This window comes from Ranitomeya variabilis, chromosome 2 (assembly GCF_051348905.1).
Source record: "Ranitomeya variabilis isolate aRanVar5 chromosome 2, aRanVar5.hap1, whole genome shotgun sequence".
Classification (NCBI taxonomy): domain Eukaryota; kingdom Metazoa; phylum Chordata; class Amphibia; order Anura; family Dendrobatidae; genus Ranitomeya; species Ranitomeya variabilis.
This window is the reverse complement of record NC_135233.1, coordinates 424,350,646-424,612,950: the sequence shown is the minus strand read 5'-3', so window position 1 is coordinate 424,612,950 and position 262,305 is coordinate 424,350,646. Positions and strand designations below refer to the sequence as shown.

Here is a 262,305-nt window from a genome sequence, read left to right as displayed (position 1 = left end):
TTTTTGACCACGTGAACTGTGAAAGGTCAAGTCACAGATCACGGCTCAAGGATAAAAGCTGCCAGTGCTGAAGATAGACTATCGGGTAAGTTCTGCTCCAACACTATGGACAGCGATGGTGCCCTTCATGGATAAAGACGGCCATGTTCTCCGGTCCTGTGCATGCAGAAATAATGCTGCAGACTGACGGGTGAGGCCGCAAGGGGCAAATGTGCTGCAAAATCAGCAAGTTATGCGAGAAATCTGCAGAAAACCACATGCAGCAAACATGGATTATGCACAGATTTCTCTTTGGAAAGTCTGCAGAAAATACCCCTTGTGTAGGCAAAAGAGGTCGGCATGAATGTCCGGTAGGTCCCATCTCTTCCCCTCCTGGAGTCTGACCAGAATTGAAGGGAGAAGTGGCTGCGCTCGTTCCTCCATTGATTGCATGTGACCTCGCCTGCGTTGCTTCTGGAGTAACCCTTTAAGGGCATCTCATTCACTCTGCCAAATACTCAAAAATGCAATAACCAAAGCAGATTGCTAGAGTGTGTTTTGGTGTGGACACCTCCATTTTTGCATTTTTGACCATGGCCTAACGGGTTGATGTCGTCTTGCAGCCGTGTTACCCAACCTGCGACCTGCCAGTTGTGGCATGATGAGAGTTGTAGTTTTGCAACAAGTCCCAGGTTGGAGAACACAGACTTGCAGGGGGGGGTAATTTCCTCAGCTGTGACGCATCCACCGATTTTTTTCTTTTGTTCTGATAGATCACTTGTATAATTTTTATTTTCCCGTGGAGCGTTGCCAACAAGGCTTCATACTCGGCCAGAGACCCCCGAAGCTTCACGTACAGAACAGAAATTACTTCGACAACTTCGTGACACAAATGGTGAGGATAATAATCATTTTCTTAATCATGGTCCTAAAAAGGTCATGAGGCAAAACCGGGGTCTCCGATTATCCCCCCCCCCCACTGCTTAGAATAGATATTCGGTCACTCGTTAAATGTCCGATCAAGGATGTGCACAGACATAAAGTGGACCATGGCGGGCGCGGTACTGAGGTTAATGGCCGGAGACCCCTCTCTGCCCCCTCGGATGTGGGTACAATGATGCGAGCCAGATTATATCACTTCGTAAAGCTCTCAGGCCATATGGCAGAAATGGGCACGACTGCTAAATCCTCTCTCTTCCTCGCAGATTTGCTGAATGGATGAAAATCTGTCACAGCAAATGTGTCGCTGGGAAACCGAGGTGATCTGTTACCCCGAGTCCGCTGTTCTCAGACGTGTGGGGTGTTAAATGCAGGCCCTGCAAAACGCAGTTACATACATGTTTCCACACTTTACTTCAAACTTGATCATCAATTCAGTTTTTATTTGATAAATCAACAGTGCACATGAAAATAAGAAACTTTGTAATGTTATTAGAGAAATCTGCTTCCCCTGGACAGAGGTTTCATTCTCAATATTCAGTGAAGAAAACCTTCCTATTACTGAGATAGTCGATGTCAGCTGCTCCTCATGGTCGAGGGGCGAGGGAGGAGTTACCGGCAGAGCTCCTCCCTCTCCATAGACTATGAGGAGCAGCTGACAGTCTATCTCAGTAATAGGAAGGTTTTCTTTACCGAATTCATATTTTACACAAGAACTGAACATTCTGAGAATGAAACCTTCATCCAGGTGAAAAAAAACCATTTATTACAAAGTCTCTTGATTTTGTGTTCAGCCGCAATCTCCAAAACGGGAGTCTCTGGACCCTGGTGCCATCAGTGCATCCGGGCGGAGGAAGGAAGGTAAGGTAAGTGCTCGTATCAGTCATGGACACCAGCTCATCCTCATGTTCTTTGCCCAATGATGTAACTTGGGGCTCGTTGGCCCCCAATACAAAATCCCTAATAGGGCCCTGAATAATTACAGGCAGATCTTTAATGGTGTTGGTCTTCTCAAAATGGTTCCAGAGGGTCTACAGGCCCTCCCCCACTATAGTTACACTCCTAGCCTCTGTCCTCTTGTCTCCAATGACCAGCATGTACCAGGTTGGATGGGGGACCCCAATTCTGGAGATCGGTGATGGCGCCAGGGTTAGGATCCGCATTTGTTAGTTATCTATTGTTTGTCTTCTGGCTATGACCTAAATGTCTAAGAAGGGAGTACACCATTAACTTGTGACTTGCACCAACTAAACCACAAAAAACTAAATTTCTTCTTCATGTCCCTTTAATGGGGGGTGTTCTCATCCTTCACCACTCCCAGGCTTGGGAGGCGATGCTCCTGAATGATTGACAGTTCGGACCTCCGGCATTGTTGCACTGCTTTCCTGGATGTTCCTCTGCGATGCTGTTATTATGAGGCTTCTGTATCATGTGAGGAGGGCAAGGGAAGCAAAGCTTTCCAGAGCAGCGCTCTCAAACTGCTCCTTGCCTAGGTAACCGGCCACTCTGACTGCAGCGGTAGCTGGTAACCTAGATACCGACCTGTAAACTGAGGAATTATAAATTGCAATGTTTCTTATTTTCTCCAGCTCCTTGAAGTGTTGCCTATTGAAGAGGAAATTTCAGCCTTGAAACCTAATTTTGGTCGTGGTTTTCATGCTCCTAAAGTTTGTTTTTTAACCCTTTATCGTATGAAAAGTTTTGGTTATTGAGGGGTCGATTTGTTAATAGAAAAGGACAGATTTTTAATTCTTTTGAGATTTTGTTATTTGGTAATAGTGTGTCAGAGAATGCAAAATGTGAAGAAAAAAACATTCTAGAAATTTTTTTTTTTTTTTTTTTTACTGATTTTCAAAGTTTGGAAAAAGGGCGAATTTTGGTGTTGCCTGCCTTTACATTTCTCCTCGTAACTCAGGCTAGAAAAAAGATAGAGAAACAAAATAAACAATCGCAATCCGCTAGCGCTTAGCGCTAAACAAATTGCCCTAACGCAATGTGACCTTAGACTAATTCAGATCTGTTCAGCCTGTGGTGTAACAATGTGGGGTCCCTATTCCATATTTACCAAATAATCCATGATTGTTACATATTACTTTATTATTTTATGTTACAGAGTATTAGAAGCAGGAGAGCACAGAGGAGAAAGCTTTGTTAGGGCTCAATCTGAGAATGAGCAGGGGTAGACAGTGAATGCAGAGCAGATGACAGGCCGGCAGCTCGGGCCTCCAGAGGCCACATTCACACCAAATGTTAGCACCCATGCAACTGTTCAAATGGGGGGAGAAAAATCTTAACATCCAGTTCATGTATTGTACGAACCAGGACTATGAAGAGGAGGAGAGTTTGTGAAAACATCAGATACAGGAAGCAGAACCCATCACCCCTGTGATGGGTTCACTCAGCAATACCACACTGTCATTCCATGTAGGGAAACAGAAATAAAAACAAGGATTTCTTCATTCAGCAGAGACAGTGAAGTCCATGAAGTGGTAGAAGGCAGCACAAGATTGGCAATGCATGGCATAACTGGTTATGTGACTAGTGAATATGATTGGCGTGGGTGGGGGCTACTGTACTCTCCAAAGATTGTGAAAATGAAGACGTAGAAGTGACTTTTTATAATACAAATGTGATAGGTCCCAAGTTGAATCCTTGCACAAATATAATCAAGAACACAAGTAACACACATGCATGTTTTCACAATTTTAAAACATATGTTTATTTCACAATTGCGGATCAAAATTTTGAATTTGATTTCTTCAAAACAAAATATAAAGAAACATAGTCTTGTGACATATCAAATGAAAGCCGGTAACGTTCTGAGAAAAATGATGCCTCTCCCGCCTCTTTATCTTAATTCTAGCCTGAGATATGATAAAAAATGTAAAGCCATACCAGGCCAAAATTTGCACTTTTTCAAAACTTTAGAAATCTGTAAAAAATTAACTGATGAAGAAAAAAATTCAAAACTTTTAATTTGTAATTAACTAAAGTTGTACTTCATAAAAACAAAAAATAAAAAAAATCTAAAGACGTCAAGTAAAAAAAATATTCATATTTGGATCACTTGATATGGAATGACCCACTCTTGGTGTTCCCCTGCTCTGTACGGGCACCACCACTGTGTTCTGTACTCTTGGTGTTCCCCTGCTCTTTACGGGCACCACCACTGTGTTCTGTACTCTTGGTGTTCCCTTGGTCTGTACGGGCACCACCACTGTGTTCCGTACTCTTGGTGTTCCCCTGCTCTGTACGGTCACCACCACTATGTTCTGTACTGTTGGTGTTTCCGTGCTCTGTACGGGCACCACCACTGTGTTTTGTACTCTTGGTGTTCCCTTGGTCTGTATGGGCACCACCACTATGTTCTGTACTCTTGGTGTTCCCCTGGACTGTACGGGCACCACCACTGTGTTCCGTACTCTTGGTGTTCCCCTGCTCTGTACGGGCACCACCACTATGTTCTGTACTGTTGGTGTTCCCCTGGTCTGTACGGGCACCAACACTGTGTTCCGTACTCTTGGTGTTCCCCTGCTCTGTACGGGCACCACCACTGTGTTCTGTACTCTTAGTTTTCCCTTGGTCTGTATGGGCACCACCACTATGTTCTGTACTCTTAGTGGTGGTGACCGTACAGACCAAGGGAACACCAAGAATACAGAACATAGTGGTGGTGCCCGTACAGAGCAGGGGACACCAAGAGTACAGAACATAGTGGTGGTGCCCGTACAGAGCAGGGGAACACCAAGAGTACGGAACACAGTGGTGGTGCCCGTACAGTCCAGGGGAACACCATGTTCTGTACTCTTGGTGTTCCCCTGGACTGTACGGGCACCACCACTGTGTTCCGTACTCTTGGTGTTCCCCTGCTCTGTACGGGCACCACCACTATGTTCTGTACTCTTGGTGTCCCCTGCTCTGTACGGGCACCACCACTATTTTCTGTATTCTTGGTGTTCCCTTGGTCTGTATGGGCACCACCACTATGTTCTGTACTCTTGGTGTTCCTGTGCTCTGTGCGGACAGCACCACTGTGTTCTGTACTCTTGGCGTTCCCTTGGTCTGTACGGGCACCACCACTATGCTCTGTGCTCTTCGTGTTCCCTTGGTCTGTACGGGCACCACCACTATGTTCTGTACTCTTGGTGTCCCCTGCTCTTTACGGGCACCACCACTATGTTCTGTACTCTTGGTGTCCCCTGCTCTGTACGGGCACCACCACTATGTTCTGTATTCTTGGTGTTCCCTTGGTCTGTATGGGCACCACCACTGTGTTCCGTACTCTTGGTGTTCCCCTGCTCTGTACGGGCACCACCACTGTGTTCCGTACTCTTGGTGTTCCCTTGGTGTGTACGGGCACCACCACTGTGTTCTGTACTCTTGGTGTTCCCTTGGTCTGTATGGGCACCACCACTATGGTCTGTACTCTTGGTGTTCCCTTGGTCTGTAGGGGCACCACCACCACTATGTTCTGTGCTCTTCGTGTTCCCTTGGTCTGCACGGGCACCACCACTATGTTCTGTACTCTTGGTGTTCCTGTGCTCTGTGCGGACAGCACCACTGTGTTCTGTACTCTTGGCGTTCCCTTGGTCTGTACGGGCACCACCACTATGGTCTGTACTCTTGGTGTTCCCTTGGTCTGTAGGGGCACCACCACTTTGTTCTGTACTCTTGGTGTTCCCCTGCTCTGTACGGGCACCACCACTACGTTCTGTACTCTTGGTGTTTCTGTGCTCTGTACGGGCACCACCACTGTGTTTTGTACTCTTGGTGTTCCCTTGGTCTGTATGGGCACCACCACTATGTTCTGTACGCTTGGTGTTCCCTTGGTCTGTACGGTCACCACCACTATGTTCTGTACTCTTGGTGTTCCCCTGGACTGTACGGGCACCACCACTGTGTTCCGTACTCTTGGTGTTCCCCTGCTCTGTATGGGCACCACCACTATGTTCTGTACTCTTGGTGTTCCCCTGGACTGTACGGGCACCACCACTGTGTTCCGTACTCTTGGTGTTCCCCTGGTCTGTACGGGCACCACCACTGTGTTCTGTACTCTTGGTTTTCCCTTGGTCTGTATGGGCACCACCACTATGTTCTGTACTCTTATTGGTGGTGCCCGTACAGAGCAGGGGACACCAAGAGTACAGAACATAGTGGTGGTGCCCGTACAGAGCAGGGGAACACCAAGAGTACGGAACACAGTGGTGGTGCCCGTACAGTCCAGGGGAACACCAAGAGTACAGAACATAGTGGTGGTGACCGTACAGACCAAGGGAACACCATGTTCTGTACTCTTGGTGTTCCCCTGGACTGTACAGGCACCACCACTGTGTTCTGTACTCTTGGCGTTCCCTTGGTCTGTACGGGCACCACCACTATGGTCTGTACTCTTGGTGTCCCCTGCTCTGTACGGGCACCACCACTATGTTCTGTACTCTTGGTGTCCCCTGCTCTTTACGGGCACCACTACTATGTTCTGTACTCTTGGTGTTCCCTTGGTCTGTATGGGCACCACCACTATGTTCTGTACTCTTGGTGTTCCTGTGCTCTGTGCGGACAGCACCACTGTGTTCTGTACTCTTGGCGTTCCCTTGGTCTGTATGGGCACCACCACTATGTTCTGTACTCTTGGTGTCCCCTGCTCTGTACGGGCACCACCACTGTGTTCCGTACTCTTGGTGTTCCCTTGGTGTGTACGGGCACCACCACTGTGTTCTGTACTCTTGGTGTCCCCTGCTCTGTACGGGCACCACCACTTTGTTCTGTACTCTTGGTGTTCCCTTGGTCTGTACGGGCACCACCACTGTGTTCCGTACTCTTGGTGTTCCCTTGGACGGTACGGGCACAGCGGACGTCGCCGTATCTTTATCCTCCTTCTTTCATGTAAATATTTCATTTGGAAAGAGAAACCTATAGCGTTTCACATCTGACCCGCATTTAACTAAAGACGAAACCTATCAAACTTTAATGGCGGGGATCAGCACTTAAGCTGCAATGGTCATAAAATCCAGGGCTGTCCTTAAAGTGGGGGCTAGAAACGTGAAGGTGATGAAACGCTCTGACTGATATTGTACCAGATGGCGCCTGGCTGTAGAGAAGTCCCCCCGCGGCATCTTATAATCTGACAATAAGATGGAGATGAGACGCTCGTCTATGGTGGTGCTGGGATCCCTGGTGATCTCTCTGGGGGAGTAGGAGATTAAAGGGGGTATTCTTATCCTAGACTTTTCTGGCACATCCATGTGATAGACCATTGATGGCTGCAGGTCCCAGTAGTGGGACCGCAGTCACCCTAGAGAATAGGCGTCTCTCTTCTGGAGCGATGGCCGTGCGTACCCCACTTCCTTCATTGGCTAATTTTTGGATCTTGCTTAGAAATTAATGGAGAGAACTATTAGAGACCCCCATATTTATATGTGTGGGTCACACTTCCTGCAGCAAGCACGAGGATTTCTGCAAGGCCCATTTGTATAAGACCTTTGCGGTACCATACACCATAACTCCGTACTATTGCGGACCCTTAGGCCTTATTTAGAGGGGTCTACCGCACTAGTCATCTCTGAGGGACGCTGAATGAATGAGCCCCACAGATGACTTCCCCGGCACCCAGAATATGACAGAACGAGCCATCAGCGCCTGTCTTGAATACCGGGCCCACTCCCCGCCCTCGCACTGTGCACAGGGCCGGCCGGCACTGAAAAGCCCATTGTTCATCTTTTCTCTGATGAAATGTGAGTTATTTCCCAGATGCTGCTGGATGTTCTTTATGAACGCTATAAGGCCGGCGTCACACTCAGCGTATGAAAATACGGTCCGTTTTTTACGGCCGTAATACGCAGAAATGTTCCCAAAATAGTGGTCCGTATGTCATCCGTAGGCAGGGTGTGGCAGCGTATTTTGCGCATGGCATCCTCCGTATGTAATCCGTATGGCATCCGTAATGCAATATTTTCTCGCAGGCTTGCAAAACCGACATCTAATGGATTTTTCGGCTCAAATGTTCGTTAAAACATATATATATATATATATATATATATATATATATATATATATATATATATATATATATATATATATATATATATATATTCATACTGTATTTATATTTAATTCAGCGCTAGATATCATAAAAGTCGGTAATTCAATTGCCGTCTTTTCATTTCTCCTTCACAAACCCGACAGGATATGAGACATGGTTTACATACAGTAAACCATCTCATATCCTTTTTTTTTTTTTTTTTTTTTTGCATATTCCGCACTACTAATGTTAGTAGTGTGTGTGTGCAAAATTTGGGTGCTGTAGCTTGTAAAATAAAGGGTTAAATCGCGGAAAAAATTGGCTTGGGCTCCCGCGCAATTTTCTCCGCCAGAGTGGTAAAGCCAGTGACTGAGGGCAGATATTAATAGCCTAGAGAGGGACCATGGTTATTGCCCCCCCCTGGCTAAAAACATCTGCCCCCAGCCACCCCAGAAAAGGCACATCTGGAAGATGCGCCTACTCTGGCACTTGGCCACTCTCTTCCCATTCCCGTGTAGCGGTGGGATATGGGGTAATGAAGGGTCAATGTCACCTTGCTATTGTAAGGTGACATTAAGCCAGGTTAATAATGGAGAAGTGTCAATTATGACACCTATCCATTATTAATCCAATAGTACGAAATGGTTAATAAAACACACATTATTTAAAAGTATTTTAATGAAATAAAGACACAGGGTGTTTTAATATTTTATTATACTGGTAATCCACCTGAAGACCCTTGTCACCTGAAACAAAGTTAAACAAAACAAACAACAATATTCCATACCTTCCGTCGTTCTGGTCACGTCCCACGATGTAAATCCATCTGAAGAGGTTAAATCATTTTACAGCCAGGAGCTTTGCTAATGCATGTGTGCTCCTGTCTGTAAAATGTTGTGAATGAATGGAGTGCAGGGGAATGTCCTGTAGTTACCTTGATTCCACCCCTGCTGGATGTCCTCATATGAACTCGAGCGTGGGAAAAATTCCCAGGCTCGAGTTCATATGAGGACATCCAGCAGAGGGCGCATCACCGTGACTCAAGGTAACTACAGGACATTCCCCTGCACTCCATTCATTCACAACATTTTACAGACAGGAGCGACTGCATTAGCTTAGCACAGCTCCTGGCTGTAAAATGATTTAACCCCTTCAGATGGATTTATATCGTGGGACTGACTGCACGACGGAAGGTATGGAATATTGTTTGTTTTGTTTAACTTTGTTTCAGGTGACAAGGGTCTTCAGGTGGATTACCAGTATAATAAAATATTAAAACATCCTGTGTCTTTATTTCATTAAAGTACTTTGTAATAATGTGGGTGTGTTTTATTAACTATTTTGTACTATTGTATTAATAATGGATAGGTGTCATAATTGACGCCTCTCCATTATTAACCTGGCTTAATGTCACCTTACAATAGCAAGGTGACATTAACCCTTCATTACCCCATATCCCACCGCTACAGGGGAGTGGGAAGAGAGTGTCCAAGTGCCAGAATAGGCGCATCTTCCAGATGTGCCTTTTCTGGGGTGGCTGGGGGCAGATGTTTTTAGCCAGGGGGGGCCAATAACCATGGACCCTCTCTAGGCTATTAATATCTGCCCTCAGTCACTGGCTTTACCACTCTGGCGGAGAAAATTGTGCGGGAGCCCACGACAATTTTTTCCGCGATTTAACCCTTTATTTTACACGCTACAGCGCCCAAATTTTGCACATACACACTACTAACATTAGCAGTGTGGAATATGCAAAAAAAAAAAAGGATATGAGATGGTTTACTGTATGTAAACCATGTCTCATATCATGTCGGGTTTGTGAAGGAGAAAGAAAAAGGCGGCAATTAAATTGCCGGCTTTTCTATAGAACACCGCTGCGTATTTCTCGCAAGTCACACTGCTGGTCCGTGTGTAATCCGTATTTTTCTCGCCCCCATAGACTTTCATTGGCGATTTTTTTATTTTGCGCAATACGGTGACAAACGCAGCATGCTGCGATTTTCTACGGCCGTATAATACGGATCAGTAAAATACGGCAGATAGGAGCTGGGCCATAGAGAATCATTGTACCGTATGCAATCCGTATTTTCTGCACCTCTCATACGTCCGTAAAACTCGCTAGTGTGACGCCGGCCTAAATGTTGCAGCGGCTGCCTAAGCCACGGGAAAGTGTGGCATATTGAGACTTACAGGGTTTTCCTGCCCACGATACCCACCCTGCTCCGTGCGCCCCACTCCTGCTGGGGAGGGAACTGCAGCTGTGTCCCCTTCATTTTCCATCTCAGTGGGGGTCCTCGAGGTCGGAAACCCACCACTGGAGAAGATGAGCCATCGGATGGGTTCTTGAGGACATGGGCGGCCTTCAAGGTTTGTCACCGATGTGACAGAAGGTACATCGGCCGTCCCGGCACAGTGGTGCCGGTCAGCACCCATGACGTGTGACTTCTAGTCCTCATACTAATTGTATGGAGCTGTGATTGCTTTGCAGGATGTTTGGCCCCTGGATATTATCTGGGCCCTGGACACGCTTAGGATGTTATGGGGACACACAAGAAGAAGGGACAACCTAGGAGCCGAGAAGACAGGAGCGGGGTCAGAGCAGAGTTACTACTCTACTCCTCTGCGGTTCTTTGGGCAGAGATGGTCGCCTAGATCACTGTGCACACTGAGGAAGATGGCCAGGAGGGGATTCCGCACAGACCCGAGGACGGTGGTCTGGTCCTCTGAGGTCCGGCAGAGAAAACAGAACAGGCAAGGCCAAACAGCTGAGGAGGAGCAGCTGGTGCACCGAGCGCCACACATCTGGAAGGTCGGACCGACTGGTCCCAGTAGAAGACATTGCGGCCAATTCTATAAAGTGTTTCCCGATTCGACTCCTGGCACATTTATTGTTTATGGTTAATGTCACCCGAGTCTCCATTACATCTGTCTGCACTATGATTGCTCTGCGTATCATTACAGGCAGCTGGATGACGGTGCCGACCCCGGCCTGTTATTTGTGGATCGTAATGAATGAGATATAGCACGGCACTCAGACCCTGTATGCGGTGGGGGCCACATGACCAGGGCCCAGATTTGGTAATAGGCCCTTTGTCCCCTTATAAATAGCGCCACTCCTGTCCTCAGGCTGTTACCTGTATTACAGCTCTGTCTGATATCGCATCCTTAACAATACGGAAACGATGTGGGGAAATTTATTTTTTCTCTAGTCACCTTCCACGACAGCCACTTCGGAGGTTATCTTCCCCACCCTAATAGGGGACAGGAACACAAAGAGGTTAAATACCCCCCCCTTCATGCAACCACCAGTGTTTTCCTGTCCCCTATGGGGCATGAAGAGGATCTGAAGGGGCTGCCGTGGCCGGCGATCGGAGCTCCACACATACCTAAATAAGCCGGGCAGCTGAGGTCGGGCTCCCCTCCTCTAAACGCTGCTCCCGTCTCCCCCTTCGGCGGGACTCGGGACCTTCACCGCTCCTCCTGCGCCTCCTTTAGGGGTAAAGCGGGGCGGTGATGTGCATGCCGGGGGCCTCCTGTAGCTTCCCGGCTTCCTCCTCCTCCTGCGTCCCGGGCGGTCCGCGCTGGGGCTCTCTGGGTGGTGCGCGTCGCTCCTCGCGCGTGTCACTTCCAGTTCATCCCCTGTGCGTTCCACGATGGAGCGCGCGCCGTTCAGTTGTTTAGACCTAACGCCCGGGGCAGTATTTCGGGGTGTGTTTGGTGGATCTCCCCCCAATTGGGCCACGAGGAGGAGGAGGAGGAGGAGCACAAGAAAACGCTGACCCACGATCCTATAAAGATCCGGACGGGGGACCACCAGGTAAGGCCTGTCTGACGTGACGGACGGACATGTACTGTGACAAACCCCCTTGTTCTGCATCTGCAGAACCCAGCGTACCCCTCCTACTGTAAGTAGCAGGGTAGCCCTTGCTATCCATAATACGTATACATTTTCTAGCGGCTTAAAGCCCTTTTTCTCTCTTTTTAGGGAGAAAAGGTCTCTGATCCTAAAAAGGCCAGCCGCAAATGCAAAGTTTGTGCAACCAGACTCCCATCTACTTATGGGAAAAGGCTCTGCCAGTCCTGTACAGATGAGGTTCTAGAGGTCCAGTCTTCCATGGCCAGCCTCTCCCAGACTCCGGTTCCTCTTCCACCTCCTCCCAAAAAGAGGAAGAAGGCCCCAGTAGAGTCTAATTCAGGAGAAATTCAATCCTCGGGTTCGGAGGACGTTTGGGAGACTGAGGGTTCCACTTCCATCCCCACTCTTAAATCAGAAAGAAAAAAGTATTACTTCAATTCTGAGGATATGGGTGATCTGATTAGTTATAGTAAGAGGCACCATGGGGGTGGAGGATGAAGAAATTAAGCTTACTGTACAGGACGAAATGTTCGAAGGGTTAAAGCCCAAAGATCAAAAGGGGTTCCCTGTACATAAGAATATTCAGGATTTAATCCTTCATGAATGGGGTCTCCCTGAGAAAGTTCTTAACATCCCCTCAGAGCTAAAAAAATAATTGTTTCCACTTGGACGGAGATAACTCCTTATGGGAAACCCCAAAAGTTGATGTGCAGGTGTCCAGGGTAACACAAAAAACGGCCCTTCCATTTGAGGACTCTTCGCAGCTCAAAGATCCAATGATCGGAAGATAGAGAGTCTGCTAAGAAAGTCCTGGGACACCTCCGCAAATCTGTTAAAAACCAACATAGCCTCCACGTGCGTAGCTAGATCTTTGATTGTTTGGTTACGCAAGCTCGAAATAGAAAGAGGTGGAGGGCACCAACCACAATACTTAAAGCAATAAAGGGGAATCAACCCAAGGTATGTCAAATGTAAACGAATGAAAATGAGAAAAAAGACATAACCAACTGGGGAACACTCTAGACAATAATGTCACGTATCAATAAATTGATAGAAAAATGATTAATTTATTTATTAGAGTCCAAAACACACAAAGAACCAATAAAAACATTTAAAAACAGTGAAATAACAAACCCCATAACGAGGTAGACCCCCTTGGACCCACACATACAAAGCCAGTGGTAATACTATATCAAAAAATAGCATAAACAATCCATGCTAGAGAGCAGACCTTATAATATGAGCCTATATCGGCCAAGTTTTATGGGCATGATATATATATATATATATATATATATATATATATATATATATATATATATATATATATATATATATATATATATATAGCCAGTCACTATTAGTCTTCCAAGACAATAAATATATCCGAGTGCAATACTGGATAGTGGGAAGACCAGCCGGATTTCCCTCCTGATAATGACCAAGCAATAACATACTCCAAAAGGTAGAGTCAAAAGCTAACATTTACCATCCCCATGGAGAAGGTGCCCATGATGGGGAAAAACACCAATAGAGCCTGCCTCACAGCAATGTATGTGAACCGGGAAAAGGGACCATGGGGGGTCAAAGACCCGACGCGTGTCGCCATGGCAGTGGCTTCATCAGGGGTGATAGTGAAGGACTCTAAAGCACTTTATCTACATGCTTCCAAAGTGGCATAAATACAAAACAGCTGGAGAGGCACGTGAAGTACATATCATTAGAAGACGCCATACCTTTGAAGTGCATGTAAGCAGAACGCCGGGTACACCAAAATGGACGGCTCGGGCAGAAATGCGCACGCGCGAGCCACAACAACCCGGAAGAGAACAAGGTACAACCGGGTAATATGCAACAAAGACTTTGGAATGTACCACGCATGCGCAGAGGTATGCTGACGGCCGCTAACAAATAAAGATCGTAGAACACAATGGACTCTTTATAATGCACACGCGCTTAAGCGGCAGTAAAGGTGATAAGCCGATAAAAGGCAGACTTCATTGCACTTGCGCAGGAGGATGGTGGTATCCCCTGCAGCAAGAGGAACTGCACTTAATGCAAATGCCAAAGAACAAATAGAGTGCGTTCACACACTGGCGGTCTACACATATTATAATACACACCTGCGGCGCACAGAAAAGATGGATATATAACGCATACGCAGAAAAAGGCTGGCGGCCGCTAATAAATAAGGACCATACAACCAAAAGACGCAATGGACCTTTTATATATAATGCGCACTCACTCAAGCGGCAGTAGAGGTAATGAGCAAATATAGGCAGACTTCATTGCACTTGCGCAGGACGAAAATAATATCCCCTGCAGCAAAAGGAGCTGCACGTAAAGCAAATGTCAAAGAACAGATAAAGTGCGTTCACATACTAACAGTCTACAAATATTACACATTATAATACACATCTACGGGGCACAAATAAAGCCCATGAAGAATAAAAAGAACTACTTAACAATTGCGCAGTAAATAATTGAAATTAATATAAAAAGGTATACTGGACATTACCAGTGAATGGGAGCCACAATTGTTAAGGGCACAGACACTTTAGAGTGCGAACGCACAAAGATGACATCAAAGATAATAAGCAAGACCCCTAAGCAATGAGACCTGCACTTAACACAAACACAGCAAACCAAAGAAGTGTGTTTTACATGATATCAGTACGTGAGTGGAGAGACATTCTCCCACAAGTGTACATTTGTGCAAAAAGAAAATGATAGCCATCAAGAAATTTGAAAACGTACACATGCCTCAGGCTAAAGTCTTGTATAGTGTATAGACAATATCATATCCTGGAGATAATGAATGCGTCAAAAAAAGAACACTAAGGCGTACTCCCCACCCACTTATCACATGAGTACCGCCAAAAAGCGACGACAGGGAAAAATACCAAGTCTTCCAATGTTGGATAAAAATGTAGTATGAGTGATTATTTATATATATATATATATATATATATATATATATATATATATATATATGTATATATAAACATATCGGCCAGACATAGCAGTAATCATGGGAACAATGTGAAGAAGAAAAAAATTATGTGGAATGCCCAATTCCTATATATAAATTATATTCCATGATACATAATAATAAAGACAAGCACAAAAGTGCTACAGAGTAGAGGGCTTTCCATGATGGCTTTCCAAGCAAGCTCGAGGATCATTTGGTACAGGGCACCCCAAGAGAGGAGACTCCCTCCCTCTGCTGCAAAAAGCAACAGGATTCCTAGCTGATGCTTCAGCTGAGTCCGTCCGCGTGGCCGCAAAAGGTGCTGTCCTCTCAAACTCTTCTAGGAGAGCACTTTGGTTAAAATCCTGGGGTGGTGACTTCATATCTAAGTCTAAGTTATGCAGCATTCCCTTCCAGGGCCATCATGTTTTTGGTCCTATCCTGGATGATATCCTGGATAAGGCAGCAGATAAAAAGAAATCGCTCCCTGAACGCAGAAATCCCAGGAAACGCTTTTTTCGCCCCCCCCCGTGACACATCCTCCCACAAGGATTATAGGGGAAGGGGCAAAACAGGGAGATGGAGTAAAGGTACCTTCACACTGAACAACTTTCCAACGAGAACGATCCGTGACGTTGCAGCGTCCTGGATAGCGATATCGTTGTGTTTGACACGCAGCAGCGATCTGGATCCCGCTGTGATATCGTTGGTCGGAGCTAGAAGGCCAGCACCTTATTTCGTCGCTGCTCACCCGCTGTCATCGCTGGATCGGTGTGTGTGACACCGATGACACCGATCCAGCGATGTGTTCACTTGTAACCAGGGTAAACATCGGGTTACTAAGCGCAGGGCCGTGCTTAGTAACCCGATATTTACCCTGGTTACCATTGTAAAATTTAAAAAAAACCACTACATACTCACCTTCTGATGTCTGTCACGTCCCCCGCCGGCGGCTAACCTGCACTGAATGTGTCAGCGCCGGCCGGCCGTAAAGCAGAGCACAGCGATGACGTCACCGCTGTTACTGCCGGCGCCGCTGACACATTCAGTGCAGGGAAAGCTCTCTGCAGCAGCGCGTGGACGCCGGGGGATGTGACAGACATCACAAGGTGAGTATGTAGTGTTTTTTTTGTACTTTTACAATGGTAACCAGGGTAAATATCGGGTTACTAAGCGCGGCCCTGCACTTAGTAACCCGATGTTTTCCCTGGTTACCCGGGTGCTGCAGGGGGACTTCGGCATCGTTGAAGACAGTTTCAACGATGCCGAAGTCTTTCCCCTGATCGTTGGTCGCTGGAGAGAGCTGTCTGTGTGACAGCTCCCCAGCGACCACACAACGACTTACCAATGATCACGATCGCTGGTCGTGATCGTTGGTAAGTCGCTTAGTGTAACGGTACCTTTACCCCAAGGGAGGCAAGGGCAGGAACATCCTTGTTCCCCAGACTCAACAGACACCAGATAAGCAATGACACTGCTCCGGTCGGGGGTCGTCTCTCACTCTTCTTCACCCAGTGGCAGTCCATCTCCACAAATCAATGGGTCCTCCGTACTATACGAGAGGGACTAAAAATAGAATTCGAGAGACCTCCCCCACAATATTTAAAAATAACCTCCCTACAAACTCCACATCTTCAAAACTCCCCTACTAAGAGATCTACAAAACCTGCTCCAGTCAAATGTGATCTCTCAGGTACCAAAGCTGGAGGGGGGACGTGGCCACTATTCACGTCTTTTACTGCTAACAAAACCGTCGGGGAAAAACAGGATTATTATAAACCTAAAACCGTTGAAAGAATCTGTCCGCTACAGAAGATTCAAGATGGAATCAATCAAATCATTGATTCCCCTCATAGGACAGAATTGGGTAATGGCGACGGTGGATCTGAGGGAAGCGTACTACCATGTACCAATCCACCCAGAACACAGGAAATTCCTCAGATTCGCGGTCTCACAGGGGCAGCAAATCAAACACTTCCAGTTCAACGTCCTACCCTTCGGCATCTCTTCAGCTCCGCGGGTTTTTACAAAAATCATGGCAGAAGCCATGGTCTTCATACGTCACCAGGGAATATGTATAGTCCCATACTTAGACGACTTCCTCATCATGGCACCATCTACTCCCCGTCTGGAGGCGGATGTGACAAAGGCCCTGGAAATATTAAGATCCCTGGGCTGGATCCCGAATCTGGAGAAATCAGAAATTTGTCCCTCTACGAGAAGAAAATTTCTGGGGGTTATTCTGGACTCAAAAGAAAGAACATCATTTCTACCCAGAGATCGTCAGATCGACCTTGTCCAGAAAATAACCAAATTCAGGAACTAGCGAGCACCAACCCTCAGGGAGTCTATGTCTGCTCTAGGTTCCCTAACCGCATGCATCCAAGCGGTTTCCTGGGCCCAGGCTCACACACGAACTCTACAGACCTACGTGCTCCTACATTCCAGGAAGCGACAGGTCCCCTTGACCCAGAAGATCTTGCTCCCCGGCCACGTATAATCGGCCCTAAACTGGTGGTTGGATTACAAAAATCTTCAAAAGGGGGTGAGCTGGGACCAGCTTCCCCTGAAGACACTCCGCTCAGATGCCAGCAAACAGGGCTGGGGCGCAGTGGTGGACAGTTATCACTTCCAGGGACGATGGCCAGCAAACATCAGCAGCAGTGCCTCAAACCTGCGGGAACTGAAAGCCGTGGAACAAGCTTTAAAAGCGTCATCTATGTTAATCCAAAATCACCACGTTCGAATTTATTTGGACAACATGACCACAGTGGGCCTACCTACGACACCAGGGAAGAACAAGGTATGCCGGTCTAAAAGAGATAGCCGCAAGAATCTTTTCCTGGGCGGAGAAGAACCTTCTGTCAGTCTCGGCAGTACATCTCAGAGGAGTAGACAATACTCAGGCGGACTATCTCAGCCGGAAAGACATACATCCAGGGGAGTGGTGCCTGGACCAAGCCGTGTTTCTGTCCCTAACCTCAAGGTGGGGAACCCCAGAAGTGGACCTGTTTGCCAATGGACAAAATACAAAGATGAAGGCATTCTTCTCCCTTTATCACGCGGACAGACCGCAAGGCATAGATGCATTTTCACAGCAGTGGAGGTTCAACCTCGCATATGCCTTTCCACCTATTCCCATGTTGGCGAAGACACTTCAGAAGATCAGGACAGACCGAGTTACCACAATTCTAATCGCACCACTATGGCCGAGCAGGAGCTGGTATGGTGCCCCACTGGATATGGCCCTAGAAGGTCCCTGGCTCCTACCTCAGAAAGTCGACCTTCTTTACCAGGGTCCCCTACTACATCCGGATCTTCATAAACTGAGCCTGGCGGCATGGTTACTGAGGCCAAAATCTTAAAAGCCAGAGGTCTCTCGGATAAAGTAATCCAGACTCTCCAAAAAAGCAGAAAGCCAGTGACCAATGCCATCTACGCCAAAGTCTGGAAAAGATTTACATCCTGGTGCCTCCCAGAATCCCCAGACCCCTTCCATCCTAATATTGCACGGGTCTTAGATTTCTTACAGAAGGGATTAGAGATGGGCCTTACTCCTAGCACGCTCAAGGTGCAAGTGTCAGCCCTTGGTAGCTTTTTTGATAGGGACTTAGCCGGCCACCGCTGGATTAAACGTTTTATGGTTTCAGCATCCAGGATGCGTCCCAGACTCCGTAGCAAAGTCCCACCCTGGGATCTCAATATTGTACTCAAGGGTCTAACTCAAAATCCATTTGAACCCCTGGATTCAATGACTATAAAAAACCTAACCCTTAAGACAGTCTTTTTAGTCGCAATAACTACGGCTAGACGTATAGGGGAATTGCAGGCTCTGTCGATACAGGAACCTTATCTCACACTCACTACGGATAGCATTATACTGAGACTAGATCAGTCTTTTCTTCCTAAAGTGGTCTCAAGTTTCCACAGGGACCAGGATATTGTGCTACCCTCATTCTGTCCAAACCCCTCCAACCCTAAGGCTAGGGTCACATTGCGTTAGGGCAATCCGTTAAGCGCATAGCGCTAGCGGATTGCGCTAACGCAATGCTTCTCTAGGGTCCGCGTTCGGCGTCCCCGCTAGCGCAGATCCCCGATCTGCACTAGCGAGGAACGGACCTCGGGCGCGCCGCGGACACTGCAAGCAGCATCCGAGGTCCGTCACTCAAATGACGGCACATCGCTAGCGCTCGCCCAATCTGGGCGGGCGCTAGCGACGCGTTCACCATTACAGGCTATGGCGGCGTTAACGGACTACGTTAACACCGCGTTATGCCGCGGTGTAACGTAGTCCGTTAAACGCGGTCACATAACGCAATGTGACCCTAGCCTTAGGAAGAGACCTTTCACACCCTTGATGTCCGCAGAATGGTCCTGCATTACTTACAACAGACTGAAGCCTGGAGAATCGATCAAAATTTATTCATACAGTTTTCAGGCCGAAACAAAGGCAAGAAAGCGGAAAAAAACACGATCGCAAATTGGATCAAGCAGTCTATTTGCCTGGCTTATTCATCACAGAAACTTGATCCACCAGGCACATTCTACCCGGGCGATGGCAACATCATGGGCAGAGAGGGGGAATGCTTCATCGGAGCAGATTTGCAGAGCCGCCACCTGGTCGTCCATCCACACGTTCACCAGACATTACAGGCTAAATTTCAATAGGGATTTAACATTTGGCAGACGAGTTCTGCAGGCTGTGGACTAGAGAAAATAGAATTAGTCTTACCGGTAATTCGGTTTCTAGGAACCTTCCACAACAGCACTAATTTCCCTCCCTATCTGATATTTTTTCGTATTGGATGATTCCTGCATTTTCGTGGTAATTATACATGCTGGTGTCCAGGAAAACACTGGTGGTTGCAGGAAGGAGAAGGGTATTTAACCTCTTTGTGTTCCTGTCCCCTATTAGGGCGGGGAAGACAACCTCCGAAGTGGCTGTCGTGGAAGGTTCCTAGAAACCGAATTACCGGTAAGGCCAGGATCACACATACGCGAGATACGGCCGAGTCTCGCAGGTGAAATCCCTCCTCTGGCGCCGGCACTCCGGAGCGGAGCATGAAGCTCCATGTATTGCTATGTGGCCGCACGCTCCGCTCCGGAGTGCCGGCGCCAGAGCAGGGTTTTCACCTGCGAGACTCGGCCGTATCTCGCGTATGAGTGATCCCGGCCTAAGACTAATTCTATTTTTTTACCCCAGAGGCCGGCATACTTTTTTAGCTGAAAATGGTCTAATGTTTTCCTTTTTTTTTTTTTCCTTTTCTCTGCTTCAATCCTTCATTCCACAATGGTGCGTGTGGTTAATGATTCCAAAAAACAACAACTTGGATTTCCCGCAAATATCTGCACAGGATTTCTGATATTTCACAGACATCCTCTGCAAAAGTTTTCCATGGGGGTGTGAACAATGTTGTTGAAAACATGCCGCCATCTAGTGGTGACTGATCCTCCATCACCTGGATGTGACGTGCCGCCATCTAGTGGTGACTGATCTTTCAACAACTGAATGTGACGTGCCGCCATCTAGTGGTGACTGATCCTCCATCACCTGATTGTGACGTGCCGCCATCTAGTGGTGACTGATCCTCCATCCCCTGGATCTGACGTGCCGCCATCTAGTGGTGACTGATCCTGCATCAACTGGATGTGATGTGCCGCCATCTAGTGGTGACTGATCCTGCATCAACTGAATGTGACTTTGCCGTCATCTAGTGGTGACTGATCCTCCGTCACCTGAATGTGACTTTGCCGCCATCTATTGGCGACTGATCCTCCATCACCTGGATGTGACGTGCCGCCATCTAGTGGCGACTGGTCCTCCATCACCTGGATGTGACGTGCCGCCATCTAGTGGCGACTGGTCCTCCATCACCTGGATGTGACGTGCCGCCATCTAGTGGCGATTTATCCTCCATCACCTGAATGTGACTTTGCTGCCATCTAGTGGCGACTGATCTTCCATCACCTTGATGTGACTTTGCCGCCATCTAGTGGTGACTGATCCTCCATCACCTGGATGTGATGTGCCGCCATCTAGTGGTGACTGATCCTCCATCACCTGGATGTGACGTGCCGCCATCTAGTGGCGACTGATCCTCCATCACCTGGATGTGACGTGCCGCCATCTAGTGGCGACTGGTCCTCCATCACCTGGATGTGACGTGCCGCCATCTAGTGGCGATTTATCCTCCATCACCTGAATGTGACTTTGCTGCCATCTAGTGGCGACTGATCTTCCATCACCTTGATGTGACTTTGCCGCCATCTAGTGGTGACTGATCCTCCATCACCTGGATGTGATGTGCCGCCATCTAGTGGTGACTGATCCTCCATCACCTGGATGTGACATGCCGCCATCTAGTGGTGACTGATCCTCCATCACCTGAATGTGATGTGCCGCCATCTAGTGGCAACTGATCCTCCATCTCCTGGATGTGACGTGCTGCCATCTAGTGGCGACTGATCCTCCATCACCTGAATGTGACGTGCCGCCATCTAGTGGTGACTGATCCTCCATCACCTGGATGTGACGTGCCGCCATCTAGTGGCGACTGATCCTCCATCACCTGAATGTGACTTTGCCGCCATGTAGTGGCGACTGATCCTCCATCACCTGAATGTGACTTTGCCGCCATCTAGTAGTGACTGATCCTCCATCACCTGAATGTGACGTGCCGCCATCTAGTGGCGACTGATCCTCCATCACCTGGATGTGACGTCCCGCCATCTAGTGGTGACTGATCCTCCATCTCTCAATGTGACGTGCAGCCATCTAGTGGCGACTTATCCTCCATCTCCTGGATGTGACGTGCCGCCATCTAGTGGTGACTGATCCTCCATCACCTGGATGTGACGTGCTGCCATCTAGTGGTGACTGATCCTCCATCACCTGGATGTGACGTGCCGCCATCTAGTGGCGACTGATCCTCCATCTCTGAATGTGATGTGCCCCTATCTAGTGGCGACTGATCCTCCATCTCCTGGATGTGACGTGCCGCCATCTAGTGGTGACTGATCCTGCATCACATGAATGTGACGTGCCGCCATCTAGTGGCGACTGATCCTCCATCACCTGAATGTGACATGCCGCCATCTAGTGGCGACTTATCCTCCATCTCCTGGATGTGACGTGCCGCCATCTAGTGGCGACTGATCCTCCATCACCTGAATGTGACTTTGCCGCCATGTAGTGGCGACTGATCCTCCATCACCTGAATGTGACTTTGCCGCCATCTAGTGGCGACTGATCTTCCATCACCTGCATGTGACGTGCTACCATCTAGTGGTGACTGATCCTCCATCACCTGGATGTGACGTGCTGCTATCTAGTGGTGATTGATCCTCCATCACCTGGATGTGACGTGCCGCCATCTAGTGGTGACTGATCCTCCATCACCTGGATGTGACGTGCCGCCATCTAGTGGTGACTGATCCTCCATCACCTGGATGTGACGTGCCGCCATCTAGTGGTGACTGATCCTCCATCACCTGGATGTGACGTGCCGCCATCTAGTGGCGACTGATCCTCCATCACCTGGATGTGACGTGCCGCCATCTAGTGGCAACTGATCTTCCATCACCTGCATGTGACGTGCTACCATCTAGTGGTGACTGATCCTCCATCACCTGGATGTGACGTGCCGCCATCTAGTGGTGACTGATCCTCCATCATCTGGATGTGACGTGCTGCTATCTAGTGGTGATTGATCCTCCATCACCTGGATGTGACGTGCCGCCATCTAGTGGTGACTGATCCTCCATCACCTGGATGTGACGTGCTGCTATCTAGTGGTAACTGATCCTCCATCTCCTGGATGTGATGTGCCACCATCTAGTGGCGACTGATCCTCCATCACCTGGATGTGACGTGCTGCCATCTAGTGGTGAATGATCCTCCATCACCTGGATGTGACGTGCCTCCATCTAGTGGCGACTGATCCTCCATCACCTGGATGTGACGTCCCGCCATCTAGTGGTGACTGATCCTCCATCACATGGATGTGACGTTCCGTCATCTAGTGGTGACTGATCCTCCATCTCTGAATGTGATGTGCCCCTATCTAGTGGCAACTGATCCTCCATCTCCTGGATGTGACGTGCCGCCATCTACTGGCGACTGATCCTCCATCACCTGAATGTGACGTGCCGCCATCTAGTGGTGACTGATCCTCCATCACCTGGATGTGACGTGCCGCCATCTAGTGGCGACTGATCCTTCATCACCTGAATGTGACGTGCCGCCATCTAGTGGTGACTGATCCTCCATCACATGGATGTGACGTTCCGTCATCTAGTGGTGACTGATCCTCCATCTCTGAATGTGATGTGCCCCTATCTAGTGGCGACTGATCCTCCATCTCCTGGATGTGACGTGCCGCCATCTAGTGGCGACTGATCCTCCATCACCTGAATGTGACGTGCAGCCATCTAGTGGCGACTTATCCTCCATCTCCTGGATGTGACGTGCCGCCATCTAGTGGCGACTGATCCTCCATCACCTTGATGTGACTTTGCCGCCATGTATTGGCGACTGATCCTCCATCACCTGAATGTGACTTTGCCGCCATCTAGTGGTGACTGATCCTCCATCACCTGAATGTGACTTTGCCGCCATCTAGTGGTGACTGATCCTCCATCACCTGAATGTGACGTGCCGCCATCTAGTGGCGACTGATCCTCCAGCACCTGGATGTGACGTCCCGCCATCTAGTGGTGACTGATCCCCCATCACATGGATGTGACGTGCCGCCATCTAGTGGTGACTGATCCTCCATCACCTGGATGTGACGTTCCGTCATCTAGTGGTGAGGGTGACTGATCCTCCAGCACCTGGATGTGACGTGCTGCCATCTAGTGGTGACTGATCCTCCATCACCTGGATGTGACGTGCCGCCATCTAGTGGCGACTGATCCTCCATCTCTGAATGTGATGTGCCCCTATCTAGTGGCGACTGATCCTCCATCTCCTGGATGTGACGTGCCGCCATCTAGTGGCGACTGATCCTCCATCACCTGAATGTGACGTGCCGCCATCTAGTGGCGACTGATCCTCCATCACCTGAATGTGACGTGCCGCCATCTAGTGGCGACTTATCCTCCATCTCCTGGATGTGACTTTGCCGCCATGTAGTGGCGACTGATCCTCCATCACCTGAATGTGACTTTGCCGCCATCTAGTGGCGACTGATCCTCCATCACCTGCATGTGACGTACTGCCATCTAGTGGTGACTGATCCTCCATCACCTGGATGTGACGTGCTGCTATCTAGTGGTGATTGATCCTCCATCACCTGGATGTGACGTGCCGCCATCTAGTGGTGACTGATCCTCCATCACCTGGATGTGACGTGCCGCCATCTAGTGGCGACTGATCCTCCATCACCTGCATGTGACGTGCTGCCATCTAGTGGTGACTGATCCCCCATCACATGGATGTGACGTGCCGCCATCTAGTGGTGACTGATCCTCCATCACCTGGATGTGACGTTCCGTCATCTAGTGGTGAGGGTGACTGATCCTCCATCACCTGGATGTGACGTGCCGCCATCTAGTGGCGACTGATCCTCCATCACCTGGATGTGACGTGCCGCCATCTAGTGGCGACTGGTCCTCCATCACCTGGATGTGACGTGCCGCCATCTAGTGGCGATTTATCCTCCATCACCTGAATGTGACTTTGCTGCCATCTAGTGGCGACTGATCTTCCATCACCTTGATGTGACTTTGCCGCCATCTAGTGGTGACTGATCCTCCATCACCTGGATGTGATGTGCCGCCATCTAGTGGTGACTGATCCTCCATCACCTGGATGTGACATGCCGCCATCTAGTGGTGACTGATCCTCCATCACCTGAATGTGATGTGCCGCCATCTAGTGGCAACTGATCCTCCATCTCCTGGATGTGACGTGCTGCCATCTAGTGGCGACTGATCCTCCATCACCTGAATGTGACGTGCCGCCATCTAGTGGTGACTGATCCTCCATCACCTGGATGTGACGTGCCGCCATCTAGTGGCGACTGATCCTCCATCACCTGAATGTGACTTTGCCGCCATGTAGTGGCGACTGATCCTCCATCACCTGAATGTGACTTTGCCGCCATCTAGTAGTGACTGATCCTCCATCACCTGAATGTGACGTGCCGCCATCTAGTGGCGACTGATCCTCCATCACCTGGATGTGACGTCCCGCCATCTAGTGGTGACTGATCCTCCATCTCTCAATGTGACGTGCAGCCATCTAGTGGCGACTTATCCTCCATCTCCTGGATGTGACGTGCCGCCATCTAGTGGTGACTGATCCTCCATCACCTGGATGTGACGTGCTGCCATCTAGTGGTGACTGATCCTCCATCACCTGGATGTGACGTGCCGCCATCTAGTGGCGACTGATCCTCCATCTCTGAATGTGATGTGCCCCTATCTAGTGGCGACTGATCCTCCATCTCCTGGATGTGACGTGCCGCCATCTAGTGGTGACTGATCCTGCATCACATGAATGTGACGTGCCGCCATCTAGTGGCGACTGATCCTCCATCACCTGAATGTGACATGCCGCCATCTAGTGGCGACTTATCCTCCATCTCCTGGATGTGACGTGCCGCCATCTAGTGGCGACTGATCCTCCATCACCTGAATGTGACTTTGCCGCCATGTAGTGGCGACTGATCCTCCATCACCTGAATGTGACTTTGCCGCCATCTAGTGGCGACTGATCTTCCATCACCTGCATGTGACGTGCTACCATCTAGTGGTGACTGATCCTCCATCACCTGGATGTGACGTGCTGCTATCTAGTGGTGATTGATCCTCCATCACCTGGATGTGACGTGCCGCCATCTAGTGGTGACTGATCCTCCATCACCTGGATGTGACGTGCCGCCATCTAGTGGCGACTGATCCTCCATCACCTGCATGTGACGTGCTGCCATCTAGTGGTGACTGATCCCCCATCACATGGATGTGACGTGCCGCCATCTAGTGGTGACTGATCCTCCATCACCTGGATGTGACGTTCCGTCATCTAGTGGTGAGGGTGACTGATCCTCCATCACCTGGATGTGACGTGCCGCCATCTAGTGGCGACTGATCCTCCATCACCTGGATGTGACGTGCCGCCATCTAGTGGCGACTGGTCCTCCATCACCTGGATGTGACGTGCCGCCATCTAGTGGCGATTTATCCTCCATCACCTGAATGTGACTTTGCTGCCATCTAGTGGCGACTGATCTTCCATCACCTTGATGTGACTTTGCCGCCATCTAGTGGTGACTGATCCTCCATCACCTGGATGTGATGTGCCGCCATCTAGTGGTGACTGATCCTCCATCACCTGGATGTGACATGCCGCCATCTAGTGGTGACTGATCCTCCATCACCTGAATGTGATGTGCCGCCATCTAGTGGCAACTGATCCTCCATCTCCTGGATGTGACGTGCTGCCATCTAGTGGCGACTGATCCTCCATCACCTGAATGTGACGTGCCGCCATCTAGTGGTGACTGATCCTCCATCACCTGGATGTGACGTGCCGCCATCTAGTGGCGACTGATCCTCCATCACCTGAATGTGACTTTGCCGCCATGTAGTGGCGACTGATCCTCCATCACCTGAATGTGACTTTGCCGCCATCTAGTAGTGACTGATCCTCCATCACCTGAATGTGACGTGCCGCCATCTAGTGGCGACTGATCCTCCATCACCTGGATGTGACGTCCCGCCATCTAGTGGTGACTGATCCTCCATCTCTCAATGTGACGTGCAGCCATCTAGTGGCGACTTATCCTCCATCTCCTGGATGTGACGTGCCGCCATCTAGTGGTGACTGATCCTCCATCACCTGGATGTGACGTGCTGCCATCTAGTGGTGACTGATCCTCCATCACCTGGATGTGACGTGCCGCCATCTAGTGGCGACTGATCCTCCATCTCTGAATGTGATGTGCCCCTATCTAGTGGCGACTGATCCTCCATCTCCTGGATGTGACGTGCCGCCATCTAGTGGTGACTGATCCTGCATCACATGAATGTGACGTGCCGCCATCTAGTGGCGACTGATCCTCCATCACCTGAATGTGACATGCCGCCATCTAGTGGCGACTTATCCTCCATCTCCTGGATGTGACGTGCCGCCATCTAGTGGCGACTGATCCTCCATCACCTGAATGTGACTTTGCCGCCATGTAGTGGCGACTGATCCTCCATCACCTGAATGTGACTTTGCCGCCATCTAGTGGCGACTGATCTTCCATCACCTGCATGTGACGTGCTACCATCTAGTGGTGACTGATCCTCCATCACCTGGATGTGACGTGCCGCCATCTAGTGGTGACTGATCCTCCATCACCTGGATGTGACGTGCCGCCATCTAGTGGCGACTGATCCTCCATCACCTGCATGTGACGTGCTGCCATCTAGTGGTGACTGATCCCCCATCACATGGATGTGACGTGCCGCCATCTAGTGGTGACTGATCCTCCATCACCTGGATGTGACGTTCCGTCATCTAGTGGTGAGGGTGACTGATCCTCCATCACCTGGATGTGACGTGCCGCCATCTAGTGGCGACTGATCCTCCATCACCTGGATGTGACGTGCCGCCATCTAGTGGCGACTGGTCCTCCATCACCTGGATGTGACGTGCCGCCATCTAGTGGCGATTTATCCTCCATCACCTGAATGTGACTTTGCTGCCATCTAGTGGCGACTGATCTTCCATCACCTTGATGTGACTTTGCCGCCATCTAGTGGTGACTGATCCTCCATCACCTGGATGTGATGTGCCGCCATCTAGTGGTGACTGATCCTCCATCACCTGGATGTGACATGCCGCCATCTAGTGGTGACTGATCCTCCATCACCTGAATGTGATGTGCCGCCATCTAGTGGCAACTGATCCTCCATCTCCTGGATGTGACGTGCTGCCATCTAGTGGCGACTGATCCTCCATCACCTGAATGTGACGTGCCGCCATCTAGTGGTGACTGATCCTCCATCACCTGGATGTGACGTGCCGCCATCTAGTGGCGACTGATCCTCCATCACCTGAATGTGACTTTGCCGCCATGTAGTGGCGACTGATCCTCCATCACCTGAATGTGACTTTGCCGCCATCTAGTAGTGACTGATCCTCCATCACCTGAATGTGACGTGCCGCCATCTAGTGGCGACTGATCCTCCATCACCTGGATGTGACGTCCCGCCATCTAGTGGTGACTGATCCTCCATCTCTCAATGTGACGTGCAGCCATCTAGTGGCGACTTATCCTCCATCTCCTGGATGTGACGTGCCGCCATCTAGTGGTGACTGATCCTCCATCACCTGGATGTGACGTGCTGCCATCTAGTGGTGACTGATCCTCCATCACCTGGATGTGACGTGCCGCCATCTAGTGGCGACTGATCCTCCATCTCTGAATGTGATGTGCCCCTATCTAGTGGCGACTGATCCTCCATCTCCTGGATGTGACGTGCCGCCATCTAGTGGTGACTGATCCTGCATCACATGAATGTGACGTGCCGCCATCTAGTGGCGACTGATCCTCCATCACCTGAATGTGACATGCCGCCATCTAGTGGCGACTTATCCTCCATCTCCTGGATGTGACGTGCCGCCATCTAGTGGCGACTGATCCTCCATCACCTGAATGTGACTTTGCCGCCATGTAGTGGCGACTGATCCTCCATCACCTGAATGTGACTTTGCCGCCATCTAGTGGCGACTGATCTTCCATCACCTGCATGTGACGTGCTACCATCTAGTGGTGACTGATCCTCCATCACCTGGATGTGACGTGCTGCTATCTAGTGGTGATTGATCCTCCATCACCTGGATGTGACGTGCCGCCATCTAGTGGTGACTGATCCTCCATCACCTGGATGTGACGTGCCGCCATCTAGTGGTGACTGATCCTCCATCACCTGGATGTGACGTGCCGCCATCTAGTGGTGACTGATCCTCCATCACCTGGATGTGACGTGCCGCCATCTAGTGGCGACTGATCCTCCATCACCTGGATGTGACGTGCCGCCATCTAGTGGCAACTGATCTTCCATCACCTGCATGTGACGTGCTACCATCTAGTGGTGACTGATCCTCCATCACCTGGATGTGACGTGCCGCCATCTAGTGGTGACTGATCCTCCATCATCTGGATGTGACGTGCTGCTATCTAGTGGTGATTGATCCTCCATCACCTGGATGTGACGTGCCGCCATCTAGTGGTGACTGATCCTCCATCACCTGGATGTGACGTGCTGCTATCTAGTGGTAACTGATCCTCCATCTCCTGGATGTGATGTGCCACCATCTAGTGGCGACTGATCCTCCATCACCTGGATGTGACGTGCTGCCATCTAGTGGTGAATGATCCTCCATCACCTGGATGTGACGTGCCTCCATCTAGTGGCGACTGATCCTCCATCACCTGGATGTGACGTCCCGCCATCTAGTGGTGACTGATCCTCCATCACATGGATGTGACGTTCCGTCATCTAGTGGTGACTGATCCTCCATCTCTGAATGTGATGTGCCCCTATCTAGTGGCAACTGATCCTCCATCTCCTGGATGTGACGTGCCGCCATCTACTGGCGACTGATCCTCCATCACCTGAATGTGACGTGCCGCCATCTAGTGGTGACTGATCCTCCATCACCTGGATGTGACGTGCCGCCATCTAGTGGCGACTGATCCTTCATCACCTGAATGTGACGTGCCGCCATCTAGTGGTGACTGATCCTCCATCACATGGATGTGACGTTCCGTCATCTAGTGGTGACTGATCCTCCATCTCTGAATGTGATGTGCCCCTATCTAGTGGCGACTGATCCTCCATCTCCTGGATGTGACGTGCCGCCATCTAGTGGCGACTGATCCTCCATCACCTGAATGTGACGTGCAGCCATCTAGTGGCGACTTATCCTCCATCTCCTGGATGTGACGTGCCGCCATCTAGTGGCGACTGATCCTCCATCTCTGAATGTGATGTGCCCCTATCTAGTGGCGACTGATCCTCCATCTCCTGGATGTGACGTGCCGCCATCTAGTGGCGACTGATCCTCCATCACCTGAATGTGACGTGCAGCCATCTAGTGGCGACTTATCCTCCATCTCCTGGATGTGACGTGCCGCCATCTAGTGGCGACTGATCCTCCATCACCTTGATGTGACTTTGCCGCCATGTATTGGCGACTGATCCTCCATCACCTGAATGTGACTTTGCCGCCATCTAGTGGTGACTGATCCTCCATCACCTGAATGTGACTTTGCCGCCATCTAGTGGTGACTGATCCTCCATCACCTGAATGTGACGTGCCGCCATCTAGTGGCGACTGATCCTCCAGCACCTGGATGTGACGTCCCGCCATCTAGTGGTGACTGATCCCCCATCACATGGATGTGACGTGCCGCCATCTAGTGGTGACTGATCCTCCATCACCTGGATGTGACGTTCCGTCATCTAGTGGTGAGGGTGACTGATCCTCCAGCACCTGGATGTGACGTGCTGCCATCTAGTGGTGACTGATCCTCCATCACCTGGATGTGACGTGCCGCCATCTAGTGGCGACTGATCCTCCATCTCTGAATGTGATGTGCCCCTATCTAGTGGCGACTGATCCTCCATCTCCTGGATGTGACGTGCCGCCATCTAGTGGCGACTGATCCTCCATCACCTGAATGTGACGTGCCGCCATCTAGTGGCGACTGATCCTCCATCACCTGAATGTGACGTGCCGCCATCTAGTGGCGACTTATCCTCCATCTCCTGGATGTGACTTTGCCGCCATGTAGTGGCGACTGATCCTCCATCACCTGAATGTGACTTTGCCGCCATCTAGTGGCGACTGATCCTCCATCACCTGCATGTGACGTACTGCCATCTAGTGGTGACTGATCCTCCATCACCTGGATGTGACGTGCTGCTATCTAGTGGTGATTGATCCTCCATCACCTGGATGTGACGTGCCGCCATCTAGTGGTGACTGATCCTCCATCACCTGGATGTGACGTGCCGCCATCTAGTGGCGACTGATCCTCCATCACCTGCATGTGACGTGCTGCCATCTAGTGGTGACTGATCCTCCATCACCTGGATGTGACGTGCTGCTATCTAGTGGTGATTGATCCTCCATCACCTGGATGTGACGTGCCGCCATCTAGTGGTGACTGATCCTCCATCACCTGGATGTGACGTGCCGCCATCTAGTGGTGACTGATCCTCCATCACCTGGATGTGACGTGCCGCCATCTAGTGGTGACTGATCCTCCATCACCTGGATGTGATGTGCCGCCATCTAGTGGTGACTGATCCTCCATCACCTGGATGTGACGTGCTGCCATCTAGTGGTGACTGATCCTCCATCACCTGGATGTGACGTGCCGCCATCTAGTGGTGACTGATCCTCCATCACCTGGATGTGACGTGCCGCCATCTAGTGGTGACTGATCCTCCATCACCTGGATGTGACGTGCCGCCATCTAGTGGTGACTGATCCTCCATCACCTGGATGTGATGTGCCGCCATCTAGTGGTAACTGATCCTCCATCACCTGGATGTGACGTGCCGCCATCTAGTGGTAACTGATCCTCCATCACCTGGATGTGATGTGCCGCCATCTAGTGGTAACTGATCCTCCATCACCTGGATGTGACGTGCCGCCATATCTTTCAGGCTGTGCTGCGTCCTCCTGCATCATGAGAGGAGCTGTTGGTGGAAATCTATAGAAAATATGATGAAGGGAGACGGATTCTGGATGACGTCTTTAACCCCCCACCCAATAAAGCATGTGTTCTAAGAAGCGCGGAACTCTGGGGGGCGGAGGGTACATCAGGAATTCTGTAATGTTATCTGGCTTCACAAGGAGGAAGGCTGGGGGGGGCACACTGCTGATCGCTGAGGGTCCGACGCCCAATAATTCTGATATCGGGGCTCTGGGACCCTGAGAACGAGACCCTGCGTCCGTGTCCTGAGTGGAGCAGCCGTGCACATCGCAGCCTCCGCTCTCTCGTCATGGTCTTTGGGACTGGCAAGTGTGGCCGTCGGCACAGCACCTGGGGGTCTGCACTGAGGACCACCACATAATTCATTACAGTACGGAGAGAAGAGCAGTCCTAGAAAATAAAATCCATGATGCATAATGGAAGCATAAAACCGTAACGTGCCCAATCCCACGAATAAAGTAATTGCCCCCCTCCCGCCACAGGTTCCATTGGTGCATGGCGTAGGAGTCAGTGACGTGGAGCGTAATGGCTGCGCGGGGCGATGAGTTCCCCCATGATGGAGGTTCTGCTCGCACGGCTCATTCAATAGCTGATGATCTTCCAGGCGCGGCCATGCCTGACATTAAATTACCTATGACATTATTATAGCTTTTACCAAAGGTGACCCTACAACATAACGCCCAGCGACATCACTAAGGGAGTGTCCATCCCTGCCCGTCACGCCATGTGCCAAGGAGAGGGGACCCAAATCAGGGTGCTGGGTCTGGTTCCCAAACAGTGTTTTCCCCCATAAGGTCCTTTCTTGGGGCTTTGGCCATTTGTGCACTCGGGGTCTTTGGTAGCTGTGGAGGTTCGGGGGAGAGGGTCGAGTCCTGTACCGTAGGGGTTGGGGGCCACGAGGCCGGTCTGCATGGTGTGACGTCGTTACTCCTCTGGTCATTGCTGCTTTTGATAACACAATTTTATTTGAGTTTCCATTTAGGAAATGTGGAATAGTAAAAACAAAATATGGGTGAAAGCACCTCTGGGATTTGGCGGTCTTGGACAGTTTTGGTCACTGGGAGATATTTATCAATTATGCCGAAATGTGTGACGTTCCCCTTACTTATGCCCCTTTTTATGACGCCCATGACCATTATCCGTTTTTTTTGGAGAAAAGTTACACACCCCATAACCACTTAGCAGGGGGTCAGTGGCTGCAGCAGCACCTCCTACGTCTTACGATCACATTACGGGGTGGTCCGTAACTCGCCCATAACTGTCCCAGCAGATGGAGGGTAGGGTCAATTAATCTTCCCTGGCCACTAATTAGCAGCAGGAGCGCTCATATGACTTACATTTCATGTAACGTGGCCCCCTTTATCTTTGCTTAGAGGGTTTATCTAGTGGTTGCCACCTTGTGGTAGACCGCCAGTCCAAGCAGCCACGAGGGGAGTCTTATCTTCAGTCTGAGTATTATCAATGCAAAAAAATGCCACAAAACTGGTAACCTGACCAGTCCGGTTAGGCAGGTGGTGGTGACTCAGGAGTGGCTGCATTCACACACTCCCTTTAAGGCAGGCCACCTTATAGGAGTTTAACTCTAGTGGGTGCAGGGGTTAGTCACACCCGGGCCCTGGAACTTTGGGGGTCCATAAGGTCCCTTTTGTTCATATGAGACCAATTCTAAGACAGACTTGTGATAGTCAGGGGCCCTGTTGGAGATTTTGCATAGCGGGCCATGAGCTTACAGTAAGCGTGTTCTACACTATGCCGCGCTATGTGTTACGGTGGGGCAGTGCGCTGGTGATACGACTTCTTCTTAGGGCTGGTTTTATTGTAGTGGCCACAAAATATTACCGTAATATTGCTTAATTCATTGCCTTGCTGCAGGCTTGTAAGGGACCAGAATGCAGATGTGACCCTATGCTTGGCTCCCAGCTTGAGGATGGCGCTGTGACGGACACTGAAGGGTTAACTTGAACTTGATTTACCATACTGAAGTAAATTCTACTAGTTACAACACCCAATTTTGGTGGTTACATGACAATATTGAGGCAGTTACACAATTAAAGGAACAGTCCCTTTGTGATTACACGATTTTACAGTGCAACACAACTTGGTGGTTACACTACTTCATAGTGGCATAGAACTTGGCAGTTACACGTCCTTTATAGGGGTTCATCACATGGTGGTCATGGATGGTGCTTAACAGGAACACAGAGCTTGGCTATACTACTCTATAATGGGATAGCTTGGATACATACCCTATATAGAGGCATAGAACTTGGCAGTTACACGTCCTTTGTAGGGGCACGTAACATGGTCACGGTGCTTTACTGGAGCACAGAACTTGGCTGTACTACCCTATAATGGGATAGCTTGGATACATACCCTGTACAGAGGCATGGAGCTTGTTGGTGACACACCCTTTACAGGGGGCACTTAACTTGATGGATCCAGTTCTGTACAGTACCATGGTTCCATGGTTTTCGGTGGTTACATCTATTTTACAGAAATGTTTTCTTTAACATAAACAGGTATAATTCCAGAAAGTGACAGCACGTTCCTGCATTGATCCATAATGTGCACTCACGGGTGCAGGACAAAATTATACTTAGAAGCACAAACACACGATCTCTGCAGTTCTTCCAACATCGCTTCCCATCTTCCACGCTGCTATCTAAGGCCATGACGGAGCGTGTCCTCGCAGCCCTTTCCACAGGTTCTGGCGAGGGCTCCACGTTACACACAGGCCACAGTCTGTATTGCCGTCTTAGGCCGTGCTATGTCCCCACATGAGGTCTCGGGGTCGGACAGTCAGTAGCTGCAGATCACTTTAGTTTTCTCTCCTCAGGGTCAATAAAGTTGGTCAGGGTCTTCTTACACTTCCAAGTCACCAACAGTTTCTGGGGAAAGGTCGGTAACAAAGTGGCTCTGTCTTTGCAATCTGTCATCTCCAACAGATGTTACTGCCATAACTAGCCGACAGACTTCTTCCAAATGTCCACCACATAGACCACCAGGCACCTTACCGCCTTTGTGTTCTGCACAGATGACTTCAGCAGTCTGCGCACTGGGTAGAGCTCTGTGATAGCACCGGCCTATTTCCACCCATTATACAGGTCCTTCTCAAAAAATTAGCATATAGTGTTAAATTTCATTATTTACCATAATGTAATGATTACAATTAAACTTTCATATATTATAGATTCATTATCCACCAACTGAAATTTGTCAGGTCTTTTATTGTTTTAATACTGATGATTTTGGCATACAACTCCTGATAACCCAAAAAACCTGTCTCAATAAATTAGCATATTTCACCCGACCAATCAAATAAAAGTGTTTTTTAATACCAAACAAAAAAACCATCAAATAATAATGTTCAGTTATGCACTCAATACTTGGTCGGGAATCCTTTGGCAGAAATGACTGCTTCAATGCGGCGTGGCATGGAGGCAATCAGCCTGTGACACTGCTGAGATGTTATGGAGGCCCAGGATGCTTCAATAGCGGCCTTAAGCTCATCCAGAGTGTTGGGTCTTGCGTCTCTCAACTTTCTCTTCACAATATCCCACAGATTCTCTATGGGGTTCAGGTCAGGAGAGTTGGCAGGCCAATTGAGCACAGTAATACCATGGTCAGTAAACCATTTACCAGTGGTTTTGGCACTGTGAGCAGGTGCCAGGTCGTGCTGGAAAATGAAATCTTCATCTCCATAAAGCATTTCAGCCGATGGAAGCATGAAGTGCTCCAAAATCTCCTGATAGCTAGCTGCATTGACCCTGCCCTTGATGAAACACAGTGGACCAACACCAGCAGCTGACATGGCACCCCACACCATCACTGACTGTGGGTACTTGACACTGGACTTCAGGCATTTTGGCATTTCCTTCTCCCCAGTCTTCCTCCAGACTCTGGCACCTTGATTTCCGAATGACATGCAAAATTTGCTTTCATCAGAAAAAAGTACTTGGGACCACTTAGCAACAGTCCAGTGCTGCTTCTCTGTAGCCCAGGTCAGGCGCTTCTGCCGCTGTTTATGGTTCAAAAGTGGCTTTACCTGGGGAATGCGGCACCTGTAGCCCATTTCCTGCACACGCCTGTGCACGGTGGCTCTGGATGTTTCCACACCAGACTCAGTCCACTGCTTCCTCAGGTTCCTGTCATGATCTCTGCAGGCAGAGATCATAGCAAGCCTATAGAGGGACAAGCTCTCGGAAGATGGAACTATACTGACCATGAACTAAGCCTGCCGCGCAACTAGAAATAGCCAGGTAGCATTTCCTATTTATCGCTAGATGCCCAGCTCTGGCCTAAGACCTAAATAGCTAGCAGAGGGAAATATAAGACCTGGCTCACCTCTAGAGAAATATTCCAAAGAAGACAGTAGCCCCCCACATATAATGACGGTGAGTTCAGATGAAACAACAAACGCAGCAGGAAAATAGTCTTAGCAAATTTGAGGTCCGCTTACTAGATAGCAGAAGACAGATAGTATACTTTCATGGTCAGCAGAAAAACACTAACAAAACACCATCCAGAGATTACCTTAAACTCTGGCATTAACTCATAACGCCAGAGTAGCAATCCCTGATCAACGAGAGCTTTCCAGACACAGTAACAAAACTTCAGCTGTGAACTGGAACAAATAGGCAAAACAAAACATGGACAAAAGTCCAACTTATCTAGTAGTAGTCTAGAAGCAGGAACAAGCACTGAGAGGCATCAGATAACATTGTTGACCGGCAAGAAACCACCAGAGAAATGAGCTTAAATAGCGACACCCACTACTGATGGAACCAGGTGAAACAGGAAAGAGGATGACAAGTCCAATTCCACAAGCGGCCACCGGGGGAGCCCAGAATCCAAATTCACAACAGTACCCCCCCCTCAAGGAGGGGGCACCGAACCCTCACCAGATCCACCAGGGCGACCAGGATGAGCCCTATGGAAGGCACGAACAAGATCAGAAGCATGAACATCAGATGCATTGACCCAAGAATTATCCTCCTGGCCGTAACCCTTCCAGTTGACCAGATACTGGAGTCTCCGTCTGGAAACACGAGAGTCCAAAATTTTCTCCACAACGTACTCCAACTCACCCTCAACCAACACCGGAGCAGGAGGCTCAACTGAAGGTACCACAGGTACCTCATACCTGCGCAATAACGACCGATGAAAAACGTTATGAATGGAAAAGGACGCAGGGAGGTCCAAACGGAAAGAAACAGGATTAAGAATCTCCAATATTCTATAAGGGCCGATGAACCGAGGTTTAAACTTAGGAGAAGAGACCCTCATAGGGACAAAACGAGAAGACAACCACACCAAATCTCCAACACAAAGCCGAGAACCAACACGACGATGACGGTTGGCAAAACGCTGAGTCTTCTCCTGGGACAACTTCAAATTGTCCATAACCTGCCCCCAGATGTGATGCAATCTCTCCACCACCGCATCCACTCCAGGACAATCCGAGGATTCCACCTGACCGGAGGAAAATCGAGGGTGAAACCCCGAATTACAGAAAAACGGGGACACCAAGGTGGAAGAGCTGGCCCGATTATTGAGGGCGAACTCTGCCAATGGCAAAAAAGCAACCCAATCATCCTGGTCAGCAGAGACAAAACACCTCAGATATGTCTCCAGGGTCTGATTAGTCCGCTCGGTCTGGCCATTAGTCTGAGGGTGAAAAGCAGATGAAAAAGACAAATCTATGCCCATCCTAGCACAGAATGCCCGCCAAAATCTAGACACAAATTGGGTACCTCTGTCAGAAACAATATTCTCAGGAATACCGTGCAATCGGACAACATTCTGAAAAAACAGAGGAACCAACTCAGAAGAAGAAGGCAACTTGGGCAGAGGAACCAAATGGACCATTTTAGAGAAACGGTCACAGACCACCCAGATGACAGACATCTTCTGGGACACAGGCAGATCTGAAATAAAATCCATCGAGATGTGTGTCCAAGGCCTCTTAGGAATAGGCAAGGGCAACAGCAGTCCGCTAGCCCGAGAACTACAAGACTTGGCCCGAGCACAAACGTCACATGACTGCACAAAGACTCGCACATCTCGTGACAGGGAAGGCCACCAGAAGGATCTTGCCACCAAATCCCTGGTACCAAAAATTCCGGGATGACCTGCCAATGCAGAAGAATGTACCTCAGAGATGACTCTGCTGGTCCAATCATCCGGAACAAACAGTCTATCAGGCGGACAACGATCCGGTCTATCCGCCTGAAACTCTTGCAAGGACCGCCGCAGATCAGGAGAAACGGCCGACAAAATTACTCCCTCCCTAAGGATACCTGTGGGTTCAGAATTACCAGGAGAGTCCGGGTCAAAACTCCTAGAAAGGGCATCTGCCTTAACATTCTTAGAACCCGGTAGGTATGACACCACAAAATTAAAGCGAGAAAAAAAATAAAGACCAGCGCGCCTGTCTAGGATTCAGGCGTCTGGCAGTCTCAAGATAAATCAAATTTTTGTGGTCAGTCAATACCACCACCTGATGCCTAGCCCCCTCGAGCCAATGGCGCCACTCCTCAAACGCCCACTTCATGGCCAAAAGCTCCCGATTCCCAACATCATAATTCCGCTCTGCGGGCGAAAATTTGCGAGAAAAGAAGGCACAAGGCCTAATGACGGAGCAGTCGGAACCTTTCTGCGACAACACTGCCCCAGCTCCGATCTCCGAAGCGTCAACCTCAACCTGAAAAGGCAGATTCACATCAGGCTGACGCAACACAGGGGCAGAGGCAAAACGGCGCTTAAGCTCCTGAAAGGCCTCTACAGCATGAGGGGACCAATTAGCAACATCAGCGCCTTGTCTGGTCAAATCAGTCAATGGTTTAACGACATCCGAAAAACCAGCAATAAATCGGCGGTAAAAGTTGGCAAAGCCCAAAAATCTCTGAAGACCCTTAAGAGAGGAGGGCTGAGTCCAGTCACAAATAGCTTGCACCTTGACGGGATCCATCTCAATGGAAGAGGGAGAAAAAATATACCCCAAAAAGGAAATTTTCTGGACCCCAAAAACGCACTTAGACCCCTTCACACATAAAGAATTAGACCGCAGAACCTGAAAAACTCTCCTGACCTGCTGGACATGAGAGTCCCAGTCATCAGAAAAAATCAGAATATCATCCAGATATATTATCATAAATTTATCCAGAAAATCGCGGAAAATATCATGCATAAAAGACTGGAAAACTGAAGGGGCATTAGAAAGACCAAAAGGCATGACCAAATACTCAAAGTGGCCCTCGGGCGTATTAAATGCGGTCTTCCACTCATCCCCCTGCCTGATCCGCACCAAATTATACGCCCCACGAAGATCAATTTTAGAGAACCACTTAGCACCCTCTATACGAGCAAACAAATCAGTAAGCAATGGCAATGGGTATTGATACTTAACAGTGATCTTATTCAGAAGCCGATAATCAATACATGGTCTCAAAGAGCCGTCTTTTTTTGAGACAAAGAAAAACCCAGCTCCCAAGGGAGAAGAAGATGGACGAATATGTCCCTTTTCCAAAGACTCCTTTATATATTCCCGCATAGCAGCATGTTCCGGCACAGACAGATTAAACAAACGACCCTTGGGATATTTACAACCCGGTATCAAATCTATGGCACAATCGCACTCACGGTGCGGAGGTAACGACCCAAGCTTGGGTTCGTCAAAGACATCTTGATAATCAGAGAGGAACTCAGGGACTTCAGAGGGAATGGACGACGAAATAGAAACCAAAGGTAAGTCCCCATGAATACCCTTACATCCCCAGCTCAACACAGACATTGCTCTCCAGTCCAAGACTGGGTTGTGAGACTGCAACCATGGCAATCCCAGTACCAAATCGTCATGTAAATTATACAGCACCAGGAAACGAATAATCTCCTGGTGATCCGGATTGATACGCATGGTTACTTGTGTCCAGTATTGTGGTTTATTATTAGCCAATGGGGTGGAGTCAATCCCCTTCAGAGGAATAAGAGTCTCCAAAGGCTCTAAATCAAAACCACAACGATTGGCAAAGGACCAATCCATAAGACTCAGAGCGGCGCCAGAGTCAACATAGGCGTCCGTGGCAATGGATGACAAAGAGCAAATCAGGGTTACAGACAAAATAAACTTAGACTGAATGGTGCCAATGGAAACAGACTTATCAAGCTTCTTTGTACGCCTAGAGCATGCTGATATAACATGAGTAGAATCCCCACAATAGAAACACAATCCCTTCTTCCGTCTAAAATTCTGTCGCTCGCTCCTGGACAGAATTCTATCACACTGCATACTTTCTGGCGTCTTTTCCATAGACACCGCCAGATGGTGCACCGGTTTGCGCTCCCGCAGACGCCTATCAATCTGAATAGCCATTGTCATGGACTCATTCAGACCTGCAGGCACAGGGAACCCCACCATAACATCCTTAACGGCATCAGAGAGACCTTCTCTGAAAGTTGCCGCCAAGGCGCACTCATTCCACTGAGTAAGCACAGACCATTTACGGAATTTTTGGCAGAAAACTTCAGCTTCGTCTTGCCCCTGAGATAGTGCCATCAAAGTTTTTTCTGCCTGAAGTTCCAAATGAGGTTCCTCATAAAGCAAGCCCAAGGCCAGAAAAAACGCATCCACATCGCGTAACGCAGGATCCCCTGCTGGCAATGAGAAGGCCCAATCTTGAGGGTCACCCCTGAGCAAGGAAATCACAATCCTAACCTGCTGAGCAGGGTCTCCAGCTGAACGAGACTTCAGGGACAAATAAAGCTTACAATTATTTCGGAAATTCTGGAAGCTAGCTCTATTCCCTGTGAAGAACTCCGGCAAAGGAATTCTCGGCTCAGATACCGGAGCATGTACCACAAAATCTTGTAAATTTTGTACTTTCGTGATGAGATTATTCAAACCCGCAGTTACACTCTGGAGATCCATTATTGTCAGGTGCACACAGAGCCATACAGAGATTAGGAGGAGAGAGAGAAAAAAAGACTGCAGCAAGGCAGACTGGAGGAAAAAAAAAAAAAAAAAAAAATTCCAGCAGACTTCTTATAACTCTCCTTTCACAACCTGGGTCTTTAACACTTTATTGGCCGGTCAAACTGTCATGATCTCTGCAGGCAGAGATCATAGCAAGCCTATAGAGGGACAAGCTCTCGGAAGATGGAACTATATTGACCATGAACTAAGCCTGCCGCGCAACTAGAAATAGCCAGGTAGCATTTCCTATTTATCGCTAGATGCCCAGCTCTGGCCTAAGACCTAAATAGCTAGCAGAGGGAAATATAAGACCTGGCTCACCTCTAGAGAAATATTCCAAAGAAGACAGTAGCCCCCCACATATAATGACGGTGAGTTCAGATGAAACAACAAACGCAGCAGGAAAATAGTCTTAGCAAATTTGAGGTCCGCTTACTAGATAGCAGAAGACAGATAGTATACTTTCATGGTCAGCAGAAAAACACTAACAAAACACCATCCAGAGATTACCTTAAACTCTGGCATTAACTCATAACGCCAGAGTAGCAATCCCTGATCAACGAGAGCTTTCCAGACACAGTAACAAAACTTCAGCTGTGAACTGGAACAAATAGGCAAAACAAAACATGGACAAAAGTCCAACTTATCTAGTAGTAGTCTAGAAGCAGGAACAAGCACTGAGAGGCATCAGATAACATTGTTGACCGGCAAGAAACCACCAGAGAAATGAGCTTAAATAGCGACACCCACTACTGATGGAACCAGGTGAAACAGGAAAGAGGATGACAAGTCCAATTCCACAAGCGGCCACCGGGGGAGCCCAGAATCCAAATTCACAACAGGTTCCCCAAGGTCTGGAATCGGTCCTTCTCCACAATCTTCCTCAGGGTTCGGTCACCTCTTCTCGTTGTACAGCGTTTTCTGCCACATTGTTTCCTTCCAACAGACTTACCATTGAGATGCCTTGATACAGCACTCTGGGAACAGCCTATTTGTTGAGAAATTTCTTTCTGGGTCTTACCCTCTTGCTTGAGGGTGTCAATGATGGCCTTCTTGACATCTGTCAGGTCGCTAGTCTTACCCATGATGGGGGTTTTGAGTAATGAACCAGGCAGGGAGTTTTTAAAAGCCTCAGGTATCTTTTGCATGTGTTTAGAGTTAATTAGTTGATTCAGAAGATTAGGGTAATAGGTCATTTAGAGAACGTTTTCTTGATATGCTAATTTATTGACACAGGTTTTTTGGGTTATCAGGAGTTGTATGCCAAAATCATCAGTATTAAAACAATAAAAGACCTGACAAATTTCAGTTGGTGGATAATGAATCTATAGTATATGAAAGTTTAATTGTAATCATTACATTATGGTAAATAATGAAATTTAACACTATATGCTAATTTTTTTAGAAGGACCTGTATATGTTTTTTTTTCGCCCTCCACATGTACAACGGCTGCACTTCATGGACGGTGCCAGCGAGAACAAAAACTCCACATGGTACTTCGTGCCTCGGGCGGGCTGCAAATTTCACGTATCCAATACAACACAGTTTAGGGGCTGTGTCTTTTGTAAGTGACCGGTGGAGCGTCTTGGGACGGTCCTTATACTTGGGTGGGCTGTCCAGACTATCATATGTGACCACTACATGCCGTAATACACACCAGACGTACGTTTTCTTGTGAAAGTCTTCGGGAACATCCATCATGGTCCCCAGAATGAGAATGACCGTTTCCGGGATCTCTTATCTTTCTCGGCTTTGTTTTCTGCCCTCCCACCTCTTTCGTTCCCTCACTTTATATTCCTTTCCACTTACGCTTGATCACATTTCCCAGGTTAAGGTAATTGCTGGAATAAAGTAAAGTTCCGCACCAGGCACAGGACACAATGGTTGGCTACACCTGGCAATGCAGGATGTGCCGTGAAAAGTCAATAATCAACCAGGCTGCTCCTCAATCAGTGCCAGCTCTCTCACGGAGGACCAGAGCCGCCTATAAAACTGCTACCAGCCGCACGTCGGAGATTTCCATGGGAGAACATGGCGGACACATCTCTTTCTTATGCTGTTATCTTGCTGACAGTGATGAGCCACACAGAGCGAGGAGAAACTAGCAACTATGGCAGACGTAAGTGCGGTTCCAGACGGAGTGTTCCCGGACTTCGCTTTTATGACTCTTACTATATTATTACTTTATTTCTGTATCGGAGGTTCTTGTAGGAACGTTATTATTTCACGGTCACATGGACACCGCCATAGATGCTTGGTTCCCCCTACTGTAGGAAATCTTCTGTTGTGTGTGTATATTGGACCAGTAATGTCACCCAAGGGGGGCATAGAGCGCAGTCCCTTCTGGAGGCTGAAGGCTTCCCTCTGCTGAATTTGAGGAGTCGAGAATATGAAGTGAGGCGTAATAGTTCATGGGCCATGTTACAGATTTTGCATTGGAGTGTTATGCCTCTGTATAGAGCTCCTATGTTGTGCCAGGAGGTGTCATGTGCATGGTGTGTATATATGGCACCACTTTCTCTACCATAAGCAATAATTCTACCCTTGGCAAAATACTGACCGCCTGAAGCCGCCAAGCTCAGCGCCTCAGTATTAATGTGCAACCTACAAGCTCAGCGTCTCAGTATTAATATGAAGCCGCCAAGCTGAGCGCCTCAGTATTAATATGAAGCCACCAAGCTGAGCGCCTCAGCATTAATGTGAATCCGCCAAGTTCAGCGCCTTCAGTATTAATGTGAAGCTGCCAAGCTCAGCGCCAGTACTCTTGTGTAACTTACAAGCTCAGCGACAGTATTCTTGTGTAACTTACAAGCTCAGCGCCAGTATTCTCGTGTAACTTACAAGCTGAGCGCCAGTATTCTTGTGTAACTTACAAGCTCAGTGCCAGTATTCTTGTGTAACTTACAAGCTCAGTGCCAGTATTCTTGTGTAACTTACAAGCTCAGTGCCAGTATTCTTGTGTAACTTACAAGCTCAGCGCCAGTATTCTTGTGTAACTTACAAGCTCAGTGCCAGTATTCTTGTGTAACTTACAAGCTCAGTGCCAGTATTCTTGTGTAACTTACAAGCTCAGCGCCAGTATTCTTGTGTAACTTACAAGCTCAGCGCCAGTATTCTTGTGTAACTTACAAGCTCAGTGCCAGTATTCTTTTGTAATTTACAAGCTCAGTGCCAGTATTCTTGTGTAACTTACATGCTCAGCGCCAGTATTCTTGTGTAACTTACATGCTCAGCGCCAGTATTCTTGTGTAACTTACAAGCTCAGTGCCAGTATTCTTGTGTAACTTACAAGCTGAGTGCCAGTATTCTTTTGTAACTTACAAGCTCAGTGCCAGTATTCTTGTGTAACTTACAAGCTGAGTGCCAGTATTCTTTTGTAACGTACAAGCTCAGTGCCAGTATTCTTGTGTAACTTACAAGCTCAGTGTCAGTATTCTTGTGTAGCCTACAAGCTCAGTGCCAGTATTCTTGTGTGATTGACAGCGAGCTGTTTATGTACACATATAGAAAATAATGTTGTGGGACCGCCCCCTGGACTCCTAGGTCCTAAAAAAGCAGACACTAAAATAAGTATTTTACAAGTTTTATTAAATCCTTAGACATGATGAATGTATAAGTTCCATTTATATGTATAAATTGCAGCTGCCAATGTATCCTATCCTACAGTTAGGTCTAGAAATATTTGGATAGAGACACAACTTTTGGCATCTTAGTTGTTTACCAAAACATATTCAAGATCCAGTTCTATAATCAATATGGGGTTAAAGTGTCGACTCTCAGCTGTAATTTTGATGGGTTTTCGCATCCTAATTGAAGGAAGGGTTTAATATGGAGTCGCCACTTTTTAAAGGGATCTAAAGTAATTGGACAGTTATATCAGAAGCTCTTTAATGGGCTATTGCATCATCGGTTAAGGCTTCTTTCACACTAGCGTCGGGCTCGGCCCGTCGCCGTGCGTCGCATGCGCGGTCGGAAAAAGCGGACCGTCGGGAGCAAAAAACGTTACATGTAACGTTTTTTGCTCCCGACGGTCCGCCACAGCACGGCGCAACCGTCGCACGACGGTTGCGACGAGTGTCATTGCGTCGCTAATGTTAGTCAATGCCGAAAAACCGCATCCTGCAAGCACTTTTGCAGGATGCGTTTTTTCGGCAAAAGGACGCATTTGCAACGTAATGCAGTTAACGCTAGTGTGAAAGTAGCCTAAGCAAGTAAAAGGTATGAAGCTGATTCCAGGTATGGCATTCGCATTTGGAAGCTGTTGCTGTGAACCCACAACATGCAGTCAAAGGAGTTCTCAATGGAAGAGAAACAGACAATCATTAGGCTGAAAAAAAAGAAGAAATCCACCAGAGAGAGCGAGGAACAGCCAAATCAGCATTTTGTTAATTCTAGAAAAAAAAAAAGAGCACCCTGGTGAGCTTAGGAACTCAAAAAGACTTGGACGTCCCCAGAAGACTACAGTGATGAATGATCACAGAATCCTTCCCATGGTGAAGAAAAAGTCTTTCACAACAAGTCTACCATAAAGAGAAGATTTCATGAGGGCAATGTAAAGTTTCTCTTACTGAGAGTGTTGGGGGACACTCACTTGGCCGCGATATTCAAGCACACGGGCACGGGTTTATAAAACAAAGCAGTCCATGCGGTTTATTAAACTTCATAAACCGGGGTACGCACAGTTCATAACATGAAACACAACAGGCACCAACTGGTGATATTTACTTGCAGCTTCTAACACTTCAGTGTACGGCTTTGCCTCCCGGCCACTAACACGCTGGTCCTCCCTTAACCAGTTCCCAAGGGAGACCACATAGTTCATAGAACTTCACAAGCACTACCGGCCTGTACGATACCTGACGGGAGCTCCGGCTCCACCTGCTAGCTCCTTGCCAGTCCACACCTCCGGGTAAGCTGCCTTACAGGGATCACCAACTTGCCTGGCCGGCACACACTAGTTAGTCCAGACCTCACCGAAGGACTCCAGCTTCCCCACACTCCGTTAACACTCTTCTGGGTAAGCTGCCTAACAGGGATCCCCAACTTGCCTGTCCGGCATACAGTAGTCAGTCCAGACCTCACCGAAGGACTCCAGCTTCCCCACACTCCGTTAACACTCTTCTGGGTAAGCTGCCTAACAGGGATCCCCAACTTGCCTGTCCGGCATACAGTAGTCAGTCCAGACCTCACCGAAGGACTCCAGCTTCCCCAGTTCCACTGTGCACTGCTCCGGGATCCGGTCCTCCTACTAGGACCTCCCACGCCAGCAGGTGCTTTCCAGGAAGCCTCCTCTCAGGCTTCCAACACAGGAACACACCGAGCCCTCAGGAACTCCCTCAGGGATTTTGCACTTGGACCCTTCAGGTCCAAACACTGGAACCACACAGGAACATGTGACCCACACTCTGGTCACGTTATGTACCTGTAACCACACCCACAGTAATGGATCACATGGACTGGTCACGTGATCCTGACATCACTGCAGGTCAATTCTCACGGCCTCAATACAACTCCGTGCAGATCCCGGGGAGACCATGCAGCGCCCCCTACCTGTTACAGGGGTTACTGCATCACATATATCACAGCAAATACTGAGGGGTCACCACAAGGGGCAAATCATTAATCGGCCTGAAAATAGAAAGGTCAGATTATTTTGCCAAAAACATCTAAAGAAGCCGCTCCGTTCTGGATAAGCAAAACAAAGATTAACCTATACCAGAATGATGGGAAGAAGAAAGTCTGGAGGACTTCAAGCCGTCATTCCTATAAAGCCTCACACAGGAGGAAACCAGTGATGGCGACATCCATGGCCTCCAGACTTCAGGCTTTCATTGCTGCAAAGCCTCACACAGGAGGAGACCAGTGATGGTGACATCCATGGCCTCCAGACTTCAGGGGCTCATTCCTGTAAAGCCTCACACAGGAGGAGACCAGTGATGATGTCCATGGCCTCCAGTCTTCAGGCCAGGGCCGGCCCGAGAGATTACGGCGCCCTAGGCGAAACTATTTTGTTGCTCCCCTACTATTTTTAACATACCTCCCAACTTTTAAAAATGGGAAAGAGAAACAAAGTTTGCGCGGCAAAATTTAGGCCACGCCTCTGGCCACACCCATTCATAACTAGCCACACCCATATCCACGTCCCAACCACACCCATTTAGCACTGCTGATCACACTGTTTCATATAGAATTATAAACAAAAAATATGGCCACACAGTGCTCCATACTGTATAATGGCCACACATGATGCTCCATACTGTATAATGGCCACACATGATGCTCCATACTGTATAATCGCCACACATGATGCTCCATACTGTATAATGGCCACACATGATGCTCCATACTGTATAATGGCCACACATGATGCTCCATACTGTATAATGACCACACATGATGCTCCATACTGTATAATGACCGCACATGATGCTCCATACTGTATAATGGCCACACATGATGCTCCATACTGTATAATGACCACACATTACACACAACAGTCATTGGACGTGGTATAAGTCATTGGACGTGGTATATCTCGATTTTTCCAAAGCGTTTGATACCGTGCCGCACAAGAGGTTGGTACACAAAATGAGAATGCTTGGTCTGGGGGAAAATGTGTGTAAATGGGTTAGTAACTGGCTTAGTGATAGAAAGCAGAGGGTGGTTATAAATGGTATAGTCTCTAACTGGGTCGCTGTGACCAGTGGGGTACCGCAGGGGTCGGTATTGGGACCTGTTCTCTTCAACATATTCATTAATGATCTGGTAGAAGGTTTACACAGTAAAATATTGATATTTGCAGATGATACAAAACTATGTAAAGCAGTTAATACAAGAGAAGATAGTATTCTGCTACAGATGGATCTGGATAAGTTGGAAACTTGGGCTGAAAGGTGGCAGATGAGGTTTAACAATGATAAATGTAAGGTTATACACATGGGAAGAAGGAATCAATATCACCATTACACACTGAACGGGAAACCACTGGGTAAATCTGACAGGGAGAAGGACTTGGGGATCCTAGTTAATGATAAACTTACCTGGAGCAGCCAGTGCCAGGCAGCAGCTGCCAAGGCAAACAGGATCATGGGGTGCATTAAAAGAGGTCTGGATACACATGATGAGAGCATTATACTGCCTCTGTACAAATCCCTAGTTAGACCGCACATGGAGTACTGTGTCCAGTTTTGGGCACCGGTGCTCAGGAAGGATATAATGGAACTAGAGAGAGTACAAAGGAGGGCAACAAAGTTAATAAAGGGGATGGGAGAACTACAATACCCAGATAGATTAGCGAAATTAGGATTATTTAGTCTAGAAAAAAGACGACTGAGGGGCGATCTAATAACCATGTATAAGTATATAAGGGGACAATACAAATATCTCGCTGAGGATCTGTTTATACCAAGGAAGGTGACGGGCACAAGGGGGCATTCTTTGCGTCTGGAGGAGAGAAGGTTTTTCCACCAACATAGAAGAGGATTCTTTACTGTTAGGGCAGTGAGAATCTGGAATTGCTTGCCTGAGGAGGTGGTGATTGCGAACTCAGTCGAGGGGTTCAAGAGAGGCCTGGATGTCTTCCTGGAGCAGAACAATATTGTATCATACAATTATTAGGTTCTGTAGAAGGATGTAGATCTGGGGATTTATTATGATGGAATATAGGAATATAGGCTGAACTGGATGGACAAATGTCTTTTTTCGGCCTTACTAACTATGTTACTATGTTACTATGTTACATGATGCTCCATACTGTATATTGGCCACACATGATACTTTCTACCGTATAATGGCCACACATAGCTACTCCTATACACGCAGCTGCGCTCCGTACACACGTGCTCCGCTCCATACACCTCGTACACACGCGGCTCCGCTCCGTACACCTCGTACACATTTAGCTCCGCTCCGTACACCTCATACACACAGCTCCGCTCCGTACACCTCATACACACATGGCTCCGATCCATACACCTCATACACATTCAGCTCCGCTCCATACACCTTTTGCCTTTTGAAAAGATTTTTTTATAATTTTTTCTATTTTTTCTCTGGCGCCCCCCCTTAGGGTTGGCGCCCTAGGCGGCCGCCTAGTTCGCCTATACGTTCGGGCTGGCCCTGCTTCAGGCTTTTATTGCTGCAAAGCCTCACACAGGAGGAGACCAGCGAAGGCGACATCCATGGCCCCCAGACTTCAGGCTTTCATAGCTGCAAAGCCTAACACAGGATGAACCAGCGATGGTGACAGCCATGGCCTTTAGACTTCAGGCCATCATTGCTGCAAAGAAAACACACCCACAGAAACAACACGGATCCCACACACGAAGTGTGCAGGTGTAAACAGATAGTTACCTTTACCCATGTATGTATAAGAGGACAATAACGTATACTCCGGAGAATTAATACCAAGCAAAAAAAGGAGTTCTATACGAAATTTAAAATGATTATTTTATTACCATAACTTGTAAAAAAGACATAAATAGTCCAAAGTTTTTTTACAAAAATTACAATCAAGGAAGAAAAGGAGACCCTAGTACAAAAAACATCCGAGTCACAGGGGGTATTCGGAGTCCCAGGCAACAACTATTTTTACCATGGGTAAGGAACTTTGTAATGCATTTGCGTTATAGCTGCACTATAACTGGCGCTTTTTATGTATGTGGTGGATGCATGTCCACTTGGACACCGGTACAGTTAAATTAATTACCTAGACCACATCTCTATGTGCTAGTATGGGTGCTCACTTATGTTTATATTCATACCATGGTATTCTTTACTTCCATTGCCTATGACTCGGATGTTTTTTGTACTAGGGTCTCCTTTTCTTCCTTGATTGTAATTTTTGTAAAAAAAACTTTGGACTATTTATGTCTTTTTTTACAAGTTATGGTAATAAAATAATCATTTTAAATTTCGTATAGAACTCCTTTTTTTGCTTGGCATCATTGCTGCAAAGCCTCACACGGGAGGGAACCAGCGATGGCGACATCCATGGCCCCAGACTTCAGGCTTTCATTGCTGCAAAGCCTCACACAGGAGGGAACCAGCGATGGCGACATCCATGGCCCCAGACTTCAGGCTTTCATTGCTGCAAAGCCTCACACAGGAGGGAACCAGCGATGGCGACATCCATGGCCCCAGACTTCAGGCTTTCATTGCTGCAAAGCCTCACACAGGAGGGAACCAGCGATGGCGACATCCATGGCCCCAGACTTCAGGCTTTCATTGCTGCAAAGCCTCACACAGGAGGGAAGCAGCGATGGTGACGTCCATGGCCTTCAGGCCATCATTGCTGCAAAGCCTCACACGGGAGGGAACCAGCGATGGTGACATCCATGGCCCCAGACTTCAGGCGTTCATTGCTGCAAAGCCTCACACAGGAGGGAAGCAGCGATGGCGACATCCATGGCCCCAGACTTCAGGCTTTCATTGCTGCAAAGCCTCACACAGGAGGGAAGCAGCGATGGTGACGTCCATGGCCTTCAGGCCATCATTGCTGCAAAGCCTCACACGGGAGGGAACCAGCGATGGCGACATCCATGGCCCCAGACTTCAGGCTTTCATTGCTGCAAAGCCTCACACAGGAGGGAAGCAGCGATGGTGACGTCCATGGCCTTCAGGCCATCATTGCTGCAAAGCCTCACACGGGAGGGAACCAGTGATGGTGACATCCATGGCCCCAGACTTCAGGCGTTCATTGCTGCAAAGCCTCACACAGGAGGGAAGCAGCGATGGCGACATCCATGGCCCCAGACTTCAGGCTTTCATTGCTGCAAAGCCTCACACAGGAGGGAACCAGCGATGGCGACATCCATGGCCCCAGACTTCAGGCGTTCATTGCTGCAAAGCCTCACACAGGAGGGAACCAGCGATGGCGACATCCATGGCCCCAGACTTCAGGCTTTCATTGCTGCAAAGCCTCACACAGGAGGGAAGGTGCGATGGTGACGTCCATGGCCTTCAGACCAGGCTATCATTGCTGCAAAGCCTCACACAGGAGGGAACCAGCGATGGTGACGTCCATGGCCTTCAGGCCATCATTGCTGCAAAGCCTCACACAGGAGGGAACCAGCGATGGTGACGTCCATGGCCTCCAGACTTCAGACCGTCATTGCGGCAAAAGCCTCACACAGGAGGAGACCGGCGATGGTGACGTCCATAGTTTCCAGACTTCAGGCCATCATTGTGTTAAACGATTCTCTACAAAGGATTAAATATCAATATTTTATCTATGGGAAAGTGAATTTGTCCAATTACTTCTGAGCCCCTGAAATGAGGAGGAGTTGTAGGAAAATGGCTGCAATTCCTAAACGTTTCACCTTAGATTTCTGTTCAACACTTTTAATTATACCTGAAAGTCTCCACTTCAGTTGTCTCAGTTGTTTCATTTTCAATAAAAAATAGCAAAATAGTGAACTGCAGAGCTGAAATCACAAAGATTTGTCACTGGACAACAATTTCTGGGGACCTAACTGTATACACAGAAAATATACGTAACCCCTATTGCCTTAGTTTCTAGGTGTGGACAGCGTCCGGCTGCCAGTGAATCAATCAACTACAGTCTGCTCTCACGTATTGTCGGAGGAACAGCTGCAAAGAAAGAGGAATGTCCGTGGATAGTAAGCGACAATCATATGCAATATCTCTCTCCCCCTCTCTCTTCTCAGTTTTGGAGATTGTAGCAAGGAGAGGGTTGTACAGAGCAGATCAGAATGTTGAGAGGTCAGAAAGCATCTACATTCTCTGGGAGGGCAGAGCTAAAAGGGTGTACTGTAGATGAGGGAGAAAGCACATGAAGAGGAAATCACTAGAGGGTTGAAGCTTTGCTTATACATAGGAGCTAGTGCAGGCCGAAGCATCATGGACACACAGCCTTCACATCCAGCATATGTTACTAGGGGGGACACAATCACAAGAGAAAAGTCTCAAATCAGGGGAAAGAGAATTAAGGAATGGAGATTGCAAGATGAAACATAGGCTACATTCACTCTGTGCCCAGCTTTGCTTTTATGGTCTCGGAATCATTGAAAAATGTGATTCCGACGTTTTGCCCTGTGGACAGAGCCATTCAGTACAATGAGAAAAACAAATGGACTCACTCTGTGCTCCTCTGCAGTGGTATCCATATTTTTAGATGGGCACCAGGACATAGTAGACTATTGTCTTGTGCCCATCTGAAAAGACTGACTTCACCGCAAAAGAGCACAAACGGGGTCCATTACAATTCCATTAGTCTCGTTGGACTTTATGGCTCTATCTCGGGCACATCTGAGTCTCGTTTTTCAGGGAGCCTCAGACAGACACCATAAAGCACAGATGAGTGCTGCATAAAGGACAGGTGAGAGCCGCGTAAAGCACAGATGAGCGCTGCGTAAAGCACAGATGAGCGCTGCATAAAGCACAGATGAGCGCTGCATAAAGCACAGATGAGCGCTGCGTAAAGCACAGATGCACGCTGCGTAAAGCACAGATGAGCGCTGCGTAAAGCACAGCTGAGTGCTGCGTAAAGCACAGATGAGCGCTGCGTAAAGCACAGATGAGTGCTGTGTAAGTCAAGCCAAAGTGCAGCTTTTTAACTCAAGATATAGACATTAATGCAAGTAAAAAATACCAAGCCCTAGTTGTCCATAGCCTTCCGAGCTGTGTGCAGTTCGGCCATCCAGCACTACTAGTTCTGTATGCTCATCTTGTATGAAACTACCACGATTAAAAAATATTTTTATTTTTTTAGGCTTCATTGAAAAAAGATGGGAAACACTTCTGTGGAGCAACAATTATTAGTGATAACCGTGTAGTAACAGCTGCTCACTGCTTAATGGACAAGTAAGGGACTGCTTTCTGTATTTCAGAAATTGAAGGACATCTGATGATGTGATAGACGAGCTGAAAATCATGTTATATATTTCTCTTACCTCTTAAAAAAGTGTGCCGACCACTAGCTGCCCACTGCCTGTTGTCAATTGTAATCCATCTCTAATAGCCATGACAAGTACAGGAAGCAGGAGCCAGCATACAGGAAGTGGGGGTGGGTCTGTCTACAGGAGATGGGGGTGGGTCTGTCTACAGGAGATGGGGGTGGGTCTGTCTACAGGAGATGGGGGTGGGTCTGCCTACAGGAAGTAGGTGCAGGTCTGTCTACAGGAAGTGGGTGCTGGTCTGTCTACAGGAAGTGGGGGCTGGTCTGTCTACAGGAGATGGAGGCGGGTCTGTCTACAGGAAGTGAGGCAGCTCTGCCTACAGGAAGTGGTTGTGGGTCTGTATCTATGGGATGGGCTGGTGGGTCTGCCTGCGGGATGAGGGGAAGGGTTTGCTTACAGGAAGAAGGGGCGAGTATGTCGCTACAAGAAGAGGGGAGGAAGGTCTGTCTCTACAAGAAGTGGGGGGCGGATCTGTCTATACAAGAAGTGGGGGGGGCGGGTCTGTCTCTACAAGAAGTGGGGAGGAAGGTCTGTCTCTACAAGAAGTGGGGGGCGGATCTGTCTATACAAGAAGTGGGGGGGGCGGGTCTGTCTCTACAAGAAGTGGGGGGCCGGTCTGTCTCTACAAGAAGTGGGGGGTGGGTCTGTCTCTACAAGAAGTGGGGGCGGATCTGTTTCTACAAGAAGTGGGGGGGCGGGTCTGTCTCTACAAGAAGTGGGGAGGAAGGTCTGTCTTTACACGAAGTGGGGAGGAAGGTCTGTCTCTACAAGAAGTGGGGGGCCGGTCTGTCTCTACAAGAAGTTGGGGGTGGGCCTGTCTCTACAAGAAGTGGGGGGCCGGTCTGTCTCTACAAGAACTGGGGAGGAAGGTCTGTCTCTACAAGAAGTGGGGGGCCGGTCTGTCTCTACAAGAAGTGAGGGGTGGGTCTGTCTCTACAAAAAGTGGGGGGCCGGGTCTGTCTCTACAAGAAGTGGGGGGCCGGTCTGTCTCTACAAGAAGTGGGGGAGCGGGTCTGTCTCTACAAGAAGTGGGGTGCCGGTCTGTCTCTACAAGAAGTGGGGGAGCGGGTCTGTCTCTACAAGAAGTGGGGGGCGGATCTGTCTATACAAGAAGTGGGGGGGCAGGTCTGTCTCTACAAGAAGTGGGGGGGCCGGTCTGTCTCTAAAAGAAGTGGGGGGCAGGTCTGTCTCTACAAGAAGTGGGGGATGGGTCTGTCTCTCTATAACAAGTAGTGGGCTTGTCTGTCTCTACAAGAAGTGGGGAGGAAGGTCTGTCTCTACAAGAAGTGGGGGAGTGGGTCTGTCTCTACAAGAAGTGGAGGTGTGGGCCTGTGTCTACAAGAAGTGGTGGATAGGTCTGCCCAGGGCCGGACCGGCCATCTGGCAATTCTGGCAAATGCCAGAAGGGCCAGTCTGGTCGTGGGCTGCCTTGTCTGCTACGTTGTTAACAGAATCGGTGTTCTCAAGACACCCATACTGTTAAGAGTTGTGATGGGGGTATCTTTAGAAATATTGGTCTTGTAGTAAATCTTCCTTTCCTCCATCCAGGATAATGTTAGTAATATATCCCATCTGGTTCATGGGGACAGCATGGGCATGTGTGATTTCAAATGCCAGGGCTGAATTTCAGCCCCAGTCCGTACCTGGGTCTGCCTCTCTATAAGAAGTGGGGGGCTGGTCTGTCTCTACAAGAACTGAGGGGGTCTGTCTCTCTACAGGAAGTGGGGGACTGGGCTGTCTCCCTGCAGGAAGTGGGTGTGGGTTTGTCCCTCTACAGGAAAAAGGGGGAGCTGATCGTTCTCCACTGGAAGTAGGGATGGGTCTGCCTCTCTACAGGAAGAGGGGACGGGTCTATCTTTCTACTGGAGGTGGGGGCAGGTCTGTCTCTCTAAGAGAAGAGGTGGGCAAGTTGGTCTGTCTACGGGAAGTGGCGGCGGTTCTCCTCTTCTGGTCTACTTTTTGGTAAATTGTACACAGACATACAGGGACAGACTTTCTGTTCAGAGCAGGCATGCTTTCGGACAATATTGAGAGAAATGTATGCTGGGATGTTAGGTAGTTCCAGCTCCAGAATACTGATGTAAAGGAGGCGCCCACCCAAAAAGTGTGGATGACAAGTTACAAGGTATGAGAATCGGGACCCTTCCTAGACACCTTAATCTGGTATGTGCCCCAAAAGCGGGCCTAAACTGATGTGGGGGCAGCAAGACCATGCTTTCCTGCAGGTGTTGAGTGAAATAACCAATTTACAGAGGACCTTTAGAACATTTTACATGCTAAACTGGGCAAGTGGCTGAAGATCTGAATAAAATGTAGCTTATCTTCTTATTTATACGATAACCAAGGTGGCATTATCATAGATCCCTCTCTGGGAGCGGTTACCTTTACCTCTGTATGACGTCCAATTATAAGCATGAGAAGAAAAAAAAAAAAGAACAATACCAGTTTTCTCTATGATATGTTAAGAAACATGTCTAACTGCGTGGACGTAGGAGAGCAGAGCTGTGCATCATTAGACATTGTTCTGCATCTTTCCCAGGTGTCAGGCAATGATGCCGAGCTGTATGTGACCCGTGCTGATCGCACACTGCAGCTCTCATCTCACAGCACCGTCATACAGGTGAAAAAGTGACCATTCCCAGAGACAAAGATATGTATCGGAATCTTCCTTTGTTTTTTGTCTCTGTCTTCACAGAAACATTGAATTTTCCATGAGAGTTTTTGTTGGAGACTATGATTTTGACATGAAGGAATCCACAGAGCAGAGTTTCCATGTACAAGCTGTTCACAAGCACCCCGACTTCAACAGCAAACAGCCGTACAACAACGACGTTGCCGTGGTGGAGCTGGTGGGACGCATAATATTTGGTAACTAATAATCTTAGATCTGCCCAGGGATGGAGTGGACGGCGCAGCGCACCGCTGGTGAGGTGGCCCAGACTTGTAGTGGAGCACTCATGCTCATGGAAGCTCCATCATACTTAGTCTTGCCTATGCACCTGGCCAGGGAATACTATTCGGGTCTGTGTGTGCATGTACTTCACTATTAATGCATCTTTCTGCATCCTGACCTTTCAGGCAGAGATATCCAGCCGGCATGCCTGCCAAGCCCGGACGAGGAATTTCCCAATGGATATATGTGCGATACTTTGGGATGGGGGCGGCTAGAGGAAAGTAAGAAGCCTCGGCCATAACACGCAAGGAGAACTTCATAAATCTGGCAGTAACTACTCTTCACTCCAAATTTGGTATTTCAGATGGCAAGTTACCCAACAAATTGCAGCAAGTGTCTTTGCCGATCATTGAGAACAAAAGGTGCATGAGCATCATGAAAACCGTGGATCAGCGTTTAAACTTTAATACGGTGGTATGCGCAGGATATCCGGAAGGAGGGAAAGACGCCTGCCAGGTGCATGGTGTTAGAGATGACCTGAGGGATTGGGAGGTCCTCCAGAGTGGTGGCATCAATGGAAGAAAGGGGGCCTGATAGATCACATCAAACATCACCCCCAGGACGGATGGGTCCGGGACAGACGGGCTAAGGACAGGCCAATTTCTCCACCCTTTGCCGCTTCTTTTGAAAGTCCTGAATAGGTTCTTGTCATCTAATGGCATCCATGATAGGACCACCCTGGACCGGTCCCAATGTCGGCGCTTCTACGGTTCTCATTACCTGGTTTAGCACATATATGTAAACGATGGATAGTCAACATGTTATGGTCACTTGTGTCATCACCCAAAGTCTTGTATTTTGGGCATTAAAGGGATCATCCAGCGACTAAATGTTGAAAATTAATTCTATGAATTAATAAAATTTGTCATGCTCACCCTAACGACGACCACCAGGCCCGTTTCAATGTTGACTAGGTCCCCCAGCCAGTCTCTGCACTTCCTGTATGGTCGGGATTGATATCTGACCAGTGCAGCCACTGCTGCCAGTCATTGGTTGCAGTGGCCACTTTTGGGCATCTGTCAGCAGTAAGTTGTTTTATGATGTCAGTATCTTTATTACTCTTTTTAGGGGGACTCTGGAGGTCCTTTCCTCTGTCAGAGGAGCCACGGGAGATGGGTTTTGGTTGGTGTAACCTCCTGGGGACTGGGATGTGCTCGGAAATGGATTGACAATTTCCTGCGCCCACCGGACAAGCGGGGCTCACCGGGTATTTTCACGGATATTCAGAGGCTTCATGGCTGGATCATTACAAAACTGAATCAAGGTAACTACTCTCACGACGTCACAGAACCTCACTTTACACACAGCATGGATGCTAACCTAGTGATCGCTGGGGGCCGAGCACCGGGACCATCACTGATCCACAGAATGGGGCTCTGGAGGGCTCTACTTAAATGGAGTGATGGTACCACATGCGCTCCGCCACTCTGCTGTCGCTGGGGATCATTGGGGGTCCCAGTGGGTGGTTCCCAGCGATCATCAGGTTATCACCTATTCTGAGAATTTAGTGTTCACTCTTCTTAAGATATTTGTGAGTTGGATCAGTGCGGGTCCATTAACAGGGTCCCCCACTGACCATGAGGATGGGGGTCCCTTACTCCCCATTTCTACCCGTTGCATAACCACAGCCCGGAGATCGAGACGGGGCATCAGCATTGTCCTGCTGTTCCATTCAGTGATTGGACTCAGTTGGGGTACCAACGATCAGACCCTCACCAGTCCAGTGGTGGAATACCCCTCCAGTACTGCACTCCATTCCTTCCACGGACGGCTGGATTTATGGCTATCCATGGTTACATAGTAGCCGAATTTAGAGGGACTGTCCTGAAATTTTGGAAACAATCTCAATAAATTCTGCATTATGATGAAGGGGATTATGTGAACCCCCGGTGCTTCTGCCCCATTTGGGGCTAATCAGGGGCACTCACCACCATACTGTCAGGATATGTGCTGTGACGTCTGACCAGCCTTTCCAGAATCCTGCACATGATTATCCACTGCCAAACACCTCGATAAAAACCTGACAACTGACAACATTTATCTTTTGTATCATTTTTGTGTTTTCCCTAGAGGACCCACATTTGCCTGCGACTCAAGGTAATTACTATCTGCTTGCGCTCCTCGCTGATTGACATGACCGGCGTATGGTTACGAGAGATTTGTCATATGGCGCAGTACGGTGCAGCACGACCGATGGGCTCCTGAGGGGAACGGCCGGGGAAATCACACACCCGAGAGGCAGCAGGAGATATTACTCCAATAACGAGTGAGTGTTCTGTAAGGTGGTCTGTGCCTGCGTCTGTGCATTTATTTATTAACCCCGTAACTGTCAGTGACATACATGTCACCAGCCGGCATGTGCTGGTGCCTGCAGCGATCGAAGCTCGGTCCTGTCGCTGCAGACGAGCTGTTTATATTCCACCTTCGATCACTCACAGCCTCGAGGACAGAAACATTTAAAAAAGTAACAGGTCTAAGGAAATAGCAACCACCCCCCATTTTCCCCTTTTTTAATATTTTTAATATAGGTTTCTGAATTTTTTTCCCCACTAAAGCAATAAAAATCTGTCCAGAGTTGGTATCACCGTTATCATACTGACCTGGAGAATCACATTGTCGGGTCAGTTTTGCCACAAAATAAAAGCTGGAAAAATACAGCCCAAAAACCAGTAGCAGAATTACATTTTTGTTTTTTTTTTGTCTTTCAATTTCCTCTCACTTAGAATTTTTTCCCACTTTCCCTTATGTTATATGTACAAAATTTTATTTTATAGTAACAGGCATAAAAACATAGCAGATGGGAAAATCCCCTCCATCAAACCCAGCACATACCAAAGGGACAGGTCAGGGTGCATGTGACTATCACTAGATAATTGTACAACGATCCATATTAGGCATGTAACTACCTCATGCAGATTTATCACAATATTAGACTAATGTCATGGATCTTATGTAGCCAAATTATAGATAAAGACATAGTCCGTGTACATACCACAGTGGGAGGTCACAGTACACATGCACGCCGTTCCCGTCCACCCCGACGCGCGTTTCGGCGACTACCTTCCTCAGGGGGTATGTACACGGACTATGTCTTTATCTATAATTTGGCTACATAAGATCCATGACATTAGTCTAATATTGTGATAAATCTGCATGAGGTAGTTACATGCCTAATATGGATCTTTGTACAATTATCTAGTGATAGTCACATGCACCCTGACCTGTCCCTTTGGTATGTGCTGGGTTTGATGGAGGGGATTTTCCCATCTGCTATGTTTTTATGCCTGTTACTATAAAATAAAGTTTTGTACATTTGTATATTTTTGGACTCTTTGACTGCCCTCTTTTTTCGAATATATTCTATATGAATTTGCAGTTGTTCAAACATGGTCCTATTCTGTCTTAATAAATATTATGGTTATACAAATGTGATGAAGCAATAGTTAATTTGAGACAGATTATGTATTCCATTGGCTACTTATGTTATATGGTAAAATACACAGTGCCCTTCAAAAACTGCAACCGATCCTGCAAAATAAACAAGCTAGCCTTCAAACCGCGGTTGCCAAAATAATACAGAAGTTCTGGCTCTTGGAGCAAATGAAGGGAAAAAATAAAGCACAAAAAAACAAAAAAATTCCCAACTCCATAATGGGATAAAATTATCTGATACCAAGGCTAGAAAACGTATCAGAGCTCAGCATTTATTTACACTGATCTGGGAAAAAGGATACTGAGCTCTGGTTACCTTGGTAGAAAGAATGCTGAGCTCTCGTTGTCATGGTAAAAAGAATGCTGAGCTCTGGTTGCCATGGTAGAAAGAATGCTGAGCTCTCGTTATGGTAAAAATAATGCTCAGCTCTGGTTGCCATGGTAGAAAGAATGCTGAGCTCTGGTTGTTATGGTAAAAATAATGTTGAGCTCTGGTTGTTATGGTAAAAAGAATGCTGAGCTCTGGTTGTTATGGTAAAAAGAATGCTGAGCTCTGGTTGCCATGGTAGAAAGAATGCTGAGCTTTGGTCGTTATGGTAAAAATAATGCTGAGCTCTGGCTGCCATGGTAAAAATAATGCTGAGCTCTGGTTGTTATGGTAAAAAGAATGCTGAGCTCTGGTTGTTATGGTAAAAAGAATGCTGAGCTCTGGTTGCCATGGTAGAAAGAATGCTGAGCTCTGGTTGTTATGGTAAAAAGAATGCTGAGCTCTGGTTGCCATGGTGGAAAGAATGTTGAGCTCTGGTTGTTATGGCAAAAATAATGCTGAGCTCTGGTTGTTATGGTAAAAAGAATACTGAACTCTGGTTGCCATAGTAGAAAGAATGCTGAGCTCTGGTTGCCATGGTAGAAGGAATGCTGAGCTCTGGTTGACATGGTAGAAGGAATGCTGAGAACTGGTTGCCATGGTAAAAAGAAAAAAGCTGAGGTTGCATGGTAAAATTATTGCTGAGCTCTGGTTGTTATGGTAAAAATAATGCTGAGCTCTGGTTGTTATGGTAAAAAGAATGCTGAGCTCTGGTTGTTATGGTAGAAAAATACTGAGCTCTGGTTGCCATGGTAGAAAGAATGCTGAGCTCTGGTTACCATGGTAAAAAGAATGCTGAGCTCTGGTTGTTATGGCAAAAAAATGCTGAGCTCTGGTTGTTATGGTAAAAAGAATACTGAGCTCTGGTTGTTATGGTAAAAAAAATACTGAGCTCTGGTTGTTATGGTAAAAAAAATACTGAGCTCTGGTTGTTATGGTAAAAAAAATACTGAGCTCTGGTTGTTATGGTAAAAAATTACTGAGCTCTGGTTGTTATGGTAAAAAAATACTGAGCTCTGGATGTTATGGTAAAAAGAATGCTGAGCTCTGGTTGTTATGGTAGAAAGAATGCTGAGCTCTGGTTACCTTGGTAGAAGGAATACTGGGCTCTGGTTGACATAGTAGAAGGAATGCTGAGCACTGGTTGCCATGGTAAAAAAAAGCTGAGGTTGCATGGTCAAATGATTGCTGAGCTCTGGTTGCCATGGTAAAGAGATGCTGAGCTCTGGTTGCCATAGTAAAAAGAATGTTGAGCTCTGGGGATATTCATTGTGTGGAATAATAATAATAATAATAATTTTATTTATATAGCACCAACATATTCCGCAGCACTTTACATTATAGAAGGGACTTGTAAAGACAATAGACATTACAGCATAACAGAAATCACAGTTCAAAACCGATACCAAGAGGAGTGAGGGCCCTGCTGCTCACAATCTATAGGAAAAGGGAGACACGAGAGGTGGAGGGTAACAATTGCTTTCGTTGTTCAGACCAGCCATAAGGCTCGGGTGTTCATGTAAAGCTGCATGAACCAGTTCACAGCCTAAGTATGTAACAGTCCAGACACAGAGTGCTATTAACTGCATGAAGTGTGTGAGAACATGATACGAGGAACCTGATTATGGTTTACGTTTTTTGAATGGGCCACACAGGGATCGTTAGGTTAATGCGTTGTGGCGGTAGGCCAGTCTGAACAAATGCGTTTTTAGGGCACGTTTAAAACTGTCGGGATTGGGGATTAATCGTAATAACCTGGGTAGTGCATTCCAAAGAATTGGCGCAGCACGTGTAAAGTCTTGGAGATGGGAGTGGGAGGTTCTGATTATTGAGGATGTTAACGTGAGGTCATTAGCAGAACGGAGGGCATGGGTAGGGTGGTAGACTGAGACCAGAGAGGAGATGTAGGGTGGTGCTGAGCCATGGAGTGCTTTGTGGATGAGGGTAATAGTTTTGTAGTGGATTCTGGAGTGGATGGGTAATCAGTGTAATGACTGGCACAAGGTAGAGGCATCGGTGTAACGGTTGGTGAGGAATATGGTCCTGGCAGCAGCATTCAGGAGTTTGGTAAGAGGGAGGCCGATTAGTAGAGAATTACAATAGTCCAGACAAGAATGAATGAGTGAGACAGTAAGAGTTTCTGCAGAGTCGAAAGTAAGAAAACGGTGAATTCTAGAAATGTTTTTGAGATGCAGATAAGAAGAGCGAGCCAGTGATCGGATGTGGGGGGTGAAGGAAAGCTCGGAATCAAGTATGACCGCAAGGCAGCGGGCATGTTGCTGGAGAGAACACGAGTTCAGTTTTTGACAGGTTCAGTTTCAGATAGAGGGAGGACATGATGTTAGAGACAGCGGTAAGACAATCACTGGTGTTTTCTAAAAAGGTCGGCATGATATCAGGAGAAGAAGTGTATAATTGGGTGTCGTCAGCATAGAGATGGTACTGGAAACCAAATCTACTGATTGGTGGTATAGTTTATACTGTTGCTTTTTTTTCTTTGTACCTTTCCTACTTTTGTACAATAAAATTATTTTTTTTTTTAGAAAAAAGTGATTAGTTTTTGTGTATCTTCTTCCCAGCGCTATAACTCATAACTCTGTTGATGGGTCTGTGTCAGGGCTTGTTTTCTCGTGTTATGAGTCAATGCTTTAATTGGTAGAATTTTGCTCTTTACTCCATTTGTAGGGAGATAGATGGAAAGCAAAAACATTTCCAGTGTTTTGTCATTATTGATTGTAGCATCTAAGTGGTTTATATGTAGGGAATGGTGGTGGTCTCGCCAATCTCCGTGGTGTCACCCTGAGCCCATCATGGGTGCCAGTCCTAGTGCCATCAGAGCTACCAACCTTAGTGCCCCCATCATGGGTGCCATCCATAGTGCCCATAGAGGTACCATCTCTAGTGCCCCCATCATGGGTGCCATCCATAGTGCCCATAGAGGTACCATCTCTAGTGCCCCCATCATGGGTGCCATCCATAGTGCCCATAAAGGTACCATCTCTAGTGCCCCCATCATGGGTGTCCGCTCTAGTGCCCTCAGAGGTGCCAACCCTAGAGCCCCCATCATTTGGGTCCGCTCCAGCACCTGTATGGTTGCCAACCTCCAACCACATATTGATAAGGCCTATATAAGTGTCTGATCAGTGATTGTCTGACCCCCAGAAAATGGGTGGTGATTTTTTAATTTTGCCCTACATTTTTTAAATTAATTTTTATATTTATGTTTGTTTTTTTTCCTCTCTAGAAATTGTGTCTGGAGAATTCTCGTCCCTGAAGGAAATCACATCCTCCTGAGGTTCCATCGCTTCAGTGTGGAGTGGGATTATTCCTGTGATCTGGATTATCTGGGGGTGTACTCTTCATCGGGGCATCTCATTGGTGAGTCTAATACTGTACGGAGGGAGAGCAGTATAACAGGGGCTTGTGTGTTACATAGGTGTGCATTGTAATATGTGACTGCAGACCAGCCCTGCCTGACTGCTGAAGTATGAAAGTGCTGCTCCTATGGGGGGCTCTTACCCACTCAGCCATCAGAGTGCAGCAGTGGCGAGCGCTGGGCAGCCCGGCGTCACTCACAGACCTTGTAACTTCTCCCCAGTTTGTAGTGCACCCACCCAGGTGTGGACTGGGTGACCATGCTGGGAGAGCCGGCGGGGGCACCATCGTACAGGACGGCCTGATCGTGTCCAAAGAAACGTTACGGGGTTGTAGATAAATTTGCTTTTTATCAAAGTGACTGACATTTCCTCCTTATTCCAGGGAAATTCTGTGGCGACATCCGGCCGCGGCCATTGCTGATCCCTGCCAGCAACGTCACTTTGAAGTTCTTCTCTGACTTTCAGGAGTTCCGCTCTGGATTCTCCCTCTCTTACGAGGCGGTGGAGCCGAACCTTTATCCAGGTGACTCCGTCGCCCTTTGTAAACTTGTTACTGATTTCGGGGTAAAGTTTGCTCAGCCGCGGACGGCGGTGGGTGCTGTGTAAAGGTGCGGAGTTTTCGGATACCTCGGATTTGACATCTACCGCTATGTGGGTGAATGTGTGGAAACATTTCTGCAAACTTTTAACTTAATATGCATTGCTTACTGCCTGCAGTGTGGACATAGCAACCATGTGTATGTGACCGCTGCAGCCAGTCGACTTCAGAAGGAATGGTAGCACATGAGAACCTTAGATTTCCAATATGATCGCTGTGCTGGCAGCCATCTCGTCCATATCTCCCATACAGTGGGCAGTGGAGACATATCAGTGGCGCAACCTGTGTGCCGCACAGGGGCCCAAGAGATCAAGGGGCCACTATCCCCTCCATAGCAGCTGGAATTGTGCACTATGATGAGTGATTGTACTGCACAGGGGCCGATTTTCTTCTTGCAAAGGGGCCCTGTTCTGTCTGTGTCCGCCAGTGCCCAGGAGCGCTCCCTGCGCCGAGCTCCTCTCTGAGAGGCGATGACTGACAGCTCTGGTGTTGGCTCTTCTCTCAGATTGGATCGGTGTTTCGACAATGATTTGCACAGACCCCTCATCGGATCGGAGGTCCGACAATTATCTGCATGGGGCCCTCATCAGATCGTCGGTCCGAAAATTATCTGCATGGGGCCCTCAATGGATAGGTGGTCTGACAATCAAATGCACGGTGTCCCCATTGGATAGGTGGTCTGAGAGTCATCTGCACGGGGTCCCCATCGGATAGCTGGTCTGACAATCATCTGCACGGGGTCCCCATCGGATAGGTCGTCTGACAATCATCTGCACGGGGCCCCATCGGATAGGTGGTCTGACAATCATCTGCACGGGGTCCCCATCAGATAGGTGGTCTGACAATCATCTGCACGGGGTCCCCATCGGATAGGTGGTCTGACAATCATCTGCACGGGGTCCCCATCGGATAGGTGGTCTGACAATCATCTGCACGGGGTCCCCATCGGATAGGTGGTCTGACAATCATCTGCACGGGGTCCCCATCGGATAGGTGGTCTGACAATCATCTGCACGGGGTTCCCATGGGATAGGCGGTCTGACGATCATCTGCACAGGGTCCCCATGGGATAGGCGGTCTGACGATCATCTGCATGGGGTCCCCATGGGATAGGCGGTCTGACGATCATCTGCACGGGGTCCCCATGGGATAGGCGGTCTGACAATCATCTGCACGGGGTCCCCATGGGATAGGCGGTCTGATAATCCTCTGCACGGGGTCCCCCATTGGATCGGCGGTCTGATAATCCTCTGCACAGGGTCCCCATCGGATAGGTGGTCTGACAATCATCTGCACGGGGTCCCCATTGGATCGGCGGTTTGATAATCATCTGCTAGGGGCTCCATACACATTACACTGTTGGCTGCACCTGTCGATATTGGCGGGTTCGTCCGACGTTTTTCCAATGTGTATGGGGTGATGGGGTTAGTCTAGATTGATTCTTGATGTTACTGAAAAAACCCTTTAATTACGGGGTCACAATCTCCCTCTGGTTCTTGTCTTTATTTTTACCCTTATTACAGATTCTGAATGTGGATCTGTCCCTGTTATCTTTGAGGAAGGAGAAATCCAGTCAATGAATTACCCCGAGCCATACAGCAGTAACGCCATTTGTCAGTGGGTGGTCCACTGTCCACCATCCCACCTCATCGAGGTACTTGCTGCTTGCAATTAAAGGGATATTACCTGGAAATGCGGGGTTAAATGAACCCCAATCTATATAATCTACCACCTTTTGTGGGGTCCAATATCCGTTTTTTCCATGTAATGATGTTGGGGTCCTTGCGTCCGGCAATGTCCTCTCACCGTCTCGTCTTTCTTTTTTCCAGTTAACCTTTTTAACCTTCGAGCTTGAGTCCCATGAAGAATGCATCTTTGATTACGTGGTCGTTCATCATGACCTGCAAGGAAACATGGTTGCAGGTCAGACATTGTGGTTGTGAGGAGCGCTGCAGACAATCACACAGAGCTGGGGTTATAAGCTGAAAGTCCCATTTAACCGATTCTTTACTAAAATGGAAATTTGGCGTTTTCTTGGATTTTCTAGGCCTTCAGTGTGATTATGGGGGTCCTGGGCCCCTCACTAATCAGCAGGAGCAAAGAAGCTAAATGGGATGAGCTGCAGTACCAGACACGGCCATATACGCGTGGGTGTTGCTGCGTCAGACAACGTAGTGAAGGGATGACTCGCTGATTGATGGGATTGGGGTGGGACCTCCATCAGTGATGCATGGTTGGTAGACAGGATGAAAACGATTTGTAGGACCCTGGCGCAGCCGCTACATCTGAGTTCTGCGAATCTCTTCCTCCCTGCTGCCATCCCTGGTGCCACTTATGATCAGTAGGCTTGGTGAGACGCCATGCATGCCTCGTACTGCAGGGTGGGCCGGACCGACTAATCCGAAGAGACCCCGGGGATGCCGACAGATCGCAGGAGGTTCATAGGGTTCTGGTCAACGGCCACGGACTACAGACATGGCCACCAGCCCAGGGTCCTGCCAATCTTCATGATCATCCCTAACGATTGGCCACGGGTGTACGATCTCAGACACTGCACGGATGGCCCACTCCCAATCCTTCTGACGCACGGAGACGGAGGTGCACCCTTCTGCCGCCACGTGACGTTCTTGATTCATTTTTTTCTTTCTTTCTCTAGGAAAGTTCTGCGGATTTTCCATTCCTGACCCAATCGTCAGCGTCTCCAATGTCCTGCAGATCACGTTCATCTCCGACTACGCTGCCAATTACATTGGGTTTTGTGCTGTCATTTCCTTCGTGCTTTCGAAGTCTCGTAAGAAACTTCTTTTTTGAACGCACATAATAGTTATAGGTCGTGTAAAGGCGGGAAACATCGATCCTCGTAAATCAGGGCTGTGTCGGGATTTCCATTCTCAATTTTCCAAATGTTAAAGGAGGCATTCAACTTTAAAAAATATATATAAGATGGCCACAAATGGTAGAATTGGTAGCACTGATGCCCCGGCGGTCGTCCCAGCAGCATATGATCGCTACGGCACATGCTCCCGGCTTAGTGCTGCCATATGGTGCCACTAATTCGTCACTTACAGCCACCGTCTCATAGGACAGGGTCGCTGGACGTAAGGTCTGCAGCAGAAGAAGAGAGTACAGGTTTTTTAATAATCTTTACTGCTGTTTTTACTTTAAGACTTAGATGACCCCTTTAATATTTGCTTATGACAAAACAAAGCTCATAATTAGGTGTATATAGATTTTCTGAAATTCTGTTTGCTAAAGACGAGGCGTCAATAATTGAAGAGTTGGTCCTGAACCGTTATTTTTTTTAATGTAACTATTCCTAATAATAACAATCTTTATATGTCTCTAACATATTCCATGGATACATGTACGAACAAAATCAGACATTCCAGCACAATCAACCATTCATAAGCTAGGGGTGCGGGCCTGGTCACAAGGGCTTACAATCTATAAGGAGATGAGCACAGAAGGTCAGAAGCGCTAGTATAGGAAGGTGCAGACATCTTATATGAGGGTACTCCATGTACAGCTGCGGGAGTCGTCGCCGGCCACTCTGATTGTGGTAGTTCATTCCGGAGAACTGATGCAGCACGAAGAAAGCAAAGCCTGGATACGGTGATACAGGGGGGAAGGATGGAATGTCGGGGTGTAATGTATGGAGAGGATGGGATATAGGGGTGCAATGTATGGAGAAGACAGGTGAGGGACAGGAGGGTATATAGGGGTGTAATGTATGGAGAGGACAGGTGAGGGACAGGAGGGGATATAGGGGTGTAATGTATGGAGAGGACAGGTGAGGGACAGGAGGGGATATAGGGGTGTAATGTATGGAGAGGACAGGTGAGGGAGAGGAGGGGATATAGGGGTGTAATGTATGGAGAGGACGGGTGAGGGAGAGGAGGGGATATAGGGGTGTAATGTATGGAGAGGACAGGTGAGGGAGAGGAGGGCATATAGGAATGTAATGTATGGAGAGGACAGGTGAGGGAGAGGAGGGGATATAGGGGTGTAATGTATGGAGAGGACAGGTGAGGGAGAGGATATAGGGGTGTAATGTATGGAGAGGACGGGTGAGGGAGAGGAGAGGACAGGTGAGGCAGATGAGGGGATATAGGGCTGTAATGTATGGAGAGGACAGATGAGGGAGAGAAGGGGATATAGGGGTGTAATGTATGGAGAGGACGGGTGAGGGAGAGGAGAGGATATAGGGGTGTAATGTATGGAGAGGACAGGTGAGGGAGAGGAAGGGACATAGGAGTGTGATGTATGGAGAGGACAGGTGAGGGAGAGGAGGGGATATAGGGGTGTAATGTATGGAGAGGACAGGTGAGGGAGAGGAGGGGATATAGGGGTGTAATGTATGGAGAGGACGAGTGAGGGAGAGGAGGGGATATAGGGGTGTAATGTATGGAGAGGACAGGTGAGGGAGAGGAGGGGATATAGGGGTGTAATGTATGGAGAGGACGGGAGGGAGAGGAGGGGATATAGGGGTGTAATGTATGGAGAGGACAGGTGAGGGAGAGGAGGGGATATGGGGGTGTAATGTATGGAGAGGACAGGTGAGGGAGAGGAGGGGATATGGGGGTGTAATGTATGGAGAGGACAGGTGAGGGTGAGGAGGGGATATAGGGGTGTAATGTATGGAGAGGACAGGTGAGGGTGAGGAGGGGGATATAGGGGTGTAATGTATGGAGAGGACAGGGGAGCATTGCTGGGGAGAGTGATCATAGAGAATCTGGAGATGAAAACAGAGGTATCACTCATGCGCTGCTGATGGCAAATTATTGGTGAAATACAATTTTTTTTATTTAAACAGGTTTAGGAGTCAGCTCTTTTTGAGGTCACCTTATGACCAGGTTTTGTCCTTTGTTACCTTGAAAAGCTCTGACTTTTAAATCTGTTTAAATAAAAAAAATTGTATTTGACCGATAATTCGCCATGAGCAGCGCATGAGTGATACTTCGGTCTTCTCACTACATCCATGGTCGTTTTCTTGGCCGGTATCTGTGCAGCAGCCGGTATATGCCCATTATGTGTTGCCATTCAGCATAATAACAGGGTGAGTTTATCTCCCCTTTTCCTGACACCCCATTGTCACCGGTTAAGTCCCTATTGCTTTTTTTTCTTTCGCAGTTTCTTCCTTCCATAAAGAATTTGCTCCTCTAGACAAAGAGCCGATCATCTCTGTTCCTTTCTCTTTTATTGCAGGTAATATTAATCCTGAGACACAAGACAAGAATCAGCCACGGAAAAGTCCGGACGTAGAGGAAGATGTCAGTAAGTGATTTATTGTACTGGTCACGATTTACATGGACATCGGATCGCAGATATTAAGGCGTGATTATAGATGGCTCAGGAGTGACGATCTACTGACAGATTCCCCTTAGGATCTGCTTGTGTCCGTTCATCTAGTTTACTTCTCGTACATTACAGGTCATGTCAGTCCTGAGATCCAGCGGACTAGTCAGCAAGCAGCGGAGGACTTCAGTAAGTCATTTGTTGTACTGTTTTCTTACAGATTCCCTTGTGGCTCAAAACCGACTTATTGACTCACATTTATCAAAAATGACTCCAAATCCTGTGCAAATCATTGCTGTGCTCAGAATAACCAAAGCGTCAGATATCACAAGCCTCACTGAATGTTTATGCACATTATATTCATGTTACCGCCATGTTTTTTGTTCTGCGTCGTCTTAAGACCATTATGACCTGTCCAGAACAGACGCATTTCGGTGATTTTTTTTGGGCATTCATATATATGTCACACGTAGCGGATGGAGGAGATGAACGTGACGTATTTCTTCATGGGGCGGAGGAGCAGCACCTTCCAGCGCTCTCTGCGATCCATGTTCCTGGCCTGGTAAACTACACCACAGACTTTCTCAGGAAAGAAGCTCTATATCCGGAAGAGTCGTCTGTCCTTCCAGAGATCTTCATCCAGATCCGACTTCACTGGGCACCACTGACGAGGATGATGAGGATGATGAAGATGACGTGGACCTTCTCCCGTCCCACTTTAATCACGCATCACCAGGTCCCGAGAACCAAGGGCTTCAGTAGTAGAAGCTCCAGTCCCTCCATGGACAGTTCTCTCTGCTCTATCTCTTGCTCATCTGCCGCAGGGCATCATCATCTAGTGAAAGTAGAGGGCATTACGGTGGGCCTCCTTGCCCCAGACTGCCAAGGTTTACCACCGTAACTGGAGATCCTGTCCACCATTGTGTGAACAGCAGGACTTCATCCCATGGGTTCTCCTTTTCTAGGATTCTTTCTGTTCTTCAGTCCATCTTGGAGCGCGGCCTCATCCTCGCCACCCTGGAGGGGCAGGGTTCTGCGTCTACATTCACTATCCGTGTATGCAGGGAATGGCTCTTTGTGCCTCTCCTTACAGACACCCCCATGTCTGTGTTGGGGGACACAGCTCCCACCCTATCTTGGCTCTGCTGCCTGTGGATCAGCTTTCGATGCCCATGGCCATTGTGGTGGTCTTCCCTGGGCCAAGGTCATATTGGTTCCTGCTTATTCTGAGTTGTAGAATTTTTTCCTGGTTTTCGGGTTAGTCTACTACTGCCCACCCGGCGGTGCCTACACTTTTTTCACCTAGTGTTGAGCCTCCTCATGTCCAGACAAACAATATCCATCATAGAGCAAACACATAGCGTGTGAATGGCCCCGAGAGCCGGCCATGGTCTTCCCTATCTGACCCCTCACAGGAGATGCCAGAGTTTGGAGAATGTCACCATCATTTCTCATGTCTGCTGTTTTCTCCTAGATGTGGTCTGCGGAGCCCCCATAAAACCTCCCCAGTTCAACTCTCGCAGCATAACCATAGCGGAGGAAGCGATGCCCAACTCCTGGCCCTGGCACGTCAGCGTGAGTGCTGGTAACAAGCACATGTGTAACGGAGCGATAGTCTCTGAATACACCGTCCTGACCTCTGCGTTCTGTGTGGCAGAATGGTAGGTGCAGGCCGTCTGTCGTGGTCTACAATGCGCCTTCTTGGCAAGGATTTCTCCGAAATTCTGGATTATTTGATGTTGTGGATATTTTTGACCTTTTCCACATTGTTTTAGGAAGTCATTGTATGATGTCTGCATGATTGTGGCCGGACTGCACGATCTGGAAGTCTCTCAGCACGCTCAGGTTTGGTTATTAGTCACGTTTGGTAGAGTCTTTGGCCTCTGGATTCCTTCATAGACTTCATGGTCCGGATGTCCAGACCTTATACTGCAGCTAGCCGAGGGTTATGCCCCGGGGTACGGTACTGCTGGGCTCCTTCATGATATTAAAGGGGGTGTCTGATCTATAAAATCACCTTTTACATTCTCTGGGCTGGTAACTCCTAGTTAATAGTGGAGGTCCTGCTATTCAAGACCCTCTTTGTGGAGGATGGTCCATTCTCTTCAATGCTCGTGGGAGACCTAGAGAACTCCATATGATAACATTAGGTTTACAAATGTAGAATTACAACACTTTTGGGGTGTATGTTACCCCAGAGATGCCTCATGTATCACCCGTGTCATGGCTTGGAGATTGCGGTACTGTACGCAGTAAGCGTTGGGTGCTCTGACCTCGTTGTTCGGAGTTTCTGGTAACGTACGGCTAGGACTTGTGGATTAGCTCTAGTTTACTCTTCCTTTTTCAGAAGCGGCGGGTGAAGCAAGTTAGTTTACATCCTGAAAAGAACTATGATGTGGCCCTGATCCACGTGGATGAGCCCTTCCAGTCCGGCCCCTACGTGCAGCCCGTGTGTCTCCCGGACCCTCAGAGCACCCTGGAACCATCGGACCTCGGCGTCGTGACCGGATGGAACCTCAATAGTGAGTGCAATGTGAGGCTCCAGTGACACAATGTGGCCACTCTACATCACACGCCATGTAATATTTGTGTTATTGAAGGGGCTCTCGTACAGACTGACAATGGATCAGGGGGTGATCACATCCGCCGCGTGCTGTCGGCCTGGATCCACTGACTGCACAGTCTGTACTCAGGTCTCACCACCTGTACACATTTCATTTGTAGAGAAATTATTTTATAAACTGCAGCAGCAGGAAGTCCCGATCCTCCTGGACGACATCTGCAAGAAATACTACAGAGGCCTGACGGACACTATGTTTTGTGCTGGGCTCGTGGCAGAAAAAAACTTGGTAAGTGACCAGAACAAACATGGCTTCTAGTGCTTCTTCCTTGGAGATTACTTTTTTTTTTGTACTGAAAATCCAATTCCGTTCCCTTTTCTTATGTGACGGATGAACCTTTCTGGGGCCGGTGCCAAACTTCTGTTCATCGAGAGGGCCGTCGCTGTGTCATGGTGGACTCCATCTCTGAGACGCGATGACCTGGCTCCGGTCCATGCACTTCTTAGTCTTTTGTGCCGTTTATTCCCATGTGAATGAATCTTCAGGTGTAAAGTAAAACTTGTGTTCAGAGCAGCAGTGACATCTCGCCAGTTACTCTACAAATCCCAATGATCCGGCACAGAGCTGCAAAATAATTGTCCGACAAGTCCCATGTCCTGCTCGGTCCTGTAACTGCCCTGACCCAAGGGAAGGAGCCGATCGGTGTGGTCCCTGCCACCATCCGAGTCACACTTTTGTCAGCCCCTCTAGCTGCTGTCGGCCCCCACATGAACTTCCCTCATGGTAGCGTAGCGGGTTTTTACTTTTCCTGCAATCTTTAGAAAGGATTTTGTTTCTGTTTCCACGGCGGCTGCCACCTTGGCACTTTTCTCACATGTGTCAGTTTCAGGATGGCTGATAACTTGCTGATTGCTGGGTGCACTTCCGCTGGGACCGGCACCAACCCTGAGAATGGCCATGCTCGGAGTGATGACTGCATGTGCGCTGCTACTGCTCCAACAGCAGACATCTTAGCTCCTCTTTCTCAGAACTGCAGGGGCGTCACCACCGCTGGGACCACCATCAACCCTGAGAATGGCCGTGCTCAGAGTGATGACCGCATGTGCGCTGCTACTGCTCCGACAGCAGACATCTTAGCTTCTCTTTCTCAGAACCGCAGGAGGGCGTCACCACCGCTGGGACCGCCACCTACCCTGAGAATGGCCATGCTCGGAGTGATGACTGCATGTGCGCTGCTACTGCTCCGACAGCAGACATCTTTGCTCCTCTTTCTCAGAACCGCAGGGGGCGTCACCACCGCTGCGACCGCCACCAACCCTGAGAAAGGCCGTGCTCAGAGTGATGACTGCATGTGCGCTGCTACGGCTCCGACTGCAGACATCTTAGCTCCTCTTTCTCAGAACCGCAGGGGGCGTCACCACTGCTGGGACCACCACCAACCCTGAGAATGGCTGTGCTCAGAGTGATGACTGCATGTGCGCTGCTACTGCTCCGACTGCAGACATCTTCGCTCCTCTTTCTCAGGACCGCAGGGGGCGTCACCTCCGCTGGGACTGCCACCAACCTTGAGAATAACCGTGGTCGGAGTGATGACCGCATGGGCACTGCTACTGCTCCGACAGCGGACATCTTAGTGCTCCTTTCTCAGGACCACAGGGACCAGCACCACCACTTCTTCCCAACATGGCTCTGAAGTGCCTCATTGGAGCGGAGCTGTTGCTGCACACGCGCTTCTCTGCTCCATTCATTGGCTAAGAGACTGATGGAGATGAGCGTTTCTGCCACCGCTTTGATTCAGAGCTGAGTTCTCCAGTTTGGTGCAGGTCTCGGCGGTGACACGGGGATCAGCGCCCCTTCAGGCCCAGGCCGGTGGAACATGGAGAGCACAGAGTCCGCATCTATACGTTTGCACAACTAGTGAAGACTCCGTAATATCACATATATTATCTGTCCGCAATTACAGTGGGAAGAGCAGCTCTAGGGCACAAGCTTCTGCTGTAACAGGCGAATCTGTGTTATTATTTCCTATGAGATAATGGCTGACTAACAAGGTGTTTGTGCATCATAGGCGCAGTCTGGAGCCCCGCTGGTCTATATGTCTAATACGGGCAACTTCATTATTTATGGTGTTGATATCGGGGGCATTGGATTCAATAAAAAACCCAAGCCGGGCGTGTACATCAGGGTCCCCATGTTTACTCAGTGGATACGGGAAAGGATTCTCTCCAGTAAGTGCACCTTTAGCTTGCAGTAACTTTCTAGCTTTTGTCTTGACTTTGGAGTCTTATTCCTCACTTTTTGTCACTATCACTTTTGGTTGTGCCGTCGCCTGCGTGGTGTCACACACAAGGGTAGCCGTGCATGATGGGTGGTCGTGTATGGGGGGGGGGGGGGGGGTCGTGTACAGTTGTAGTCAAAAGTTTTCATACCCCAGCAGAATTTTTGCTTTCTTGGCCTTTTTCAGAAAATATGAATGATAACACCAAACCTTTTCTCCACTCATGGTTAGTGGTTGGGTGAAGCCATTTATTGTCAGACTACTGTGTTTTCTCTTTTTAAATCATAATGACAGCCCAAAAATCCAAATGACCCTGATCAAAAGTTCACATACCCCATTTCTTAATACCGTGTATTGCCCCCTCTAGCATCAGTGACAGCTTGAAGTCTTTTGTGGTAGTTGTGGATGAGGTTCTTTATTTTCTCAGATGGTAAAGCTGCCCACTCTTCTTGGCAAAAAGCCTCTAGTTCCTGTAAATTCCTGTGCTGTCTAGCATAATCTGCGCACTTGAGATCTCCCCAGAGTGGCTCAATGATGCTGAGGTCAGGAGACTGAGGTGGACACTCCAGAACCTTCACTTTGTTCTGCTGTAGACAATGACAGGTTGACTTGGCCTTGTGTTTGGAGTCGTTGTCATGTTGGAACGTCCAAGTACGTCCCATGCACAGCTTCTGGGCTGATGAGTGCAAATTTGCCTCCAGTATTTGCTGAACATGTGCTGCATTCATCTTTCCTTCAACCTTGACCAAGTTTCCTGTGCCTTTGTAGCTTACACATCCCCAAAACATCAGCGATCCACCTCCATGCTTTACAGTAGGAATGGTGTTCCATTCATCATAGGCCTTGTTGACCTCTCTCCAAATGAAACGTTTATGGTTATGGCACAAAAGTTCAATTTTGGTCTCATCACTCCAAATTACCTTGTTCCAGAACTTTTGAGGCTTGTCTCTGTAATGTTTTGTGTATTGTAGGTGAGATACTTTGTGGTATTTGCGCAGTAATGGCTTTCTTCTGGCGACTCGACCATGCAGCCCATTTTGCATCCTTATTGTGCATCTTGAAACATCCACACTGATAGTTTTCAGAGAGTCCTGTATTTCAGCTGATGGGATTTGTGGGTTTTTCTTTGCATCCCGAACAATTTTCCTGGCAGTTGCGGACGACATTTTTGGTCTACCTGACTGTGGTTTTGTTTTTACAGAGCCCCTGTGTCATGTCGGACGCTGTTCATACCAGGGCGTTCGACAGACAGCGGTAATTCCGCTTTTGTCCACTATGTGCTCAGTGGCGTCGGCTAGATTTTATCTAGCTGGTCCGGGGTTAATATAGCTGGTGCTCGGATTGGAAGCTGGTCCACACCCACTGCCTTTAAATAGTTCTTCTGAACATTGGGCGTCGCCGATTATAGCTTCTGTCTCGTGCATTGTTATCTCGGTCTGGAGTGGTGAGCTGGTAGTTGGAGTATCGTTGCTGGTGGTGTATTTCCCTTTGTCTTATTTTCTCCTTCCCATATTTGTATTTGTTTTGCCCTTTGCACTTATAGTGTATTCCTGAGTGACTGCGGCGTGGTGTATATTTTCCGTTATCCTTGTCTGTGCTAACTGTGGGTGCTGGTTAGAGGTCTCTTCACTGGTGGGGGGGTGGTGGTTTCAGCCTAGGGTTGAAACAGGAGATAGGGCGAGGGTGGAGCCCCAGACATGAACACCATCAGTGTAAACTCTGGGTAGAGGGTCAGTCAGGGTTTCCCTAGTTTTCAGGGAAATCGCAGGGGCCCGGGTTATTTGCTCTTTCACACCTAGGTCTCCCGTGACACCCTGATTTTCCATTTGTTATTCACAGTGTGAACACTGCTGACAGGCATTATAAATTCCTTGGATGTCTTTTTATATCCCTTTCCTGTTTTATACAGTTCAACTACCTTTTCCCGTAGATCCGTTGACAGTTCTTTTGCTTTCCCTATGACTCACAATCCAGAAACGTCAGTGGCTGGATGAAAGATGCAAGAGTCTTATAACATGAACAAAAAAGAAGAAGCAAGCGACCCGCACCACTGGTCCGTCACACTGTGAGCGTCTGAATTAATACACTTCGCTGGTCGGCTGAATTCTGGGTGCTTTAGCCGAAGAGACACATTCTAGTGTATATGAGAAATGAAGATGACGGCAGCACTCACCATTCTTCTGTGTAGGTCACTTTATTATTCCATAATCTTCACGGCACAAGGGTGTGTATACAGGTTAGTGTGGCAGCTGAACGACCGCCGTTTCGCACCTGTCAGGTGCTTCAACGGGTTCATCAGGTGGGCGGACGTGACGCCTTATGAAGAGCACACATACCGTGTACCTCCCTGCAACCGCCAATCCACCCCCTAATGTAGTACAAAAACACATTAAAAACCATTAAAAAGCAACTTTAAAAACAACAATATTCACATTAAGGCACGAACATGCAAGAATCTGTCTGGATCTCAGAAACTCACTCAGCTTTTATGCACACACACTGATTACAAGCAAACAGGTCACAGGTGAGGATGTTACCTTTAGTAGTCATTCACACCCATTTGTGTCAACTTCTGTGCATGTTATCAGGCCAAAGTCACCAGCGTATTTGAACTTTTGATCAGGGTCGTTTGGATGTTTTGGGTTGTCATTAAAATTTATAAAGAGAAAACACAGTAGTTTGACAATAAATGGCTTCACCCAACCACTAACCATGAGTGGAGAAGAAGTTTTGGTATTATCATTCATATTCTCTGAACAAAGGTAAAGAAAGCAAAAATTCTGATGGGGTATGTAAACTTTTGAGCACAACTGTATGTGGCTGTTCGTGTATGTAGGCATGTATGGGGGGTAGTCATATATGTGGGCATATATGGGGGGTGGTCGTGTATGTGGGCATGTATGGGGGTGGTCATGTATGTGGGCATGTATGGGGGTGGTCGTGTATGTGGGCATGTATGGGGGGTGGTCGTGTATGTGGGTATGTATGGGGGTGGTCATGTATGTGGGCATGTATGGGGGTGGTCGTGTATGTGGGCATGTATGGGGGGTGGTCGTGTATGTGGGTATGTATGGGGGTGGTTATATATGTGGGCATGTATGGGGGGTGGTCGTGTATGTGGGCATGTATGGGGGGGTGGTCGTGTATGTGGGCATGTATGGGGGTGGTCATGTATGTGGGCATGTATGGGGGTGGTCGTGTATGTGGGCATGTATGGGGGGTGGTCGTGTATGTGGGCATGTATGGGGGCGGTCGTGTATGTGGGCATGTATGGGGGCGGTCGTGTATGTGGGCATGTATGGGGGCGGTCGTGTATGTGGGCATGTATGGGGGCGGTCGTGTATGTGGGCATGTATGGGGGCGGTCGTGTATGTGGGCATGTATGGGGAGTGGTTGTGTATGTGGGCATGTATGGGGGTGGTCGTGTATATGGGCATATATGGGGGTGGTCGTGTATGTGGTCATGTATGGAGGCCGTGTGTGGGGGCCATGTATGACGGCAGTGTTTAGGGAAGGGGTCCATGTGCGGGGATGAGGCCGTACAGGAGGAGGACGTGTATGGATCCATGTATTGGGGAGGGGGCCATGCACGGAGGCCATAAGTGTGGGGGGCATGTAGTGCACACCACTAGGCAGGTGGTCTTCACGGGTTGTCTGATGTGTGAAGTCGTCAGCCATTGTGTAGTACATTTTAACCCTTTCTGTTTGGTTGCATGAGCAGGCGACTCTGGTCTTCAGCCCCAGGATCCTCTTCTCCCTCCGGATCAGCTTTATGACCTCTCCCAGCAGTCAGGTACTGACGTCCATCACTTCTCTGTACGTTACATCACAAGACTAAGCAAGATGTGGAGATGCAGAAATAACCTCACAACAAGCGGAGCACAAACGGTTAATGTGTTATTCGGGAGAAAAAAGAAGCAAAACGGCAGAAAATACTAAAACACAGCAAAATAATTACAACCCATTCATCGTGTGCAGTGCAGAGGTCCGACGTGCAGGCACAAGACCGCTGCAGACAATCAGTGGGTTTATTGGTCACTGATTGGCTGCAGCGGTCATATGCCAGACCCGCCAGAGCACAAATGAACATGATCGAAACAAATCCGCCATTATTGATCGTGTGTCTCTTGCAGAGCGTCCTGCAGACAATGGCTCCGGCTCTGTGCAGGACATCTATGTGCCCTGTAAAGACGACGTGTCCCTACAATCACCGGGAAACATCAAGCTGGTGGCCGGTGGTCAGGACAGACCGGACTGTGACAGGTAAATGTAAGAAATAGTGGTCAGACCAGGTGGAACGCACCATATTGTGGCCTTGTATCTCATAATGACAACCCAAAAAAAAGGCCAAGAAAGCAAAAGTTCTGCCGGGATATGTAAACTTTTGAGCACAACTGTATATACAAAGATAAAGCAATGTATGGCTACGTTCACATTTGCGGTCAGCGCCGCAGCGTCGGGCGCCGCAGCGGCGCCGCATGCGTCATGCGCCCCTATATTTAACATGGGGGCGCATGGACATGCGTTGTGCTGCGTTTTGCGCCGCATGGCCGCAAGCGTTGGACGCAAGAAACGCATCAAGTTGCATTTTTTTTGCGTCCAACTTTCGGCCAAAAACGACGCATGCGGCGCAAAACGCAGCGTTTTAGCGTGCGTTTTGCCGCGTTTTTGTTTGCGTTGTGCGCTGCGGCGCCGACGCTGCGGCGCACAACGCAAATGTGAACGTAGCCTAACGGAGTCCAACAGGACGCAGTCTGCTGGTCCATGTATTACGCCCAAAGAACGCGGCTGTGGAGTCTCGTTTGTCACTAGGGGGCGACAGAGGCTGCGTGACCCAGGAGGGGGCGACACACAGATCTATGTCGTGTTCATCTGGTCGAGTTTTACCAAGGTGAAAGCCATCATGGTGCTGATCAGTCAGCGGCCGGCACTGCTGGTACCTGTAGTGAATGGACTGCGGGGGTCAGTGCACGTCCGTCCGTACAGATTTACTGTAACGCATTTTCCGGCTTATTCTGCAAATTTTCAGAATTCAGACTCGACTCTAAAACTGTCTCTAAAGGACAAAACGTTTCCATTGGAGCAAAACGAGGCCGACACATTAATACCCCGAGCATGGAAACCGCAGATGTGAGACCACCACGGCCTTAGTTGTGGCCCATGGGTGTCACCAAGGGGCCGTGTGATTACATATTAGTAGATCCCCGAGTCCTTCCTGTCTGGACACATCGTTACTTCTTACTATAAGTCATGCTCGTTACTTCATGGTCTCGATCCTTCCTTATTTCTCATATTCCCAGGTGCCAGGTCGTATTTCGGGCTCCGCACAATCACAATATTGTGCTGAATCTCATGCAGTTGAGCAGCGCGTCCTGCGATCATTGCTCCCTGATGGTTTACGATGGGGAATCCCACAATAAAACCTTTAAAGGTAAGAATAAGTGAGGAGCCATGTGCAGATGTAGCAGAGCCGAGCGCATCATTGTGTACAACGCATCCCTATATCACAGTATATAGCGCACGGCACGTAATGCAGAGTATATAGTGTACAATATATAGCATACGGCACATAGTGCACAGTATATAGTATACGACACATAGTGCACAGTATATAGTGTACAGCACATAGTGCACAGTATATAGCATACGGCACATAGTGCACAGTATATAGTGTACAGCGCATAGTGCACAGTATATAGTATACGGCACATAGTGCACAGTATATAGTGTACAGCACATAGTGCACAGTATATAGCATATGGCACATAGTGCACAGTATATAGTGTACAGCGCATAGTGCACAGTATATAGCATACGGCACCTAGTGCACAGTATATAGTATACGACACAGTACACAGTATATAGTGTACAGCACATAGTACACAGTATATAGTGTACGGCAAGTACTGTACAGTATATAGCGTACGGCACGTAATGTACAGTGTATAGTGTACATCACCATATCACAGTGTATAGCGCACGGCACGTAGTGCAGAGTATATAGTGCACAGTATATAGTATACGGCACATAGTGCACAGTATATAGTGTACGGCACGTAGTGCACAGTATATAGTGTACGGCACATAGTGCACAGTATATAGTGTACGGCACATAGTGCACAGTATATAGTGTACGGCATATAGTGCACAGTATATAGTGTACGGCACATAGTGCACAGTATATAGTGTACGGCACATAGTGCACAGTATATAGTGTACGGCACGTGGTGCACAGTATATAGTGTACGGCACATAGTGCACAGTATATAGTGTACGGCACGTAGTGCACAGTATATAGTGTACGGCAAGTAGTGTACAGTATATAGTGTACGGCAAGTAGTGTACAGTATATAGTGTACGGCAAGTAGTGTACAGTGTATAGTGTACGGCACGTAGTGCACAGTATATAGTGTACGGCAAGTAGTGTACAGTGTATAGTGTACGGCACGTAGTGCACAGTATATAGTGTACGGCAAGTAGTGTACAGTATATAGTGTACGGCACGTAGTGCACAGTGTATAGTGTACGGCACGTAGTGCACAGTATATAGCGTACGGCACGTAGTGCACAGTATATAGCATACGGCAAGTAGTGTACAGTATATAGCGTACGGCACGTAGTGCACAGTATATAGCGTACGGCACATAGTGCACAGTATATAGCGTACGGCACGTAGTGCACAGTGTATAGCGTACGGCACGTAGTGCACAGTGTATAGTGTACGGCACGTAGTGCACAGTATATAGTGTACGGCAAGTAGTGTACAGTATATAGTGTACGGCACGTAGTGCACAGTATATAGTGTACGGCAAGTAGTGTACAGTATATAGTGTACGGCAAGTAGTGTACAGTATATAGTGTACGGCAAGTAGTGTACAGTATATAGTGAACAGCACGTAGTGCACAGTGTATAGCGTACGGAACGTAGTGCACAGTATATAGTGTATGGCAAGTAGTGTACAGTATATAGCGTACGGCACATAGTGCACAGTATATAGCGTACGGCACATAGTGCACAGTATATAGTGTACGGCAAGTAGTGTACAGTATATAGTGTACGGCACGTAGTGCACAGTGTATAGTGTACGGCACGTAGTGCACAGTATATAGTGTACGGCACGTAGTGCACAGTATATAGTGTACGGCAAGTAGTGTACAGTATATAGTGTACGGCACGTAGTGCACAGTGTATAGTGTACGGCACGTAGTGCACAGTATATAGTGTACGGCACATAGTGCACAGTGTACGACACGTAGTACACCGTATATACAGCGCAGTGCAGCTGTCGCCTCTACGTGTCTCCCAGGTGTGGACTCTGTGCATGGTCTCTGCCCCCGGACTCTGCCCTGTAGATAAACCTCGGGATTTACCTTTGTTCTGCGTTTCCTGGCTGACATAGTCAGTAGGCGCGGTGCTGGGGACCTGATACCTTGTAACAGTTCTCTGCAACATCGGCTGTAACTGTCTAAATAGTAATTATATCCATTCTCTGCGACTCTTGACAAAGACCCGGACGAGGCGAAACGTCCTGCACGAAGCGTCGCTTCGACTTTGTGGCATTGCTGCGATTGCTGCATGTCTGTGTATACAGCACTGAGTAGCATCTCCCTCTGGGTGCCATATCTTGTCTGACATATAACCTCTCTCTGCAGCTCGGCTGACTAAGGAGAAGATCCCCATCACCATGAAGTCCAGCGGCTCGGCCATCACCATCGCAGTCAGCGGCTCGGCCCATGGCTCCGAGCTTCAGCTGTGGCTATACTACTCCTTCCATGAGCAGAACTGAAGCCCAAGAGCAAACCTGCGCCCGCCCCGGCACACACAATAAACTATCAGTAACTGTAGAGCCTTACCTAAAATGTCAGTGAGAATCCTTTAATCCGGCATCTGATAATCCAGAAAGTAATACTGATAATCCGGCTCCTGCACTCAACTTCAATGTAAAGTGGAATCTGACCAAAATTGAAGCAGAAAAACACAAGACAATCACCGAGGATTCCCAGATAATTCCTGTATTACCAGCGAGTCTCATATTCTTTTCTATGACTGCCCGATAATCCAGAATATTTGCTAACCCGAAATCTGATCCTGGAAAAGAGGAATTTGGGGCCAGAAATGAGTGTTGGACTTTTAAAAATTCTGGATTGTCGGGATGTTACTGTGCTCGCTTCATTACAATGTCAGCTCTGAGGTTCAGGTTTCCCCGCGGGGACGTCATATGCCTTTCCCACAGGCGGCGGTGCGGTCACTATATCACCGGTGGTCCGAATCCTGGTGACAGCCCCCCTGTGCCGATACAGCGCATAATGATTCCCCCCAGTCCATAAGAACCTACAGAAAACCGGAGAGGGGACGGTTGTACGTGGGCCGTCTCATGGGCTGCCTAGTGAGCCGTCTCATGTCCGCCTTGTGGGCCGTCTCGTAACCGCCTAGTGAATCGTCTCGTGGGCCGTCTCGTGGCCGCCTAGTGAACCGCCTAGCCAACCGCCTCGTGGGCCGGCCTGTGGTTGCCTCCCTTGTGCCTGTTCCTTGTCTATTAGGCTCTATCAGTGTAGAAGGCGCTTTTTGTCGCCGGAAGTTCAGCTCTGCAGCACACACTGCAGCTCGGACAGGTTCAGCGCTGTGCAGACTAACATTTGTTGCATCTTTTCTGATTTGCGTATTTTGTATTTCCTGTCTCCTGTAATAAATGTAATCAGCGCAAGTCATTTATTACACGGGATTGTCACATGTTGGTATCGGATATGCCGACGTCCACAAGCCCCCCACCCCCGAGAGCTGCCCTACTGAAGCTCCCCATTATCAGTGACGCCATAAATCCTGCGCTATAAATGCCGCCTGCCTCGGTGTGAACAGTGCACGATCGCACCCCACCCTGTAGCATCCCACCCTCCCAGGGGAGCGGTGCACCCATAAAGACAGGCAGGCCAGGCCAACCCTTTCATGGAGTTTCTTGTAGATTTTGACTTTCAGATTGAGCTCCATGCATGAAGTTCGTACTTGACATTGCACATACAGGCCCTAGTACCCTGGGGCGCAGCCTTACGCCCCTCGCTATATGAGACTGTAAGATCCTATGTAATGCCCCAGGGCGGCTCCGGGGCCCCAGCCAAACATTAACGCCAGATTACGTGGCACTACAGGTTCCAGGATGCACTGACAAAGGATCAAATCGTCTCTGCCTAATCCTGAAAAAAGAAACTGCGGCGCTCATTCATCAGTCGCATTGTCATTATTCTGTCTTCTCTTTTGCGCATTGTTAGTGTAAAATGTTGCACGATCCTTTTGTTGTCGCCGGTTTACACTATTGGATGGATTTTATCCTCTGCTTTGAATCAGGAGCAAAACTAAGATAAGAAGATTATGCGATATTCCAAAAAAGTCACAAATGATAAAGTGGCCGATAACAATGAGAAATCACAAGCGAGAAGACGAGCCAGATTAAAAAAATGACGAGGATTAGAAAAAAAAATGCAAAAAACTGCAAAAGTCAGATGAATTTGGTGCAAACATATAAATTCTTCACTTCCAAACTTTTACTAAAAAAGGGGAACTACAAGACCCAATGTTTACAGGTAAAACAATAATCAGCACTTCCTCCCCTATCATGTACACACTCACAAGTCCTAACTTGGACCTCAAATACATCACTAAGTGTCAGCAGAGTGAGCATTGGTCTATTTCAAATCTGTACCTGTGGCACCACAAGTTCCAGCATGCATCATCACACCTGCAGCCTCCTCTCCCCTCCCCCCCCTGGCATTGGCCCCTGAGCAGGAGGAGGATCCTGGCCTGGAGGGAGGAGGCACCTCTGATATCAGGAGCTGTCTGCTGCCCTCCACTGCAGCAAGCAGAGCTCCCATCATGGTAAGTGCAGGGCTCCTCTGCTGCTGGGGCAGGTTGCATAATTATTCACACCTTTGCGAGACATGGACTTACATTGTCTGGATGCACAGGACTCTGAGCTGCGGCCATCAGAGGGTTAATAGAAGCAGAGTATCGACACAATGTAACAAAGGTGTAAATATTGATACAAAGTGTCTATTAGTGATACAGCTGAAATAGCCAAACAGCACCGACATGTTCTGTATCTATTAATTATCTATCTATTTATTATCTATCTATTATCTATTTGTTATCTATTATCTATTTATTCCATCCATCCTAGCTATGCTTGTTTGCTTTTCTGGGTGTAGCAGGTCATAGTGTGAATACGGTTATGACTCCGATATCGCAGTGACCAGAGCGATCCCATTGCCCGGACGCCTCCTCCTTGTCTGACACTACATCCCATGACCGGCTCGGCCCTGCTACATCTGTGTAGTATCTCCATTCATATGTTCCCGGGCTGATGTATAGAGAGGGAGGGCTGAGCGTCCATGAGCCCCATGCAGTGGATGAGGTGGTGTCAGGCCATGGGAGGGTCGGTGGCTGCGGATTCTGGGATAGCCCATTATAAAGCCTGGGGCGCGGGGCAGGTGCATGATTTCACTGTTTGCACATATAAGGGGGATTAACATGTTGGCATTAGCGAATTATTGAATATTGGGATCATGTTACAGAAAAATCCTCCAGCAAAGAACGTAAGTCACTGGAAAATGCTTGTCCTTGGATAGATTTGAACCAATAACCCGAGCGATGGAAACCTACAATGCCGACCTGTGGGAATAATGTTATTATTGCATATATTCCAGCTACTATGTCCTACTGTTTATTGGTGCACGAGTTCCTGTCTCCAACAATACTGTTATATTGTCAATATTACAGGACGCTCTCGCTCACTGTTCACACTGTGTGTAGCTGGAGCACATTCTGCTTTCACTTTACAAGCCGGCAGACGAGATGCTAAGATCCCGAGCTGTAAGAAATACCAGTTGTAAGCTGCGTTATCTTTTTTTTTTTTTTTAAACTTTTTATTGAAAGATTCTACAAAATAATATAACAAGCATGTGACATTGCAGTGTAAAATCAGAGTAATTCATCTAATCATCATCTACAATATCGGTTATAGAATCATACTTTCAATGACAAAACAAGTGAAAAAGAACATTAAACATAATGTATTCTCAGCAGCATTGCACCATCAACTAGGAGGTTCTTTATCAGGGTTCTGAGTTTGAAACAATTCAGGTTAGGCTACTTTCACACTGGCGTTTTTTTACCTCCGTCGCAATGCGTCGTTTTGGAGAAAAAACGCATCCTGCAAAAGTGCTTGCAGGATGCGTTTTTTCTCCATTGACTTGCATTAGCGATGCACTGCGACGGATTGCCACACGTCGCAACCGTCATGCGACGGATGCGTTGTGTTGTGGCGGACCGTCGGCACAAAAAAGCTACATGTAACTTTTTTTGTGCGACGTGTCCGCCATTTCCGACCGCGCATGCGCGGCCGGAACTCCGCCCCCGCCTCCCCGCACCTCACAATGGGGCAGCAGATGCGTTGAAAAACAGCATCCGCTGCCCCCGTTGTGCGGCGCTTCCACAGCTAGCGTCGGTGCGCTGCAACGTCGCATAGCGACATGCAGTGCACGATGCTAGTGTGAAAGTAGCCTTATAATAAGCAAATATTCCTGAGTCCACATAAAGCAAGCTGCGTTATCTTTGTTCATGAATAAATCTACCTTCCCTGATGAACAGCTGGACTGTACACAGATTAATCCACTGCCAACATAACCACCCAGCCACCGTGCTGTCCAGGAGCTGTTTACTCGCCAAGTCATGAAAATGACTCCATCATCTATGCAATGGGAACTGGTTTCTCTTCCCAGCCACTCACTTCAGTTTTTAAAGTGTGCCTGAGAGGTGGAATCTCGGCATGCTCTGTCCGAGTTGAACCCATAACTTCAACAACATTACTAACCACTGAGCCACCATGCTGCCCAGGAGATTATTTATAGGTAAGTTATCAATATGACTACCAGCAGCACTGGCAAGATCATGAAAGAGTTAGCTACATGCCCAAGGCATCAAATCAGTTAATTGATTTTAATTTCTGAAGTGTACCTGAGAGGCGGAATCTTATTATTGTTAATCAGAGTTGAACCAATCACTCCAGTGCTAACCACTGAGCCACTGTACTAGCTGGCAACAGCCATTGTAATATTCGGCAACTGCCACTCTGCTACACTATAAGCATCACCAAGCCACCATCATGCATCACTGGAGGAATCAATAAGCTCCCACTATGCTTCACTGTAGACATGCCCAAGCCCCCCGTCATGCTTCACTGTAGGCAGGGTGTTCCTTTCAGTTTATGCTTCATTTTCCCTCCTCCAAACAGTACATAATGACACTTGGGTTACAGCATATTGACACTAACATTTTGAGTCCAGGGTAATGACACCGATACCTTGAATAGGGAGTAATGATGCTGACAATTACTGGACAGAATAATTACACATTGATTCTTGGGATATACGATAATGACACTAAAACTTGGGGTTCTCCTCTCTCTGGCTGGATGTTCATCTAGTTCTCATCATCCATTAGTGACAATAACCCTGAGTGAAGAATGAAGCTACATTGTATCTCGTTGTTTGTACCTCCCCATACTGGTTTATGGTGAATCTTCTGATTTTTCTTCTCTGTAGTTTATGCTCCTCCTGGAGTCGGTCATGCAGATGATGTGATCTTCTCCTCTTTGCACAATGATAACAACTATCAACAATCTAAATGTAGACAATTTATTTTTTGAGATGTGAAATTTATACGAGGTCGAGATCTATACTGTCCTACAGTCCAGAAAATTATCTGGTATAACAATATGTAGTATATAACCGCACCTCACATGCAAAACCTGCACTGGAAAATAAAGATATGTAACTGGCCGGACACGGTGGTGAACCGTCCACTGACCCAGTGCGAGGGTAAGGCGGTGTCACCATCCATTTTTGGATTTGTGGCAGCTCTGGTTCCACTTTGATTTAAATGGAGCCTTTATCCTTTCAGGGCCAGCGGGGGTTAATGTCAGTTTCCGTTGCTGGAACCCTGCTGCAACTGCAGAGGGGCTTGGTCAGCTGATGTGGGTGGTGACCACTCCCACCATGCTTTATATAGTCACCTGATGCATCAGCTGACTGTCGGTGATAGAGCATTCTATATTGACCAAGCCTGGAGGAAGGAGCTCTCCGGCTGCTGCGGTGTTTCTGCTGGTTTCCCTATCAGTAGGGCCTTCCTCTTCCCATTTCCATCCCATTGTGTGTGTGTCGTGCCATCCGTTGAGCTACCCCCTGTGGGGTCGCTACATATCGTGACAGGCGATACAAAAATAGGGCACTTAACCGGTAGCAATATAGAAAATAGCTTTATTGATAACAAAAGAATCTTCCCCTGACGAAGCTACAGTTGATAGCGATACACGTAGGGATGGTGGGGATCATTCATGCTGCCTTACATTGCTTTGAAGATTTGGTGAGTTTATATTATCTTTTATTTTATTTTTCTAATTATATCACCATAACCTCTGGGTGACACTTGTTATATTGGCATTGCATGTAATGATCAGGATTCAGAGTCCATAATTATTTTGTAAGTAGCCTATGACCCTGCTGATTTACTCTATATTTAGTCTATGCTTTACTCCTATATAATATTCATAACTATATAATAACGGCTTATGGGTGGTTTAATTATGGGATAGTATACCTTCATCCGCTATTTAATTATAAAGCATTATCAGGTAGCATCTCTATCTTAATAGACTGTATTTTGGCTGCCATTTGCTACTTTGAATCCTTGTATTTGTTTTAAGTGTTTTTAAATATTCTTATTATGTATGTTATGTGCACTTTCTTTTGTTATCAATAAAGCTATTTTCTATATTGCTTGCTTGTTGAGTGCACTATTTTTGTACCTTTTTTTTTCTTCTTTTTATATTTACTTCTTTTGGTTACAACTGTAGTGCAGCGCCCCCACTGCCGCAGGGCCGAGGGGTACCCGGTACCGGGCCTCTGAGTCTCTGCTCTGGGGTTGTCACGGTGGCTAGACCTGGTCCGTGACCCTGCTGAGGGGCGCACAATGAAAGGTGGTGGAATGGTGCTGATGTTATGGTGCGGTGTAGTGCCGGTCGCAGTCAATAACGAGGACACCAGGTTGCAGTGTCTTTACCTCTTTACTGAAGGCTTCTGAGTCCTCAATCTGGAATACGGTTAAGGGCTGTCCCACACGTCCAGATAATTCCGGTACCGGAATAAATCGGTACCGGAGTTATCCGTGTCCGTGTGCCTGGGAACTCACGGAGGCCATACGTGCGGCACACGTGTGCCGCCCGTATGGCGAGTGGGTACCACACGGAGCGTGTGGTACCCACTCTGCATGGTGCTGAAGCTGCGATTCATATCCTCTCTGCAGTAGCGTTTGCTGCAGAGAAAATATGAAGAATAGTGTTAAAAATAATGATTTAGGTGTCCGCCGCCCCCCCACCCCCTGTGCGCCCCCCCGCTGGTCAGAAAATACTTACTCGCTCCTTCCTGGTCTGGCCGCGGCTTCTCCTGCATGCGGTCACGTGGGCCCGATCATTTACAGTCATGAATATGTGGCTCCACCTCCCATAGGGGCGGAGCCGACTATTCATGATTGTAAATGATCGGCCCCACGTGACCGCATACAGTAAGCCGCGGCCAGACCAGGAGGGAGCGAGGGAGCGGGTAAGAATTTTCTGACCAGCGGGGGGGGGGGGCGCACAGGGGGTGGGGGGGTGGGGCGGCGGACACATGGATCTTTATTTTTAACACTATTCTTCATATTTTCTCTATAGCAAACGCTGCTGGAGAGAAGATATGAATACCGGCTTCAGCACCATGTGGGGGGGACAGCGCTTACTGTAGCGCTGTCTCCTGCACGCACACGGACCCCAGACGGAGAATGTCCGTGTGAGGTCCGTGTTTTACGCGGACCCATTGACTCTATTGGGTCCGTGTAAAACGTGCGCTCCCACGAACACTGACAAGTCTCCGTGTTTGGCACACGGAGACACGGTCCGCAAAAAATCAATGACATCTGAACAGATGCATTGATTTTTATGGGTCTACGTGTGTCAGTGTCTCCGGTACGTGAGGAAACTGTCACCTCACGTACCGGAGCCACTGACGTGTGAAACCGGCCTAACAGGGCTGCGCAAGTCCGGCCGGTCCGATGGCACCTCCAGAGTTCCCTTTGCAGGTGGAAATCTGTGCCTACCTTCCTGCGCTTGTGTTGTGGTCCTCCCCTGCTGTGCTTACGGGATAGTACCCCACAACTGTTGTCTGTTTCTCGCGTTCCCTCACAACTCGTTCCTGATGTTCTCCCTCTACATCCCCCTGATCTTACGGTTAGGACGCACCCGTATGACGGGGAGGCTCGGAGCTCTTCCGGGACTCCAGCGTCGCCCCACTCCTGTTGTTACCCCCCCCTGTGTCTTCCTGGGTCTGGGTGAGACATCCCGCCTGTAACTGACTGTCCTGCCGTAGGTTTGAAGTTTGGCTTGGAGCTCTATACTTCCTCGGCGTTCCGGCCACCGGTTATGCGCCTCAATAGGATGTTGCCTCGTCTTACAGCACGACTCCTACTGGTATTCTCCTTGTTGCATTGATCTCGTTTCTTACTCAGCACAATAAACCTCGCTTCTTGTCCTTTCTTGGGATACCGCCGCTATATTGTGCAGGCGCGGTCCCGTAACGTTCTCTCTGGTTGCTAGGCCTCTGTCAGGATCCCACCCCTGACAGGGACCTCTCTGAATCTTCCCCCACAACACCCTCTGCCACAAGGTGTTGCCTGGTTCCAACCCAGTCAGCTTTCTCCCTAACTTCCTGCCTAACCCCCAGTTTTAACAGATTGTGAGCAGTGGCCTACTAAATAGAACCCTTAGCTCCCCCTGGAGGCCAGACTGTGAAATGTATTGGTGTCTGTGATACCTGGTCAGATGAACTCCTTCAGTGCCATCAGACGTACCACAGCCCCCCTTAGTGGCGGAGCCACAGTACTGCAACGACCAGGACTCTGGGGCGCTGCACTCCCCCCCGGTTAAATCCAGTACTCCTGGACTGGGAAGAAAACAACAATACATGTCAGCAAAAAGACATACAATTTTGAAAATGCAAGTACAAGTAAACTTTTTAACAGAGCTTCCCTTTATGGGAGGTGAGGACACTTGAACATTACAAACATGGTTAAATACTTTAAATAACATCCTATAAATAACTTTTTACCCAACCGGGTATTCTATTAAGTGCAAAATTTGTGAACAATAATTTAACATTGCCTTTAAGGACGTACTCGCTAAATCCACTAAAGACCTTCTTATAAGACATTATAAGGCTACTCAACTTTTCTACATTCTCCTACTTTACGTCTGCAGGACCGCCTGTCCTAACTGCTCCAGACCTACTGCCTCTCCTTTTTGTACAGGACCGCCCCTTTCCGCCCGGGCCTACTGTCCTTCCACTACTATACACAGTATAGAACATATCATTTTTCTTTCAGTTCAAGATCACTGAGCCATCTCTGTATGGCTCCTAGGAGGACTCACTAACTAACCCCGTACGGGTTCACTTCCTGTCCTCGTTCTTCTATCAACATCATTAAACATTTCTTACAATCAACTAGTTAGCTACATTTAACTTTCATATATCAGCATTATTACTTTTCCTTTTAGAGCATCATCATTCTCTAAGTACTATCAATTAACATCCCCTTTAAGAGGGGACCAAGTCTCTATGAGGTAGTGCAACTTCTCAAGCTGCAAGTCTGTTCGCAATAAGGACTCCGGTAATGTTTTCAAAAACAGTATCTTCACAAAGTGTCCTTTCTTTATGTAAAACCAGTAGAGAGCACCTTTAAGAAGGTGCAAACTATTTACAACATCAGTTTGTGAATCATTCACCGTCCATGATTCGGCAGTCTTTTGATAACTGAGCAAAAGTAGAAAACAAACAAAAACAATAGGGATCCCGGGTCAACAAAGGGATCCCTTTAAGAGTTAACCCTGAACGGGTTTTAGCAAAGCAGCAGAAAAACAATGAACTATTTACAATCAATAAAGCATTTTTGCTTACTCAGATTGTGGCTTTGCAGGATAGTTACTTGAACCACTCAGGAGGCAGCACCGGCGGAGGCAACCCCCTAGGGTATTGCGCACCGCCTGGTACTGCGTAAGGGGAAGTGTTGTCCCATCTGGGGGTCTGCGTACCCACGGTCTTCAGTTCTGGAGCAGCAAGAGCACCACCCACCTGAAGAGGTGCCTCCTTGGCCACGAGGGTGGTCGAGGTGACGATGCTGCATGTCGTGGTCTTGACCATAGTGCACGTTGGGGTGACCTCGGTGGTCCTGGTGACGATCATGGGCTGACCACAAGGGGGCACCTTTGCTACAGGGGTCAGCTTCACTGGCACCTTAATCGGGGGTGTCACAGGGTTCTGCCTCTTGTGGACATTCAGGGCAAACCACCCCTTTTCCCCAAAGTGCCTGGTGTAACTAACTTTGTCCCCCGGGTAAAGATCCCGGTCTGGGTGGCCCTCTCTGAGATGGGACTCCACATCCCTTCGGTTGACAAACACCTCCGCATACAGACCCGGCTCTTTAATGAAGCCCCAGCCTCCGCGGAGCTTGAAAGTGGTGATGGTGCCCTGCCTGCGCGGGGCCTGGTGAGCGGCGGGGTCCTTGCAGGCCCGGTCCTTGACCGCCAGGTCTTTTTGATGATGGGCCTCCAGCCCGGCCCGGTACGCCTCTTCCTTTTCCTCCCACTGCTGTTCCAGCTGGGTCTGGTATTCCTCCCAGCTCAGGGCCTGCACCATCTCCCCTTCCCGGGTCTTCACCCCGGGGAACCCCATGAGGTTGGATCCTGGGTTCACCCAGCGGCATACCGTGCGCTCTGCATGGGCTTCACACAGCAGGGTAGTTAGCAGAATTGGGGCTTTCAGGAGGTGCTCCATACCCGTTGTCTCCTCCCATGGTAACAGGCGCTGGCGTCTATGGGTCCCAGGGAGAGGGGGTGCCGCAACGGGGCCTACTAACAAGCCCTCTGCCAGCGGGACGGGGTCGGCGGACTCACCAGCCGATGCAGGCTCCTCCTCCGCGGCGGGTTCCGCTGGCTGTGTCGGCGAGGGTCTCAGCAGCGACTCCTGTAGCGGTACGGGATCCGATGCCAGAGGTCTTCCTTCCGGCGCCACCTGGTGCAGAGCCGGGGCCTTCACGTTCAGCTGAAGGAGCTGCTGGATCAAGTCTCCCATCTCAGCCTGCAAGAGATCAGCGCTGTCCGTGGAGAATTGGCTGCGGTGCTCGTCCGGGTAGTTGGGGGAGACTTCTGTTTCAACCCCACATTCGGGTTCCGAGCTGCTGGCCATGGCATCCTCCACGTGGGTCGCTTCCTGATCCTTTTCCCGCTCTCTCCTTCGTGGGCGGTTTCATTTTCTGTCTCCGCCCACCATTGAGAATCAGGAGGCGGATCTCCGCTGCTGACGGACACGTCCTCACGGTGCAGAAATATTTAGACTGGGCGGCCATTGTCCTTCGCTCTCCAGCTTGTCTACGCCCACTCCACGCCTCTCTTCTTCTCCTGCGCTCTCCTCAGCACTGTAATGGCGGATTTTGGTGGCAAGTGGCGCGGCACAGTCTTTGCAATAAGTCACAGTCCAAGTATAATAAATCACAGTTCCAAGGCACACATGACCTGATTCTTCAGGCTTAAGTAGATCCTGTTCGTGATGCCAAAAATTGCAGCGCCCCCACTGCCGCAGGGCCGAGGGGTACCCGGTACCGGGCCTCTTGAGTCTCTGCTCTGGGGTTGTCACGGTGGCTAGACCCGGTCCTTGATCCTGCTGAGGGGCGCACAATGAAAGGTGGTGGTATGGTGCTGATGTTATGGTGCGGTGTAGTGCCGGTCGCGGTCAATAACGAGGACACCAGGTTGCAGTCTCTTTACCTTTTTACTGAAGGCTTCTGAGTCCTCAATCCGGAATACGGTTAACCGGGCTGCGCAAGTCCGGCCGGTCCGATGGCACCTCCAGAGTTCCCTTTGCAGGTGGAAATCTGTGCCTACCTTCCTGCGCTTGTGTGTTGTGGTCCTCCCCTGCTGTGCTTACGGGATAGTCCCCACAACTGTTGTCTGTTTCTCGTGTTCCCTCACAACTCGATTCTGATGTTCTCCCTCTACGTCCCCCTGATCTTACGGTTAGGACGCACCCGTATGACGGGGAGGCTCGGAGCTCTTCCGGGACTCCAGCGTCGCCCCACTCCTGTTGTTACCCCCCTGTGTCTTCCTGGGTCTGGGTGAGACAGCCCGCCTGTAACGGACTGTCCTGCCGTAGGTTTGAAGTTTGGCTTGGAGCTCTATACTTCCTCGGCGTTCCGGCCACCGGTTATGCGCCTCAATAGGATGTTGCCTCGTCTTACAGCACGACTCCTACTGGTATTCTCCTTGTTGCGTTGATCTCGTTTCTCACTTAGCACAATAAACCTCGCTTCTTGTCCTTTCTTGGGGTACCGCCGCTATATCGTGCAGGCACGGTCCCGTAACGTTCTCTCTGGTTGCTAGGCCTCTGTCAGGATCCCACCCCTGACAGGGACCCCTCCGAATCTTCCCCCACAACACCCTCTGCCACAAGGTGTTGCCTGGTTCCAACCCAGTCAGCTTTCTCTCTAACTTCCTGCCTAACCCCCAGTTTTACCAGACTGTGAGGAGTGGCCTAATAAATAGAACCCTTAGCTCCCCCTGGAGGCCAGACTGTGAAATGTATTGGTGTCTGTGATACCTGGTCAGATGAACTCCTTCAGTGCCATCAGACGTACCATAGCCCCCCTTAGCGGCGGAGCCACAGTACTGCAACGACCAGGACTCTGGGGTGCTGCACTACCAGGGATGACCCCCAGCTATGGCCAAATCAAAAGATAGAGGATAATAATTACCTCTGTACTCACTCACGGAACCAGTGTAAAACCCCCTTTACGCGCTTTTCGATAGTTCTTCTTCCGGGGGCGTATGTTAAGGAGGGGAAATGAGGGTCTATTTAAATGAGTTTCCAGCCAATCATTTAAAAACCTAAATTGTCATGTGAGAACGAGATAACCGACGTAATATCTGATGCGCCAATAAATGGTGACGTAAATATTGTGTGCCGCGTTGCCTGGCTACCCCTAACAATTCAGTATACATGGACGGATGCCTTTACATAGTGCGCAGCTGCGGAAATGACAAGAGATGACGCAACTGCCCAACACTACGTCGCCTAGCAACCTGAAACGGTCTCAACAGGTACAGCAATTGTGCAGCTGCGGAAGTAAGGTAACGCGACTATTCAACACTGTGTCGCCTAGTAACCGAGACGCTTTCAACAAATATAGCCGTCTCATGTGTTTAGACATGCCTTAATGTAATGCGCAGCTGCGGGATTACTGCGAGATGATGCGGCTATTCTGTGCGGCGTCGCCCAGCAACCAAGACGCTCTCAACAAGTAAGGCAGTATTGTGCTTTTGGACCTATGCCTTTATCCAAATATTAAAAAACAGATCGCATGAACAAAGGGAATATACATTGTCCATACCGAATAATCCAACAACCATAATACTTCTAAGCTCATGAATTCTCCCATGATTAATCAGATACAGAACTTTAAGATGTACCAGAGCGTCTGTTATGACACACTCATAAATATGGAGATCCCAAACGGTACCATCATACAATATATGGCTTAAATCCAACAGTACATAGATATATCTAGTTGAATCATAACGTAACGTGAATATCTCAACGTGAGGTGAGACGTATTAACTGCAACAGTGTACTAATAATAAAAAAATGAGAAAAAGGACTAATTTGTAAGTGAAATAAAATTGAGATTAATCAGTGAATGTGTGCATAGAAGGAAGCCGGATTGATGGCGCATATGCAAATGAAAACACAGCTTAATGGGATCCACGCACCCACGGAAATGGGCACACCAGCCTTAAGGGGTGGAGTGGGGGGCTCAGGCCTGTACCGCAGGTGAGAGGGTCCAGCTATGGTATCGGTGCTGTGCACACTACCAACTTCCCATAGTGTAGAATGACCATGAAATAATAGAATATAAGGCACTATGCACAACGCATGTGTTATAAATGACATAATAATATCATTAGTTCAAAAAATTAGTTAAAGCTTAACCAATGTGCAAAAGTGCTGGGTGCAAGGTGAATACCAGTAATCCTGATGCATATATACTGTCCAGCCCCTACTGGGCCATATATTTCATAATGTCCATACTTAAGACATATAAACTGCCACCAAATGTTTGACAGTCCAAATCCGTGGGTTTTACACTGGTTCCGTGAGGGAGTACAGAGGTAATTATTATCTTCTATCTTTTGGTTTTGCCATAGCTGGGGTCATCCCTGGTAGCGTTTGTAACCACGGTACTTGTTTAAGCTTAGATGTACAATTGTATATCAGGCTATAAGCCTTACAGGCTATTCCTGACAGCTAGGTATATATGCACATTGGCACTTTAACATAGCAGGTCTGTTCCTCAGGCAATTATTTTGATATAGATGTATATGATTGAGCTCCGGTAATAGGTTATGCTATATAATGAGGTAAATACCACAAGAATATACGGAGTACACGTCCAAATCTTTTTGTTAAAAAGATATAAATACAATTTTTAGTAAACCAAATCAGTACATATATAGTAGCAAAATAACAGACAGTATCAAAGAATTCAGTAAGGGAAAAACTAGGAACAACAGTGTCTGCCCCCTGACGAAGCCAACGCGAAACGTGCGTTGGGGCTTAGACGGTGACCCCTGGTATTCTGCATTATGGGTAAGATTGGAGGATTCGGGTTGTGGTATCTAGTGCACGATACCTTAATGATATTTAGACTATGGGATGTACTATACGAAATATGGCAGTAACCCGTTCTCCTTATCTTCCCTCCTTGTTGTGATATGCACTAATAGCACTTTACCTATGAAATAGTTGCAGATATACCTAGGGGATATCACCGTTTTTTCAGTGTTGTTCCTAGTTTTTCCCTTACTGAATTCTTTGATACTGTCTGTTATTTTGCTACTATATATGTACTGATTTGGTTTAATAAAAATTGTATTTATATCTTTTTAACAAGAAGATTTGGACGTGTGCTCTGTATATTCTTGTGGTATTTATCTATGTTTGCTGGAGTGTCCTTGTTATGTGTAGGTAATGCGACCTCTGCCTTTGACACATATAACACATGGCTATGAGCGTGTGTAAGAGATCGCTTTCTCTTTGGTCCATGCTGGGCTGTATTTATTATATAATGAGGTATCCTATGTATTTTAAACCTGCTGAGGCTCAATATCTGTATTCCTTATAGAACCAGTTTGTGGATTGGAGGCATTCTTGACATTATGTAAATACAATTTTGAAGTGAAAAAAATATTTTATTATTAATAAAATTTCTATATTCGAACTAAACATTCTGTGGCTTGGTTTATTACCTGTGAGGCCTTTTTGTTTGTATGTTCTGACACAAGTAGCAAGAAACATATATTCAGCTCAGTTGCGACTGAGCTGTGAAAAGTCCTTTTTTGGACTTAGTAAAAATTTTTCCAACTTTCCTCCCTCTCATTTCCCTAAATCCTAATGTTCCTCCAACCCTCAGGATAGCAGCTGGTTACCTCCTTCATACAGGTAACACCACAGAACGTCCATCACTGGCCCCTACCTGTAGGTCTTTGGAGCAGGGGTGGACGCCCACCAGAGAACAGGGAGAACATTCAAACTCCTTTCAGATGTCATCCATGGTGGGATTAGAACCCTGGACTCCCATGCTGCAAAGTACCAGTGCTTGCCACTGGGCCACCGTGCTGCTCGGAAGATAACCTTTGGCAAAGTCATTAATATTACTACCAGCACCGATGGGAAGATCAAGAAAAACCACAGCAGGTCCATATGCAATTTGTAAAGGACAAATGAGAGGTAGAATTGCTCCGACCTCATACAGAATTGAACTAAGGACCCAAGCGTTGAAAGATAATCGAGATAACCACTGAGCCACCATAGCATTGCCTGATGGCTAGGTGATCAATATACCTTTCAGTACCCACCGACAGGTCATGAAAAGGAAGAGCAGACTTTATTCGAGGTCTCTGATTTCATTTTCTAAGATGTGTCTGAGAGGAGGAATCTCATTGACCTCAGTCAGAGTTGAACCCAGGACACCAGCATCAGTGATAACCACTGAGCCATCATGCTGCCTGAGTGCTATCCTCTGGGTAAGTCATCTATATGACTCCCGCCACCTATGGGAAGGTCAGGAAAAACAGACATAGCTGCCCAACACATCTAACCAATCTGTTCATTGATTTCAATTTCTAAAGTGAGGTGGATTGTGGTGTAACTGGGACTGATCCTCAGTATTATATTCTATGGTTATTATAGAAATGCAGTGTGTATGGTGCAGAAATACCGCTATACTGACACAGGCCCATACTGTGTAACCGTGTCCCCTGCTCACATATGACGGTCACTGTGTAACACATGATATACCATGAGTAAAGCGCTGCAGAATATGTTGGCGCTATATAAATAAAGATTATTATTAATAATAATACTGCTATACAGTGCACACATGGCTCCGTTCATTTTTTACCTCTGGTTTTATTGTCTGCGGTTTCTGAGTTTCTCCCGGTAAACAGTGAATATGGCACAACCCCCGGGGGCACAGATAAAGTCCCGTTCACACTAGTACATTCCTGGTCCGTGCAGCCGCCGATGGCAGATGACACTGTGTGTCCGTATTATATGGTACGATGGTGATATCAGCGAGCCCCACAGATAGAAGAGCGGGACACTGCGTCCTCAGTGCTGACATGATGGCTGCACAGTGACGCGCTTCGCTCCTCTTGTTTTTCAGGACACCGGTGTGATGGTCGCGCTCGCCGTGGTTGGAGTCACCCTGCTATTATTCCTCATCCGATCCTTAGGATCTCAGCAGAAGAAAGCAGCGGTCACCCTCCTGGATCCGAACACCAAGTATCCGCTGCCGCTGATCGACAAGCAGGTACTGCAGTGTGAGGATGACTGGTGGCGAGTGCCACGCGGTCCCCATAGTGTGCCACGTTCTGCCCCTTGTATACAGGCCCTGGCATCACATACCGCCAACAAAATCTCCCTTCACTGTGACCCCCTTCTACAGTCCCTGCACCTACCACAACGTGTTGTGCCCCCTTTGTTGTGAGTTTCGCACCAAGGCTTCATCTGAGACCTTCCAGAAGTGCTGGGAGATTTGCCAAATCTTCACGGGAGTCCAGGAGGTCGCCCCTAAAATAGTGCCAGCTGCAGTGCACCCTGGGGAGGATAGACGGGCAGCCCTGGTCATGCTGCCATCACGGGCTCAGTAGAAACAGGGTCAAGTGACCACTGATAACATCGCTGAGCCACTGATGACATCACTGAGCCACTGACGACATCACCGAGCCACTGATGACATCACCGAATCACTGATGACATCGCTGAGCCACTGATGACATCACTGAGCCACTGATGACATCGCCGAGCCACTGATGACATCACCGAATCACTGATGACATCGCTGAGCCACTGATGACATCACCGAACCACTGATGACATCGCTGAGCCACTGATGACATCACCGAACCACTGATGACATCGCTGAGCCACTGATGACATCACCGAACCACTGATGACACCACCGAATCACTGATGACATCACTGAGCCACTGATGACATCGCTGAGCCACTGATGACATCTCTGAGCCACTGATGACATCGCTGAGCCACTGATGACATCACCGAACCACTGATGACATCACTGAGCCACCGATGACTTCACAGAACCACTGATGACATCACCTGATGTAGTGGAGGATCTCTTGGCGTTTTGTAAGGGCAGGGATGTATGACTATTGGTATTTAGGGCGTTGCTAGTCATGCAGCACTCTGACGTATCACCGGAGGAGAGTTTGATATATTCTCTATTTTCAGGAAATCAGCCATGACACCAAGAGATTCAGATTTGGCCTCCCGTCGTCCGAACACATCCTGGGGCTTCCTATAGGTAAGAACTGTGCACTGTAGGACTAACAAACATGGCTGCTTCCTGCCGAGATTAGTGCCTCCCTGATGTGCAGGCCGTGTGTGGTACTGCGGCTGGTGAGGGCGCTGCTGTCTGCAGCCATGTTTCCCTATAACTGTACCGACTTTACCACACAGGGCAACACGTTTATCTGTCAGCAAAAGTGAACGGCAGCTTGGTGGTCCGGGCGTACACCCCGGTGTCCAGCGATGAGGTGAAAGGTCACGTGGACCTTGTTGTAAAGGTAAAGTATTGCTGCATGGGACAGAGGCATGCATATAGGGGCCCCACTGTAAGGGGTCTGCAGTGCATTGTGGGTAATGTAGAAGGCACTTTATCATCCCCCACAATGCACAGCGCACGCTGCTTGCAGACACTGAACCTGAAGGGGGCGCTGTTTGTAGAAAGAGACAATGAGCAGAACTGTGAGTGCAGCTCTGGATGTGATTGGAGACAAATAGCGGCTTCAGCTGCCGCTCCAGAGTTCTGCTGATGTCCTACTGGTTCGGGGTCTGCGGGGGGCCATGCTCTGCATTGTGGGGGACGTAATAAGCCTATAGTAATTCGTCCTTTCTGCTCCACAGGTTTACTACAAAAAAGTGCACCCCAAATTCCCGGATGGGGGGAAAATGTCCCAGTATTTGGACGGCCTAAAGATCGGGGACACCGTGGATTTCCGTGGCCCCAATGGTCTTCTGGTCTACAAGGGAAAGGGTGCGTGCTCCGCCCCCTATACGGTGACTGACAGGCAATCGCTTACATAACAATTCCCTGAGACTAATTGTGGGAAGACTCCAACACGTCGGGATCCACAGAGTCTTCACTCACCAGGAATTGCCGTATAAGCGATTTCCTATTCCACATCTCTGCGACGGACTACAACTCCCAGCATGGCTCGTTCCTACATCCCTCCCAGCATCCGCTATGACGGCTCCGGTGCCGGACTCATTTCCTCTTATCTTTCAGGTAAATTCGCCATCAGACCAGATAAGAAGTCAGAGCCTCAGACTAAGTCCACTAAGCACCTGGGGATGCTGGCGGGGGGGACAGGTGAGTGCTGCGCCGGAGGGAGGGAGGAAGGGACAGAGGAGTGCTGCGCCGGGGGGAGGGGGAACAGGTGAGTGCTGCGCCGGGGGAGGGGGGAAAGGTGAGTGCTGCGCCGGGGGGGAGGGGGAAAGGTGAGTGCTGCGCCGGGGGGGGAGGGGGGAAAGGTGAGTGCTGCGCTGGGGGGGAGGGGGAAAGGTGAGTGCTGCGCCGGGGGGGAGGAAGGGACAGAGGAGTGCTGCGCCGGGGGGAGGGGGGAAAGGTGAGTGCTGCGCCGGGGGGGAGAGGGAAAGGTGAGTGCTGCGCCGGGGGGGAGGGGGGACAGGTGAGTGCTGCGCTGGGGGGGAGGGGGGACAGGTGAGTGCTGCGTCGGGGGGGGGGAGGGGGGACAGGTGAGTGATGCGCCGGGGGGAGGGGGGACAGGTGAGTGCTGCGCCGGGGGGGAGGGGGGACAGGTGACTGCTGCATCGGGGGGGAGGGGGGACAGGTGAGTGCTGTGTAGGCAGGGAGGGGGACAGGTGAGTGCTGCACTGGCGTAGGGAGGTACAGGTGAGTTCTACGTTGGCGGGGAGGGGGGACGATTGAGTGCTGCGGTAGCAATGGGGACAACGGGCGAGTGCTACACCGGCGGGAGGTGCTTTGGGTATGACGGGTGAGTGTTGCATCGACGGGGGAAGGGGATGGGTGAGTGCTGTTCAGGCTGGGGGGGGGGGGTGGGAGAGCTGCGCTGGTTTGGGCGGGAATGCTACATACATCATCTGACTGCGGTAATATGACATAATCCCTGAGTGACAGGTGAAACGCGCTGGTGTGTGGACGAGGCCTCGTGGAATATCCGCAGGACATACCGCACACTGGCATACAATGGCCTGATGACATTATAGCGGCATGTGCTGTAGTGACTGCTCTGCTCTGACATGTGCTTTCTCATGCACTATATGGCGGTCATTCATTATTCTGTGCACGTCCCGCATCATTGTGTGGATGGTGCACCGCAGAATTATTTTGGCACAGAATAGCAGTGTTTTGTGGACAATGTACAGCAGTATTATATAACCATTGCATGGCGGTATTATGTCAGAATGGTATGGCAGCGATATGTAAGCACTGTATGACACTTATGTGGGCACTGTATTGCTGTATTATGCATGGCAGTAATATGTGGTCAGTGTATGGCGATATCATGTTTGCACTGTATGGCAGCAATATGTGGTCAGTGTATGGCAATATCATATTTGCAATATATTGCAGTAATATGTGGTCAGTGTATGGCAATATCATGTTTGCACTGTATGACAGGAATATGTGGTCAGTGTATGGCAATATCATGTTTGCACTATATGGCAGCAATATGTAGTCAGTGTATGGCAATATCATGTTTGCACTGTATGGTAGCAATATGTGGTCAGAGTATGGCTATATCACATTTGCACTATATGGCAGCAATATGTGGTCAGTGTATGGCAATATCATGTTTGCACTGTATGGCAGTAATATGTGGTCAGTGTATGGCTATATCATGTTTGCACTATATGGCAGCAATATGTGGTCAGTGTATGGCAATATCACGTTTGCAGTGTATGACAGTAATATATGGTCAGTGTATGGCGATATCACGTTTGCACTGTATGACAGTAATATGTGGTCAGTGTATGGCGATATCATGTTTGCACTGTGACAGTAATATGTGGTCAGTGTATGGCGATATCATGTTTGCACTGTATGACAGTAATATGTGGTCAGTGTATGGCGATATCACGTTTGCACTGTATGACAGTAATATGTGGTCAGTGTATGACGATATCACGTTTGCACTGTATGACAGTAATATGTGGTCAGTGTATGGCGATATCATGTTTGCACTGTGACAGTAATATGTGGTCAGTGTATGGCGATATCATGTTTGCACTGTATGACAGTAATATGTGGTCAGTGTATGGTGATATCACGTTTGCACTGTATGACAGTAATATGTGGTCAGTGTATAGCAATATCATGTTTGCACTGTATGACAGTAATATGTGGTCAGTGTATGGCAATATCATGTTTGCACTGTATGACAGTAATATGTGGTCAGTGTATGGCAATATCATGTTTGCACAGTGTATGACAGTAATATATGGTCAGTGTATGGCAATATCATGTTTGCACAGTGTATGACAGTAATATATGGTCAGTGTATGGCAATATCATGTTTGCACAGTGTATGACAGTAATATATGGTCAGTGTATGGCAATATCATGTTTGCACTGTATTGTAGTAATATGTGGTCAGTGTATGGCAATATCACGTTTGCACTGTATGACAGTAATACACTCACCGGCCACTTTATTAGGTACACCTGTCCAACTTCTTGTTAACACTTAATTTCTAATCAGCCAATCACATGGCGGCAACTCAGTGCATTTAGGCATGTAGACATGGTCAAGACAATCTCCTGCAGTTCAAACCGAGCATCAGTATGGGGAAGAAAGGTGATTTGAGTGCCTTTGAACGTGGCATGGTTGTTGGTGCCAGAAGGGCTGGTCTGAGTATTTCAGAAACTGCTGATCTACTGGGATTTTCACGCACAACCATCTCTAGGGTTTACAGAGAATGGTCCGAAAAAGAAAAAAAATCCAGTGAGCGGCAGTTCTGTGGGCGGAAATGCCTTGTTGATGCCAGAGGTCAGAGGAGAATGGGCAGACTGGTTCGAGCTGATAGAAAGGCAACAGTGACTCAAATCGCCACCCGTTACAACCAAGGTAGGCCTAAGAGCATCTCTGAACGCACAGTGCGTCGAACTTTGAGGCAGATGGGCTACAGCAGCAGAAGACCACACCGGGTACCACTCCTTTCAGCTAAGAACAGGAAACGGAGGCTACAATTTGTACAAGCTCATCGAAATTGGACAGTAGAAGATTGGAAAAACGTTGCTTGGTCTGATGAGTCTCGATTTCTGCTGCGACATTCGGATGGTAGGGTCAGAATTTGGCGTAAACAACATGAAAGCATGGATCCATCCTGCCTTGTATGGAGCATCTTTGGGATGTGCAGCCGACAAATCTGCGGCAACTGTGTGATGCCATCATGTCAATATGGACCAAAATCTCTGAGGAATGCTTCCAGCACCTTGTTGAATCTATGCCACGAAGAATTGAGGCAGTTCTGAAGGCAAAAGGGGGTCCAACCCGTTACTAGCATGGTGTACCTAATAAAGTGGCCGGTGAGTGTATATGATCAGTGTATGGCAATATCACGTTTGCACTGTATGGCAGCAATATGTGGTCAGTGTATGGCAATATCATGTTTGCACAGTGTATGACAGTAATATGTGGTCAGTGTATGGCAATATCATGTTTGCACTGTATTGTAATATGTGGTCAGTGTATGGCAATATCACGTTTGCACTGTATCACAGTAATATGTGGTCAGTGTATGATGGCTTAGTTTAGACACTGCATGGAGGTAATATATGGGCAGTGAATGGTAATATCATATTGGCACCATATGGCAGTATTGTGGGCACTGTTTTGCAGCATAATGCTGCTATTGCATGACCGTCCTATGGGTATGGTGATATTATGTCGGCCATGCCTGTGTGTATTCTGTGGATATGGCGGTGATATGTGGACACTGTATATCAGTGATATGCATGCGGTGTATTGCGGTATTATTTTTTACTGTCCGCTCTCAGAAGCTGTGACGACTCTTCTCCCGTCTTCAGGCATTACTCCGATGCTGCAGCTGATCCGTCACATCACTCAGGATCCGAACGATGACACGAGATGTTACCTCATATTTGCCAACCAGGTAATAAGAATCAATTATAGAAAAAACGCAGTGAAAGTCTCACATAATGCGCTGCTGACTATTGGACATAAAGACGTCTACTGTTCTCAGTTATCAGCCGCTCCCATCAGAGAAATAGGAAACCTTCTGTGTTCAGTATTTTCTGGTTTTGTGCAGTTTTTCTCCACTTTCTCCTTCGCACGGGATCTTTTTTCACCTATTTCCTGTCATACTACATCCTGCACTGATCCTCATCACATCCCATCCATTTGTACACAGACATCGCCTTGTGTTAGATATCACAAGATCCAGTGGATTACTTTCAGATTGTGCCGGTGATGAGGAAGCTGTGCTGTAGAGGATGCAGAAATAGATCCCAGAAACGTGAAGGAAAAGCAGAGATGGATCAGAGATATTCTATAGAGAAGGAGGAGTAGATCCTATAAATGGAGGAGGCAGACACAGGTCCCAGCTATGGAGGAGAAAGAAAAAATCTTAGACATGGAGGAGTAGATCCCAGATATGGAGGAGGAGTAGATCCTAGACATGGAGGAATAGATCCCAGATATGGAGTAGATCCCATAAATTGAGGAGAAGGAGGAGAAAGAAAAAATGTTAGACATGGAGGAGTAGATCCCAGATATAGAGGAGGAGTAGATCCTAGACATTGAGGAGTAGATCCCATAAATGGAGGAGGAGGCACACATAGATCCCAGACATGGAGGATTAATAGACCCCAGATATGGATAAGGAATAGATCCCAGATATGGAGTAGATCCCAGATATGGAGAAGGAATAGATCCCAGATATGGAGTAGACCCCAGATATGGAGTAGATCCTAGACATTGAGGAGTAGATCCCATAAATGGAGGAGGAGGCAGATATAGATCCCAGACATGGAGGATTAATAGATGCCAGATATGGAGTAGACGCCAGATATGGAGGAGGAGTAGATCCTTGACATTGAGGAGTAGATCCCATAAATGGAGGAGGAGGCAGATATAGATCCCACACATGGAGGAGGAATAGATCCCAGATATGGAGTAGACCCCAGATATGGAGGAGGAGTAGATCCTAGACATTGAGGAGTAGATCCCATAAATGGAGGAGGAGGCAGATATAGATCCCAGACATGGAGGAGGAATAGATCCCAGATATTATTATTATTATTTATTTCTATAGCAGCATTGATTCCATGGTGCTGTACATGAGAAAGGGGTTACAAACAGAGTTACAGATATCAATTACAGTAAACACGTTTACAGTGACAGACTGGTACAGAGGGGAGAGGACCCTGTCCTGGCAGAATGGTTATTGCAGGCTGTAGGCTTTCTTGAAGAGATGGGTTTTCAGGTTCCGTCTGAAGGATCTGAGGGTGGTGGATAGTCGGACGTGTTGAGGCTTGGAATTCCAGAGGATGGGGGATATTCAGGAGAAATCTTGGAGGTGGTTGTGTGAGGAACGAATAAGTGTGGAGGAGAGTAGGAGGTCTTGGGAGGATCGGAGATTACGTGAGGGAAGGTATTGGGAGATTAGTTCAGAGATATAGGGAGGGGACAGGTTGTGGATGGGTTTGTAGATCAGTGTTAGTAGATATGGAGTAGATCCCATAAATGGAGGAGGAAATAGATGTAGATCCCAGACATGGAGGAGTAGATCCCACGTTTGGAGGAGGCAGGTGCAGATTTCTGGGATCTCGGAGGTGACGGATCTGCTGTTTCTCTTCTTTAGACTGAAGACGACATTTTAGTTCGGTCAGAGCTGGAATCTGTCATGAAGTCTCATCCGGAGCAGTTTAAGCTTTTCTACACTCTGGACCGTCCGCCACAAGGTAACGCATCTGTGTACCGGCCCCTATAAGCGTGGGAGAGGGGCAGCCAGACCCAGAGACTGGTACATGGGGGGGTCCAGGGGTCGCTCTGCCACAAGGTAACGCATCTGTGCACCGGCCCCTATAAGCGGGGGAGAGGGGGGCAGACCCAGAGACTGGTACATGGGGGTCCAGGGGTCGCTCCGCCACAAGGTAACGCATCTGTGCACCGGCCCCTATAAGCGGGGGAGAGGGGGCAGACCCGGAGACTGGTACATGGGGGTCCAGGGGCCGCTCCACCACAAGGTAACGCATCTGTGCACCGGCCCCTATAAGCGGGGGAGAGGGGGGCAGACCCAGAGACTGGTACATGGGGGGGGTCCAGGGGTCGCTCCGCCACAAGGTAACCCATCTGTGCACCGGCGCCTATAAGCGGGGGAGAGGGGGGCAGACCCGGAGACTGATACATGGGGTCCAGGGGCCGCTCCACCACAAGGTAACCCATCTGTGCACCGGCCCCTATAAGCGGGGGAGAGGGGGGCAGACCCGGAGACTGGTACATGGGGTCCAGGGGCCGCTCCACCACAAGGTAACCCATCTGTGCACCGGCCCCTATAAGCGGGGGAGAGGGGGGCAGACCCGGAGACTGGTACATGGGGGTCCAGGGGCCGCTCCACCACAAGGTAACCCATCTGTGCACCGGCCCCTATAAGCGGGGGAGAGGGGGGCAGACCCGGAGACTGGTACATGGGGGTCCAGGGGCCGCTCCACCACAAGGTAACCCATCTGTGCACCGGCCCCTATAAGCGGGGGAGAGGGAGGCAGACCCGGAGACTGGTACATGGGGGTCCAGGGGCCGCTCCACCACAAGGTAACCCATCTGTGCACCGGCCCCTATAAGCGGGGGAGGGGCAGGCAGACCCTGGGACTGATGCATGGGGGGTCCAGGGGCCGCTCCACCACAAGGTAACACATCTGTGCACCTGCCCCTATAAGCGCGGGAGAGGGGCAGCCAGACCCAGAGACTGGTACATAGGGGGGTCCAGGGGCCACTCCGCCACAAGGTAACACATCTATGCACCGGCCCCTATAAGCGGGGGAGAGGGGCAGCCAGACCCAGAGACTGGTACATGGGGGTCCAGGGGCCGCTCCGCAACAAGGTAACGCATTTGTGCACCGGCCCCTATAACCGGGGGAGAGGGGCAGGCAGACCCAGAGACTGGTACATGGGGGTCCAGGGGCCACTCCGCCACAAGGTAACGCATCTGTGCAGCTTGTGCACCGGCCCCTATAACCGGGGGAGAGGGGGGCAGACCCGGAGACTGGTGCATGGGGGGGTCCAGGAGCCGCTACAGGAGACACTAGATAGTTGGGGGCCACTCGTTAATGCTCTTCAGTTTATGCCTCTGACTGTAATCACCCAAAATTCTTTTAGTTAAAGGGGCGGCTCCTGCGTTTTATCAGTACAGGGCATAGGCTGGGGACCTGGACCCCAGTCATTGGGCTAGATGGGCCGGTACCGCCACCTGGGCTCTGATCACAATGGCCGTCACAGGGTTTCTGACCCTCACTATGGGCCCATCTATCGCCCCTGGGCTCTCAGGTTAATAGATGTATATGGGAAAATATATGTGTGTTCGCGAGACATTCGGTATAAAGGATGCCATCTTAAGGGGCTATTTTCATCTCGTAAGCCATAACATATCACTGGGATCCCATCTCAAGGATCCCCGTGCATTCTGAGTGTAGGGGGCACAAATTCAGCATTGTGCTCCATTTTTGTGTTTTTTCCCCCTGCTCTTTGGTGCTTCCAGCTCCACAGGACACAGACGCCAACCTCTTCGCTCTGCCGCCACTTACTGACATGGGAATAGCCATTAACTTAAAAATCCCTAATAACCCCATTAAGGGAATGGCCAAGCTGAAAGGCAGGACAGGGAGGAACAAGCATCCCGGGGGTCTGGTGGTCTAACATTCACTATTTCATACATTGTATCCAGGTTGGAAACATGGAAGCGGATTTGTCACGGCCGACATGATAAAGAAGCATCTGCCTCCCCCTTCAGACAACCCCCTGGTGCTCATGTGCGGCCCCCCACCTATGATCCAGTTTGCATGTCAGGACAACCTGACAAAGCTCGGGTATCCGGAGGAGCGGAGATTCTCCTACTAAGACGGACTGCAGATCGATGCTGGAAAGGACTACTGGATCCGGATGAATGATGGATGTACGGGACCACCCACACAATACCCAGCGGGGGGTGCCAGGTGCCTACTTCCTTCAATACCTCCACCTGATCTTGTGATTCTCCTCCTCAAAATATTTTTTAATCCTACTGCTGTCAGATATGTTCCTGTCCACGATGACTGAGGTTGTGCGACCACTATCACAAAGTCAATAATGTGAGTGTCTGTGTTTTTCGTAGGGCAGTGTCTGAAATGGCAAGTTTCACTGACTTAGGCCCTGCAATAACTGTGTGTCTGTCACCTGTAGTGCTCAATTAAAGGGGTCTTCTGTGTTGCAAATTATTCTCAAGGATCACAGATTGGCTCCACTGCATGCAATACATGTAGACTGACAGGGAATCCATTAATTGTAAACGTTTTGTAAGGGCTATACAATGTCTATTTTAGTAAGAGGATGTGATATTTTTGCTGTTCACTTTATATTTCTTACAGAGGGTAGTGATAAAACGAGTACTAATTTTAACATATCTTGACAGTTACTAAAGCTGTGGTCTACATACTGCTGCTTTTCAGCTTTTGCAAAATTACAAACAGGCACTGACAGCCAGGAGTTTAAGCTTTTCTACACATTGGACGTCCGTAGATTTGCAGCCTTAGTAGATTTTCAGCAGCTGCAGTATTACACTTTACAGATCACTCGACTACAGTAAGCTATTTCCTGCAGTCATAAATTATCTATTTTTAGTATATCTATTATGAAGCTGAACATGGGATGGCTGGCGACCCCATTACAGTACCCTAATAGTTGTATTTTTTTTTTTGCATTGAGGCAGATGAAATTGTGATACACTGAACTACTGTTTATCTAGCTGTGAATTGCAGAATAAGAACCAACTCAGGATCAATATTTCTTTGTAAGATGTTTCATGATCAAATTATAACTTAAGATTTGAGACTGTAACATTTTGTACATCTTTTATTGTAATAATGCCCCATTGTCATCGGAACTGGTTTAGATGATTAAACTTCATCTTTAAACTTGTTTGTTGCATAAAATGTTATTTCAGCTTTGCCCCCGTTAAAGAAAATGTATCACCTATGTTATTTTTAGATTTAAGTCCAGATACTGATACATATTTTTGCTTTGTAAATTGTTTTTATCTTAGGATTCTCTCTTCTAATTGCTGTACATGATTATTGGGGCAGATATATTGCCTGAGTTGCTGATAACCGCATTTAGAGGTTTGCTTTACCGCAGCCACAGTGATCAGCAATGCAATAGGTCTTCCATGGGAGAGTGTTGTGGGCATGCTCTGTGATATGTGCAGAGATCATTGTGCAGGGAGAAGGAAGAGGTGAACCTGCAGAGGGGGAGTAGAGTTGTGGCCATGTTGTGTGATTGTGCATGGTTCATTGTACAAGGAGGAGTAGGCGATGAGGCGAGACTTATCTATGGAAGAGTGATGAGTGCATGCTCTTTGGCCTGTGCAGGGGTCATTGTGCAGAGAGGGGGAGGTGCTCTGTGTCCATGGTGGATCTTGTATTTTCTATATGTAGGTGTTACATTGTTACAGTCTGTGATGATAACGAGATGATTGCGGAGATCTTATGTGAAAACTGCGACATTTCAGGGTCACCATTATTTTTATAGATCAGAATATGAAAAATTATTTTTTTAAAAAATGCACCAGGTTTTATCATTTGATTTAAGCACTAGATCATTTTCTGATAACATTCCCTAAAAGTAAAAGCTGCAGAACCTGACTTGGTCCGGAGTAAAAAGTGGCACAAAACCTACACCCATGTGTAAAATGCTAAGCATTCCAGAGCATGCTGGGACGTGTAGTGCGTCTCTATACCACAGCTGATAATGAATAGAGAGGAGTTCGCTGATCCGTATCTGCTGCAGAAGCTTCTGTTGAAAAAAAAAATTTGACATTTCTTTCCTTCTTCATGCATTGAGTTTATTTTGTTATTTTACAAGAGTTATTCATAATATACAGCAGCAAAGACAACTCTGTCCCTTTAAGGAAATAACACTGAAGATACAGAGCAAACTATATTCCACTTAAAGGGGAAGTTCATTTTTAAATTACAGCTTATTAGATCGTACTCCTCAACATATGTGACCTAGGACGAGATGTGGATGGGAGTAGTAGTCACCTCTTTAAAGGGGTTGTATCAACGTAAAATATACATGGCTACTTACTCCTAAAACAACGCCTCTGCTAGGCTGAGTCTGGTATTGCAGCTAAGTGAATGGGACCGAGGATAAAGGTGGCATTGCTTAAGGAAAAAACGAGCCATCCAAGAATATTCTCAGCCCTTTAGCACTGGTTGTCAAAAGTGAACTTCCCCTTTAATATTAAATAAAAAACATCACAGTAAAACCTTACCCCGTTTTATACATGTCGGCACGGAATATTTTTATATTATTTTTTTATAAACTTTTAAAAAATAATAATGTACACCCGTTAGTCAAATCCCCCCAAAAAGTGATTTTCATCATGGTCGTACGGGGACAAAATAAATAATCTGCTGAGGACCCCGTCAGTCCGGTCGTGGCTCCCGCTCCGCACGGCGGCGCTATCTCCAGGAATCGTAGCTGGACAGACACCTGTAGTTATTGAGGATTTCGTCCTGACTGAGCATGTTCTGAAATGGAAACAGTCAGTATGGTGGAGAACAAGCTGCCGGGGTCAACTCATCCCAGGACATGCACTAGAGCGGTGCAGGAAATGCTGAGAGTTGTAGTTCTACAGGGGACCCATAAATTGCACACCACTGCTTAAGAGAAACCCCATGTGGAGGAGCCGCTCACACCACATACCGGCCCCAGGGGCCGCAGGTAGGTTTAACCCTGTAAATGGTGGCCATTGATGTGATTTCTATTGTGGGGGTCTGTACACGGGGCGGCGGTCCCGACAATCTGCAGAGAACTATAGTAGCAGAAAAGACGACGGGATTTCACCAAATATGTGGAAAAGATCTTGTAAATTAATCAGCGCTGACGATTATTAATCCGAACGGTGTCCGGTTGTGTTGTAGATCAGTCGCAGGTTTGGTTTCCCCCAATGAACTCGAAAAACCCAAACATTAAACTCATCTCCCCCGGTGCAAGTATAAGATGAGGCTGCACCGTATATAGGGGGTCACTGTATATAGGGGGTACAGATGTACCACACACGAGGGGGGTTACACCGTATATAGGGGGTACAGATGTACCACACACGAGGGGGGTTACACCGTATATAGGGGGTGCGGATGTACCACACACGAGGGGGGTTACACCGTATATAGGGGGTGCGGATGTACAATACACGAGGGGGGTTACACCGTATATAGGGGGTGCGGATGTACCGTACACGAGGGGGTTACACTGTATATAGGGGGTGCAGAAGTACCGTACACGAGGGGGTTACACCGTATATAGGGGGTGCGGATGTACGAAACATGAGGGGGTTACACCGTATATAGGGGGTGCGGATGTACGAAACATGAAGGGGTTACACCGTATATAGGGGGTGCAGATGTATCGTACACGAGGGGGTTACACCGTATATAGGGGGTGCGGATGTACAAAACATGAGGGGATTACACCGTATATAGGGGGTGCAGGTGTACCAAACACGAGGGGCTTACACCGTATATAGGGGGTGCAGATGTATCGTACACGAGGGGGGTTACACTGTATATAGGGGGTGCGGGTGTACCAAACACGAGGGGGTTACACCGTATATAGGGGGTGCAGATGTACCACACACGAGGGGGTTACACTGTATATAGGGGGTGCGGATGTACCGTACACGAGGGGGTCACACCGTATATAGGGGGTGCAGATGTACCAAACACGAGGGGGTCACACCGTATATACAATGTACAAGTAGTATTCACCCCCCTGCAGATTCAGCAGGTTTAATAAGATGCAAATAAGTTAGAGCCTTCAAACAAGAGCAGGATTTATTAACAGATGCATAAATCTTACAAACCAAAAAGTTTTGTTGCTCAGTTAAATTTTTATAAATTTTAAACTTAAAAGTGTGGGTCAATTATTATTCAACCCCTAGGTTTAATATTTTGTGGAATAACCTTTGTTTGCAATTACAGCTAATAATCGTCTTTTATAAGACCTGATCAGGCCGGCACAGGTCTCTGGAGTTATCTTGGCCCACTCCTCCATGCAGATCTTCTCCAAGTTATCTAGGTTCTTTGGGTGTCTCATGTGGACTTTAATCTTGAGCTCCTTCCACAAGTTTTCAATTGGGTTAAGGTCAGGAGACTGACTAGGCCACTGCAACACCTTGATTTTTTGCCTCTTGAACCAGGCCTTGGTTTTCTTGGCTGTGTGCTTTGGGTCGTTGTCTTGTTGGAAGATGAAATGACGACCCATCTTAAGATCCTTGATGGAGGAGATGAGGTTCTTGGCCAAAATCTCCAGGTAGGCCATGCTATCCATCTTCCCATGGATGCGGACCAGATGGCCAGGCCCCTTGGCTGAGAAACAGCCCCACAGCATGATGCTGCCACCACCATGCTTGACTGTAGGGATGGTATTCTTGGGGTCGTATGCAGTGCCATCCAGTCTCCAAACGTCACGTGTGTGGTTGGCACCAAAGATCTCGATCTTGGTCTCATCAGACCAGAGAACCTTGAACCAGTCAGTCTCAGAGTCCTCCAAGTGATCATGAGCAAACTGTAGACGAGCCTTGACATGACGCTTTGAAAGTAAAGGTACCTTACGGGCTCGTCTGGAACGGAGACCATTGCGGTGGAGTACATTACTTATGGTATTGACTGAAACCAATGTCCCCACTGCCATGAGATCTTCCCGGAGCTCCTTCCTTGTTGTCCTTGGGTTAGCCTTGACTCTTCGGACAAGCCTGGCCTCGGCACGGGAGGAAACTTTCAAAGGCTGTCCAGGCCATGGAAGGCTAACAGTAGTTCCATAAGCCTTCCACTTCCGGATGATGCTCCCAACAGTGGAGACAGGTAGGCCCAACTCCTTGGAAAGGGTTTTGTACCCCTTGCCAGCCTTGTGACCCTCCACGATCTTGTCTCTGATGGCCTTGGAATGCTCCTTTGTCTTTCCCATGTTGACCATGTATGAGTGCTGTTCACAAGTTTGGGGAGGGTCTTAAATAGTCAGAAAAGGCTGGAAAAAGAGATAATTAATCCAAACATGTGAAGCTCATTGTTCTTTGTGCCTGAACTACTTCTTAATACTTTAGGGGAACCAAACAGAATTCTGGTGGGTTGAGGGGTTGAATAATAAATGACCCTCTGAAAAAACTTTTCACAATTTAAAAAAAAAATAAACAAAGAAATAACATTCTTTTTTGCTGCAGTGCATTTCACACTTCCAGGCTGATCTACAGTCCAAATGTCACAATGCCAAGTTAATTCCAAATGTGTAAACCTGCTAAATCTGCAGGGAGTTGAATACTACTTGTAGGCACTGTAGGGGGTGCGATGTACCAAACACGAGGGGGTTACACCGTATATAGGGGATGCGGATATACGAAACACGAGGGGGTTACACCGTATATAGGGGGTGCAGATGTACTGTACACAAGGGGGGTTACACCGTATATAGGGGGTGCGGATGTACCAAACACAAGGGGGTTACACCGTATATAGGGGGTGCAGATGTACCACACACGAGGGGCTTACACCGTATATAGGGGGTACGGATGTACCATACACGAGGGGGTCACACCGTATATAGGGGGTGCGGATGTACCGTACACGAGGGGGTCACACCGTATATAGGGTTGCGGATGTACCAAACACGAGGCGCTTACACCGTATATAGGTGGTGCAGATGTACCGTACACGAGGGGGGTCACACTGTATATAGGGGGTGCGGATGTACCAAACACGAGCGGGGGGGGGGGGGTTACACCGTATATAGGGGGTGCAGATATACCGTACACGAGGGGATTACACTGTATACAGGGGCGCGGATGTACCGTACACGACGGGGTTACACGGTATATAGGGGGTGCAGATGTACCGTACACGAGGGGGTTACACCGTATATAGGGGGTGCGGATGTACGAAACATGAGGGGGTTACACCGTATATAGGGGGTGCAGATGTATCGTACACGAGGGGGGTTACACTGTATATAGGGGGTGCGGATGTACCAAACACGAGGGGGGTTACACCGTATATAGGGGGTGCAGATGTACCGTACACGAGGGGGTTACACTGTATATAGGGGCGCGGATGTACCGTACACGAGGGGGTTACACCGTATATAGGGGGTGCAGAAGTACCATACACGAGGGGCTTACACCGTATATAGGGGGTGCAGATGCAATGTACACGAGGGGCTTACGCGGCTGCACTGTATATAGGGGGTGCCCTCCATACTTTATGCTTCCCCGATTTGTTAGAAGGAAGGTGATACTTACTGTGAGGTTATTAATGCCTTCAGAGAAAGCCCCTATTTGCTTTACCATCCCCTCTGAATGCGCCACCTGTAAAATCAGTGAACTCGTAAATATGGAGGAAACAAAAGCTTCACAAACTGCAACATGATGCATGCAGCTCACAGTGTCCACGGCGGTGACCCCACGTAACAGGGCAGGTACTTCCCACTACTCCACACTGCCATCCTGTGGTGTACGGTGGTATCGCATGCAGCACACAGTGTCCACGGCGGTGACCCCACGTAACAGGGTAGGTACTTCCCACTACTCCGCATTGCCATCCTGTGGTGTATGGTGGTATTGCATGCTGCACAGTGTCCACGGCGCTGACCCCATGTAACAGGGCAGGTACTTCCCACTACTCTGCACTGCCATCCTGTGGTGTATGGTGGTACTGCATGCTGCACAGTGTCCACGGCGCTGACCCCACGTAACAGGGCAGGTACTTCCCAGTACTCTGCACTGCCATCCTGTGGTGTATGGTGGTACTGCATGCTGCCCAGTGTCCACGGCGCTGACCCCATGTAACATAGCAGGTACTTCCCAGTACTCTGCACTGCCATCCTGTGGTGTATGCTGGTATTGCATGCAGCACACAGTGTCCACGGCGGTGACCCCACATAACGGGGCAGGTACTTCCCACTACTCCGCACTGCCATCCTGTGGTGTACAGTGGTATTACATGCAGCTCACAGTGTCCACGGCGGTGACCCCACGTAACAGGGCAGGTACTTCCCACTACTCCACACTGCCATCCTGTGGTGTACGGTGGTATCGCATGCAGCACACAGTGTCCACGGCGGTGACCCCACGTAACATAGCAGGTACTTCCCACTACTCTGCACTGCCATCCTGTGGTGTATGCTGGTATTGCATGCAGCACACAGTGTCCACGGCGGTGACCCCACGTAACAGGGTAGGTACTTCCCACTACTCCGCATTGCCATCCTGTGGTGTACGGTGGTATTGCATGCTGCACAGTGTCCATGGCGCTGACCCCATGTAACAGGGCAGGTACTTCCCACTACTCTGCACTGCCATCCTGTGGTGTATGGTGGTACTGCATGCTGCACAGTGTCCACGGCGCTGATCCCACGTAACAGGGCAGGTACTTCCCACTACTCTGCACTGCTATCCTGTGGTGTATGGTGGTACTGCATGCTGCACAGTGTCCACGGCGCTGACCCCACGTAACATAGCAGGTACTTCCCACTACTCTGCACTGCCATCCTGTGGTGTATGCTGGTATTGCATGCAGCACACAGTGTCCACGGCGGTGACCCCACATAACGGGGCAGGTACTTCCCACTACTCCGCACTGCCATCCTGTGGTGTACAGTGGTATTACATGCAGCACACAGTGTCCACGGCGGTGACCCCACGTAACAGGGCAGGTACTTCCGCACTGCCATCCTGTGGTGTACAGTGGTATTACATGCAGCACACAGTGTTCACGGCGCTGACCCCACGTAACATAGCAGGTACTTCCCACTACTCTGCACTGCCATCCTGTGGTGATATCGCATGCAGCACACAATGTCCACGGCGGTGACTTCAGGTATGGTGGCAGGTACTTCCCACTACTCTGGAGTGCCATCCTGTGGTGTACGGTGGTATTGCATGCGTATGATTAGTGTGAGGTTCGGGTTAGGATGGAGCGGCACAGTCATCTTCCAGACTGCGAATGTTTGGGGGACAAATAGTTATGGGGTGTTAGATTCATCCCCACACAACATCCACCATGTAAGTCACAGGACAGAGGACGGACATGTGAACGATGGAGATGACTGAACAAGCAGAAGCGATGTTAATGGTCGGACGTTGCCCGTAAACTGCAGCCAGAGATGACGCAGATGTTTAGTTTCTGGTCCATTAGTCACACGTGGCTACAAATATTCTCCTTTCATAGTCACTTCTCAGGTGGAAACACCGTCTTAGACATTAATTGGCCGTTTTACTGTGAATCTCCAAGTGTCGCCTTGTCGTCAGATTACAACAGCCATTGTTCAACATGCAGGACCCTGGTTCACGGTCTGTAATCCATGGCTGCCGGACTGGAGCCCGTAAACCCCCGTCTGCTGGCACCTCCGGCAGCCATTATGCATGTCCCACCACAACGACCCTGCACCGTGCGGCAATCATGAGAGGTCAGGGACCAGGTCTGAAGGTCACGGAATGAGGACACGTTCACTGGAAGCACCGTCCTCATCTCTAGGCATTGTGCACAGGTGGAAAGAAACTTCAGAGTCAAGAACGTCGCATCTAAACAGCTCAAAATTCTTTATAGGCATCGAGGAGCAATTTTGCCTGATACACTAGGGGGAGCTCACTACATACAGATTTATACAGTCACCACTAGGGGGAGCTCACTACATACAGGTTTATACAGCCACCACTAGAGAGAGTTCACTACATACAGATTTATACAGCCACCACTAGGGGGAGCTCACTACATACAGATTTATACAGCCACCACTAGGAGCCTGTAGTCTGTGGAGGAAGGTGTGCTGGTTTGTTTGCTCCAGGAGAGTCACCAGTTGTTTTTCGCCCAGTAATTTCCCCCCTCTCTGACCCAGGAAAGAGAGGGGTGTAGTGGATGGACTGTGGGGCTGAGTCCCCGTCTCCCACCCCTCGGTCTAAGCCGGCGAGGGGTGGGAGCTCATTGCTACCGGCAAAGAGGGTCACCAGATCTGGCAAGGCCCAAAACATGGGGGAGCCCAGGAAGACCCAGGAGGGCTGCAAAGCCCCTAAGGCTGAGGCGAGGGCCAGTGCGGTGTCTCCTCCCGGAGGTGAGCGGAGCACTCACAGAGGTGCAGCGGCGGCGGTGCCGAATGATTGGGGCACTAGGGCCGCACGGGAGCCGGTTACCAGCTATGGCTCCCGCGTCCATGCGTACCTCAGCAAGTATGAGGAGGCTGGGAAGACCATCAGGAGACTCCGGGAGGAGCTGAAGGTGAGGCAAGCTGCAGACAGAGCCTCCCGCACAGAGAAGTCTGCCCTAACAGTCAGGATATCCAGCCTGGGGATCAACATTGAGGGCATGGAAGCCCGGAGAGTGGCAATATTAAACAACAGTGGGCCTTTCCGGGAAAAGCTGGAAAATCAGGACCGATTCCACAACATGGCTGCTGCAAAGGAGCCAGAGGGGTCTCGGTGTCCGACCCAGGTGGAGGAGGTGGACCATGAGGAGATGGAGGAGGCACCGTACCCACCTGGGGGCTTGGTAAGTGATCTCCAGGCCACACACAGCGTGATAGATCCAGTGCAGGTCCCACTCCCATCAGACAATAGCATTTCAGAGGATGATGGGGGTGATGCGGATGATAGCAGCAGCGATAACAGCAGTAGTGGTTGTTGCCTCGTCTTGCAGCAGATCCGTCAGCTAGAGTCCCCAGTAAATTATGCCCACCTGAAGTTTGGGGATGAGGTCTGCGGGGACGAGGCAACCAGGAGGGGGAAAAAGAAAAGCAAAAAAAGGAAGAAAACATCGGAGGAGAGGTTGGTGTTTGTCCCCCTTCCTGGGAACCCCCGGTCCCGCTGTGTGGAGCCCGCTACCCACCCCGGCCCGGGACCTGCAGTGGGTCCGGTGCGAGGGAGCGTGGAGAGTACAAGTCGTATGGCGCAGGTCGCCGTCTCTGCTGGCGGTAGCAGAGGGGGCGAGAGTGGGCATGCGGCTGCAGAGCTGGACAGTGTGCATGGTCTGGAGTGTGGCCCTGTGGCGGGCAGTAATAAAATCTGTGGGGGTGTCCAGGCCCGATCCTCTGTGGAAACGGGGGACGGCCTGATGCCTGCTGCACCCGCTGATGCTCGGGGGGTGGAGGCTGTGGGTACCTTGCCGGTGGTCACCGCTCCCCGCAGTGTTGGCGGTGCGCTGTCAGCCGGGGCCGCATCATCGGCGGCGTGTGCTGTAGTGTCGGGGTCCCCCACATGCAGATCCGATGCTGGGTCAAAGTCCGGGACCCCGGCACCGGTTATCATCTCGGGTGCAGCTGTAATGGCTGCGGTAATGCCGGTCCGGATCGCACCCTCACCGGAGGGGGTCGCACCGCCGGGGTTCTCTGCATGTGTGTCACCTGTGTCTGTGGGGGACCCGGTGGTGAAGTGCACACAGGAGCATGGAGATGGTCTGCAGGGAAGGCTGGAGCAACAGTCTGCAGCTGCCAGCACATGCTCTGCTGAAAAGCAGGGTGTGGTAATCAAACCCTGCAGTATTGATCTTAAAGGGGCAGCTGCACTGCAAATAGCAACAACCCCAGCAGAAAGCAGGAAAAAAAATGCAAACAAAAATGTAAATAAGAATGGAAGTGGTGCAAGTGGTGTGAATATTGTCTGTGATAATGGTGACGGGTCAGGGGCGGTTTCTGCTGGAGGTAATGGTTAGTGTGAATGGTGCCAGTGCGGTGATTTCTACCAGTGAAAATGGTGAGGCTGAGGTAAGTGAGGTGGAGATGGTTGACTGTGAGGTTGAGGGTTCAGGGAATATAGGGGCTGGTCCATCGTCCCCCTCACCTGCAGCCGCCATTAGTTATGCGGCTGCTGCCGCTGGGGTTCCACAGGGGTCTTCCTCATCTCCGGACCCAGGGAAAGAGGCTTTTCGCCGCCGTTTCCTGGAGGCCCTCAAAAAAGGGGAGCGGACGATCAATGTAGAGGGAAGAGAGGTGGCGTTGTCCTACTGGCTAGATAAGTTTGGTCCCGACAGCCGGGCAGGGGGTCTCCAGGAGAAATGTGGTTAGTCTTCGCTGGAGGGGCGATGAGGCGTGTCCATCCAGGACAAATGTGGTGAAGCTCCTCATAAAAATGGACTTCAGGGCTATTGACATCTTTGCTCTGATACATCCTTTTGGGACCTCCACCTTTGATATCAGCTTTGTTCGGCCGGAGGGCTTGGAGCTCTTTTGGTCGAATTATGAGCTGGTAAAAGAGGAGCCCGGCTGGCGAGGGTTCACCGTGGAAGCAATTTCTCGCCAAAGTGGGCCGAAGAAAGTGACCGTTTTAACATGTAATGAGTCTCTTTCTGGCGTTGACATGATGACCTGGTTGAGCCGCTACGGCGAGGTTGTGGAGGTCCCCAAGAAGAACCGGGACGATTTTGGTATCTGGTCAGGAGGCTGGACCTTCATGGTAAAGTTGAAGCGTTCAGGTGGCACTGTCACCCACATCCCTTCCTCGGCTTTCCTGGGAAGGGATCGGATTCTGGTCTTCTACCAGGGGCAGCCGAAGGTATGCCACAGGTGCGGTGATCCTCGCCACTTCAGCGCGGGCTGCAAGGTGCAGAAATGTGCCTTGTGTGGCGAGGTGGGTCACCTCGCCGCATCCTGTGGTGTCATTCGATGTCACCTGTGTGGTGATCTAGGTCACCCGTTCAGCCGCTGCCCTCGTTCCTTCTCTAATGCCATGGCCAGCCGGGCGGAGGGGAGCCGCGAGGAAGTTCCTGGCGGTGCAACTTCTGCAGAGGTTGGAGGTGGCAGCGGGGGAGGAGCTGAGGGGCCGATGAGGAATGACAGGGCTAGGGGCCCCTCTTACCAGCGGAGGCAGGCAAGGCGTCAGGAGGGCAGGGGGCAGGAGGAGCCTCGGGAAACTGGGGTAATGGCTGCCGAGGCAACAGCTCATGTCAATGAGGCCCCGGGGGAGGAAGCGGTGAATGAGGAGATCAGACGGATGGAGAATGAGGAAGTGGCTGATCTCTCAGATGCCTCTCAATATGAAAGTTTTGATGAGGATGGAGGGGAACAGCCAAAAGAAATGGGTGACAAGGGTACCAAGAGTGCCAAAAGTAAAAAAAAAGAAGAAAAAAGGTGGAAAATCTTTTTCCCTGACCAAGGTGCCTAAGGAAGGTCCCACCGACTCCCCTCTGATCCCCCTCTCCAACCGGTTCCAAGCCCTTGACGATCCTGCTGAGATGGGAGTCGGGGGTGAGGTTCCGGAGGTAACATCGGGAGGGCCTTTAGGAGGCGGGGGAGTCCCTTCTCCAGGGGATGTGTCTTCCTCGGGAGGTGGGGACAACCCTGGGTCCGGAGATGAGAAAGAGGTGGGAGGGATGGATACCTCTGTCTCTCTGAAAAGAAGAGGGGGGGCTTCATCGTCCGGAGATGAGCGGGCTAGGAAAATGGGTGGGGGGAAGAAAAAGGCCATCTAACTCGATCACTCATGATGGCGGCACCCACCCCGTTGACTCTAGCGACCATTAATGTCGCTAGTATAAAGTCTGATGCGGCTAGATTTGCGGCCTTTGATTTTCTCACCTGATTTGAGGCTGAAATTTTTTTTTGCAGGAGACCAGGCTTACCGATATGGGGGCCATACGCAAGGCGGAGAGTGAGTGGAGGTGCGGGTCTTCGTACTGGTCTCTTGCGGCCGAGCCATGTAGCGGGGTGGCAGTCCTTTTTAAGACTGCATCGGTTGAATGCCGGAGAGTTATCGAGGTAGAAATGGGGAGGTGCCTGGTCTTAGACGTCTTCATGAGGGAACAGGAGCTTCGGCTCATTAACATCTATGGTCCGCAGTCAAAGTGGAACCGTAAATGTCTCTTCCTGAAGATTAAGCCCTATCTTTTTACGAGTCGGCAGGTGGTCTTTGGAGGTGACTTTAAGGCTACTTTCACACTAGCGTGGGGCTCGGCCCGTCGCAGTGCGTCAGGCCGAGGTTACCGACGCTAGCGTTCTCTGCGCCGTACAACAGGGGCAGCGGATGCATTTTTCCAGCGCATCCGCCGCCCCATTGTGAGGTGCGGGAAAGTGCGGGGAGGTGGGGGCGGAGTTCCGGCCGCGCATGCGCGGTCGGAAAAAGCGGATCGTCGGCGGCAAAAAACGTTACATGTAGTGTTTTTTTGTGCCGACGGTCCGCCACAACACAGTGCAACCGTCGCACGACGGTTGCGACGTGTGGCAATCCGTCGCAATGCGTCGCGTAATGTTAGCCAATGGAGAAAAAACGCATCCTGCAAGCACTTTTGCAGGATGCGTTTTTTCTGCAAAACGACGCATTGTGACGGATTGCAGTTAACGCTAGTGTGAAAGTAGCCTAACACTGTCACAAGGCTTCGTGATAGGGAAGGCTCCATTGACCGGCTGGCTTATGATAGTAATACTCTTAATAGCATAGCTAGTGACGCTCGCCTGGTGGATGTCCACAACCGGCACACCCCAGGTCACTGTGGTTTCACCTCTCATAGAGGTAATTGTAGGTCTAGGATAGACAGGTTTTTTTTAAAGGAGGAAGCCATCTCTTCAGCAGTGTCCGTTGTTGAGGTGGAGTTCTCCGATCACTGTCTGATTTCTTTTTCTCTGAATGTTTCAGAAACCCCTCGGATGGGAAGGGGACTATGGAAGCTGAATTCGTCCCTCTTGGACGAAGCAGAGATAAGACAATCCTTTGAGGACTTTCTTCAGAGCCAAGTACCGCTTTTGGATCTCTGCAGCGATAAGTCCGAGTGGTGGGAGATGTTCAAGGATCGGGTTGCGAGTTTCTCCCGCCAGCTCTCGAGCCTCAGGAGCCTGAGCAGGTACCGCCTGTATCAGGAACTGAGGAGGAAACTCGAACATCTCGTCTCGGCTGGAGGTGACTGTGAGGAGATCTCCAGAGTGAAGTCTTTACTCAAGAGGTGTCAGTACGATAGGCACACATCTTTGGTTTTTGAGAGGGATTTCGGGAGGTACCGCTCGCCTGACCCCTACAGAAACTGTAAGATGTCAGTGAGTTGTAAGGTGGTGACAGGTTTGGTTGACGATACGGGTTCCCTGAACAGATCCAAATCAGGGATCCTGGAGGTGATCAGATCTTTCTACTCACACCTCTTGGGGAAGAGGGATCTGGATCGGAACGTGATGTCGGCTTTCCTGGCCGAGGCCATCCCTGAGCCAGGGGATGACCCCTCGCTTCACGTTTTGACAGAACCAATCAGGGAAGAGGAAGTGCGACTGGCCACTGATGGGCTTCGGCCTAAGAAATCGCCAGGTCCGGATGGCTTAACATCCGAGTTTTATAAGACCTTTAGGGACTCCTTGGTCCCCCTCTTTACTGAGGTGTTTAACGAGTGTCTCTCCTCGGGCGCTCTTTCCCGGTCAATGAGGCAGTCGGCCCTGATTATCCTGTCAAAGGGTAAGGACTCGTCCTGGATTGAGAATTGGCGTCCCATAGCGCTTCTCAATACGGACCGGAAGGTTCTGGCAAAGGTGCTGTTCAAACAGCTGGTGAAGTTTGCACCCTGACTCCTTTCGGGTGCCCAGCACTGCTCTGTTTCAGGCCGCAGTACGTTTAGTGCTGTGCTTCGTGTCCGAGAGGCAGTGGAGCAGGGCAGGGCAGGTCACTGGAAGGGGTACTTGCTGTCTTTAGACCAGGCGAAGGCTTTTGATCGGGTTAACCACGATTACCTCTGGTTTGTCCTTCTGAGGTACGGTCGGCCTGGGGGGTTTGTAAATTGGCTAAAGATCTTGTACGCGGGGGCAGAGACTTTCCCGCTCGTGAATAGTTGGTCTGGCCGCCCTTTTGAGGTTGGGTCTGGGGTCCGCCAGGGCTGTCAATTGAGCCCGCTGTTATACGTGTTCGCGATAGATCCCCTTTCAAGGAGGATTGAGCGTGGGCCGTTGGCGGGAGTCAGGATGGACCAGGTGGCCCCGGAAGCCACTCTGAGGGTGGTAGATGCCGATGACGTCTCCCTTTTCGTGTCCTCGGGTGAGGAGGCGGAGTGGGTCATGTCTGAGGTTGATCGCTACTCTGAGGCTTCTGGGTCCAGAATTAATCAGGAAAAGTGTGAGAGTCTCTGGCTGGGAGGGGGAGACCCTAGTTTTGGTCTCCCGAACACTCTTCCAGAGCCCCAGGCATCGGCAAAAATCCTAGCCATCAAATTTGGCCCTGGGCACTACTCCCAGCAAAATTGGGAGGGCAGACTTAAGATCGCCGCCCAGAAGGTGGACCAATGGAAGGGTTGGTCTTTGACCCTGAGGGAAAGGGTTAGCCTGGTTAAGGGTTTTTTTTGCTACCCTTGTTAATATACCTGGGCAGTATCTGCATGTTGCCAGAGCCGCTCTGGACATGGGTCTACAGCCTGTTTTTCCAGATGTTATGGGGAAATAGGCTGAACCTAGTCAAGCGGGAGGTCACATATCGCACAAGGAGACTAGGAAGGTTGGGTATGGTCAACCCAGTGGTATTTCTAATAAACACTTTTGTCAAGACTAACATCTCCAACCTCTGGTCAGAGAGGGCTCCTCCGTGGGTATTCTCCTGCAGGGGATGGCTTCGACCCTTCTTCCAGGAATGGGAGACAGGAGAGCAAGTGAAGGACCTGCGCACACCGCACGGGCATCTCCCGGCTTACGCTACCCCGGTTCTGAAGGTGATCCGCCGGTGGGGTCTGGGAATGTGGGAGATCAGGACCATGTCGAGGAAATTCCTTGACAGGAGGGTCCTGTTGACCCATTTCCAGAAGCCTCTGGTGCTCAAAGATTGCCCAAGTCGGGATCTGGAGGGTGGGCTGAGGTTATTGAATTCTACACGGGTCCCCTTGAAGTTTTGGGACTTGGCTTGGCGCTGCTTCCATGGGAAACTGTATGTAAGGGGCAACCTGAAGTGTAGGAACTCCGATGATAGGGGTTTTCCCCGTGAGGGGTGTTGCGACACGCTGGAAAGCATGGAGCACTTCCTCCTTCAGTGTCCTTTTCATACAGGGGTCTACAACAGGGTGGGTGCTTCCATAGGCTGGCATCGGCTGGCACACCTTTCCTATGCGGAGTGGGCGTATGGGGCATTCGGATCCCTGGGTGGCTGAGATCGGGGCACTTTATTTCTAGTCAGTTTAGTCATCAGGTTTTACACGTGGAACGCACGGTGCTTAGTTTCAACTCAGCAGAAAATCCTCCCCCAGGACGAGGTTGTTAGGAACATTCTGGGTGGCCTGGTGAAGGTGCGCTCTCTGGAGTATGACAGGCTAGGTGCAGCGAGGGCCTCTCTTCTCTAGAGAGGGTTCTCATTTAATGTACCTAGGGCTTAGATAGGCAGGTAAATGAGAGGGACAGGTAGATAGCTTCAGTAGGGACAGGTAGATCGTTAGGGACAGGATAGGGACAGCCCAGGGACAGTTAGGTAGGCACGCGGTGAGTTAGGTAGGGCAGTAGGGTCAGGCAGGGAGAGACAGGGAAAGGTAGGTAGATACATAGGGGCAGATGTCTAGACAGGTAAGGACGGCTGGTAGAGCAAGGATTGCTAGGGTAGAAGCCTGTCATCTCCGGTTTCCTGGTGGCGGGCTGGGGGCTTTTCACTATCAGATTTTTGTTTTTATATAGGGCTTACAGGCACCAATCCTGGCACTGGGTAAGTGTTGTAATATAGAGTTATGTAGCATTATATTGTAAGGTGATGATCCTGTGGCTTACAGGGTTAATGCACCTGTCTTGTAAGAAAGAGGATATAAGTTCCTCGGTGAGCTTATTTTTGTATTGTGTGTGTGTGTGTGTGGGGGGGGGGGGTTGGTAGTAGGTTGTTTATAGTTGTATTTGCTGTGTAACAAAAAAATAAATAAATAAATAAAAAGATTAAAAATAAATAAATAAAATAATAATAATAAAAAAATAAATAAAAAAGAAATAATAATTTTTTTTTGTGTGTGTGATTTAGATAGATGTGTTTAAGCCAGGTGGCTATAATGTTTCTTTTTGGGCGATGGACCAGATTTTTCTTTGTCAGGTTTGGTATGAAGTGTGTATGCATGTATTAATACAGTAAAATGTTTCTTCTCTCGTTGGGTGAGGTAACCTGGGGAGGAGGAGATCTGGAGGAATCAAAAAGTGAAAAGACGAGTAAAGGACAGAAAACAGCATAAGAAATAAAGATGGAGGAAGCGTCTCTGAGAAAGAAGAAGGCAGTTTTGTTTACTTTTGTATGGTTGCTTTGACTGGGGGCAGTTATGCTGGACTCGGACTTTGCTTTGGACTGGGGGGGGGGTAATGTTGAACTCGGACAGTTGCTTTTGCTGGGGTTTTGATTTTTGCTATTTATTGATTGTAAGTTTTGTATTTTTCTAATAAAAGATTTCACTACATGCAGATTTATACAGTCACCACTAGAGGGAGCTCACTACATACAGATTTATACAGTCACCACTAGAGGGAGCTCGCTACATGTAGGATTATACAGCCCCCACTAGGGGGAGCTCATTACATACAGACTTATACAGCCCCCACTAGGGGGAGCTCATTACATACAGACTTATACAGCCCCCACTAGGGGGAGCTCATTACATACAGACTTATACAGCCACCACTCCATACTAATACTGTAGACACAATACTAGGTAGCCATGTAGGCGCCTGTCTACGTACCAAAAACACTTCAGAGTGATGTAAAGCCACATACGGTAATAATCAGGTTTCTTTATTTCCTGGGTCTTCACAATATAACATTTCCTTACACTATACAGCGAGTATTTACATGTACGATCTAGAGATAAATATATTTGGATAAATTAGATTCTGTATAAAATCTGTAAAGTGTCAGTGGTCAGGGGCCCCTGCGCTCCGGCCGCAGGTGGCGATACATATAGATATTAGTCAGTCTCTGGATGGCATCATGCTGGTAATGATGGGTATGGGGCGATGGTTAGACACACACACAGGACAGTGAGGGGTGAGGAACGTGCCCGTGCAGTTGCCCTCAGATTAGTCTGCCCACCTGCTCCAGTTTGTCTACGTCTTTGATGGAACTGTTGTTGGGGGTCTTGAAGTCGCTCTTCTGTGTGCTGGCGTCTACAGGACACACAAAGTCTGTGGAGTCGTCAAACTTTTTCTTGCGCAGGTTACTGAAGTGGGAAAGTCCGAGCTTCTTTGGCTACAAAACCAATAAAAAAATAAATGACAGTCACTAAGCAAAAAATACCCAAACTTCAGCGATTCTGTGGATCATGTGAGAATTATTCACCGGGCACAGCGCCTTACAGTCTGTAGTTGCGATGCCTGGAACTGCAGCTGAGGACCATTCACTGAGATGCAAAGATCTGCAGTACCAGGCACAGCCACCACAGAATGTCTGGCGCTGTCCCTGCTAAACAAGGCAGGGCTGATCTGCCACCGACGGCCCATCCTAGGGATCAGCGACCAAATAGATCTCTAAAACCGTAAGGATAAGGGTCTCTGGTTACCCTGTAATAATTTGAAAAGAAACCATGGGCCACAATGTAAATCAGCCCAGTTTGGGAAGAACAGAGTCATTTGGGGTTCTCTGCCCCCTTGGTAAGAGGAAAGTTACTGAACATACCCGGACTTTGGCAGTGGTAGACAGGGCCATATACGTGGTGGAGTCCATTATCTCACGTTTCTCCTGTTGAGCCTCTGGACCGATCAGTAAGCTGAAGTTGGTGGCTAGGTGTCTCCTCAGCAGGGTCTTCTGGGTGGGAATGTTTAGGAGCATGGCGAGGGTATCAGAGTTAAACCGGGGCTCAAGGATCTGTGGACGAAATAAAACGAAGCTCCAGAAATGACAGCTACTACTAGTATCCTATGCCACACAAGTCTGACAGAGAGGGGGGAGCTGTGTAAATCTGTATGTAGTGAGCTAGTGGTGGCTGTATAAATCTATATGTATTGTGTTCCCTCTAGTGGTGGCTGTATACATCTGTAGGTAGTGAGCTCCCCCTAGTGGTGACCATATAAATCTTTATGTAGTGAGCTCCCCCTAGTGGTGACTGTATAATTCTGTATGTAGGGAGCTCCCTCTAGTGGTGGCTGCATAAATATGTATGTAGTGAGCTCCCTCTAGTGGTGACTGTATAATTCTGCATACAGTGAGCTCCCTCTAGTGGTGGCTGCATAAATATTAGTGATGAGCGAATATACTCATTATTCGAGATTTCTCGAACACGCTCGGGGGTCCTCCGAGTATTTTTTAGTGCTTGGAGTTTTAGTTTTTCTTGTCGCAGCTGAATGATTTACATCTGTTAGGCAGCTTAAGTACATGTGGGGATTCCCTAGCAACCAGGCAACCCCCACATGTACTTATGCTGGCTAACAGATGTAAATCATTCAGCTGCGGCAAGAAAAACTAAAACTCTGAGCGCTAAAAAATACTTGGAGGACCCCCGAGCGTGCTCGAGAAATCTCGAGTAACGAGTATATTCGCTTATCACTAATAAATATGTATGTAGTGAGCTCCCTCTAGTGGTGGCTGTATAAATCTGCATATACTGAGCTCTCCCTAGCGGTGGCTGTATGAATCTATAGGTAGTGAGCTTCCCCTTAGTGATGGCTGTATAAATCTGTATATAGTAAGCTCCCTCTAGTGGTGATCACGCATAAATCTGTATATAGTGAGCTCCCGCTAGTTGTGATAATATACATCTGTATGTAGTGAGCTCCCCCTACTGGTGACTGCATAATTCTGTATGTAGTGAGCTCCCTCTAGTGGTGTCTGTATAAATCTGCATATACTGCGCTCTCCCTAGTGGTGGCTGTATAAATCTGTAGGTAGCGAGCTCCCCCTTAGTGATGGCTGTATAAATCTATATGTGGTGAACTCCGCCTAGTGGTGGCTGTATAAATCTGTAGGCAGTGAGCTCCTCCTAGTGGTGACTGTATAAATCTGTAGGTAGTCAGCTCCCCCTAGTGGTGACTGTATAAATCTGTATGCAGTGAGCACCCTCTAGTGGTGGTTGTATAAATCTGTATGTAGTGAGCTCCCCCTAGTGGTGACTGTATAAATCTGTATGTAGTGAGCTCCCCCTAGTGGTGGCTGTATAAATCTGTATGTAGTGAGCTCCCCCTAGTGCAGGGGTCGGGAACCTATGGCTCGCGAGCCAGATATGGCTTATGATGGCCGTATCTGGCTCGCAGACAGGGCTCCTACCTGTCTATGGGAAGGATGCATGCAGGGCCGGCCACTCACACAGTCATAGAGCCATCTGGCTGCTTTAACCCTTTCTACCCTTTCAATTTGCACTGGCACAAGCATCTTCTCACTGTCAGTGCAGGGCCAGGCACACATAGGGGTTAACTGGACACAGCCAGCGTGACATTGTGGGCGGAGAGTTCTCCTGCTCTGAATCTCCTGGCTGTGTGCACTGCTGAACTTATCGGAGGAGACGGAACTCCTACCAGCACCTGAGTGAGTGCAATGCTATATTGCTGTATGTTCTGACAGTCTGGGACTGGGTGACCTGGGGCGGCCATGGGCTGGGCGGCTGCAGCTGATATATATATATATATATATATACTACAGCAGCCGCCCAGCACAGCCTGTATAGATACAGTGTATATAATATATATACAGGACAGGTGCTGGGGGCCTGGGCTGGGCGGCTGTTGAAGTATATACACTGCACAGTACCACTCCTCCTGTATATATACACTGCACAGTACCACTCCTCCTGTATATATACACTGCACAGTACCACTCCTCCTGTATATATACACTGCACAGTACCACTCCTCCTGTATATATACACTGTACAGTACCACTCCTCCTGTATATATACACTGCACAGTACCACTCCTCCTGTATATATACACTGCACAGTACCACTCCTCCTGTATATATACACTGCACAGTACCACTCCTCCTGTATATATACACTGCACAGTACCACTCCTCCTGTATATATACACTGCACAGTACCACTCCTCCTGTATATTTACACTGCACAGTACCACTCCTCCTGTCCTGTATATATACACTGCACAGTACCACTCCTCCTGTATATATACACTGCACAGTACCACTCCTCCTGTATATATACACCGCACAGTACCACTCCTCCTGTCCTGTATATATACACTGCACAGTACCACTCCTCCTGTATATATACACCGCACAGTACCACTCCTCCTGTATATATACACTGCACAGTACCACTCCTCCTGTCCTGTATATATACACTGCACAGTACCGCTCCTCCTGTATATATACACTGCACAGTACCACTCCTCCTGTATATATACACTGCACAGTACCACTCCTCCTGTATATATACACTGCACAGTACCACTCCTCCTGTATATATACAGTGCACAGTACCACTCCTCCTGTCCTGTATATATACACTGCACAGTACCACTTCTCCTGTCCTGTATATATACACTGCACAGTACCACTCCTCCTGTCCTGTATATATACACTGCACAGTACCGCTCCTCCTGTATATATACACCGCACAGTACCACTCCTCCTGTCCTGTATATATACACTGCACAGTACCACTCCTCCTGTATATATACACTGCACAGTACCACTCCTCCTGTATATATACACTGCACAGTACCACTCCTCCTGTATATATATATACACTGCACAGTACCGCTCCTCCTGTATATATACACCGCACAGTACCACTCCTCCTGTCCTGTATATATACACTGCACAGTACCGCTCCTCCTGTATATATACACCGCACAGTACCACTCCTCCTGTCCTGTATATATACACTGCACAGTACCACTCCTCCTGTATATATACACTGCACAGTACCACTCCTCCTGTATATATACACTGCACAGTACCACTCCTCCTGTATATATATATACACTGCACAGTACCGCTCCTCCTGTCCTGTATATATACACTGCACAGTACCACTCCTCCTGTATATATACACTGCACAGTACCACTCCTCCTGTATATATACACTGCACAGTACCACTCCTCCTGTATATATATATACACTGCACAGTACCGCTCCTCCTGTATATATACACCGCACAGTACCACTCCTCCTGTCCTGTATATATACACTGCACAGTACCACTCCTCCTGTATATATACACTGCACAGTACCACTCCTCCTGTCCTGTATATATACACACTGCACAGTACCATCACTCCTCCTGTATATATACACCGCACAGTACCACTCCTCCTGTATATATACACTGCACAGTACCACTCCTCCTGTCCTGTATATATACACACTGCACAGTACCACTCCTCCTGTATATACACTGCACAGTACCACTCCTCCTGTATATATACACCGCACAGTACCACTCCTCCTGCCCTGTATATATACACTGCACAGTACCACTCCTCCTGTATATATACACTGCACAGTACCACTCTTCCTGTCCTGTATATATACACTGCACAGCACCGCTCCTCCCGTCCTGTATATATACACTGCACAGTACCACTCCACCTGTATATATACACTGCACAGTACCACTCCTCCTGTATATATACACTGCACAGTACCACTCCTCCTGTATATATACACTGCACAGTACCACTCCTCCTGTATATATACACTGCACAGTACCACTCCTCCTGTCCTGTATATATACACTGCACAGCACCGCTCCTCCCGTCCTGTATATATACACTGCACAGTACCACTCCTCCTGTCCTGTATATATACACTGCACAGTACCACTCCCCTCTATATATACACTGCACAGTACCGCTCCTCCTGTATATATACACTGCACAGTACCACTCCTCCTGTATATATATATACACTGCACAGTACCGCTCCTCCTGTCCTGTATATATACACTGCACAGTACCACTCCTCCTGTATATATACACTGCACAGTACCACTCCTCCTGTATATATACACTGCACAGTACCACTCCTCCTGTATATATATATACACTGCACAGTACCGCTCCTCCTGTATATATACACCGCACAGTACCACTCCTCCTGTCCTGTATATATACACTGCACAGTACCACTCCTCCTGTATATATACACTGCACAGTACCACTCCTCCTGTCCTGTATATACACACTGCACAGTACCACTCCTCCTGTATATACACTGCACAGTACCACTCCTCCTGTATATATACACCGCACAGTACCACTCCTCCTGTCCTGTATATATACACTGCACAGTACCACTCCTCCTGTATATATATATACACTGCACAGTACCGCTCCTCCTGTATATATACACCGCACAGTACCACTCCTCCTGTCCTGTATATATACACTGCACAGTACCGCTCCTCCTGTATATATACACTGCACAGTACCACTCCTCCTGTCCTGTATATATACACTGCACAGTACCTCTCCTTTTCTGTATATATACACTGCACAGTACCACTCCTCCTGTCCTGTATATATACACTGTACAGTACCACTCCTGTATATACACTGCACAGTACCACTCCACCTGTATATATACACTGCACAGTACCACTCCTCCTGTATATATACACTGTACAGTACCACTCCTCCTGTATATATACACTGCACAGTACCACTCCTCCTGTATATATACACAGCACAGTACCGCTCCTCCTGTCCTGTATATATACACTGCACAGTACCACTCCTCCTGTCCTGTATATATACACAGCACAGTACCACTCCTCCTGCCCTGTATATATACACTGCACAGTACCACTCCTCCTGTCCTGTATATATACACTGCACAGTACCACTCCTCCTGTCCTGTATATATACACAGCACAGTACCACTCCTCCTGTATATATACACTGCACAGTACCTCTCCTCCTGTCCTGTATATATACACTGCACAGTACCACTCCTCCTGTCCTGTATATATACACAGCACAGTACCACTCCTCCTGCCCTGTATATATACACTGCACAGTACCACTCCTCCTGTCCTGTATATATACACTGCACAGTACCACTCCTCCTGTATATATACACTGCACAGTACCACTCCTCCTGTCCTGTATATATACACTGCACAGTACCACTCCTCCTGTCCTGTATATATACACTGCACAGTACCACTCCTCCTGCCCTGTATATATACACTGCACAGTACCACTCCTCCTGTCCTGTATATATACACTGCACAGTACCACTCCTCCTGCCCTGTATATATACACTGCACAGTACCCCTCCTCCTGTCCTGTATATATACACTGCACAGTACCACTCCTCCTGCCCTGTATATACACTGCACAGTACCACTCCTCCTGTATATATACAATGCACAGTACCACTCCTCCTGTCCTGTATATATACACTGCACAGTACCACTCCTCCTGTCCTGTATATATACACTGCACAGTACCACTCCTCCTGCCCTGTATATATACACTGCACAGTACCACTCCTCCTGTCCTGTATATATACACTGCACAGTACCACTCCTCCTGCCCTGTATATATACACTGCACAGTACCACTCCTCCTGTCCTGTATATATACACTGCACAGTACCACTCCTCCTGTCCTGTATATATACACTGCACAGTACCACTCCTCCTGTCCTGTATATATACACTGCACAGTACCACTCCTCCTGTCCTGTATATATACACTGCACAGTACCACTCCTCCTGTCCTGTATATATACACTGCACAGTACCACTCCTCCTGCCCTGTATATATACACTGCACAGTACCGCTCCTCCTGTCCTGTATATATACACTGCACAGTACCACTCCTCCTGCCCTGTATATATACACTGCACAGTACCACTCCTCCTGTCCTGTATATATACACTGCACAGTACCACTCCTCCTGCCCTGTATATATACACTGCACAGTACCACTCCTCCTGTCCTGTATATATACACTGCAGAATTTACAATAGCTTTCACTCATGTAAGAAGTGAAATCTGGCATTGTACTATAGCTATATTTCTCTGCTGTATCTGGGCATCATGAATCGTGGTATGTGTTAAAGGGGGGGGGGGGGGGGGCCACTGAGACTCTTTCGCCCGGGGCCCTCAAAAACCTGGAGCCGGCCCTGGATGCATGCACCGCGCTCCATCAGGCCGCGGTGCACGCTGATATTGGTAGTTCTTTGATGGCCTGATAAGCATTGGCGGCAGTGGTGAGCGGCAGGGAGCATGGACTACATTTCCCATAACTCCCTGCATAGCCGCGCCGTCTGCAAGCACGCACCTGCGTCCCCTAGTGAAGCGGCATCTGCCTCCTCCCTTGTGTCTCCCTTGGACGTTCCAGAAACCCCTGGCTGTGCTGCTGCTTTGAAGGTGAACATTATAATAGTAATTATAATAGCCTAATAGTGTCACAGGCCAATCACCGCTAACTGATGCCTGTATACAGCACTTAAGGCAGTGATACCCCTGTGTTTTCCAGGATTGCGGTGGAGGTGATAGGTCCTAAACAATAATTCGCTGTAAAATAATAAAATAGATAATTGACATAACTGACAATGCGTTGTGTGACATGTCCAACATTCCAGCTTCTTTCTTCTGCGAATGCCTCAAAGCTGGCATTCTCTCAACATCAGGTGGGAAGAATGCCAGCTTCCAGTCATGCGCAGGAAAAAGAAGAAGCCAGACTGCTGGACTGATGTCATGCATCGCAAGCTCACAATGTAAGTTATTTATTTAATTTTTTTACTGCTAATTACCATTGTTTCAGTCCAGTTGTGGCTTTATACAGCAGGGAGGAGCATTCCTTGCTGTACTAAGTGAACATTGGAGCGATTGATCTGTCAATGGCCCTTTAAACATATTGTACGGCTCTCGCGGAATTATATTTCAAAATATGTGGCGTTTACGGCTCTCTTAGCCAAAAAGGTTCCTGACCCCTGCCCTAGTGGTTACTGTATAAATCTGTACACTGTGACATACAGACTAAACAGATTTCTTACAATCAGACCGCCATGAACACCACTGCCCCGCAGATTCGGTGCATACTCCGCCAGATCTACAGATCTCAGCCACTCCATGACTCGATGATTGGACCACTGCACCACTTCTGAGGGGGAGATATTATTCTGTCGGTGGAGGATAGATTAGACACATTATTATTTACTCTCAGTTTATCATATATATCCACATCACATATCCGCTACTACTGACCTCATCAGCCGGCCGCCGGCGCAGGCAGTTGGGGTTGAACTTGTTGGCGTGCAGTACATGGATGGCACATTTAATACTGAGATGGTGCAGCTGACTCGTCACCTTCAGGAACAGGAGATCATTCTGAAAGAGACCAGATTCCCTGAGAACAAGACACAAAACTTGTGTCCAAACTTTACTTGTCCCGGATTATCTAGAATTTCAGCCCAATAGCAGTTCTTGGCAGCGGCCACTGGGTGGCGCTAGCTGAATGTGCAATTACATTCCTGTCACTGACTAGTGAGACCTGAGTGAATCCTGGTGCAGGGAGTCCCCATGTCCTAGGGGCCGAGCGCTGGGTCCCTATACCAAAGGAACAGAGCAAATTGTCATTGGCTGATGTCGCTGTCGCCTTTTACCCCCCGGACCCCATTATAGAAATGCTTGCTGGATACATAGAGAAGTGCACTAAGGGGTTAAAAGGGGAAACGTGAATTCGCAGGGATCCGGGTCAGAGAGAATTACATCATAGTGTCTGCAACACTGGAGTCTCTGTCCCCCGCCCAGACGTAAGGACAGGCAGAGATCTCTGCTTGCTGTCAGGAAATAGAAACCTTCATTCCGAGGCTGCAAATCGGAATAGACCCCAAACGAAGTCTTCATTTACCATCCTAGACCATCCGCTCTAACAATAGGGGCTTGTTCACATCTACAGTCTTTGATGCTTTTTCTTTTCCCCCCATTTGTGTGTGTGGAACAATGCAGCGTTTTCTAATAAAAGCAGAATGAAGGCGGCTTCTGAAATCTCGCTGCCGTGGAACGCTCTTCTCTTTCCTGCACCTTTTGCCCTAAGGCACAGCATGTCAATCAATTATTTCAGGGGTTTTCTTGAAGTTTTCCCCATTGTGGTTTTGATACTTTTTTTGTGATATGGAAAAAAAATAAAAAAAACGTAACAAAACAGCTCAGTGTGAACACGGCCGACGTCTGCAGCTCTGCTCTCCTGGAGGGATCGCTTGTTACAATGTATCTTCCTGGTGATTGCACAGACTGGATACAATGTATCAAACCCTCAGGATACGTCCTGGTGAAGACCCCGATATGGGGATGAACCGTGCTGTATGGGGCCGGGACACATAGAACCCCAGAGCTCAGCCCCACTCGGCCTCCTGTGTCCGGCGCCCGGACGCCGTCAGTATTGTCAGGATCTCTGCTTGCTGTCACCCAATAGACCTTCAGTGATGATCCTGCGATGGCCGCGCAGCTTGTTACAAGGCACGGCTCCGACATCTGTACGAGCCGCAGTGCGTCCATCACAGGACAGATTCCACGGAGTGACAGCAAGCAGAGATCTAACAATGCACTTTACGTATCAGTTCTCTGCAGCTTTCTTTCCCTGTATCCTCCCTCCTGGGGGCGATTCCTCTTTAAATCTTCCTGGCGCGCACTCCTGTTTATTTTCCGGGCGCTCGGTGCAGAATTCCCACTTCCCGCGGCAGATTTTCTCAGGTTCGTCTATTTGATTACCACAGCCATTTTTAGCGCGGACGCTCTAAGGGCCCCTTCACACTGTGCAATCAAAGTCTGAACGAGCGTTCGATTTGTGACGTTTATCCGTCCTCGTTCCGAGGTTGCAAAGTGTGACATGGCGTTACGATTTGCGACGCAGCCCAGCATCGTACGATGTGAAAGAAAGAGCAGAACTTTCTTTCGTCGTAAATGTCTCGCTGTGGCGGTCGAAATCGTAGTATGTGACGGCGGTCATACGAGCTCGTAATGCGACTACGTGGGTTGGGCTTCCGCATACCTGTCTCCTGATTGGGCGTGACGTTTTAGCACGCCCATGCTGGTAATACGTCACGCTCGGAGTCGTAGGACTATGGCGGTGTGAAGGGTAGCGTACGATTGCGACGCGTGACGTTCACATCGCAACTACGTCAGAAAAAGCGTTAACATCGTAGAGTGTGACCGCTGGCTACGAGCTCGTACTGCGATGTCGAATATGACGCAAATGCGTCGTAATCGTAGCAGAATCGACCAGTGTGAAGGGGCCCTAAGCCTTTGCTTCCTGCGCTCCCTAATCGGCTCCTTGTGGCCTCCTCCCCCGCAGCACCTGTCGCTGAGCCTCGTGAGGACAGGATCACATTTGGCCCAGGGCTCCGTATCCTCATCACGGTCTATGTTGTCAAGCAAAATATTTACCCTTCCCATGGTGCAAACACTACAGGGCTGCCAGTCTATGCTGGGAGTTGTAGTCCCCCAACATGTGACTCTCTAGCTGTTGCTGATCACGAGGATTAGAAAATACGCAGCCGACGCATTCTGCACTCCTGATGAGTGGCAATCAGATGTGGCCAGCAGGGGTTACTGTGCTCACTACTTGTCCCAATGAAATGTTCTGCAATTTCCTGAAAATCCCTCACATCCAGAGCTCTGCACGAGGTCAGCCGATGGGAAAAGCTCTGCTCGCTGTCATCAGCCAATGGGAAAAGCTCTCCTCGCTGTCAGCCGATGGGAAAAGCACTGATCGCTGTCAGCCGACGGGAAAAGCTCTGCTCGCTGTCAGCACTCTCTGCCCCACACCTCCCCCTGGACTCCTTACCACAACACATTCTGCCCAAACCTCCTCCCCCCGGACTCCTTATCACAACACTCTCCGCCCCGGACCTCCCACCGGACTCCTTACCACAGTTAAGTATTGCAGCATTCTCCCATCCACACGGGCTTCCTGGAACTGGTCCTTGTATTGCGGCAGGCCGATATCATCCAGCCACCCTGAGAGTAACGGACGGTGTTAGTGGCTGAATTATCATATTCTGCTTCGATTTTCACAATATTAGAAAACTGTCTGTATGGAAAATCCCCAAAATACAAGCAGGACGGCAAGAACCACAGCTGACGAGCCACTGACACCAAGGAGTCTGCTGATCTGGCAGTAGCCTGCAGCTGGAGCCATATTGACAGACAACACGCTGCCCCCCACCACAACAGGCAGACGACACACTGCCCCCCACCACAGCCGGCAGACGACACGCTGCCCCCCACCACGGCCGGCAGACGACATGCTGCCCCCCACCACAGCCGGCAGACAACACGGTGCCCCCCACCACAGCCGGCAGACAACACGGTGCCCCCCACCACAGCCGGCAGACAACACTCTGCCCCCTACCACAGCTGGCAGACGACACGCTGCCCCCACTACAGCCGGCAGACGACACGCTGCCCCCCACCACAGCCAGCAGACGACACGGTGCCCCCCACAGCAGCCGGCAACGACACGGTGTCCCCCACCGCAGCCGGCAGATGACACTCTGCCCCCTACCACAGCCGGCAGACGACACGCTGCCCCCCACCACAGCCGGCAGACGACACGCTGCCCCCCACCACAGCCGGCAGACGACACGCTGCCCCCACTACAGCCGGCAGACGACACGCTGCCCCCCACCACAGCCAGCAGACGACACGGTGCCCCCCACAGAAGCCGGCAACGACACGGTGTCCCCCACCACAGCCGGCAGACGACACGCTGCCCCCCTCCGCAGCCGGCAGATGACACTCTGCCCCCCACCACAGCCGGCAGACGACACGCTGCCCCCCTCCACAGCCGGCAGACGACACGCTGCCCCCCCACTACAGCCGGCAGACGACACGCTGCCCCCCACTACAGCCGGCAGACGACACGCTGCCCCCCACCACAGCCGACAGACGACACGCTGCCCCCCACCACAGCCGGCAGACGACACGGTGCCCCCAACAGCAGCCGGCAGACGACACGGTGCCCCCCACCGCAGCCGGCAGACGACACGGTGCCCCCCACCGCAGCCGGCAGACGACACGGTGCCCCCCACCGCAGCCGGCAGATGACACTCTGCCCCCCACCACAGCCGGCAGACGACACGCTGCCCCCCTCCGCAGCCGGCAGATGACACTCTGCCCCCCACCACAGCCAGCAGACGACACGCTGCCCCCCTCCACAACCGGCAGACGACACCCTGCCCCCCACCGCAGCCGGCAGATGACACTCTGCCCCCCACCACAGCCGGCAGATGACACGGTGCCCCCCACCGCAGCCGGCAGATGACACTCTGCCCCCCATCACAGCCGGCAGATGACACGGTGCCCCCCACCACAGCCGGCAGACGACACGGTGCCCCCCACCACAGCCGGCAGATGACACTCTGACCCCCACCACAGCCGGCAGACGACACGGTGCCCCCCACCACAGCCGGCAGATGACACTCTGACCCCACCACAGCCAGCAGACGACACGCTGCCCCCCTCCACAACCGGCAGACGTCACGCTGCCCCCCTCCACAGCCGGCAGACGACACGCTGCCCCCCCACTACAGCCGGCAGACGACACGCTGCCCCACACTACTGCCGGCAGACGACACGCTGCCCCCCACCACAGCCGGCAGACGACACCCTGCCCCCCACCACAGCCGGCAGACGACAAGCTGCCCCCCACTACAGCCGGCAGATGACACGCTGCCCCCCACCACGGCCGGCAGACAATACGCTGTCCCCCACCACAGCCGGCAGACGACACGCTGCCCCCCCCCCCCACCGCTGCCGGCAGACGACACGGTGCCCCCCACCACAGCCGGCAGACGACACGCTGCCCCCCCCCCCACACCGCAGCCGGCAGACGACACGGTGCCCCCCACCACAGCTGGCAGACAATACGCTGCCCCCCACCGCGGCCGGCAGTCTGTGGTCCAACAGTTTTTAGTTTTTGCAGCTGTGCCCGTGCTACACTCGGATACGCTTTATTTCGGTCCTGTGTTTGGGACCCCGGCTCACTACCGCCCTGGGCCCAGTGAATCCGTGCATTATATGTCCACGGCGTGGAAGAACAGAAGAACTCCCTACAGACCCGAGTGGTTCTGCTAATCCAATCCCCTCCAGGGGTCCTCCTAATAGTCACCACAGTTTTTGGGGGGGCGCAGCGGCACTTGGCCAATTAGATGGAGAGTGGCGCTGCTGGTGAAGGTGTGAGCACCTTAAAGCAAGCAGTGACAGGACTACTATGTCACCCTGTATATGAGGAGAAGAGCAGCTTGGATACAAGCACCAAGTGCAGCCCCTTTCAGAGCATCTCAGCCGTGTATCCACATGTGGCAGATAGACCCTTTATGAAGTCAGAGCATGCATAACTGTAATTTGCAATTCTTCTGAACAGCGGCTCAGAAGTGACTCTGCCCTTTAAGGCCATATCCACCAATTAAGCAATTTTACCTCTTGAAATTATCTCACCGTTTTGTGTCCACAGCTCCTGTGCAGACTCATGTGTATGCATGGTTATGGTGTACAAACCCCGTGCAGTCCCATCCTGCAGTCAGGATCCCGTCCACCTGTCTCCTCCTTGATACTTATATGCAAGAAATATTGGACAGAAGGAAGGAAGAGCATGGGAGCTGCATACACATAACGGTGGGACACTTGACTCTTTTTTCGATCCTAGGATCCACTTACTTGTCACCCACATGTGATCGAGTTGCCCGGATTTCTCCTCTTTTTTGGAGCTGATGGCGCCGATGGCCAGCTGCAGCTTCTTCCGGTGCAGCGGGTGTTTTATGCCCAGTTCCTTTATATTTGGACACAAACATGGTGGTTATTACATCACTCATCGCTGGGTGACCCCACGCCGGCGGCCATGATGACACTCTTCTCACCTTTTCCAGGCTCTGCGGCGTGGCCGTTAGTAACGTGTGCCCCGAGCTCACCCACTGCCGGGCGAATATAACGTATTGTCCCAAACCAAAATCTTCCAGCCAATTACAGACCTGCTCATTACTCCACTGAGCGAACGGAGCGTTATAATCACTGGGGGAGGAAACATCCGGCCGTTAGAGGGGACCAGGTCCTGGAATTATCTACCTGCACAGGGTGTATGGGGCGCGCTGGTACGCGGTGACCGGAGCCCACCTGTGCAAGGACCCTGCACGTCCCCTTAAGGTTTGGCTGCTGCAGAAAGGACAAAGGGGAGAAGTGAGCGTCAATGCCAAACGGGGGAGTGCTGCATGTCAGGGTGGTCCGGGCAGCTAAAGGAGACCGGACCCCATGAGCCTTGCCGTGTGTGCACACTCAGGGAGCGACTTCTCCTCCCCATCACCAGCACAGCACGCGAACCCAAGGGTCTCCAGTAAGGACCCCAATCGTGGACTAGCCGGAGCCAATGAGGAAAGACAGCGCTGCCTGGGAATGAAAAATATCACAAGCAAAGACCACCCATGAGACCCTGGACAGAGAGGGCAGGGGAGATAATGTGCTGAAGCCATGGAAATGGCCGGGGGGCACCAGCTCCTTCTGTCCCAGGTGTCATGGTGTTAAGCAGCTCATGAAAAGGGACCAGATTTTTATTGTTGTCCTTTATGAACAGCCAGGGGGCAATGGCTCCATCTAATAGTAATATTGTAGCCAGTGCCCATCATCAGGGGCTGTGCCCGGTGGGTGACATACCAGCGCTGCCATGTTTTCCAATGCTGTGTCTGATATTAGGAGTCAGCAGGAAACCTCCATTACCTGTTCTTATTGTAAGGGTCCTTGGTTCTGGAGAGTCGGGGTCCGGCCGTCGCTCTCATCCCTCCCCTTTTGAATTCAGACAGTCCTAACTCATCTGTATGGAAGTTTCCGGATGGCGTTCTCCTGATTCTGCAAAGAAGAATGGATACATGAGCCGCATGGTAATCACAGCCGGGCCCCACGCGCAGCATAGACGGGCCGCACGCGCAGAACAGCCCGGCCCCACGCACGCGCAGAATAGCCGGGCCCTGCGCGCAGTATAGACGGGCCGCACGCGCGCAGCATAGCCGGGCCACACGCGCGCAGCATAGCCGGGCCACACGCGCACAGCATAGCCCGGCCCCACGCGCGCGCAGTATAGACGGGCCGCACGCGCAGAACAGCCGGGCCACACGCGCGCAGCATAGCCGGGCCCCACGCGCGCAGCATAGCCGGGCCCCACGCGCGCAGCATAGCCGGGCCCCACGCGCGCAGCATAGCCGGGCCCCACGCGCGCAGCATAGCCGGGCCCCACGCGCGCAGCATAGCCGGGCCCCACGCGCGCAGCATAGCCCGACCCCACGCGCGCAGCATAGCCCGACCCCACGCGCGCAGCATAGCCCGACCCCACGCGCAGCATAGACGGGCCGCACGCGCTGAACAGCCGGGCCCCACGCACACAGCATAGCCCGGCCCCATGCACGCGCAGAACAGCCGGGCCCCATGCACGCAGCATAGACGGGCCGCACGCGCAGAACAGCTGGGCCACACGCGCGCAGCATAGCCGGGCCCCACACGCGCAGCATAGCCGGGCCCCATGCGCGCAGCATAGCCCGACCCCACGCGCGCAGCATAGCCGGGCCCCACGCGCAGCATAGACGGGCCGCACGCGCTGAACAGCCGGGCCCCACGCACACAGCATAGCCCGGCCCCATGCACGCGCAGAACAGCCGGGCCGCACGCGCAGCATAGACGGGCCGCACGCGCAGCATAGACGGGCCGCACGCGCAGCATAGACGGGCCGCACGCGCAGCATAGACGGGCCGCACGCGCAAAAGACGGGCCGCACGCGCAACATAGACGGGCCGCACACGCAACATAGACGGGCCGCACACGCAACATAGACGAGCCGCACACGCAACATAGACGGGCCGCACACGCAACATAGACGGGCCGCACACGCAACATAGACGGCCGCACACGCAACATAGACGGGCCGCACACGCAACATAGCCAGCATATACATATTACAGGTCTGCATCATGAGAAAAAGACAAAACTTACTTTCCCCAAAACTTTTTGATGCCTTTTGGGCTCTTCTTGCCCTCCGGAGAGAGCGGAGAGTGCGGCCCGGACTCCCCCCCTGAAGAGAGGTCATTAAAGGTGATGTCCAGGTTGTTTTCAGTCTCACCTGTGTGACGAGATATACAGTCAGATTGTGAAGTGTAGCGGCTGCGTCTATAGAAAGCGGAGGATACCGGCGGCTCATCGGTCACATGCCCTCATAACGACAGAGCAGCTGGACCTGCAGTAACCGCACAGAGCCTGGTGGTGAGGAGGCGGCACATTCACCATGGACGGATTTTTCTCGCCATCTGTTATTCCTCCTGACTGCTCCGCACACACGTACATTGGGCTCAGCCGAGTGTTCAAAAATATCAAAAGACTGACCGTCCCCTCCAAACAGAAATCTGGTGTATACAGGAGCGTACTGAGCGTAGCCATCTCCAGACATCACTAACAGATAAAGCTGCACTCTAACGCTATAGACTGAAAACATGAAATATTCTGATATTTGTGTATAAAGGCTCCCTGACCGAGCGCTCCACCATCAGCCCGAGGCGGGTTTAATCACAGCAGGATCCTACCTACACATATAAATGTCGGCCATCAGCCCAGGAGAGGAATCACATTAAACTAAGTTCTCAGCACAGAGGATCGCCTTGTGGTGGTTGCTGGACACAGATGCATTGGTTAAATTATGCGCTAAGTAGATTTGTTTATACTATTTTCTACAGCAGTAATACAAATCAAATTTCAAAGATTTCATGTTTACCTGCCATAGCACAGACGTGTTTAGACTCAGTATGTCCCCCTCCACCCTCCAGTCCCCCTTCACCCTCCAGTCCTCCACCCCCCTCCTCCTCCTCCCTCCAGTCCCCCACCCCCCCTCCTCCCTCCTCCAGTCCCCCTCCCCCCTCCTCCAGTCCCCCACCCCCCTCCTCCAGTCCCCCTCCTCCCTCCAGTCCACCACCCCCCTCCTCCCTCCAGTCCCCCTCCTCCCTCCAGTCCACCACCCCCCTCCTCCCTCCAGTCCCCCCTCCTCCTCCTCCCTCCAGTCCCCCCTCCTCCTCCTCCCTCCAGTCCCCCCTCCTCCTCCCTCCAGAGTGAACACCCAGAATATAGAGCGCTTTTCAGGGAACGTTTGGACATAATTGATACATTGCAAATTCTGCTTCCGTACAATTATGGAACATGAATTTTTCGCTGTGGATTTTACCTATTGCATTTGCCAAATCTCAGGCAAAATACCATCATTAATGTCCATGCAATTACTGCAACGTCTGAGGCCGGATAACTGATGCATTGGATGGCGCCCTGATAAATATGGAGAGATTTAATTCCCAGCTGATGGACACTTGGCTGGGAGATGGGCAGACGGCCAATGACTCGCTGTTAAGTGAAGGCCAATACCTGACACATGGAGATGTCTCGTGTTCCTGGCACCAACAATCAGTCATTGAGGTCACCGGGGCTACACAAACAGAACCTCAGCCCAGATATCCAGCAATATTCTACCTTCATAGCTCTGCTCTTAGGGGGATGTCTCCAGACCCCCAGTAGTCTGAACATTATTGGATGGAGGTCATGGCTCCAAGCCAGTGAGAGATGCAACCTTGCTGGACCTCCACACAAGGTTGCACTAGTTCCTATTTGGCTTCTACATTTCTAACATCTACAGTTTCCCACCTCCAATAATATCCTTCAAGCAAACATCCATGCATTTACCACAAAGTCCACAAAGAAGCCAAAAGTAAATTAAAATCAAGCACGATCGTGGTGGACAAATGTTTTAGTCAACTGTTTTCCTAAAGTAAAAGTTAGATCAAGAAAACCACAATCTAAACCTAGTGACGTTTGTGGTTGTGATGGTCGGACTACTAGGTTAGGGGCCACCTCTAGCTCAGGTTAGGGGCCACCTCTAGCTCAGGTTAGGGGCCACTTCTAGCTCAGGTTAGGGGCCACCTCTAGCTCAGGTTAGGGGCCACCTCTAGCTCAGGTTAGGGACCACCTCTAGCTCAGGTCGGAGTGACCCATCACCAGATAATCTGGTCATCAATGGGTGCCAAAGACAGAAGACAATCCCCATCTAGAGATGACTTTGGAGACAAATTTTCTACCAGGATCGGCCTGTCCAATGCGGTCCAGGCAAATCAAATGTTGAGCCGTCCACAACCGAAGCAACCAGCTGCAATCACACAAAGTCTAAACTCACAGAAAACACAAGAAACGTTTGCAGCCGATTCGAAAAAGAGCAAAAAGGCCAGTGAGATCGGAAAAAAGTCACACGCATGCGGTGTCAACCATTCCAGGTACGGTACCTATTACTGGGGCGCTGGCACTTCTGCTGAAATCTTCACATCAATCCAACAAGAGCAAACAAAAGAGAAAAAGCAAAATATGACAATACAGAAATGAAGGTGGTGGAATCCAGAGACGACACCACAGATGGCTGCCGCCTGATCAGCTCCAGCACCGACAAGGAACACCAAAATATCTGAAGATGCCACCACTGCGCTGGTATATCAGGGGACTACCGTAACAGAGAGACGAAAGGAGGTAAAGATCATGGTGGCGTCTCCTGATCATCTTCCCTAAAGGAACACTAAACACAGAAAAATGTAAAGACATCTCCGCGCTGTCTCCAATAATCTGCACCTCTGTCCTATTTTGGTTCATATTACAATTAAATCTTACAAGTCTATAAAGAAATATATTCTGTGTCCCGTGAGATTGGCCACGTCCTCCTCCTCCTCACGGTCCTGTGTGGTCAAGACAACTGCAGCAGGAGCCTCCCCCCTCTGCCTTGTTAGTGGTAGGACAACAGATAACGAAGCCCCACCTTCTTCTAATGGGGCGTGTCTTCAGTCATCTGCAAATTTAATCAATCAGCAGATTAACCCTGTGTTCTCTGCAGAAAGTCCACAGGTCTTCGTGTTTCAGATAAGCAGTGTGGGTGACTAATTTTCTTGTTAAATATACAAATTAATTTCCTGCTTATTGGTCCATTAAAAAATATAGAAAATAACCTTTTTTTTTTTTTTTTTTTTAGGAACCTTGCACTGGTACTGGCAGAATTCTTCATTTGTACCCCTGGAATAGAAAGTAAAGCTCCTCGGGGGCGGGTCACTATTGGCAGAGGAGGGGCCATATCCAGATCAGACATCACTGAAGAGTGAAGATCTTAGGTCACACACAAGCTCCATTGTGACGCTCTATGGAGGGATACCACCATATGAAAACCAAGGGTGGTACAGACTGTAGCAGCGGTGCCCAGCAGGCGGCCGGCATAGTTTAGGTTCCTCCATAAATCCATCTATCTATCTATCGCACGCTGAACATGGTAAAGGTTACGCAATGAAGGCTGTCACTTACACAGGCTCTGCATTCCGTTTGTGTCACTGTTTATGTGCAAAGCATTCTGGGATGCAGGTTTCCGGTAGCCGTCGTGTGACCCGTTGGGAGTGGAGCGGGACAGTTTTCCCGGTAAGGTCTGGTACCTGGGATCTGCTTTACTCTGACATGGACAAAGGACTGGTTAGACCCCCACACAGAATATACGTGCACATAGAAAACAATGCAGAAATAATAATTCTCAAGATTCCGGTCTGGTGGTCTGATTGGTGGCTGATGGCACCTTGTTTTGGTAGCCTTGCTCCCCCCCCAATGCTGGAAGGTGGTGGCCCCAGCTATGGGCGAGGTGTGGGATGGTGGTCGGAAGGTGCAGACTTCAGGCAAAACTGAATTAATGCTCCTTGTTCCACCTCGTGCAGGGCTGGAGTGGGTGGAGCATGATACAAAGCTCCTCCCCTTGATGGTCGGTCATGCTCCGCCCACTCACACCTCAGAAACACCACAATATCAGTTCTGCCCGGAGTGATCCTTAACATTTCTATTGTGATCACAAAAACTAAAAAAGGTAAAAAAGTTAAAAAATTTTGCTTTTACTGTGCCAAATACAGTTCAGCATGGCCGGGGGGGGGGGGGGGGGGGGGCATAGGGGGCAGCACTCCACCACCAAGTACTGAATACTGGTTTTAGAAAAGTTAAAATGGCGCACCACTACCACCACTTCCCAAGTGGATGCAGCAGCAACAGAGGTGGAGCGGGGGGATACCATTTCTTAAGGGGCTTCATCCTGGATTTACCTAAATGGAAAAAAACTAAAGCCGAAAAACCCCTGCTGTACAAATAATGTGTTTATACTGTATTAAATATGACGCCTGATATTTGGGTGGCTGAATGATTAGTAGGATGAAGGTGACCGACCGCACAGACAAACAGGACGGTAAATCGTTATTTGCAAACTACAAAACATCAGACACAAAGTTTCATTAATGAGACAAGAAGTTTTAATGAAGTTAATACCTCGGGTGTTACAACAGGCTCTGAGATTTCCCCATCCGCATGCTACACAGTGTCAAGACGTAAGGGAAAAGGACACCAAACGGTTAGTAAGTGCAAAAACAAAGGCAGTGAACGGTTAGAATAAAAGACTTCAACGGCAATTAACCCTTTTGCTCCTTAGGACCTTTGTAGGACACTTCTACATTTAAGTTCTGCGATATAACGACATATCTCTATGGTGACCATAAAGCTATATATTTGGGGAATAACCCTTTAAAGATGGTTTAGAAAATAAGGAGGTTGATCTGTCCTAAACTCTCATTGGTGGCTCCTTGGTGAGGAGCTCCCGGAACTCATCCTACTTGCTTCTTAAGGGTAATATCAGCCATCTCATCATGATGTAGGGTCATGAACTAACATGTATGAATCCTCCAATGGATTGCAAACTCTGGTCATGCAGGAGAATCTGTGCCCCCATCAGAAATTAGGACATTTATATTAGACGTGCACACAGATTACTAATTATATCAAATATAAGAATCTGTAAATGTAATATACAATTTGCCAATTATAAAAATCATGCAAGCCCTAAAGATATTTCCTCAAATTCACTTTCACAAGTATACACCACACAAAGCACACATCATATATTAATATTTTATGATTCCTATGCCAAAAAACAGAAATTATATTGTTTTGATAACTTACATTTAAACCCCTGCAAAACCAGTTTTCAACCCCCAGGATCATAACTTAGCTTGAAGATTTTATCTGTAGATGAACTACCTGTGGCTTTACTAGGTTAGATATTGACATGCCCATATCTTCTGACATCACAAAAGTCTTTCAATACTGTTGACTGTACAATTATGTTCAACAATTAGGGACCGCTATGGGGTCAAAATCATGCAAGGGTATTATTAGTTTCCAGTGGGAATGGTTCTCCATGGTATGTATTATACTTATGGTTATTCGGAATTGGATTTACACAGGTTCTAAAATATATCCTGCAATACATAGTTTAACCAGGTTTCACAGAACTGCAAACTTCTCTAAATGAACACCCAGTCCTACTTTGCTGATGAGAAGATTATTGTACCTTTTCCATAGATCCACTTTGCAAATCCTCCAAGCTGGTGGACAGTAGTCGGGGTTGGACTCTATTGAGGAACATTTTTTTTTGTTAAAACGGTTTCCGTAAAGAATAAAATCCATTACTGATATACAAGATTTCTCACCTATTTCTGGTCTCGAAGTTTTCTTCTTGCAGAGAGATTACATTTTCTGGCGGAACAGGAGTACTAATCCTGTAATGAATATAGATTTTAAATGGACAACTCTTGGGGCTATACTGGAATTCAGAAACTTTACAAACTTCTGACTTTGCAGTAATTTTTTCACACCTGCCTAAGACTTTTGCACAGTGCTGCATATATTTGACTTCTCTATAACAAAAGCTTGTTATATAGGTTGATGAAAAAGCTGCTGCTGTGTTATAACCGGGCTGGAAAACATCATCTGAGTTTGCTCGGCACAAGGTTTGCAGCCGCAGTTAAGATTACGAACTCAGCAGACGCGTTCTGCAACTCATCATCCTGTTCTAATAAGGCGACATGGCCGCTTGTAACGTTACTGAGCGCTATGCTTGTATTATAGTACACGGAGGGCAATCAATATAAATGGTCTACTGGTGGCCATTCACAGCCAGGTCCTGAACCCAGCCTAACCTCTTAAAGGGATGTCCAGGAGTAGAAATACACGGTCATATGGTCTAAGATTCAGCGCCACTTGCATCTCTAAGTTCTGTATTTAGTCCCCCCATGTAAGACCCCTAGGGTGAGTAAGAATTTCTCACACCTCCTTTGCTCTACCATAGTCTTGTCTTCCATTCTTACCCATTTTCCAGGATGTTCTGAGGAGGCGACGTTGGCGCAGTTGGGGATGACACAGTGGAATTCACCTACAAGACAGAAAAGAACCTCATAAGGAATTAATGGCCGTCACTTCTGACAAGTCTGCTCCTGGTATATAAAGCCTATGTGTGTCGATATGGAGGCCTAGATTACAAACTCCGAATAGAAAGCACCGGCGCGGTGATGGACGGCTAATATCAGGCTAGACACAGATGGGCGACAGAAAAATCATCTTCATGAGAACCAAGATGGCCGACCGGAAGCAGCTATACAACCACTTCCTGCCACAAAAAAACTGAAACTTGACCTCCAGGCACAAAAAACCCCACTTTAGGTTAGATTTCTTCCTGTAGACTAGTCTGGATTGCATTTTTTATGACAGGAAGCAGTGATGTGGCAACTTCCTGTCGGCCATATTGGTTTCCATGAGGTCTATTTCTCTGTCACGCCATCATGTCTCTTTCCACAGGCGCCGGGACCGTTACAAGTGGCCGGGCAAAACTGAATGTCTGTACTTGGCAACAGTCCAGAATTTGGCGCTAGAAGTGGCAGAGCTTCACCCAGACCATGGCCAGAGTAGGCATTTTGGGAGAGGTCCCGGGCATTGGCGGGACTTACAGTTTACACATTAGCAAGTACCACATTTAGGCCTCATCACCTCCGACTTTAGTAACTCCATCGACTGGTTATTCTTTGGAATCAGTTTCATGATGGTGGACTCCACCTCGTCCTCGCTGGCAGCAGACAGGATTCGTTCTGAAGAGCCTGTTGGGAAGGTTTGAAGACCATTACATGTTTAGGACACTCAGTTCCTAGTTTTCTTCAAGGCTGAATTTGATGATGCTCCTTGCACTTGGCACGATCCCGGGGTCTTGTCCAGGCCCCTCTACCAGTGATACAGATCTGGTCAGGATCTAACCTCATACTAGGCCCAAGCTTCTCTGATCCACTGCCACTATGACAACACTTCCTGCCTGGTGTTCAATATATATTTTTTTTTTTACGTGAATTATATAAATCCAAATCATGATCCCAAACAAATGCACATGAAAAAGCTTTAATGTGGCTGGTGATTTGGCTCTACACCATAGACTCCCAGGTCAAAAGCAGATGACAAGAAGGGTTATCATGGGGACACAGCGACTGAGCAGCCCTAACACTGCTAAATCCACATGACGAAGGGGAAAAGTTTTCTGAACGCGATTGCGACAGAATAGAGTGCCGTATAGGAACGATATAGGAACGCTGTATTCTGTATTGAAAGAGAACACCACATCAATGTCTGTACAGCACTATGGAACATGCTGGCGCTATGGAGGCAAATAATCTCTGGAAAAAATATTACTGGAGATTCAACCTTCCTTTTCAAAGATGGAGCGGGGCAGTGGAAATCACCAAGTGTCTTCGGCGGCCAGCATTTGGCAATAAGACCCGGACCACCATAAACTCCCATAGTCAGCCACCATTTGGCCACAAGACCCGGACCTCCATAAAGTCCTATAGTCAGCCACCATTTGGCCACAAGACCTGGACCCCCATAAAGTCCCATAGTCAGCCAGCATTTGGCCACAAGACCCGGACCTCCATGAAGTCCCATTGTCAGCCAGCATTTGGCCACAAGACCCGGACCTCCATAAAGTCCCATTGTCAGCCAGCATTTGGCCACAAGACCCGGACCTCCATAAAGTCCCATAGTCGGCCAGCATTTGGCCACAAGACCCGGACCCCGATAAAGTCCCATAGTCGGACAGCATTTGGCCACAAGACCCGGACCCATTATCAGATCCCCATAGAATCCCATAGTTAGCCCGTCTTGACCACCTGTCCATTGACTTCTTTGGGGAAAGTAGCCCTCCTGAATCAGCAAACTAAGGGTCATCAGGACCTTGATGGACAGTAGTCTCAGAACGGACCTGCACAAGTTTGTAGGACAAATTCTGAGCTCATAAAATCAAAGTAATTTAGGAATTCCTGAATTGTGGACCCCAAAATAGTCAAAATGGGAGGGGGTACCTTGTCCCACTGCAGCGGAGTAACTCTAAGCTTGTGGACTCTAAAGTATCATTTTCAATAGGACTCCCAAGTATCATGGACCCTTAATAGCATTGGTCCTATATGGTTCCAGGGACCTTCCCAGCCATGGCCCGGGTGCAACCCTGACCCCGCTATAGCTTCCTCTCTGTCCACCAGCACCATACCGCGGCAGGGAGACTGTACATGAGCCTCATCTCTCTATTCAAGGTCAATGGCAGGGACAATGATGGCTAGACACTGGCGATCGGTGCGGACTCGCGGAAGAATACACAAGGAAGAATCCGTGTAAAACTGTAAATTACAAATGTGCCAAAGAGGTCGTGACTAATATTTTGTGGAAGCCACAAATGCCACCTTCAGCTGGTCTGGTCAAAGGGTTGGCACTCATGTTAGGCATCCTTGCCCTATGGCACAAGGGCTGCCTGTGACTCCAGATGGGTGGCACTAATACGAAGTGATCTAATATGTGCCGCCACTCACCATGCGTTGCCATCACAAAGTTCTTCACCCGTCTGTACTGGTTTAGGAGCATGGTGAGTTCCTCAATTCGGAGGTCCTAAAAGGCAAATGAAAAATACACAGCCGTTCACATAGCAGACAGATGACCGACCCCTTGTAAGGGGGTGAGAAGACGACACCGTGTTAAGAAAGAGTTAAATGTTATAAAAGTATTTAATTTTGACAAGTTTTATAAAAAATCTGCATTTTATCCTTATGGCCGGTTTGTGTCTCGGTTTCCTGGAGGTTTTACCTTAAGGCTGTCCCCGGGGATAGTGGAAGGCTGTCCACAGGAGAACCATTACAAGGCATAGTGATGCAGGTAGCTGCAGTCAGGGTAAGATATAGTTAACAACTTGGGAACAGCCCATATAGTGGGAGGGGTTAGATCAGATAAAAAGGGGAAGCACTTCCTAGTGAGAAGGAAGTCTCCGACAGTGTTAGTAGCGACAGGTTCAAGGTCGACGGATGAATAAGTGCCAAAGGGTCCTATCAGCTTCAAGTCTCTCAAACAGTATGAGGACCTCTGAAGTTTCGTGCAGATCCAGGGGTGGTCCAGGGCCTAGAAGAGGCTTCGGAGTCCATGACTCTTTCTCCCCTAAGTTGAAGAGGTTGGACGGGTCACAGCAGGAGGGAAAGATGGTGGGCCTCAGAAAAGCTATGTTGGATAGAAAACCCCTGGATCCAACAGAAGCTGTTGAGGAGCGGGCGGTTTGGGCACAACGGAGGCGAGATCTGGTGGCGTACCGGGCAAAAGGAACACCAATCAGGGGCCTCGGTCTCATACTGTATGCCGCAGCCAAGTGTATGCGAATTGCAGGGTAAAACTGGCTTTTGAACCGGATGAAATGTCTCCCGTCGTGTGTACAGCTGTATCCGATCCCAAGGACGGGGAGGTAACAAGGACTCCCGAACAACAAGTGAGCACAGAACGAATCCCACAGCACAACACACATGAGGTCCCTGTCTAGAAAAGGGGCTTCAGGGTGAATCGAAGTCTGAACCAGCCCACGGCACCGGCCGGCCCCCTTCAGCCTCTCAAGAGCTCATGAGGGCATTTATATAATGGCTGCCATGTTCGGGACTCTGTGCCATCGCACAAGATGCCAACCACCGAATACCAGACCCAAAATAACTGCTGCAGCTGTGAAACCACCAGAAAGCCACTCCAGAGCGAAGAGTTCATGGCTCACAGCTCAGATGTTTCCAGGGCCGTCCTGTGCCAGAGCAGACGCCACGTATTCCCTCTCTCCACGGCTGCCAAGTCCATGGAACAACAGAGTAAAGTCATGCACGGTTTAAAGTGTCCACTCCACCAAAAAAGGCTGGGGTAGAAGAAACAGTAGAAGGCTGGGAAGGTGCCAGGCACAGCGTCAGTCGCCAGGTACAGCGTCAGGCACAGCGTCAGTCACCAGGTACAGCGCCAGGCACAGAGTCAGTCGCCAGGTACAGCGTCAGTCACCAGGCACAGCGTCAGTCGCCAGGTACAGAGTCAGGCACAGCATCAGTCGCCAAGTACATCGCCAGGCACAGCGTCAGTTGCCAGGCACAGCATCAGTTGCCAGGTATGTCGCCAGGCACAGCGTCAGCCGCCAGGCACAGCGTCAGCCACCAGGCACAGCGTCAGTCGCCAGGCACAGCGTCAGTCACCAGGCACAGCGTCAGTCGCCAGGTACGTCGCCAGGCACAGCGTCAGTCGCCAGGCACAGCGTCAGTCGCCAGGCACAGCGTCAGTCACCAGGCACAGCGTCAGTCGCCAGGCACAGCGTCAGTCGCCAGGTACGTCGCCAGGCACAGCGTCAGTCACCAGGCAGAGCGTCAGTTGCCAGGTACATCGCCAGGCACAGCGTCAGTCACCAGGCACAGCGTCAGTCGCTAATATTCTGACACATACTTTTGATTATAACTATGGCTGATGTCCGTGTCACAGTCCCACCGTCTTGTTTCTTGGGTTCTCGGACTTTTATCTACCCCATATTTCGTGAGTAGACCGTTTATTCCACAAGGATACACTTCTACTTTAATCAGTATTCTTCATAATTTTGAGTATGAGCAGCTCAGGTATTCAACAGCATAGAGAATAAATTTAAAATATAACTTTTAATTATATCTGTTAAAACTACCTTATGAAAAAATAGTGACCAAGTGTAAATAAAATGTAAAAATTCACTTATCCACTGTATGTCCAATCGGACCAAATAATATAGGTGTACCAATGTCCCTTTTTAATAGACACCCTATATCATATAATAATCAGTTCCAATTCTGATCAACATTTAGATTGGATACTAGATCAAATATATTTATGGACCGTGAGACTAGATCAGAAAGGATCCTAATAAAACATATAATGTTTGATCCATAGAACATTTATCACGGTCTCCATGTGGACTTACTTGCTTGGGTATATATATCAATTTCCACAGTGTTTAACAAACAAAATAATTAGGAAAGATCTCACCCATCAGCAGTACGAGTACCGACCATTCCTTCCTCATTTTCCATACAGTGGATAAGTGAATTTTTACATTTTATTTACACTTGGTCACTATTTTTTCATAAGGTAGTTTTAACAGATATAATTAAAAGTTATATTTTAAATTTATTCTCTATGCTGTTGAATATCTTAAGGAGAGAGAATCTTGGGATTGACCCTATATCATAGTGTTGGTTATGAGCAGCTCAGGCCAAAGAACAGGGGGAGACCTCCCGAAATCCCCGAACAGCGGGCAAATTTCCTGTGCACCACTGAAGCCTCCGATACCTCCCGGAAAGCAGCAAGACCAGGAGACTTATTGTCCGCTTTTATCATCACTTTTGAAAAATGAAAAAAAGTTGCCCATTTCTACACCACAGTGGAATACAGCCCGGTCAGTGGAGGTGCCGGGTGTCGAACACCCACTGATCTGACACTGATGATGTATCCAACATCTGAGTCCTGAACAACTTCTAAAAGAAATCAAGAGGTGCAGAAAGTGGGAAATATAAAGAAACTGGTGGAGATTCACATTAAAGATCAATCTTAAAAAAACAAACAAAGCAGAACACAACAGCCGTCATCCGCGTCCCCTGAATAGCGCCACCCTGCTGCGGCTCCATCTCACCTTTTCATCGTTGGCCGCCAGTAACGTCTCCATTCCCAACTTTAGCCTCTGGACTTCTTGATCTGCAGGGCAGAAAATCACATTTATAATGATGTCACCTGTTTGTTTTTTTTATATATAGATTTTTTATGATTGGCGGTTTTCATTCCGGTCACATGATTAGGTTTGCAGAAAGCACAGATTTCTAACACGAAGTGCGCGTGGTGCTAAGAACCCGAGCGGTGACTATTCCTACAGATCTAGGTCTATCGGGATCAGAAGCACGTGGTACTGCAGGTGGCTACAACTATCTGACATAACGAGGGGCCCTAAAGGGGCGGTCTATAGAGCCCCATTGGGTCATGTGGACGTCTTCTGAGGGAGATCAATCTATAAGAAAACCTGTGGCCCCTGCCCATTCATTTAAGGAGACGCAGTACTACATTTCTCCTCTAGTGGTCACTGCAGGGAAAATGAGCGGCTGACAGTATCCCTCCAGGGCCCGATCAGCTGCATTGGACTTCATACTGGAGAGGACCCCCTTAAATTTGACATATACACTTACCCTAAAGTAACAGACCTTAACCCTAGTAGCGCCTCAGCCTCTGTCATCTCACTTGCAGCCTATGCAGAGCGCAGCAGGAAATAATAAATAGTCTTGATGCTGCGCTCTGCATAGGATGCTTTTCTCTAGTAAATCGCCAGTCACCGTGGGGGAACCTCACTGCACCCCTGCACCGCTCCCAGAAGAAGCAGAGCTTGTAATGCCCCCCACTCATTGCAGTGGACAATGGGGGGGTCGGGGTGTGACATTTTGCATTTTCTTCCCAAGTAACACCACTGAATAAAACAACCAAGATTACGGTGCAAACCACAGTGGATGAGCGGATGTGTCTGTATAGATGGAGGGTGGACCCTCAGAACGATTGGCCCTGAGAAAGCGGGAAATAAAAAGTACCATTTTTTTTACTTTTTCTTTTTTTTTGTTTTATACGCTGCAGTCTTTTACGTTTGGAAAAAAATAAAACTACCGGAATAAGTTACCAGAATTTCCTTTATATGTGAAATGGAAAGAAAATGTTAAATGTTAAAACAAATCACCCCAGAAAAAAGGCAAAAATAAAAGGCGGCAACAATCAGAGGGGATTAATCCAATCTTCACACACACAGAGCAACCAGACAGCGGCCCCCCCAGGATTCGGAGACCACGATAAATCCCGTGATTCCCGGATTACGGAGACGCGGAGGAAGCGCTGACATGAGGTTAGCCGTCTGTTTGCTGCTAGCGATCAGGGAAAGGTTATTGCAACAATGTAGCATTACAGAGGACAGGGGAGGGAAGACGGAAGAAGGACCATGGCTTACTTTTCTCTTTTATCCTCCTCTTAAATACTTCTTCTAGGGGACAGGAAGAAGTAAAGAAAGCAAAATAACGCAGTTACTCTCTGTAGGATAGATGCATCGCTTACTCTTACTAAACAGAGGGCGTGCACACTTCTGCAACCAACACTTGCATTGCTCAATTGCTTCTAACATACAAAATGAAGCCATTTATATAAGATTCTAGACTAGAGCTGTCCTCCGTTTGTGTGTACTCAGCTCCTGCACACACAGCTATGTGTCTCCATAGTTACAGACCACAAACAATCCCGGTGCAGTGTGATCCTGATGCCATACTCCCAGCCGTCGCCCCAACCTCGACCTAAAGTTCAATAGGCGGCCAAGTTATAGGGTAAGATAAAGGGTCAGATCAGCCAGGGGTTGTGTGTGGTCTGCAGGCATGGAGACGCATGGCTCTGCACAGGAGCTGTATACACAGGACAGCAGGGGAGTTTCAGGTTATCCTTTGCATTTCTTGGTCTCTGCCGTCACTTATTACCTCTTTCTGAAGATTCATTTTGTGCAATTGTTTTGGAGGAGATCTGGCTCTGTAAGCGCTCAATTTCTGCGTCTTTCAAGGCCAGCTGCTCCTGGAGTTGTGCGATCTCAGCCTAAAAGAAGAAAAGTAAGAAAATGTCAGAAAACTGGATTCTGCCACAAGATAACGTACAGGGTCAATCTGCTAGCAGTGTGTTAGTGGGAAACGTTGCGACCACCACCACGCCGAGCACGACCACCACCACGCCGAGCACGACCACCACCATGCCGAGCAAGACCACCACGCTGAGCAAGACCACCACCATGCCGAGCAAGACCACCACCATGCCGAGCAAGACCACCATCACGCCAAGCAAGACCACCACCACGCCGAGCAAGACCACCACCACCACACCGAGCACGACCACCACCACACAGAGCACGACCACCACCACGCCGGACATGACCAGTACACCGAGCACAATGAGCATGATCACTATACAGAGCATGACTGCCATACAGAGCATGACTGCCATACAGAGCATGACTGCCATACAGAGCATGACCGCCATACAAAGCATGACCGCCATACAAAGCATGACCGCCATACAAAGCATGACCGCCATAAAGAGCATGACCGCCATAAAGAGCATGACCGCCATACAGAGCATGACCGCCATACAGAGCATGACCGCCATACAGAGCATGACCGCCATACAGAGCATGACCGCCATACAGAGCATGACCGCCATAAAGAGCATGACCGCCATAAAGAGCATGACCGCCATAAAGAGCATGACCGCCATAAAGAGCATGACCGCCATACAGAGCATGACCGCCATACAGAGCATGACCGCCATACAGAGCATGACCGCCATACAGAGCATGACCGCCATACAGAGCATGACCGCTGTATGTATCACAGAGAGCATGAACATTACACAAAGCATAGCCACTACATAGAACGTGACCGGAATGAGCTCTACACAGAGGCTTCCTTGCAATGGCATATGAGCAGTGTAACCAAGGGGAAGGCGGTAGTGATGAGCGAATGAGCCCAGAGAACTATTTATCCGAGTATCTTGGGCGTGCTCGTATATTATATCCGTGTCCCCGTGGCTGCATTATTTGCCGCTGTTAGACAGACTGATCACATGCAGGAACAGCCTGCTTGTTAGGAATCCCCACGTGCTCAGGATGTCCAACAGCTGCGAATCGCACGGGGACTTGAACACAATATAGGACGACGTCCAGATGCTCTGATAAGACGTTCCCAGAGCACGTCTGCTCAACACCAGTCAGCGGCAACAAGGCTTGTGCTCTAGGTGCCATCAACCAGTCAAAAGTAGGTTTTGAAGGGAACTGGTCATGTTGACAATGCCGTCTGATCTGCGGTCAGGATGTTATAGAACAGGAGGAGCCGAGCAGTCAGACATTACTGTGGGGAAAGGGTCAGCAAAACTTGTATATTGTTCAGTGAAATCCGTGGTGTTTGTGCACATGGGTCCAGTGGGCGGGGCTACATAGTAATCGACAGTCCTACCTGTACGACTGTCCATGCAGAGGAAGCTGTCAATCACTAGTAGCACCGCCCACTGGACTCGTGCACAAACACTGGGGATCTCAACTATATATCTACCTATACACACACACACACACACACACACATCTCACACACACACTGGCTCCTCCAGTTCTGTACTGGGACGTCCACAGATCGGACGGCGCACAACGCGGCAGCTTCTGACCACTCTTAGATTGGTCTTTCCTAATTATAATATATAACACTTCCATGTGCCCGTCACCGACACTGCGGGACCAGCCCGTCCCCAACACTGCAGGACCAGCCCGTCCCAGACACTACACTGCAGGACCAGCCCGTCCCCGACACTGCAGGACCAGCCCGTCCCCGACACTGCAGGACCAGCCCGTCCCCGACACTGCAGGACCAGCCCGTCCCCGACACTGCAGGACCAGCCCGTCCCCGACACTGCAGGACCAGCCCGTCCCCGACACTGCAGGACCAGCCCGTCCCCGACACTGCAGGACCAGCCCGTCCCCGACACTGCAGGACCAGCCCGTCCCCGACACTGCAGGACCAGCCTGTCCCCAACACTGCAGGACAAGTCCCGACTGACAAGGGGATGTTAAACAGTTGTCAAATGTTATCTATCTCCAGCAGAAATTACAGAGGAACGGCCCAAAGGTCAATGAAAAGGGGATTCAGAACTAATTTTTCGGTAGAATGTACAATATTTACCAATACAAACTATTGAATTTTCAGCTGTAGCTTTTTTTTTTTTTTTTTTTTTAAAGAGACCCCCATATCTGAATTCTGACCACCATGGCCGAAGTCTCCGCTTCTCCCTTGCACTACTTTATACTTTAACATATCTTTAGTTTGGCACTTTTAATGTCACCCAAAGGACGCCCTCTAGGCTCCTGCACAGGACGGTTTTATCTTTCTGGGCATCTCGGATCTCACACCTGTAGCTGCAGGGAATCCTGTACAGGGCGATCCTGCCCACTGTAGATGGATGGCATCCAGGAGATGGGCAGCTGAGCGGCACGCTATGTGCACCTCCGAACATGTCCAGCCGTAACCATGCCCTCTTCCTAGACCCGGCTCGCCCCCATTTGCTGTCCCCTCTTCACAACTTGGCCCCACATCCCTGGGACGACTTCCAGATTTGTTAGATTTCAGGTGGTTTATAGAGAGACCTGGGACATTTGCTGACTCTCCTGGGTGGCTGGCATGTCTCCTGTTTTCCAGGAGCGTCCCTGATGTCCCAGGGTAGATGATGAGTATGACCTAGAGGAGACGTTGTACATGCAGCACACGACATTGCCACCACGGCGGTATCTGATCACTGCCATACAGGCTCCGCGATCACAGTCCTGGTAACCAGCAGATACGGGCGTGTATAAGTACAAGTGCATGGACATTGCTAGCTCACCTTTGTTGCCTTGAGTTTCCACTCGTACTGTGTTCGCTCATTCTCCAGTTCCTCCACCCTAATTTTCAGGCTTTTCAGTTCTTGCATTAACATCTGTGAACGAGACCAAGAAATATACTCCATGAGCAGCGGGCAAGGAGCGGACATCCACACAGCGCAGGCAAAGGGTTCACAATGCTCATCCGCACAGCAGATCCGCAGGAGACGCCACCGCTCTCCAGCCTGTCCACACTTGAGTCTGATGTGCTTTACAGATTAGGAACTTTCCCACCTATGTCACGAAAACATGAGAACAGGTGGACGAGTTCTGGAAGGTGTCTCAGCAAGTCCGTGCATCGCTCCGGGCAAAAATAGATTTTACTTGTTGCTCTTAAAGTACAAAAATCCACCTGGAAAGGAAACCTGAACAGTTTTACAGTGGGGCAGTGTGAGAGTAACTGAGGCCGAGCCAATGGCTCGATATAAGGCACAACTGCCATTCAGAGGTGGATCTCCTTCATCCAAAGCAATATGGATGGACTACTGACCGTGAACACATTGGCTATATGGGAATGTCTCTGGCCAAAACCTTGTGGAAACCTCTCTGGTTACCATCTGTGGATATGTCAAAGCCTAGAAGACTCATCTAGAGGAGACTCATCTAGAGGAGACTCATAATGAGTTGGAGGCTTCCAGAAGACAAGAGGAGACCCCCCAACTCCTGGAAAAGATCGCAAATGCCCATTGATTAATGCACAAGCCTCTCAGAAGCAGCGCTCCCGCAGCATTTGTTCAGTGCTTTGCCGGTGACCCCTGAAGCCCAGCGGCACATTTGTAGGTTGGAAATGTTGGTGGATTAGGTGTCACCTACTGAAAAAGTACTGTGGTCATGCAAATAAAGAACAATCCAATCATGCAATCTTGCAAGCCCCCACGTCCCGTAACGCAATGAGAACAAGTTGGCAAGTTTGGCTTGACCTTAAGTCTATAAAGCCCTACAGTTCCAGATTACACATGCTGATCTACGGTGCCTCCACATTGCAACCTGTTACCGAGATGCTCTAAAAAAAAAAAATACGGTCTAGCTGCCAAAAGTCACAAGTTTTCAGAATCGATCTTGATTTTTTGCACGAAAACCCTGACACGTTTGACTCAGTCTACAGCTGAGAAGCTGTTGGTTTTGTAGACACCCATCCTGATGGTGAGCAGCCCCGATTGTTTTTTGCATGTCCCTCAGCAGGGTTGTTGGTACTCTTGAGCAGGACTGGGCCCCTACTCTGTCCAAAGTAATTTTTTTGTAAGTACGTGAAGCCTTTTTATAGCTGTCTTATTACAGTCAAGTACAGCATTCACCATAACGTGGTCATTAGACTGCGACCACCAGGTTGGGAGAACATCAGGAGATACCAGAACTACGGTACTTAGCCAGTAGAGGATGGGTTCCAATTTCTAAGGTGGGAGGAGTGAGGCTTTATCCCCACCATACTGATATTTAGAAGTCCCGTGCCCCCGAGGAGGAAAGTACAGATTGTGATGAATTACTCAATCCCAAACAATCATGCAAAGTGTTCTGTGGAGTCACAGCAAACCATCAGCAGAGAACCATCGAAAACGGGGACTGCACAGCTAGAAGACACAGCAAGCACACACAGCACTGAGGACCACAACTTCCCCCAGAAGAAGTGGCCACCTAGAAAATAGGCAATTGTAATTTGCGATGAGTGAATCAATTGGCCAAGGACACCTGTACCGTAGGGGCAGTTATAGGATGGGGTCGGCTCAGATGTTCAGCCCCTCTATAGTGAATGGATGAGTAAGGGGCCTCCTGACCGAAGGCCTCAGCAGAGAATATTTAGGCTCCAAGTGATAAATAGAAGTTTGAGAAAAAACACAATTCCAATAGTTCTCAAACATTTCCAAAAGCTCCAGCAATTCTCAGACTTCCTCAGTGCAAGGTCCAGACCCCAATCACAAGGCATGCAAGTTTCAGAATACTTCTCATACATGCTTCCCTTCACAGCCAGAGCAGCACTTCCCCGGTTGTGGGGGGTCACAGCTTGGGCTGTCGTGCCGGACGGGCTCGATCACGTCAGTTATGCTAGCTTGGATCTCCCGCTCCTGGATTTTAGTATTGATCTCCAGTTGGAGTTTGCACATCTGTTCCTGGAGCTCATTGATCAGATTGACTACAGACTGCAAAAAGGCAAAGAAATAAAAAAAAAACAATGTGTGTAAAAGAAAAAAAAACCCTGAAACTAAAAGAATTATATAACAGAAAGGCAAAAAAAGAAAAAAAATGGATAAGAAAAAAAAATAACAACCAGAAACTAAAACAACAATCATAGGAAGGCAAAAATGAAAAGATAAAAAAGTGCACAAAAAACAAACAAATAAAAAACAACACAAATCTATAAGAACTGTGTCACAGAGGGGTAAGAGTAAAAATGCTACTTTTTAAAAAGGATGAACAAAGATTTCTGAGGCCCACCAGGACCACCCCAAAGCAATGTCAGTCCCGCTCGTGGACCGGTCGTACCTCACCTGCTTCCCACGGTCTCAGTCATGTCTCCCGATAGCAGCGTGTGTACTTATTTATTTTCTCCCAGGAAAAACAACCTCTGCCGAGACTGCAGCTGTAGTTGTTGGATCTGCGCCCCCTTATTTGTCACCCACCTGTACGCGGGGGCAGTTTAGCATCGGTATTATGGCTGCACATAGCGGCCCATGTGGGTAATGACCCAAACTAACTTCTACTGTCATGAGGATTTATGATGTCGTTCGCTCAGGTGAGGATGTCCCATCCGACACACGGCGAATCCTCCCATCTCAGGGGTCCGTCTGGAGGTGGATCCTTCCAAATTATTGGGATCCATATACAAAATAAAAATGATTGCTTACGACCAATTTACGATGGAAGGAAAACTCCAGAAATGACAGAAATTCTGGAACTTTCCATGAGACGTCCTGTCGTGCAGGTTAGACAAGGATATTGTTTATTTACACAGATTCCTCTCCTCCTCCTAATATGTCTCCATCTCCGCTTCCTCCGATCTTTAGCCTTGTAGCGCTGAGGATAGTGATGGTCTCATGGTGAAGGACGAGCGTCGCCCCCGGTGTGACCGATCACTGACCACAGCGTCAGAAGAACCGCAAAGTCCAGAGCAAAGGACTGAAGTTCAGCACGGAGGACCGGAGAGAGGCAGAGGTGTAAGGACGGGCGAGGGACCAGTTAAGGAGACCGACTGCTCTTTTTTAACCCCTTCTCTGACCTCCTTCTTATTTGTCGGGGTCTGGAGAGATCTCGGAGGATAATAAGGGTCTTTTCAGGACACCTTTGAGTCGGAACAATTTTATTTGAAGTAAATAAAACTGGTCCAACTGAGCGAATGTGTCTGAACTGTAATCTCCAGCTATGACTTTAAATCTTGGGAATAACCCTTTAAGGTGAGGAAGTATACTGCGCGAACCCGGAAGGACCCCCAATGTAACAGGGCCAACATGAGACCCCTTTTGCGTTGCATTTGGAAGATCCTCCCTCTTTTTGACAGATGGAGAACTGGACACTGACGTTTCCTGCCATTATTTCCTCTTTTCCTTGTGTTACATTGTGTAAAACATCTACATGAAAACCATCAGCAAGATGCTGCTCACCGAGCCGTTATTCTTCCTATGGATAATGGTCTCCTGCAATAAGTGAGCTGAGGAATAATCCTCGGAGTCCTTCACATCATTATTCATGTGTATTCTTACAAGCCGCCAAAAAATGGAATTAACGACCTAATCAGATCTGTAAGCAGCACCTGGCCTGATTGCTGACACTTTCCACGGCAAAGAGGATCTCCAGGATGAATGAAAAATAGTGAAAAGTTCATGTAGATATAAGTAGAAAGAAGATGATGATAAAAGTGAAGCATCAGGCCAGGTTGTCGATGAGCGCACGGGTTGTCCACCATCTAGTATTTCACATCCACTTTAGGGACTTGGATCCAAAACTAAATCAATTCTCTAACACTTATAGGAAAAAATGGAGAGAAGGAGAAACGAAGTTACTGCATCCGGGGAAAGTTCTGGGAATAGATCTGATCTCGGCTGGGATGGAGAGCGGCGGCAGGAGGACGTCAATCCCAGAGGGGTCCGAGCAGATGTCAGATTGTATATAAAACTATGTGTGGGGGGACGAGGGGGCGACTCACCTCAGCCTTAGTGTGTGAATCTTCACAGTCGTTCTTCTCTTTCTCCAAACCGACCAGCTTTATCTTCAGGTTGGAAATCTCCGCCATCAGATCCAGCTTTTGGGTCTCTAGCGACGTCCGACTCAGAAGCTCCTACAAAGAGAAGAGTTATCAATGCTACAGATACACCGCATAAAATACACACAAATATATATATATATACACACACAGATATCGGGGGCGGTGGAGCCCCCCTCCACAATACGGCTTACAAATATCCGTACAGTAAGACGCCATATACTGGACCTTCATGTTACACAGTGATAAGTATCAGTGCAAGTACATACCGCCAGACAGCGCTCACATACCGTTTCCATACAGCGACCAAATACCATTACATAATACACAGTGTTACACAAATGTGAATATAATAATGGAACATAAAAGGTTTATTACATTTACAGTTGCATAAAACCGTGTATATTGTTGTGTCACTGTGTATAACCGATATAACCTGCTGTGATAAATTTCATTAATTTCACTGTTTTGGGTCATCACAGTGACCAAATAAGACCACCATACAGTGACCAAATAATACAATGTCCTTAACACTACCATACAATGTACGGATAAGACCGCCACACACAGTGCCCAAATGATTCCACCACACAGTACCAGAATACAGTGCACAAATAATATCTCTATATAGTGCTCATGTGAAGCAATCATACAGTGCTCAAACACCACCAACATAAAGTGACCAAAAATTACCACTATACAGCAGTCACATCGGAGGACGTTACTGTAGGTAAATTAGACAGAACGTCAACAATTCCTCCATTTCTAGGTCTCCCCCAGTCCCATAACCCGGAGCCGTCCACTTCCTACAGTGCCACATTCTGCGGGTACGGACGGTTCCCTGCTATGGGGGGTTTATATGCCATTACATCGGACCCTCGCTGTCTGTGACCTACATCTACTCCTGTGGGTGCACTGTGGGGTCTCTGCGGTGCAGATGTAGAAGTAAATGTGGCTCAGGCTCCATTGGTCACAACTCCGGCCTCATTTATTGGAAACCTCAGAGAAACAACTTCTCCATAAGCTGTAGAAAGGAAAAGGACGAAAGCTGTGCCAAGTGTTACACAGCGGCCAGGGCCAATCCGTCAGGCCAGTCACGGAGGCCACAGTCACGGGGGCCAAAGTCACGGGGGCCAGAGTCACATGGGCTGTGCGAAAAAAGCCACATCGGGGACAATTCTATGTTCGGGGCAACTGTATTATTAATCCATGGCGTCCATCGGGATTCCACCTTCTCCTGAGATTGGATCCTATCCCCAAATTCAGGTACCTGATCAGTGTTCTGACTGGTGCAGTGGAGCTGTGTCTGAACAGGTAGCTGCACATGTGCGACTCTGCGCACTCGGGACCACCCTCGGGACACCGCTCCACACGCTCGGGACGACTCTCTCCACACCCTTGGGACACCTCTCCGCACACTCGGGACACCTCTCCGCACACTCGGGACACCTCTCCGCACACTCGGGACACCTCTCCGCACACTCGGGACACCTCTCCGCACACTCGGGACCACTCTCTCCACACCCGGGACCACTCTCTCCACACCCGGGACCACTCTCTCCACACCCGGGACCACTCTCTCCACACCCTCGGGACCACTCTCCGCACCCACTTTTAGGGAGATTTCCAGCGATGCGAGAGTGCAGCTGGAATAACAGTCGTTTTACCGATTTTGTACGGTCCTTAGTTCTATCATGCCGGACACTAGTCACATCCAAAGCTGCAGTAAAAATCCTGTACACATCTCGCTTTAAAGAAAGAGATAGCAAGGACTAAACATCACTAAGATTTCTGGGCGACTGACAAAATGAGAGATTTAATTAGTACCCGGGGATTAGTAAATGTCAATAAAACCTAATTATTGAGATTTTTGGAAGCCGTCCCACCCAACAGCGGCGCATCTACAATCCCGCTGGGTTTGATGGCATCTCCTCTTCCGTGATGTCTCCCAGGATCAGACAGGTTGCTTTCGACATGTCTGATCATTTGTTTCTCTTGAAGATCAGCGGCGCCAGTGACTCTTGGCTGCTTATCTCACCCCCCATTGGAGCGACAACTTGCTGAACGACAACTTTATACGGCACGTGTATGTGTGCAGTTCAGGCCGGACATCGTATAGTTTCCATAAAGATAAAAGGTGCCAGAAATGTCAGGCGGCTGCTCCATCACAAAGCGGATGACAGGTTTAATGGAAGAAAAACAATTAAATGTGATTTTTTACAAATGGCAATTGTGATGGTCGCCCCCTTATCCCAGCACACTGCCAGGGCGAGTGCAGTGACCTTTCCCTTAATACACGGCATTAACGTGGGGCAAATTGCGCAAAAAAAAAAAGTGTCGCCGGAAGGTGATTAAATATCTGCAAAAAAGGACAATCAATAGGAAAATAACTCACCTTCCACGGACGCGTCTCCATCTCCTCATCTGCGTCCGCTGTGCCGAGTCCTTGATCTTCGCTGATGGTCGCGAGCGCCCGGGCACAGGAGCGATGCCGCAGGTTTGACGGTGGCGGAGACTTCCACGTGGAGCTTCGGAAACTTCTACAGAACTGTGCGCTGCCAGCGACGCGGACCGCCGGCTGCAGATAATTAGGGTCTAATCTGAGGCTTGTGTTCCCCTCCGCAGTCCCGGCCATAAGTAAGCGCCGAGGGATGAAGCGCGCAGCACCGCCGCCGCCAGCAAATGAGAAACATGTGCAGACAAGGAGCGCTGCCTGCACTTTAACCCTTCTTAGCCTGCCACTAAGGCTGCCATTCACTGACAGGAGGCAGGGTGGGCCGGGGCGCGAGAGCTCACAGGTAGAAGATGACCGCTCACTTTATTGGGCCACATTCAAATGTTGCAGCCACGCAAGCGCGCTGTGCGGCACAAAGCAAAACGGCAATTCTTTAACCCCTTCCTGCCGCTGTCAACTTTACTTTTTGTACTTCTGTTCTTTTCTTCAGTTTCAAAATTTTTTTATTCACTGTTTTTTTTGGACATTTTTAGTCGCACCCAGGAAACTTAAAGTTGTGATCACAAAACACCACAATCATTGACCGCGGTATCTTTAGTAGAATTATTCGTCCCTGGCCAGTTCTTCATGGAAGTACCAGTATGGGAGACGCGCCATCAGTTTGGCTGCAGCATCTAAGGGGTTAAGCTGTGTCGCCTGCAGTGAGCTCTGATCCCTGCAGTTAGAGGCAGGTTCCGGACCCCCGATGTGAGTGGAGAGAGCGCAGCTCCTGAGGCCACTATGTACATTACATGTCAGGAAGGGGTTAATAATGAAGGTACATTTCTGCAGCGCTCTGACTATTGAGACCCCCACAATCTCTCTATGGCCTTGTCCTGAATGTAGCAGGGGGGCGCCTGCTCCGCTCCATGCATTTGCTTTCTCTGCAGCGCTATAGACGAGACCAGCGCTCGGCCATTTCCTGCAGTCCTATAGACAATGAATGGAGCGGATGAGACTGCAGAGCGCTGGTCCCAGGTTCCACCGCCCTGATCTCAGGATTGTTGGGGGTCTCAGTTAGCAAGGCATGCACGCTCCTATAATTTGGGAATAACTGTTTACTGCATCTACAATGGACTCATGCACAGGTGAGTAGGTTTCACATTTGAGGTTGTGTCCGCAGCGTTTCTGACGCACACATCCGCATGCGTCTTGATTTCCTATCTTTAACATTGTAGACGCAGGTGCATGCATATTTTCGCGATGTGCAGCTGGGCGCGTCTAACGCACCATGTTAGAATTTTTGTTGTGGCAAATTTCCGCCGCCATACGCATGTGGACACTTGCGGAAGGAGTGCGTCAAAACAACGCATTACAGTCTATGGGAACGCATAGGAACGCAAGGACATGCGTCTGATTGCATTTGCACAAGGGTCTAAATACAGAAATCCCATGAGACACGCCCATTGGGCGTGGCTTGTGTCAATGAAATTCTCCTGGAAAAAATGTTTCCTATCAAACGCATGTGCATAAACAACGCGGACGCATGCAAACGTTGCATTTTTTATCCATAATGAGTAACCTGATGCGGATAAAAAACGCAACTTTATTTTGCGGTAGCGGACGAGATGCTGCAGACTCAACCACAAATGTGAACCTAGTGGTGCCCATACCATGTAATGGGTCCATGCCATCTGCTGTGATGTCTGATCTGCAGTGGGCGGACCCTGCATTGTGCAGTGCTTGCAGTGGGCGGTCCCTGCAGCGGGCGGTCCCTGCAGTGGGCTGTCCCTGCATTGTGCAGTGTTTGCAGTGGGCTGTCCCTGCATTGTGCAGTGCTTGCAGTGGGCTGTCCCTGCATTGTGCAGTGCTTGCAGTGGGCGGTCCCTGCAGCGGGCGGTCCCTGCATTGTGCAGTGTTTGCAGTGGGCTGTCCCTGCATTGTGCAGTGCTTGCATTGTGCAGTTCCTGCAGTGGACAGTCCCTGCATTGTGCAGTGTTTGCAGCGGGCGGTCCCTGCATTGTGCAGTGTTTGCAGTGGGCTGTCCCTGCATTGTGCAGTGCTTGCAGTGGGCTGTCCCTGCATTGTGCAGTGCTTGCAGTGGGCGGTCCCTGCATTGTGCAGTGCTTGCAGTGGGCTGTCCCTGCATTGTGCAGTGCTTGCAGTGGGCGGTCCCTGCAGCGGGCGGTCCCTGCATTGTGCAGTGTTTGCAGTGGGCTGTCCCTGCATTGTGTGGTCCTTGCATTGTGCGGTCCCTGCAGCGGGCAGTCCCTGCATTGTGCAGTGCTTGAAGTGGGCGGTCCCTGCAATGTGCAGTGTTTGCAGTGGGCGGTCCCTGCATTGTGCAGTGCTTGCAGTGAGCCTCTGACCTCGTTGCTGGTGCAGCACTGCGCTGTCAATCTCCACATCCGCTGTCTCTGTGGCCCCTGATCGACCCTAGTGCAGGTGGGACAATGACCCGAAGCTCAGGGGGATGGAGGGCGTCTCAGGGGCGCATTCCCTGGTGCTGGGGATGGAGACACAGGGTTAGGCCGGCCCCAGCAGATTTGCCTCCTCCATTATTTCTATTTTTGAGTCTCCGGTACGTGTCGGTGGTTTGGAGCACAACATATAATCTCGCCGTGGCCTCGGGTGGAGTCGCCCTGTGGTTTGGGTGCAGCTGTCCGCGCTCAGTAATCTCGCCACCCTCTATGGCGGACGGGCGCTGTACATGGGTCTTATTCTTGGCTGCAGGATAAATGGTAATAAACCTCCCGGCAGGTTCAGTGACAGCCGCGTCCCAGTATTCGGAGATGATCCGCCATCGGGTGCGGCGGCAGATACGGCTCGCGATAAACCTGCAGCTGACGGACACATTCGGCCGCCATCACATGTGCAGACATTTCCTTTCCTGCTGCATTTTTGCTTCAGGTGTCAGAACTAAAAACTGCAATAGAAACCTGCTCGGATTATTCTGGGGTTTTGTGCTTTTTATTTTGTGCAGATTTGATGCAGTGGATTTATTTATTTTTTGCGCCTTTTATTTTTTTAGATTCTTTTCTTTCCTCACTAACTGCAATATATCTACGGAATGACAGACGCACAGATCTCCGCACTGAACCTTCACCGACATGCTGGGAGTAGTAGTCCGGTTACATGAAGCAGTGAGATCACTGGACAGGAGCCATTGGGTGCACTGACTTCTCATGTTCCTGGCACAGAAATCTGCGGGAATACAATGGACGCCAACACCAAAGTCCGAAGCTGCAGCGCCGCTCCCCGAGATGTCCACGGGCCGGGATTAGTCACCACGCTCACGTCAATCAGAATAGTAAGAGGAGACCCTAAATCTCCGGTACAACCAGAGACGGGGGGCTTTACTGCTGAGAGCGCAGGATTAACATTCCCGAAGCCGCAGGGAACAGCTGCGTCCGCAGGAGCCAAGTGCAGCAGAGGCGGCCAATGGCCATTGTTCTATTCTCTGCTGGGGTGAAACAGGAGGCCCAGGATGAGCAGGGCCATTGCATTGACCCAGTAATTTCAATCCGTCGCACCTCCTGGACAATTTTTCTAGACCTATTCTAGAAGTTCGTGTACCTGTATGCTCTGTGGACACTCTGCACTGAATTCAGCGCTCATCTTTCTCTCCAGATGCAGTTTTGATGTTACATTGTTGCTGGTTTTGACGGGACCTTAACACATCTTTCATTATGGCACGGGGTACAGAGAGTGTTTTGTTTTGGGGACTCTTTCTACAAAAAAAAAGTTTGCAAAAAATATATATGTAAAAAAAAATATATATATATATTTTATAAACTTTTTGAAAAGGATTTTGGAGTGCGAAAAACAACTCACGTTGGGTCATAGAGGAACTCCATGGACTTGTCTTTACCATCAGCCTTAAAAAGTCTGAAATTATATAGAAACTCTGCAATAACAGATGTTCTTAAAGCAGGAACCAGGAAACACTACTTTTTGGGGAGTTTTTGGAGGAAGATTTTTTTTTGTTTGAAACATTTTGAAGGTTTTTTTCTGAACTGTTTTTTTGCATCTTTTAATTAGACAAGGATTAATTTGGTGTGGATTCCATCAGAAGATGCTTCATAGAAGTGACATGCATTTTTTTTTTACCAAGCGGTTTAAAAACCAAAAGCAGAAGTAAAAAAATAAAAAAACTCCTCCATGTGAACAGCAAAGATGATTAACAGTGAAACGAATAGGAACTCTTTCAATAGTTTTTTTTAGCTCATCTACTCAAAAAAAAACCCCACAAAAACTCTGTCTGCACATATCCCGCGGCTGATCGAGAGTTTTTGAAGATTTTTGGGGAGCGGATCCTCTACAAAAGCCTTCTCAAAAACATTCGGAAAAACATTTGGGCACGTTCAGTCTGTTAAGCCATTTATTTTTCCATTTCTTCTAAGTTGTGAGAAACATCTGGTGGAAAAATAGAAAACGCAGGTCACATCTTAGAAGTGGATTTTGAAGGAAATCTTTTCAAACTAGGCGCTGTCCTCAGTGTGAACACAGTTATACCTCCAGATTCCCCTCAAAACAGAGCATTAACTGAAAGTTTCTACTTGCAAAAAAACTTATGTTTTTTGAACACCAGAAAAACTTAAGAAGTTTTTTATGCAGTTTTTGAAGCTAAAGGAAGGAGTATGGTATATACACTATGTTCCAAATTATTATGCAAATTACATTTTTCTCAGATTTTCCTAAAAGGTTGGGGCAAATGACAGTCAGTCTAATAAAAGTCGTCACCCGTTAGAATATACATTGAATTTTATTGAGAAACCTCCCAATGATAACAGTATAATCTCCAAAATGAATAAAAACTCAAAATGCACTGTTCCAAATTATTAGGCACAGTAGAATTTCTAAACATTTGATATGTTTTAAAGAACTGAAAATGCTAATTTGTGGAATTTGCAGCATTAGGAGGTCACATTCACTGAACAAAAAAGCTATTTAACTCCAAAACATCCTAACAGGCCAAGTTACATGTTAACATAGGAACCCTTCTTTGATATCAGCTTCACAATTCTTGCATCCATTGAACTTGTGAGTTTTTGGAGAGTTTCTGCTTGCATTTATTTGCGTGAAGTCAGAATTGCCTCCCAGAGCTGCTGTTTTGGTGTGAACTGCCTCCCACCCTCATAGATCTTTTGCTTGATGATACTCCAAAGGTTCTCTACAGGGTTGAGGTCAGGGGAAGATGGTGGCCACACAACGAGTTTATCTCCCTTTATGCCCATAGCAGCCAATGACTCAGAGGGATTCTTTGCAGCATGAGATGGTGCATTGTCATGCATGAAGAAGATTTTGCTCCTTAAGGCACGTTTCTCCTTTTTATACCATGGAAGAAAGTTGTCAGTCAGAAACTCTAAGGTTCCTAAAGGTGTGAAAATGACCTCTGCAAAGTATATAAAGGGCCCTACCAGCTGTTTCCCCATGATTCTGGCCCAAAACATGACTCCACCACTCCTTGCTGACGTCGCTGCCTTGTTGGGACATGGTGGCTATCCACTACTCCATCCATCTGGACCATCCACAGTTGCTCGACACTCATCAGTAAACAAGACTGTTGGAAAATTAGTCTTCATGTATGTCTGGGCCCACTGCAACTGTTTCTGCTTGTGAACACTGTTTAGGGGTAGCCGAATAGTAGGTTTATGCACCACAGCAAGCCTTTGAAGGATCCTGCACCTTGAAGTTCGAGGGACTCCAGAGGCACCAGCAGCTTCAAATATCTGTTTGCTGGTTTGTAATGGCTTTTTAACAGCTGCTCTCTTAATCCGATGAACTTGACTGGCAAAAACCTTCCTCATTCTGCCTTTATCAGCACGAACACATCTGTGCTCAGATACAGCCACAAATCTCTTAACAGTATGATGATCACGCTTAAGTTTTCGGGAAATATCTATTGTTTTTATCCCTTGACCAAGGCATTACACTATTTGATGCTGTTCAGCAGCAGAGAGATCCTTTTTATTTCCCATATTGCTTGAAACCTGTGACCTGCTTAATAATGTGGAACATCATTTTTAAGTAGTTTTCCTTTAATTAGAATCACCTGGAAAACTAATTATCACATGTGTTTCAGGTTGATTTCAGTGATCCATTGAACCCTGAGACACAATACCATCCACAAGTTTATTTGAAAAACAAAACAATTAAATCTTTACGACACTTAAATCCAATTTGCATAATAATTTGGAACACAGTGTAGTCAGAGGGACGAGCAGGAGCGCGTCGGGACGGTGCTGCTTTTTACTCACTCCACTCCTGATTTTGGATGGCCCATACCTCCTCCGCCAAATCCCGATGGCCCATAACTCCTCCGCCAACCCCCGATGCCCCATACCTCCTCCGCCAACCCCCGATGGCCCATACCTACTCCGCCAAACACCGATGGCCCATACCTCCTCCGCCAACCCCGATGGCCCATACCTCCTCCGCCAACCCCCGATGGCCCATACCTACTCCGCCAAACACCGATGGCCCATACCTCCTCCGCCAACCCCGATGGCCCATACCTCCTCCGCCAAACCCCGATGGCCCATACCTCCTCCGCCAACCCCCGATGTCCCATACCTCCTCCGTCAACCCCCGATGCCCCATACGTCCTTCGTCAACCCCCGATGCCCCATACGTCCTCCGCCAACCCCCAATGCCCCATACCTCCTCCGCCAACCCCCGATGGCCCATATCTCCTCCGCCAACCCCCGATGGTCAATCCCTCCTCCGCCAACCCCCAATGGCCCATCCCTCATCAGCCAACCCCTGATGGCCCATACCTCATCAGCCAACCCCTGATGGCCCATACCTCCTCTGCCAACCCCCGATGGCCCATACCTTTTCTGCCAACCCCCAATGGCCCATACCTCCTCCGCCAACTCCCAATGGCCCATACCTCCTCTGCCAGCACCTGATGGCCCATACCTCCTCCGCCAACCCCCAATAGCCCATACCTCCTCTGCCAATCAGCAGTGCCCCATACTTCCTCCATCAAGCCCGATGCAATTGCTTGAATTAAAGGGGTTTCATTGCTTACAAATGTTTTTTTGAAAAGTTATCTTTTCTCCCCCCCCCCACCATTATCCTGTTATATTCTCCCTTTCCACATACAATTTATGAACTTTTTGGCTCTGGGCAGCTCGTTTTCTGATCAATATGTCGCAGACATCAGCAATACTTGATGCCTAATGAGTTTCATTCCCCCCCCCATCCCCCCCAAGATCCCGGAACATCCCAATATGTTCTGCACATGTCCATCTGTGATCTGATTAAATCCTTATCTCCAGGTCTGTCTTCTTGGGCTGAGTTCACACCACATTTACAGTCCAGGAATAGATAAAATTATGTGACCCCTTCACCCCATATACTATTACAGACTAATTGAAGACAAGCTGAAATACCAGACACATCCTGTGGACAAAAGTGGCGCTGTTTATGGAAAAAAATAAGCAGATGCTTTAATTAAAGACTCCTAGGATCACTCAACATTATTAAGCCTCGACCAGGTGTATTTAAAGAAACAGCTCAGGTTTATAAGGCTTCTAAAGAAGGAACTACTCCCTCCTAATGGCACAATATGACACAGATAATTGCGGGACAGGTTTTGGTACTATATAAAAAGGGACATGGAATTAGACTGATGTGACACATTATTTAAAGACTAAAAGAAAATTCATTTCTTACTTTCCTCCTTTTCCTGGACCCGATTTTGTCTCATATTTATATAAAGAAATAACTAACAAAATCTTCTGTGTGTGTCAGCGGATCAGACATAACCTCTTCCTCCTCACTTTCCTGTGTGTGGCTGTAGGACAACTGGCTGCAGCATGAGCCTCCCCCCTCTGCCCTGTATGTGGCTGTTGGACAACTGGCTGCAGCAGGAGCCTCCCCCCTCTGTCCTGTGTGTGGTTGTTGAACAACTGTCTGCAGCAGGAGCCTTCCCCCTCTGCCCTGTATGTGGCTGTTGGACAACTGGCTGCAGCAGGAGCCTCCCCCCTCTGTCCTGTGTGTGCCTGATGGACAACTGGCTGCAGCAGGAGCCTCTCCCCCTCTGTCCTGTATGTGGCTGTTGGACAACTGTCTGCAGCAGGAGTCTCCCCCTCTGCCCTGTATGTGGCTGTTGGACAACTGGCTGCAGCAGGAGCCTCCCCCCTCTGGCCTGTATGTGGCTGTTGGACAACTGGCTGCAGCAGGAGCCTCCCCCTCTGTCCTGTGTGTGCCTGATGGACAACTGGCTGCAGCAGGAGCCTCCCCCCCTCTGTCCTGTGTGTGGCTGTTGGACAACTGTCTGCAGCAGGAGCCTCCCCCCTCTGCCCTGTATGTGGCTGTTGGGCAACTGGCTGCAGCAGGAGCCTTCCCCCTCTGTCCTATGGCTGTTGGACAACTGGCTGCAGCAAGAGCCTCCCCCCTCTGTCCTGTGTGTGGCTGTTGGACAACTGGCTGCAGCAGGAGCCTCCCCCCCCTCTGTCCTGTGTGTGCCTGATGGACAACTGGCTGCAGCAGGAGCCTCCCCCCTCTGTCCTGTGTGTGGCTGTTGGACAACTGTCTGCAGCAGGAGCCTCCCCCCTCTGCCCTGTATGTGGCTGTTGGACAACTGGCTGCAGCAGGAGCCTTCCCCCTCTGTCCTGTGTGTGGCTGTTGGACAACTGGCTGCAGCAGGAGCCTCCCCCCCCTCTGTCCTGTGTGTGGCTGTTGGACAACTGTCTGCAGCAGGACCCTCCCCCCTCTGCCCTGTATGTGGCTGTTGGACAACTAGCTGCAGCAGGAGCTTCCCTCCTCACTTTCCTGTGTGTGGCTGTAGGACAACTGGCTGCAGCATGAGCCTCCCCCCTCTGCCCTGTATGTGGCTGTTGGACAACTGGCTGCAGCAGGAGCCTCCCCCCTCTGTCCTGTGTGTGGTTGTTGAACAACTGTCTGCAGCAGGAGCCTTCCCCCTCTGCCCTGTATATGGCTGTTGGACAACTGGCTGCAGCAGGAGCCTCCCCCCCTCTGTCCTGTATGTGGCTGTTGGACAACTGTCTGCAGCAGGAGTCTCCCCCTCTGCCCTGTATGTGGCTGTTGGACAACTGGCTGCAGCAGGAGCCTCCCCCCTCTGGCCTGTATGTGGCTGTTGGACAACTGGCTGCAGCAGGAGCCTCCCCCCTTCCGGCCTGTCTTCAGTAGGACAAAAGATTAACCCAATGTCCTAATTTTTCCTCAGGTTATATCAGAATGTTATCACTCAGTCCATAATCCCCACTATTAAAAAAGAGACCACCCAAGGAGGTCAAGGAGCATAGACATAAACCCACCAGAAGGACTTCATATGGCTCCTCCTCTTCACAATGTGGGGAATGGGATAGATTGCTATATAAGGAGGTGTTGGCCAATAGCCGCAGGTATCCAAGTGGCACAGTTGTGGCTGTATTCTGTTAGACTGAGGCTCCTTCTTTTGGGCCACCAGAGGCGATGCTTCTGAGATCCCCCGCCCATTGATGCAGAATGTGTGCGCCCTTACTTGTGTTGTAATTTTCAGGGCTATTATCACTTATACAGGACTGATAACCAATAAAATTTAATCTTTCCATTGTAAGGATGAAGGTTGGGGAGAGGGACTAGAGATAGGGTTGGGGACTAGAGGTAGGGTTGAGGACTAGAGATACGGTCGGGGACCAGAGATACGGTCGGGGACCAGAGATACGGTCGGGGACCAGAGATACGGTCGGGGACCAGCGATACGGTCGGGGACCAGCGATACGGTCGGGGACCAGCGATACGGTCGGGGACCAGAGATACGGTCGGGGACTAGAGATACGGTCGGGGACTAGAGATACGGTCGGGGACTAGAGATACGGTCGGGGACTAGAGATACGGTCGGGGACTAGAGATACGGTCGGGGACTAGGGTTAAGGAGTAAACTAGGATTAAGGAGACAAGATGAGTAAAGGTTATGACTAGTGCTAGAGTTAAGTTTAGGGCTATGGCGATAGCTTACTGTAGTTACATTAAAAAATACATATACAATAAAAAATATAAAAACTATATAACTATTTTTAAGATGTTCTGTTTCTCAGTCTACAGCAAAATTCGGTACTTGCTGTGCCCTGTGGCCACCCATGCTACTCCACTTATGCCAGATAGTAGAATCACGTGCATCGGTCTCAATGGTGCGGAGCTGCTCACAGACGTTAGCGAGGTTACTTGCCCCTCAGTACATGATGTCATGTGGAAGCGGTGAAGCTCTTGTTCTTCTCCAGTTTTGGCCACTCATACATTGATCTCATCATCCTCTCCCGCCCCCGAGGACACGCGTGTCCATCCAGAGCTGATCCCTGGGGGAAAGGTTTACTCTGCTCATCACATATTTACGAGGCATTAGTGAGACCATAAAATCTTAATACAAGGACTTTACCCATCTTCTCCCAAACCTATAAGTGACACTAAAGCCATAGAATGAAGATGGTTCCTGTCGTATTCATCAATGATTTCTAGCTTTCTAATGAAGGGAGAATCATGGTCAGCCCTGATGGAGCCGGTGTGATCACTCAGCCCACCATAGTCACACGCTCACTCAGAAGAGTGGCAGCAATAAACACATAAATAATTCCACGTTGGATTACGATGAAGGACTGGTTCTCTGGCGCTTACGATGATGACAGCGCGTTCAATCATCCTTCACAATGAAACTCTTTCATGGAGGAACGACAGCCGCAGAGCCTCAGGCCGTCGTGATAATTACTGAGAAAGCTCCACGTTGTCCCAGCTAGATGGGAATATACAGTGGGGGCCGGCGTGGAACAATACGAGAGATGGGTCTGGGGATCCTGCAGAAACGCCATGTCTGGCCTCGCTCGGCACATGTGGTGTTTGCTCTCGTCTGCGGGAGGTGGTCAGAGACACAACGAGGCTCGGAGCACAAGGAACCCGTCGAGCAAATTCATTGCTGACGACCGCCTCGCATACTAGGTTTTACATCAAATATTAAAAATAAAAAATAAAAATCAGATTTTTATCTTTTCCCAATGCACAGTGCCAAGCTGACCGCAGGGTTTGGAGCTAAAAAATGTCAGCGTTTGTGGTGCACAAGACATCTATACACTTCCAGACATGTCAATAAATGGCGGGACACGGACTCCATACTGTTCGGCATGACACAGATGGAGAAACACTTCGTTTCATAGCTAAGGAGGCTGGAGGGGCATGTACAAGTCTAGGAAATGCGGCGAAATCCCAGGTGGAAAATGGTTTGGTCTAAGGAAACCCCACCTAAAAGTGTCTACTTCTGCCTGGGTCGGGTCATGACTTTGAAGAGCATCTATAAGGGCATGTACGTTTTAGGACGCTGCATAAAATGACACCTTGATATCTGTGATCTGATGTCTTATTCCAGAGAAAGCCATGTTTTTCTTAATATAGAAATGAGTTGTTACGATCTATGGGCTGGACATAGATCTCCATGAGACTCCGCCTCCACAGTGAACTGTAAATGACAGCGGGTGTTACCATGGCATGAAGGACAATTCCCAGATATACTTTTTCTTTATTATGATGGCCCTCAGATTGAGGTCCCTAATGATCATACAGAACATACTGCAGCGTCACATGGGCCCGAATTGTGCAGCCATATTTAAAAGAAACAATACAATTTAAAGGGTTTGTCCAGTATAGGAAACCCAATTACATAGGTCCTCCTTGAGTTAATAAAGATCCCTTGCTCCTTAAGGACCAGTCTTGTCCTGCATTATACACACACAACACATTGATGTAATGCTTCATTTCTCCTGCGGAGGCGCTGTAGAGAAATTGGCAGGTTTCCCCAGAGATTACAGCTGATCGCTGGAGGTAACATTTCATTAAGCATCCAATATCCGCCCAATTACCCAGATACTACAGCGGCACTCACGCCACTCACGCCTCCCGCGCTCTCATATAGGATCCACTGCTTCCACCAGATTACCTGTTTTGTCTTAGCCGCCATGAACGTGCTGCCACTGCCTTCTGGCTACAGCTCCAACAACATCCACCACCAATCACAGGGAGAATACATGATGCTTTACACTTTGCACGCCGCATGGTCCTCGTATTTGTGCACTCTATGTCTGGGCTGAGACTGTGGTAGGTTTGAAAGTTATTATCGTAATTTTATATTTTACAGCTTGTAGCCTATGTTACCAGCCACCTCTGCAGTCTATCAGAAGTGGCCGGTCTCTTAGGCAATGAGCTCAGCACTTACATGCTATTTTCTATGGAGCTTGCAAGCACTGCTCTACCTAAGGCCAGATTGTGGATTCCCAGCTTGAGTTCCCTCCGATCCTACAAAGGTAAAGCTGCCTCTGATAACCGTATCAGAGCGTGCACAGTTCACGCAAATGGCGCCGCCAGTCTGCACTATCAATCATCAGGAGCGCACTGCTCCCCTGGCAAATCGGAAGTCAGGAGGTAGAGGAGCGGTGCGCTCCTGAAGACTGACAGGGAGACAACCTCCTCAACAAGAGAGACAACATATCAAAAGTGTTTTAAAAGTGTAGTTCCCCTTTGTTTACAGGGTCGTACCTATACTGGGTGCATGGGTCACAGTCACGCCTGGACCCAAAATGTGCCTTTGGCTAATAAAGCTGTGTGATAATTTTAGGCCTGCTAGAGATTTTGCACTCGCGCTCACTGACTGATGGCTCTGCACTTTACACCGGGGTCTGAAGGACACCCGGGGTCTGAAGGACACCTCATTGGGCTCAGCCATGTTCTACGATGACTACAGTCCCAAGCTTGCCTCCTACCATGAACCACCCATACTGGCTGCCCACCGATAGACCGCGATCTCGATAGTGATCTTACCTGCTGGAGCATTTCCTCGGTAGCATTAAGTTTCACTTGATGTTCCTCTACGCAGGTTTCCAGGTCCCGGATCTTGTCTCCTTGGGCCTCCACCTGATCTGTGAGGACACTCACCTACGAGAGCAAGGACATGACGGTCACAGGAGGAAGACTATGTGAGAGGAGGTCTCATAAAGAGCAGAGGAAAGCAGAAGGCGAGACACTTCCCATTCTCAGCCTGACGTTTCTTCACAACGAGCCCCTCTTACCTCCCTAGTTCTGATATTTTGCGCACAGACGACGCCGGCTCTCGGCTTCCTTCTGCTGCCTTCGGTTTCACAACCCTGTTTTCTCACAGCAGTGAAGCAATCTCAGACTCGGGCTCTGTCAGCACTCTGCTTTACGTGGAAAAAAACAATAAAATCTTTCTTCTGGGAGCCGAGCGATTGTTTCACTGCCGACAAGTGAAGCGGAGAGCCGTACCCATCCGCAAGCGGCTGTGGCGGCAAACATGTAATGAGCGCAGGGCAAGTTTAAGCACTAACCGAGCGGAGGCTTGAGACGTTTCCTAACTTAGCAAGTTACTACACGAGTGCAGAAAACACCAGAGATGAGCAAAATATTTATCCACACAAATGGAATTGGCACTCCAATATATATCTATAAAAAAAGAGTCTGGAACAAGTCTGCACACCCAGGCCAAGAGGCTGCTGACGAGCCGCAGGATTTATATCGACTCTCATTAAATTAGGATCACACGTCTAGAGCACGCGGCGAGTTCCACTTGGCGAGGTCACACTGCTATTATGGCATTATGGAGGAATGCGGTTTGTCAGATATCCCTGCATGCTTAAGTGCAGGTTGTTGTGGGCGGCACAGCTGTTCTGTAGCGACCTTTGGCACATCAGGCATTTCTATATGTTCGTTCTAGTGACTGGCACCACGGCTGTTAAGGCCGATCATCACTTGACCGCTTGTCCGTGTAAATATGACAGCGATCAGCCAGTGATCGATCAGCCGATCAGATCGTTTATTCAGACCTTAATATTATCGCTGTCCTGGTCTAAACGCGAGATGGGCTGCCGAGGATGCACCAGATGGGCTACCGAGAATACGCCAGATGGGCTGCCGAGAATACAGGACATGGGCTGCCGAGAATACGCAACATGGGCTGCCGAGAATACGTGATGTGGGCTGCCGAGAATACGTGACGTGAGCTGCCGAGAATACGCGACGTTGGCTGCCGAGAAGACGCGACCTGGGCTGCTGAGAACACGCGACGTCTGCTGCCGAGAATACGTGACATGGGCTGCTGGGGATACGTGACGTGAGCTGCCGAGAATACGCGACGTTGGCTGCCGAGAAGACACGACTTGGGCTGCTGAGAACACGCGACGTGGGCTGCCGAGAAGACACGACGTTGGCTGCCGAGAAGACGCGAGGCGGGCTGCTGAGAACACGCGACATGGGCTGCCGAGGATACGTGACATGGGCTGCCGAGGATACGTGACATGGGCTGCCGAGGATACGTGACGTGAGCTGCCGAGAATACGCGACGTGGGCTGCCGAGAAGACGCGACGTGGGCTGCCGAGAAGACGCGAGGCGGGCTGCTGAGAAGACGCGACGTGGGCTGCAGAGAATACGCGAGATGGGCTGCCGAGAACACGTGAGTTGGGCTGCCGAGAACACGCGAGATGGGCTGCCGAGAACACGCGAGATGGGCTGCCAAGAACACGCGAGATGGGCTGCCAAGAACACGCGAATTGGGCTGTCGAGAACACGCGAGATGGGCTGCCGAGAACACGCGAGATGGGCTGCAGAGAATACGCGAGATGTCCAGGGACTTATAGGGAGTAACCAGTTCTCTTTAATAGTGTGCGCTAATCCGCGTGGTGCGTAATATCCAGATATATAAAGTTCCACAATGATTCCCCTTTAAATTCACTTCATCAGGAAGGCATGCCAAGGATTTTCTGCAATCTGAACTATTTCTCTTTATGCGCAGTGATCGGCGGCCATGCTCGGTCAGGCCCACATGACAGCTGAGCCCAGAGCTACATCTTCATGCGGCGGCATCTAGTGACTAAGCTGGTGATTAACTATTTGGAGGCGGCCCAGAGACGTTCCTATAATGTGCCCTGGCTGCATGAGGAGACTTTGGCTCAGATCGAATTCCCCTGATTTTGGGTTATTTTTTAGACCCTCATTATTGATTACCAGACCCCAATATATTATCTCTTTTCTTGATTTTGCATGTATTAATGCTTCATGCTCAAAGATAAGTGAAGTTTTAGATGTTACGATACCAAAAGGTTAGTCCAGAAAATTGGGGAAATACACCGTGCACTTGCTGGCGGCCTCCCACTCCCTAGGGGCCTTAATGAATGCACCCCAGAGCGTCAGAGGACATTTTGCCTCTTGTCAGAGAAGACTACGGAGGAAACTTAATCAGATCAATGCGGTGGATTGTGGTTCAACTTGAGAAAAAAAAAAGAAAAATGGCGTACATGCCCTGCACCACATTCAGTGTGTGTCTTTTGTGCCTCCCGGGGTGGAGATGAAAACAACTTAGAAGGAAGGGAATGTGGCTTCAAGTGCAACAACATATGGAAAAATTACACCAAAATTGTGTCACAAAGTAAAACAACCAATACAAGGGGTAAAGTTAGAGAAAAAAAGCCCCTTTACCTCCCAACAGACTGAGCAATGCTTTCCTAATTAGCTCATAGTGTGCAAAAGTGCAAGGGGTCTCAGGGCCCAGGACCAGGAGGTATATCCGGAGCCAGGAACAAGGGTCCATGAGAACCAGGCTACGGCACCAATGGGAAAACATGGTGAGAAAATGCAAAAAGATTAAAAAAAAAATAAAAAAAAAGATTTTCAGGTTAGCAACCCTTATTCATCGCTTTAGCCCAACAGGTTTTTAATTGCACAGTAAAAGTGATATTTTAACATTTTCCCATTGGTGCTGGAGCCCAGTCCTCATGGACCCTTCTTCTATTTCTGACCTGGTGTGTTCCTATACTCCTTGCACCACACCCTGATCAGACAAGGTCTACCAGGGTTCCTAAGTGGTTTTCACATTGAATTATCCTCCCTGGAAGTTGAGCAGATTAACTTTTTTCCCTTCCCTACACCTCCAGAGCCACCTCAATGTAATGTATATGTCTACTGAAGCATGAGCCCCCTGGAGCTCTATGTGGAACCCCCAAAAGAAACCTTAGGGTACAATGCATGGAGGGAGCGATAGAGGCCATGCTGGTAGGTAGCAAGGAAGAAAACTTCAGAAAAAAAAAAGGTAATTGTAGATTATTGCTTTATTGATCCCAGGAGGAAAAAATGGCTTGGGATGGTGGCCCAACTGGTGAATGGGTGCCACATCTCAGATCATCCGTGAAGCTCCTGGAAGATGAAGCAACCACCTGACCTCTGAGCGAGTTGAAAATCTCACAGATAATGACAAAACCTTCCAATGAGCCATTATTATGTAAGAGGGTGAACTGTAGTCCCACTGAGAGAGCACTAGGACCCTGTGGTTTTTGCTTGCTGCAGCAGAGAACAGACCCTGCAAAACTCCCGGAGACAATGTGTGCTGGGGGGTGGGGTCTGGTGTCTCGTGTGTAAAGTGAAACAAGGAAGTGGGAGCAGAGAGAGAAAGGCGGGAAGAAAAGGCAGAAGCTGCGGTGACATCTTAAAAGAGACTGTGTGTGGATTTACTGCGAGTGTGTTTGGAGGCAAAGAAGCTTTTGAGAGACTTGTTGTTGCTAACGTTCCCCTGGAGAAGAGCTAACCTTTTGTTTAACTCTGAGAGAGACTTTTGTTGCTAACGTTTCCTGGAGTAGAGCTAACCCTTATCTAAGAAAAGACTGAGACTTACTACAAACCCAGTACGTATTTGGAAGTCTGTGATTCCCTGTGCATTGAGTGGAGAAACAAGTCTGGACAGACTGCTGATACAGAGACGGACGGGTTGTCGTGGAAGCATTCCTAGGAGCTACAGAAGCAGAGACAACATCGTGAGACCACTAACTAAGTCCCCGGCGTTTGGGCTCGGCATCGGCCGACAAGACAAGAGGAGCTTGCTGTAACTTATTGGCGCTGAAGATATGGACTGGCTGCAGCCTGTGCGGATTCCTGCCTGAGAGGAGATCCATCTCAGGTTACGGTACCATAAGTTATAGATACCCGGGTATCTCTGCTCAGAGTGTTTAATTGTGACTTTAGAGGTGTATCTTATATTAGAGTTGTGTAAGTTATACTCAGTGTGCCGTTCCAGGGGCTCCCTTGATAACACTACATTCAATTTACACTTGTTCCTGTTTTTGGTTGCCCTGTTAGGTAAATTTCTTACTAGTCTGTTGTAGCATACAGTTCTCAGGAGACCTTGGAGTGGCACAGTGATTTCAGCTGCTGCTGAGCTGGTGTATCTTTGGGGTGCATCTGCCTTAATATTCTCCATATTACCTTTATTATTTTGCCTTTGAGTAAATACCGTTGGAGATTTCTGCCTTGGTCTTGGTTTGTGACTCACTGGATCTTATTCGGACCTCTGGTCATTACATTTTTGGCGTAGTCGGCAGGATCCAGTGTTTGTCATGGACGAGGGTAGAAATGACCCCGTTGTATCCGCATCCTCCTCGGGGGTTGGGGTTCCCCTGGCAGCCGCGGCGATTTCGGGAGGGTATGTGCCTGTAGGAGCTTTACTTCAGCACATGCCGAAATACGACGGGCGCAATATGGCGTTGCAAGATTGGGCTGAGAGAATCCGGAGTATTCTGCTCATGTGTAATTTGACCCCCGCGTTACGCGCTGAGCTGGCATTAAATGCACTGGAGGGCGATATTAGACGTATGGTGATGGTGCGCCCAGAATCAGAGAGGGATACGTTAGAAAAGATTTTGGAACTGTTAGAGGGGAGTTTGGGGGGCCGAGCGCGTGTGGCCCAGCTTCGGTCCCTATTCTTTAATCGTCCCCAGAGAGAGTGTGAGTCCCTGATGCAGTACTCTAATATCTTGCAAGAGACGCTGAATGAGATGCAGCGACTAGACCAGGGGGCCATGGGAGCGTTCCGGGAGGTAGACCGCTTGCTCCGGGATCAATTCATCACCGGTTTAGCCAATAGACTTCTCCGGGACAAGCTGTTGGAAATGGCCCGGGCTGCACCAGAATTATCCTTCTGGCAGATTTACCGAGCTGCAGTGGAAAGGGAAGAGAAATCTGCCCATGTGCCCGAGGGGTCAGTGAACAGTGCCCAGCTGGAGGAAGGTGGGTCATCAGGGTCAGGGGGAGAGGGGCTGGTAAGCGTGGTACAAGCTTTGCGTGCTGAGGTGAAGGAGTTGAAGCTGAAATTGTCTCAACTGACAGTTGATCCCGCCTCTACCCCCTCACGGGGGCCTCCTGCTCCACCCCCTGGAACGGTGACCCCACAGACGGCCAGGTCATCCTATCAGAATGAGTCAAGCCCTCGTCCACGAGGAGCAATCACCTGCTGGAAGTGTGGGCGCCAGGGACACATCTCTCGTTACTGCCGGACGGTTGCAGCCCCAGAAACGTCCCGGCTTTAAACTTCCAGCCGCTGCCATGAGAGGGCAAGCAGCAGCGGCCCCACCCACACAAAGCCCTCGACGGAATGAGCAAGATTTGTTTGCATGTAGTCCAGTGATAGAAGCAGAGTTTGAAGGGCGGAAGATGAGGTGCTTGGTTGACACGGGATCCGAATGTACTATAATGCCTCTAGAAGTATATGAGAGATACTTCAGTCGACTAGTGATTCCAGAGGATGGCCGAGTGATACGACTGACCGCCGCAAATAATGGTCAATTGTCAGTCAAGGGAATCGTGTGGATGCAACTAAAAATGTTTGGTCAAGAGCTGGGACAGAAAGGGGTAGTGCTGGTGGATCACCCCCCTAGAAGAGGGATGGAAGTGACGCTCGGAATGAACGTGCTGCGAGACTTGAATCACCAGATGTATGCCAGTGAAGGACCCCGATACTGGGCCCGTGCGACAAGACACCGACCCACACAGAGAATTCTACACCATCTAGTGCTGAGTTGCGACTTGCTGAAAAGTGCGGTCCCAGGTGGCCGGGTGGGCCGGGTCCGAGTGACTTCGAGGGCCCCGATCCTGCTGGGACCCAGACAAGAGGAACTCTTAATGCTGCCTGTGGGAGCTGCACAGAGATTGAATGGGCTTGAAGTGCTACTTGAGCCCGCCCGAGAGGGTTCCTCATTTGCCAAGGTACATGTGGCCCGGTCTCTGGCGATTGTGAAGAATGGACGAGTGCCGGTCCGATGCATCAATGTTTTAGATGAAGCTGTTGCGATTCCCGCTGGAACCATACTGGCTGAACTGTTCGTGCCGGCAGAAAAGGTGCCGGAAAATGCAGGATTCGAACTGCGACCAGACCAACAGTCATCCTGGACCTTTGCGGTCGAAGTAGGCCGGACTGAGCCTCCTACGGAGGAATGGAATGGTCATGTGATCATGGAGCAGATGGGAGTGGATCGGGAGAAGCTGACCCCCGTGCAGTTGGAGCAGTTGGAGAGAGTTTTGTGGGAACATCAAGAGACCTTTTCCCGACATGGAGAGGACTTCGGGTGCACCTAGACGATTGAGCATGAGATTCCAACGGGGGATACTCCACCCATTAGAGAAAGATATCGTCAAAATCCTCCAGCGCTTTATCAAGAGGTGAAGAGCATGGTGGCCAGTATGCTGGACAACCAAGTGATCCGAGAGAGCCGGAGTCCCTGGGCGGCCCCTGTAGTCTTGGTCCGCAAGAAGGATGGGACACTCCGATTTTGTGTGGACTATCGAAAATTGAACGCCCACACCGTACGGGACGCATATCCTTTACCCCGTATTGAAGAATCCCTGTCGGCCCTGGGTCGGGCCAAGTATTTCTCAACGTTGGATTTGGCAAGCGGGTACTGGCAGGTCCCAATGGCTGAAAAAGATCGGGCCAAGACGGCGTTTGTCTTGCCAATGGGGCTCTTTGAGTTCAACCGGATGCCCTTTGGCCTCGCTACCGCCCCGGGAACCTTCCAACGCCTGATGGAACATTGCTTAGGCGATCTAAATTTTGAATCAGTCCTGATATATCTAGATGACATTGTGGTGTTCGGAACCTCATTTGAAGATCATCTGGAGAAGCTGCGTCAAGTTCTCCGGCGGCTCAAGAGCTACGGCCTGAAAATAAAGCCAAAAAAATGTCAATTGTTTCGAAACCAGATTGAATATTTGGGGCATCTGGTGACCCCGGACGGGGTACTACCGATAGCCAGTAAGATTAAGGCGGTACAAGAGTGGCCACCTCCTTGTGACCTGCGAGAAGTGCGGGCCTTCCTGGGCCTAGCAGGATACTATCGGCGGTTTGTGCCTAAATTCTCACAAGTGGTGAGTCCCTTGAACTAACTTTTGAGAGGGACAGCGCTGGGTCCTCGAAACCGCCCCATTCCATGGGGACCCCTACAGAAAAAGGCATTTGATGAAGTAAAAACCGCCCTAACGAGTGCCCCATTGCTGGCATATGCCCGGTTTGACACCCCTTTTTTGTTGTATACCGATGGTAGTCTTCATGGGTTGGGGGCAGTACTAGCACAGGTGCAGGACGGCCGAGAGCGAGTGATTTCTTATGGCAGCAGGTCTTTAAGAGACTCCGAGCGAAATCCGGCTAACTACAGCTCATTCCGGCTGGAATTGCTGGCCCTGGTGTGGGCAATGACAGAACGCTTCGCCGAGTATCTAACAGGAGCTGAGGTGCTAGTCATGACAGATAACAACCCGCTAGCTCACTTAAGAGAATGCAAAACTGGGAGCGTTGGAGCAGCGGTGGGTTGCCAGACTAGCCAAGTTCAATTACCGCATTAAATTTCGCTCTGGTCGAGAAAACGGCAATGCAGATGCATTGTCAAGAGTGCCCCTTGGGTCATCAGGGGAAGATGTTGACGAACAACTTGAGAACACTGAAACTCCAGCTTTGGGGCAGATACCTATCTTCCAAAGTGTGGTACACTCAAGTGGGGTGGCCACCGGGATGCCCTGTGTCCTGGGTAAAACATCCTCAGATTGGACAAAAGTCCAGGATGAGTGTCCGGATGTTGCACTTGTGCGCCGTTGGGTACAAAACAAGGTCTGGCCCAGTGCAGAGGACAAGGCTCAGTTGTCCATGGAAGGAATGAAACTCCTTCGACAATGGGATAAATTGTGTGTGGAACAAGGTCTTTTGTATCGTAAGGTATACCTGCCGTCGGAGCTGCAGCATCGGTACCAACTGATAATTCCTGTGGGGATGGGTCCAGTGGTCGCTCGTGAGGCGCATGAGAAGGGGGCCCATTTTGGAAGTGAGAAGACACTTCAGTGGTTGCAGCGAGTCCTCTACTGCCCTGAGTTGGGAGGGATGGTGGCCGACGCGTGTCGGCAGTGCCGAATTTGTGGGCTCAACAAAAGCCCTGAGCAGCGGGCTCCCACACAGTCTATTAAGACTTCAGCTCCGCTGGAGCTACTCATGATTGACTACGTGTTGATAGGGTACTCTACGTCAGGGTACTCCTATTGCCTGGTGATGACAGATCACTTTACCAAGTATGCTGTGGCGGTGCCGACAAGAGATCAGACGGCCAAGTCGGCGGCTGAGGCCGTGTGCCGACATTTCTTCCAAGTGTTTGGGTGTCCGCAGAGAGTACATTCAGATCAAGGGGCCTGCTTTCAGGGGACGCTGATGAAGGAGTTGCACCAGCTCTATGGTATCGAGCAGTCGAGAACAACGCCTTACCACCCTCAGGGTAACGGGGCGTGTGAGCGTTTTAATCGGACCTTGTTGCAAATGTTGAGGTCCTTAGAGAGTCAGCAACAGACACGCTGGTCTGAGTATCTCCCCGAATTGATGTGGGCTTACAATAACAGGGTGCATAGTACTACTGGTTACTCGCCACACATGTTGATGTTTGGTAGACCTGGCCGAGACATTGAGGATTTGAACATGCCAGATCCCTCCTCCGTCCCCCTTCGGACTGCATCCGAGTGGGTACGAGAGCATCGGCGGCGGTTGAGGGTGGTGCATCAGGTGGTGGGCGACCGCCTTCGCCAAGTGGTTCATAGAGACACGCGACCCGTACAAACAGAATTGTTCTCTCCGGGAGAGAGAGTGTTGGTGAGGACAAAATGACGGTCAGGAAAGCTGAGTGACCGATGGGAGGCGATACCGTATCTGATAAAAAAACAGGTGAATCCTGAGATTCCAGTGTACGAGGTCGAACCGGTGGGGACAGGGGGGCCCACCCGTAATTTGCACCGTAACATGCTACAACGGTGCTGGTTTGAAGATTCGGCGCCTATCCCCCTAGAGCCAGAGGCCATGTTCCAAGGGGCGGGAACTCTGAATGAGCTTGAGTTTGATGGTGTGCTGACTCCTGCGCCTGCTTATTTGCCCCCTGTGACCGATCTGGCCTCGGGTGATGAGAATGTTGGGGATATGGAGGATGTTGTTGGGGAGAGTGCATCAGGTCAACTGCTTGGTCCTGACGCTGTATCACAGGACATCGAGCCGCAGGAGGAGACAACTCCACTTGCACCCACTAACACGACCACGGAAGAGACTTTAGCTCCCTCTAAGGTTGCACCTGTTGATGTAGGACTGAGAACTACACGATCTACGGCAGGAATACCGCCTCAGCGATATGCTCAAGATGAATTTGAGTGGGAAGGTATGTCGAGGACGCCAACCTCTAGTGGGGTGGCATGTAAGAGGGTGAACTGTAGTCCCACTGAGAGGGCACTAGGACCCTGTGGTTTTTGCTTGCTGCAGCAGAGAACAGACCCTGCAAAACTCCCGGAGACAATGTGTGCTGGGGGGTGGGGTCTGGTGTCTCGTGTGTAAAGTGAAACAAGGAAGTGGGAGCAGAGAGAGAAAGGCGGGAAGAAAAGGCAGAAGCTGTGGTGACATCTTAAAAGAGACTGTGTGTGGATTTACTGCGAGTGTGTTTGGAGGCAAAGAAGCTTTTGAGAGACTTGTTGTTGCTAACGTTCCCCTGGAGAAGAGCTAACCTTTTGTTTAACTCTGAGAGAGACTTTTGTTGCTAACGTTTCCTGGAGTAGAGCTAACCCTTATCTAAGAAAAGACTGAGACTTACTACAAACCCAGTACGTATTTGGAAGTCTGTGATTCCCTGTGCATTGAGTGGAGAAACAAGTCTGGACAGACTGCTGATACAGAGACGGACGGGTTGTCGTGGAAGCATTCCTAGGAGCTACAGAAGCAGAGACAACATCGTGAGACCACTAACTAAGTCCCCGGCGTTTGGGCTCGGCATCGGCCGACAAGACAAGAGGAGCTTGCTGTAACTTATTGGCGCTGAAGATATGGACTGGCTGCAGCCTGTGCGGATTCCTGCCTGAGAGGAGATCCATCTCAGGATACGGTACCATAAGTTATAGATACCCGGGTATCTCTGCTCAGAGTGTTTAATTGTGACTTTAGAGGTGTATCTTATATTAGAGTTGTGTAAGTTATACTCAGTGTGCCGTTCCAGGGGCTCCCTTGATAACACTACATTCAATTTACACTTGTTCCTGTTTTTGGTTGCCCTGTTAGGTAAATTTCTTACTAGTCTGTTGTAGCATACAGTTCTCAGGAGACCTTGGAGTGGCACAGTGATTTCAGCTGCTGCTGAGCTGGTGTATCTTTGGGGTGCATCTGCCTTAATATTCTCCATATTACCTTTATTATTTTGCCTTTGAGTAAATACCGTTGGAGATTTCTGCCTTGGTCTTGGTTTGTGACTCACTGGATCTTATTCGGACCTCTGGTCATTACAATTAGACAAAGCTCTGGGGTCCTATCGTACATTCAGGTGAGGACGGGACCTGGAGGGGGATGTAGGAGGGGGGCAAGTGATTTTGTAGAAAACTTTCAGTGATCTGCTTTTTTCCATGAACTAATAAAGCTTCATGAAAAGCCACTGCGGAGAGTTGGCCATTATCACATAGCGCCTCACTACTTGTAGAGGGCCAGGTTTGGAAGCCTCACGCTAAATTCGGCAAAGTGCCACTTTTTCCATTAGGACAGCCATGGTGACTGCGAAGGATCTGATGACAGGAACATGTTTCACCGATGGCGGTGGAATCAATTCTGAACACTAGATACAATATAAATGTGGATCATGATGAAATCTTATATCGCACCCCCCAATGTGTAATTACCTGTAAAATAAGAGATTCCTTGTCTCCTTCCAGACGCGTCAATCGTTCTTGATACGACTCATTATTTACAACCGTGTGATTAACCTGAGGAAAAAAAGAAAAAATACTCAACAATCACCATCGGGAACGGGAATAAATCACATGTTTCGGTATGTTTATTGTCCAGACATTAGATGAAGAAGCAGAACGTTTCCCATCAGTTCATACAAGGGCACTCTACATGTGGCCATCAGGTTAGTGAAGGTACCGTATATGCTGGGCGTAAAGTCTACACAATGTGAACCTACTCTACGGAAACGTCAGGAGAACAGATCGACAACTTGGAGCACAAACAAGGTCCATGGATAAGTCGATGGGTGGATTTAGCAGAATGGATCCACCTGCAACAGGTACGTGAAGCTTAGACTTGCCAACCATTTGTAAATTCTGTACAGTCCATAAAATTAGGAAGTTCTGGTGTTTCTAATAAAATATAGAAGCGTCAGTGCTTTTTTTATAGCTAAAAACAAAAAGAAAATTGCATAAAAAAGGTTGTTTACAAGGATCAAGACCAGAGGTCACATGAGCCAAGCAAATTCTTTCCAAAAGGCCACCTCTTTAAAAAGACCCCTCTTATCCAGCCCAGGTTCCCAGATCTTCATTTCCATCTTATACTAAGCACACTTGCCATTTTCTCCATGAGGACCACCCTGCAAGAAGACAAATTTTCGATGCAATTTGGATGGTCATCTCAGAGGTGTGAATGTACCCTATAGTGTATCTAAGGAGGATCCGGTCCTCGTTGGGACACCATGGAGCAGCTGGAGCAGTGTGTAGGACTCCATTTGCCACTGGAAGGGTCCATGACTTAGTCATGAGCATGATTGGCTTGCTCTAGAAAAAAGGTAAAAAAGTAGCAGTAATTATCCCCTATGTCCATGCTGGCAGATGACATAGGAGGAGTTGTTTGGAAGGATCCCAAGCTGTAAAGCTACTTTAATGGTTCTGTACCGTCCCGCAGCATGAAGGGCCACTGTGGTCACCTGTGTCTTTCTATTTTTGACCCTTGTCTCAGATGGGCTATGGCAAAGGACAGTTCCCGATTACATCAGACTCCAGATCTGAGGAATGATCTCGCTCTTCTGCTACAGAGACCATCGTCCTCAAGAAAACTAGATGAAACGATTTTGGCTCTTCAGACGTTTTGGAAAAATCTCAACACAAATAAACTGCAGAATATCGTGGGAGAAAAATCTATTTTTTAGAAACCCAGAAGTGTCCCTGCCTGTTTTCATATCCCAGTAATACATTCCAAGGGTAGGGGCTTTACGCTCACTGAGATTTTCCCATCCCATACTGTGTGTTGCAGGGTCTGCTCCACATTCTACAAATAGCCCTGGTATTTCTTATGGTGGCACGGGGAGGCAGTATTTGGCCCGTCTAGTGGCCAGCCCAGTATGGATGGACGTATCACCGCACTACTACCACATTTCTGAGATATTTGCATTACATGGCCATCATCTATTGAATTGCTGGCAGTCAATCTGACATGTTTTTGTTTTCGCACCTCCCCGAAGTTATGAAGCGGTGTCTTCGAGCACAGCGGTGGTTGATTTATACCAGGACGGCCACTGAGGAATGGGGTTACAAGGACATTCCAGAAATCAACAGTCTATCCATCAATACAATGCAGCATACAGACGGGACTTTGCTGAACCCATGCATTTTTTTAGAGGGTGTAGAGGAGCTGTCACACACGGGTCCCGATACCTGAAGGGACCCAAAGGCCCGTCCGCCACATAACACAACTAACTCAATCAGCTCCACTGCCCCACAGCTACTCCATGGACACAACGCCGGGGCCTCGGCCATGAAAATATGACCCCTGTATAGGGACGAAATGGGGAGAGCCAGAGCGCTCTTGCGATGTTCTAATTGGGGTGTTTAGTTCATGGGGTATCCAAATTATAATACTGTAAAGTACCCCCTTAACACTGATATATTGCCGGCGTAATAATGACATTTAATGCTCAAAAAATATGCTCTTCTGAGTCCAAATAGGTCATAAAATTCCTAAATAATTCTCCTCTACAGCATTAATATAATACTGCCAAATAATCCCTAAATAGTATCAATATACAGTATCCAAAAATTGCTACTATATGGTATGGTGCCCAAATAACATTGCCGTATATTACCCATAATCTCGCCATTCAATTCCCGACTAAAACTGTTGTGAATTCCGCTCTTGGGCTCCCTCCGGTGGTTGTAAGTGGCATTTTTGTGAATTCTGTTCTTGGGCTCCCTCCTGTGGTTTTGAGTGGTATGGCTGCTTCTGGGATTTAGCATCAGCAGCTGTTTTCACTGATCGTCTTTCTGGCTCGGCTATATTAGTCTGGCCTGTTCTCTCATTCAATGCCAGTTGTCAATTGTTCCAGCCTGGAGTCACGGCTCTTTGGATTTTCCTGACACTCTGACCAGTTCAGCAAAGCTAAGTCCTTGCTTGTCCTTTTGCAGTTCACTTGTTGTGGACTTTGTTGTTCAGCACTTTCTATGTTTTGCTCATTTGTCCAGCTTATCAGTATGAACCTATTCCGCTAAGCTGGAAGCTCTGGGCAGCAGAGTTTGCCCTCCACACCTTTAGTCAGGTGTGGAGATTTTTGCATTTCTCTGCAGTGGACTTTTTCAAGTTTTTATTACTGACCGCACAGTGTTCTGTCCTGTACTAATTCTATCTAGCTAGAAGTGGCCTCCTTTGCTAAATCTTGTTTCATACTACGTATGTCATTTCCTTCTCCTCTAGAAGTCATTATTTGTGGGGGGCTGTCCTATCCTTTGGGGCTTTCTCTGAGGCAAGATAGCTTTCCTGTTTCTACCTTTAGGGGTAGCTAGTTCTCCGGCTGTGACGAGGTGTCCAGGGAGTGACAGGAACATCCCACGGCTACTGCTAGTGTCTGTGTTAAGATCAGGAACTGCGGTCTGTATAGTTACCACCTGCTCAGAGCTAGTCGCATGTCGCTCCTACATCACCAGACCATAACATAAAACTGCCCTTATCTGTCAAAATAGAGCAACAAACAATGCAAACTATCTCTCCTATACAGTGTAAACATATGACTGCCACATAACCCTAAAATATCACCGTACAATGCCTAAATAATACCAGTATGCAGTGGCGTGGCCTAGCAGGAGATGTGAGAGGACGTGTGCCGGACCTCTCCCGCTGCCCGAACGGTGATCCGGACATATTAAAGGCGCCGCCGACCGCCAATTACCGGTGGAGGAGTCCCTGAGTATCCGGGGAGCGGTGGGCACCAGCCGCACAGCGAGGAAGCCACAGAATGACGCGCAAGAGACAGAAGGAGGTCGGGATGGCGGGCAGCACGCGCTCCCAAGATGGCGCCGACAGCGCTGTGGAAGAGGTGGCAAATGCAAGCACTGCCTACCAGAAGCGGCTGGAGGTGATCGCCAGACTGGAGCAATTTGCCAGGACAGAAGGTGCAGTACAGCTGATGCAGGGAGCCGGTGGAGAGGAGACAGGAGGAGCGGCGAACTCAGGGGAACAGGTGTGTGAGCAGGCTGGGGCACAGGCAGAGGGGAGGATGAGAGGATCCCCCATGACACCCAGCAATGTTCCAGTTATGAGAAATGCCCCACTGACTGAGTTAGCTGAGCTGACCCCGGAATATGCTGCTCAAATGGGGAATGTGTGTGCTTATGAGACTGGGGAGCCGACCCTGAAAGATATCTTTTCTGCGGTCATGTTCTGTAAGTCTGCTTTGACAACCCTGACTGTCCAGGTGGATGACCTTAAAGGGGAAGTTGCCTCTTTTCGTTCAGCTATGCATAAGATGGAGGGGAGAGTTGAATTGTTGGAGGAACGTGTGGCAGGAGCGGAAGATCAGATTGCTGAACTGGCAAAGAGAGAGAAAAAATATGTCCAGCGCATAGCGGAGTTGGAGCTTAAAACTGATGATTTGGAGAATCGGTCGCGCAGGAACAACTTGAGAATTATTGGTGTGCCTGAAAAGGCAGAAGGAAACAACCCCACTGAGTTTATAGAGACATGGCTGAAAACTAAGGTTGGAGGGGACAGTCTCACTAAACTTTTTGCGGTCGAAAGAGCTCACCGGGTGCCGACCAGACCTCTGCCCCCTGGCTCCGCCCCACGGACCTTTCTAGCTAAAATCCTAAACTACAGAGATCGGGATATTCTGCTAAGGAGGGCCAGGAATATGGAGGAACTGTCGTATCGACGGCAACCGAGTATCTATATATCCTGATTATTCTACAATTGTACAGAAGCTCAGGATGAAGTTTGGAGAGGCTAAAAGACGCTTACGTGAACTGGGTCTGGTTTATTCTATGCTGTATCCGGCTAAATTACGTGTGGTGGCCACTTTTTTCAAAATCCTGAGGAAGTATCACATTGGCTGGACTTGAACGCAAAACGTATTGGAGCAGAAAAGACCCGCTGAGGAGGGTCAAATGTGGTCTTCTGGCTATTGTGATAGGTTGGGGGGAGAAAAATCGAGTTGATGGTTAATATTGATTTGCTACTAAAAGAATTTGATGTATGGTTCTTGTGCGCTAAGGTTGTGTTCGGCGGCGCAACTGTTTATATATCCTGTTTCTAAAGGGTGGGGGGAGGAATGACTGGAAGATAGTGGGAAATCTACTGCTGGTTAGTATTGGCTTCTGAGCCACTGCTGGGATAGCAACAGCGTTCCCCTTTCTCATACAGAGAGGGAGTAGGAGATTGTACGTTGTCTGTTATAACGTTTTGGGGGAGGAAGTTATTCAGGGAAGGGAAGGGTAGGGTTAGGGGTTATTTTGTAATAATGAGGGCTTGGGGGGGAGGTTTGGGTAAGAGGGCCCAGTTTAGGGGGGTAAAGAAGACCAATGGACAGAGGAAGAGATGGTTAACTATTATGCAAAATGATGGGAGATAGAGTTAAAATTTGGAGCTGGAATATTAGAGGTCTATCCAATGATACAAAACGTAAGGCTATTTTGCAATATATTGTAAAACAGAGACCCTCGCTGGTGTGCCTTCAAGAGACTAACTTAGTGAAAGAAAAAATGGGTATATTGCATAAAAGATGGGTGAGGAAGGCCTACCATGCGACATTCTCGACCTATGCCAGGGGAGTGTCAATCCTCGTGCATACAAGTGTTCCGTTCGAGGAGGTAGAGGTGGTAATAGATAGTGATGGACAATATGTATTTCTTGTGTGTAAGGTGTTCGCTAGACTGATATGTGTCGTGTCAGTGTATATTCCAATCCAATCCAAGATTGCCGGAGTCATATAGACCAATATCACTCTTGACTACAGATGTTAAGATTTTGGCTAAAGCCTTGGCGAACAGACTGACCAGGGTGATAGAAAAGGTGGTCCATTCGGACCAATCGGGCTTTATGCCTAATAAATCCACTGCCATCAACTTGAGAAGGTTATTTCTTAATATGCAGATACCGGCGGAAAATGCTGGGGGGAGGGTGGTGGTCTCCTTTGATGCGCATAAAGCCTTCGATAGTATAGAATAGCAATACCTGTGGTCGGTTCTGAGTCGCTTTGGGTTTGGGCCGGTTTTTGTGTCGTGGGTGAGGCTCCTGTACTCCTCTCCAGTGGCTAAGATCAGGGTGAACAATGCAATGTCTGACGGTTTTCAGCTATTTCGGGGTACGCGGCAGGGATGCCCGTTGTCCCCGTTGCTGTTTGCTCTAGCGGTAGAGCCTCTGGCAGCGGCTATCAGAAGGTCTCAGTTAGTAAAAGGGTTTGTGTATGGGAAAATGGAAGAAAAAATTGCTCTGTATGCTGACGACATTCTGCTTTTTCTTGAGGGTCCTGGGGAACCTTTGAGGAATGTAATCACATTAATTGAAAAATTTGGGCAAATTTCAGGGTTGATTATCAATTGGGACAAATCAAGTGTTTTACAGGTGGATAGAGGAGTGGATTGTACGAGAGAGGTGGAGGAAGGTACAAAATTAAGGGTGGTTTCACAATTTAAATATCTGGGGATTCAGGTGTCTCTCCCCCTGACTAGATTTGAGGAGCTCAATCTTGAACCATTAATAACCAAATTACGTGCCAAAATCTCAGCGTGGAATAAGCTGCATTTGTCGGTGGTGGGTAGAGTAAATCTCCTTAAGATGGTGGTGATGCCGCAGGTTTTGTATGTTTTACATAATTCTCCGGTTTGGATCCCGCGGACTAGATTCCGTAGACTTAAATCATTATTTGGAGAGTTAGTATGGGGTGGGAGGTGCCCGAGAATTAGGCAAGAGATACTGCAGAGACCTAAAGATGAGGGGGGACTTGCCCTGCCTAACCCCTGGTTGTACTTTTTGTCGGCGCAAAGCCAACATCTTAGGGGATGGGGGAAAGGGCTTGAGGAAGGCCGGGGTCATAACAGTCTGATATTTATTATTGGCATGTTGCCCTTATGTCAGGGCCTAGAAGCAGGACTATTCAAGAAATTGGGAACTCGTCTTCACACCATAAATTTAATTCATAAGGTATGGCAGATGCTTAAACGAATAAGGGGGGTTGTGGGACTCACGGAATTTTCACCTATTTGGGATAACCCTTCCTTTCAAGAATTCAAATATATGGAAGGAATGGGGGAGTGGAGGGAAAAGGGCATTGGGTTGATCAGTCAGTTGATGCAGAATGGGAGCCTTAAACCTTTTGATGTGTTACAGCAGGAGTTCCAGATCCCGGGGTTAAAATTATATCAATACAGACGGGTTCAGCACGCATTTCAGGCACAGAAGAGGAGGGGGCCTATAGTGATCCAGAAAGATCTAATGTTAGACTTTATACTAAATAACAATGGAACAAAAGGTGCTATATCCGAAGTATATGGCGATTTGCTACACACCTTTCTACTAGATTACCCTATAAAGGCCAGAGGGAAGTGGGAGGCCGAATTGGGGGAAATAGATGATGATAGGTGGGAGTCTATCTTAGAATACGTACCCAGGTTATCGATGAGTGAACCTGGGAGAATGTCACAACTGTATGTGATAAATAGGGCCTATAGGACACCTGATATGTTGTTTAAAGCCGGGTTGAAAGACGATTCTGGGTGTCCTAGGTGCTCCCAGTCTCAGGCGGGCATACTACACATGTTATGGCTTTGTCCCAGACTATTTGCGTTCTGGGTAGTGGTGCTGAACCAAATTGGGGTGATCTATGGGTGTTCGATTCCCAGGGATCCGGTGGTTTGTGTACTTGGGTACGTGGAGGAAATCCTGGCCGATGAAACTGTTAAAATGGCTATAGCTAGATTATTGTTCATCGCAAGAAAGGTGATTGCAAGGTATTGGATTAGAGAGGAACCTCCTACTAAACGTGAGTTTATTGCACAGGCAAATCATATTGTCCAGCTCGAAAAAAGTATATATAATAAAAGGAAAAGAATGGGCTTCTTTCAAAAGCTGTGGCAGCCATGGCTGGACGGGAATAATTGAGAGATTGTGATAAAAAGTTGCAAATATTATAATATGTATGTATTGTCTTTTTTGTTTTCTCTTCTTTCCAGGAGTAATGTTTGGTCGGAGATGGGTCTTCAGAGGGGAGGGGGAAGGGTTGTTTCATTTAAAACAAAAACACAAATGTACCCTGTTTATTTGTATGGATACTGTTGTATTTGGTATGTACAATAAAAATATCTGATTAAAAAAAAAGTATGCAGTTTCCAAATACACTACACAGACAGCAGAGGTGGTCGGTCTCTTAGATAAGAAAAAAGGTAATATCTAAAAAATGGCTGGTGAGAGGCGATATATAATAATAATAATAATAATAATAATAATCTTTATTTTTATATAGCGCTAACATATTCCGCAGCGCTTTACAGTTTGCACACATTATCATCGCTGTCCCCGATGGGGCTCACAATCTAGATTCCCTATCAGTATGTCTTTGGAATGTGGGAGGAAACCGAAGAACCCGGAGGAAACCCACGCAAACACGGGGAGAACATACAAACTCCCTGCAGGTGTCGTCCAAGGTGGGATATATTGCAAAAGTGCTTGAGTTTACTAGAAGTAGCCGACAATTTCCATCTATGAGGATGGGAATAAACCTTAAAGCAGCGAGCAGAGGGCGATCCCTGCAGTATTTATGACCTCAGATTGAAGACAACATCTTGTAGGACATGACTGAAGTGTTTGTTTGGTTTTCCATAAATTGCTCCAGAAATAAAAGCAGAAAACACAGAACTGTATCAACAAGATAATGCGGACAAACAGTATCCAAGATAACAGGAGCCCGGACTGAGCAGGAAAGTGACCGTAACTCAAAGGAAGGATCCCGGTCTGAGCAGGAACGTGACCACCATCCATAAATGCATGAGCCCGGTCTGAGCAGGAACGTGTCCACCATCCATAAAGGAAGGATCCCGGTCTGAGCAAGAAAGTGACCACCATCCATAAAGGAAGGATTCCGGTCTGAGCAAGAAAGTGACCACCGTCCATAAAGGAAGGATCCCGGTCTGAGCAGGAACATGCCCACCATCCATAAAGGAAGGATCCCGGTCTGAGCAGGAACATGCCCACCATCCATATAGGCAGGAGCCCGGTCTGAGCAGGACCGTGACCGCCATCCATAGAGGCAGAAGTCCGGTCTGAGCAGGAACATGACCGCCATCCATAGAGGCAGGAGCCCGGTCTGAGCAGGAAAGTGACCGCTATCCATAGAGGCTGGAGCCCAGTCTGAGCAGGAACGTGACCGCCATCCATAGAGGCAGGAGCCCGGTCTGAGCAGGAACGTGACCGCTATCCATAGAGGCAGGAGCCCGGTCTGAGCAGGAACGTGACCGCTATCCATAGAGGCAGGAGCCCGGTCAGAGCAGGAATGTGACCGCCATCCATAAATGCAGGATCCCGTTCTGAGCAGGAACGTGACCGCCATCCATAGAGGCTGGAGCCCAGTCTGAGCAGGAACGTGACCGCCATCCATAGAGGCAGGAGCCCGGTCTGAGCAGGACCGTGACCACCATCCATAGAGGCTGGAGCCCAGTCTGAGCAGGAACGTGACCGCCATCCATAGAGGCTGGAGCCCAGTCTGAGCAGGAACGTGACCGCCATCCATAGAGGCAGGAGCCCGGTCTGAGCAGGAACGTGACCGCTATCCATAGAGGCAGGAGCCCGGTCTGAGCAGGAACGTGACCGCTATCCATAGAGGCAGAAGTCCGGTCTGAGCAGGAACGTGACCGCCATCCATAGAGGCAGGAGCCCGGTCTGAGCAGGAACGTGACCGCTATCCATAGAGGCAGGAGCCCGGTCTGAGCAGGAACGTGACCGCCATCCATAGAGGCAGGAGCCCGGTCTGAGCAGGAACGTGACCGCCATCCATAGAGGCAGGAGCCCGGTCTGAGCAGGAACGTGACCGCCATCCATAGAGGCAGGAGCCCAGTCTGAGCAGGAACGTGACCGCCATCCATAGAGGCAGGAGCCCGGTCTGAGCAGGAACGTGACCACCATCCATAAATGCATGGAGCCCGGTCTGAGCAGGATCGTGACCGCCATCTATAGAGGTAGGAGCCCGGTCTGAGTAGGAAAATGACTGTCATCCATAAAGGCAAGAATACGATCTGCAGGTGCTCAAACGCAAGACGACAGGGGGACGTCCTGTGTCACCATCCTTACTGAAGCATAACGGACAACTACAGGCCTCAAAAGTTGGGAATCTAGGGTTGACGAGTTACTAAGTGCAGTAAAGCGGTCTGCAGGGGTGTGAACTCCGGCAAACAACGGGCAATGGGCGCAGGAACTTCCCAAGCAGAAGTAGCGTCTCTTTTGTCCTAAACCGCAAATTGCAGTTCTTCTAGGAAAAGCCAGGAACTCTGCAGTCTTAGGTAGCGCCGAGGGCGGGAATTCCTCAATCAACCTCAATCTAAGCAGTGCTAAGGGTACATGGCAGTATTAGGAAGCTGAACTGGATTCGTATGTGGGAATCATACAGCAGTGTTATGAGATATGTATCTGGCACTATTGACTTCTATATGGCAGTATTAGGAATTATTTGGTGCATTATTAGGACAGGGAAGGTTGGTGTTTTTGAACATTTAATGGCGTGCTGGTATGGGCAGTAAACAGTAGTGATCTTTAGAGGGATTACTTGGGCATTATACTGTGTAATTCGATATGTATGGTATGGCAGTATTATGTTACCACAGCGTAGGAGAACAAATTAGGAATTGGGACACTAAAGAGCAGTTTTAATTGGCTATTAACCAGCACCATTGGGTGATCAATATATGGCAGCGTTATGTGGGCACTATATAGTAGCTGTAATACTGCACACAGGTGTCATATGAATGCTGGCATTATTGAGGATTGCAGTATTATGTTAGGCCGGTTTCACACGTCAGTGGCTCCGGTACGTGAGGTGACAGTTTCCTCACGTACCGGAGCCACTGACACACGTAGACACATTAAAATCAATGCATCTGTGCAGATGTCATTGATTTTTTGCGGACCGTGTCTCCGTGTGCCAAACACGGAGACATGTCAGTGTTCGTGGGAGCGCACGGATTACACGGACCCAATAGAGTCAATGGGTCCGTGTAAAACACGGACCGCACACGGACGTTCTCCGTCTGGGGTCCGTGTGCGTGCAGGAGACAGCGCTACAGTAAGCGCTGTCCCCCCCACATGGTGCTGAAGCCGCGATTCATATGTTCCCTGCAGCAGCGTTTGCTGCATAGAAAATATGAATAATAGTGTTTAAAATAAAGATCTATGTGTCCGCCGCCCCCCCACCCCCTGTGCGCCCCCCCGCTGTCATGAAAATACTCACCCGCTCCCACGTTGGCTGTCACTCCTTCCTCTCTGCCCCGCGCCTCCTACTGTATGCGGTCACGTGGGGCCGCTCATTTACAATCATGAATAGTCGGCTCCGCCCCTATGGGAGGTGGAGCCACATATTCATGACTGTAAATGATCGGCCCCACGTGACCGCATACACTAGAAGCCGCGGCCAGACCAGGAAGCAGCGAGGGAGGCGGGTAAGTATTTTCAGAACAGCGGGGGGGCGCACAGGGGGTGGGAGGGCGGCGGACACATAGATCTTTATTTTAAACACTGTTATTCATATTTTCTCTGCAGCAAACGCTGCTGCAGGGAACATATGAATCGCGGCTTCAGCACGATGCAGGGTACCACACGCGTGGGTACCACACGCTCCGTGTGGTACCCACTCGCCATACGGGCGGCACACGTGTGCCGCACGTATGGCCTACGTGAGTTCCCAGGCACACGGACACGGATAACTCCGGTACCGATTTATTCCGGTACCGGAATTATCTGGACGTGTGGGACAGCCCTTAAGGAGTATTGCTCAGTGAATAAGTCTCCTTACATTGGCATGCCAGAGCCGGTATGTCACTCTGCACAAGGAGAAACGTTCCCCTTAGCATTATGTGAACAATGATAAAGAATTATTTCGGATCTATCTGGCAAATTATTTGGATATTGGAATATACAATAAATGGTAGTAATGTGGATGCAGCTTAGAAGTATTATTTAGACACTGCATTGAAGCACTATTACTACTATTAAGGGATTATATGGTAACATTACTGTATGTTTGCAGTGTATAGGAGAATTATTTAGGAAGCTGAAAGGCAGTTTTATTTGGGCATTAAATGGCAGTATTGTCTGTGATACATTATATGGTCAGCATGTATCAGCACTATATTGAAACTGAAGAGGTATTTAGGCATTGTATAGCAGTATTATGTTAGAATTAGTTAGGCATTGTATAGCAGTATTATGTTAGAATTAGTTAGGCCAGAGGTGTCAAACTGCATTCCTCGAGGGCCGCCCACAGGTCATGTTTTCAGGATTTCCTTAGCATTCCACAAGGTGCTGGAATCATTCTGTGCAGGTGATTAAATTATCACCTGTGCAATACAAGGAAATCCTGAAAACATGACCTGTTGGTGGCCCTCGAGGAATGCAGTTTGACACCTCTGAGTTAGGCATTGTATAGCAGTATTAAGTTAGAACTAGTTAGGCATTGTATGGCAGTATTAGGTTAGAATCCTTTAGGCATTATATAGCAATATTATGTTAGAATTATTTAGGCATAGTATGGCAGTATTAGGTTAGAATTATTTAGTCATTGTATGGTGCATTACTTAGGACACTGAGCAGTTTTTTACATTAATGTCATTATTACATGAGTAATACACTGTGTGGTAACGTTACACGAGTATTATATACTAGTACTATTTGGATACTGTGTAGCTGTGTCATTTAGAGATGGTTTTGCAGTATTATATGACACTATCTGGTCAGAGAAGGGCAGTTTTATTTGGATACTGGCAGGCAGTATTAATGGCGGTACCATTTGGATACTTGGTGGCACTATTTGAGCATTGTATGTTGGTGACATTTAGGCACTGTATGGCAGTATAAAGATTTGGATAACAATTCCCAGCTTTACTTGTTACCTCGTGCCCCATTATCTTCCCATATACCTGCACCCAGGAAACCGCGGCCGTGGACTGTCAAGACGCAGAATCCCACAGAGCATTACAGCATAACCCTACACGTCAGCATTTACAAGTGCGGGAAGAAGAAATGCTGCAGCATGGATCCCATCCGCAGGCCACAGGCCGGTGCTCCATCCTCTACATCTCATCTTGGGGTTTTATGTGCATTTTTGACAGATAACGATTCTACTAGAACAAAGGCTGCAGACATGTGCTTCTAATCAGACATCTCCTCACATCTCCTAGTGCTGCCTAATATGGGGACGAAGAACCATATACTGGGAAGGCAGGAGCTACACTGGGAGCGGAGACTGGCTGGGGTGATAAGGAACTGGGAAATCTACCGAAAATGGGGCCAAAGCCAGAATCCAACTGAGTCACCATTGTAGTGGTAATTACATACAAGATTAATGTACATAGAGGGTGGACACATTGTCAGTACATTATATGCTCAATTTTCTACTAATCTTGCATAACAGAACACAGCTTTATTCACAAGTCTGTAGATCCAGAGCTGAAATCTCCCAGCATTCCATGTAGGTTCAACATTGCACAGACTGCACATGCAGAATAGTGAGTGCAGCTCTGGAGTGTAATACAGGATATAACTCAGGATCAGTAATGTAATGTATGTACACTGACTGCACCAGCAGAATAGTGAGTGCAGCTCTGGGGTATAATACAGGAGGTAACTCAGGATCAGTAATGTATGTACACAGTGACTGCACCAGCAGAATAGTGAGTGCAGCTCTGGGGTATAACACAGGAGGTAACTCAGGATCAGTAATGTAATGTATGTACACAGTGACTGCACCAGCAGAATAGTGAGTGCAGCTCTGGGGTATAATACAGGATGTAACTCAGGATCAGTAATGTAATGTATGTACACAGTGACTGCACAAGCAGAATAGTGAGTGCAGCTCTGGAGTATAATACAGGAGGTAAATCAGGATCAGTAATGTAATGTATGTACACAGTGACTGCACAAGCAGAATAGTGAGTGCAGCTCTGGAGTATAGTACAGGATGTAACTCAGGATCAGTAATGTATGTACACAGTGACTGCACCAGCAGAATAGTGAGTGCAGCTCTGGAGTATAATACAGGATGTAACTCAGGATCAGTAATGTATGTACACAGTGACTGCACCAGCAGAATAGTGAGTGCAGCTCTGGGGTATAATACAGGATGTAACTCAGGATCAGTAATGTAATGTATGTTCCCCGGGGCTGCACCAGCAGAATAGTGAGTGCAGCTCTGGGGTATAATACAGGATGTAACTCAGGATCAGTAATGTAATGTATGTACACAGTGACTGCACCAGCAGAATAGTGAGTGAAGCTCTGGGGTATAATACAGGATGTAACTCAGGATCAGTAATGTAATGTATGTACACAGTGACTGCACAAGCAAGCAGAATAGTGAGTGCAGCTCTGGAGTATAATACAGGAGGTAAATCAGGATCAGTAATGTAATGTATGTACACAGTGACTGCACCAGCAGAATAGTGAGTGCAGCTCTGGAGTATAATAAAGGATGTAACTCGGGATCAGTAATGTATGTACAGAGTGACTGCACCAGCAGAATAGTGAGTGCAGCTCTGGAGTATTATACAGGATGTAATTTAGGATCAGTAATGCAATGTATGTACACAGTGACTGCACAAGCAGAATAGTGAGTGCAGCTCTGGGGTATAATATAGGATGTAACTCAGGATCAGTAATGCAATGTATGTACACAGTGACTGCACCAGCAGAATAGTGAGTGCAGCTCTGGAGTACAGGAGGTAACGGAAAATAGGAAAGACTAGGTCTTGTTTAGGGAATGTGGCTGTACGGCCATGTATTATGTTTTTAATCCTTCTCAATGTCTTTCTTTTTTTCAGCAGTACTACCTATAACTAAATAGGTGTGATGCTACATTTCAGTGCTGTGGGGGGAGTGTGAGACCCCTGTACACAGTCAGAGAGCATGCGGTTTGGAAACTGCACTGAATCCAGCTCCACCTGCAGATGTTCAGTCCTTGTGTAGCACAGCGCCACCTCGTGGCAGATCCTGGAACACTGAACACTGCACTATTGGGGAGTTTTAGATCTGAGTCTTTCTAGTAAAAGAAGAGAAACAATTCGACAACGTGTAATAACGCCCTGCACCATCCGTCCGACCTCGCACGGCGTCTGGCGGTATTCACACACATTCCTGTATTCTATTAATAGGCTGCAAAGGCGGTGCCCAAATATCCGAATCCTGTGCGGAACCTGGAACTACACACCTGACAACGCCCTGCACGGTAATAGCACCACAATTACATTTACGGTTTTTGTAATAACACTAATTACTTGTGGCTCAGAAAACGGATCCTCATAAACCTCCCAGTAAGTGACACTATCGGGGTCTCTCCTACTGACAAACCCATAGACTATGTGCACACGTTGCGGAATGGTGTGCGGATTTTTCCGTGGTTTTTGTGCAAATTTCCTGCGGTTTTACACCTGCGGATTCCTATTATGAAGCAGGTGTAAAATGCTGCGGAATCCGCACAAAGAATTGACATGCTGCGGAAAATACAGCGCAGTGTTTCCGCGCATTTTATTCCGCAGCATGTGCACGGCAGATTTCGTTTTCCATACTTTTACATGGTACTGTACAACACAAGGAAAACTGCCGCGAATCCACAACATGTGCACATAGCCTTGGACGTGTAAAGTGAGAGGGTCCTGCAGAAATCTCCTGATCAAGGGGTCTCACGGCATCGATCAGATGACACCTGGATTAGAAAGGTTTTCCCTAGAGGTAAATGTTGTGCAGCTCTATATCTATATCTACATCCATATATATAAAGATGTAGATATATAGAGCTGCACAACATTTACCTCTATGGAAAACCTTTCCAATATATATATATATATATATATATATATATATATATATATATATATATATATATATATATATATATATATATATATATATATATATATATATATATATATATATATGGGTCCCGGCCCCCCATGTGACTACAGCGCCCTATGTGCCTTGGACTGGACCAGTAATGACCCGGCGGCCCGTTGTGTCTACAGGTCACGGTCGGGCTCATGGCCGCTCCTCCGTCATTGCCAGGTCCAGCTCCACCTGACTCCACGTCGCAGCATCCTGCTCGTCTTCATTCCTTTCCCTACAATACGACATTGTCCCACTCATGCCCTGCCCTGGTGACATCATGTCAGACGGCTGGAGCAGACCCAAGTGCAGGCGGCAGAGAAACGTTACTGGAGCCACGACCACGAGGGACAATACAGGGGGTCTGGCAGAAAGACCCTCCACAGGCGCTGCTTGAAATCACATACAATATGGTCCCACCTACCATGAGCATTATGATATCGGACTACTGAGTGCGCTTAAATCTTAGGCGACACTTTCTTCCCACCACAAGCAGCGCCACTCTTATCCATGGGCCATGTCTGGTATTGCAGCTCAGCTCTGTGGGATCAGGTCATGGAAGAGGCCGGGGCCGCTCTGTCCTCATTTCCCTACTTCAGTACCAGACTTCTGTGGCCCTCGGCCCGGCCACCACCCCCTGCAGAGGTTCCGTCATTGGGTTACATCTTGGCACCCGGTCATGCTAAAGAAAACTGTCCCCGGGGACAGACGTGTCATTTCCTAGTCCAGGATTACATTTTGGACAGAACACACTGTGCCCAACAGCAAGAACGAGCGCTGCCAGGTTATTACTACGGAGATACCCCAATAATAAAAGAAAAAAACAGTATGGCTGCCACTATATCTGCGATCATCTACCTGTCCGCGAGCCCTAGCACATCCGTTATATATGTTATATATGTATTGTGCCCAGACATACAACATCCTCAGCCCCTCAGTCGTCCGGATGATTAAGATTACTGTATATTATAAGAAGGCAGGAAAAAAGAAATAAGTGGAGAGCAGCAGACACGGCCTCCTCCTGCCCAGCCGCCTCCTGCCTAGCCACCTCCTGCCCAGCCAACCCAGTCCGGTGTCCTCCTGCCCAGCTGCCCCAGTCCGGTCTCCTCAGCCGCCTCCTGGCCCGATCCGGCCGCCTCCTGCCCGGTCTCCTCTTGCCTCGCCGCCTCCTGCCCTGCCGCCTCGGTCCAGTCTCCTCCTGCTCAGCCGCCTCATGCCCAGCCGCCTCCTGCCCGGTCTCCTCTTGCCTCGCCGCCTCCTGCCCTGCCGCCTCGGTCCAGTCTCCTCCTGCCTGGCTGCCTCCTGCTCAGCCGCCTCATGCCCAGCCGCCCCAGTCCGGTCTCCTCCTGCCCAGCCACCTCCTGCCTGGTCTCCTCCTGTCCCGATCCGGCCACCTCCTGTCCCGGTTCGGCCGCCTCCTGCCCTTTCTCCTCCTGCCCGCCTCCTGCCGAGCCGCCCCAGTCTGGTCTCCTCTTGCCCAGCCGCCCCAGTCCAGTCTCCTCCTGCCCCGCAGCCTCCTGCCTGACCGCCTCCTGCCCCTGCCCGGCTGCCCCTGTCCAGTCTCCTCCTGCCCAGCCACCCCAGTCCAGTCTCCTCCTGCCCCACCGCCTCCTGCCCCGCTGCCTCCTGCCCAGTCACCTCCTGTCCAGCCACCCCAGTCCAGTCTCCTCCTGCCTGGCTGCCTCCTGCCCCACCGCCACCTACCCCGCCGCCTCCTGCCCAGCCACCCCAGTCCAGTCTCCTCCTGCCCCGCCGCCTCCTGCCCAGCCACCTCAGTCCGGTCTCCTTCTGCCCAGCCGCCTCCTGCCCGGCTGCCTCCTGCCCCGCCGCCTCCTGCCCAGTCTCCTCCTGCCCAGCCACCTCCTGCCTGGTCTCCTCCTGCCCCGCTGCCTCCTGTCCAGCCGCCCCAGTTCGGTCTCCTCCTATCCGGCCGCCCCCTGCCACTCCGGTCCGGTCTCCCTTTATTACCCCATTCGGCTATATAAATGGCGTTCACCTTTGCAGAACGGTAAAAATAGAAAACCGGTTGGGCAGAAAAACCTTCAAAAGCAGGACACAATGCCACCCTGTTCCTGTATGTCCCAGACAGCCCGAGATTAACCCTCTGTGCCCCAGAAGCTGACACCAACATGACCCATATACACCAACACTGATAAAGTTATGTCACATGGATCCTGAATGCGCCCGTGCGTTATAATATATAACGGATCATTTGTAACCGGCACCCGCATTCATTTGCTCCTGGAGATCAGATCTACGGGACGGCGACTTTTCCTCTCGATATCAATCAACTTTATTTACACTAAACACCGCTCAACAGGTAACTACGGCAACTAAATTCAGGTAAAGGGAATCAGGGCAGAGATCTTATGTCAATAAACTTTGTTAACAACAAACAGTGTCCATGCAGAGAGGTTGAAGAACCCAGTTATCAATAAGCTTAATTTACAGTAAGCAGCAGAACACGTGGGGCCGATTGTCCAACGATGAAGCTCATTGGGTGGGATGGTAAACCTTTGCTGCGCTCAGGGAGTCTTAGCAGTTCTGGGCCAGTTTCAGACAAGAGGAATTATGGGTCCATTTCCGCCCAGGTTATTATGGCCTGACTGTCCCGGCCTGACTCTGGGTTTTAAGACCCGTACTGACCGGATTATAGAACCCAATGATGCGGTCAGCTCAGGTCATTAAAGGGGTGTTCCCATCTAATACGTTTATGGCATACCGACGAGCTAGGCAATAAATATCCAGTATATCTGTCCCGTGCAACTTGGAATCCACATACCCTAGACCAGAGAAAAGTGCAGAAAAAGCTGAATAATAAACCTTATTGTACACGGTCCCGGGATCAGCGCAGAATATTCTCACATTATTTATACAGCCCTAAATATCTGTTCTCCACAAATATCCCAGCCCGCGAGCCACAGCCGGACTGGTATCGACGTCACTAGATAGACATCCGGAAGACCCCCAGACACTAGAGAATTAAATCCCATAATTCGCCTTCTTCGGATTTCCACGTGCGTGACAACGCAGCTAAAACCCATGGAAAATTATTATTATAAAATTAATGAACGCCGTTAAGATGTTAAGTGGAAAGGTAAGGAGACCCGGAGTGCGCAGAGCGGACTTACCCTGCGGAGCCACGTGAAGTGTTTGTAAATATCGATTTCAACGTCCATTCTCTGCGCCCATTTCGCCAATCACATTCCCTTCGGAAACCTTGTTGGGCTCTTGGCTGGAGACATGGTCTTTGTTCTGGTGTCTCGTGAGTTCCCTTTTCTTTTTTCCCTCAAAGTTGGAAGCCTCTGATCGCAGTCTACGCCGGCTGCGGCCCCCGGGCTGTCTACGGAGCGCTGCTTACGGGGTGAATTATCCTAAGCCTGCTGCATGATTCAGGCTTCCTAATACTGGGTAATAAATCCTAACAAATATCATACGACCGGTTGGACAACAAGCAGGAACCGCCTGTTACCTCCAGCACCGAAGCTAAATATTGCCAAGCAGTCAGGAGAAAAGTATTTTCCTAGGATGCCTGCCCTGGCTCTGGGCTTCAGAGTGGTGGGAGACTGGAACTCATTACTCCAAGACCCCCTATTTCCTGTCTGTACTTCTGCTGCTGCCTCCAATGTCACTTCTCATCGCCTTGCTCTCCTGCCAGATACTGAAGCCTTACAGCAGCCCCTGCAATGTGATCCCTCAGTCCTCCTGTTGTGCTGTGTGTGAGACAGGGACAAAGAAACGTTTAAGTAAACACCTCCGTCTCCCAAGCTGGAGGAAAACCACATTGGACATGTTCAGAGTGAAGATCAATGGGTCTAGGTGGCAAACATTGGGCAGAACTTGGTAAAAGTGGTCTGAAAAATTTGCCCCATTGCACATAGCCACTTTTTCTTAACTTTTACTTTTCTTTACAAGAGCATGGCGACACCGTGTAAATTGCACTTCATGTTTTGGAGGAGGCAATTTCATGATAACGCAGCTGCATTAATTCGTTTTCATATTCATCAGATTCCCTTTTTTGTAAAATTGGAAAGAAAGAAGGAAAGCTTTAAAAAAGAGCTCACTAAAGTAAGAACTTAATATTCAAATATCGTTCAAGATCCTTGTCTATTATCCAGAGCAGAGAACGGCTGCAGAATGCATCTAAGAAAAATGTGTAATGCCTCATTTCACCTGCGGAGGTGCTGCAGGGAAATTAAACAATTGCTGCCAGGCTAGCCGCAAATTACACCTCATCTCCGATGGTCCCATTGGATATTTTTGTAGCAGTATGTTAGATGTCACAGAAGGAGACCCCCTTCTCACACTCTGGGGGTCTGGAGCTTGTCCATTTTGATGTCTAGCAAGTAACGCCAACGAAATCTGAATCCAGGACCCCAATGCTGCAGATAACAGTGCCGGCCACTACGACACATTAAATATACAAAGTCAATCAGAGACACTCCGATGCAGTCACCTTACATGATTGACAGGGTCAATAGTCTGCAGGGAGCATGTGGAAATACTGGGAATGAAGAACCCTGACGTGACAGAGCCTTGTTAAAGGGCGTAACAAATCCACCAAATTGTGACTATTGTGAGGAAGTTTCAGCTTGTGGTACTTAGAAAATATAACAAAGCATCCATGTTTTACTCCAGGCCATGGGTGTATCATACGGAGGGGCCTAAGCCATGGTTATGAGATCCAGCAGAGCCGTGCTTACTTAGACTACAGAGGTACATAGCCCTAATTGCTCCTCTGCAGGTACGCAGGTGACCTGTCGCATTTTTCAGTATTACTGTTGGTGGGATATTGGTGCTTTAGTCCAGCTGAAAATGTCCTTGATCCGAGCGTGTCCTCACACTTTACTGGGTTCTCATAACCTCATCCCAATTTAGAATTACGGTAGATTTAAAATTTGTTGGGATTTGTATTTGGAAAATCAAGACAGTAGCAGCAAATTTGGGACTGTTGGCAGCTTTTAGTGAGACCTGATGAAGGAGCATGAGCGTCAGCTTCAAAGTCCAAAAGAATTTGAGGCACCAGGAAAAAAATTCTTGTTGTGATAAAAAATAAACTCTGACTCTTTCTTTAAAAGCAGATGACAGTAGTTACAAATCAGGTAGATGAATCCAGCAATGTTTCAGCCAGGACAGGTCTTTTTCAAGCCAAAAATGACAAGTTTACAAAAAGTAATCCGGGCTCTCATGGCCGAAACGTTGCTCGATTCATCTACCTCATTTGTAACTTATGCTTTTAAAGAAAGAGTAAAAGTTATTATTTTTACCCCAATGAGAATGGTTTTCCTGGTGCCTCGGATTCTTTTTGACTTTGAAGTTGATCCTTAATGCTCCTGAAGTTGATTTGGACCTTGTGCGGCTCAATCCGAGCCTGCACAGATTGGCCTTTGGTGCGTGAGAAATATCCACTGGACTCAGGAAGGAGCATGAGAGCGCCAGGCCCACACAGCCCTCCACTAGGTCATTCCGAGACAGTCGGCAAAAGTGTACATAGTAGGTGATCAAGAGCCGAGAAACAAAGCTACACCTGGGCCCAGCTCTAGTCGGGCTCAAGCTCCTTTCTAATGGGTTGTGAGACCACCTGATCTACAGATTCTGCAAATTGGGGAGTAAGAGCTCGAACCGAAAGTTATAGTCATATTATCCAGCTCCTGGCAAAAGGTGACACTTCCTGAGCTCTGGGGAATGTCAAGTTTCCTTGGAAGCTATGAAAAACCTCCCAGAACTGAAGGTTACCAGAAGGTGTCTTATGCTTGACTCTGGGATACGTTCATGTGAACAGATCTCCTAACACCATCTCACGTGTCATTTTGTCCTTGGACTTTTTATGGCGGATTCTGCTACAGTAGTTGTATATTTTATACTTCCTCATACAGTAATGGAAAATGAGCCGGAGCGGGCAGACACCTCTCTGCCACAGCTGAGAATCCGCGGCTCATGACCATTTATATCCAGAAGTCTGGGCCTCTCACCGCGGGGTGTAATGTAAACCGTCCTCCGCTTGTCACATACAACCGCTGTTAGGAGGGATCTCTGCCGATTCCAGTGTCACCTGTTCGGCTGATAGAAGACGAGGATTTTACACGACCAGATCTGATAATCACTGATCCAGGGTAAGAAATGTAGTTTAGGGTTAATCCCGCCAAAGTCAGCGCAGAGTGCCGATTAAAGGGGCACTCCACCTGTAAAATCACTTGGGTATGCTAACCGATGCGAAGAACACAACATTTACATTAGTCCTGTACCATCCTTGGGGGTCCAGAAGGTTTTGACAGTTAATACCTGCATTTGCAGTTAGATGAGGCGCCCAATGATTAGAGAAATATCTAATTAGCGCCCCCTTTTTTTTTTGTTTAAGGGCAGCTGTTTAAAATTGATGGCTGATGATTAGGAGAGATTGGTGGGGGTCTGACAGAAGGGAACCCCTGCTAATCTGCTGCTCCCTTTATTGTTGACCAACTACAGTGCTATCATTTTAGTAGTGGCCATGCCTAGTATTACAGATTTGCCCGATTATAATAGAGTTAAGTGTAAAGATTTTCAGGTACTTCATGGTAACTGGACTCAAATGTCAGCATCCTCAGCACTTTTTATGATCGCTAGGCCACTACTATATCATGATGTTACAGGGGTCTATTAATCACATATGATGTGCCGCTCAAGGGAGTTCACAGTGAATTGATCTGGCTGCCATGGTCATTGGAGCACCAACATTAGTGTTGGCAGACTAGAGGCAGATGAGTCCGCTCCTGAGAACACCCTAAAACCAGCTAGAACCTCTCACTTCGGAGTGGGGTTTACATTAAGTTTTCCGTTTTGGCCAGGGATAGCACCACATTTGCTGGAATCAGGGTCAGACATGCCGTGGATGCAACCTGTGCACCGCACAGGGGCCCCAGAGGTAAAGGGGCCACATCCACCTCCAACAGCAGGTGGAATTGTGCTATCGGACTGCAAAGGCCCCATATACTGTTGAGAGAGAGAGCCCCCAAGGCCTTACTACGACCATCTTACAGCAACAAAGTTCGGGTCCCCATTGACCTCTATGGGGTTCGGGTAGAGTTCTAGTACCCAAAGAACCCTAACATCCACGAGTTCGCGCATCCCTACTCAAGGCCTTCCGTCTGCTACACTGTCTGAGGCCCAGGAACCAACCCGGCCATTCAGCTTTTAACAGTACCAGCCACAGTCCCCCATGATACCCTCAAACAGTGCCCCAATTCAGTGCCAAAAACCACCCAATGCCAAGTGGGCTATAAGCCCCCAGAAACAATGAGCCTGAACATCATTACAGTGTTGCCCGGTCCTGACGCCACCACTGAGAACATTATTGGGCTTGGTAGTGGAAGCTTCTGGATTTGGTCCACCATGGACATTGAGATAAAAGAACAATCTCAGATTTATGCTACAAGTTACGTTTTCAACTTGAAGGACTTTTTCAAAGCCGCCATAAAGACCCCGTGTGACAGGAGCTTGACAGCACATTAGGCCACATCACCGCTGGAGATGCAGAACGTAATCTTCCACAATGATAAAGTGATAGCGGGTGGCTCCCTCGCCGTCTGTCCCGGCCTCACCCTGTGCCGTCAATGAGGCCGCCCTGACCGCAATTTAACTATTAATTATTGTAATCAACGTACAGTAATGTTACTTGTAGCAGACGCTCACCGGGTCAGCGGTTTAGGAGATCCATGGGGCGGAGTGCCCATGTCTGAGGTTGACCCATCATGTTCGCTTTGACCAGATTTAGAAGTACATAGGAGGCTGAAGAAGTGGATGTAAAAATATGGCGCCACACTTGTCCACAGGATGTGTGCGGTATTACAGCTTAGTACCATTCACTACAATGTGGCTGGGCAATAATACCGCACTCAACCCATGGACAGCGGAGGTTCGGTCATGTTTTATGGACTCAGACAACCTCTTTAAAATATATGTTCCAACTTAGAGCCACTTACACCCATCTCCCCGTATCACCGTATACACCAGCAGTATCTACACCTCCATACTACGCAATGTCAGGGCGCTCGGTACATTTCAGTTGAAGATTTATGACAGTTTCTAAGGAAAAAAAGTGTCTCAGCCATAGCAACCAATCATAGCACAGACTTCCCCTGACGAAGCTGTGCCTACAGCGATACGCGTGGGGCTCTTGCCTCACCCCTTGGCGTGTCTCCTATCTTCTCTAAGCGTCTCTACCCATGGTATATGATTCCTTAGCACCGGTGCTTTGCCTTTGGCAATTTTCTTTAGAAATTCCTTTCCCATGCTTTGCTTTGAGCTTGTGAATCTATTGCTTTTTACCTTGCAGCATATTCCACAGATTACTGTGGGCAGGCTCGGTTCACACTTGGTTGGGACTTTGGGCGTGTAGCCCAAGTCAATATCATGAGAGAACTATTGGTACCATTATTGTTGGGGTATTGAGCATGCTAAGATAATACTGCAGTTTACCATATCTATTATATGGGGTTATATCAACATATACATATGACTACAGGTTAATGTGTGTTATTATTTTGGTTCTTTTCTTATATTTGTAATATTAAGCCTGTATATCATTCTGTTATTGGGGTTATTGTAACTATGGATAGGAGACACTGTATATTGGTACATTTTTGTTATTTGATCAAGCACTTTATATTATGCTGTTCCATATACATTATATATAGGGGTGATGGTCATTTGGTCCTGTATTCAGGCCTTGTTTTAAGTGGTTTTATTATGTGTTTGTCTTTTTTGAGGTGCAATTAAAGTTTGATATATTTTTTGTAAATTCTATGGGCGTGCATACCATTATTGGTCCAGTCTTTTCTCTCTTGTGGTTCTATTATTCATTACAGACCAGGTTTTTGCACCCTGTTTTCATGACTATACAGGGGTGCGCCCCTTATATATATTATAACCAATCATAGCACAGCTTTCATCCCTCACAGGGCCCTTAGAACATGAAAGCTGCGCTGTGATTGGTTGCCGTGGGCATCAGAGACAGATGTAACTGTGCAGGAGTTGTAGTCGGCCGTGGGCCGCGGAGAGCTCGGGGCCTTGTGCTAGATTCTGCATTAGGTCTCATGATAAGGAACAGACAGAGAAGTTTCCAGTGTTAGTTTTATCATTCTCTTTTAGGCCGGTAACATAAAGATAAATGCTGAGATGCTTTTCGGCCCCCACTTCTGGGACTAAGGCTGGTCAGTCAGGGGGCCGGTTGCAGACGTACATGAGCCCCTATGGTCGCATCTTTGCCTTCAGCTTTTCCTCCGCATCGGTCATTAGTGTAGCATTGGGGCTGTTTTTTGCAGTATGAGCGGCGGTTCTTATTTCCACCATTTTGGGGTCTTTCTCATCTATTATTCCAGCCCAATAGCGATTCTGTCATTTAGAACCCCCCCCCTCCCCGTTTTGGAGCACGGTATAAACATTCTGATCTTTTATTCTTCGGACAGTTATGTATGCGGTAAAACCAAACGGAAACCATTTTATCCTTTTATTCTGTACCTTCTATGTAGGGAAGATGTGGTGGCGGAGGGAGAGGAATGGTGCTCATTTTATTACAATATATATTTTCTACATCATCAGTTCACCATCGAGGACTTGATCTGGCGGTCTCCTGTACAATATTGTACTATTGTAAAATTACCAATCTCCTATGAAGCCGCCGTACAAACATGGCAGACACGGGGAAAAAATGCCATTGGCACCCGCAGGCATAATGCAAGGACCGGGATGATGGGCATCGGGGGGACGCCTCCCTCATTTCCAGCCTCCTATAGACAGCGGCATAGAAGGGGTTAAAATGCTGTGACCGTGGCACTTAGACTCGGGTGTCGGAGGTATAAGACAGCCCTGAACCCGCTATACACGCCGTGCGCTCATCAGCCATACACAACATGAGCAGGGTGGGCTCCGCAGGTGCCAGGGGCCCCGCACTGCCCAGGTTCACCACATTCTGGTGCCATCGCACCTTCTGTAAACCTGATCTGAAAGAGAATTGTACAATCCTAAAGAAACATGGCTGCCTTGTATTAGCGCCCCCACTTGTCCATGGTGGTCTACGGTACTGCAGCACAACCCTATTCACTGTCACTGCTATAGTATACCCACATACAGGGTCCTATTAACACCCAACTTCGTCCTCACTATTCTGAACATCCAGACTAAGCAAAGCTGCTTAGATCTGCTATGAAAGCACGGGCCGGATAATGGTTCCCATGACCAGCAAAACACCATTCTAGAATTCTTTGCAAATCAATGGGCCGGTCGTGGCAGGACAAGGGGTCATTGTAGATGCAGCAACCGTGCTGTACAAGCCCCCAGCTCCACGCTGTTAACATACATGGTCCTCAAGGTTTAGGTGGTCATCACTAGCACCAGTCAGCCATGACCGGACTTTATATAAACCCAGTCCTTCCCGGTCCAGGATAGCCCCGAACTGGCCCAGACTGCCCAGAATTTGCCCTCACCTCCTGGCTCTGTGACCCAGGTCGGTGTCAGCAGTATCTGTGTCCTCGTAATCGGGGTTAGGCAAGTAGAAGCATCCTTTACTTCTGGAGACCCAAGTCACGGTAATTTATTGTGTGGTATCACATTATTTTTGGGGGCATAAAGGACTATTTTAATTTTTAAGGGTGTATACATGTGCATTATGGCTTTTTAGGCGGCATTATTAATTTTTAGGGTGGAACAATGGGATAGTATCAAATTTTATGGGGCAGATAAAGAGCAATAGTACTTTTATGTAGATAAAAAAGGGGCTTTATCACGCTCTATGAGGACCCACAAGGGGCTTTATTACTCTCTATGAGGACCCACAAGGGGCTTTATCACGCTCTATGAGGACCCACAAGGGGCTTTATCACTCTCTATGAGGACCCACAAGGGGCTTTATCACTCTCTATGAGGACCCACAAGGGGCTTTATCACGCTCTATGAGGACCCACAAGGGGCTTTATTACTCTCTATGAGGACCCACAAGGGGCTTTATCACGCTCTATGAGGACCCACAAGGGGCTTTATCACTCTCTATGAGGACCCACAAGGGGCTTTATCACTCTCTATGAGGACCCACAAGGGGCTTTATCACGCTCTATGAGGACCGACAAGGGGCTTTATTACTCTCTATGAGGACCCACAAGGGGCTTTGTTACTTTCTCAGAGGTACTTAAATTACATCATTACTGTATTTGGGAAAAAAGTTGTCATTTTTATTGGCTGGAGGGCACAAGGTGGAATATTACTCTAGTAAGCACAAGGAGGGCACAAGAAGGGCACTATAGCTGTGGGGAAACACAAAGTGGTCACTACTGTGTGAGGCATGGCTGGTGTTTGGGAAGTGTCTGTTTGGCATTTTTCCTTCCTATGGTTCCTGCCATCCACAGCTATGTATACACAGAGGAATCCTCACTTCACCTCCTGTAAATATTTGTTGTTGTAAATCACTGAAGTTACCAAGCCGAGATAAATCCTCAGCACTGAGGGTCCCCAGCTGGGTGGTCTGGACTTTGTCCGGCTGGGTTCACATTTATACAGTGCATTCCTCTGAACAATGTAGACGTCCGAATTGCTAAAAAAAACCTCAAACCTGAATTTGGATGTATACGGCAGTATAAACCTGGACTAAAATGGGCAAGATGTTGAAAACATTCTTTTAAGTACATTTTGTGAGGATTTACATCATATTGCGGCTCTTTGTGGAGTTTTTGGATGTGCAGTAAAATATAGATGTTTTTTTTCGCACTCCCCTAAAAACACCCAGAGAATATGAAAGACATTCTAATTTTTTTCTCCATAAATGTTATGAAAGATATAAGTCTAATGTGTGTAGCTGTTGGTGACAGACCTTAAAAAAAAAAAAAAAAAGTCCCTGCTTTAGGGGTCTTTCACACGTCTGATATTTCTGGTACTGGAAAACCCGGTAACTGAGATATCAATGTTCATGTGTCTGTGTGTTTAATATGTGTGGCATACATGTGGCCACCGTGTGCCGCATCAGTATCACACGTAACGGTGCCTGGCAATCAGCGGTATTGTTTGCAGTATTCCCTGGCGGTCAAGACCGCTTACATCACTGTCCCCTGCTCGCACTTCGATCAGCGCCAGCGAGGGACAATGTTGGGAGTTGTATTAAATTGATAACAGCGAGAGCAGGCGGAGGTTGATGGGAGTATTTTTCAGCCGCTGCCTGCGCAATATATAAATAATAAAAAACGGAATGGGTTCCTCTGTATTTTTGATAACTAGCCGGGCAAAACTGACAGCTGTGGTCTGCAACCCTCAGCTGTCACCTTTAGCAAGGCTGGTTATCAAGAATAGAGGGGTCCCCATGCTGTATTTTTTAATTATTTAACAACCAGCCAAGCTAAAGCTAACAGTTGGGGTCTGTTATTCTCAGGCTGGTAAGGAGCTATGGATATTGCCCCCCCAGCCTAAAAATAGCAGCCTGCAGCCACCCCAGAAACGGCGCATCCCTTAGATGCGACAATTCTAGCACTTTGCCTGGCTCCTCCCACTTGCCCTGTAGCGGTGGCAAGTGTGGTTCATATTTGTGCAGTTGATGTCACCTTTGTATTGTCAGGTGACATTAAGCCTACGGCCTATTAATGGAGAGGCATCTATAAGACACCTATCAATTGCCAATCCTATAGTTATATGGTAAATAAACGACCAGCCAGAATAAAGTATTTTCTTTGAAATAAAAACAAAACACAGTTTTCAATTTTTATTTAAAAATAAACACAGTTGCACTCACCTAACGCCTAATTCCACTGAATCCCTCGTCTCCTGTAATAAAACAAAAATAAAAAAACAGCAATATCCCTCACCTGTCCATCATTCCGTCCCACGCTGTAATGTCTGGGGTAAATAGATTTCAACCTGGATGATGCAAAGATGCTGTGACGTCAATATTACCGTGGGTCACTGAGGCTGCGTTCACAGCCATGCCCCTGAACTGCGGTAACCTTAGAACCATAAGAAAAAGTCTCATGGTGCAGCCCTCAATGAGTTCACTGCAGTTTACCGTGGTCACAGTGAACTGCGGTGAATTCACTAAGCTGAGCGCTGCACCATGAGAATTTTGCTTACAGTGCTGAGGTCACGACAGCTCAGGGTCCCGGCTGGGAACGCAGCCTCAGTGACCTGTGGTAACCTCGATGACGTCACCACTGGTCACTGATGCTGCTCATTCTCCCGCGGTCTTCAGCCTCGACGGTCGCATCTTGCACCATCCAGGTTGAAAACTATTTCTTCCAGACATGGATTACAGCATCGGACAGAACAACAGACAGGTGAGGGATATCGTTTTTAATGTTTGTTTTACTACAGGAGACGAGGGATTCAATGGAATTAGGCGTTAGGTGAGTATAACTTTGTTATTTTTAAATACAAATGGAAAAGTGTGTTTTGTTTTTATTTCAAATAAAGGACTTTATTCTGTCCGTGTCTTTATTTACCATATAACTATAGGATTAGTAATGGATAGGTTCTTATAGATGCCTCTCAATTACTAATCCGTGGGCTTGATGACACCTGACAATACATGTGTGAACCTAGCCAGTCTGCAGGTGTTGATGCAGAGTATATACAGTCAGAGCACAGTGTATATCGCAGGAATGCACCATATAGCACGTTGGCTGCCCACTGCAATAAGCCGGTAAATGGTCAGGACCCTGGACGGAGGCCTCCTACCTGCTGGCCTCTCCAGTTCGGATTTGTACGCCTGAGGAGGCGTCATCTTTGTGGCGTGATGCACACATGATGTTGCCACAGGCCGGTTAAGCAAAAGGGGAGCTAGGAATTCCAGCAGATAGGAGGGGGTCCTGTCCGGTGACCTCAGAATAACGACATGGCCGCTTCACCAGGGTCAACTCATGACCACTGTACATTTTATAATGCTGTGGACCTGTGCGGTTCTTGGTGCATTTTTTCACCTAATAGTCTTCTATGGAGAGCCTGAAAAATGGATGTAAAAAACCCGTAATGCGTCTTAAAGTGCAAAATACATAATAAAAAACACTGAGTGGAAATAAAAGTGGAAAATGCAGCAAAAACACAAAAATTGGATCAGACTGCAATTGTGTCTTTTAGTGTGGACTACAATGCAGGGATTTCCCATGTGGGAACGTGGCCTTAAATGGAATGTACAAACATTAGAGGCTCTTTGTAACGGGGTACCTGTCAGCTCACCTCCACCGGCATGATGGACACACGGCGCAGTCTTGGTACTACGGATAACAATCGACAAGAGAAACGCGCATTGGGGTAACACGACTTCAGTTGTCAATTCAGACACGTATAATAATCCTTTACAGACAAGTACAACATGGCCGCGATGTGATCTCCGCAGTCATGGCTTTTTAATACATGTCTGAAATAAAGACTGACGGCTTATTACCCCAATGCTAGGGCATTTTTCATTTAGAAGATTAGAGGTGACCTCTGTATATAGGCTAGGGGATAACTTCACGACCGCTAGGGGTCCAGGACCTCACTGACCCCGAGAACAGGGCAGGAAGAGACCGCCGTCAATAGAGCAGAGGCTGAACATCAGCACCATCGCTCCGCTCATTCTCTAGGTGACTGGTGGATATTAGTGAGCGCTGCACTCGGCCGGTCTCCGGCGCTGCACTCAGGCGGTCTCCGGCACAGCCATTAACAATGAGTGGAGCAGAGATGCACATTCTTGGCTTCTGCTACGATCAGATGGGACAAGAGCCCCGTTCTCAGGATTGATTGGGTCCCAGAGGCCGGACCCCCATGGGTAGGAGGTAACCTCTAATCTTGGCTCTTACCCTTTAAACTCCAGGAGTGCTGCTCCAGGGGTCATGCCTGGATCGAATAAAGATAGCGGGCTCCTCTCTGCAGCCATCACGCCACGGTGTGCCGCCAGCGCAGTCACGCTCAAAACTACATGAGCGCCTGCAACACAAATCATCAATGTGCAACTTGCTTGGCAATTTTACTTTTGCTCCATCTGTATAATGGAGCCCGACCTGCCCACATTACAGCCCTGCAGACACTGTACACCGCCATATGGTGCACCCGGTGATCTTTATACCCCTGTCATGTAGCGGCAGTAAAGTACGGGTTTCTCTAGGATCTGCACTACAGTCATGCGTGTATGAGCCAATATCTACACATAATTAACCCTCCATATGCCGCCTGGTTACAATATCAGTGCTAAAGCGGAAGCCATGATCTGATAATACGAGTTACGGCACAGAGTTTCACGAACATGACATTATGTGGAGTAAGATATCACGCAGGACGAGCTGTAATTTACCTTCTATGTCGCCTTTTCTTGCAGATTATGGACAGACTTCCTGCTCTGCGTGCGTCGTCCCTGTCCGGACATTCCGCCAGGCAAACACAAGGCAAGAAAAGCTACTATCTAGCACTGAGTCAGCGCTGAGGAGCCGCGGCGTTCACAGCGGACATGTGCCCCCGCCCGGCCCATCTCCGCCCAACTCTCTGATGTCTGCTCTGTTGAACATTGACCACAAATAACTCAAAGGAGGAACTAAGGTAACAACACCCGAGTGCCGGCTGACACATAGGTGACTGTACGTCCATCATACAGAAAGGATATGGCGCACGACAGGCGGCTGCCCAGCGACAGCGAGCCACGGGACCAAGGACAGCACTCGCTGTGTATCGGAGCAACACGGCGACAAAGGACAGATTGACGCATCTGATCAACTCTGTGATGTAACACAACAGCAACATGGCAGCCATAAAAAGCCAAACGTGTCGGAATTTGGGTCTCAGCTCTGCTCCTATAGACTTTAGAGAAACTGCAACTCATAACCAGCCTGTGATTTGGCTGAGATTTTTGTCTGATTTTTTTTTTTTTTTTTTTAAGGCAAATTGCAGTTTTAAAATAGTTTTGCAGCAGTAAGTCGGTGTCAGACAAGTTGCCCACGAAATGCACGTGTAGTCCCAACCAAAAAATACAAACACCGGCTGCATGCGACGTAAACTGATGCCTAGGGACGCAAGGTCACATGAGACATAAAGGTCGTCATTTTTTTTTGCATTTTTTTCCCAATAAATTGAGCAGTTCCGACTCTCCCGAGTCTTCATCTGGATGCGGCAACACCGGTATAAGCAGCGCCAATTTCACCAAGACTCTACGCTGCTCATTCTGGTGCAGGCGGATCTAGATAAAGACTGCAGAATTGGAACGTCACAATTTATTAATGGTCGCCAGAAGCTAACCCGGCTCATGCACCGCAGAGAACCAGCTGGACGTGGACTGGTACACGACCTGATATCGGCACATTGCTGCACGCGTCACTCACCAGGTTACTCTCCAGCCACGCCGGCACATTGCTGCACTTGTCACTCACCAGGTTACTCTCCAGCCACGCCGGCACATTGCTGCACTTGTCACTCACCAGGTTACTCTCCAGCCACACCGGCACATTGCTGCACGTGTCTCTCACCAGGTTACTCTCCAGGCACGCCGGCACATTGCTGCACTTGTCACTCACCAGGTTACTCTCCAGCCACGCCGGCACATTGCTGCACTTGTCACTCACCAGGTTACTCTCCAGCCACACCGGCACATTGCTGCACGTGTCTCTCACCAGGTTACTCTCCAGCCATGCCGGCACATTGCTGCACGTGTCTCTCACCAGGTTACTCTCCAGCCACGCCAGCACATTGCTGCACTTGTCACTCACCAGGTTACTCTCCAGCCACACCGGCACATTGCTGCACGTGTCTCTCACCAGGTTACTCTCCAGCCATGCCGGCACATTGCTGCACGTGTCTCTCACCAGGTTACTCTCCAGGCACGCCGGCACATTGCTGCACGTGTCTCTCACCAGGTTACTCTCCAGGCACGCCGGCACATTGCTGCACGTGTCTCTCACCAGGTTACTCTCCAACCACACTGGCACATTGCTACACGTGTCTCTCACCAGGTTACTCTCCAGCCATGCAGGCACATTGCTGCACGTGTCTCTCACCAGGTTACTCTCCAGCCACGCCGGCACATTGCTGCACGTGTCTCTCACCAGGTTACTCTCCAGCCATGCCGGCACATTGCTGCACGTGTCTCTCACCAGGTTACTCTCCAGCCACGCCGGCACATTGCTGCACGTCACTAACCAGGTTACTCTCCAGCCACGCCAGCACATTGCTACACGTGTCTCTCACCAGGTTACTCTCCAGCCATGCAGGCACATTGCTGCATGTGTCTCTCACCAGGTTATTCTCCAGCCACGCCGGCACATTGCTGCACGTGTCACTCACCAGGTTACTCTCCAGCCACGCCGGCACATTGCTGCACACGTCACTAACCAGGTTACTCTCCAGCCACGCCGGCACATTGCTGCACGTCACTAACCAGGTTACTCTCCAGCCATGCCGGCACATTGCTGCATGTGTCACTCACCAGGTTACTATCCAGCCACGCTGGCACATTGCTGCACACGTCACTAACCAGGTTACTCTCCAGCCACGCCGCCACATTGCTGCACGTGTCACTCACCAGGTTACTCTCCAGCCACGCCAGCACATTGCTGCACGTCACTAACCAGGTTACTCTCCAGCCATGCCGGCACATTGCTGCACTTGTCACTCACCAGGTTACTCTCCAGCCACACCGGCACATTGCTGCACGTGTCTCTCACCAGGTTACTCTCCAGGCACGCCGGCACATTGCTGCACTTGTCACTCACCAGGTTACTCTCCAGCCACGCCGGCACATTGCTGCACTTGTCACTCACCAGGTTACTCTCCAGCCACACCGGCACATTGCTGCACGTGTCTCTCACCAGGTTACTCTCCAGCCATGCCGGCACATTGCTGCACGTGTCTCTCACCAGGTTACTCTCCAGGCACGCCGACACATTGCTGCACGTGTCTCTCACCAGGTTACTCTCCAGGCACGCCGGCACATTGCTACACGTGTCTCTCACCAGGTTACTCTCCAGCCACGCTGGCACATTGCTGCACGTGTCACTCATCAGGTTACTCTCCAGCCACGCTGGCACATTGCTGCACACGTCACTAACCAGGTTACTCTCCAGCCACGCCGGCACATTGCTGCACGTCACTAACCAGGTTACTCTCCAGCCATGCCGGCACATTGCTGCATGTGTCACTCACCAGGTTACTATCCAGCCACGCTGGCACATTGCTGCACACGTCACTAACCAGGTTACTCTCCAGCCACGCCGCCACATTGCTGCACGTGTCACTCACCAGGTTACTCTCCAGCCATGCCATGACGTATGACGCTGTTGCGTTGGGAATCTGATTCCGTAAAGCTTCTCGCTCCTGATCGTTTTCCACCATTTCCAGGGATATTTTTAATTCCTCTATTAGATGCAGGATTGTTATTGTCCCAAAATATTCGGAGGGGACCGGCGATCCTACATCAAAGACTCCATTGGCGAATTCTGTGACGGCCTTTGTGCCTAATGCAAAAAAAAAAAAGAAAAAAAATTGAGAATGAACGACCACGAGAATATTTCTTATAATCAGCAATGGAAGCAATTACAGTCTCCGCTTCTCTTTGGCGGAGTGACCATGTAAACGTCTGATGTTTGAGGACTGCACAGAGAGAATGGGGCCAAGATTGGGCAGGCGACAGAGACACACTGGTGCTAAACCGTGACCCTCTGCCACCAAAGCTAAATTCTAGATACCTACATTGGAAGGAGGGACAAATGTAACCCTGAGATTGGGGAAACCACGTAATTAGAGTTCAGCAAAAAGATTTGTGCTCCTCTGGTCCAGCATCCAGTTGGCCTCCTCAGCCTGACTTCCTATGGGCCTCTAGTCGTGGGGCTTAGTAAACACTAGAGGAGCCTAGAGTCCTTGGCCAACAAGCAAAAGCAAGGACTGCCCCGGTCCGGCTGCCACAGAGGATCAAACTGGACACTGGAGAAGGGCAGTACAAATCTTTTTGCTCAACTGTAATGGAAATCCAAGTAACCATGTTGTATGGTTGACACGAGTGGACAGACTAGAGGCCCAGATATACCTGGATTTCTGAAATCGAAATGTTTAAGCCCCGCCTCTAGGACTCCTGGGATTGACTTTACAGAAACCCCACACCTTCAACTAACAAATACCTTTATTTGCATATCTAAGAGTCTGGGAAAATTCAGGACCATTGGCGACCATTAGTACACAGATAATGTTGCAGTTCTTGTGGTCAGTGGGGGGTGTAAAAGGTAAAACGGTCAGCTATTTGGGGACATGCCCATAAATTAGGCAGGAAACCACTGAAAAACCTGCACGGATGGCACGTGGGCTGCCATTTTGATTTTGCTGTAAGAGCCTCCTTCCTCAATGTATGTCCTACTGTACATGCATTAAAGATATGTCAGAAGCCATGGTACCAGAGGATCCTACAGTGGGTCCAGAGGTAGAGATGCACGTTATGTCTATACAGACTTTGGGACTCCGGAATCATTTTTTCTGAAGGGCCCATGGAGTCAAACAATGACGACAAAAAGTTGGAATGGACCTTAGTTTTTGGGGCACCTTTCATCTGCTTTCTATCAATATCGGGGTCGAACTGGCCCATCGGGACACCAGAGAATTCTCCAGTGGGCCAAGTGTCTTTGGCCAGCCGCCATAGGAGGGGCCCACTTGTTTCAACTGAATGTGCATCTGAGGACACACATTCAGTTGAAATGTATTCCAGTGCATAAAGTCAGCACTGTAATATTTAATATGGCCGATGGTGACGGACGTCAGTGTGCCCATCACAAGCGGTGCATGACAGTGACATTGCAAGCGTATGAGGTCACTGTAATGGACTACTTGCGACAGGTGCACTGAAGTCAGTCGCCGCCTCTGATAGGTCGTCAGACATTTGAACACAACCGCGCTGGACCTGAAGGAAGAGTACGATGTGCGAGACCGGGAGAGCAGGCAGGTAAGGCAGAATCTTTTTTTCCCTCCTTCTGTGGATGCAACATGATGCGGGCCCAGGACCAGGGCAAGATATATGGAGCCCAGAACAATGGGCATAGGGAGCCCAGGACAAGGGGAATATATATGGGGCCCAGGACAAGGGACATGTGCGACCCAGGACAAGGGGAATATATATAGGGGACCCAGGAAAAGGGACATAAATATATGGGGCCAAGGACAAGGGGAATATATATTTGGGGACAAGGACAAGGGAAATATATATATATGGGGCCAAGGACAAGGGAAATATTTATGGGGCCCAGGACAATAGAAATATATATATATGGGACCAAGGACAAGGGAAATATATAGGGGGTCCAGGACAAGGGACATATGGGGCCCAGGACAATAGAAATATATATATGGGACCAAGGACAAGGGAAATATTTAGGGGGCCCAGGACAAGGGACATATGGGGCCCAGGACAATAGAAATATATATATGGGACCAAGGACAAGGGAAATATATAGGGGGTCCAGGACAAGGGAAGTATATAGGGGGCCCAGGACAAAAGACAAATGGGCCCAGGACAAGAGAAATACATAGGGGGCCCAGGACCAGAGGCATTGGGGGCCCAAGATGGTGGAACATGGGGTCTCTGCTTAGTGGACATAGGGGCCAGAACGAAGAACATAGAGGCTCAAGATGGGGCAACACAGGGTCCCAGGATGGGGTACACTAAATTAAATGGGCCAGTTTGAGGGACTTTATTACTGTATGGAAGCCAAAATGAGGAACATACATCAGTTTATGGTGGCAAGTGGGGGACAATTACTGTAGGGGCCCAATTAGGGGACTTTATTGCTGCAGTAATACAATTTTATTTATAGAATACATTTTTCCATGGCAGGAACAAAAGGGGTGGTCCTGTTACTGTGAAGGGCAGCACTGTGTCGCTTTTTTTCTTCATCTGGCATAGTGTAGAAGTCGGGAAATATGCTCTAGAAGCGATCAGCTATTGATAACGGTGTTGTTTTTTGCAGAGATGAGTTCTGGCTGGAAGAAATGAAGGCACTCTGTACCAGATGAAGAAGAAAAGCAAAGTTGAAGGACTTCACCTAGAGACGTCACTGGTAAGTCAGTGTGTTAAATGTACACTGACATTATACACAGGAGCTCTGTATATAGAGTACAGGTAATTCAGTGATCACCAGAGACATTATAGACAGGAGCTCTGTATATAGTGTACAGGTAATACAGTAATCACCAGTGACATTATACACAGGAGCTCTGTATATAGCATATAGTGTACAGGTAATACAGTAATCACCAGTGACATTATACACAGGAGCTCTGTATATAGAGTACAGGTAATTCAGTGATCACCAGAGACATTATACACAGGAGCTCTGTATATAGTGTACAGGTAATTCAGTGATCACCAGAGACATTATACACGGGAGCTCTGTATATAGTGTACAGGTAATACAGTGATCACCAGTGACATTATACACAGGAGCTCTGTATATAGCGTATAGTGTACAGTGTTGTGAATTTGGATTCTGGGCTCCCCCGGTGGCCGCTTGTGGAATTGGACTTGTCATCCTCTTTCCTGTTTCACCTGGTTCCATCAGTAGTGGGTGTCGCTATTTAAGCTCATTTCTCTGGTGGTTTCTTGCCGGTCAACAATGTTATCTGATGCCTCTCAGTGCTTGTTCCTGCTTCTAGACTACTACTAGATAAGTTGGACTTTTGTCCATGTTTTGTTTTGCCTATTTGTTCCAGTTCACAGCTGAAGTTTTGTTACTGTGTCTGGAAAGCTCTCGTTGATCAGGGATTGCTACTCTGGCGTTATGAGTTAATGCCAGAGTTTAAGGTAATCTCTGGATGGTGTTTTGTTAGTGTTTTTCTGCTGACCATGAAAGTATACTATCTGTCTTCTGCTATCTAGTAAGCGGACCTCAAATTTGCTAAGACTATTTTCCTGCTGCGTTTGTTGTTTCATCTGAACTCACCGTCATTATATGTGGGGGGCTACTGTCTTCTTTGGAATATTTCTCTAGAGGTGAGCCAGGTCTTATATTTCCCTCTGCTAGCTATTTAGGTCTTAGGCCAGAGCTGGGCATCTAGCGATAAATAGGAAATGCTACCTGGCTATTTCTAGTTGCGCGGCAGGCTTAGTTCATGGTCAGTATAGTTCCATCTTCCGAGAGCTTGTCCCTCTATAGGCTTGCTATGATCTCTGCCTGCAGAGATCATGACAGTTTGACCGGCCAATAAAGTGTTGAAGACCCTTAAGAGAGGAGGGCTGAGTCCAGTCACAAATAGCTTGCACCTTGACGGGATCCATCTCAATGGAAGAGGGAGAAAAAATATACCCCAAAAAGGAAACCTTCTGGACCCCAAAAACGCACTTAGACCCCTTCACACATAAAGAATTAGACCGCAGAACCTGAAAAACTCTCCTGACCTGCTGGACATGAGAGTCCCAGTCATCAGAAAAAATCAGAATATCATCCAGATATATTATCATAAATTTATCCAGAAAATCGCGGAAAATATCATGCATAAAAGACTGGAAAACTGAAGGGGCATTAGAAAGACCAAAAGGCATGACCAAATACTCAAAGTGGCCCTCGGGCGTATTAAATGCGGTCTTCCACTCATCCCCCTGCCTGATCCGCACCAAATTATACGCCCCACGAAGATCAATTTTAGAGAACCACTTAGCACCCTCTATACGAGCAAACAAATCAGTAAGCAATGGCAATGGGTATTGATACTTAACAGTGATCTTATTCAGAAGCCGATAATCAATACATGGTCTCAAAGAGCCGTCTTTTTTTGAGACAAAGAAAAACCCAGCTCCCAAGGGAGAAGAAGATGGACGAATATGTCCCTTTTCCAAAGACTCCTTTATATATTCCCGCATAGCAGCATGTTCCGGCACAGACAGATTAAACAAACGACCCTTGGGATATTTACAACCCGGTATCAAATTTATGGCACAATCGCACTCACGGTGCGGAGGTAACGACCCAAGCTTGGGTTCGTCAAAGACATCTTGATAATCAGAGAGGAACTCAGGGACTTCAGAGGGAATGGACGACGAAATAGAAACCAAAGGTAAGTCCCCATGAATACCCTTACATCCCCAGCTCAACACAGACATTGCTCTCCAGTCCAAGACTGGGTTGTGAGACTGCAACCATGGCAATCCCAGTACCAAATCGTCATGTAAATTATACAGCACCAGGAAACGAATAATCTCCTGGTGATCCGGATTGATACGCATGGTTACTTGTGTCCAGTATTGTGGTTTATTATTAGCCAATGGGGTGGAGTCAATCCCCTTCAGAGGAATAAGAGTCTCCAAAGGCTCTAAATCAAAACCACAACGATTGGCAAAGGACCAATCCATAAGACTCAGAGCGGCGCCAGAGTCAACATAGGCGTCCGTGGCAATGGATGACAAAGAGCAAATCAGGGTTACAGACAAAATAAACTTAGACTGAATGGTGCCAATGGAAACAGACTTATCAAGCTTCTTTGTACGCCTAGAGCATGCTGATATAACATGAGTAGAATCCCCACAATAGAAACACAATCCATTCTTCCGTCTAAAATTCTGTCGCTCGCTCCTGGACAGAATTCTATCACACTGCATACTTTCTGGCGTCTTTTCCATAGACACCGCCAGATGGTGCACCGGTTTGCGCTCCCGCAGACGCCTATCAATCTGAATAGCCATTGTCATGGACTCATTCAGACCTGCAGGCACAGGGAACCCCACCATAACATCCTTAACGGCATCAGAGAGACCTTCTCTGAAAGTTGCCGCCAAGGCGCACTCATTCCACTGAGTAAGCACAGACCATTTACGGAATTTTTGGCAGAAAACTTCAGCTGTGAACTGGAACAAATAGGCAAAACAAAACATGGACAAAAGTCCAACTTATCTAGTAGTAGTCTAGAAGCAGGAACAAGCACTGAGAGGCATCAGATAACATTGTTGACCGGCAAGAAACCACCAGAGAAATGAGCTTAAATAGCGACACCCACTACTGATGGAACCAGGTGAAACAGGAAAGAGGATGACAAGTCCAATTCCACAAGCGGCCACCGGGGGAGCCCAGAATCCAAATTCACAACAGTACCCCCCCCTCAAGGAGGGGGCACCGAACCCTCACCAGATCCACCAGGGCGACCAGGACGAGCCCTATGGAAGGCACGAACAAGATCAGAAGCATGAACATCAGATGCATTGACCCAAGAATTATCCTCCTGGCCGTAACCCTTCCAGTTGACCAGATACTGGAGTCTCCGTCTGGAAACACGAGAGTCCTCGATTTTCCTCCGGTCAGGTGGAATCCTCGGATTGTCCTGGAGTGGATGCGGTGGTGGAGAGATTGCATCACATCTGGGGGCAGGTTATGGACAATTTGAAGTTGTCCCAGGAGAAGACTCAGCGTTTTGCCAACCGTCATCGTCGTGTTGGTTCTCGGCTTTGTGTTGGAGATTTGGTGTGGTTGTCTTCTCGTTTTGTCCCTATGAGGGTCTCTTCTCCTAAGTTTAAACCTCGGTTCATCGGCCCTTATAGAATATTGGAGATTCTTAATCCTGTTTCTTTCCGTTTGGACCTCCCTGCGTCCTTTTCCATTCATAACGTTTTTCATCGGTCGTTATTGCGCAGGTATGAGGTACCTGTGGTACCTTCAGTTGAGCCTCCTGCTCCGGTGTTGGTTGAGGGTGAGTTGGAGTACGTTGTGGAGAAAATTTTGGACTCTCGTGTTTCCAGACGGAGACTCCAGTATCTGGTCAACTGGAAGGGTTACGGCCAGGAGGATAATTCTTGGGTCAATGCATCTGATGTTCATGCTTCTGATCTTGTTCGTGCCTTCCATAGGGCTCGTCCTGGTCGCCCTGGTGGATCTGGTGAGGGTTCGGTGCCCCCTCCTTGAGGGGGGGGTACTGTTGTGAATTTGGATTCTGGGCTCCCCCGGTGGCCGCTTGTGGAATTGGACTTGTCATCCTCTTTCCTGTTTCACCTGGTTCCATCAGTAGTGGGTGTCGCTATTTAAGCTCATTTCTCTGGTGGTTTCTTGCCGGTCAACAATGTTATCTGATGCCTCTCAGTGCTTGTTCCTGCTTCTAGACTACTACTAGATAAGTTGGACTTTTGTCCATGTTTTGTTTTGCCTATTTGTTCCAGTTCACAGCTGAAGTTTTGTTACTGTGTCTGGAAAGCTCTCGTTGATCAGGGATTGCTACTCTGGCGTTATGAGTTAATGCCAGAGTTTAAGGTAATCTCTGGATGGTGTTTTGTTAGTGTTTTTCTGCTGACCATGAAAGTATACTATCTGTCTTCTGCTATCTAGTAAGCGGACCTCAAATTTGCTAAGACTATTTTCCTGCTGCGTTTGTTGTTTCATCTGAACTCACCGTCATTATATGTGGGGGGCTACTGTCTTCTTTGGAATATTTCTCTAGAGGTGAGCCAGGTCTTATATTTCCCTCTGCTAGCTATTTAGGTCTTAGGCCAGAGCTGGGCATCTAGCGATAAATAGGAAATGCTACCTGGCTATTTCTAGTTGCGCGGCAGGCTTAGTTCATGGTCAGTATAGTTCCATCTTCCGAGAGCTTGTCCCTCTATAGGCTTGCTATGATCTCTGCCTGCAGAGATCATGACAGTACAGGTAATACAGTAATCACCAGTGACATACACAGGAGCTCTGTATATAGAGTACAGGTAATTCAGTGATCACCAGAGACATTATACACAGGAGCTCTGTATATAGTGTATAGTGTACAGGTAATACAGTGATCACCAGAGACATTATACACAGGAGCTCTGTATATAGTGTACAGGTAATTCAGTGATCACCAGAGACATTATACACAGGAGCTCTGTATATAGTGTACAGGTAATACAGTGATCACCAGTGACATTATACACAGGAGCTCTGTATATAGCGTATAGTGTACAGGTAATACAGTAATCAGAGACATTATACACAGGAGCTCTGTATATAGTGTACAGGTAATACAGTAATCACCAGTGACATTATACACAGGAGCTCTGTATATGTAATACAGTAATCACCAGTGACATTATACACAGGAGCTCTGTATATCGTGTATAGTGTACAGGTAATACAGTGATCACCAGTGACATAATACACAGGAGCTCTGTTTATAGAATAACAATAAAACTGTCTTAACGTCGCACTTCGGGACCTTCTTACTGACGCGTCAGTGGGGGGGCGTGTCCATGTGATGTGAGATGCCGACTCCGACACTTCCGGTCTGTGTGTCACCATTCACAGCGCCGTTCCACCCGCCTGTAATCATTTCTCCACTGGGTATATAAGCTGCCCACTGGTTACCCTGACACAACGCCCCCCGAAGAAGCCAGAGGTGTGAAACGCGCGTTGGGGTCTTTTACGCTACATCCAGGAGCAGGTCGGTTCTATTCTCTACATCGGCTGTTTTCTTTTCCTTGTTTTTTTCTTTTCCTATTTTGTCCATTGTGGCCTCTTTATACTTTATTACCCAGGTTATATACTCTACACGGAGGTCCTTTGATTATTGTTAAACATTAGCAATAGGATTTATTATCTCTAATCAAGTATATTTAATTTATATTGTTCAATGTGCGCCCTTGAGTGAGGTATTGACTTAATACAGCAGGCAACATGGTGCCTATTGTGGGGTTATGTAATGCACTATTAGCACTTTACCATTTGTGGCCGCTAGTTTGGCGTTTACTACATACATTGCACTATTTACACTTTCCACACTTGTTTAAACTGCCTCGTGTAGAATTTAGATCCGTAGAATTAATTTTAATTATTTGATCAGTTGTATTTACTGCTATACCCACGATGGATTTATGCAGTGCACGATTGGCACTTTAATCCATATGGCTGTTAGTGTGACGCTTATGCTATATTTTTGCACTATCAGCACTTTACTGTACATCATTGAGATATTGTGATTGCTAATCGATTCATATGTGCAGCCTACACGATATATGCGGTAATTTATTTATGAAATCCTGCCACCTTTATTCTGGCCTGTATGTGGCACTATGTTGTCGTCCATTTCTTTTTAATTGCGTCCTAATGTAATTAACTATTTAATTGTCATCTTTGTTTGAATAATTTTGAATACTTCAATAAAATCTCTTTATATTGTATTTTGCTCTGATATCAATTTTTCTTTGGGTTTCTGCTCTGTATATAGAGTACAGGTAATTCAGTGATCACCAGTGACATTATACACAGGAGCTCTGTATATAGTGTACAGGTAATGCAGTGTTCACCAGTGACATTATACACAGGAGCTCTGTGTATAATGTCACTGGTGAGCACTGTATTACCTGTACACTGACACGATATACAGAGCTCCTGTGTATAATGTCACTGGTGATCACTGTATTACGTGTATACAATATACGGAGTTCCTGTGTATAATGTAACTGGTGGTGATAACAGTGTTGTGTTTTTTTATTAAATGATCATTATTGTAATATTCAGTCACTATGTCGTAACACGTGGTCCAGTCGTGGTGTGGCGGTATTTATCCCTGTATGTGGTATTATTCAGTCACTATGTGGTGGTAATATGTAGTTCAGTCATGGTGTGGTGTTATTTCTCCCTTGTACAATATGGGGTGTTATTCAGTGAGTATGTGGTGGTAATATGTGGTCCAGTCATGGTGTGGCGGTATTTATCCCTGTATGTGGTATTATTCAGTCACTATGTGGTGGTAATATGTAGTTCAGTCATGGTGTGGTGTTATTTCTCCCTTGTACAATATGGGGTGTTATTCAGTGAGTATGTGGTGGTAATATGTGGTCTGGTCATGGTGTGGCGGTATTTATCCCTGTATGTGGTATTATTCAGTCACTATGTGGTGTAAATATGTGATCTGGTCATGGTGTGGTGGTATTTGTCCCTTGTATGTGGTATTATTGGTCTTGCTATAGTGGATTGTGTTGTGTATGGCGGTCATCTGTTCTGATATTAATTAGAAGATTCTTTATTTCCATTAGTGATTAAATACTTGGAACAAGGTGCACTTGCAGGGGTTCTCCGGTGAATACAAGAAATCCCCTCTCCACAAGACAAGTGATAACTTATCGATTGTTGGGGGTCCGACTGCTGCGATCCGCACCTATCGGCAAAATGTGGAGCTTTTATCCCCAATACACTGGAGCGACATGTGCGATTCGACCACTGATCCATTCATTCCCTCAGTACCTGGGAGTGCTATGCTTGTTTTTTTCTGGAAGCCCCAAAGAGGATGAATGGAGATGTGGTCAGAAATCCCACCTGCCGCTGTATTGTAAAATGGGGATAAAAGTGTCCTGTCGGGGATAAGGCTACTTTCACACTAGCGTCGCGACGTGCCGACACATACTGTGCTAAAAAAACACAACGGGGGCAGTGGATGAAGTCTTTCAACGCATCCGCTGCCCCATTGTGATGTCCGGTGAGGCGGGGGTGGAGTTCCGGCCGCGCATGCGCTGTCAGAAAAGGCGGACACGACGCACCAAAAAACGTTACATGTAACTTTTTTTTGTGTTGATGGTCCGACGCAACACGACGCATCCGTCGCACGATTGTTGCAACGTGTGGCAATCCGTCGCAATGCGTCGCTAATGCAAGTCTAAGGAGAAAAAACGCATCCTGCAAGCAATTTTGCAGGATGCGTTTTTTCTCCAAAACGACGCATTGCGACGTGCGTCGTACGACGCTAGTGTGAAAGCAGCCTAAGAGTTCCACATTCTTCCGATCGTTGCGGTTTCCAATGGTCAGGTGTAAACGATTAATAAGTCATCACTGATCCTGTGGAGCCCATGGATTCGTGTGTTGTAACCATAGAAGCCTTCAATGCAAACTTCCGTAATTGTACATCCCGGTTATGGTGGCGCACAGTATATGAACAGGAGCCGCCTGTGTTTTACAGCTAACGCTCCACTATAACTGGGATAACGGCTAACAGGGGTTTGTATATAGCTGTAGGGTGGGCCCCTAGAGTCCATTTCACCTGTGGGCCCCAGACAACTCAGTCCAACACTGATCAATATTGTAGCAAGAGATGAATGACAGTCCCATGACTCCATATATCAGCTGGATTTATTGCTGGCACCGTCAATTTCTGTAAGTGTAACGATCTTTAACCCAGAGGTTCGTCGCACCAATTCGCCTAAGAAGAGACGCCATTCCTAGATCTTTCCCGTTCTGTTTTTCTTTGTACCACTAGGTGTCCCCACGACATTAGACAGATCATTGGCAAATAAAAAGTGCAAATATGTACAGAGCTTTACTAGAAAATTACTAGGCATCTCCACCATGAGAATCCAATACATGACCGGATGCCAGCACGGACGTGAAAAACACACAAACATAAAAGAAGCTGGAAATTATAATAATGCTACTAACAGGTTTTGCTCATACAATTTGGGGCTTTATGAGCAATAGTTAATGCTTGCATACACTACGTTATTATGCTTTGTAAGTGTATGGTTCTGGATTTTGGGCCTACTCTGAATTAGCATTCTTAAGTGCGTACGGTATGGAAGGTCAAGATCCTCAGGGGGGTGCCAAGATCCTCAGGGGCGGTGCTAAGAAATAGCTTAATGTGTCTTAACTACAGAGTGACCCAAGCCTCCATATATAAGAATCTCAAATAACAACAATGAACACAGAAATCTCCTTTCTGACTGGAAACTCAACCTCCCAGGTGTACCTCCATCTCCTTTACCTAACTGAGTGGTTCATACATTATGCTACTTGAAAAAAAAAGTATAAAATGGCACCCCTTCTTCACCAACCTTAAATCTGAGAAGTGCAGGAATGATCTCTGTCAAAAAGGAAACGAGCCTGCCGCCTGAGGTGAGGTTTTACCTTGCGTTATGGATGGTGCACTCATACCTCAGGGTCTTCGAGAAGATGTGAAGGCGGCTGCCTGCTTAGACTTCCCATATAGATTAGTCTGCTACATAAAGAGGTATCAACTCCGCCACCCGAATGTGGAGGGAATGGCAGATGGCCACATTCACTTCTCTAGAACCTCACTGCAGCATTTTGCCCGGAAATCCACTGAAACCTCTCTGCAGCCCCTTCATTCTAAGGGTCCATGTGAGCCCTGAGATACCATTAAAGATGGCATATACTGGCAATTGGCCAGTGACAGGAACGAGGGTTTAACACCAATGAAGTCACCTAGAGGAGATGACTGCGAGTCGGATCAGCCGAAAATTAGCCTTAATGCTGAACTATCACAATATTTCTCCAGGAAAATAATCAATTTCCTCTTAAGGCCCCAGCACTAAAGAGAATGCGGTAAGCAGGCAATAGTCTGCAAGACGTAAATGTGCCAAAAGTCAGCGTAAAATAACATTCTTTAATACTTGAACCAATTAACAAGTGAAAAGTTGACATGTGACGAGTCGCCACCTTTACTCCCATTCCCGAGGGTGTAGGAGCCTTTAACAGTAGCATGAAAGGCCCCGCAGGCGGCGTCCGGCCATCACATCCGATCAGCGTCTTTACCCCATTCACATTATCTTGATTATACCGCGGAACTTGAAGGAGACGCTTTATACAGGAACATAAGAAAGGAAAAGGACTAAGCAAGGCTTGTCAGGCTGGTCCGATAATGATCTGAAAAGGGGACTCCATACTGAAATCTGCAGGCATTCTATGGGATATTACACGCTCGCCCACCTAATACTACAGTGTATGCTCTATGGCTGCACAAACCGTCAATGGATTTTAGAGTAGGGGTTTAGCCTCTGTCAGGATAAATTAAAAATTACATGGCACCCACAAGTGGTCTGTGTAATCATTGTCTGAGGAAGGTCTTTCAAAAAGGAGAAGGATCATTAAAGCCAAAGAGAGCGGATTCTCAAGATGGTAAAAAAGTAGAAAGGACAAAGTGCAATAGGGTCTTATCTGGCTATAAAATTATTAAAGGACATGCACAGTCGTACTCACTTGGTTGGGTTGTACGCACACAACCACTGATACGGCTTAGGCTTCTGCAGACCCACGAGGAGAAATCAAGGAAACAAAACTGGAGACTACTGGGTTAACCTGCACTGCCGTCAAAAAAGAAGGAATCCAATGTATGCGGTTTATTCATCAACATGTTTCGAAGTTTACAACTTGTTCATCAGGAGAAAGCACGGTGAAGCTGACCACTGTGGCTTGTCCTCACAAAGAAGTTGTAAACTTCGAAACATGTTGATGAATAAAAAGCATACATTTGGATTCCTTCTTCTTGGACAGCAGTGCAGGTTAACCCAGTAGTCTCCAGTTTTGTTTCCAAGATTCTCAAGATGAGCACTTGCCTTTTTATATAATAATAATAATCTTTATTAATATAGCGCCAACATATTCCGCAGCGCTTTACAATTTAACAGTTTCAAACACAACAGTCATAAGTAACAACGTTAGCAATACAATAAAGCACAATAAGCCGCCCCTGCTCGTGAGAGCTTACAATCTACAATGAGGTGGGGAGATACAAAGTACAGGTGTGTATTTACAATGATGTATTTACATTGAGGGCCCAGCCATCTTCAGGGGGTGGGGGATAGATGGAGATAGTGAATGGGCTACACACAAACATAAAATGACTTTGATTAGTGAACGTGAGCGAGCGCCTAAAACTATGCAAGTTATGGATGGTCCTAATATCTTGGGGTAGAGCATTCCAGAGGATTGGCGCAGCACGGGAGAAGTTGTCTTGGAGTCAGGAGTGGGAGGTACGGATTAGTGCAGAGGTTAGTCGGAAGTCGTTTGCAGAGAGCAGCGGTCGGCTAGGCCGATAGACAGAAATGAGGGAGGAGATGTAAGGGGGTGCCGCACTGTGCAGAGCTTTGTGGGTGAGAACAAGTACTTTGAATTGTATCCTGTAATGAATGGGCAGCCAGTGTAACGACTGGCGAAGAGCGGACGCGTCCGAGTAATGATTAGCCACATGGACGACCCTGGCTGCTGCATTAAGGATGGACTGGAGAGGGGAAAGTCGCGTGAGGGGGAGGTCAAGTAATAGAGCGTTGCAGTAGTCCAGGCGGGAGTGGATCAGGGCGACAGTGAGGGTTTTTGTTGTTTCCATAGTGAGAAAAGGGCGGATTCTAGAGATGTTCTTTAGGTGTAAGCGGCACGAGTGGTCAAGAGAGTGTATATGGGATGTGAAGGAGACATCGGAGTCAAACATAACACCCAGACAGCGCGCCTGCTGCCGGGGCGTTATTATGGTGCCACCCACGGAGAGGGAAATGTCAGATTTAGGGAGGTTAGTAGATGGTGGGAGCAGAAGAAGTTCAGTTTTGGAGAGGTTGAGTTTCAGATAGAGAGCGGACATGATGTTGGAGACTGCGGACAGACAGTCAGTGGCGTTCTGTAGTACAGCGGGGGTAAGGTCAGGGGATGACGTGTATAGTTGTGTGTCATCAGCATAAAGATGGTACTGAAAGCCAAATCTGCTGATGGTCTGTCCATCATTTTTACATTAATAAGTAATAATGAGTAGAGGATGAATTAACCCCTTTAAATTAAAGACCCCTATTCACAACAGACTAACATTGTCGGAATCGACCCACATTCTATTCTGTATGAGGGGGATCCAGCACATAAAATTTCCAATGAGCGATTTTTTTGCTCTCCGAGTGCTAAGACAGCCAGACGAGTCTGGAGGAGAGAAGAAAAAGGCGGACCAGTCTGGTGGACAGAAGAAAAAGGCGGACCAGTCTGGCGGAGAGAAGAAAAAGGCGGACGAGTCTGGCCGAGAGATGGAAAAGGCAGACGAGTCTGGCGGAGAGAAGAAAAAGGCGAACCAGTCTGGCGGAGAGAAGAAAAAGGCGGAAGAGTCTGGCGGAGAGAAGAAAAAGGCAGACGAGTCTGGCGGAGAGAAGAAAAAGGCAGACCAGTCTGGAGGAGAGAAGAAAAAGGCGAACAAGTCTGGCCGAGAAATGGAAAAGGCGGGCGAGTCTGGCCGAGAGAAGGAAAAGGTAGATGAGTCTGGCCGAGAGAAGGAAAAGGTAGACGAGTCTGGCCGAGAGAAGGAAAAGGTAGACGAGTCTGGCCGAGAGAAGGAAAAGGTAGACGAGTCTGGCCGAGAGAAGGAAAAGGTAGACGAGTCTGGCCGAGAGAAGGAAAAGGCGGACAAGTCTGGCCGAGAGAAGGAAAAGGCGGGCGAGTCTGGCCGAGAGTTGGAAAAGGCAGACGAGTGTGACGGAGAGAAGGAAAAGGCGGGCGAGTCTGGCCGAGAGAAGGACAAGGCAGACAATTCTGACAGAGAAAAGGAAAGGCGGACAAGTCTGGCGGAGAGAAAGAAAAGGTGGACGAGTCTGACGGAGAGAAGGAAAAGGCGGACGAGTCTGGCGGAGAGAAGGAAAAGGCGGACGAGTCTGGCAGAGAGAAGGAAAGAAGGACGAGTCTGGCGGAGAGAAAGAAAGAAGGACGAGTCTGGCCTAGAGAAGGAAAGGCAGACGACTCTGGACGAGAAGGACCAAAGAAAAGTTTTTCAGACCAGATTTTAAATGACTGGAAGAAGTTAATTAAAATATAAATGCAAATCTTCAAGGTACAAGGGCAGCATATAACCAGGACATGCCGCACGCCAGAAACATATCCTGCCTCTTGACTAATAGATGTGATCAATGAATACAGAGGACTCACTGCTGAGAATCTAATGTATTCATGATGGGATCACTTCCCCGCCGCTCTGACTAGTGAGGAGGATCGCTTTATGAACTTACAACAAGAAGTCCACGGTATTCTTTTATCTTCTCTATAGACTGGGCAGTACAATTAGTTTTTTTGTCTTTTGGGCTGATAGGAGCGTGTCGGGCCCCGTGCTAGGCTGCCCTGTTCTCCTTCTGGTATAGGGCCATTCACAACTATTGCAGGCCTGTAATATCAGACGTCCCTGCGATTGGGGAACACAGAGGTGAACGCACTTTCTATCTCCTTGTTTGCTCCTAGCGGTGTTTATTTAGGGTTGCGGTCATGTGAAGGTTACAGGATTGAACTAATAACTAATGGTTAATGTTTCTTTTCTGGGACGGCTCGCACTTCGCTGACTTGGCAGCTTCTGTGAATGTGTAGTAGAAGTAATACCACCTAATGAGCTTCACGCAGGCAGACCGAGCCGTCCGGTAAAATTCCACAATAAATGAGGCCGCACGCTGCAGGTCTTTACAGGAACAAGACTCCATCGCCTTGTAAGCCCGGCTTCAACTATCCGGGAAACACGAACCGTGCTCGAATCCAAACACCCAGCCGGACCGCTGTGTCTCCTTTCCTCCGCTAACGGCCTCATATGATAAAGATGGGTCATAGTGGGACACCAGTGGTGGGATCGGGTCTTTTAACATCTAATCCAAGCATGGTCTGTGCTTCATAGATCTGTGAAACCCGGCTTAAAGGAAAACTAAATATGTCCCCTGTGGGAATCACCTGATAACAGATTCTGGACATGGATCCCTGGCAATCTGCTGATTGCCACACTGGTTTCTAGTGGATCAGGTGGCTGGCTTCTTAGCCTTTCCCTTGCACTAGTATTGATGCATCCCCCTATCATGTAGCTTAGGACCCTCTGATCTTAGTTACCACTGTAAAAAGTCAGGAAGAATACAGGGGCCACTAATATGTTTACAAGAAATTGACTTTAGTCAACATTGGGATGTCTTCTGCAGCTTTGGGCACATCGATGCCTCCTCTGATAGTCTGGTGGGTCAGTCTGACCCCGGGGTCTGCATATGAGAATAATCTCTGTACACTGGTATAACTAATGAATGATGTCTACAGCACACCCATACCTGCTATGATGTCATCCATCTGCTCCAGGGCCGCCTCAAGCATATGGCTGGCATCCGAAGCCATGATTGCCGTAGTCTTTCACCTGGAAATTAAAAAAAAAAAAAAAACTGTTTAAACATCATAGGATTTCTCTTCACCTTCTCTATTACAGTCAGTGGCAAAACAGGGAAATAAATTTATTTCCATAGCACCAACATATTCCGCAGCTCTGTGCATTAAGCGGGGACATGTACAAACAGACATCACAAAGTAACATACAGTAGTTCACCAGTAACAGGAGCAGTGAGGGTCATGATCTGCTACAATCTATGAGGAAATAGGGAGATACAATAGAATGTGCCGTCATGTACGGTCTGGCCAGCATTATCATAAATGAGGGTTATATAAAGCTAAATCCGTCATCAGCCAGGATCTGTATATGTATGATCAGTCATCAGCCAGGATCTGTATATGTACATGTATGATCAGTCATCAGCCAGGATCTGTATATGTACATGTATGATCAGTCATCAGCCAGGATCTGTATATGTACATGTATGATCTGTCATCAGCCAGGATCTGTATATGTACATGTATGATCTGTCATCAGCCAGGATCTGTACATGTATGATCCGTCATCAGCCAGGATCTGTACATGCATGATCAGTCATCAGCCAGGATCTGTATATGTACATGTATGATCTGTCATCAGCCAGGATCTGTATATGTACATGTATGATCTGTCATCAGCCAGGATCTGTACATGTATGATCTGTCATCAACCAGGATCTGTATATGTACATGTATGATCTGTCATCAGCCAGGATCTGTATATGTACATGTATGATCCGTCATCAGCCAGGATCTGTATATGTACATGTATGATCCGTCATCAGCCAGGATCTGTATATGTACATGTATGATCCGTCATCAGCCAGGATCTGTATATGTACATGTATGATCCGTCATCAGCCAGGATCTGTATATGTACATGTATGATCCGTCATCAGCCAGGATCTGTATATGTACATGTATGATCTGTCATCAGCCAGGATCTGTACATGTATGATCAGTTATCAGCCAGGATCTGTACATGTATGATCAGTCATCAGCCAGGATCTGTATATGTACATGTATGATCTGTCATCAGCCAGGATCTGTACATGTATGATCAGTCATCAGCCAGGATCTGTATATGTACATGTATGATCTGTCATCAGCCAGGATCTGTACATGTATGATCAGTCATCAGCCAGGATCTGTATATGTACATGTATGATCTGTCATCAGCCAGGATCTGTACATGTATGATCTGTCATCAGCCAGGATCTGTATATGTACATGTATGATCTGTCATCAGCCAGGATCTGTATATGTACATGTATGATCTGTCATCAGCCAGGATCTGTACATGTATGATCAGTCATCAGCCAGGATCTGTATATATACATGTATGATCCGTCATCAGCCAGGATCTGTACATGCATGATCAGTCATCAGCCAGGATCTGTATAAGTACATGTATGATCTGTCATCAGCCAGGATCTGTATATGTACATGTATGATCTGTCATCAGCCAGGATCTGTATATGTACATGTATGATCCGTCATCAGCCAGGATCTGTATATGTACATGTATGATCCATCATCAGCCAGGATCTGTACATGTATGATCCGTCATCAGCCAGGATCTGTACATGCATGATCAGTCATCAGCCAGGATCTGTATATGTACATGTATGATCTGTCATCAGCCAGGATCTGTATATGTACATGTATGATCTGTCATCAGCCAGGATCTGTACATGTATGATCTGTCATCAGCCAGGATCTGTATATGTACATGTATGATCTGTCATCAGCCAGGATCTGTATATGTACATGTATGATCTGTCATCAGCCAGGATCTGTATATGTACATGTATGATCCGTCATCAGCCAGGATCTGTATATGTACATGTATGATCCGTCATCAGCCAGGATCTGTATATGTACATGTATGATCCGTCATCAGCCAGGATCTGTATATGTACATGTATGATCTGTCATCAGCCAGGATCTGTACATGTATGATCAGTCATCAGCCAGGATCTGTATATGTACATGTATGATCTGTCATCAGCCAGGATCTGTACATGTATGATCAGTCATCAGCCAGGATCTGTATATGTACATGTATGATCTGTCATCAGCCAGGATCTGTACATGTATGATCTGTCATCAGCCAGGATCTGTATATGTACATGTATGATCTGTCATCAGCCAGGATCTGTATATGTACATGTATGATCTGTCATCAGCCAGGATCTGTACATGTATGATCAGTCATCAGCCAGGATCTGTATATATACATGTATGATCCGTCATCAGCCAGGATCTGTACATGCATGATCAGTCATCAGCCAGGATCTGTATAAGTACATGTATGATCTGTCATCAGCCAGGATCTGTATATGTACATGTATGATCTGTCATCAGCCAGGATCTGTATATGTACATGTATGATCCGTCATCAGCCAGGATCTGTATATGTACATGTATGATCCATCATCAGCCAGGATCTGTACATGTATGATCAGTCATCAGCCAGGATCTGTATATATACATGTATGATCCGTCATCAGCCAGGATCTGTACATGCATGATCAGTCATCAGCCAGGATCTGTATATGTACATGTATGATCTGTCATCAGCCAGGATCTGTATATGTACATGTATGATCTGTCATCAGCCAGGATCTGTATATGTACATGTATAATCCGTCATCAGCCAGGATCTGTATATGTACATGTATGATCTGTCATCAGCCAGGATCTGTATATGTACATGTATGATCCGTCATCAGCCAGGATATGTATATTGTAAGGTTTCTCTTACTGAGAGTGTTGGGGGACACTCGCTTGACCGCGATATTTAAGCACACAGCACGGGTTTATAAAAGAAAGCAGTCCATACGGTTTATTAAGCCACATAAACCGGGTTAAGCACAGTTCATTACATAGAATACAACAGGCACCAACAGTCTCTTTGGTACCTGACGGGAGCTCCTGCTCCACCTTGCCGACTCTTCCAACAGCCTTTGGGTAAGCTGCCTAACGGGGATCACCAACTCGCCTGGTCAATACACAGTAGTCAGTCCAGATCTCACCGAAGGACTCCAGCTTCCCCACACTCTGTTAACACGCTTCTGGGTAAGCTGCCTAACGGGGGTCCCCAACTTGCCTGTCCGGCACACAGTAGTCAGTCCGGACCTCACCGAAGGACTGCAGCTTCCCCACACAGGAACAGTCTCTGGCTCCGCAGATCCTGGTCATCACCTCGTTACCACAGGTCCTGGACCCCGTCCTCCACCTATCAGCTTAGGTCCTGGACCCCGTCCTCCACCTATCGGCTTAGGTCCTGGACCCCGTCCTCCACCTGTCACAACAGGTCCTGGACCCCGTCCTCCACCTGTCAGCTTAGGTCCTGGACCCCGTCCTCCACCTATCAGCTTAGGTCCTGGACCCCGTCCTCCACCCGTTACCTCAGGTTACCAGGATCACGCCAGTGGCCTAGTCCACGTTCTCAGGTGCTCTCCGGACCCTAGTCATTCCTAGGCCAATCCAGCACCATTCGGGACCCTAGTCATTCCTAGGACAGTCCCCGGGACCCTAGTCATTCCTAGGACAATCCCGCACCGTTCCCAGGTGCTTGCAGGACCCTGGTCATTCCCAGGCCAATCCAGCACCTTCACCGGTCAGGTCCATACACAGGTTCCACACAGGAACCACACAGGACCTGCCGGACACACCTCCCATGTGACCCACATCCTGGTCACATTATATACCTGAAACCACACCCCTGGATGTGTGTGTGGATGTGTGGCTAGTCTGACCCTCCCGTCTCTCATGACTAGCCTAGTAAGTCACCCAAACTTAACTATACACATTACAGAAACTCTTGAGGGACTACAGGTCCCAGCATAAACACAAAACATCAGACTTAGGCTACGTTCACATTTGCGGTCAGCGCCGCAGCGTCGGGCGCCGCAGCGGCGCCGCATGCGTCATGCGCCCCTATACTTAACATGGGGGCGCATGGACATGCGTTGTGCTGCGTTTTGCGCCGCATGGCCGCAAGCGTTGGACGCAAGAAACGCTTCAAGTTGCTTTTTTTTTGCGTCCAACTTGCGGGCAAAAACGACGCATGCGGCGCAAAACGCAGCGTTTTAGCGTGCGTTTTGCCGCGTTTTTGTTTGCGTTGTGCGCTGCGGCGCCGACGCTGCGGCGCACAACGCAAATGTGAACGTAGCCTTACTACGCAGACTCCCTCTGCGACACATATCGGCCATTCACAACACTGCCGATCACAGGTTCACCACGAATATCACCACAACAGATACGCCTCCATGCATATCTCGCAGAGCGCACAGAGCGCCCCCTAACTGCCACAGGGGTCACTACACCACCACATATATCACAATATGTACATGTATGATCTGTCATCAGCCAGGATCTGTACATGTATGATCAGTCATCAGCCAGGATCTGTATATATACATGTATGATCCGTCATCAGCCAGGATCTGTACATGCATGATCAGTCATCAGCCAGGATCTGTATAAGTACATGTATGATCTGTCATCAGCCAGGATCTGTATATGTACATGTATGATCTGTCATCAGCCAGGATCTGTATATGTACATGTATGATCTGTCATCAGCCAGGATCTGTATATGTACATGTATGATCCGTCATCAGCCAGGATCTGTATATGTACATGTATGATCCGTCATCAGCCAGGATCTGTATATGTACATGTATGATCTGTCATCAGCCAGGATCTGTACATGTATGATCAGTCATCAGCCAGGATCTGTATATGTACATGTATGATCCGTCATCAGCCAGGATCTGTACATGCATGATCAGTCATCAGCCAGGATCTGTATATGTACATGTATGATCCGTCATCAGCCAGGATCTGTACATGTATGATCTGTCATCAGCCAGGATCTGTATATGTACATGTATGATCTGTCATCAGCCAGGATCTGTATATGTACATGTATGATCCGTCATCAGCCAGGATCTGTACATGTATGATCAGTCAGGATCTGTATATGTACATGTATGATCCGTCATCAGCCAGGATCTGTATATGTACATGTATGATCTGTCATCAGCCAGGATCTGTACATGTATGATCAGTCATCAGCCAGGATCTGTATATGTACATGTATGATCTGTCATCAGCCAGGATCTGTACATGTATGATCAGTCATCAGCCAGGATCTGTATATGTACATGTATGATCCGTCATCAGCCAGGATCTGTACATGTATGATCTGTCATCAGCCAGGATCTGTATATGTACATGTATGATCTGTCATCAGCCAGGATCTGTATATGTACATGTATGATCTGTCATCAGCCAGGATCTGTATATGTACATGTATGATCCGTCATCAGCCAGGATCTGTATATGTACATGTATGATCCGTCATCAGCCAGGATCTGTACATGTATGATCAGTCATCAGCCAGGATCTGTATATGTACATGTATGATCCGTCATCAGCCAGGATCTGTATATGTACATGTATGATCTGTCATCAGCCAGGATCTGTATATGTACATGTATGATCTGTCATCAGCCAGGATCTGTACATGTATGATCAGTCATCAGCCAGGATCTGTATATGTACATGTATGATCCGTCATCAGCCAGGATCTGTACATGTATGATCTGTCATCAGCCAGGATCTGTATATGTACATGTATGATCTGTCATCAGCCAGGATCTGTATATGTACATGTATGATCAGTCATCAGCCAGGATCTGTATATGTACATGTATGATCCGTCATCAGCCAGGATCTGTACATGTATGATCAGTCATCAGCCAGGATCTGTATATGTACATGTATGATCAGTCATCATAAAAAAATTAAATAAATTCTGTAAAAAGCAAATCAAGGCAGCAAAGATTGAGACAGAGAGACTCATTGCCAGAGAGAGAAAAATAATCCCAAAATATTCTTTAACTACATAAATAGAAAGAAACTAAAAAATGACAGTGTTGGCCCCTTAAAAATAGTCTGGGTGAAATGGTGGATGAGGATGAGGAAAAAGCCAATATGCTAAATGACTTTTTTTCATCAGTATTTACACAAGAAAATCCCATGGCAGACAAAATGACTAGTGATAAAAATTCCCCATTAAATGTCACCTGCTTAACCCAGCAGGAAGTACGGCGGCGTCTAAAAATCACTAAAATTGACAAATCTCCGGGCCCGGATGAGATACACCCCCGAGTACTGCAGGAATTAAGTACAGTCATTGATAGACCATTATTTTTAATCTTTAAAGACTCCATAATAACAGGGTCTGTACCACAAGACTGGCGTATAGCAAATGTGGTGCCAATATTTAAAAAGGGAACAAAAACTGAACTCGGTAATTATAGGCCAGTAAGCTTAACCTCTACTGTGGGTAAAATCCTGGAGGGCATTCTAAGGGATGCTATGCTGGAGTATCTGAAGAGGAATAACCTCATGACCCAGTATCAGCACGGGTTTACTAGGGACCGTTCATGTCAGACTAATTTGATCAGCTTCTATGAAGAGGTAAGTTCCGGACTGGACCAAGGGAACCCAGTAGATGTAGTGTATATGGACTTTTCAAAAGCTTTTGATACGGTGCCACACAAAAGGTTGATACATAAAATGAGAATAATGGGGATAGGGGAAAATATGTGCAAGTGGGTTGAGAGCTGGCTCAGGGATAGGAAACAAAGGGTGGTTATTAATGGAGCACACTCGAACTGGGTTGCGGTTAGCAGTGGGGTACCACAGGGGTCAGTATTGGGCCCTCTTCTTTTTAACATATTTATTAATGACCTTGTAGGGGGGCATTCAGAGTAGAATTTCAATATTTGCAGATGACACTAAACTCTGCAGGGTAATCAATACAGAGGAGGACAATTTTATATTACAGGATGATTTATGTAAACTAGAAGCTTGGGCTGATAAATGGCAAATGAGCTTTAATGGGGATAAATGTAAGGTCATGCAGTTGGGTAGAAGTAATAAGATGTATAACTATGTGCTTAATTCTAAAATTCTGGGCAAAACCGTCAATGAAAAAGACCTGGGTGTATGGGTGGATGACAAACTCATATTCAGTGGCCAGTGTCAGGCAGCTGCTACAAAGGCAAATAAAATAATGGGATGCATTAAAAGAGGAATAGATGCTCATGAGGAGAACATAATTTTACCTCTCTACAAGTCACTAGTTCGACCACACTTAGAACACTGTGCACAGTTCTGGTCTCCGTTGTATAAGAAAGACATAACTGAACTAGAGCGGGTGCAGAGAAGAGCAACCAAGGTTATTAGAGGACTGGGGGGTCTGCAATACCAAGATAGGTTATTACACTTGGGGCTATTTAGTTTGTAAAAACGAAGACTAAGGGGTGATCTTATGTTAATGTATAAATATATGAGGGGACAGTACAAAGACCTTTCTGATGATCTTTTTAATCATAGACCTGAGACAGGGACAAGGGGGCATCCTCTACGTCTGGAGGAAAAAAGGTTTAAGCATAATAACAGACGCGGATTCTTTACTGTAAAGGCCCCGTCTCACATAGCGAGATCGCTAGCGAGATTGCTGCTGAGTCACAAGTTTTGTGACGCAACAGCGACCTCAGTAGCGATCTTGCTATGTGTGACACGTACCAGCGATCAGGCCCCTGCTGCGAGATCGCTGGTCGTGTCGGAATGGCCTGGACCTTTTTTTGGTCGTTGAGGTCCCGCTGACATCGCTGAATCGGTGTGTGTGACACCGATCCAGCGATGTCTTCACTGGTAACCAGGGTAAACATCGGGTTACTAAGCGCAGGGCTGCGCTTAGTAACCCGATGTTTACCCTGGTTACCAGCGTAAATGTAAAAAAAACCAAACCGTACATACTCACCATCTGATGCCCGTCAGGTCCCTTGCCGTCTGCTTCCTGCTCTGACTGAGATCCGGCCGTACAGTGAGAGCACAGCACAGCAGTGACGTCACCGCTGCACTCTGCTCTCACTGTACGGCGGCTCAGTCAGAGCAGGAAGCAGACGGCAAGGGACCTGACGGGCAACAGATGGTGAGTATGTACTGTTTGTTTTTTTTGGTAACCAGGGTAAACATCGGGTTACTAAGCGCGGCCCTGCACTTAGTAACCCGATGTTTACCCTGGTTACCCGGGTGCTGCAGGGGGACTTCGGCATCGTTGAAGACAGTTTCAACGATGCCGAAGTCGTTCCCCTGATCGTTGGTCGCTGGAGAGAGCCGTCTGTGTGACAGCTCCCCAGCGACCACACAGCGACGCTGCAGCGATCAGCATCGTTGTCTGTATCGCTGCAGCGTCGCTGTGTGTGACGGGGCCTTTAGAGCAGTGATACTATGGAACTCTCTGCCGTATGATGATGTAATGAGTGAGTCATTTCTTCAATTTAAGAGGGGACTGGATGCCTTTCTGGAAAAGTATAATGTTACAGGGTATATACACTAGATTCCTTGATAGGGCATTGATCCAGGGAACTAGTCTGATTGCCGTATGTGGAGTCGGGAAGCAATTATTTTCCCCAATGTGGAGCTTACTATTTGCCACATGGGTTTTTTTTTTGCCTTCCTCTGGATCAACATGTTAGGGCATGTTAGGTTAGGCTATGGGTTGAACTAGATGGACTTAAAGTCTTCCTTCAACCTTAATAACTATGAATCAGCCAGGATCTGTATATGTACATGTATGATCCGGACACTTGCCAGTATTTGTATATGTACATGTATGTGTAGCGCCCCCACTGCCGCAGGGCCGAGGGGTACCCGGTACCGGGCCTCTGAGTCTCTGCTTCTGGGGTTGTCACGGCGGCTAGGCCCCGGCCCGTGACCCTGCCGTGGGGCACACAGTGAATGATAGGTGTGGATGTTGGTGGTGCAGGTCGCGGTAAATAATGAGGACACCAGGTTGCAGTCTCTTTACCTCTTTACTGGAGATCTCTGAGTCCTCAGTCCAGAATACGGTTCACCAGGCTGCGCAAGTCCGGCCGGTCCAATGGCACCTCCAGAGTTCACTTCACAGGTGGAAATCGGTGCCTTCCTTCTTAGCGCTATGTGTTGTAGTCCTTCCCTGCTATGCTTACGGAAAGTACCCCACAACCGTTGTGTCTGTTTCTCGTGTTCCCTCACAACTCGATTAACTGGTCTTCTGCTAATCTTCCGTCCCTTCCTGATGTTACAGTTAGAACGGCACCCGTTTGTCAGGTAGGCCTGGAGTTCTTCCGGGACCCTAGAGACGCCCCTCTCCCGCAATTGCCTCCCAAGACTTCATAGGTGATTTAGGTGAGACAGCCCGCCTGAGACTGACTGTCCTGCCGCTGTTTAGAGTATTGCTTGAAGCTGTCTAATGAAATACTCCCTCGGCGTTCCGGCCGCCGGTAGTGCGCCTCAGTAGGGTGTTGCTCCAGTCTTACAGCACGACCCCTACTGGTATTCTCCTATTGCTTGATCTCGTTTCTCACTCAGCACAATCTATCTCGCTTCTAGTCCTTTCTTGGGTCCCGCCGCTTCCCGGAGCTGGCGCGGACCCGTTACGTTCTTTTCAATGCCAAGCCTCTGTCAGGATCCCACCCCTGACAGAGACCCTACTGTCTCTTCCTCCACAACACCCTCTGCCACTAGGTGTTGCTTCGTCCAATCCAGTCAGCTTTCTTTTTTAACTTCCTGCCTGACCCCCAGTTTACCCACTATGGTGGGGAGTGGCCTAATGAATAGAACCCTTAGCTCCCCCCGGAGGCCCAGCTGTGAAATCTATTGGTGTCTGTGATACCTGATCAGATGAACTCCTTCAGTGCCATTGGACGCACCATGGCTCCCCATAGTGGCGGAGCCACAGTACTGCAACGACCAGGACTCTGGGGCGCTGCATATGATCCAGTCATCAGCCAGGATTTGTACATGTATGATCTGGTCATCAGCCAGTATCTGTATATGTACATGTATGATCCGGTCATCAGCCAGGATCTGTATATGTACATGTATGATCCGGTCATCAGCCTGTATCTGTATATGTACATGTATGATCCGGTCATCAGCCAGGATCTGTATATGTACATGTATGATCCGGTCATCAGCCAATATCTGTGTACAATATGTACATGTATGACCGTCATCAGCCAGGACCTGTATATGTACATGTATGACCGTGATCAGCCAGAATCTGTATATGTACATGTATGATCCGGTCATCAGCCAATATCTGTGTACAATATGTACATGTATGACCGTCATCAGCCAGGACCTGTATATGTACATGTATGACCGTCATCAGCCAGGATCTGTATATGTACATGTATGATCCGTCATCAGCCAGTATCTGTATATGCACATGTATGACCGTCATCAGTCAGGATCTGTATATGTACATGTATGATCCGTCATCAGCCAGTATCTGTATATGCACATGTATGACCGTCATCAGTCAGGATCTGTATATGTACATGTATGATCCGTCATCAGCCAGTATCTGTATATGCACATGTATGACCGTCATCAGTCAGGATCTGTATATGTACATGTATGACCATGATTAGCCAGTATCTGTATATGTACATGTATGAACATCATCAGTCAGTATCTGTATAAGTACATGTATGACCGTCATCAGTCAGTATCTGTATATGTACATGTATGACCGTCATCAGTCAGGATTTGTATATGTACATGTATGACCATGATCAGCCAGTATCTGTATATGTACATGTATGACCGTCATCAGCCAGTATCTGTATATGTACATGTATGACCGTCATCAGTCAGTATCTGTATAAGTACATGTGTGACTGTCATCAGCCAGGATCTGTATATGTACATGTATGATCCGGTCATCAACCAGGATCTGTATATGTACATGTATGACCGTCATCAGTCAGGATCTGTATATGTACATGTATGATCCGGTCATCAGCCAGGATCTGTATATATGCATGAATGATCCAGAGGTAAAATATTTTATAGTTAGGTGATGACAGCTGGGGAGAGGGACTGGAGGAGATGTGAGGGAATAGGGTCATTGGTGCAGGTTGTAGGGCGAGAAGAAGCAAAGAGCCGGGTCACTTCTTCTGTGACAGCCTCAAAGATGGAAAGTGATAGATGCGGGAGTGAAGGGGATCCAGGCTCTAAGAGGATTGTGCAGAAATATCCTGACAGAGGTGGTTGATTTTTTGTAGGAAATAATTGGCAGATCGTCAGCGCTGAGGCTGGTGACCAGGGCCTGTACTTTAGGGCTCAGGAGTCAGTGGAAGTCGTGGCAGGACCCCTCTAATGAGAATACATATCCTACAAGAGCAAAAAAAATGTGTGTATTTAGCTCTAAGGTGTTTTATTGGTCACAATGGTGAGTTTATATAGCTGCGATCTTTCACGGTTAAGGAGACAAAAGCATGTAGACCAACTATCTTGTCGGCCATCATTCCATACCTACAGGATGAAGAAGACAAATAGTTCAAAATTCATAATAAAATCCCATTAAAAATAATTCATTATTTTGTGAAAAATACAAGTGCTTAATTAAAAAAAGAAATAAGTTGGTGCCGAACTGAAGCCGCAGGTAACAACGAGATAACCACATTCAGCAAAGGCCGTCAGATCTGGAGTCGGCCCGGCAGCTTTGCAGGCTCGTCCCCTGGATGATTAGATCCCGACATGAACCTGTGCCACAAATAGCTCTGAGCAGATGGACTTTTAATTGTAAGCGTGAAACATCAGCCATGTTCACAATCAGCCGTCAGCGGTGACGAGCATACAGGCGGCAGCGTCTTACACAACGCATGTCATTATAAGGGACGAGCTTCGTGCTTGGCGGTAATTATACGCCGCGCTCTGGATAATTCATGACGGATTCGTAGCACGAGGACATCACATCAGGGCCCCTAGGAAAATGGAGCTTTTCCTGCATTGTTTCTAAGAATCTGCCAACAGCCCTCATTTCTGCTATGGCACCAACATATTCCATAGCGCTGTACTGTGGTGGCCCTCAGTCAAACACCAGGGCAGATGGAGAGCCTGTAAATGTACACAAACACTGGGAGAATGTAAAGACTCCATGCAGACTTGCCCTTAGGCTCTTCACCCGTCCTGGTGATTCCTGGGAAAAATATCCATGGTCTGTGTGCCAACCGTATGTGACATCCGTGTATCCGTTTGCTTTCCGTGTGTTACATCAGCGTTACATGTACCGGCGCCTGGGAAAAGCAGTACAGTTCACGCTGATCCCAGGTGCCAGGTGCTGAAGGCAGCTCTCATCATTGTTGCCTGGTCTCCCTGCGATAAGCGCCGCAAGGTGACAATGATGGGAGTTGGACTCTGCACCCACTGTGTACATAGTGTGTAAAATAATAATAACAACAATAATAATAATAATAAAAGCATGAGGGAAAGCCGACCCCTGGGGGCTGATGTTAATAGCCATAAATGTTCCCAGGCTAATATCAGCTCACAGATGTTTGTTTAGCCTTTACTGGTTTTTATAGGGGAGATCCTCCAAAATAAATTGATGTAGGGTTCCCCCTATAATCAAAAACCAGCAAAGGCTAAACAGAAAGCTGCAGGCTGATATTAATAGCCTGGTAAAGGGCCAAGGATATTGGCCCCCTCCCAGACTAATAACATCAGCTCTCAGTCATCCCAGAAATGGCACATCCATAACATGAGCCAATTCTGGAGCTTAGCTTCCACTAAGTGGGGTGGCAAGTGGGTTAATAGGGTTGGGGGTGATGTCCGCTAACATCAAGCTCAGTGGTTTGTAATGAAGAGGCATCTATAAGACATTCCCATTACTAACCCCAAGTAGGTTTTGAAAAAAAAAAAAACACAGCAAGAATAAAATCCTTTATTTGAAATAAATACGTCCCCGACCCCTTTCCCTATATATTACAGTGTAATTTAAAAATTGAAAGAAAAAACATATTCCTCCCCTGTCCAACCATAATCCATTTGTCCCATTCTGTAATCCATCTCTGCTTCATCAGGATGCCTTGCTGAATGGTGACATGATGCGACCGTTCAGCCTGATATCCAGGAGACACTGAAGCTGTGATATGACGATCAGCTCAGTGACGTCATTGAGGTTACCGCAGGTCACTGAATCTGAGGTTCCAAGTCCAGCTCATTGTGAGTGGCCCAATGAACTGCAGTGACCCTAATGAGATCACCACTAGCAACACTGAGCGTGGGAACAGCCGTCAGTGACTTGTAGGTGCCTCTCCACTACTAACCCCCTGGGTTTGATGTCAGCTGACAATACAAAGCTGACATCAACCCCAACTCTATCACTCCACTTGCCACCGCACCAGGGCAAGTGGGAAGAGCGAGGCTAAGTGCCAGATTTGGTGCATCTTATGAATGTGCCATTTCTGGGGCTTCTGAAGGTGATGTTATTAGCCTCGGAGGGGGGGCAATATTTCTGGCCCCTTCCCAGGCTAATATCAACCTACAGCTGTCTGTTTAGCCTTTGCTGGTTAGATCTTATACGGGGACCACACATCATGTTTTTTTCTGGTGTCCCACTGTAAACTAAACCAGTAAAGGCTAAGTAAACAGCTGTGAGCTTATTATTAATAGCCTGAGAACCTTTTAAGATATTGTGCCCTTTCCCAGAATATTAACATCATCCCCAGCCGTGGGCTTTTCCTCTGCTGGTTAGCAAAATTACAAGGGAGCCCACGCTAATTTTTTTTTTTAATTAATTCTTTATTTTACACAGGATGCACACAGCGGGTGCTGAATAGAACTCCCATCATTGTCAACTGGTCGCACTGATATCAGGGAGAGTAGATGACAATGATCAGAGATGTTTTCACCTGGGAACAGTGTGAACTGTACTGCTGCTTCCCAGGTGCCAGTACATGTCACGCTGATGACATAAGGATGTCATCCATGTGTCATCAGTGTGCAGCATGCTTTATACCCTTGATAAAGTGGCGTTCCAGCCAGCGAAACGCGCGTTGGGGTCCACATCCTATTAGGGGTCACCACCAGTTGGTTGTCACTATCCTGGTAAGCCATTCCTCATTTGTTGTTAGACATTACATGGTGTATTTCACTCATGGTTGGTTACTTCTATGGTTTGGCTACTAATGAATGTGGAATTATGCACTGGCACTTTATCTTTTGCTACTATGGAAAGGTGACCCTTACCTATTGTGTACTGTCTTGGGAGTTCTTATTTATTGTGTTATTGTGACTTTTGTTATTGCGATATCTAATAAAATTCAATATTTGCAACTTTAGCACTTGATACTCTCTTTTCTCAGATATGCTAACCATCAGATCATGTAATCGCAGCAGGCAGTGCACACATTTCACACAGCGGCCACTACAGGAAACATACAGTACTACACATTTTAATCAATGGTAGACGATGTAAAAAGTGGTTGCGTGGAGTCCTCCAGCGCAGAATCTGTTCTATGCTGTAGTTTTCCCACACTGGTTAATAGTTTAACCCCTTAGTGATACAACCATTTTTTATTTTGGTTCTGACATACTCATATGAGATTCTGCTATTTTGTGGGCAGAGTTGAAGTTTTCAATGACTAGATTCATGTTACCATACAATGAATTGCAATATTAGAAAAAAAAAAAACATTCCAAGTGTAATGAAATAACTCTGAACTGTTGCCAATAATTTTTTACTTTTATGGCATTTGCTGTGCAGTAATAATAAGCGGGGAGCAAGATTCTTCAGAAAAGTACGATTCTAGAAATACCAAACGTAAAGGTCTCGCCAATATTTTAGCGTCTTAAACTATTCTGAAGTTTGTAAAAAAAAAAAAAAAAAAAAAATGGTTTGTGTCACCACTTTTGGAGACCTGTTACCTTTAGCTTTTCCATCCATGGAACTGTACAAGCCTTTTTTTTTTGCCATCAGCAGTAATTATTCATATCACATTTGTATTGCTTTTTTTGCAGTATTTATGGGATGGAGCAAAAAAATTAAAAAAATAATCATAAAAATTGGCAATTGTGTCATTTTTGGAAGTTTTAGTTCTTTAGTTTATTGGTTAAATAATGATATATTTTGATAGATCAGGTTTACGGATGCTGAGATACCAATTATGATTTATTTTTTTTATTTACTTTTAGAGGAGGCACACAGCCATCTTTTTTATTTTAACACATTTAAACTTTTTTTTTCTACTTTTTACTGTAGTTTTTATAGGACTAACTAAAAATTGCTTGTACTGGAACAGTCTAGTATTGCTGTTAATAGTTAACATCTCAATTCCAGTGAGTCTCAGCCCGTGGCTGTATAACACAGAGCGGAGGGACTAAGGCTGAAGAAGACCCCGTGCTGAGGTTCAAACGTGTCATAGTCCATGCAAATAAACGTATATTATACCATCCACGCGGACCACCAAACTCACAGCTCCACAGGGGGGACGATCGGTGGCCACGGATATTTCCTGTAACCTCCCAGGATCCCTGTTCATGTTCATTACTCCCATGTGGAGAAAATGGTGACGGGACGCGGCAGGGCTCCGTACCGCGACATATACCATTATTTGGTGTTGGGCCAACAAGGCGACACCCCAGGGTCACCATATGGCGGCTTTTCAATATTCTTTACCTCTGAGACATCAAAACAGGAAGCGCCATCTAATGTGAGTTTCTTTTTCAGACTGCTGTTATAGGGGGGCTCCAGACTACACATCCAGACTGTTGTTACAGGGGGCTCCAGACTACACCTCCAGACTGCTGCTATAGGGGGCTCCAGACTACACCTCCAGACTGCTGCTATAGGGGGCTCCAGACTGCACATCCAGACTGCTGTTATAGGGGGCTCCAGACTACACCTCCAGACTGCTGTTATAGGGGGGCTCCAGACTACACACCCAGACTGCTGTTATAGGGGGCTCCAGACTACACCTCCAGACTGCTGCTACAGGGGGCTCCAGACTACACATCCAGACTGCTGCTATAGGGGGCTCCAGACTACACACCCAGACTGCTGTTATAGGGGGGCTCCAGACTGCACATCCAGACTGCTGTTATAGGGGGCTCCAGACTACACCTCCAGACTGCTGTTATAGGGGGCTCCAGACTACACCTCCAGACTGCTGTTATAGGGGGCTCCAGACCACCTCCAGACTGCTGTTATAGGGGACTCCAGACTACACATCCAAAGTGCTGTTATAGGGGGCTCCAGACTGCACATCCAGACTGCTGTTATAGGGGGCTCCAGACTACACATCCAGGCTGCTGTTATAGGGGGCTCCAGACTACACATCCAGACTGCTGTTATAGGGGGCTCCAGACTACACCTCCAAAGTGCTGTTATAGGGTTATAGGGGGCTCCAGACTACACATCCAGACTGCTGTTATAGGGGGCTCGAGACTGCACATCCAGACTGCTGTTATAGGGGGGCTCCAGACTGCACATCCAGACTGCTGTTATAGGGGGGCTCCAGACTGCACATCCAGACTGCTGTTATAGGGGGGCTCCAGACTGCACATCCAGACTGCTGTTATAGGGGGGCTCCAGACTGCACATCAAGACTGCTGTTATAGGGGGGCTCCAGACTACACATCCAGACTGCTGTTATAGGGGGGCTCCAGACTGCACATCCAGACTGCTGTTATAGGGGGGCTCCAGACTGCACATCCAGACTGCTGTTATAGGGGGGCTCCAGACTACACATCCAGACTGCTGTTATAGGGGGCTCCAGACTACACACCCAGACTGCTGTTATAGGGGGCTCCAGACTACACCTCTAGACTGCTGTTATAGGGTTATAGGGGGCTCCAGACTACACATCCAGACTGCTGTTATAGGGGGGCTCCAGACTACACATCCAGACTGCTGTTATAGGGGGCTCCAGACTACACACCCAGACTGCTGTTATAGGGGGCTCCAGACTACACCTCTAGACTGCTGTTATAGGGTTATAGGGGGCTCCAGACTACACATCCAGACTGCTGTTATAGGGGGCTCCAGACTACACATCCAAAGTGCTGTTATAGGGTTATAGGGGGCTCCAGACTACACATCCAGACTGCTGTTATAGGGGGCTCCAGACTACACATCCAGACTGCTGTTATAGGGGGGCTCCAGACTGCACATCCAGACTGCTGTTATAGGGGGGCTCCAGACTACACATCCAGACTGCTGTTATAGGGGGGCTCCAGACTACACATCCAGACTGCTGTTATAGGGGGCTCCAGACTACACCTCCAGACTGCTGTTATAGGGGGCTCCAGACTACACATCCAGACTGCTGTTATAGGGGGCTCCAGACTGCACACCCAAACTGCTGTTATAGGGGGCTCCAGACTACACCTCTAGACTGCTGTTATAGGGGGCTCCAGACTGCACATCCAGACTGCTGTTATAGGGGGCTCCAGACTGCACATCCAGACTGCTGTTATAGGGGGGCTCCAGACTACACCTCCAGACTGCTGTTATAGGGGGGCTCCAGACTACACACCCAGACTGCTGTTATAGGGGGCTCCAGACTGCACATCCAGACTGCTGTTATAGGGGGCTCCAGAATATACCTCCAGACTGCTGTTACAGGGGGCTCCAGACTACACATCCAGACTGCTGTTATAGGGGGCTCCAGACTACACATCCAGACTGCTGTTATAGGGGGCTCCAGACTACACATCCAGACTGCTGTTATAGGGGGCTCCAGACTACACATCCAGACTGCTGTTATAGGGGGCTCCAGACTACACATCCAGACTGCTGTTATAGGGGGCTCCAGACTGCACACCCAAACTGCTGTTATAGGGGGCTCAGACTACACCTCTAGACTGCTGTTATAGGGGGCTCCAGACTGCACATCCAGACTGCTGTTATAGGGGGCTCCAGACTGCACATCCAGACTGCTGTTATAGGGGGGCTCCAGACTACACATCCAGACTGCTGTTATAGGGGGCTCCAGACTACACCTCCAGACTGCTGTTATAGGGGGCTCCAGACTACACATCCAGACTGCTGTTATAGGGGGCTCCAGACTGCACACCCAAACTGCTGTTATAGGGGGCTCCAGACTACACCTCTAGACTGCTGTTATAGGGGGCTCCAGACTGCACATCCAGACTGCTGTCCTAGGGGGCTCCAGACTGCACATCCAGACTGCTGTTATAGGGGGGCTCCAGACTACACCTCCAGACTGCTGTTATAGGGGGGCTCCAGACTACACACCCAGACTGCTGTTATAGGGGGCTCCAGACTGCACATCCAGACTGCTGTTATAGGGGGCTCCAGAATACACCTCCAGACTGCTGTTACAGGGGGCTCCAGACTACACCTCCAGACTGCTGTTATAGGGGGGGCTCCAGACTGCACATCCAGACTGCTGTTATAGGGGGCTCCAGACTACACCTCCAGACTGCTGTTATAGGGGGGGCTCCAGACTACACATCCAGACTGCTGTTATAGGGGGCTCCAGACTACACCTCCAGACTGCTGTTATAGGGGGCTCCAGACTACACATCCAGACTGCTGTTATAGGGGGCTCCAGACTGCACATCCAGACTGCTGTTATAGGGGGCTCCAGACTACACACCCAGACTGCTGTTATAGGGGGCTCCAGACTGCACATCCAGACTGCTGTTATAGGGGGCTCAGACTACACCTCTAGACTGCTGTTATAGGGGGCTCCAGACTACACATCCAGACTGCTGTTATAGGCGGCTCCACACTACACATGCAGACTGCTGTTATAGGGGGCTCCAGACTACACACCCAGACTGCTGCTATGGGGGGCGCTCTAGACTACTTCTTTAGGGACTTCTTTACATCCAACCAGAATGAGCGCTTTCTTTCCCATTCCTAATGTTACGCTGAGATCGGGCGGACAATATCATCTTCTCTCCGGTCTCTAATCATAGTGAGAGATGCCATCGTCAGTGTAAGCCTTGCTTTCATCATCAGATAAAGCCTGCAGCTAATGAATCTATATGAACCTTGCAAAGAAATAATGAAGAAGTGATTCACTGTGCACGACAAGGGTGGATGTGATGGTGTTTATTAGCAGACATGGTACCGGCCCAACTCCTCGCCTCGTCCTACCAGTTTTGTCAGTTTTAACCCTTCTGGCTCTCAGGCACTCCTCACTATTTTGCAGACAGATTTTAACATGTTTTTTTTTATTTGTACAAAGACCCCCGATCCCCTTACATTTAAAGACACGGCTGCATTGTACTGCCCAATAATCAGCAAGCCTGCAGAAACTTTTTATCACTTTTGGATACAATGTTGCAGATGACAAGTTTGCCACTAAATAAAAAACAAACAAAGAAAAAAAAACAACAAAACAAACAAAAGTGAGCACTTTGTAGCAAATACTGTGTATGGGGCAGACACTTCGCTAACAGTGATATTATGGGGGGATTGAGCTGACACCAGACATCCATGACAAGACAGAGTGATACATTGTCTCCCAAGTCACAACACAAGATACTAAACTTCTGGTCAGGTTATTTCTTTGCAAAACAATGCGGACCCCCAAACAAATGACAAATTCTGCTCTACTACAAGAAGCCAGCACATCATCCAGAGAACCCACCTTATTCTCCTGTATATTCTCCTGTATCGCAGCCTTCCCCTGTGTGATCTGTGAAATCTCCTATGTGATCACATCACGCTGCTGACTCTGAAGCTAATGAGAAGGGAACACCAAAAGCACATGAGTGCAATAATGCTGAGCAGAGCCCAGGACAAACCAGAACATCCACAATGTGATCCCTCAATGCTCAAGTTCAGCCTCTCCTCTGCTGACTAACAAGGAAGTGCATGGAGACATCTCTGCAGGCTTCAGCCCCATCTCCACGATTCCAACTTCAAAGAGTTATATTAAAGGGACCTTGAGGTTTATTTTTCTGTAGGATGACAGGAGACAGGGGCTTCACTATAAAAAGTGTAGGGTTTGCAATCGCACCCGGGGCCTGGAGACTAGAGGGCCCAAAAGGTCACAATTCACCATAGGAAAAGACCATCACTATTAAAGCTCTGTGGTAGCTGGGGGTCCTGTGGAAGATTTTGCATTGGGGTCCACAAGCTTCTAGTTTCACCACTGACAGGTGATGTTGTGATTTACAGGCGGGTCGTGTGTTGTGATCAAACAAATTGCAAGAAAAATAGACATTAACTGAAAATGCATCAATTCACAGGTTGTATAAGTGGACGAAGCAGCGCAGACCTAAAGGTGGCCCAACAACTAGCTCCCTGACCCCATAGATGCAGACTTTCTCCATGTTCATATGTTTCCAGTGGGGGTGGTGTCAGGTGTTCTGGGGGCAATTTATTTCCCATAGGATTAATGCATCAGCAGTTGGAATCCAACATTCCCAATCCTTCTGCGCCCCAGTATCTGCTGTCAGGGAGAATCCAAACACCACCATAAACAACTCATGAGCCAACTTTCATCTGGGCCAGTTTCATATGAGCGTTACACTTGCAAATGCACGTTTTGGCTATGTGCTAACGTTGCTGATTCGTGTGCAGATTTTTCTGCACCGTTCTTGAAAAATCCGCAGGTAAAACGCCCTGCGTTTTACCTGCAGATTAACTGCGGATTTCCCATGTTTTTTTGTGCGGATTTCACCTGCGGTTTTACACCTGCAGATTTATATAAAGGAACAGGTGTAAAGCGCTGCAGAATCCGCACAAAGAATTGACATGCTGTGGAAAATACAACGCAGCGTTTCTGCACAGTATTTTCCGCAGCATGTGCACGGCGGATTTTGTTGTCCATAGATTTACATGGTACTATAAACTCATTGAAAACTGCTGCAAATCCGCACCGTGTGCACAGACCCTTTGGCCCAACTTCAGGTCCAATGACCGGACCCGGACAACTCCACAGTTGGTCAAGACTTGCATCTGTAATAAGGGGGCACAGAGGAGTCCAAAATATGCACAAATGAAACTGGTCTCAGCTGTTGGCCAAAGAGTTGTTTAGTTAACATCGATTCTTACTGACCCCCATACAGTCAGCACATGTTCTCAATGGAAAGAGACAATAAGCCAATGTTGGACTCCTATGTCCTTCTCCAGCCCCATTGTCCCTTCCAGTCTCCTCTATCTTTCCCTCTGTCCTCCTCCGCCCTCCAGACTCCTCTGTCCTCCTCCGCCCTCCAGACTCCTCTGTCCTCCTCCACCCTCCAGACCCCTCCGCCCTCCTCTGTTCCCTTCCTCCGCCCTCCAGACTCCTGTCCTCCTCCGCCCTCCAGACTCCTCTGTCCTCCTCACCCTCCAGACCCCTCTGTCCTCCTCCGCCCTCCTCTGTTCCCTTCCTCCTCCCTCCAGACCCCTCTGCCCTCCTGTTTCCTTCCTCCTCCCTCCAGACCCCTCTGTTCCCTTCCTCCTCCCTCCAGACTCCTCTGTCCTTTTCTGCAATACTCTCCTCTGTTCTTCTCCTCCTCCTTCCAGACTCATTTGTCCCCTTCCTTGACCTCCAGACTTTTGTTCTTTTCCTCCCTCCATTCCGCTGTCATTTTCCTTCTCCCTCCAGACTGCAGTTCCCCCCCCCACTCTTCTGTCCTTCTCCTCTTCAACCCTCCAGACTCGTCTGTCTTTATCCTCTCCCTCCAGACTTCTCTGTCCTTCTCCTCTTCCTCCCTCCAGACCCCATAGAACATCTCAGTAACAAGACATCTGTGAGATCATTGAGGGTGATCGGATTGTCCCGGGGTCAGTGGGTCATGGTAGGGGGGTCTCAGAGCTCTTTATTACTTCAGTACAGATTGCTATATCTCCAGATCCTCCTTCAGTTGGGTCCTACAAGACTTTGGGGGACCCGGCCTGACTGGGACTCGCACTCATAGCCCATCGAGTTCAGTGGTAAAGCTTCAGTCGGAGCTCTGAACACTGCAGGGTTCCTCCGGATTTCACACGTCTCCAGGAAAATACGGACGTCACAGACTGCGGCTCCATGTCGGCCATAATCAATGATGGTGTGGACACTTCTGTAATTTTAGGTTTATACCGAGAGGCCCCAAATTGTCTGTCATCGCTAAAGACCCAGGAGAACAACTCCATGTTGTCAGATTTAGGAGATAAACACATGAAAGCCTCTTTACATTTCTGGCTAATGCTTCATGTGAGCTGAGTGATAGTTATACAAGATGTTACTAAGTATCGGTAATTGTCTGTAATGACGTTCATTAGATGATCTGCGCCGATTATTCCCGCCATAAGCATCTTATGTAATACTGAGGGAGACCTGCGAGCTGAAGCGTCATCCTCCACCATGAAGGTCCAGAGAACATGAGTTCATCAGAAGTAAATGGAAATGGCCCACGTGACCAGAGCATCAGCTTCATCAGGCCTGGTCTATGGTGAGACCTCGGGGTCTACGGAAGTTCAGAGATGGCGTCCACCACATGCGACCAGAGGCATAAGGTCAGCACGGGGAAGCAAGCTCTGTTCTGTGCAGCCATGGCGGCCTATCTACCCAAGAGAGGCCAAAACAGTCAACTTTTGGTCTCCATTAGACAAGTAGGCATAATGGTGAATGGTATGGCATCATGGTCTTTTTGGAAAAAGCATTGGAAAAAAAATGTTAACCCAAACGGTATGGTGGAGGAGGAAGAGAGGGAGGACAGAAAAGCCTGGAGGAGGAGGGAGAGAGGGAGGACAGAAGAGCCTGGAGGAAGAGGGAGGGAGCAAAGAGGAGTGTAGAAGAGGAGGAAGAGGAAGGACAGGAGGCTGGGGGAAGAGGGAGGGAGTACAGAAGAGTCTGGAAGAGGAAGGACAGAGGAGTCTGGAGGAAGAGTAAGAGGGTGGGAGGACAGAGGAGTATAGAAGAGGAGGAAGAGTGGGAGGACAGAAGAGTCTGGAGGATGAGGAGGGGGGGCCAGAAGAGTCTGGAGGATGAGGAAGGGAGGACAGAGGAGTCTGGAGGAAGAGAGAGGGAGGACAGAAGAGTCTGGAGGATGAGGAAGGGAGGACAGAAGAGTCTGGAAGATGAGGGAGGACAGAAGAGTCTAGAGGAGGAGGGAGGACAGAGGAGTCTGGAGAAGGAAGATGGAGGGAGGACAGAGAAGTCTGGATGATGTGGGAGAGGGAGGGAGGAGAGAAGAGACTAGAATAGGGAGGGCAGAGGAGTCTGGAGGTGGAGGACAGAGGAGTCTGGAGGAGGAGGATGGAGGTCTAACTGATTTATACAGAACATGTTATATTCACACAGGTCTAGATAACCAGAAGACCCGAAGGGTTAGGGTATGTGTCCACGGTCAGTAATCGCTGCGTGTTTGACGCTGCAGCGTCAAACACGCAGCGTCCAGATGTTCCAGCATAGTGGAGGGGATTTTTTGAAATCCCGTGTCCACTATGCGTGGAAACACGCACGCGGCGGGCCTGCGACTCCGGACATGCTGCGCGTCTTTTCAAATCGCAGCATGTCCGTACACCTTGCGGGGACGCAGCGTCCCCGCAAGGCATAACACAGGGCGCTATGGGAGGGGGGCGATGATCCCGGATGTGTACAGTTAACACATCCGGCATCATTGCGTCCAAAAAGGGGGCGGGGCTTAGCGCAGAGCGGCTCCGGCGATACCGCCGGCCATCCTGAACGTGGAAGCACCCTATATGTGTCCACATTCAGGATTGCATCAGGATTTGGTCAGGATTTTTCATCAGTATTTGTAAGCCAAAACCAGGAGTGGGTGAATAATGCAGAAGTGGAGCATATGTTTCTATTATACTTTTCCTCTAATTGTTCCACTCCTGGTTTTGGCTTACAAAAACTGATGAAAAATCCTGACCAAATCCTGATGC

The 262,305-nt window shown here is 48.4% G+C and overlaps 3 protein-coding genes across 11 annotated transcripts; 2 read left to right on the top strand and 1 right to left on the bottom strand.

Moving 5' to 3' along the window:
- The first annotated feature begins 42,441 nt into the window (after window positions 1-42,441).
- Window positions 42,442-82,025, top strand: OVCH2 (ovochymase 2). Of its 3 annotated transcripts, XM_077286664.1 has the most exons (25): window positions 42,442-42,578; window positions 50,972-51,078; window positions 52,191-52,282; window positions 55,073-55,245; window positions 55,456-55,551; window positions 55,635-55,786; window positions 56,399-56,594; window positions 57,401-57,427; window positions 57,506-57,596; window positions 62,374-62,507; window positions 62,889-63,029; window positions 64,628-64,758; window positions 64,934-65,027; window positions 65,761-65,895; window positions 68,310-68,378; window positions 68,535-68,588; window positions 69,874-70,060; window positions 70,175-70,244; window positions 70,747-70,921; window positions 71,124-71,248; window positions 73,029-73,188; window positions 76,960-77,031; window positions 77,372-77,501; window positions 78,539-78,669; window positions 80,892-82,025. In XM_077286664.1, the coding sequence occupies exons 1-25, from the start codon at window positions 42,491-42,493 to the stop codon at window positions 81,023-81,025; spliced, it is 2,964 nt and encodes a 987-aa protein (XP_077142779.1). In that variant the 5' UTR covers window positions 42,442-42,490; the 3' UTR covers window positions 81,026-82,025. The 3 variants fall into 3 exon arrangements, with proteins under 3 accessions (XP_077142779.1, XP_077142781.1, XP_077142780.1); XM_077286666.1 differs by lacking the exons at window positions 42,442-42,578; window positions 50,972-51,078; window positions 52,191-52,282 and adding an exon at window positions 54,071-54,339 and having other exon boundaries at window positions 80,892-82,022; XM_077286665.1 differs by lacking the exons at window positions 42,442-42,578; window positions 50,972-51,078; window positions 52,191-52,282 and adding an exon at window positions 54,072-54,502 and having other exon boundaries at window positions 80,892-82,022.
- Window positions 82,026-82,911: 886 nt separating this feature from the next.
- On the top strand, window positions 82,912-108,123 carry LOC143806354 (NADH-cytochrome b5 reductase 2). 2 transcript variants are annotated; one of them, XM_077286662.1, is made up of 9 exons: window positions 82,912-83,106; window positions 97,087-97,233; window positions 98,178-98,250; window positions 98,406-98,512; window positions 98,853-98,982; window positions 99,235-99,318; window positions 103,020-103,105; window positions 104,816-104,915; window positions 106,895-108,123. In XM_077286662.1, the coding sequence occupies exons 1-9, from the start codon at window positions 83,104-83,106 to the stop codon at window positions 107,065-107,067; spliced, it is 903 nt and encodes a 300-aa protein (XP_077142777.1). In that variant the 5' UTR covers window positions 82,912-83,103; the 3' UTR covers window positions 107,068-108,123. The 2 variants fall into 2 exon arrangements, with proteins under 2 accessions (XP_077142777.1, XP_077142778.1); XM_077286663.1 differs by lacking the exon at window positions 82,912-83,106 and adding an exon at window positions 93,448-93,493.
- Window positions 108,124-108,804: 681 nt separating this feature from the next.
- On the bottom strand, window positions 108,805-258,315 carry PPFIBP2 (PPFIB scaffold protein 2). 6 transcript variants are annotated; one of them, XM_077286655.1, is made up of 29 exons: window positions 258,092-258,304; window positions 238,514-238,596; window positions 222,010-222,224; window positions 188,370-188,453; window positions 177,188-177,301; window positions 161,884-162,015; window positions 159,695-159,883; window positions 157,712-157,804; window positions 154,777-154,888; window positions 154,263-154,295; window positions 152,919-152,980; window positions 149,797-149,872; window positions 147,941-148,047; window positions 147,265-147,329; window positions 146,608-146,676; window positions 146,469-146,529; window positions 145,391-145,432; window positions 144,398-144,539; window positions 141,026-141,152; window positions 139,763-139,891; window positions 138,913-139,063; window positions 138,713-138,824; window positions 135,924-136,012; window positions 133,259-133,381; window positions 133,048-133,173; window positions 125,762-125,950; window positions 125,180-125,335; window positions 113,498-113,563; window positions 109,029-109,736 (listed from the first exon to the last, which is right to left on the bottom strand). In XM_077286655.1, the coding sequence occupies exons 2-29, from the start codon at window positions 238,575-238,577 to the stop codon at window positions 109,668-109,670; spliced, it is 2,997 nt and encodes a 998-aa protein (XP_077142770.1). In that variant the 5' UTR covers window positions 238,578-238,596; window positions 258,092-258,304; the 3' UTR covers window positions 109,029-109,667. The 6 variants fall into 6 exon arrangements, with proteins under 6 accessions (XP_077142771.1, XP_077142773.1, XP_077142770.1 ...); XM_077286656.1 differs by lacking the exons at window positions 109,029-109,736; window positions 113,498-113,563; window positions 159,695-159,883 and adding an exon at window positions 108,805-108,996 and having other exon boundaries at window positions 258,092-258,303; XM_077286658.1 differs by lacking the exons at window positions 109,029-109,736; window positions 113,498-113,563; window positions 154,263-154,295; window positions 159,695-159,883 and adding an exon at window positions 108,805-108,996 and having other exon boundaries at window positions 258,092-258,302.
- Window positions 258,316-262,305: the final 3,990 nt, after the last annotated feature.

What these genes read in the sequence shown, in the direction of transcription:
- OVCH2 (XM_077286664.1), top strand. Translation starts at nt 42,491, where the DNA reads ATGGCGGACACATCTCTTTCTTATGCTGTTATCTTGCTGACAGTGATG. An exon ending in ATGGGGGCGGCTAGAGGAAA is followed by an intron (nt 55,552 to 55,634) that starts GTAAGAAGCCTC and finishes TTGGTATTTCAG; the next exon opens with ATGGCAAGTTACCCAACAAA. An exon ending in CACCATCCCACCTCATCGAG is followed by an intron (nt 64,759 to 64,933) that starts GTACTTGCTGCT and finishes TCTTTTTTCCAG; the next exon opens with TTAACCTTTTTAACCTTCGA.
- LOC143806354 (XM_077286662.1), top strand. An exon ending in TGCCGCTGATCGACAAGCAG is followed by an intron (nt 97,234 to 98,177) that starts GTACTGCAGTGT and finishes CTCTATTTTCAG; the next exon opens with GAAATCAGCCATGACACCAA. An exon ending in CATCCTGGGGCTTCCTATAG is followed by an intron (nt 98,251 to 98,405) that starts GTAAGAACTGTG and finishes TTTACCACACAG; the next exon opens with GGCAACACGTTTATCTGTCA.
- PPFIBP2 (XM_077286655.1), bottom strand. Translation starts at nt 238,577, where the DNA reads ATGGCTTCGGATGCCAGCCATATGCTTGAGGCGGCCCTGGAGCAGATG. An exon ending in CCGAGGAAATGCTCCAGCAG is followed by an intron (nt 162,016 to 177,187) that starts GTAAGATCACTA and finishes TTCTCTTTGTAG; the next exon opens with GAGCTTCTGAGTCGGACGTC. An exon ending in CAGAACATCCTGGAAAATGG is followed by an intron (nt 146,677 to 147,264) that starts GTAAGAATGGAA and finishes TATTCATTACAG; the next exon opens with GATTAGTACTCCTGTTCCGC.